Below are 288,358 nucleotides of genomic sequence, written 5' to 3'. Positions count from 1 at the left end.
TCAAAGAGATAGAAGCCGTGTGCCCTTGTTAGGAGACAAAGAACTGAGCTAATACGTACAATTCTAAGAAGAAGTAACTGAAGCTTAGGAGAGGTGTACTGAAGCAAAGAAGAGGCACTAATTTGTGTCAGAGTCTAAGTCAGTAGTTCTGGGAAGTTGTGTGTCACAACTTCTTTAAAAGAATGATGACCCTCTCAGGGGGGTTGCCTAAGACCATCAGAAAGCACAGGTATTTACCCTATGATTCATAACCATAACAAAATTATAGTTATGAACTACCAACAAAATTCATGTTATTGTTGGGGGTCATCACAACATGAGGAACTGTATTGAAAGGTCACAGTATTAAAAAGGTTAAGAACCATGGGTCCAAGTGGTTTCTGGGTGCAATGTCCTTCCGGGTGCTCATTCCTGTGATCTAAGGCAACCTCCATCCATAGACAGGACAGCTGGGGCTTGAGTCAGTCCTAGATGATCTGGCCTTGGAGTAGAAAAAAACAAAACAAAACGAGAATTCTCATCCCTCCATCACGGTTTTCTGTATATTTTCAGTTCAAAGTAGTCAGAATATAAAAAACCACATGCTTTGGGGATGTGCTGAGTCCCACCAGCAGATAATGAACTTTTTCTTTTGACGATGTAATGCATAGACTCAAGCCAAAAATAACTGCATAAGATAAACCTGGAGATCAAGAGTCTTCTGAAAATGTAAATGAGGAAAATACCTAATAAAAAAAATAAATTATAAAAAAAAAATCAATCGCAAAAAAAAAAAAAAAAAAAAGTCTTCTGGCTTTGCATAGTAGAGGAAGAAAATGCACGGAGCTCTTTTCTGGAGAAAAAGAAACTCACCTAAAATGGCAATATTCTCTGATAAGAATTTCCATGTTAGTAACTTGGTTATTACCTTCTCTATGTAATCTTTGAAGTCAAGAACTCAGTCGGCTAATAGGATTTCATAAGCATGATACTTAGAAGAATTGGTTAAACTGATTAATTCATTGAGGTAATTCAAGCTTTTCAAACTAAGCAAGTTCAATATTTCAAGTCAGATGGCAAAAGAAGAAAGGAGAATCAATTATGTCAAACGCTGGATGTGGGTCAAGCAAGATGAGGGCTAAACATTGCATGCTGGTACTTAGCTGCCTGGAAGTCACAAGGCTTCATTCCTGTGTTCTTGTGGGGAGCAAAGGTCAGCCAGGGGAGGGAACTGAGAATGAGTTGAGCCTCTTTTCAGTGCTCTCTGTTCTTTCAAGTCGTTTCAATAGTCAATGAAGTCAAAGGGAAAGATAGTATCAGAAGAAGAGTAAAGTCTACAGAGATTTATTAGTTTGTGCTAGACTTTGAGTCCTGAATGTCCATCAAACCTCACTGGTTCTCATGTTCTCTTGGGGGGTGGAGCTTTATAGAAGTGGCACCCAATAAGAGGTCTATAGACACCAGAGGGCATGCCCCTGACAAGACTGTATAACATAGTCTCTGCCATTCTTTTTTTAGTTTTTGGCAATGAAGTCATCCCCCACCCCAACACACACACACACACACACACACACACACACACACACACCCATACACCCCTAGGCACTTTTAACTTATGCCTCCACCAAGATCAACTTTGTTACCAAAGTTCCAAACCATGAAGACCCTCTGATCATAACTAGAATCTCTCACAGTGCTAGAGGTTTTTAAACCTTTTCACTTCATAAGTTAATTTATCTCAAGTACTTTGTTAGGGAAGTGGAAAGCTGACCAACAGCTAAGAAATGGTACTTTATTCATACACTGAAGAGAAGGAACGGAGAAGGACAATTCGTGATCCAGAGAGAGGTAGTGACTATTGGGCGCTACTACAGCTTCCCTATCAAATCGCCACATGCGTATTGGCCCACAATAACCCAAGATGGTTATCTCAAATTTTCTATAAATCTATGATATCTCAAGAGGTTTGGCTGGTTCCTGCTAAAGGTCTCAGAATGCCAAAATCAAGGTACTGCCCCCTTTGGACTCTCAAGGGGGCAGTCCACTTCTAATCTCACTTGGCTGTTGGTGGGATGCCAGTTCTCAGGGTGCCCACATCCATTGTGATGGATGTCCTCAGCTCCCCACCATGTTTCCCTTCCTGGAAACCAGCAGTAACACCCCACTTCACTAAACCTTGCTTGCACCTGTTTAATCTCCGCCTTCCAACGGAGAGACAGAGTGTGTGCTCTAATTTGAGGGTTAACATGATGAGATTAAACCCACCTTCCCAATGCAAGACACTGGTGGTTTTAGTGTCTATAATCTTAATTATGCCGTTGAAAGGGTTCAATGGAAAAGGTCATGATCTTTGAGAAGGGTCTCTCTCTGCCTACCACAGAAACAATCATTTTTAGATTGAACTATCCGAAGCAGCTGTACTGGGTTTTAGACAGTGGAATAGAAAGGTTCATTGTTGCTGTCGTAAGTGGAGCATCAGAGAACAAAAGCTAGTGAAGTCTCTGGCCACTGCCCCTATTTTTCCAGTGCGTCTTAGTCCACTCTGGTCATCCTAACAACACTATGAAGAGTAGCTTAGACATTGGAAACTTATGTCTCCCGGTCCCAGAGTCTGAGAAGTCTGCCAGGGCAGAGCCACCAATGAACTATCTTGTGAGAGCTCTGAGCATGAAATGTCCCCCAGGGGCTCATGAGCTTGGGCCCCTGGTCTCCAGCTGGTGATTCTCTTTTTTGAAAGGATATGGAACCTTTAGAAGGTGGGACCTGAGTAGCAGGAGTGGACCACAGATGAAGCACTAGGGTTTATTATAGCCCAGGCTTGCTTCCAGCCCTCTGTCTCCTGTCTGCCTAGTTAACCAGCCACCTCCCATGCTTGCTGCCCCAACCAAGAACCACTTCAACTACCACAATTTCCCCATCATACTAGGAGCCATACCCTAAACCTGAGTTAAACAAATTTTTCTTCTATTAAATTTGCTTTTCCAAGTATTTTGTCATAGCAATAAGAACAATTAACACAGCTCCATACATTGTACCTGTCTCTGTATCCTCACATGCTAGAATGGACAAAGATACTGGGACTCTTTATAAATAGCTGAATCTATCTGTTCCTGAGGCACTGTTCCCAGGATTTAGTTGTACTCAAAAGACTTCACCTTATAATAATATCACAAAAGGATAGCAGGTTTCATTTTGTGGATGGGTGTTTATGGCACAAACTGTCACAAAAGCAAGTGGATATGTTTTAAAGCTGGAGAAGGATAGAGGAGGTTTGGGGAGGGAGAGGATATAAAACAAGTAGGTTGGGAAAGGGATTAATTCCTCTTTTCATCATTCTGACAAATACCAACAAAAGCAAAATAAGGGAAGAGAGGCATGGTTTTTTTAAAGATTTATTTATTTATTTATTTATTTATTTATTTATTTATTTATTTAGTATATGTAAATACACTGTAGCTGTCTTCAGACACTCCAGAATAGTGCATCAGATCTCATTACGGATGGTTGTGACTCACCATGTGGTTACTGGGATTTGAACTCAGGACCTTTGGAAGAGCAGTCAGTGCTCTTAACCACTGAGCCATCACTCCAGCCTCGAGAGGCATGTTTTGATGCATAGCCATAGATGGCATACATCATCATTGCAGGGAAGGTGGGGCAACTGTGGCAGTGGCCATTTGCTTCTGGCTACAGCACTAAAGCCAAACAAAAAGCAAAGAGAATTGGAGAAGGGAGTGCTGTTGAGCTCTACTCTCAAGGCCCATTGCTATTGGCCTGTATTTGTTATCTAACGGCCATGTCTCAAAGGCTCCACAGCCTCCCCAAAACAGCCATATGGGGACCAAAGGTTCATATACATAACCTGTAGGGAATATTGATCTTCTAAATCACAACAGGAAGTAAGTGAATTTAATATAGCATCACATCCAGGCAGGATGAAGAGCTTAGCTGATGTTCAATTCCAAGAATTTCAGGAGAGACAAATTATCCCAGGAGCTAGATCCATTAGCAGCTGGAAGGGCAGGAGGGGTAACAGTGTGAAGAGGTATTGAGGGCTTCATGATGAAAGGAATATGTGTAGCATGGTGAAGAAAGATATACAAGCTGGGACACTGATGGTATATCAGAAGAATAAGGTACTTCTAGAAACGAGTGTGACAGCAGGTGAGAATGCATACTGCGGAGTTTGGGCATGGCTTGTCAGGTCAATATTTAGCATGCTGCATTTGGTACAATGGTGAGGTACATGTCAGCAAAGCAGAGATGTGAGCTGAGATATCAGAGGAGCCTAAGGAGCTCAGACATTAGAAACTGTTTAAGAAAAGGAATAGATGTTTAAATGTATAGCTACTAGAACTATCATTCTGGCATTAGGAAATGGGCCATTGCTGCAGACACTAGAGAATGGTATGCTATACACAGTAAACATGCAGGAAAAGTTAACATAATTGCTTTCAACTTTTGCGGTGAAATGGCAGTGCTAGAGTTTAAACCCAGCCCTTTCAAACTCCAAATGTTGGTCTTCTCTTCCAGGCAAAAGGATGAAAATGGATAGAACCCCACCCAGCCACAAAACCTTCAACCTGCAATTCATCCTGCCTGCACGATAGGCTGGGGTAAAGGTGGCAAAGAAACTGTAGGAGTGGCCAAGCTTGAGACCCATGCCCCAAGAGGGAGCCCACCCCTGACACTGCCTGCAAGGCCAGGAACCAGAGGCTGGATAGCCCAGAGATCTTGGATAGAACCAAACATGACTAACAAAACAGAGAGAGAAGGGAGTGGGAGAAAGGGGAAGGGAAAAGGAGAGAAAGAAAGAGAGGAAGAAGGAAGAAAGGAGGAAGAGCAAGAGGAGGAGGAAGAAGAGGAGGAGGAGGAGCAAGAGGTGGAGGAAGAGCATGAGGAGGAGGAAGAGCAAGAGGAGGAGGAGCAAGAGGAGGAGGAGGAGATCAATGAAATGATTCCTAACGCTACACTGCTATACTCTTAGACCAGAGCCTAGCATACTCATCATCAGAGAGGCCTCATCCAGCAACTGATATGAGCAGATGCAGAGACACACAGACAGCCAAACATTAGGGGAAGCTCAGGGAATCCTGCAGAAGGAGAGGAAGGATTGGAAGAGCCAGAGAGGGTCAAGAACACCACAAGAAAACCCACATAATCAACTAACCTGGGCTCATAAGGGCTCCCAGAGACTGAACTAACAAACAGGGAGCCTGCACGGCTCTGACCTAGGCCCTCTGCATACACGCTATGGTTGTGTACCTGGGTCTTTTTGTGGGACTCCTAACAGTGACAGCAGGGGCTGTTCCTAACTCTTGCCTGCTTTTGAGACCTTTGTTCTCCTACCGAGTTGCCTCATCCAGCCTTACTATGAGGATCAGGGGTCCCTGGTCTTGTTGCAACTTGATATATCATGTTTGGTTGATATCCCTGGGAGCCCTACCCTTTTCTAAAGGGAAAAGAGTGGATGTGGGGGAGAGGGGAGATGCAGGGAGGGACTGGAGGAAAGGAGGAAGGGGAAACTGTAGTCGGGATGTAATATATGAGAGAAGAACACATTTCTTAAAAAGATAGGACCTATTTCATTCACATCGTGATTCTTTTGTCCAACTCCTTTTAAAACAAATCCCCTGTTTGCAGGGTATCACCAGTGCAAGAGATTATTGACAAATATCAAAGGGACTAATTGATCTTCTATGTACTCAACTGGTAACAGATAAAGTCATAGATGAACAAGCTGAAACACCTAACTATCATGTCCACCCCAGACGTATTTTATGCTCTGATTCTGTATAGTATTTTCTGGCAAGAGCAGGGAAATGTCGAAATGACATAGTCGAGGCATCCAGCCCTGCACTCCACCAGCCTTTTCCTGTTCTCACAGAACCTGCATCAGGCACAATTGCAAGCAATGAACAACTTGGCACGGGACACATGAAATCTTGCTTTCTGCGGTCCTAAGAAGTGTCACGGGCAGAAAAATGGTTTGTTTTGATTTCCTAGGGATGGGCACTAACTACGGAGCCATTACTCATAAAAAGCACGAAATTGGAACTGGGGACTCACAAAGCCCATGCCAGCTGTGACATCACAATTTCAAACCTTCTGAGCGTGAGCAGCGCGAACTGGTTCCTTGCTGTGTGCACCAGCTGGCTTTCATCACATAAGCAAGAGCTCTCCTTCATGGTCGGCTGCCACCCAACCACGCTCCCTGGTCTTTTTCTACTTCTGTGGTGAAGCCTACCAGGCCAAAATTTTTAAACAAGCCCACCAGCCTGCTTCTGTGTTCATGGGACTTAGCCCTAACCCATCTCATGGTCCGATGTTTGCCTGACATATACCATCCAGCTGAACAGAGAGGTACTGTTTCAATCTTGTTCATGTATGGGAAACATATGGGGGACAATATTTTTGCCAAACAGAATGTTGGCTACAGTGTGCATGTGTGTATGTATGGGAGAGTGTAAGACAGAGAGAGAGAGAGAGAGTTTCAGCTACTAACCTACCTACATTCAATAAACTAAAAGTCCCATTATGAACTACTGACATGTGATGGACAGACAGCTTCCCAGCATCCAGCCGAAAGTAGAGCCTCTGTACCAATTCTCTCTATGAGAGTCATGAACCTTAGTCACTTGGGTATAGGTTACAAATTTGCTATATTCCACCAAGTTGAAGACTACCCAGAGGCTGCCCCACCTGGGGACTCATCCCATATACAGACACCAAACCCTGACACGATTGTGGATGCCAACAAGTGCTTGCTGACAGGAGCCTGATATATCTGTCTCCTGAGAAGCTTTGACAGAGCCTGACAAATACAGAAGTGGATGCTGGCAGCCAACCATTGGACTGAGTACCGGGTCCCCAATGGAGGAGTCAGAGAAAGGACTGAAGGAGGTGAGGGGGTTTGCAACCCCATAGGAAGAATAACAATATCAACCAACCAGACCTGCCATAGCTCCCAGGGACTAAACCACCAACAAAAGAGTACAGATGGCTCCAGTTGCATATGTAGCAGAGGATGGCCTTGTCCGGCAGAAATTCCCATTGAGGCCTTGGGTCCTGTAAAGGATCCGTGCCCCAGTGTGGGTGGGTGGGTGAACAACGTCATAGAAGCAGGGGGGGAAGGGGATAGGGGATTTCTGGAGGGGAAACTGGGAAAGGGGATAACATTTGAAATGTAAATAGAGTATCCAATAAAAATATTAAAAAAGAAAATGCATACCGTCTCCATAGGAGGCTATTATATCTTTTTGGTCTACAGAAAATGGGAAGTGAAGGACATGATGATAATGCAGAGTCAATTGTCTAAATGGCCAGCTTGGTATAAATGTATGGTGAAATCTTACACATACTATCAATGTTTTTTCCCTAAGAAGTAACTGACATTTCCCAGGTGTTGTGTTTGTACTCCATAAGCCTAAACTCTGCTTTTCCAGTAGTCTAGCACTTCTGGTCTCTTCTAATTCATGTAACCTAATTTCTAGATAAAAGTAATACTGTAATGATTACAAGGAAAACCCAATTAGAATCAGCAATATGCCACCAAGGGCATGATTACAACATATATTTATGATCCCGTGTGGTTTGCAACGCACCAGTGTATGTCACCATGCTCAGAGCTGTCTGCCATCCTTTGAGTAGGCTAACATTCATATTTTACAGCTGACGAGCCAAAGTGAATGAAGAAAAGTACCCAGCCTTACATAGACGGTGCTGTAGAAAGCTGAATATAAGAAACACTAGTCCACCATTTTTAACCTTTGATCTCACAGGGCTCAAGTTAGTGACAGCTAGAACCCAAGTTACGAGTCTTGTCTTCCTCTCACACCTCGATGCTTGTATTCTTAGTACATGTGGGTTGTTTTTTTTAATGCCACCATAAAAATAAGAACTAGATGAGTGCTATAAAGCACTTAAAATAATATTGCTGGCAAGCACGACTTCAAATGAACTTGGAAATGAACTGGGTTATAAAGCTGTGAGTTACTCTGTCTGTGCTCACGAGGTTAGCAGCAGCAGCAGCACAGGACGTAGAACAAAGCTCTTCTTGCAGTCTATAGGCTTCATAAAGCAGGCAAACTTCTGAGTTCAGGTAGGATGAAGCAGCAAATTTCCCAGTGTGAGCCCTCATAGAAATAACACCTCCATAAGGGGATTCGGGCTCCTCAAACCATGAGTGGAAGGTTTGCGTTGTGTGAGAAGGAAAGACAGAGTTGCTTGAAAATTGGGTTTATTAGGTTTTTTTATGTTGGTCTTCTAGTGTGCATAATTTGCACCTTTAGTAGTAAAAAGCAGTAAAGTGAAGATTAGTTTTATGTCAGTGCCTGACATACACCACTGCTTTATGATTGTGCTACTGTAGTCTTTGTTTATTGTAATTCATGCATCAAACTTGGAAAGTGGCTGCACACACAGGAAAGGTGTATAAAATGTGTAAATGAGGAGCATAAATATGGGAATATACACAAGGTATACTACCAGCACAGCCTGGGCTACAGTGATAATGGTGGAGTTCCCACTCAAAATATATCACCACTGTGTCTGGAAGACAAAAACAGAACCTTTTTAATGACCTTGCAAAGTAACGGTTTAAAGTATTATGCTAAATCCTTATAACAGATGATGTCATTTCACATCAGTGAGACACAAACAACTATTAAACAATTTAAATTAAATTTAATAACATACAAAGATGGTGGCGTTTCAGGGGATCCCATGCTTATTTTTGAATGATCACCACTACTTTTTAAAATGAAGATGAAAGCAGAAAACAGCCAGTTTAGCTTTGTTCTCATTTTTTTTGCCAAGAGAACATAGATCACCATTCAACAAAGGCAAAGGGATTTCACATCCTGTCTTGTGGAGTCTTATCTTCCAGCTCCCTGCATTAACAATTCCTATCATCAAAACCTGTTCTAGCTGAATAGGTAGTAATAACCCGAAGGAGTAGTTAGGACTCATTTTCTCCCTTTGCCCTACAGACACAGGGGAGAGGTATTTCTGTATGTCAGAGTTACAGCAAAAGGTCTGATGCATGCCATTATGGAACACTCCAGTGTTAGATTCAATCCCAGCATCCCTCTTACAGATGAGCAGCTGAGCTTGGAAGAGAAAACAAAGAAAATCCCTTAGGATAAAAACAAATTTAAAAATAAGAGCCCTGGGAGATAAGAAGGCAAGGAAAACACTGGTTGAACTGGCATGTCCATTGTTGCACGAGACCTAGAACTTTGGCTTTAGGTCCGAAGAGGGTCTAAGGTGCTTGCCAACAACCATAGCCAGGAAACTACTGTAACACCAACAGCAGAATAAAATAAGGAACAGATGGAAAGATGATGTATAGACAAATTTAATCTCCACTTTAGTTATCCATGGCAAAGAAGGAAAGAAAACAGTCCTGAGAGCTCAGGGCCAGAAAAAAATGAGTTGTTCGGAGAATGTATGTGAACGTGGAACCATTGATTTTGCATCCCTGAAGATTGCAAATCAATTTCATTTTTGATTAAACAACACACACAAGAAATGAAACGACAAGAAACACTAGTGAACTGGCTGATGACTTTCATACACTGAACAAAAAGAAAACAGAGCAAGCTGGGAGTCCTTCGGGGGCAACTCCAAACCCCTGTGCTCCTCAAGAGGTTGCTATTATGTAAGTATCAGAGAAAAAAGTTTGTGACTTTGACATTTTTATCATCTATCTTTTGGCAGATTGTATCTATCCCTTCCATCTTCTCCCAGACACCTATGTACCACTACCACCACCTCAACATCATCTCTTCTTCCCCTCCTCTTCTTCTTTCCTTTTCTTTCTTTCTTCTTTTATAACCTACTACAAACTAATTAGTGCTATCCATATGGATCTATGTGGATATGGGGGTGTTTTGGAGCATACCATAGACTACACAAGTAAAGATAACTGACTCCCTCCCCCCTCACTTTAGAGCCCATACCTTCCAAAAACTCCTAAGTTATGCTTGGGACATAAGGAACTCCTCCACAATCTATGCTTGGTTTTAAGTGGTTCGATATAGCTTCTCTTACAAAGGCAACCACATCTGTTATCAGTTCATTAGCACAGCAGCCCTGTTGTATTTAGAAGACACAGCTACTATTGAAATGTAATAGCAATGAAAGTATATGGTATTAACTTTCTTGAACCAGGCTTCCTCCTCTATATTATATCCACTCCATTCATTCAAGTTGCTCACATCTGTTCTCCTTTGTATGTAGTTGTCCACTGAGTAAACATATAATAAGGGTGATTCGGGTTACATTCAGGTATGGATCATGTCTCTATGATTTGATGATTGTATTCATGTGTATCTCTTCCACTTATAAAAGGGACTGAAGGATCATGGGAAATGCAGACAACTTTGTAAGTTATTGATCATAACAATGTATTCTCAGTTGTCAAGGTATATAGGTTCTTCTCATTCTACAGCCTGACTAAATCCAAGTACTTTTCATCTGTTCTGTTAGTTGTTTTGATAAATAGTTGATATTTCAAATTAAGGTATAATCCTGCTTGGTAGATGTCTTAGTTAGGGTTTTATTGCTGTGAAAAGATACCATGACCAAGGCAACTGTTATAAAGGAAAACATTTAATTGGGACAGGTTTACAGTTTCAGAGATTTAGTTCATTATCATCATGATGGAAAGTATGGACACAACCAGGCAGGCATGGTGCTATAGAAAGAGCTGAGAATTTTACATCTTGATCTGCAGGCAACAGAAGGAGACTGAGTGTCACACTGGGCACAGCTTGAGCAATAGAAGACCTCAAAGCCTGCCCCGCAGTGACACTCTTCCTCCAACAGAGCTACATTTATTCCAACAAAGCCACACCCACACCTCCCTATGAATCAAGCATTCAAGCATTCCAACAGTTTGGTGCAGTGGAGATCAGTTGAAAGGCAGTTTTATCAGGGCAGTTTTACAGAGACCAATTGCAGGTAAATACAGAATGAGTCAGAGAATAAGAGGGAGCCAAAAGATTAGAACAGATTTCCAGAGAACAGTTTGAGGCCAAGCAGAGCAAGAATGACCCCCGAGTCTATTGGGAAGCAATATCAAATACTTCCTGAAGAAACAAGTTCTCAACTCAAGGAAATAACCAGAAGAATTTCTGCCAAGGTATTGTCAGAGAAAAAAAAATTATTATAAACAGTGGTAGGTTAGTAAATTGGAATGTTAAGGGATGGAACCCAACCACTAATTTCCATAGTACAAATACTACTAATTTCAATCTGTTGAGAAATTTTCTCTGAACACAGATGTCAGAAGAGATGTGTGCTCTTAGGAACCCTGTAAAGTGGCTCCATATCAAGTGTGACAATTCCAATGTTCAATGCACTTAGTAGTTTAGCCTGCGAAGCTACACTAGATCATCAAATCCACCCTCCTAGTGGGTGTGATGGTTAGTCTTCATTGCCAACTGACTGAAATTGGGAGATACTCAAGAACTAGAAAGCATTTTCAGAGACAACCGGCATGTAGAACAGCTGAAAAGGAAACACAGCGTGAGTACGCGTGGCACCTTCCAACAGGCTGGGACTTGTAAACATAACTTCTATTCACCAGATGTAATGGTCACCTCAGAGCTGTACTTACTGCTGAATAAGCTCACCCTTTCTAGATCTTTCTGAACTCTGGCTGGCTGGTTCAACTCAGCTGTTCTGGCCCAAACTACTCTCCAAGCTGACTGATTCAATCTGGCTTCTCTTGGCTTCTCACTGAATTGCTCTGCTTGGCCTCAAACTGTTCTCTGGAAATCTGTTCTAATCTTTTGGCTCCTTCTTATTCTCTGGCTCATTCTGTATTTACATGCAATTGGTCTCTGTAAAACTGCCCTGATAAAACTGCCTTTCAATTGAACTCCACTGCACCAAACTGCTGGAACTGATTCAACTGACTTACTTGCACTTACTCTGCATTGCTCTTAAATAGCTTTTCTTTCCTGTCTGTCCTCCTATAAGTTGGGCATAGCCTCTATGTGACTCATTTTATCAAATCTTTCTCTGATTCATCACTTTATCTGCCCTTCAATTAGATGTCGCTTTCAAACATGGCTGCTTCCTTCTACAAATGATCCTTACCTACAATGTTTGGGATTAAAAGTGTGTGTCTGTATTCCAGACAGATTACACAGACCTAAAATGTCTTTGAATGTAATCCCTTGTCATGGCAACCATGTTGGTGGATTTAAATTCCTTTACAAGGACCTGATAGAATAAAAGGGTAAAAAGAAAAAGCAAGCTCCATTCTTCCTGAGCAAGTTAATCTACCACTGTAGCCATCACTTGTAGCCTGACTTACTCTGATTTACTGCATCACTCTGGGGTCTTTAGACTTTCCATGTGAATTCACACTAACAGCTCCCAGGAAGCTGTCAAGCCTGAAGCCTCATACTGGTGAGACATCTGAGACTCCTAGCTCCTTGAATTGAGTAGGAACTGGGTAGGTCTCTGAAGAGACAAACACATAAGCAGCCATTGTCTAAGAAATCCATGTGTGGAGGGTGTGTGTGTGTGTGTGTGTGTGTGTATTTTCTGTTCTACTAGAAATCCTTTGACCAGGAAAATAAAGATTTCTTTTTTAGCATTTTAGTGAAGCAAAAGCAGAATCTCAGTAAGTACATAAAAGGAATTTGATAGAGACACGTGGATCCCTTCACCTTGGAACTGAAGATTAGCCATCCGTCCTATCCAGAAAAAAAAAAAAAAAGATGGCCCATAAAGACAAAGCGCAATGAACCACCATAACCCAAACTACATTTTCTCATCACAGTTCAATAAAGACAAGAGCCAATAATAACAGAAAGGATGGAAATGCACAGCCATTTGGAAATTGTGACTGATAGAATTTTCCTTGAATGGCTGCTTCTGTTGTAGGAGTACAAAGTCTACTAAGTATCAGACTCAAACAGAATGAAATGCATACTGTGAATATGATTGATTCATCTCTGGTTCAGGATGCTGAAAATCAAACTATCCTCATGTGTGCTAGACACTCCCTACGTAGCTACACCAGCCCCCTCACCCAAAATTCTGTTCTCCAGACTCGCTCATACCTTGTTACAAGTGTACTGTGGGCATAAGCAAAATACTGATGTGCATGTAAGTTTTATATAATCTGATGACCCTTTAGATGATGATTCATATGTTTAACCAAAATATTTTTCAAAACAAATGTGAATTAATATTTTGAGCTGAAAGTCCTGGTATTGATTCTAGAAAAGAGTAAGAACAAAGCCTATAGCCCTGGATAAAAGACCCTACTTTCCTAGAAGAGATCCTACTTCACTAATGGACACTGTCTCAAACTGCTCTCTGAATACTTTTCTTTATACATATGGGCCAAAGTAGCTCTCGGCATTCATCAGACAAGCTTCTGTATGTTATGATGATGATTAATCCAGAGACTCACAGTGCACTGGTCAAAGTGCAGACGTAAAAGACTACAGGAGTGCTCAGCCTTGAATAGGATATCTATATCACATCCCCTCCACCCAAGGATCATGGATCATCACAGTAGAGAACAGAAAGAATGTAAGAGCCTGTGGTTGTAAAGAACCATTGGGAAACAATGCGTTCTGGACAAGACAGAGCTGCTGCACTTTAAGAACTCACAGCAGCTATGGTTGTAAACATAAGACCTGCACAGTCTCAAGATAGCACATCCCCAGCAGGGAAATGGGGGTGGAGCGAGAGGGCAATGTAGCCCTACCTTAGTTGATGAGCTGTTGGGCTGATAGCTATTTAGGGAAGGAAGAGTGGATTTCCTTCTGGGACTCGCCACTGACAGACTGCCTGTGCTCTAGCAAATAGCCTTACACCCATGCATATTCTAATAGCACTGAATGGACTGAGTTGGTGAAAAAGAGAGCTCAGGATGAAGATGGAGGGAGTATGGGAAGAACTGGAAGGGTGAGAATGGGTGGTGGATTTATTTTAAAATTCTTAAACAGTAGAAAGAGGGACTTATAACTTGTTCAATTTCTTCTCATTTACACCTTTTATTATAATTTTTCCCATGTTGTTAATAAAAGCAGTTCTATTTTCTCAGATTCTCTCTACAAATTGTTTTATTGCAATATACTTCCTGGAAAGATTAAACTGTATAGTTAAGCTCATGGCCCCCACCTGAAATTATAGCTTCTCTAAACGTGTCACCTTTTTCATTTTGCATAATTTAGTTGCCTCACCCCTCAAGGTCTATTATTTTCATTCATTTGTTCATTTCATACATATTTAAATGACTGAACTGTGTGCTGGGTAATTCTAGCCGTGGAAGGTTCAGAAAGATAGATAGATAGGGACTACAGAGACAGCTTAGCTATTTTAGAACACTGGCTGCTCTTCTAAAGGACCAGGTTTGATTCCCAGCACCCACATGGTGGCTCACAACTGTCTATAATTCCAATCCCAAGGGTCTGACACCCTCCTCTAAAGTCTCTGTGCACTGCATATACATGGTGCACATACACAAATTCAAGCAAAATTGCCATACAATAGAATAAGCAATTAACTTTAAAGAAAAAAGGAAGATGCAGTTCCAACTATCACTTGACTTTGTAGTAAGAAAACGTACGCACATATACATAATCTGTTAAGTAAATATTTACCTAATTAACTAAACATACTACATATGTCCATAAAGTTCAGTTCTTGTCATGAAAGTGTGCAATGTAGAATAACAGTATGTTCATTCTGTTGAAATTATCTCAAATCTGTATTTATGCAGAGCTAAGTATCTTTGTATAGAACAACTTATCCCTTTAGTTTCAAAACATCTCTTCACCCCAGATTAACGCTGAGACCTCCCCCAAGCTTAGAAAAAGCAGAGCAAATGTTTCCTTTAAAGAACCCGCATTACAACAGCTTTTGAAATAGAATCAGCTAACTTCATAACTGAAAATGAAGTGCCCCGAGAAACAAATGATCCATTCTACTCCAAAATGTACTACACCCTTGTGACAGTTGTTAGACGGTGGAAAAATCCCTCTGGCAAAAACCCTGAGGGTTGCTCTTTCCCCCAAAAGAAAAAAAAAATCAATTTGCACATAGTGCTTAGTCGACTATGACCTATTCATATAGCATAATTCCCAAGGTACCCGGCTCGCAAATGGGGGCACTTGCTGGATCTGCCGGTTGGAGCCAGTCTTTTAAAAGTTGAAGAAGGAAGGCCTCGAGGGGGGTTTATGTAAAAGAGAGAGACAGAAACTAATCCTTCATAGCTGGCTGGCAGTCGGCCAAGGCGAGCTAGAGGAATTCAAAAACACTGGTCCTGGAATGTAAGCCCATCTGGGGAGCTTGTCCGTGACGGGAGGAAATCTTGGGGAGCTGCTGCTGCCACCGGGTACACTGACAATGAACCACCCAGCGAGAAGCAGCTACCGCGTCACCATTTTGACTTCAAGACACCCATATTTCAGACTCTTGGAGGGAGGGACAGAGATGAAAAATGATTTGTCTCTTGCACAGAAACATAAGCAAATGATTTATCTTAATTATTTTTAGATTGCAATATGTTGCCTCATATGTCAAATGTACATTAAAGAGCAATTAGCTGAAATGTCAGCATTAAACGATTTGCTACTTAGCATTTCAAAAGCAGAAGCAAAAAAATTGATGAAAGCAAGAGTCGGTGTACACCAGGATGAAAAGATGAAAAGTTTTGTAACTGTAGACACTTGTTTCTGCTCTGAATTTGGAATGAAGACGTCTCAAATAAGTCACAGTAACAAAGCATGTGTGTATGAGAGAAAGAGAGAGACAGAGAGACAGAGAGAGAAAGAGAGAGAGAGAGTCCGTACTTGCATGCATGTATGCATATATGCATGCATGCAGTGGTGGGCACATGTGCATAGCACCATCCACTGTCATTTCTAAATTAAGGCCCATAAACCAAATCTGGCCCACCAGCTATGTTAGTACAGAACTTTTATAGACACACGGCCATGCCCATTTATGTATTGTCAGTGTGTTCAAGTTTGCGTGATGGAGTTGAATAGCTGCAACTGAGACCACACGTTCCACATAGCCTAAAACATTCATCTTGTAACATGGAAAAATCAAGAGTAGCAAAAGTTAACCTAGAGAGCCCAGCTTGGAGACATGGGTATCATCCAACTGGGGTCACTCCTGATACAAATGGCAAGCACTGCCCAGGAAGAGAGCTGCTCAGAGCTGCAGAGAGCCCTCGTCTTATTAGAGACTGGTGCTAAGACTGCTGAGGCTGGGGGCTAAAAGCTATGAGAAGATTGTAAGGAGTGCTTCATACTCTCTCACAGAGTGCAAAGGCCTCACTATGAGTTGTGCTCAAAACCATCATGAATCCGAGGGACTGGGTGGATTATTAGAGAATTGTCAGGGTAGGGAGTGGGAGGGGAGACATCCAGTAATAACAACAGACCGCCTTTCGGAAGAAAATATGAATAATCCTAAAGGAAAGAAACACAGGATACTGTAATAAATGCCCAAAATGACATTTTTCAATTTAACAGAAAGGGACTGAGTAATTGTGAGACAAGAACGAACATCTCACTTAGTCCTTGGAAATGAGAAAGGGGGGTGGGGGAGAAAGAGAGAGAGAGAGAGAGAAGAATGAACAGTAATGTCCCGAATCACTCTGACAGGTACAAAGCATAAAGGCTCAGGCTGCAAAGAGCAATGTACCCCAGGAGACCAGAGAAACGATGTGAAGGGTTCCTGCCCTCAACATTGTACTCAATATATTCGTAGTACCAGAAGGGCCGGCCACTGCAGTTATACAAAAACCAGAAATGAAAACACATCTAAGCTAAGATGAAGGAAGTAAAACTCTGCTTACAGATGACAAAATTGTCTATGTGAAAAAAAAATAAAGATTACAAAAAAAAAGAAAGAAAGAAAGAAAAGAAAAGAAATAAAAACACCAATTGAAATTACCAAAAAAAGGGGGGCATTGGAATTGATAAATGTTTTAAAAATGGTTTTTAAAAAATGATCTGTATGTATGCAAAAACCAATTAAAGTTCTATATGCTAATGAAAAACAATTGGAAGCTGAAATCTAATAAATAAAATATTAAAAAGTCTGAGACACTCTGGGATAAACACCTGCATGGTGTACTGCAACTGAGGGAAAACTCCAGACTTCTCAGCCATTGCACTGTAGAGCCAGGATGCTATGATACCACGTTTGATGGGTAGACCAATGGAACAGAGCAGAAAGCAAACACAGATGCCATGCACAACCAATTTACTGAGGAAGATGTGAGGGCCACTTACTGAAGACAAGGTCTTTACAGTGAGCAACGTTGGAGCAAGTGGTAGTGCATAGGCAATAAAAAACTTGAATCAATACAGTGGACCCTATTAAAAAATAAACTTAAAGCAATATAGATCCAAGTGGAAAACCAAAAACTATAAAACTTCTAAAAGAAGCATCAGAGAAAAAAATATTTGCTGAGAAAAAAATATATTTGCAGTTAAAAAAAGAAACTTTAGACAAAAAAATTCCTCTTTTTTTTTCCCTCTAGGTTTTTCAAGGCAGTATTTCTCTGTATAGTCCTGACTATTCTGGAAACTATTCTGTAGACCAGGTTAGCCTCAAAACAGGCTGGCCTTGAACCCAGAGATCTACACATCTCTGCCTCCCAAGTGCTGGGATTAAAGATACACACCACCGCCATCTGGCTTACTTTCAACAGAAATGTCTTATACAAACCCCCAGAAAACACAAACCAATATGATTATTCTGAAATCAAAAACTTTCATGTTTTCAAAGACAGTAGTGATTGAATATAAGAACAACCTAAAAAGAGGACAAAAAAATTGCATGACTTATGTCAGATAGAGGACTCATACCTACCTAGGCAATATAAAGAACTGAAAAAACTCAATAAAAAAAGTAAACAGTTGGAAAAAAAAATAACAAAAATGTTCCACAGATATTTCAACAAACATAAATACAGGTGATGAATAAGTGTGTGAATAAAAACATCATTGATAATTAGAAAAAATACCATTATTTATACACTAAAACCACAATTACATGCCAATCCATATGAATAAAGTTGAAGAATGGCCATCCCATCTGATGGCGAGAGTGCGGGGGATCTGAAACTCACACATAACTGCTGGGAATATAGATGTTTCTACTACTTTGAGTTGCGATAAATCTCCAACCCAAAGAAGCCTGGGCAAAGAAAACAGCTCAATTAATATGAATACAAGCTGCATGCCTAGATTGGGCAGCTCTACCACTACACTGCTATATTCCCCATCTATGAGGTCCCTTAAAATTTAGGGTTTCTCCAGGTTATCTGCTTCTGCTCCTCCTTCCTTCCTTCCTTCCTTCCTTCCTTCCTTCCTTCCTTCCTTCCTTCCTTCCTTCCTTTCTTCCTTCCTTCCTCCCTCCCTCCCTCCCTCCCTCCCTCCACCACCTCCTCCTCCTCTTCCTCCTCCTCCACCTCCTGTTCCTTCTCCATCATCCTCTCTTCCACACACCCCCACACACTCCTCCTTCTCTCCCAAACTTTCAGCTCCACCTTCCCCTCTCCTACCCAATCACTGACTCTAACCTTTATTTTACAAATTAAGGTAGGGAGAAGGTTCACAAGAAGTCACCTGTGTATGTGACTCATTCTTCCTTTGCAACCCCTCCCAGGAGAGCAGAATTAGCATCAAAATACAAGCAACCCCAGGGCTTTCCACAACAACTTTGAATATTTTTTTTTCTTTTCAGTCTCGTCAAATCTCAGTCAATTAATCATTCAACCTTAGGAATTTCTCAACAAGAAACAAAACCAAGTCTTGTATTAAAGACTACACATGAATAGTCAGAGTGCCCTTACTTTCAATAAGACTTCCAAACATGGGGAGCAATTAAATATCCTCCAGTGGTTTGATAGATAATCTGTGGCACTCCCATTAAATAGAATACAACACGGAAATAAAACAGTGAATTGCCGATATGCTCAGTGCTGGTTTGAAAGAAAAGTGTCCCCCACAGGCTCACGTAGTTCAGCAGTGGTCTCTGGTTAGTGGTATTGTCTGCAGAAGTTTGGGAATATTATATTACAACAAGGAAGCTTGCTAGAGGAAGCATGCTGGGAGGTAGAGGGTTGCTTTGAGAGTGTGTAGCCTTGTCCTATATCCAGTTAGTTCTCTCTGCTTTCGGTTGAAGATAAGATCTCTCAGCTTCCTGTTCCAGCTGCTATACCTTCCTTGTCCTTATAGACTTACTCCCTGGAACTGTAAGCGTGAATAAACTCTTCCTTCCATAATCCACGTTCAGTCATGGCATTTTAATTATAGCACCAAAAAGTACCTATGATGCTCAGCAAGTATTAACTTCAGAATCATCGTGCTAAGGGAAAAGAGTCAAACAAAACACAATGCATTCTTGCTCTATCTAATTTTATAAGACTCTGTAAAATGCTAAGATACACTGAAGTTTACAGATCAGTGGTTGCTCAAAAGAGATGAGTCAAAGGGCGGCTTCCAAGGAAGGGCATGAGGAAGACAGGAAGACTTTCAGTGGGTAGTGAGTATCTTCACTCTGATGTGGAGGTGCCTTAAGCATGTTACAATGAATCAAGCTGGGTAATTTATAGATGTGCATTTTAATGCCAGTGTGTGCTCAGTGTACATTACACCTTAATGAGGCCGCTCTAAAGGAGAATATTTGAAGAATTGCACCACAAAAACCAATTTCATTTGGAGCCAAGTTGATTACAATATATATCTCTCAATATTTATTGACCCTCCAGGCAATTTTGTATGTCTTACTACATTTAACCATCATAACATATCATATGAGACAGTTACTACTGACTTCACCTAAGAGATAATAAAACCAAGTTGAGAGTGCCCAGTAATCCCCTGAGTGTTACACAGCAGCTTGTAACAACTTGCTTTTGAATTCCGAAGTGCCAACCACTCTCCAACATGTTCTACTGCACTGGCAATCTCATTTTAAGAAACAATTATCAAGTAATACATTAACATAATACCCGTGCTAAGTTCTACTAACCTCTCAAACCACTTAAAGTACACTTAATTACTAACATTTATAAATCAACCCTACTTCATACAAGTATTGGTCCTCAAGTAAGTCTCACCTATAGTGTTCTAGGACGTGAATGTAATGGCTTTAGTTTTCTTGCCCTACAATAAATACTAAGACACGACTAAATATTTATGCACAAGAGAATGAAGTAGGAACCCTCTGTTTTGTGCCATGTATAAAAATTACCCTAAAAAGGGACCAAACCAAATTGAAAGAGCTAAAACTTTAAATCCCTTAGAAAACACAGGAGTTGATCTTCGCGGCTTTAAATCCGGCAACAAACTCCTAGCTGTGACACCAATTTAAGCCTACTGTATAGAACTAGTTCTCACTACCTGGCATTCTTTTCTGTAGAAAGGTGCTGGAATGGGATTTGTTGGTACTCATAGTTACTTAGCAAAAGCAATGGCTGCCTTATGAGTCATGATGTTCTTTCCGTTAAAGGACACTGTTGTTTTCTTTAAAACACAATCTTCCTCTAACAGACACTGGAGAGCCGTTCAGGATTGTACACTTTCTGTGGCCTTTGACTTCCTAAGGCTTCACAATATAAGATCCATGCTGTCTCTTATTTTTCCATCCGATCTGTCACATCAGTCACAGAAAACCAAACTGAAATTTTGTATCCAATGCATTACTTTCAAATCACGGAAAATTTACAAATTACACCATGTGTTAGCACATTATTTTATTTCAATAAATGAGATCTTCCAAAACCTCTGTCAGCCTCACCACAGTGTTTAGGATTATGGATTTCCAAGGATTTTTTCATTTACTGACAACTTTGCAAAGGAGCAAAAAATGATTTATTTTTCTATTACAAGAAAAAGGACAGGAATAGACCCAAAATGCTTACTTTTTTTACTCTCTGTGTTCTTAAATGTATCTAGTGTCTCTTGAAAGGATTCTTTCCCTTTCAATTTGAAGGTGTTGATCTCTTTCTAGAATCCACTGTTTGTTCACTTGCATCAAGACAACTTCCTGTCACACAAATCTTCTGCTTACTCTGGACAGATCTAAACTCTAGAAGAGTGCAGAGAGATGCCTCATTGACTAACAGATGAAGATGCTAGCCAGACCCTCAACATGTTTCATGTTCAGTTATCAGAAAAACGTCATCTTTCACCTTTGATGGTCGCACTGCTCATGGATACTCATGGTTATGAACGACAGCTATTCCCTCTATGGTACCTAAACCCCATCTCATTATACACAAAATACCACTCGCATTCATTAGACATCTGTGCTTGCACTGGCGTCTATATTGTGTGAGACTTTGAAGTAGACACAGAACTTGAGTTATGCAGGTGTAAGTCTGGAACTAGGCATGGATTCAGATACAGGCATAAATACAGCTGTCCCCACCAGTAGGATTCTACAGCTACAGTGCAGAACTTATATGTCCTAAATTAGAAGAAAAGGCAGAGCTATCATGGCCAATCTCTCTTCAAATGTAGGAATTTCCTCTCTGGCTTACTTGACTTTGGCTGGAATACTTCTAATCACAGCTTACAAGATCTCAAAATAAGTTGTACTTTCTTGAGCAACTAAAATTTATGGGAAGTTAATCATTGTAGATAAGAGTTTTTTTTTTTAATCTGCTCCATGTAGTCTACCCACTGGCCTTAGATCAATCAGCTGAAGCTAAAATGCCTGTTCTTTTATGAGAAGAGGGAAGATGAGGCATTCTAGTGGGGCAGGAAGCATATAAAAAAGAGCATGCTGTGCATTGAAATAACCAGAGGGGAAACTAACTATTAATAGGCTGTGAATTAATTTGAGGAGATACTTTGAGGGGCTAATGCTGAAATAGACGTGTTCCATTAGGCTGGCCATGTCAGTTTCTGGGCCCAGGACCTCCTCCACAAGCAAAGCTATTTCAAGGGTAATATGCTGAAGTGTCTTCAAGAGAGAAAGAAGCACACCAATGAACAGATGACAAGAAAGAACACTGGTGACAGTGACAATCCAAAGAACAAGACTTGAAAATAACCCTAATGAGAGCCCTCCACCCAAAACAAATCCACCCGCCATCCCAGTCTGGATTTTAGGCTTATGGTTTCTTCCCTTAGGCTAGACAGTCTTTTGATTTAACAGGCTTCTTCCACCAAGAACACCTACAAGTTTGTGCTCAAGTGGTCCCTCACCACCGTTGCTTTCTGAGAAGCCAGCTTTCTTCTGGTTACCTGAGCTTCAGTTTGTAGTCTGAGGTGCGATGTTATTTCCACATTATATATTACTTTGTTTTCCTGTAATTTCTCCATCTTACTTCTTACAATCTGTTTCTCTCCCATAGACATTTCACCCCCATCATTATATAAGAAACTAGACGTGGTTTTCTAAGCATATTCCTCGAGGAATCTCGAGAGGATCCCTCTTAAATCAAAGGTATAAGCTGTAAGATGACATTCCAGGAATGCCCCTTGACTGGAGAACTGGGTCAGTTGTGGGAAAACGGGATTAAATTTTCCAGTATTCTATTACATGTATGGCTTCCCAGATTTTTGATATACTTGTATCACACTAAAAAAAAATAAGATGAAATCAGACTGAAGAGTTGGCACAGTGGATAAAGTACTTGACATATAAGCATGAGGAATTAAATTCAGATCCACAAAACTGGAGGGGTATGCATGTGTGTGTATGAGATAGAAAGATGATAGATAGATAGATAGATAGATAGATAGATAGATAGATAGATAGATAGATAGATAGATAGATAGATAGAACTAGATTTAGTGCTGCAGTGTGTCTGTAATCCCAGACTTTCTACTGGAAGATGGAAAGTGGAGAAAGGAAAACCCCATGTGATGGTAGTGCTAACTGTCAACTTGACAGAATTTAGACCTGCCTGGGAGATCAGGCTCTGGTTTGTCTAAGGGGGATTGTCTGGAGTACATGGACTGAGGTGGGAACTCTGCTAACTCTGGATGGTATTATTCCTCAGTCAGGGGATCTTATATTACATGAGAAGTAAGCAGAACCCAAGCATACATAGAGTCATTGCTCTCTTCTAACTCGGGACATTACATGACCAGCGGCTTGTAGCTCTTGGTGACTTGATTTCTCCACCGTGATGAACTTAACCCGGATCTTGACCTAAAATCAACCTTTCCCATTCAGGCGGTGTTCATTGGAATATTTTACCATAGCAACTGGAAGAGACTAAAACACCATAGAAGCTCTAGATCAGCTAGTCTAGAATGCACAGTTAATAATGGCATCCACAGAACATATAATAAGAGATCTGCTCTCAAAAAGTGGGAAAGGTTGAACTCACACCATAGGTTTTTCTTAGACCTTCACAAGAGTGACATGGTGCATATATAGCTGTATCTTCACTCATAAACATGCACATATATAGACAAAGATATACTTCCCTATATCACATACAAATGTGAATACATACACACACACACACACACACACACACAGATACACAAGATGTTTCTAAGACAAATCATTATGCTCTCAATCCAGTGATTGGTTTGATTGAGTGTCAGCCAATGTGCTTATGACAGTTTGTAGTTATTTGTTAAAATAATTGTGATGAACAGTGATTGTAGACTTTTATCTATCGATTAAAAAATAAAAATTTGTTTTTAAAATGTGGTATGTTGCCAGTAACACTAGACTCTGGAGATCTGAATGGCACAAGGTCATTCTCTGCCCCAGAGTAAATCAATCTATTTTTTTTAGAAGACAATTTATTGTAACTTAGTTTTCCAATCTAGAAAGCCTGATGCTTATCATGCTTAATACATAGAATTGATGTGAGGACAGAAACTAAGATTGTATTTACTTTATAAAATATAAAAGAGTATACAATAGGGGATGTAATTAAATTTATTGATAATCTGAGATTCTGAGACCTAGTAGTTGTAAAAGGCTAGTCCTATTGTTGCAAAAGTAGAAAAAGAGAAAGATAAATTAAAAAAAAGTTGTATGCCCTCAAAGATATCAGAGAGCTTTGAAAACAACCAAGTAGACAAAATTAAGTCTCCAGGTAGGCAGAATACTTCTAAGAGGAACTGGTCATAGGCAGCCTAGAGATACTTGCTGGGAATAAGCTAGGCACACACAGAGGTTGGCCCAATCCCAAGAGAAAAAAAAACAGAAAACTGTTTAGCTACAGTAGAGAGATAGAGGACACATGATAAGCCTGGAGACCCCTTGCCTTGCAGTTCCACTTCCTGGGACATTATGTGATTTGGAGGTTGGCAATCTAAGCCTGAAGTTCCCAAAATTCCAGGTAAGATCCCCTGTCACTATAGTATTCAAGAAGTCCACTTGTCAAGGGAGAGAGCTCCCTCAATCCCATGAGCAAGACCTCCTAGTTTCCTATAAGATCTTGGTTAGTTCTTGAAGAGGCCTGGGGAAGGTGGTTGAAACACTCATCTGGGACCTTTCATGACACAGATCTGGAACTTCTGTAGTCTTTCAGGAATGAAAATGATTAACAACACATGTTTAGTCAAACACCATGAGCTTCTGTTGTGCTTTGGCTATAAAGTGTAGTCCAAAGAGGCTCATGTGGTAAAGGTTTGGTGCGCAGCCGCTGACTCTGTAAAGAGGTGAGTGGGTCATGAGGGCTCTACCTCATCTGTTGATGAGCCTCTATTAGGCAAGGTTGGAGGAAGTTCTTCTTGAGAATTTGATACATGAATATTGTATTCATATTATATCCATTAGCTCCTTCTCCAGCTCCTCCTATGCCCCTTCACTTCCTCCCAAATTCATAGCTTCTATGTTATTGCCACATGTGTATGTATATAGGTTATATATAAACACCATTTAGTGTTGCTTGTATACTCCTGTGTTTAGGACTGATCACTTGGGATTGGGTAAGCTATTGGGGGGAGCTCATGCTTAAAGAAAGGAATTCTCACTATTTTATTGATGACCGGAAGCTTCTGAGGCTGTCCATCCATACTGACAAGTCAACCAGCATTGTCATCGTGTGGAGATTTTTTTTTAAGGCAACTGTAATGTTGAGATTTTCCTGTCAGCGTCTAAAATGCACTATCTAGAGGAAGGCAACCTGATCCGTTGGTTCTGATAATCTTTCTGCCGGCACTTCTGTGATGTGCCTTGCACCTAGGTTGAGGGGTTCCACTGTACCATGTGGGCATGGGCACCCGACTCCCAGTTGCTCCCTGCATTTCAACCAGTTTTGACTTTTTATAATGGTCTCTGTGTGTTGGAACAGAAGAAACTCTTTGGATGAGGGTGGTCAAGAGCTATATTTATCTACAGGTATAAAGATAAACGTTTAGAATGCAGTTAGAAATTATTTTTCTGTAATAAAATGGCAGCCCTGGGTTATCCTCTAGAGTCCAGGATCTCTGTAGCCTTGGTAGTTTGGTAGGTTTACAGTACCAGGCACAAACTCCCTCCTTTTGAGTGAGCTTCAAGTTCATCAGTCAGCCATTGGTTTCCCCCAAGATAAAAAAAAAAAAAAAAGTACCACTATTGCACTATGTATATATGCTAGCCCAGTTGTTATTATGGTTCACAGATTTACAGATTCCTAGGACTCTTAATAGCTTTTCTCCCTTGGTAGCTTGTGTTGTACATAACATGGCTATGAGAGCTGATTCTCTGGATGTCAGTTCCAGTTCAGCTCCTCCAAATACTGTGTGTAAGATGTGTTATCCACAGCCATAGGGTTATGATGGTTTCTATGTGCTCAGGCCAGGGAATGGCACTATTAGAAGGTGTGGCCCTGTTGTTGGAGTAGGTGTTTCACTGTGGGCATGGGCTTTAAGACCCTCATCCTAGCTGCCTGGAAGTCAGTATTCTGCTAGCAGCCTTCAGTTGAAGATGTAGAACTCTCAGCTCCTCCTGCACCATGCCTGCCTGGATGCTGCCATGTCACCACTTTGGTGATAATGGACTGAACCTCTGAACCTGTAAGCCAGCCCCAATTAAATGTTGTCCTTAGAAGAGTTGTCTTGGTCATGGTGTCTGCTCACAGCAGTAAGACCCTAACTAAAAGAAGGGTTTTACCTTCAAATTCTCAGAGGTGACACAGCTGTTTCCTGATGATCTAGGGGAGGGATACCACAGTGAAAACTGAACATTTGTCCCTCTGCGTGCACTCAAATAGGTACCTTTTCCCATACCATTCAACACAGAGCTGTTATTTTTTTATAAAACTAAAAAAGTAATCCATCTACTTGTGCACAAAAAATCTCCAAGCTGATTATAGAAAGCATATAACAACACAGCCTGCGTACTGACAACCTGAAAATATTCTGGGGCAAGGTTAGCATGCTGTGAATGGCATCAGAGAGCTCATTCTGCCAGAGCTTGTCATCCTGAAGATCATGGTCTTGCCTTTGTGCTATTATTATTATTATTATTATTATTATTATTATTATTATTATTATTATATATCTCATAATTGGCCCTTTCCCAACAATTCATTCCAGTAGCAAAGCATTCCTTTGTGCGGATGCTTCTTTAAAACACTCAAAACTTGTAAGGGAGACCTGAATGCAGAGCCTCACCTGGTCAATAATATCTAGACCACAGGCAGCAAGACACGGGGGACATTTTTCTCCATAGTGTTTTCTCTGCCATCTTGTCTGGCAGCTCCTCAGCTCTAATCCTCAGCTAATAGCCTCCAACAGAAACCCAGTCATTCGTAACATCATGAAAGGAGTCTGCTGTCCCAGTCGTAGTTGGCTTGCGCCGGATCTGTAAAAACTTGTTGATGTTACATCAGAAATCCCTTCTGTGGGACTTATAAGGATTTTCAGGGTCAAAACTTCACCTACTCACCCTTGTATGACAGCATGGTTATGAAGGAAGTGTTTGACCACTGCAACAATGATTGAATTGTATGCCCAGAGAGCATGCATGCACCACGCGCGCACACACACATACACACACACACACACACACACACACACACACACACAATGAAAGAGATGCTTGCACATGGGCAAGCAAGCACACACCTATAAACCCCAGACTTGGGAAGAAGGAATAAGCATACCTGGAGATCAAGGCCAGCCTGGGTGACATAACAAGACCCTGTCTCAAAACAGCAGCACTAGAAACAACAGATATTTAGTCAAAAGCATCAGGATGACAACTCCCCCCACCCTGAGGAATTATTGCCATGTATATATTTTTTTCCAGAAAGCTTCTAAGGAACTTCAAAGAGCTATCTGTAGCTTTAATTCAAAATATTAACACAACACTTCCACTAAAGAATACATAATATATTTATGAGCCATTTTTCTTTGTAAGAGTGAACAGAATGGCTTACTTATGTATTGTGAAGTCTGTATTTTATTAGCAGGGTCCTTGTCAGGAATTTCTTAGCGTTAAAACCCCACTGCCCTGTCTCTTTCTTGTTCCAAAGCTGAAGCAGATCATTTGTGAGCTCGTGGACTTAGGGATCATCACATCTAAGACCATACAAGCGAGCAGAGGGAGGCAGACATTTTCCCAGATCAAGTAGAGCTGCAATGAGCTCAGACACTCGAAAGCAGAAAAAGGACGTGTACACAGTTGTAACTTCCTGGCTAAATAAAAGCTGCTTGGAAAGCCAAATCCAATCCCATGCTTCAGTTTGAACACTCATGCTTGTGAGGATGTTAAAAATGCTCACTTGTTCGTCACTCAGTCATTTGGATTTCTTTTTCCCCTTACATTCCAAAAGCACTGTAGTTTAGGATCTAGATGCCAAACCACTATACTTCACTGTTGCTGCCACAGGGTCCTGGCAGTGCCAACAGTCGCTCCTTCATCTGTCACTCCTCAGAAGGATCATTAGCACATTTCATAAACAGCATTTATTGGCTTGTTTTCTAATTCCTTTTTTTTTTCCTCCTGGATGAAAAGTGATCATTTATCTGCGTCGTCAATCTTCAAGTTTTCAAATGCCGAGCTTAGGAAGTCAAGCCTCATTGGGGGAAAAAAAGGCACACGGCACGGGAGCTTGCCTTCTGCCGGGCTTCGCCTCGAACCAAAGCAAAATGGCTGTGGACCCTAGAGCAGTGAAATGAAAAGTAACATTTGACTTTTCATAGGCTTCCAGGAGACAGAAGGGTTAGATGGTTTCCTGAATGTTTGCCAGTTATATCTGCAACATTAGAGGAACAGTTTGACAACATTCCTAGAAATGTCCTCTGGAAACAAGTCTAAATTTAGAAGAAATATTTTTTGCTAACCCATAAACAACAGCTTTACACTAACGAGTTGCATATAAATCGCTCGGTTTGGGATAATCACGACTGATTATGAAAGAAAATGCACCCTTCGCATGCCTTCCCATTGAATTTGCAATGTGCACCACTGTGATTTTTTTTTTAAATCCAGTAAAAATTCACTTAGATTCAGCTTCTGCCTGAGTATACCAAAATGTTAGAATGCCTGGTTTGGGATATTGTCTTTTTGTAACAGTCATTTGGGTTTAGAAGTTATATTAAATAATGTGATATTTTTAAAAAGATCTTGAGACCACGGAGTCGTCTCTGCAAACACTATTTGATGCAACTGAATGATCTGCGATATAGCAAAAATTAATTGCAAACAAGTGTGAGAGACAGTGAATACATCTCAGATCTCAGTCGACAGGCAGCTTAACCAGCTGTTGCTGGGTGCAAAGTTTCAGTGAATGTAAAGCTCTTGCTGTTATTGTTGTTGTTGTTGGAAGCAAACAGAATACAAAGTCCTTGTTTAATGTCACAGTTAATGATTAATTTTTAAGTGACAAATCTTTCCCGCTCCCTTCTCTCTGTTCCCCTCTCCACTCTTGTAGCCCTTTAACTTTGAAGTGGTCGATCTAATAAAACCAAGGGAGAAAAAAAAAAAAAAGCACAAAGCCTCCTTCAGGGCCCAAACTTCCTTCTGGGAGCTTTCTTTTGTTCCAGAGAGGACAATCCATCCTTACCCCTCATTAGTTCTAATAAACTCAGACAGGTGGCTGCCCCTCTCAAAAGACTTGCTTTAAGACAATAACGAAACGTATGTCTACACACATCAGATGAAGTGCAGAATTTAGCTACCTTCTGTTGAACTCAGTTAGTGTGGCCTGCCAGCTTCAATTACTTAGAGAAGAGGAAACAAAACAAAACAAAACAGGAAACCTTCTTTAATAGGCAAGAGCATTTGCCTTGAATTGCCCAGGTCAGCAAGCTGACTCTCAGGTTGTCTAACCCGCTGTCCATATAAATGAAGTTTTATTGGAAGATAGCCATGTTGGTTCATTTGCATATTTTCTAAGGATGCCACCTGCTACAATGCTAGCGTTGGATAGCTTCAACATAGGACAAATGGCCTACAAAGCCTAAAATAGTCACTGTATGGACTTTTACAGAAAGTTTGCCAGCTCCTGGGAGATGTATACCTCACTCTTCTTATTTTCACTCTCATAGGAGTAGCCAACAAGGTGGGGAAAAAAAATCGCATGGTGCAGTTGGTAGTAACATCTTGATGCTGATGATGACGATGATGTTGATGACTCCCAATTTTAAGGAAGCAAAGGCAAATCATTTCACCCAGGACTTTAAAAAATATACCATATGCAAATTGACATGGTTTTAGCTTTGCCACGGCCTCAAAGGACATTTAAAATTTCTCCCCACTGAAAATCACATCTTACTCAGTTAAAGAGATTTGTTGCTTTGATATGTATGGGTTTTCTCTTTAATTGCTGCAGGGATTTGGATTGCGGGTGAAATCAAACGTTAAAATTCTGAGCCTTTTGCAAACTCGTCATTATGCACGCTATAGGCAAGTTAGTAATTTAGTTATGCCAATGATTGCGATAAGATACATCATTGCTGCATTATAATGCATAAACAGGTTTTATGTTCTTCTGCATAATATTAGAAACTCAGATTTATGGAGTCACAGGGCTGTTATCATCATCCAGTTTTTAAATAAGGTAGCAAGTGGTGATTTATGTCACATATAAAAAAGTTTCCTTGTCAAGGTGCTTGCTGATCCATGGCATATAATTTGGATAAATGATAGGAGCCTTTGATGGGGTCATTAGGAATTATTTGCATTCATGGTTTCTTAAAAAGTTGTTTGTTGCTGTTGTTATTAATCTCAGGTGACATTCGCCTAGTTTTTCACAATACATGTTGGTTCTTTAGAATATTCACTGTAATAGTGTTTACATCCAAACTTTTTTTTTTAAAGATTTATCTATTTCATTTATATGAGTACACTGTAACTGTCTTCAGACACACCAGAAGAATACACTGGATCTCACTAACCATGGTTGTGAGCCACTATGTAGTTGCTGGGAATTGAACTTAGAAGCTCTGGAAGAGCAAGCAGTCAGTGCCCTTAACAAATGAGTCATCTCTCCAGCCCATATCAAAACTTTTAAAATGAATACACACACACATACACACACACACATAATGATAAAACAACACACAGGAAGTTTCAAGTCTCCTAGGAAAGGAAGGCAACTTCATTTAGAAGTCTTGCTCAAATCAAAACAACCCTGAGATTCCACTTTACTCCAGTCAGAATGGCTAAGATCAAAAATTCAGGTGACAGCAGATGCTGGCCAGGATGTGGAGAAAGAGGAACACTCCTCCATTGTTGGTGGGATTGCAAGCTTGTACAACCACTCTGGAAATCAGTCTGGTGGTTCCTCAGAAAATTGGACATAGTACTACCGGAGGATCCCGCAATACCTCTCCTGGGCATATATCCAGAAGATGTCCCAACTGGTAAGAAGGACACATGCTCCACTATGTTCATAGCAGCCTTATTTATAATAGCCAGAAGCTGTAAAGAACCCAGATGTCCCTCAACAGAGGAATGGATACAGAAAATGTGGTACATTTACACAATGGAGTACTACTCAGCTATTAAAAGAATGAATTTATGAAATTCCTAGGAAAATGGATGGACCTGGAGGGCATCATCCTGAGTGAGGTAACCCAATCACAAAGGAACTCACACAATATGTACTCACTGATAAGTGGATATTAGCCCAGAAACTTAGGATACCCAGGATATAAGATACAATTTGCTAAACGCATGAAATTCAAGAAGAACGAAGACCAAAGTGTGGACACTTTGCCCCTTAGAAATGGGAACAAAACACCCATGGAAGGAGTTACAGAGACAAAATTTGGAGCTGTGACGAAAGGATGGACCATCTAGTGATTGCCATATGCAGGGATCCATCCCATAATCAGCTTCCAAACGCTGACACCATTGCATACACTAGCAAGATTTTGCTGAAAGGACCCAGATATAGCTGTCTCTTGTGAGACACTGCCGGGGCCTAGCAAACACAGAAGTGGATGCTCACAGTCAGCCATTGGATGGATCACACGGCCCCCAATGGAGGAGCTAGAGAAATTACCCAAGGAGCTAAAGGGAACTGCAACCCTATAGGTGGAACAACAATATGAACTAACCAGTACCCCAGAGCTCTTGACTCTAGCTGCATATATATCAAAAGATGGCCTAGTCGGCCATCACAGCAAAGAGAGGCCCATTGGACTTGCAAACTTTATATGCCCCAGTACAGGGGAACCCCAGGGCCAAAAAGGGGGAGTGGGTGGGTAGGGGATTGGGGGGGTGGGTATGGGGGACTTTTGGGATAGCATTGAAAATGTGAACGAGGAAAATACCTAATTAAAAAATAAATTAAAAAAAAAGAAGTCTTGCTCAAAAGCAACTTTCTTCTCCTTCTTCTCCTTCCTCTTCCTCCTCCTTCCTCCTCCTGCTCTTCCTTCTCCTCCTCTTCCTCTTCTTTTCCTTTTTTTACCAGCCTGCATCTGATCAGATCGGATCTAATTCCTAGGACCCAACTACTGGCTTGCAGGAAATACAAAGGCAAAGGAACATGTTAACTGCATAATGAGACTGCATCTTCCCAAGTCCACATTGGTATCACCTAACCAAATAAATGCCAAGAGGCAAAAATAAAGTCCCTCTCATAAAGACAACATTGGGCAGTTATAATGGATTTGCCTTATTTGGGTCCAGATTCAAATAAACAGTTAAAAATATATCCATGACCTTTAAGAAATGTTTAGAAATTTGAGCCTTTACTGGATGCATGATGAGAGAACTGCCCTTGGTTTTTGAATGCTATTGAGGAACTGCTGAGGTTGAGATATGGTTGTGGCTATCTTTCAAGTGGCTCTCCATCATTAGAGACTCTGCTGAAGTCCTGACGCTGAAGTGGGTGGTGCTCAGGTTTGTACAGTATCTTAGAGACTTGAGCACAGTGCTGTCTGCTTCCAGCTTAAGCTGCTTTAGAGGCTAAGCTACAAGGTTCAAAGGATAAATTATAACTGCTGGGCCTGGTAGCACATGTCTTTTATCCCAGCCCTTGAGGAGCTGAGGTCTGATGGTTGTGAGTTCAAAGCCACCCTGATTACAGAGGAAGACCTTGACTCAGAAGAGAAATGGGGAAAGAAGACAACTGAGCAGAAAGGAGAGAGGGGGTGAAAAGAAGAGAATGAAAAGCCAAAATTAAAAAGAAGGAAGTGAAACATTAGTAATGGCTCAGTAGTTAAGAACACTGGCTGATCTGACACTGGACCAAGGTTCAGTTCTCAGCACCCATGTAGTAGCTTACAACCATCTGTAACTGTGATTCAGGGGATCTGATGCCCTCTGCTGGTCCTTGACAATACTGCACAAGCACACACGGGTCAAAGACTCTGAACTTGGACACACATGCAGGCAAAACAACCATTAAATAAAAATAAATAAAATCTCAAAACATAGTAAAAACAAAAATAAAATAAAATAAAATAAAATAAAATAAAATAAAATAAAATAAAATAAAATAAAATAAAATAAAGGAATGTAGAATGGCTCAGGCAGTAAAGTGTTTGCTTTGGAAGAACAGGACCAGAGTTCTGTCCTCAGAATCTATGTCGTGGCATACATTTGTTATCCCAGCACAGGCGAAGCAGACATAGGTAAATTTCTGGGACTTCTTGGCCACTAGCCCAACTTACTCAGTGAGTTCTAGACTGCTGAGGGACCTGTCTCAAAAAAAGGTGAATATCCAAAGAAGGACACCCAAAGGTTTTCTCTGCCTTCCCTATGCATGTATATACACAAAGAAAGAAAAGAAAAAGTCTGCAGGAAGATAATGTAAGAGAAGATGACCATGAAGCAGGGGTGTCACTGTGTGATGGGAACACTGGGGCTTACTACGCAGTCTCTACTTTTGTGGATATATGGCTGGCTCCTGAGAGGCTCTACCAAAGCCTGACAAACACAGAGGTGGATGCTCACAGTCATCCATTGGACTGAACTCGGGAGTCCCTGATGGTGGAGTTGGAGAAGGGACTGAAGGAGCTGAGGGGGTTTGCAGCCCCATGGAGGGAGCAACAGTAACAACAGGCCAGACACCCCCCAGAGCTCCAAGGAACTGGACCACCCACCAAAGAGTACACATGGAGGAATCCATGGCGCTGGCCACATATGTGGCAGAGGATGGCCTTGTTGGACATCAGTGGAAGGAGAGACCCTCAGGACTGAGGGTGTTTGATGCCCCAGTATAGTGGGTGGATCGGGGAGCACCCTCATAGAGGCAGTGGGAGGGGGGATGGGATAAGAGGGTCTTGAAGGAGAGACCTGGAAAGGGGAAAACATTTGAAATGTAAGTAACGAAAATATCCAAGTAAAGAAAGTATAAAATATATGTGGGATGTAATATACAACAGGAATCTCTCTGTCACTAATGCTATTAGTCATGACTAACAAAAGAAATAGCTAAAGAAAAGTTTGTACAAATAAAATTTTAAAACAACTTAAATTTTGCTTAAAGCTCAAAAAAGTACAGGCTTGCCAGCCCAAAAGATTCAGGCCTGTAAACCTAACTGTTCAAGAGGCTGAGGTAGGAGGACCACGAGTTCAAGGCCACCCTGGGTTACAGAATGAATTTCATCCCAGCTGACCACTTTGGTGAGGTGATGTCACAGAGTTCAAAAGTAAAATGAAGGCTGGCATATAACTCAATGGTGGAATGCTTGGAAGCTGTCTGGGGCTCTATGCTACTCCCCCATAAGGGGGTGATAGGATGGTATGGGAGGCAGAAAAATGCATGCTTATCTCTTCATCCAATGTGACTTTGTATTTTGCCTTTTAAACTTCAAGTCCTTCATGTAACTTTTGTTAAAATAGTACCTTGTGTGTGTGTGTGTGTGTGTGTGCATGTCTGTACCCACTCGAGACTTATGTCAAAGCCCCCACAGTGTAATTTGCTGCAGCTCTTTGCTCCACTTTCCACACTTGCATGCCTTTCCCCAGCCCATGAAGCTTTCTAACCACACTCCTCTCTTTGAGACAGATTGCTAAAACTTACCTACTGTGTAAGCTCTCATTTCCCTCATACGGTTGCAGGACATGGAATCTGTAATGACCCATATATAATTACACGCACACACATACACACACCCACCACACATATACACACATACACACACCCACCACACACACAAACACACACACCACACATACACACACAACACACACATGCACATACCACACACAACACACACACAAACACACATACACACATGCATACACCACAAACACACACATACACAAACACAAACACACACATACACAAACACACACACAACCACCACCATCATCACCACCACCACCACCACCACCACCAAAAGAAATTAAAATACCATGTATTGACAAGTCAATTTGTTCTCAGCAAGGTCAACTGCACTAAAGAGAAATCTTTTAGATTTTCTCATTAAACTGAATTGTGAGCCAAGTGTGGTGATATGAATGTACCTGCAATCCCAGAACTCGGGAGGCAGAGGCAGGAGAATGACTACTAATTAACTGCCATCCAGAACTCCGTAGTTAATTCCTGTCCAATTAGGGCTATATAGTGAGGAAAATGCCTCTAAGTAAATAAACAGTATAAATTGTATCACGGCAGATTGAGCACTTGCAAAGGAATAAGAAGACGCCCATGGACCAGACTCCAGAGTAAAATTCACGGGAATAGAGTTTTATGGTGCCTTTCTTTTCCCATTATTTATCTCCTCTTGTGAGCACAACTTTTGGACTTCTCTATTAATTGTGTGACCATAACTTTGATTAAGTTGTAAATGTCCTTCTATAAAGAAACCAGACGAGTTAATACAAGTGCAAAGCGATGCAACCAGCAGCTGGGCGGCCATCTGCTCTTCTCCCCAACCTCCGACACCAGCCAGATCCCAGCCCCCCATTCACTTACTCAGAATCTCACAGAAATGTTGGAGGTCTGCCTTCCCTCCTCTGGAATCCCCCCCCACACACACACACACCCCGTGCTGTTTCCAGCAATAATCCTGGAGTGACTGCCTCTTTCTCTCTTTATAAACCTGTTGCTGTATCCCCACCACACACTGCTGTACCAGAGCCAACAGCTCCTCAGCCCCATCCTCAGCCTCCTTTCCTGGAGACATTCCCATAGCCTGGCCTAGCAGCAGCCTTGGCTTGCCTCTGTGAAGCCCCATATCATCTTCTCCCTGGACTGTCACACACCAGTACACACTCATGCATATATTCACACACGCTCACGTAAGATTTGCTTCACATACACATGGTAACCCCTTGATGTTTGGCTCAGAAACAACATCCTCTTGTCTAGGGAGTTGTCGCTGTTGCTAGACCACACTGTCTGGTAATTTGTTAGTTAAATGTCAGCCTGCTATTTTATGAGCTCGGTAATTCCGGCAGCTGTATTTACCTTTATGTCTCAAGTCCCCAGACAGCATACAGTGCACAATAAACCTTCAGCAAGTGTTTGTTGAATGAATACATGAATAATTGAACATTATAGTTTAGGAAACCCCTGGCTGATACCTTCTGCAATGATTTAATCAATTATTTGATGACTATGGAGTCTTCTATGTATTGCACTCTGAGCCGGGATGTGGGATTCAAAACTAAGCAAGGGATCATAAAGCATCCAGGCTTTGGGAGGGAAGGTAACTAATGTGTGTGTGTTGTTCGAGTGTTCAAACAAAAAAAAGAGAGAACTGGAAAGGATATGAAAAGGATACAAACTGTTCTACAAATTAGATAGAGAATAAAAGGGAGTTCATGGAGAATGTATCAAACTTCTTAGTCAGATGGAAAAAATTAAAGTCATTGCATCTTTCTTAAAAATAAGATTAATTTCTTTTTATTTTATGTTAATGAGTATTTGCCTGCATGCTTATCCACGAACCATGTGTGCTGTAGCCATGGAATCTAGAAGAAGACATAATAACACCTGGAACTGAAGTTATAGGCCGTTGTGAGCCCATGTCAGTACTGTGAGAACTGAAACTGGGTCCTGTACAACAGCCATAAATGCTCTTACGACCAAGCCATCTTACCAGCCCCAAAGAGAAAAAAGTTAACCAAAAGATGCTGAATGGCGTGACTATTTCTGTAGGAATAGGTTACTATCTGTGTAGTGAGAATCATCTTAAAGGAAGAGAGGTTTATTTGGGCTCCTGGTTCCACGGGGTTTACTCTTTCACTAGTTGACTCTATAGCTTCGTGCCTATGGCAAGGCAGAATATGATAAATGACATGATACAAATGACCTATGTGCATGGTGACACAAAGCTGCTCACATCCCTGCAGACAGGAAACACAGAGACAAACGTCAGGGAATAAGGACTTCCTCCCATTAAGCTCCACCTTTTTAAGGTTCTGCCAACCTCTAATTTTGCAATAAGCTGGGAACCCAACTTCTAACACATGGACCTGGAAAACACATATTCAGCCCATAGCATTACTTTCTTACTACCCTTTTTGCTAATGTTCCCAAATGTCTTTCTTAAAACTTCAAAATATGAAGATTTTAAAAAAATGCTAAGTTGGGGCTATAGAGACAACTCAGTGTTTAAGAGCATTAGCTGGTCTCCTGAGAGGCTCTGCCAGTACCTGATTAATATGGAAGTGGATGCTAGCAGCCATCCATTAGACAGTGCACAGGGTCCCCAATGAAGGAGCTAGAGGAAGTACCCAAGGAGCTGAAGGGGTCTGAAGCCCACTAGGAGAAACAACAATAGGAACTAACCAGTAACTCCAGAGCTCCCTGGGACTAAACCACTAACCAAAGAAAACACACTGAGGGACTCCTGGCTCTAGCTGTATATGTAGCAGAGGATGGCCTAGTCAGTCATCAATGGGAGGAAAGGCCCTTGATCCCGTGAAGGTCCAGGAAAGGGGAGTGGGTGGGTTCGGGAGCAGGAGAGAGGAGAGAGGATAGGGTATTTTCGGATGGGAAACCAGGAAAGGGGATAACATTTGAAATGGAAATAAAGAAAATATCTAATTAAAAAAAAAAAAGCATTAGCTGCTCTTGCAGAGGACTGGGCCTGGCGTTCAGTTCCCAGCAGCCACGTGGTTGGTTCTTCACAACCATCTTAACTTTTTTATCCCAGGGATCTATTGCCTGCCTCTTACTTCTTTGGCCACTGTATGCATGTGCAAGCAAGCTTTCATGAACACAAAATAAAGTCAGTAAGTCTGGAAGGATATTAAGAATGTTGCTATCCAATTACCTGACTTAACAAGGAAAAAGGATCAGAAGGTAAGTCTTCCTCCTTCAACTCCACAGTTGCATCCACAATAATATTCTGCATCAGATACCAAAAGGTCAGGTCTGTGGCTCCAAGAGACGCCTCACTCGGGTTACTTACACCAGGGTGGCACAGGAGAATCCAACTTTTTAATTAAAGCAGAGCATCCCAAAGTCCATGGCGGCCAGTGCTCTGCATGTCAAAGTGAAGAAATTCAGTGGCACATAGGCAGATAGAATGTGTAACTCTAGATGCCTATAGATTGTGCTTTGGGCTGTAGTCACTCTAGACACTGACCCTAGTATACAGACTGGATTAGTTAGGGTTTTACTGCTGTGAACAGACACCATGACCAAGGCAAGTCTTATAAAAAACAACATTTAATTGGGGCTGGCTTACAGGTTCAGAGGTTCAGTTCATTATCATCAAGGTGGGAGCATGGCAGTATCCAGGCAGGCATGGCACAGGAGGAGCTGAGAGTTCTATGTCTTCATCCAAAGGCTGCTAGTGGAAGACTGACTTCCAGGCAACTAGGGTGAGGATTTTATACCCACACCCACAGTGACACACCCATTCCAACCAGGTCACACCTATTCCAACAAGGCCACACCTTCAGATGGTGCCACTCCCTGGTCCAAGGATATACAAACCATCACACAGACTGAAGAAAAGAAACAGAAAGAAGACAAAAATCTTGCTGACATTCAAATGACACACTATTTTAAACTCACTTCAATGTTTCCTTTTCTGCGTTGATACTTTAAAATACTATTTTCTAGGTGAAAATAAAGATGAAGAGCGAACCATATATTATGTATCTGAGACAATAAAAATCACTTCAAAGCTATTTGAAGTACAAATAATATGTAATGCTTATGAGTCTCTCTACAGACTTGTAAGCATTTGACATATTTCTGGTTCATCCTGACAGAAAATAAGGGATGATTTTATGTAGTACAATCTTCGCTAAGGTTTGCATTGGTAAATGAACCTGGCATAAACATAATTTGTTCAATCATACAAAGCTATTATTTAATATCTTCTGTGCATAAGGCACAGTGTTGCATCAACAAAATAATCACGATAGTTTTGAAACGCACATGAATGCTGAGATTATATAGCCCCCTTCTACCTGTCATATTCAGCAGCTACTTTTATATTTGTGAATCATATTTGAGCTCAGACTATAAATCAATCCTTTCCATAACCAGTAATTGCAAAAACTATGTGTCTTGTCTTTTTCATCATGTGTCACATTAAATGAGGTGCAGAAAAGATCTAGCTAGCATCACCCTAATGGGATGCTTGGGACCAAAAGTCCCCAGTTATCTTTCTCAGATGGTTGGATGTTTCAAGTGATATGAGAAAACCAGGAGAGAGAGGCATCTCCCTAGCCAATCACAAACGACCACTCTACAGTAAAGCTTTCCACAGGGCCTGGAGAGGTTTTTATTCCTAGTCAAATGATGGTTTGAAAAATAGAAGACATGGCAAAAAATCCTATTTGATTTCCTGGCTAAGTCACATCTAAATGCTTCATCTGTACATCACCATTCTAAGATGAGAACCACAAGACAGAACATCTAATAGGCTGCTTTTCTTGGAGTTTGACCCAAGCAGTGACTAACTTTGGGATGAAAGTACTAAAGCCCACCTTGTATTGTCACCACAGTGATGAAGCATAACATTGAAGGAGACAGGACAGGTGGTGACTTATCACCTACTTGATGTGAAAAACATCTGTCTCTGCTTTGAAAGCACCTCCACTCTCTGTCGCAGAGTGTGTTTTCTTTCGGGGAAATCTGGCAATAATGTTAGGACTCATTTTAACTGTCTTTGTCCCTGGTTACCGTTTCCAGACTTTAGGTTTGATAATTAGTGAGGTGTTCAATATAAATCTAGGACTTAACCTAGAGGCGCCAGTAGGTAAAGACTTTGTGGAGTAAATATGCTTTTGAAAAGAAGAAAAAAATCATCATAGCAACAACTATGTTATTAAAAAAAGAAAGAATGTTACAGCCAGGCCTGATGGTGGAGTGGGGAACCCCAGACTGGGGAATCTTATTCAAAGCCAGCCTGCTCTATACAGAAAGGCTTGTCTCAAGACAACCATGAACACATTCTAACCAGAGTAGATGAAGGAATATTATCAAAATAAAGAACAATCTTTCAGGTTGAAAAAGGTATTTGAAAATATATTATGTTTTCTTTTCTGTTTTTTTTTTTAAGTTTTTCTCACTCTGACGAAGCTTTCAACGTTTTTGGTAATGAGGGACCATCGTAAGGCAAACAGGAGTGCGAACAAGTCAAAGAGGGGACAAATGAAAGAGCAGATCCCCTCTTGGAATATGCCTGTCCCCTGGAAAGGCATTCAGCTTTCATGTAGTGACCAAGCTTTGCAGAAACCTAAGTGTTCTCCTAAGAGCCTCAGCTCAGTATTGTCCATGTTCACTGCCACATTATACCACATCGCTACCTCGGATAATCAGAATCACTCGAGTTTAGGTCCAAAGGTCATTCCTGCCCTCGCCCAGCTGTGCCGTCCTGGAAATGCTTAATGCCTTCATGTTTTGTTTTCATTAGGAATAACACAAAAGTGACAGAAAGATCTTCTCCAGTGGCTTTGGGGAGTAAAGGCTGTTACAGTGCACAGTAGACTGAATTATCTAGTAAAAGACTGGTAATTTAAAGTCTTTAAATTAACAAGTGGTTAATAGAGAAACAGATAGTCACTGTAATCTTTTCCCTTTTCCCTGTGCTATAAGCATGCATGTGCACACACACACACACACACACATACACACACAGAGAAGAGAGACAGAGAGACACACACACACACACAGAAGAGAGAGAGACAGAGAGGGACAGACACACACACACACACACAGAGAGAGAGAGAGAGAGAATTTGAAGGGTTAAATGAACAGCAGAAAACCTAAATATATTTCTGTAGTATTTATTCGTATTTATTCTAACATGCTGTTCATTTTCTTCCAGGTAGTAAATAATACATGATCTAAGCTACTTGGGAATTAAGCATAATATGATTTCCTTAGATAGCTCACAAGTTGGGGCTGGGAGAAAGGCCAGAGGGTATGAACACTTCCTGATCTTGCAGAGGACTCAGGTTTGGTACCCAGGACCCATGTGGTAGATCATAACCATCTGTGATTGTTCCAGGGGTCCTCTGTGGGCACCAGGTATACACATGGTGTACAGGCAGTTAAAACACTTGTACATAGGACAATAAATCAGTCTTAAAATGGTAGATCTCATAAGAACAGATTAAGGTGCCTGCTGCTATGCCTGATGGTCCAAATTTGATCCCTAGGCCCCACATGATAAAAGTTGTGAACCAACTACTCTGAGGTGTCCTCTGACCTCCACACATGACCTGCTTATGTCCCTACACACACACAGAGAGAGAGAGAGAGAAAGAGAGAGAGAGAGAGATTATCAATTAATAAATGTAAATATAATTAAAACTAATAAAGGAATCCTAAGGAAGGCACTTTAAATGACTTGGAGATAGTCCCTGACGCTGGGACTATCATTTGTCCTCAGGTCATCCCAGGTCTGTCCAGGTGACCCTCCAGTATTTATGACATCATCTGAGACTCAAGTGCCTGTCCTTTAACACTGTTGATACCTAGATAAGCCCTGACCTAAAAGTTGCAGTGACATCTGTAGACCAGTGTAGTAGAGGCTGAAAGAGTATATTGAAATCACAGTTATGGATGGTCCTTAAAATACTACAGGATAGTTCAGAAAAGTATCCTTGGGATTTAAGTCCAATTCTCTAAGCATTATTACTTAATAACAATAGTTCTAACAATAACAAGTTTTATCCTACACAGAACACACTCTACCAAAAGGAGGGTCGAGGAAGTTGATATGATATGATATATCCTGATTGAAAACTTGGAAGTATTTTTATGCAGAATGTATAGACAAGATTAATGTTATACTATAGTCTTGCAGATTTTGAATGCTTTCACTTGTGAGGCTGGTCTGTAGCCATGAACAGGAGAACAGCAAAGGCAGCTGATACCATCTTTCAACTATGTACCAGATATAGAGAACGGATGCACCGGAGTGGACTTAGAAAATGGCACAAGGAAACTAAGACGAACCACTCATGTCACTTCTAGCTATTCATGGGCACAAACTCAGGGTGCATTATGTGAACTATTGTTAGAAAACACTGGCTACGTAACCACAAATAATTTTTGAATTCTAGAGAACTAAAGTACATGCCAGTGATGTCTGCCTTTGCAGCAAAGCACAAAGCAAAGTCAAGAGTAGGTGGTAGTGGTTATTATATCCCGTGGACAACGTGACTGTCTCAAGAACATATGGGAGGAAATGACATCACTTAGCACACTTTTGTCCTTTGTACCTCCACTGTTAGGAAATAAATTATGGTTCTAAGAAAAAGAATTGGTTATATTAAATTGCCAGATATAAGCTAAGCACTTGAGTTAGAAATGCCAGCTGTGAAGTTGTCACCCTTACAAATTGTTATCAGAGGTTCTAAAAAATTGATTTTAAGCTTATACATTATCTCAGAACAACATAATCATGGAATGTATGGAGCCAATGACGAAAAAACCCTGAGGAGCCTGGAGGGTGAATTGAATAAATCCAGGCTTTATTGGTCCAGTTTCCATAATCAATCAGTTTTTGTTTTTGTTTTTGTTTTTTTGGACTCAATGTACTTTTCTACCATTATTAAAGCAATAAATAAAATCCACAAAGAAAAGCACAGGCTGTGTCTTTAAAAATGTAGTTTTTGTAAAATATAAAAAATAAATAAGAATGAAAGAGAAAGAAAGAAAAAAAAGAAGGAGAAAAAGAAAGAGAAAGAAGGAAAGAATAATAAAATATATTATTATTTGTAAAATTATGGCAACTAACTGGCTCCCATGAATATCTAATGCTTGATTCTTACTACTGGAGATTCCTGTGCTCCTGAGAGGAGAATTTTATTGATTTATAAAGGAAATTCATGTCCCAACTCAGCCCCCATTTCTCAATAACTGGGTGCATATTGCTGTCAAGTCATAAACAGAAGGTAATATGCCACCAGACAAATCTGGTCTCTCGTTTCTTCTCTTAAATAATTGGGATGATGCCCCCTCCCTCACAGGCCTTATCTGAGGCTTGAATGCAATTGTGTACATGAATGTCCATCTCATATGCAGCGTTCAACGGGATGAAGAGGAGAAGTGTAAACGGGTAAAACTGTACCTGTAACGTGTATGAATCAGACCAAAAGGAAGGACCTGAATTAAATAGTTCACAGCATCAGGAATGATGACGTCATTCATCACTCTCACAAGCGGTTGGGTGCTGCCAGTGAATCAAGTCATGTGTGTAGAAAGATGGCCTCATTAGGGCTACTCTTGCTAGTGAAGTGGAAATAATTGCAGTCTGGTGACAAAATGTAATTGGCTGGCCCTGCTGACACGTAATTCTTACATTCTTATTTTTCTGGATGTCCCTTACCACCTCACCTTTCCTTTGATTGATAGCCGTAGTGGTTACTTTTTCTTATATAATAACCAAATACATGACTACAAGCAAATTAAGAGGAAGGTTTTATTCTAGATCACTATCTGAGTGAGGGGAGACAGTCCATGCTGATGTCACAGGGATACACAGTGACAGATGGCGGTAAGTCCATGAAACAGTGGCTCATGTCTTCATGTCTGGCAGCAGCAGATCACTGAAGCCAGAGGTAGGGGTGGAGCTATGAACTTCAGTGCCCACTATCCACTTACAACCACCTCCTAAGACTTCCCAACCTCCTGATTCAGTGCCACTGGCTGGGACCAAGGGTTCAAACATATGGGTCTGTGGAGGCCAATTCATAGTCAAGCTTTAACAAGACCCTTGCTACTCTTTCATAACCTATATTATCAAAGGTGTGAATATGAAATTGAGCTAATAGCTTCTTTTTTGAAGGGGACCTGTGATCTCTCCATCTTATTGATTTTGGAACACGCTCCCCTAAAATTTAATATCAAATTTTGAAATTTGATAAAAGAACAAAATCAGAAAGTTTTCTCTACCCTTCACGAGGCCCAAAAAGGATTCTCTTATCTTTCTCTAAATTAGGTCATAAGAGGAGAGAGAGAGAGAGAGAGAGAGAGAGAGAGAGAGAGAGAGAGAGAGAGAGAGAGAGAGAGAGAGATATGCTGCTGTCCCTGCACATGAAGGAAGAGAATGTCCCTAAATCTGTAGACATGCAGGCATAAAGAATCTGAAAAAGGCTTTTGTTGATACCCTCAAGTTCATGACCAATCACAACACTTTTAGACAATAAAATTTCTACCCAAGATCTGCTGTTCATCTATTTAGCAATAAGCGTGAAAGAGATTAGTATTTCTCTTGTATAAATTTTAAGGGAACCACAGTCAACTTTCCCCCAATAAGAAGCAAGAATACATATAAAATATACTTGCATTGTTTTTCACACAGTTAACATTAGTATGCTATGACCACAGTTTGAGATTGAGCTGTGTTGAACCTAGGATTCGACACGTCTGGGCCTATGTGGGAGACTTATTAGATCAATCTCACCTGCTTCTGTTTCAATCACAGACTAGAAGGTTTTTATGCCATACTCACCTTAAGGGATGAGAGACATGAATATAGGCCTTTAATGCAAAGATGGTGTCATGGGTTGTAGAAATGACTCAAAGTACAAGGGAGTTTCTACTACTCTCATGCTCTTCAGGACAATCATGGACCCATGTCTAAGTTCTAGAGAAAGAAGCTACAATAAAACCATTTGTAAAACTCAAAAGACCCACTTGGTGTGAAACCTCTAAGAACAAATGAACTACTAGACAGCAGTGCTTTGACATTTCTGGAGGAGCACAACTCAAGTTAAATATCAGAATTATGGATGCAGGAGTCTGAGGTTAAGGAGTCTGAGCTGACCAGGACCTGCCATCCTCCATGACCCCTTTGGGCAGACAGAACACCTGCAGTGTGTCACTCAGCAACACTCCCTTGGCAGAGTAAAGCATCCCAAAGAGAAAGAACCGTCAAGGGAACCGAATTGAAACAGGTTATGGAATTTGCCCATAACTCAACCCCCAAGTCAACTCTTCCGATCTGAACTGGTTGTAATTTCCACACCACGGAGCCAGTGAAACACTTTTGATTCTGCTAGAGTAATCAGAGCTTTATCTCCGGGCATGATGGAAACAGTGAACAAGGATCAAGTGAACATCTTATTTCGGAAGATTCCAGTTGGTGGGCTCAGCTTTTTAAAGTGATTCCCTTCATAAGACAGCATAGCTTGGTCAGTGGATGTAAGTGTTTGTTATTCTGCTTGCCTAGCATGCAGGAAGTTCTGCGGATCGTCACAACATGGCAATAAATAAATAAATAAATAAATAAATAAATAAATAAAGATTGTGGAGGATTTAATGAAGGAAACTAACCACAGCCCAAACATCCAGAAGACATCTTCTTCTTTATGCCAGAGAATAACACTTTACAGTCCACCCAAAGAAATCAACTCAAAAGATTAAAACACATTGCATTCTTTCAATTTACCCACTTCCAGGAATTGTTAAAATAGGGAGGGAGTGTGCAGAGGTAGTGGCTACCATCTGTAACCCCAGCACTTATGAGACTGGGGCAAGAAGAGCTCAGCAAGATCAATGCCAGCCTGGGCTAAGGAATGAGTTCCAGGCCAACCAGAACTATGCAGATCTGGTTTACTTCCGTTTATTTCTGTTTCAAGAAATAAGCACAAAACAAAAACTAGTAGCCAAGAACATAAACACAGGAAATAAATACATGGAGTCACGTGCTCAAGTGCCAGCTGAGGCTATTATGGCCGCTGATCTGTGAACAAATCTCATACCTTCCTGTGTCTCACTCGCTGTCCTTTCTTATAATAAATGCCTTGTGCTTGCATAGTGAGGGTTAAAAAGGGTGAACGTGCTTAACGCACTTAAAACAATGCCAGGCACATTCCTGAATTTAGCCTTGGAAAGATTAACTAGTATGCAATTGAGTGTGACTTGTTCCACCAATGTTTATAGAGCGCACACAAGTGAGGGATTCTTGATACTGACCACATAGGAGAGAAGAAAACATGCAAGATTACCACTCTTAAGTCATTGATATTCTCAAAATTCTTAATACCCAGGTATTCATAGATATCACATTTTAAAAATAAAATTCTGAAACCGGCCTGAGTAGGGCCACAGGCCTCATCCGGCCGGATCAGCGCCAGGGTAGCTGGAGCGCAGGGTTGCCTGACACCCGCCAGCTACCCACGACCCCCGCCGCAGGATTTTGGGACTGCTGGTGAGTGGAACACAGCTTCTGCTCCAGTCCAATCACGCGGGACCTGAGACTGCTCTGGCTGGGGAGAGAGAAATCCGGCCTACATAGGGCCACAACCCTCTTCCGGTCAGAAAAGCACCGGGGCAGCTGGGGCGCAGGGTCGGCTGACACTCCCCAGCTACCCACAACACCCGCCACAGGATCTTAAGACTTCTGGTGAGTGGAGCACAGCTTCTGCTCCAATCCAATTGCGCAGGACCTGAGACTGCATTAGTTAGGGAAGCAGAAACCGGCCTGAGTAGGGCCACAGGCCTCATCCGGCCGGATCAGCACCAGGGTAGCGGGAGCGCAGGGTTGCCTGACACCCACCAGCTACCCACGACCCCCGCCGCAGGATTTTGGGACTGCTGGTGAGTGGAACACAGCTTCTGCTCCAATCTTTAAACAGTGACAACGATAACAACTAACCCCAGAGATTACCAGATGGCGAAAGGTAAACGTAATAATCTTACTAACAGAAACCAAGACCACTCACCATCATCAGAACCCAGCACCCCCACTTCGCCCAGTCCAGGGCACCCCAACACACCTGAAAAGCTAGACACGGATTTAAAAGCATATCTCCTGATGATGATAGAGGACTTCAAGAAGGACTTTAATAACACACTTAAAGAAATGCAGGAGAACACTGCTAAACAGGCAGAAGACAATAAAGAGGAAGCACAAAAATCCCTTAAAGAATTGCAGGAGAACACTGCTAAAGAGTTACAAATCCTTAAAGAAAAACAGGATAACATAATCAAACAGGTAGAAGTCCTTACAGAAAAACAGGAAAACACATCCAAACAGATGATGGAAATGAACAAAACCATACTAGACCTAAAAAGGGAAGTAGACACAATAAAGAAAACCCAAAATGAGGCAACACTGGAGATAGAAACCCTAGGAAAGAAATCTGGAACCATAGATACGAGCATCAGCAACAGAATACAAGAGATGGAAGAGAGAATCTCAGGTGCAGAAGATTCCATAGAGAACATCGGCACAACAATCAAGGAAAATGTAAAATGCAAAAAGATCCTAACTCAAAACATCCAAGAAATACAGGACACAATGAGAAGACCAAACCTACGGATAATAGGAGTGGATGAGAATGAAGATTTTCAACTCAAAGGACCAGCAAACATCTTCAACAAAATTATAGAAGAAAACTTCCCAAATCTAAAGAAAGAGATGCCCATGAACATACAAGAAGCCTACAGAACTCCAAATAGACTGGACCAGAAAAGAAATACCTCCCGACACATTATAATCAGAACAACAAATGCTCTAAATAAAGATAGAATACTAAAAGCAGTAAGAGAAAAAGGCCAAGTAACATATAAAGGCAAGCCTATCAGAATTACACCAGATTTTTCACCAGAGACTATGAAAGCCAGAAGATCCTGGACAGATGTTATACAGACACTAAAAGAACACAAATTCCAGCCCAGGCTACTATACCCAGCCAAACTCTCAATTAACATAGATGGAGAAACCAAAGTATTCCACGACAAAACCAAATTCACACATTATCTCTCCACGAATCCAGCCCTTCAAAGGATAATAACAGGAAAAAACCAATACAAGGACAGGAACCACGCCCTAGAAACAACAAGAAGGTAATCCCTCAACAAACCTAAAAGAAGACAGCCACAAGAACAAAATGCCAACTTTAACAACAAAAATAACAGGAAACAACAATTACTTTTCCTTAATATCTCTTAATATCAATGGACTCAACTCCCCGATAAAAAGACATAGACTAACAAACTGGCTACACAAACAAGACCCAACATTTTGCTGCTTACAGGAAACTCATCTCAGAGAAAAGGATAGACACTACCTCAGAATGAAAGGCTGGAAAACAATTTTCCAAGCAAATGGCATGAAGAAACAAGCTGGAGTAGCCATTCTAATATCTGATAAGATTGACTTCCAACCCAAAGTCATTAAAAAAGACAGGGAGGGACACTTCATACTCATCAAAGGTAAAATCCTCCAAGAGGAACTATCAATCCTGAATATCTACGCTCCAAATACAAAGGCAGCCACATTCATTAAAGAAACTTTAGTAAATCTCAAAGCACACATTGCACCTCATACAATAATAGTGGGAGACTTCAACACACCACTTTCACCAATGGACAGATCATGGAAACAGAAACTAAACAGGGACACAGTGAAACTAAGAGAAATTATGAATCAAATGGATCTGGCAGATATCTACAGAACATTCTATCCTAAAACAAAAGGATATACCTTCTTCTCAGCACCTCATGGTACCTTCTCCAAAATTGACCACATAATTGGTCACAAAGCAGGCCTCAACAGATACAAAAATATTGAAATTGTCCCATGCATCCTATCAGATCACCATGGACTAAGGCTGATCTTCAATAACAAAATAAATAATAGAAAGCCAACCTTCACGTGGAAACTGAACAACACTCTTCTCAATGATACCTTGGTCAAGGAAGGAATAAAGAAAGAAATTAAGGACTTTTTAGAGTTCAATGAAAATGAAGCCACAACATACCCAAACTTATGGGACGCAATGAAAGCATTTCTAAGAGGAAAACTCATAGCTCTGAGTGCCTCCAAAAGGAAACTAGAGAGAGCACACATTAGCAGCTTGACAACACACCTAAAAGCACTAGAACAAAAGGAAGCAAATTCACCCAAGAGGAGTAGACAGCAGGAAATAATCAAACTCAGGGGTGAAATCAACCAAGTGGAAACAAGAAAAACTATTCAAAGAATCAACCAATCAAGGAGCTGGTTCTTTGAGAAAATCAACAAGATAGATAAACCCTTAGCCAGACTCACTAGAGGGCACAGGGAAAGCATCCTAATTAACAAAATCAAAAATGAAAAAGGAGACATAACAACAGATCCTGAAGACATCCAAAACACCATCCGATCCTTCTACCAAAGGCTATACTCAACAAAACTGGAGAACCTGGATGAAATGGAGAAGTTCCTAGACAGATACCAGGTACCAAAGTTGAATCAAGATCAGGTTAATGATCTAAACAGCCCTATATCCCCCAAAGAAATAGAAGCAGTCATTAATAGTCTCCCAACTAAAAAAAGCCCAGGACCAGATGGGTTTAGTGCAGAGTTCTATCAGACCTTCAAAGAAGATCTAATCCCAGTTCTTCACAAACTATTCCACAAAATAGAAACAGAAGGTACTCTACCCAACTCATTCTATGAAGCCACAATTACTCTGATACCTAAACCACAAAAAGACCCAACAAAGATAGAAAACTTCAGACCAATATCCCTTATGAATATTGATGCAAAAATCCTCAATAAAGTTCTTGCTAACCGAATCCAAGAACACATCAAAACAATCATCCATCCTGACCAAGTAGGTTTCATCCCAGGGATGCAGGGATGGTTCAATATACGGAAATCCATCAACGTAATCCAGTATATAAACAAACTCAAAGACAAAAACCACATGGTCATCTCGTTAGATGCGGAAAAAGCATTTGACAAGGTCCAACACCCATTCATGATAAAAGTCTTGGAAAGATCAGGAATTCAAGGCCCACACCTAAACATGATAAAAGCAATCTACAGCAAACCAGTAGCCAACATCAAAGTAAATGGTCAGAAGCTTGAAGCAATCCCTCTAAAATCAGGGACTAGACAAGGCTGTCCACTTTCTCCATACCTATTCAACATTGTACTTGAAGTCCTAGCCAGAGCAATTCGACAACAAAAGGAGATCAAAGGGATACAAATTGGAAAAGATGAAGTCAAAATATCACTTTTTGCAGATGATATGATAGTATATAGAAGTGACCCTAAAAATTCCACCAGAGAACTCCTAAGCCTGATAAACAGCTTCGGTGAAGTAGCTGGATATAAAATTAACTCAAACAAATCAATGGCCTTTCTCTACACAAAGAATAAACAGGCTGAGAAAGAAATTAGGGAAACAACACCCTTCTCAATAGTCACAAATAATATAAAATATCTTGGCATGACTCTAACTAAGGAAGTGAAAGATCTGTATAATAAAAACTTCAAGTCTCTGAAGAAAGAAATTATAGAACATCTCAGAAGATGGAAAGATCTCCCATGCTCATGGATTGGCAGGATCAACATTGTAAAAATGGCTATCTTGCCAAAAGCAATCTACAGATTCAATGCAATCCCCATCAAAATTCCAACTCAATTCTTCAACGAATTAGAAAGTGCAATCTGCAAATTCATCTGGAATAACAAAAAACCTAGGATAGCAAAAACTCTTCTCAAGGATAAAAGAACCTCTGGTGGAATCACCATGCCGGACCTAAAGCTCTACTACAGAGCAATTGTGATAAAAACTGCATGGTACTGGTATAGTGACAGACAAATAGACCAATGGAATAGAATTGAAGACCCAGAAATGAACCCACACACCTATGGTCACTTGATCTTCGACAAGGGAGCTAAAAACATCCAGTGGAAGAAAGACAGCATTTTCAACAAATGGTGCTGGCACAACTGGTTGTTAACATGTAGAAGAATGCGAATCGATCCATTCCTATCTCCTTGTACTAAGGTCAAGTCTAAGTGGATCAAGGAACTTCACATAAAACCAGAGACACTGAAACTTATAGAGGAGAAAGTGGGGAAAAGCCTTGAAGATATGGGCACAGGGGAAAAATTCCTGAATAGAACAGTAATGGCTTGTGCTGTAAGATCGAGAATTGACAAGTGGGACCTCATGAAACTACAAAGCTTCTGCAAGGCTAAAGACACCATCAATAAGACAAAAAAACCACCAACAGATTGGGAAAGGATCTTCACCTATCCTAAATCAGATAAGGGACTAATATCCAATATATATAAAGAACTCAAGAAGGTGGACTCCAGAAAGTCAAATAACCCCATTAAAAAATGGGGCTCAGAACTGAACAAAGAATTCTCACCTGAGGAATACCGAATGGCAGAGAAACACCTGAAAAAATGTTCAACATCCTTAATCATCAGGGAAATGCAAATCAAAACAACCCTGAGATTCCACCTCACACCAGTCAGAATGGCTAAGATCAAAAATTCAGGTGACAGCAGATGCTGGCGAGGATGTGGAGAAAGAGGAACACTCCTCCATTGTTGGTGGGATTGCAAGCTTGTACAACCACTCTGGAAATCAGTCTGGCGGTTCCTCAGAAAATTGGACATAGTACTACCGGAGGATCCAGCAATACCTCTCCTGGGCATATATCCAGAAGATGTCCCAACCGGTAAAAAGGACACATGCTCCACTATGTTCATAGCAGCCCTATTTATAATAGCTAGAAGCTGGAAAGAACCCAGATGTCCCTCAACAGAGGAATGGATACAGAAATTATGGTACATTTACACAATGGAGTACTACTCAGCTATTAAAAAGAATGAATTTATGAAATTCCTAGCCAAATGGACGGACCTGGAGGGCATCATCTTGAGTGAAGTAACACAATCACAAAAGAACTCACACAATATGTATTCATTGATAAGTGGATATTAGCCCAAAACTTAGGATACCCAAGATATAAGATACAATTTGATAAACGCATGAAACTCAAGAAGAATGAAGACCAAAGTGTGGACACTGTGCACCTTCTTAGAATTGGGAACAAAACACCCAGGGAAGGAGTTACAGAGACAAAGTTCGTAGCTGTGATGAAAGGATGGACCATTTAGAGACTGCCGTATCCAGGGATCCATCCCATAATCAGCTTCTAAACGCTGACACCATTGCATACCCTAGCAAGATTTTGCTGAAAGGACCCAAATATAGCTGTCTCTTGTGAGACGATGCCGGGGCCTAGCAAACACAGGAGTGGATGTTCACAGTCAGCTATTGGATGTATCACAGGGCTCCCAATGGAGAAGCTAGAGAAAGTACCCAAGGAGCTAAAGGGATCTGCAACCCTATTGTTGGAACAACATGATGTACTAACCAGAACCCCGGAGCTCTTGTCTCTAGCTGCATATGTATCGAAAGATGGCCTAGTCGGCCATCAATGGAAAGAGAGGCCCATTGGACTTGCAAACTTTATATGCCCCAATATAGGGGAATGCCAGGGCCAAAAGAATGGGAATGGGTGGGTAGGGAAGTGGGGGGCGCTATGGGGGACTTTTGGGATAGCATTGGAAATGTAATTGAGGAAAATATGTAATAAAAATATTAAAAATCAAAAAAAATAAAATAAAATCCAAGAAATAAAATAAAATAAAATAAAATAAAATAAAATTCTGTCCTGGGGCTGGGAAAGATGGTTCACCATTTAAAAGCACTGCTGAAGTCCTAGTACCCAGTTGGGTAGCTCACAATCCTCTATAATTCCAATTTCAGGAGATCTGGCATACTCTTCTGACTTTAATGGGTATCTGAACATAGCCATTGTACCACACACACACACACACACACACACACACACACTGCAAAATAAAATAAAACTTATAAGAACTTCCCTACAATCAGCTCTGCTGTTCATATTCTCTCTCCGAGTTACAAACAGCTCTTCTAACCATCAGACTTTTGTCCCAATTTATATACATATTTAATTGTCAAAGCTGAAATATTAGAACAAATGTTTCCAACACTCTATTTTCATAGTAACTTAGCATCTCTAACATGCTAACATGTACGCGGACTTGAAGCTGTAGTAACATAAAGCAGTGGCCAGTTCACTTTAGAAATCAGCTCAAGGGATGACTCCTGCCATTCTGATGTTCATGAGTTTAGATGATAAACTTAGTCTTTGGAAAAGGGTGCATAACTCTTAAAGTTATTATACTGTGTTCTAAGAATAGTGCTACACAGTAAATCTCTTTTTGGAAGATAAATTTCAAGTAGATCTCTCTGGAATTGAAGGGGGAGAATTCCATGAGTTTCTACTATTCTGATGGTCTTAAAAGTTTCAGGAAATAATAAAACTCAAAGCATGAATGGCCAATGTTGAGACAATTTTCAGACTTTTACTCCACCCTTGGTCACTTAGATCCATGGGTTAGAAACTGACTGTGCTACATTCCACAGAAATTCACCGACTTTGTCATTGTGTCCTGCTTGGAGCAGACAGCTCTTCAGATTCTTAAAATATGTATGACAATTTTGATACACATATTGAAAAGTGTATCTACAAAGTATTAAATGTGAAGCCTAGTCATTTAAAGACCATCTGTGTTGGCAAAACTGAAGTCTGAGGTGCTGTGTTTCTTTGGGGGTCCCTCTCAAAGCCTGCTATCAGTGCACACTCAGAAGCCCACTCTTTTTTTTTTTCTTTTCTTTTTCTTTTTTTTTTTTTGTTTGTATTTTTTGTTTGTTTTTAGTAACATACTCTCTTTGAGAGCTTGGGTGGTTTCATTGGGAAGGAGCAAAGGAAACTAGATGAGTCTTTACATTTCATTTGTTAAGACTCAGAGATAAATTTAAGATTTAATTAATGTAAGTACTATTCTCTCTTCTCTTCTCTTCTCTTCTCTTCTCTTCTCTTCTCTTCTCTTCTCTTCTCTCTCTTCTCTTCCCTTCTCTCTCTCTCTCTCTCTCTCTCTCTCTCTCTCTCTCTCTCTCTCTCTCTCTGACTCTCTCTGTCTCTCTGTCTCTGTCTCTGTCTCTGTCTCTGTCTCTGTCTCTCTCTCTCTCTCTCTCTCTCTCTCTGTTCCCCCCTCTCTCTCTTATTTAATTTTTTGTCTTGGTTACTATCGAGTTAGCTATTGGAAGTACTATCAAATTCTCTCTGGAAAAACTGAGCTCAGAAGTCATACACGGATAGATTATATTACAGCCAATTAGAATTATTTCCCTGATGCTGGGAGTTTAACTTAATGGTGAGTGTGCCTTCTTGAGACCCCAGTTTTGACCTTCACCACTGAAAACCAATTCTTCCCCAAGATCAGGTAATCAATACTTTTATCCTAGTTTCACCATGGTTCTTGGTTCTGTTAAACATGGAAGCTGAAATCATCTGACAACCCTTAAAGGGCCACAACATTTGTGGCGTAATAGGAATATTAGTAGTAGTATTAATAGCAATATGTTCCACTCTGTGGTAGAAGGCCTCTGGAGAAGAAATTAATCTCTGAAGTGTGAGTGGATATACATGGGGGCTACTTAATTTGAGCCTTAAGCCCTGGAACAACTGTCAAGTAAATAGCTCATTATGTAAACAAAACTGTTCTGTTGCCTGAAAAAGTAATTTTTAAAGAAATGTCCTGGGTTGGTGAGGTCATAAGCAAACTGGAATCCTGTATCCTTCTGGTCAAGGTGTCAATTAACACAACTTCTCAGAGGTGGCACATGCCAACCCATGGCACAAAGGCTTGGCAGCCAAAACTCCAAGTCCCGGTTCTGCTTCTCTTACATAGTGATTCTATGAATTTGAGCCAGGTTAGCCCTTTCAATACCTGTATTCATCATCTTTAAATAGATAACATGATAGAGATGAATTGCTAATATTAGGAAGATGGAGGCACAGAGTTAAACACATTGTCAGCATTAATACAGTTGGCCTCATGCTTGCTTTTATATTGGGTTTGGTTGGTTGGTTGGTTTTGAGAAGGGTTCTCATCCAGTCTCTGTGTAGCCCAGGCTGACCTAAATGACTGCTTCTCTTGTCACAGCCTCCCAGGGGTATATACCACCATGCTGAAATTGATTAGTCCTTTTAATAGAGTGACTTGCCAGTCCAAACTGAAGCTCTTAAACATTTGCTTCTAACCCGGGAGTTCCACTTTCAGGAATTCAGCCTTAGGAAATAATTACTGACCCCCACAATGATTTAACTACCAGAACACTACGGAATTCCAGAGTCCTAATTGTGAACATCAGTGTGTGCCTTGAGTCCTTCAGCCAGAGCCAGGAGGGACACACTGTCTCCTCAGTGACCCTAGACCAGATGTGTGGTGCCTTAGCCTTTCTAAGTGAAATGGAGGACTTAAAGGTATGATTCTGTGACTATGGCTCTCGGTGACGTTATGATCTGAATTATGAAAATGATACTATCAGGGATGCTGGAAATTTAGGGAATTTAAAGTGTTTAAAGTAATCTTGAAGCTTTTGTGTAAGCTACAAGTTGGAGGGGTTTCTCATCTCTAATGGGGGGGATGCTTTCCGCTGACAATAATAAATTATTAAGATTAGCCCCAGAGTAGTGTTTACTTGGTGAGACTCCTGAAACCCTCTGTATTAAAATCCGCTCGCCTGTTTGATAAACACACAGATTCCTGTTTCTATGATAGCTGGGAACTCAGAGGGCTACACAGGGAAGGGCTGGACAGGGAAGGGCTGGACAGGGAAGGACTGGACAGGGGTGCAGACGCTTCCACTTTTCTTAAAGCAGCAGGAGGAAGGCAGGACAAACTGGAGTTTTGCTTAACAGAGGTAAGGGGTAGGAGTCCATCTAGGGGAGCAGTCACGGGTCTGCTTGGCTCTGTCTTGGCCATGTTTGTAAAAAGGAAAAAAAAAAAAAACCCACAGAGGATTTCTTCAAAGGAAAAGCTAAGATTCCCTGATTTTAGTTCACTCTTCTGTCTCGTAAGAGTAAACCAGGTCATTTTACATATGCCATCTCTGCCTGCATCTGTTTCCGACCATGTACATTTACAGGATTTTATCGCTGGGTTTGCTCCTAGAGCTTCAATCATAAAGAATGTATACGCAAGCATTCCATCCTTTGAGGGGCACTTTCTTATAAACTCTTAGATCCCTGACAAAACAGAACAGCTGTCCAGCCTAGCTCTTACAAGGGTCACATTTTTCTCTCTCTCTCTCTCCACTCTGTTCATGGGAATAAGCCTTGAGTTTATTGTCACAGATGAAAGCAGCCGAAAGATGCACTTTCAGAGGCAAATACCATACTGCCGGCTTTACAGCAAACTGTTCTATGGGGCACAGGAATCCCTTGAGACATCCTTCTATGTTGTCAAATACTTCTTGGTTAGATTGGAGAGTCTGATCATTTCCTAACTTTCATATCACTTTTTTTTCCCAAACAGTTAATTTCAAAAATAAGGATGTGGGGACATCTCAGTTGCCCAGACACTAAGATTCTGGGACTAATCACAGGAAACAGAGCTTCTCCAATGCAAGTTCCATAGACAGTGGCTCAGAAAGAGTTACAGAATGACAGGAGCTCAAAGACACTTCTGGTAGGTGACCAAGAAGGATGGCCTCACTCTAGCATACAGGAAGCTTCTTTATGTGTATGTGTTTGTGGTCATGTATGTACAAATGCACATATATGTGTGGTGGCATGCCTATCTGTGTGTGTGTGTGTGTGTGTGTGTGTGTGTGGACTACCTCAGGAGTCATCTACTCTGGCCTTTGACACAGATCTTTCACTAGGACCTAGGGCTTGCTGATTAAGCTAGGCTGGTGGCTAGTTGTTGGATGTAGTTTTAAAAGGCACACTTGCTCCAATGCAGTAACGGGATTACAAGTGTGTAACACTATATCCAGCACATTTCAACAAGGATTCTGAGATCTTAAACTCATGTCTTCACACTTGTAAGGCAAGCATTTTCCTGACTGAGCCATTGTCCCAACTCTTCTAAAATCTTCCTATTGTCCACTGACTGTGTACGTGTGTACGTGTCTTATTATTCCATATGCATAAAAAGGTACTGGAGAGACAGACAGCTCAGTTGGTAAGATCTTTACTGCACGAGGACTGCAGCTTGATTCCCTACACACACACAATCAGACATGGTGGCATACACTTTCAACCCCAGTACAGGGAAAGTAAAAGCCAGAAGATCCTTGAGGCTTCCAAACCATCTCGCTGAGCCAAAACACACGACCTAGGAAAAACTTCTTCTCAAGTAACAAGATGGATGAAGCCTGAGGGACTACACCTAGTGTTGGGGTCTGGCCTCATGTACATGTACACACACACACACACACACACACACACACACACACACACAGGTTTGCACACACATGCATATGTATGTAATCACATACGCTTGCACATATCTGAACACACACACACACAGGTTCACATTAATTATAAAAAATAAATTTTTTAATCAAAACACTTCTTTTACATTCTAATTTCTAAAAACCTATAAGTAAAAACTCTACATTATAATTCATTCTGGTTAACCAGGCACAGACTGGTTCCATCAGTCTATCTTATGTCTGTTTTTTTTTTTTCCATCCACATACTTCCACATGCAAACTCTCCACATGTAAACAGGCAAGGTCTGCTGATGAGATTTCTCAGCCATGGAATTTCCTCTCTTCCCTGTAACCTACCCTGTCCACGTGCTTTTCAGAGTGCTGCTGCTCCTGGCGTTTTATAAAGGACATTAAGTGTCTATCCAGTGTTTACTGCTCTCATCCACAAGGGCAGGAGGCCAGATTCTTAGCCCAGGAGAGGAACAGATACTGCCAGGAATCGGGAACGTAAAAGAAAGAGAAGATCCCCACGAGTTCATGAACTTGAGAATACTGGGGCAGAGATGTCCTGAGAGAGTAGAAGAGAGAGGTGTTGGAATTAAGGAGCTGAGTGGATAGTCAATAGAACCGTTTAGGAAATACAGCCAGAGCTGGGCAGATACTTCCAAAAGCCTAGACCCCCATCACCTGCATCCAGAGCTCTCTGCATCCTCCTGGGGAAAGCTGGGAAGGAACAATGATTCCATTCTTCCTCTATCCTCTAGTCATTCAGTGGAAGACACTTTGTTTTCAATGATTTCATTAACCCAATAACCTACAGTCCTCATTTATTAATTGAAAATGAAAGGAATTTAATGTTCAATGTGAAGTATAAACGCTTTAAAAAAAAAACAGAAAATAACACTTTGACATAATGCATTTTCTACCAAGAGTACGTAACAGTAATTAGAGCCTGTCTTGATTTAATTGAGAAGAAATTCTGTTGCTAAGCACAAAATAGTCGCTGGCACAGCAGCACAGGAGGTAAGGAATGAGCAAGGGCAAGCCAAAGGTATATGCACAAGCCTTGCTTAACTGGGTTAGGTTTACCCAGGGCCTGCCTATCTCCCTGCTGATGGAGACCGAAGATAAGTAGAAACGCTTTCTGTGTTTTATATTAGGCATGGCTGAGAATGCAATGTATTGGCCGAGTTCTACCCAGCATTTTAAGGGTGTGACTGATGCGTCTGCCCTGTTAGATTGGTACTTCCTGCTAACTCAGAAATCTGCTACAAACTCCCACATCTCTACGTTAGAGTGGGTGCTGTGTGATAGTCAATCTTTGTCCTCCCCATCCCTATCTTTCAACATCTCGATGTACCTCCAGCAACCTCACTAATGATACTCACCCAATTCAAAACCAGGATTCTTGCTGAGCTATTCATTTTACCCAGGATAATGAATTCATTTCCATGGTTTCATTTATAACCTTTATATCCCAAACACCTTAACCTGAGTTTTCCTCCAGGGGTTCCCTCATGAGTTCAAGACCCCAGTATTCAATTTGCACCCACATACTTTCTTGTATATGTAGCAGTTGCTTCAAACAGCAATGCCTACTATTCCCGGTCCTCTGAAGGCTGTGTTCTCCTGCTGAGAACAGGGCAATACTGCCACAGTCACCTAGCTTAGAAACCCAGCCATGAGCCTGACCTTTTCATTTCCATTCACATGAGTTTCCTCCCTCCTACACACATCCATTTAAAAAAACAAACAAACAAAAAAACCCACTCAGTCCTGTCATAACAGAATAACTCTCCATTCCACTGATCGTAGCTGCCTTCTCCAGGAAAAAAACAATACAAAACAAAACAAAAACCAAAAAACAAATCATCTCTTTCCTCTACTGAAGCTTCTAAATGGTGTTTCTCTTACTTCTTTCTGTTTCCCTTAACTTCGATTGCAAAGATCCAGAATGTTCTTTTGAGAAATGCAAAGCTCGCCAAACCAATATCCCGCCTAATGTTCTGCAATAGTGTGCCGGTGCTTTCCAGTTACTCACAGGCCCAGATGTGAAATCCCTAGGGTTTCATGAAAAAAGGACTTCCCTTAACCCTTAAGTGAAAGCTGCTCTTCTCTTTCCTTGGCAAAATTACTTCCAACTCATTTCTTCCTTCACACCTTTGATGGTACCAAGCTCTGGCTTATCGCCTCGCTTAGCTTCTAGATTGTTCTGACCTGGCCACTTCTTAGTGGTAATAATAGAATTTATTGTTAAAAACAAACAGCGAACTAATGATTCAAATGTGTTCCTCGACATTTATATTTACAAAGTTGGAATCAATTCCCCAGTTCAGTATTTTGAAGAGACAGGGCTTTGGCTGAAGGCTTCATCTTCTTGGGTGGGGCTAGCAGTGTAAAGGGCAAGATCAAAGAAGCTGTGTCTTTCTGATGACACTGGCTGTCAGCCTGACGAGAAGACTTATGTGGACTCCCATGTTGAGTGCAGCTTTATTCACAATGAACAAGATATAGAAATAATCTAATTGTACTTAACAGAACAGTAGATAAAGAGAGGGTGGTAAAACTGAACACACACACACACACACACAACCAAGAGAGTCCCAGGGTAGAGGAACAGAGAAAATGGGAAAGCAGAGATCAAGTGGCAGAGTTTCAGTTACAGAAAAATGGCCAGTTATTAGAATTCAGTTATTAGAATGGACCTAATACACACCACGAGGACAATAGTTAATACTGTTTCACCATTGGCTGAACATATAGGAAGAACATAAGTTGTTACGTGCTGTCTCTGGTAAAGGCCAGTTGATAGAGATGGCAATTTGTTGACGTCACTGCTTCATCACATGTACAGACATCCAAACATCATGTTATAAACCTTACCTACGTGCAACAGTAAAAAGCTGCAACGTGGATACACAGTGTAACACTATTCAATCTTCCAAAAGCAGGAAGCCCTGGTTTTTTTACCAAGTCAGGTAAGTGTGGAAGTGATGTGGTAAGTGATATAAGTCAGACGCGGAAATATGAATGCTGTATGATTTTTATGTTAAACCCCAGATTTTATTCCTCTCCTGGTCCACCCCCAAACCACAGCCCATACCTCCTTCCCCATCCCCCCACCTCCACACTACCAGACCACTAAACTCCCTGGGGCCTCCAGTCTCTTGAGGGTTATGTGCAACTTCTCTGACTGAACCCAGACCCAGCAGTTGTCTGCTGTGTATGTGTTGGAGGCCCCATATCAGCTGGTGTATGCTGCCTGGTTGGTGATCCAGTGTCTGATAATCTTGGGGTGGGGGTGCAGGTTAATTGAGACTGCTGGTCCTCCTACAGGATTGCCTTCTCCTCAGCTTCTTTCAGCCTTTCCTAATTCAACTACAGAGGTCAGCTGCTGCTGTCCATTGATTGGGTGCAAATATCTGCATCTGACTCTTTCAGCTACTTGTTGGTCTTTCGGAGGGCAGTGATAATAGATCCCTTTTTGTGAGTGCTCCATAGCCTCAGTAATAGTTTCAGGCCTTGGGACCTCCCCTTGAGCTGGATCCCACTTTAGGCCTGTCGCTGGACCTTCTTTTCCTTAGGCTCCTCTCCATTTTCATCCCTGCAGTTCTTTCAGACAGGGACAATTATGGGTCAGAGTTTTGACTGTGGGATGGCAACCCCATCTCTCACTTGATGCCCTCTCTTTCTGCTGGAGGTAGGCTCTATAATTTCCCTCTCCCCAATGTAGGGCATTTCATCTAAGGTCCCTCTCTTTGAGTCCTGAGTGTCTCTTGCCTCCCAGGTCTCTGGTACATTCTGGAGGGTCCCCCAACCTCCTACCTCCTAAGATTGCATGTTTACATTCTTTCTGCTGGCCCTTAGGAATTTCAGTTCTTTTTCCCCATCCAATATCCAATTATGTTCCCCTCTTAGAACCCCCCCCATTCCCTTTTCCTCCAAGGTCCCTCCCTCCCCACTTGTGGTTGTGTTCTTCTCCCTCCCAAGTGGGACAGAGGCATACTCACTTGGGTCCTTCAGTTTGTTGACCTTTTTGAGTACTGTGGGCTGTACCTTGGGTATTCAGCACTTTTTTTTGTTGTTGTTAATACCCACTTATTAGTGAGTACATACCATGCATGTCCTTTTGGGTCTGAGTTACCTCACTCAGAATGATATTTTCTAGTTCCATCCATTTGCCTGCAAAACTCAAGATGTTTTCATTCTTAATAGCTGAATAGTATTCCACTATGTAAATGAACCACATTTTCTGTATCCATTCTTCCATCGTGGGACATCTGGGTTGTTTCCAGCTTCTTGCTATCACAAGCAAGGCTGCTGTGAACATTTTGAATATTTTCTATGGAATCTAAAGCAATCACAACTGTAGAAACCAAAAGTAGAATTGTGGGAAGACATGAAATTGAAGAGGAAATGAAAAGATGTTGATCAAACAGTATGAAGTTTCGGTCATACAAAAGAAATGAGTTCAGGAGATTAATAGTAAAATATGATGGTGTAGTTAACAATGTGTCATAACCTAGAAAATTACAGTAAAAAATTGTAAATGTTCTGATGACAAAAGAATATAAGTGAGTGAGGTGCTAGGTATGTTAGCTTCCTTTCTTTCATCAGTTCACAGCCTATGCATCTATCAAACATCATGCCACAGACTGAAATATATACATTTTTTCCTTTAACAACAGTACCTTGATCAAACATGATGTGTTTGGGAAAGGTGACTCCCCAGGTCTCAGACTAGTGACATCCCTAAGAATGGCAAACTTCTTTTGCCAAACCTGTGCTCTCCCTATCTATCCTTATAACAGAACCTACAGTCTGTTGAATATAGCAATGTGGATAGCTAAACAGAATAGATAAATTGCAAAGATTTGGGCCAGTAAAAGTCTGGACCTTGCTGCTGGGGAGAGAGAGATGTCTCAGGGGTAAAGATCATTTGCTGTTCTCCCAGAAGACCCAAGCTTGGTACCCAAAACTCATGTCAGGCAGATAAACTCAGAGAGAGAGAGAGAGAGAGAGAGAGAGAGAGAGAGAGAGAGAGGAAGAGAAGAGAAGAGAAGAGAAGAGAAGAGAAGAGAAGAGAAGAGAAGAGAAGAGAAGAGAAGAGAAGAGAAGAGAGTAATTCCAGCCCAAGTGGATCTAATTCCCTCTTCTGGTCTCTGTGGGTATCCAAACAGGCATCCACATAAATAAAACTAAATTGTTTTGAAAGTTTCCTCATGGATTTTGCCAAGTGATTATTCTGATTGGTGTCATTTAAGTGGTGTTTTGTTTTCTTACTGGTGCTAGGGATAAACCTTATGTACATTCGAGACAAGGTATACATCCTTCAAGATATACCTCTACTCCCCAGAAAATGTTGTCTAAGGGAAACTTTCAGTGGGTCTGTCTTAGTCCTCTGCCTCATTATCTTTATTTCAACTTTCTACTTGGTCTCTTGAGTAATGCCCAAATATATGGTAGAATCAAATTTTAGGCCTAAGAAGAAAAATTGATGTTACCATTTGGAACAAAACTGGATCTTGATATATAATGTTAAGATGGAGAACTCTTAACTCTGTAAATCTCACTGTCTTGTTCATTGCCATGTGTCTCATGTGGTGTCTGATGCAAAGTAGGAACAATAACTGTGGCACGAATAGATTAACAGATAGATGAATGAAGGACAGACAGAAAAGGAGGACATAGCCGACAGTAACAACAAACATGGGCTTCCTTCAAACCTAACCTCCTTACATCGTTTAAAAATTGGATGTGGATTCTGTGAGTCTATAACTATAAATGTAAAGATATGAATATCTAATATTCTCTAATATTTAATTTTTTTCATCTGAAATCTTAAGATGATTCAAAATAAATAAATTCCATGCATAGAGAACAACTTTGGTCATTAATATTCAGGCCCAAATTAGTTTATTGAATAATCTACTCATAATTTGCTTACAGGACCCTGGGATAGTAGGACCAGGATTGCAGACAGATGTTTGTGGGGGAAACAAAGTCAGTGGAGACAATGGTAGGTGATGGTTGAGGTGCATTCTGGAATATATCAAGTGTCCCAGTAGCAGTGTCTTTTCTGACCTCAAACATCTGCCTTAGTTCATACAGGACAGTTCTCCAAGGGCCTCTGGGTATAATTTTTTAAAAAATCTCCTCTACATGTGAAAATTTCCCAATATTGGCACACCTGTAGAGAGGGTGATGTCACTTGTGTTAACTGAAGTAGAGCAGTTAGGACCACATGAAGCGCTAATATAGGACAGAGATTGAGGTCCTCGCTGAAGCTCTGGTAGAACCAGTTTTTGTTGCAGTCAGCCTAGGATGCCATACTACAAACAGCAGCCACTGAGGCACGTGCTGACAATAGCTAGAAATATATTTCTAAGGTTGCTACAAGGTCTGTGGTACCGTGCCGTGTGGTCAGATTCTCATTTGGAAGAGCAGCATTTCAGGTCTGGGCATCCTCCTATCATGCCCTAGTCACCTGCAAGGTGTTCCCCCTTCTATAACTATGATATATATGGTGGGATTTTAATATATGGATGCGGGATAGAGAGGGCAGAGACATTTGAGGCCACAGAGAGCAGTTCTCAACCTGTGTGTCCGACCCCTTTGGGGGGGTCGCATATCAGATATCCTGCATGTCAGATATTTGAATTACAATCCATACCCATAACAAAATTACAGCTAGGAAATAGCAACAAAATAATTTTATGGTTGAGGGTAACCACAACGTGAGGAACTGAATTAAAGGGTCACAGCATTAGGAAGGTTGAGGACCATTGGGGAAGCTGGAAAAGAAGATGGCATTGTCTTCTGAAGGATGTAATTTAACACATTTCATAACATCAGGAAAATTTAAAAAATAAAAAGTTGTCCTGAGCTTTCCAAGAAAAGTGGATGCTTAATGAACGTCTTTAGCATCATGTGCCTTGCTTGGAATCCCCACACCCAGAAGGCTGAAACAGGAGGATTGTAAGTTGGAATTCAGTCTGGGCTAAATGGCATGACCCTGTCTCAAAAAGAAACAGAAAATAAAAACAACATCAACAAATCAGAACTCACATGTCACCGAGCAGGTACGGAATGAGAAAGAACAAAGAACGGGAAAAAAATATGTGTGCCTTTGATGCTTACACTTATATTTTCAAAAGAATCAAAATTCAGAAAAAGCAAAGGATACTTTGTTTCAATGGTTAAAAATTACCAATATCTCAAAAAAACATTGAAGAGTTGACAGTTGACATAGTATTGCTCTAGGCGTCAAACATGAGCCAGGGTAAATAAGACATAAAAATTGGAATTAGAGATTTTTTTTGAAAGTACTTCTGTTTGGCTTTAATGAATGGAAAAATTCTGAAGTCAGATAATTGAATTTAAAAGATATGCTGTTTCTCTTTTTTGTTTGTTCTTCTTAATTAAAGGAATCTCGCCAATGCCCTTCATGTCCTGAGTGGCTGCGGCGGTTAGCATACCACTTTAAATACTGCGGTCTGTGACTCAAGCAAGGCGTGTAGCAACAACCCTGTCTTCAACACTTGAAGCTGAGTCGGAAAGGGGACAGGCACAGACAGGGCAAAGGAGGGATGGCATTCTCTCCTTTTTTTGGAGGAAAATAAACAATTTAGATTAGGGACAAAGATTGAGAATGTACTGAAAGATGAATTGAAGGCCAAATGAGGCCATGATAAACGTGTGACCAGAGAGAAAAAAAATCCAGCCTGGAACCCAGTCCCAGCAAGCCACTGGGAGGTGTCAGATTGCAGGGACAGGCAAACCCTAGCAAAACTCCTTCCTGCACTTTGGCATGAAGGTGATTGCAGAGAGCAAGTGAAACCCGGGGTTGGGGGTGGAGGGTGGGGGAGTGGGGACTGGCTCCTTCATGTGTGGCCACCCAGAGAAGTGCAACCAACTCTTCTAAAGGTAGCTGACAAACACTTTTTTGTCTTTCCACCTAAAACAGGCATAGTGCCCACTGACTTCAAAGAGGGCTTTCCACTGCTGAAAAGGATGCTCATCCCTGGGCCTGTCCCAGTAGCCAACAAACCACGTGGGAGAGCATTGCCCCATGGTAGGTCCAAAATAAGATTCATCTGTATGGGCATTATATTTCCAAAACACTAATTCAAGAAGCAGTACACCCTAAGAAATGTATAGGCTGTGTGAGCAGAAGCCCCAGGGAAAGGCCAGGATGGATGGGGACACACAGACACACACACACACAGCCTTCAGATTCTAACTCTAGCAAGAAACACACGTCCACGTGGTTCCAATGAGTCCATTTCCTTTCATAAGTCTTGGACACACATCTAGACTCAGAGAGAGTGAAAAGAATTCTCTGTGCCCGTGGGGAAGCATACTCTCTTTTACATTTCTGCAAACTCCCCTAAGTCTAACCAGCCCTCTCGGAATGCTAGCCTCCTGTGTACATGCCCATCCTAAGCAGGAGTGTTGCCTTTTGTAACCCAAGGAACGGTAGAGAAACTTAACAAACTAAGGTTGGGCAACAGGCCCTGGGCAGGAGGTGGCTAAAGCTGTTGTCACTTCATCTGCCTCGTCATCTTCCCAAGGGGAGCAGCAGGGATAAAGATGATTAAGTCATCCGGTATTAGACGGGACTCACACCTTAAACAATGGTGCAAAGTGCAGTGGAATCACTGTGATTACTAGTCTCATCCAGGAGGCATTTCCTGGTTCCTGCAGCCACAGTTGGCCATTCCCCAGTAATTACACCTCGGGATCTTAAAAGCACCTTTACTGCAGTACTTAATGAGTTGAAATAAAATTATTTGCATGTCTGTCTTCCCTCCCAAGGACTGTTGAATTATGAGATGTCTACGGTATAGCTTATGTCTTCTGCATGTTTCCTGGGTCCCCCAAGTCTGTAAGTGCATTGTACTTGTCTGACACCGTGTGTGTGTGTGTGTGTGTGTGTGTGTGTGTGCACGCATGCATGTGTGTATATATGGAATCAGATCCAATATACTAGGTAGAAAAGTTGCCAAAAATGACTGTCACATTTTTGTCCTCAAATATTGGACTACCTCCAAATTAAAAAACAAAGGAATGTCCAACATCCTTAGCCATTAGGGAAATGCCAGTTGAAACTGCACTGGGATGCTGGTTCACCCTAGCCATAATGACGATCATCAAGAAAATAAATCACATCAAATACTAATGAGGAAGCGGAGGCAGGGGGATTATATGTAAACTAGTGTAGCTATTATAGAAGTCAGTTTGAAGATTCCCCTACAGCCACTCCCCCCCCCCAAAAAAAAACCCTAAATATCAGAAATAAAATATACTCCAGGTACATTCCTCATGGGTTTTGTTATAGTTGGCTTTAACTGTCAACTTGACACAGCCTAGAGTCTCCTTGAGCATCAATCAAGGGGTTGCCCAATCAGGTTGTCAAGGACATGTCTATGGGGAGTTTTCTTTATTGTTAATTAAAGGAGAACCCCACCCACTCTAGGCAGCATTTTTCCCTAAGCACAGAGTCCTAAGCTACAAAATCACTAGTCTTAACAGGAGCCTAAGAATAAGCCAGCAAGCCACAGTATCCCAAGGGTTCCTTCAAGTTCCTGCTTTAGCTTCTGCCCTGACTTCTCTCAGTGATGGACTCTGACCTGGAAGTGTAAGCCCAGTAAATCCTTTCATGCTTGAAGTTACTTTCCACCCCAGTTTTATCACAGCAACAGGAAGCGAAATTGAACAACTATATACTCAAAGGATTCTAACTTAGAATTGCACAGGGGTGCATGTGCATCCATGACTGCTGCTGTGCTTCTCACAATAGCGAAGGAATTCAGCCCAGGTGCCTGTCAACAGATGAATGGGTAAACAAAATGGGTTATATGGGAGAGGGGGGAGAGGAAGGGAGAGGGAGGGATGGAGGGAGGGAGAGATAGAAAGAGAGATATACAAAATAACCCTCAAATTAAAAAAGGGAAAGGCGTGAGGCTTAGGAGCAGCTTAAAGCAAAACAAGTTCCTTCAGGGAAGAGAGTGTCTGAGCGTTGGGTCTGTCACTATCCTTGGAATGAGAGAACTTAATTTTTCTTTTTTTAATAAGTGTTGACTAAACTGACTGTAAGATCATGCAGCTTGAGAGTCGGAGCCTGGTGTAACATCAGGTGTTACTTGCAGGAGGAGGTGGAATCTAAGGTTGGGAGAGAGCCCAGGATGCTGAAGACCTGAGGCCAGGCTTGGCTCTTGTGTGGACGGAAGCCACACCTATCCAAGTTGCAGTGGGAAGCTTGCCATCTGAAAACCCTTTTCCAGGTGCACCTCAGGGTCTTGGTTCCCTCATTTTCTTCAACCTCCATTCACGCTGGTGGTTTAATAAGACTTGTGATGATGTGTGACCTTAAAGAACTGTTGCAATGTAGCCTTGCTTGGAGCCACAGGACAGAAGAGGCAGCCATCCAACCACCTGCTGGCTCCCAGGGGATATTTATTTCCTGGTGCTGCTAATCTAAAGGATAAAACAGAAGAACTACAGAGGAGAACAAGGGGTGGCCTTCCAGAGAGCCAGAACCAGGGGTGGGGAGTGGGGGCGGGCATTGGGCAGGGCTTCTAGAGAACAGGGAGAATTTTAGAAAATTCAAAGTCTGATACAGAAAGTCAAAATATGCACACAAGAGAGAGGCAGTCTAATAGATACATGGACCACAGTCACCCAGGCTCAAGAAGCATAGAAAACATAAAATCATAGTCCTGATATCTGCATAAAAGAGGGTCTAATGGGGTCCGCTTCACCTGGTGTGTGTCTATCAGAGAGAAAGACTGGGATGAGAGTGAGGCAGAAAGAGTCCTGTCCCCACACGGGTTCTATAGACATAACTACAGCTCAGTAGTGATTCTTTTAGTCAGAGTGTCAAAGAGCAGATATACTTTATTTTTGTTTTAAAAAAAAGTTGATAAATAAAATTGTAAGTTTATGTAACAATACCTGCTTTGGGACAAAAAAAAAATCTTTGTTTCATTGTGGAAGACAGGAATCTGTAACTACTTTTGTATGAAGTAAACCTGTTAGTAAAAGAATTATAGCTAAAGCCCTCAGTCTTTGACAGGATGGCTCTGCCATTTACTTGTGAAGCCCCTCAGCAGAGATCAGAGAGCCTTGTTTTCTGTAGGTTGGTGGCTCCCAGTCATCCCCAGAGTATGCTACTGACCATTTTTTATATGTCAATTTGTCTCCTACAAATGACTGTCTTCTAAACCTCTTTAACAGTTCCCTCATTGCCATTAACCTCCAGACAAAACTGGTGTCTGAACAGAACTGTTCCTATTTTGATTTCCACAAATCACTGTGCAATATCAACGAATGCCTGGCTAATGATTTCCCTCACACAGATTTGTTTGAAAATAATGAATGTCGTCCACCTAATGTTCCAAAGGAATTGACCCTCTCATGCTTGGGTCTTTACACCTGCTTTTAATCTTTGAGCTCTTTTAAAGACGAGGGGAAATCATTTCTATATATCAAATTATGGCAAGCACTTTAGCCTGAGACAGGACACTTGTGTCCTCTTTTTCTTGGTATTCTCTCTCTCTCTCTCTCCCTCTCCCTCTCCCTCTCCCTCTCCCTCTCCCTCTCCCTCTCCCTCTCCCTCTCCCTCTCCCTCTCCCTCTCCCTCTCCCTCTCCCTCTCCCTCTCCCTCTCCCTCTCCCTCTCTCTCTCTCTCTCTCTCTCTCCTCTCTCTCTCTCTCTCTCACACACACACACACACACACAAATATGTAACCATTTTGACTATTAAAAATAAAATAGTATAAACGATCCAATCAAAATGCAAAGCCTCACAGATTCCAGTTCATTGTATTCAGGTGTGTAATATTTATGCAGGCTGACCATCTGAATGCTTGTGTTAATGGATGCCTATCTATGCCAATTCTGTTTGGTTTTGTTGGTGACAGGAAACCAAAATATATGCCTAGCGTATGGGTTCCAGCTGATAATTATTAAAGCGAGTAGATTTTTAAAAAGAGACAAACCCATTAGTCTTGCTTCTAAGCTACTTACAACATTGTATAGAGATGACACTAACAATAGAGATACTGATGAGAGATTTTGGTAAATGTTTTGTAAATTACCAAGCTCAAGTGCAGACTTAATATACTATGATCTATGTATACATGTTGTGTGTGTGCATTTGTGTGTGTATACACATATATGTAGGGGTGATCCCTGCTAGACAATCCATAAAATAGTGGAAGAGTCAGCAGAGATAACGGACAGAAAGACAACCTTTGCTGTGCTAGGTAGCTAGTCAGACAGATAGTAACAGATGGAAGGTCCCGAAGGATGGCCACTCCCCTCCTCATTACCAGCATGTGAAACCAAGACCTGAAACTGCAGGTCAAAGCATGACTTTGTAAACTGTCAGGAAGATTGTAAGATTAGTACCCAGCAAAAGTCTTTCTGAAGAACAAAACCCTCTATTGTCCTCTTGGACAAGATGTCATTTAAATAAGCCCTGTCAATCACCAGGACAGGAAAACGCCCTTCAGGAAGGCTGACTGTTACAGAATCTTTAAGAGACAGTATAAAGTCTCCTTAGACATACAGTTCCCCACAGTGGCCTCTGGCCATTGTCCAGTCACGACCATGGGTGTGGATCTACCACAGGGGTGACCTTTGTCATCACCCACAGCTGCCTTTGGAGTACCTCAGGCTGTTCTATAATAAGCTCTACTTGTCTTCTACATGACATTCTCTGTCCCCTCTGAACTCATTTGGCGGACATCAACAAGGTTGGGGTGCTACGGGGAGGCCTGATGAGATCCCAGTAATGCACATCTTACAATCATTCAGAAAGGATACATTTCATAGAGATGCAGTGGATTCACTGTTTATAAATAAGAAGAGTATGTGGAAGGCAAACAAATTATATGAAATGGGAGCAGGAGGAAGGTTCTAATAGACTTTGGAACCAGTTAAGGTATCTTCAAAGAGGAGACCCGGAGGACTGAGAAACAAGAGGTGGTATTGCAACACGGAAGAAGCCTCATATGTAGAAAAGGGGAGACACTTTGGAGCAAATTGAGGGGGGAGGGGAGAATGAAGAGAGACTATATCATCAAGAGAGAGGAAATACATGCCAATGATGCCATTTCCTGAAAGGCAAATGTTGTGGTAAAGCTATTATTGACTCAGGCCTGAGTTGATCATCACTCCTATGAAGCAGAGATCATGTACTGACCTGCAGACTACTGTAGTCCTACAGTGCTGGTAGTAACTAAGCAAGACCTAACACTGACAGCTTGGTCTACAATAATATAACTGAGCTGTTAACATTCCACCATAGAAGGGAAGGAGGTTCGCTAGACTCTCACCAGAGATTCCTCCTGTCCCTCCCTCCTGCATCCCCAGCTGCACAAGGTCCTGGGAGCTGGTAGAATACACAGAACATGGAAGACATCCTGGCGGTGGTGGTACATGCCATAAATCCCAGCACTCAGGAAGCAGAGGCAGGCAAATGTCTATGAGTTTGAGACCAGCCTGGTTTTACATAGTGAGTCCCAGGACATCCAGGGCTACACAGAGAAACCCTGTCTTTGGGAAAACAAACAAACAAACAAAACAACAACTTCAATACCACAGCTTTCCTGCAGTACCACCCATATCAGGGTGGAATATCTGTGAGTTTCTGTAAGTAATCCCTCCCCCATGCTCTTGTAGTTAAATACAATAAACTCACTAGTTAGCGAAGCTGGACTTGAATAAAGATCGCTACTTTGTTGAGTCAGTGCCCTACATGGGAAGAACAGATGTTTTTTTCCTGTCTCCTCAGGAAATGTCACATAGCATCACAACAAAAGGATCGTGTATCAAGAGAAGACAAAGGATGTATTCAGATAGAAACTGAGTTGGTTAAAAAATTTGATTACGTTCTTTTCAAAAGGGGGGCATTTTTGTTCTTCCTCTCAACACCATGCTACACTTAGTACAGAAAGTGGCGAATCATCCAGACCTGTGTAGGATTTTTGTTTGTTTGTTTGTTTGTTTGTTTGTTTGTTTTGGTTTTGGTTTTTCGAGACAGGGTTTCTCTGTGTAGCCCTGGCTGTCCTGGAACTCACTTTGTAGACCAGGCTGGCCTCAAACTCAGAAATCCGCCTGCCTCTGCCTCCGGAGTGCTGGGATTAAAGGCGTGCGCCACCACCGCTCGGCTCAGACCTGTTTTTCTAGACAGATTTGCCTACTTCACATAAGCCAAATTAGATTGACCAGGTGTAATAAAGGACAGCTCCAACAGAGAAAACTTTAGTCCTCTTTCTGACGCCTTTTCTTTTTCTTTACCAATGCATAAGACAGCTAAACTACCACAGCGCACCCCAAGTATTAAACTACCACAGCGCACCCCAAGTATTAAACTACCACAGCGCACCCCAAGTATTAAACTACCACAGCGCACCCCAAGTATTAAACTACCACAGCGCACCCCAAGCATTAAACTACCACAGCGCACCCCAAGTATTAAACTACCACAGCGCACCCCAAGCATTAAACTACCACAGCGCACCCCAAGTATTAAACTACCACAGCGCACCCCAAGTATTAAACTACCACAGCGCACCCCAAGCATTAAACTACCACAGCGCACCCCAAGTATTAAACTACCACAGCGCACCCCAAGTATTAAACTACCACAGCGCACCCCAAGCATTAAACTACCACAGCGCACCCCAAGTATTAAACTACCACAGCGCACCCCAAGCATTAAACTACCACAGCGCACCCCAAGTATTAAACTACCACAGCGCACCCCAAGTATTAAACTACCACAGCGCACCCCAAGTATTAAAGACAAAGAAGAGTGTGCTTCTCCTTTAGATTACTGTCGGAGGAGAGTAATTTTTTTATTAGAAGATAATTTGACCTCTACTAACTCATAAAGACTATTTTGCCAGAACATCCATCACCACTTGCTCCAAAACAAAATTTTCATTTAAAAGAAAATCTGATGAAGAAAGAAAGAAAAGAAAGAAAGAAAGAAAGAAAGAAAGAAAGAAAGAAAGAAAGAAAGAAAGAAAGAAAAAAACCTCACTTGTGCTTTCAACATGGCCCAGGTACACATCACATGGCCAAGGGCTTGGAGGTGTAGTTACAGAACACGTGAGTCACAGCTCCCTTTGTAAGGAAGAAAAGAAGAGCAGAAGTTGGTAGCAAACAAACAAAAAATCTTTGCCACAGTGTCTTTAAAAAGACACTCTTAATTGTAGCTTGTGTCTAGAACACACTCTGCCAAAATTAGATTTCAGAAGTGGCTTTTCTCTTGAGGAATTCCCTCCAAGAAATAAACCAGGAGAGGAGAATTCAGTGACAAGCTTGTTTCTCAGTGCTGAACTGTAGATAACACCCCCCCCCCATCTATGGAAGAACAGATAAAAGCCTGATAGATCATAGATGCTTATTAATTATTTACATAAGTAAAGCTTACTGCGACTCACTTATGTGCTCTGAATCTTACCCGGGTGCAATTAATTAGAAATGAGATCAAAGCTACATGTTCCTTTTGATGTCCTATTTATATAACTTATTTCTGTCAGAAGAAAATAATCACAATGTCATGCGCCATGTGAATACAGGCAAGTCCTTTCAAACATTGTTTTGAGCTTCTTGGCTTTTTCTCACAGAGGAGACGTCCTGTGAGGTGACATCTTGTCTATTCTCACTGTGTCCTTTTCTATACACACGCTTGGTGGTCTCTCCAGCCACGTTGGTCCTCCGGCTTATTTTTGCTTTATTGACATAGCTTCCCCAGTCCTTGCATTATTCACTTGTTATCCTTTGACTTTGAGTCTTCTCTTAGGTAAATAGACCACTGGGGTTATGGTGTCACTATGTGCTAAATGTACTTAATTTGTAGTTTTAGAACATGTATATCCTCATCTTATATTTTGATAAGAATGAGACTGACCATCTCCAAAGTTGTTTAGACTGACCATTGGGTATTTGGAAAACCAGTTATTTCTAAGTCAGTTACCAGTTAAAAATCTAAAAAGGGTTCTGCAAATAACCAGCAATAAACTTATGCGCTCTTAGGAATCTTCATGAAATTAGGTTTTCTTCTGGCCCTGCTAAGGAGAATTCCTGCATTTGAGGCAAGTATCCTACTCTTTCTAAACTCCTGGCATGTCTTCACAGACCCAGTGGAAACAGTGTCTTCCCAACCTGCCTTGTTGAGATCCGGTAAAAGGTAAAATCACAGTCACTGTTATTTTAAGGTCTTAAAGGGATTTAAATGTGGCAATTGAGCCGAAGAAAAGGTAACAGAGGTAGTAGCAATACAAGGCCACACCAATAATGTCTGGGGAAAAAATTACTTTAAGGATTAGGAAAATTATATTAAAGCCTTTTTCCCTCAAGGCAGAGAAAAGTATATTTCAATATTAGTAAAGAATAGGATTTAATAGGGAGAGATAATTGACACATCTTCCTAGAACCATCATGAATTTGATTTTTGTCCCTTTTCAATTAAAAAAAATAGATAAGATTTTAAATTTTCACCAAGTCAACTGAAATTGTATTTTGAGATGTGAATTTGCACTTACAAGAGCATCTAAAGGTGAGGTTAGCTAGCTGTGGTATGTCTAGAAGAACATACTGCTAAAATGGAGACCTTCAATAACTTCAGAAGAGAGAGATGTCTTGTAGCTCGCACACTGAACTGGAGATGAGTAGGTGGCCCAGCTGACAGACATGAGACTGAGAGAACTTTGTGAGGGTGCTCACCCTGAAATGTCTGGGTATCAGGGTTTGGTGGGTGGCTTTGGAGGTGTCCAGGTTATCTTGACACTAGAAATGCTTTGGGGGTTATTTGCTTTGTGTGGGCTTCTTCATGCATCCTCTGCTGTATTCATACAACTTTGTAAATTGCAGGCCTCATTAACACCACAACACAATGAATAAGCAGAGAGAACGCAGATCAAAGAGTCCAAGTGCATGCCGTAGCCTTGCTTTTGAACAAACTGCTCCAAAGGGAACTCATTCCCTCCTAGAAGACGTGATCCTTTGCTGAAGGACAGCAGGAATTCATTCACGAGGGCGGGTTCCCATAACCTATGTTCCACTAGCCCCTACTTTATAATGTTACTAACACATACCAATGCTACCGACATAGAGTGATGGTTAGAATTAATTGCCAGCTTGCCATAACCTAGACTTATCCAGGAAAAGAAACTCAAGGAAGGACTGCCTGCAATAGGTTGGGTGTGGGAATGTTTGCAAGAGACTGAATCATGTTAATGGATTTGGGAGGATCCAGACCACTATGGGCAGCACCATTCCCTACGAAGTCATTCCTGATATGTAGCTGAGTAGAGAAAGGAGCTAAACACAAGCAAGCAAGTGGGAATGCAGGCATTTATTTCTCTCTGCTCTTATCTGTGGATGAGATGTGACCAGATGGTCCAAGTTCCTTCCACCTTGACTTCTCCACAATAATGGAAAGTGGCCTGAAATTGTGAGGTAAAATTAACCCTCTCCCCACTTAAATTGCTTTATCACAACAAAACATGGCACCAGGACATGAAAACAGGCCATTAATGGGAACCACATTTCCAACACAAGAACTTCTGGAAAAGAAACATACCCAACATCCTTAACCCACTCTCATGTACGAAATCCTTGTGTCCTATAAAGTTACACATTCCAGCAATTCAAATGTGAAGGTCTTTGAGAGGTCACATTTCTATCACAAACATTAATAAAGCCATTCATGTTAACAGAAGCAGAGCAGACATTTATGGAAAAAATAACATTTCCCCAAAGCACAAACTAAAATTTAATGTGAAGACTGACATTGTTTTGCATCCTATAAACGTCTTCAATAATTCATAGAAGATGGCTATATTCTCATCTTTTTCTGCATGCAGTTGGCCCTTGTGGGCTACTTTATTTAACGTAAATACACTGTTAAATGCTTGCTTTTTTAAAAAATGTTTTTAAAAACTTTTTAGATAGCTATGGGCATGCTCATTTAGTTTTGCAACAAAACTTGATTGTGGTAAAATTTGAACATATTTTTATTAATCCTTTGAGAATTTCATACGGTGTATTCTGATTAGATTCACCATTTCCTTTCAGTCTCGTCCCCACCTTCTCAGACTCCTAACTTTGTGTCTTCTTCTTTTTTTTTTTTTAACGACTCATTCAATCCAATTTATGCTACCCATATCTTCTTGGATGTAGGCCATTCACTGGAGAGTGGCCAGTCCACCATTGTCGAACTCCTTAAAAATTACCTTACTCTCTGTCCTGATTAAATTTTGGACCAACTTGACACATCCGGGAGGAGGAGTCTCAACTGCAAAAACACCACAGTCAGATTGTTTATAGGCAAGTCTGTGGGGGATTTTCGTAATTAGTAGTTGATATGGGACAGTTTAGCGAACTATGGGTGGAGTCACACACCAGCACCACCCCATCCTGGTTCTGGATGGTCCACGAATGTCAGCTCAGCAAAGCCATGGAGAACAAGATTACCACTGATTAGCATTACTCTGTGCCTCGGCTTCAGTTTCTGCCTTCTGGTTTCTGCCTTTAATTCCTGTCCTGACTTATCTTAATGATGAACTGGGATATTAAGCTGTAAGCTGAAATACACCCTTCCTCCTCCTGTTGCCTTTGCTCATGGTGTTATCACAGCAATAGAAAACCTAACTAAGAAACTTTCCCACCAGTTTCCCATAGTTCCTCATTTAGACATGGGGACTAATGCCCTCTCTCCATGTTATAACATTGACTGCTCCTTGGGCGGGTCTTGTGTGGGCAACCACAGCTGCTGTGAGTTCATGAGGGCAAGGTTCCTGTCATGTCCAAAAGACAGTCTTTTCATTTCTGTCCTAACCAACCTCTGGCTCTTAACATCTTCCAGACTTCTCTTCCACAACAGACCGTAAGCCTTGGAGGCACTCGACAAAACAGCTCGTTTCTGGCTGAGCTTTGACACTTATGCCTTACACTTTGGCCATTTGTAAGCTTCTGCAGTAACCACCACCCACTGCACCAAGGAACTTCCCTGATGCAGTCTGACAGCTTCACTAAGCCATGTGATACAGAGATACAAACTTAGAGGGCATTTCAATTCTATGTCCCTTTGTCAGAATACCACTAGTAGTTTCACACACACACACACACACACACACCCCTACACACAAACCCTTGGGACCTACAAGCTCCTCTATCATGTGTGCTTGGCTAAATTTACATTACCAGGTATGTGTTTCCTCCTGTGGAGCAGGCTGGCATTAAATCCAATCCAGAAAGTAACTGAACTCGGTAAATTTGTAAACATTGTTGCAGTGTAGAACCCATGACAGTATCATTGAACTTTTCATATTGTGTCGCATGGAAATTCACTGGTTCCTATCGCGATTTAAATGCATCTTTTCTGCAGGAACATCATATATTCATCATTTGGAAAAATGATTTACTAAGTTGTGCACACCTTTGGAATTTTAGAAGGCATATTACATCATAGTTTAAAGATTCATCAAAAGATGTGCCTTGTCCATCAAAAGAGTCTTTAACTACTGGGACACTGCCAATCTTATCCTGATAGATACAATGACTCCACTTCTAATTTCCTTTTGGGTGCCTGAATTTTATTTCTGGCAACAAACACTGTCAGTTATTTTTCTTGAGATAACAGGCCTACTTCATTCATTTTCAAGTCAACATGTGCCCCTACTCCTTGTGAATAACTATATATAGTCTGTTCATTGTTTTTTTTTAAATGAAATGATATGAAATTTAAAAATAAAAATGAACTGAATTCTTCATCCTTGGTTCTAGTTGCACAGGGCTTCTCTCCCCAGTGTTATCCTTCCCCATACCATATTGTCCTGTATTTTTTTCTCACTGCTTTATATACACTGCCAAAAAGGTCACTGTGGTCCTTTGGATAAAAATCACCCCCTCAACCCCCATAGGCTCATATATTTGAGTGCATCCTCTGCTGTTGGTAGAACTATTTAGAAAGGATTAGGAGATGTGGCCCTGTTAGAGGAGATGCCACTGAAGGTACGTTTTGAAGTTTCAGAAGTCCTCTTCAGTCCCTGACTCTCTCTCCTTGACTCTCCTTCGTTGTCTCAAAAGATGCTACTGCCTCAGCATCATGCTTGACTTCCTGTTGTCATGCCTCTGGCCATGATGGTCATGGACTAACCCTCTGAAACTGTAAGCAAGCTCCCAGTAAACTCTTCCTTCGCTAAGTGGCCGCCCCTGGACTGGTGGTCCCGTGGTAGATAAGAAAGCAAGCAAGCAGAGCAAACAACACCGGAGCAAGCCAGTAAGCAGCACCCCTCTGTGGCCTCCACTTTAGTTCCTGTCTCCGGGTTCCTGTTTTGAGATCTTGCCATGTCTTTGCTCAGTGATGTACTATGACATGGAAGTGTATGCCCAATAAACCCTTCCCTCCCCAGGCTGCTTTTGTTCATGCTTTTTATCACAGATATAGAAAGCAAAGTGGGATAGTGTGTCAAGATCCAAGGACATAAATGGGGAAAGGGTCCCTTGGGGCACTATCACTGTCTACTCCCTCAATAAATGCCTTTACCAGGGTCCACATTTCAGGAAGGTAGACTGGAAATGAAGGGCTAGCTATACATTTTTCGATCACTGATGGAGAAGTTAAAGCTATTACTTCTGCTCACTATCAATTACTGAGAACTTAGTCTTATGACCACACCTAGTAACTGAGGATGATGGGTAGTGTGACTTCAAGCCACTGGGTGATGGTAGAGAATATGGCTACCAGTTCAACTACCCTGCGTTTGATTAAAACGGGATTATTATTACTAAATGGGGAATAAACTTTTAGGAAAAAGGGAATCATACTATCATATAAGTGACATTCAGTTAGCTTCTTTTATTTTAGCAAAACAAACAAACAAACAAACCAAACAAACATATTTAGCTCTTAAATTCTCACCTTTCTTACTCTCATCTCTAGCTCTCCTTTTCCCCCCTCCCTTCCCCCCTTCTCTATTCGTGGCCATGGCCAACCTTTCTCTTTCTTTTACCTTCTCTCTTTCTCTCTGTCTTTCTTCAATAAAGCTCTAAAACCAATATATATATATATATATATATATATATATATATATATATACATATATGTGTGTGTGTGTGTGTATAGGGGGCACCATAGGTTATCTATGTAAATGTGTATTTCTATTTTTGCTTTTTATTTCCAATTTTTTATTGTTATTAAATTCATTTAGTGTATGTGTGTGTGTACAGTGTGTGCCATTGTGTATATGTGAAGGCCAGAGGACAACTTTCTAATGTTGGTTCTTTCTTTCTACCATGTACATCCTGAGGTCAAACTCAGGTCGTCAAGCCTGGCAACAAGTTCCTTTGCCAGCGAGCCATCCTGCCTTGTTTCTGGGGTTTTAAAAAAAAAAAAGAGTTGCTCAGGATGGTCCCAGTCACGGAACCTTCTTGCTTCAACCTCTCAAGTGCAGGATTACCGGTCAATGTCTCAGAGTCTAGCTTTACGTAATTCATTTTGAGAGCTGAGTTCTACTGACAAATACCCAACAAATATTGCAAATATGAGATTGCAAACTGTTCAGCTTGGACTAAAACTGTACACAGGACTCTGGGCATGGGGAGAAAAGAATGGGGGTAAAAGATCACCTTTTCTACTAGATAGGACCAAAGTTAAGTAAAGCCACTGGATAGTGTTAATAAAAAAGCAAAAATCTCCAAATGCTTCCACCTGATCTCCTCTCCTCTGGAGATGAGAGCCTTCCCTATGGTGAGTGGCAGGAACAGTTTTGTGGTTGGGTTGCTGTTTCAGCATGTATTAATTGTACAGCATGCTGAGTTTCCTCGTAACATTTCACACGTGCATAAATGTACTTTGATCGTTTACACTCCCCCTTTGCCTGTAACATCCTCTTCCCCTGGTCCCCTTCCTCTTCCCAGGGAGAGCACCTGCTACTGTCATGTTGTTTTATGCTCCCCACCCCAGCTCCACATGGAAATAGCCCGAGTTATAGTCGTTTTCTCTGTCTGGTTAGCATCATTTTATGTGGTGATCTTTGAGGCCATCGGTTTTCCTTAGACAAGCGCCCCCCTACCCCCATCCCCCAAAAATCCAGTTAAATTCTCACTTCATGCCTTGTTTGTAAATATTGCGAGGTGAGAATCCTACGTCCTAACAGTATTTTGGTAGATCAGATGAGACAATCTATGTGATGCACTTACTACAGACTACTCAATAAAGCCACCTTCAAAACTGTTGTAAATCATTAGGTCGATAAGTGATGTTGCTGGTTAAGAACTGATGCTCAAGACCCTGAATTATCTCTGGTTTTCTAGTCCCAACACTCCAGTTCAGTGACGAAGTCAAAGCACAACAGGAGGAAAGCCCTCACACATTCCCAAATAATTAGGCGAACATTTCCCAAATGGAAAATTTCCCAAGTTCAAAGTTCCCTGTACCATGTGACCAACTTGCCGGATTCTGTATCTTTGTAAAGATGCTGAACGACTCCTCTGTGTAGGTACAGAGATCACATCATCCAGTGATCTCTTCCCACGGGATGGGAACCGCCCATCAGGGTGGGCCTATTGAAAAACGAACCAATGTGAGGCGGGTTCTGCCTAGTGTTCCTTAGCATGAAGTGGTCTCTGAGACGGCATTGGCTAGTGTTGGCCAGTCATTTACTGCCAGCGTCCTGTCTGTTTTCCAGCTCCTGAACCACAAGGTCTAGGTCAGCCTTACTGAACAGATCTTCCTCTAACCCCCGGACAGCCTTTGTCAATGTAAACAGAGGCAATATCAACCACCTGTTCGATAACTGACTAACGCTAAAAACCTTAGGGACAAAGATAGTTTTCTTCTCAGTTGTTGAGTTAATCTGCAGTTTCCCCCATGACACACTGCATACTTTGATGAAGACGAAAAGGGCTCTTCATGAACTTGGCTGCAGGGATCTGGGGCCATTTTCCTTAAGGACTCTAGGCAGGGACAAAGGGCAAGGGTACACAGACCAGGCAAGTGAAGACCCATCATTGTGCTGATTACAGAGAGGTACAAGGAGGGCACAGCCAATGTGGGAAGCCCACAACCTGCCAAAAGCTTATCTAAACACATCAAAGGGAAGATGAGACTTAGGGAGGCCAGAGGCTAAGAAGACCACTGTGATGCTGCCTAAAGAAAACACGGTCAGTCCTGGTTCTGCCCTGACCATCTTCGAGATGGATCAATAGCCCATGGAGTTCTGTCAATCCCACAGTGACTCACACTGACCTTTAAAGGCAAGAAAGCATCACTCCTTCTGGTGTGATGCCTTAAAAAACATCTGCACCATAAAAGTTTTAAAATGTTTTCTCTTTAGAAAAGGAAGAAAAAGCAAACTTTCCTGAGAGTGGAAAATATGTGTTCTTCTTGACCGACACTGGACAAGTAGGAGGAATGGAACACAAACTACATCAAGTACCAGCATCCTTGGGGCCTTCCTGTAGTCTACTTTCTTGGGGGTTCTAGTCCCATATGTGTGCATGATTAAAGGTTTGAGACAGAGAAACAGAGCTGTGGCCAGATTCAACACACACACACACACACACACACACACGCACGAGCACATGCAGGCACAGATGCACAGGCATGCACACACACTTGCATGCACATTCGAATGCACACACATGTGAGCATGCATGCACACATTTGGGAAGTTTGAGATGCACCTTCTCTGCTGCCAGTGCAACAAAGAAGCCCCTAGGAGCCCACACATGCCAGCAGCTGGACACAAGCATTATGGTTGAAATACTAGAAAATAAAAGTGTATTAAATACTTAAAACTTGACCCCCTGAGCTTCTCCCTCCTACCTTTTCTTAAGGTTGCTGAAGTACACCAACAACAGCCAAAGGATAGCTTATTACCATCTAAGCCACTTGTGTAATAATATTTACTCAACATTCCATAAGTCAGTAAATAGAAGCAAACAGATTATGAAGTCAGAGCTCATGAAGGCAGAAACGGAAAGAGCTAAAGCACATTAGAAACATAAATAATTTAGAAGTGTTTACAACGCCTTGTATTTTTCAGCAAAGTTTTAAGGAAGAGCCATCCTTCATAATAATTACAGACCTCAGGGTTGATTTCTTTTCTGCTAATATCACCTTTATCCGTCTATTTCATTTGGAGACTACATCAAACCCATTTTCAAACATTGCGACAACATTTAAGGCCCCTCCTGTCTCACCTCAGCTGAGTATTTTCAAATTCTCTCTTTCCCTATAACTTGTTGAAATAAGAAAATTAGTCCAAGTACCACACTAATGACTAGATTCAATCAAAATACTGAATTGGCCAGACAATTTTCCCTTCATTCCCCCACACCTCTTTACGTGGCTTTACACTCTGGGAATACGAATCCAAACATTTCATTCCGCTCTCCTGCTCACAGGTGTTCATCTCCTTGATTAGAGTTCAGAACGCTTATTCTGCTCGGCTCCTTGCTGTCGAATTATTGGTACTCAGAAGCATATAACACACAGCTCACGCAGAGACAGAAAGAGTGGGGAAAGGCTACATTTTCATCACGCCCAAAATGGGCATCAAAGACTTCAAATGAAACTTTCATCCAGAGTAAAGATTTTCGTGTCAACATGCAATTATTTTGAATTTGAGAACTCTTTCCTTTTCTTCTGAAACACTTTGCCATCTTTCACCAGAGTGTGAAAATTTCTGAGCCCGTTGAAATCACAGTCAGACATCTTGCTGTGTACAGAAGACAAACTAAGAGTCAACAAACTCCATCCTACATCCTGGTTTTCTAGGTGCCTTGAAGAGAGACCCCACTAAACTCACTTCAATAGGGTTTGTCAATGTTCCCTTTGTAATAGGAACACAGTCAGCAGCTTCATTAATACTGGATTATTTCAATCATAATTATTGTGATTAAAATGCTAACACTATCTGGTTTCTTCCAGGCCCAAAGGAAGGATGCTTGCTAAACTAGTAATCAAAATTCACACAAACATATCAGTGGACACATAGATACGAAGAGCTTTAAACCATACTCCTATCCTTAACCAGACCCTGTTATCTCTAACAATGCCTGAAACTTAAAACAGAGGGAATCTCAAGCTCACCTGCAAGAAGGAAGTCACCTTCACAAATGTGCCGAGTGTCAGGGGACAATCACAGGGTTAAATGTTAGTGATCCATGCTGATCTTTAGTTTTTAGGCAACATTTGGCCACCCTCTGTTTGACAGAGACTTGCAAGCGCCTATCTCAAAGCCCTGGCCAGTTTATGAGACAAAATTTACATTCCCTTTCATGGCTTAGCACATGTGATACTGTGTATTTCATATGCGGCAAATTAGAAAAAAAATTTACCCTGGAATAATATTTGTCTCTTAGTCAGACTACATCAAACATTTTTAATCTCCCTTTGACATATACCATAGACTTCATGAATAATTAAGTAATGATTCACAATTGGCCAGTTTTTCCTCATCTTTTTTTTCCTTAGCTTTGCAGACTTCAAAGGGCTCTTGTATAGGTAAGAGAGACTGATGGCAAAGATCAATCAAAATCATCTTATCATTCCATGTCTGGCTTTGCTAAGGAGAACTGCCGTCTTAAACCACGATGAGAGGGAGCCCAAACTGCAGCTTCAAAGGCTCGGAGCCTTGCTCACTCCATCCTGAAATTCTAATCCTGCCACACCTGTCCACTCATCTGTGGTAAAGTCTGTGTGCAGTTATGTAAATGCATGCCCTGAGTTGGCCAAGACCGAGTCCTCCTGCTGACTAACACTGTGCAAGTATGGACCAGGGCTGCCCAGTAGAGAAAACATTGCCTTTATGCAGCCATACAGTGTTCTAAGCACATACTGAAACACAGACAGTTTAGTTTGTGATAAAAATCTGTAGTTCATGCTCTTCAGTAAATATTTTGTTGAATGATTTGGTTTCCAACCGCATAAAAACAAAGAGAGGACAACCATTAAAGCAAGCCCTGGTCCTGGCCATTCTTTCTCTTCTTATTTAGAAACAAGAAGCGTTAAGCAAAGCGTGGACTTGAAACCAATTACGGTGGATACTAAAACAAAGAATTCTTCAGAAATGGGTTGCAGATACTCATTTAGTATTAATTATGGCATATTTGGCCTTCAAAAGTCATGCTCTTAGAATTGAATTATTTCTTGAAACTTTTGGATCTGATTTAATGTGCCTTGTTTTCTTGCTTTAATCCATTGTTCTTAATAAAAGATGTGTTCAACTTTGACCAGTAGAATCAAATTATTCTAGTTCAAATGTGAGCCAGCCTCTGGCTCACGTTCTGCTAGAGATGCCTATGGGGACTGACTTTGGCACGTGGCTGCCAGAATTCGGGCACTGTTCTTGGATTAGAGCAAAGGCAAGTTTAAGGTTGGCACCTGATTATATATTGCTGAACCTCGGAAAAATGATACCCTAACGTATGGTACTTTGGCACACTGAGTACTTTGAACTAAAGGAACTTGGGGTGCTCCAGACAAAACGTCTCTCTCTTTGGACCTTATCCTGGCTCCATCTCTGGCTGGCTCCTCTACCTCCTCTGAAGAGAGGCAGAAGAGAGAATTCTTCTTTGCCAAGTCAGATCAAAGACACTGAAACTATTCCTCCACAAAGCAAGCCATAAGATCCACACAGGTCACCTAGTCCACTCTCTCTCCTCCCTGAGAAACCCTCATTGCAGAAGGGTGGTACTCAATATCCAGGGGGAAGAATGTGCTGGACAGAGACCAAGAAGAATCTGGACATATAGGACTGGTTGGGGTCCACCCTCAACCCATCATCATCAAATCATATACTTCGGTCCAGTTACATTTCTACACAGCTGCCTATTCTTCAATTAACTGCAAATATGGAGGTGTTAACTCTTTAGCTTCTGGATTCCTGTCCTAGAGGTAGAGCAGGGTGGCTGAGCTTATCAAGTTATTGCGTGTTTTCTGGAATATGTGTCCTATGCTGTACCATAGGAACAAATTTGATCATTAGAAGTAGGATAGGATTGGCATCTCTTCTTATTGACCAAGAAATGGATGTGTTTTCATTGTGCTTTGTATGTTCTTTATTCCAGTTTCAACTAAAGAGTTAGCTGTGGTCAGTGTTCTTCATTTTACTACCCTGATGAACTCATGCTCATTTAGAGTAACACAAAATACTCCCAGAGTAAGGTGTTATTGAAAACCCACACGTGTGAATCTTAGGTCCATCATTTCTGACCATTTCCCTGGGTCTTTCTTTCTAAATATCTCATTGCCACATAAAATTTTGGTTACATGCCTTTAATCGCAGCACTTGGGAGGCAGAGACAGGCAGATTGGTTCAAGGCCAGCCTGGTCTACAGAGTGAGTTCCAGGACAGTAAGGGCTACACAGAGAAACCCTGTCTTGAAAAAACAAAACAAACAAAAAAAAATTGGTTACATGAATTTGCTATGCGTCCTTCTGCATGGGAGCATCAACCATGGTCCTTGTGATGGATAAGAAAGGAATCCCACACTGTCTTGTCCCTGTAGTATCGTTCAAGTGCATCCAGTTCATAGTGCTTAGGACAGTGCCTGGTGCCAGGAAGAGTTTTACAAACAAGGCTATCATTTGTTAATGTTGCTTTGTTGTCGCCCCAACCCATATGGGAGAATTTGAGAAGCAAAACTCTGTCTATCGTCAGCACTAGCTGAAACGGAAGAGCTGGAAGAGTAGGAAATAAATCTACATGCACTTACTTTTTTACAATCATTCCCATGTAGAGGTCCCAAAGAAAGTCTCTTCTATACACACCATGCATTTTGGATATTTTATGTTGTGTATATAAATAGAAGTACACACATAAAGTTCACTGCAGAGCCAAACAAACTCTTTCTTCGGTTAAGAAAAGGTATTTCAGTGTTGGTGTTTTTCAGTCCAGATGATTTTGTGAGTAAATCTAGGAGAGGAAGTTAGAATGAAGAAAGTAGGGGAAGGGGAAAAATCATATGTAAATTTCTGGATGTATACATTTGCATAATCTGTTGTGGAGTCGTTTAGAATAAAGACAGGACGAACCTGGGCAGATCACATTTCTGCACCATGAAAATCAACATTAAATTCTAAATTCAGCTCCATTGTTCCACTATACTACGTCAGCTTATTGAACCATACATCCTAATATATTCTAAATCTATGTTCAATCATTTCATCATTCAGTGGATACCTTTTTTCTACTTTTTCACCACCTCAATATAAAATATTTTCAACACCAGATTAAAGGTGTCTAACACTCTGTCAACTGCTAGGAGAAATTTCTATTTCACAATAGGACCTCTAACACTTGAATCTCTCTGACTTCCCTTGATATGAAAACTCAAGCTGAGTTTCACATAGCTGTGCTACAGCGCTTCCTAGAACCTGCATTTAATAACTAACAGTGGAGAGCTCTAACACACTGGACTGAGGATGATGGGATGACCACATACTACTGTACAGACTTGTAATCTCAGCACTCAGGAGACAGAGGCCAGAGAGTTGTGAGTCTAGCCCAACCTGGTTCAGAAGAGAAAGGATAGCACTCACAGGATGGCAGAACACAGAAGAATCCCAGAAGCATAAGGGCAAGGTCATTTAACATTTGTAGCAAAAACAAGGGACTGTCACAAATAAGGTGGAGTCAAAGACTGATGCTGAGGTTGTCCTCTGAGTTCTGTCATGCATGCCATGGCATGTGTGTGCTAATACACACACACACACACACACACACACACACACACACACACATAGTCAAACACATTTGCTCTTCTCCACACACGGACAGTCATTTACACTCACACAGGCATTTACACACACATAAACAGGCAAACATTCACGCACACACACACACACACACCACAGGTAACATTCAGACATGCACACAAACAAACATTCACACACACATACTTAAAAAAACAAAAAGAAAAGAAAAAAATCAGCCCAATCCTTCCCTCAGTAATAAATAAATAAATAAACAAACAAATAAATATATGTCAGAAATCCAAAGGCAAAGCTTCTAACATCAGACCTACACAGGAGTGTTGGTTAAATGGGAAGTGTGAAATTGTCAGAGCTTCATAAGGCTTTGTTGTTGTTCATTCTTGGTGGGCAAGATTGATAGGAGAGGCTGCTAAGGAGCATGCAGTTGTGCTCAGGGAAGTCATGTGCAAAAGCCATTCCACAAGAGCCCATGTAAATAAGGGCTTCCTCCTTCCCACACCATTCTGAGAGCCGTCCATGCACAGTCGTCTAATGTCATTGCTCTCCTGGTTGAGTCCCATATCATCACTTGCGGGGATCAGGTGGGCTTTACTACAGAAAAGGAATTTTTAAAAGTGACTCTCCAGCCTACATTTTACAGAAGTAAAGTCCTTATCAAGTAAAAGCAAAGTGCATTTCACAAACACGAGAGCCATTTATTTAGTAGGTATCCCAACACTAACCACTGTGACACAAGGAGATTCCTTGGCCCATGTGTTTTCAGGTCTCAATTAAGAACACCACAATGTTTAATTAATATTTCAGTGTAAATCTCTCTGCTCTCTATTACATTTGAACTCTCTTCATCTTAGCCTTTTCACTTCCATAGAAACGTATCCTTGTGCGGAACAACAACTTTCTACATATAAGCAAATGAGATGCAAATCTGTTTTTACGTCACGCCTTTCAAACAGTAAAATAAAAATAAATGGCATACAACGGAACGTGCATACAGTGGGGGACATTACTCCTCTTTCTCCACCTACTGAAATCTACGAGGAAGCCAGGTAAGAAAATGAGCGCGGTGGTGGCGAAATTTCAAGAGAGACTGCGAAGCAGGCAGCCTGGGGGCTCGAGGGCAGAATGTGGGGCCTATAAACACAGGGGGAACATATTTGAGGAACAAATTCAATCAACATCAGGAGGAGGCGTGGGTTACTAAGCAATAGCACTTTAAATTTAAATCTCTAAGCTCAGGAAGATTAACTCTCACCTGGTTACACAAGTGTTGCTTATACACACATAGAAGCAGGCTCAGGAGAAGTGGTTCTGTGGCACTCTCCGAGCCCATGGGCCGTTTCCCCACCAGGCTGCTGTAGGGCAGTTCATGCGTTCTTTGGTGATCCAATTCACCTTACTTAGACCACAGCTATTCTATTTAAATATTTACCACACATATTTTACTACATTTACCAACCTTAGCAAAACCATACATAGACTGGGGAAAAAAATGTGGGGATGTGTTTGTTCCATCCCTGCATCATACCTGGCAGAAGGGGGAAACTGAGTCATTAAGTGATTTTTTTTTTATGATAGCCACATACCCACTGCGTCATGCCTCCCCACCACTACCCACACACATACAACTAAAACAAAATGTAAAGTGTAAAGCAAAAAGCAAAGAAAGGGCTCTCCAGTGTTCGCCTTGTTTTTATGTCAGACTTGTAAAATAAGACTCTCATTTGTTGGCTAAGCCGAAGCCGAAAGCCACGCAAAGCAAGTGACAATATGAAAAGCTTCAGTTTCCCCGGCTGTGTTACCCTCCCTAGGTCTCTAAGTGCAGCGCTAAATGAGGCCTGGGATGCTGTTGATATCCCAACCGCAGGCAGGCAGGTCATCAGGACACATTATACCAGCTGTGGCTTCTTAACATTGTTCTTCCAGCGGTTCCAAGCAGCAGGCTGGGCCAGGACTGCAGAAGACCAAGCTGGTCTTCAAACAAGCAAGAAGCAAGGCTCTCTTCCACAAAGAGAGCTCCCTTAGCTAGGCAGTCTTTTCTCCTATTCCCCCACCCCTTGCAATAGTGTGCCCATCTGTCGGCCTCATGTGCCGGCAGCTGTATTAGGAACAGAATATCAACATTCTTAATGTCAGGGGGTTGTGAAATTTTGCTTTTGTGACATGAAGTCTTCGGGGCCGTAATTAACAGACCAGGGAATTTCAGCCCAAATATTATAACTTCTTTAAAACTATGCCCATCTGCTAGCCTTATGTCCTCAATTTGAGCAGAGTCTGGAAAGCAGCAGGGGAGAGAGAAAGAAAATCATAAAAACCTATTTTTTCCAGTATGTGCTGGGGAAACGGGGGCTATTGAGAAGACAGTAGGAAAGATAACACATGCACTGTTCGAGGTTCATGGAAGAAGAGAGACAATTTCAAGTGAACTTCTGGGATAAAATTTTGACGGTAGAAATTAGGATTATAGATTTGGGGATCACAGGTTTGAGACTATATAATTACCAAGTTCACACTTTCTCTTCTCCCTTTCATCCACTCCCCTCGATCACCCCATTCCTTACCAGCCTTTCCCAAAGCTTGAAAACTAACTTCATCTTGCTCATATGATCTAGCCGTATGTGTAGGCCTCACACTGATTCCTCTTGTGGCCAGCAGAAGAATAGGCAACAGCACCTAAGGCTTCTCTAGTCGTTTTCTCCCTCTATGTCTCTTTCCCAAAATCTGACACGTCCCTAGAACCATTTATTAAGGATTTAGGCGAGAGTCTGAGGATGCATTCATTCATAAGCATAATCTTTGTCCTAGGAACAAACACAAAGCAGTTAGACTACTCGTATCAGCTATAGGTTGGCTGCTGTAATGAAGAAGGAGCCAGGATACCCAAAACAGAAAGAAAGAGGTCAGGCTGAGGAAGACAGGCCAGGTATCGCGGATGATGTGGGGAAGCAGAAGAGAAGCTGATTAGGTAGAAAAGGTTGAAGGGGGTGCCAAGAGGAAGAGTCAAGCTGATCACACCGCCAGAGTATGACAATGATGCTTCAGAATCACAAGAGTAGGGATTTCCAACTCCAGTGGCCTAAGACCGATCAAAGGGCAAGCCAGAGAGGTGCATAAAATGCTGTTACAGAATTTAGACTTTATCCTTTAGAAAACCAACCACTGTAATGGCCATGATTGTTGTTTAAATAGTTGCTGCTGTGAAGTGTAGATAGTTTAGATAGTTTTTAAATTAATTTATTTTAAACAGGTTTTTTGTCATAATTTTATTTTTATTTTCTGTACATGGGAATTTTGCCTGGACCACGTATGTGCCTGGTGCTCACAGAGCCCAGGAAAGGGTATTAAATCCCCTGGACCTAGAGTTACAGGCAGGTGTGAGCTACCACATGGGTACAGGTTCTCTGAGCCCTCTCTGAGGCTCCTAATTTATTTCATTTTTAATTAAGATAATTTTACACCATTTTGCCCTTTTTCTCCTCCCTTCACCTCTTTCTATACCCTCCTCCCTCATAAATTTATGGCTGTTCTCTTTAGTTATTATGTATATGTATACATATATGTGTGTAAATGAATAAATATAATCTGCTGAGTCATTTTAGCATTGTTTATATGTAAATGTACTATTTAGTATTGGATTTGCAGTTAGAGGGCTCATCCCTTAGGGAGATCAATTCTCCCTCTCTCTGCCCATAATTGCCACTCAATAGAGGAGATGCTACTCAGAAGAAAGAGTTATCTGACTAGAATAAGTCCAGTGGAGTAGAAAATACAGACTAGGGAGTGAACCCCTAGTGATATACTGGCCTTGAAGATTCTCGCTTACACCTCTCTGTTTCTATGTAGCAAAGGCAAAGGGTAATGGGCACAGCACCCCCGCCCCACCCTGCCTCCCTAAAGTTGTGGATAAACTTCTGGAGGAAGTTGAGGAAGGGAATCACAAGTGTATAATGTGTCTGCACGGGGTAGAAAAGTAAAGAAAGCATGAGATTAGATAAGATGAACTCAGAGCATATACAAAGTGGACAGAGGAGCCGTAAGAAAGAGGAGCTGGCACACTGCGGTCTCTTTACGGCGGCTAACACTATGCTCGGTGATTGAAGGGTCTCAAAAATCACCTGCTTAGTCATGACTTTAAATGCCCTCGAAGTCAAACGACAAAAGACAACTCGTAAGGCAACCTTTCAGAAATATGATGCCAAGTGTGCTGGCTGATGGAGTCATTCATTTATTCAGCCAGTCTTTACTGAGTGCTCTATAAAAGTAAGAGTCGCAAACTGGAGAATGGTAGGACTGCAAGGCTGTTGAGAAATCCACGCATTGCTCTTCCTGCTGGCTTTAGACGGTGTTTTTCAACTAGGGTGATTTTGCTCCCAGGAGACATTTGAGAAGATCTCAAGGAAAAAAAAAAGTCGTAATGCATAGAAAGTAAAACTAGTAGCTATGGTTAGAAGCCCAAAGTATTATTAACCATCCTAACTCTTTAGGATAGCCACCAAGAAAAATGAGAATTATTGGTTGCCACAGAGCCATTAATGGCAAGATTGGCAAGTGCTGGTGTGCATGAACCCTTAGGAACTCCCTTCTTGTCATTTCTCTGTCTGTCTGCTCTCAACATCCCAGTATCTACCAATGAAAGGATTAATATTTCCTGGGACATTTGACTTCCTGACTGATGCCTGCTCTGATTGGTTTGTGTCCCAGTCTTCTCCGTTGTTAAACATTTTCAATATTTTTTAAAAGTGTATGAACTATAGCCTCTCTTTTAATGCATTTCCCTGAGTCACCGTAATGACTTTAGCCAAAATGACTTCCTTTAAGGCAGATAAGTCCTTCCACCATCTAAGACATCCTACCTGGAACAAGAATATTTGAGACACCAAGCCTTTGGTCAAGAATTAGGAAATAAAAATTAGTAAACATGATAATTCAAGACAAAGATTTGAATTTCATTATCGCTAACATAAAGAAAAAAATCTAGAAAAACTTTAAGGAGTTTTGAAAACTGTCCTAGGCTTAAAGGTGTACAGTAAAAGCTAAAGATTCAGATAATACTCAGAACAAGATGTCGGCTACAGCAAATGCCAACAGGAAAACAACTTTTCTTAAATAATTGTCAGGCCAATAGTTTTCCATCCTGAAACTTCAATGGACATGTTTTTAAATATGAGGAACTAATACATTTTGGCTAAGTAGTACAGTATGTTTAAGGCTTCAGTAGAAACACTTTAAAAATGAAATCTCCCAAGGAACTTTTACAGCAAAGGACGTCTGTTTTGAATATGTTGTTTCTCTCAGAGCATCCCCACATATTGGTGTGGTTACTTACTAAAGATAAACATAAAATATTAATCAGCCACCTACCATGTTGCTTGCCGCTCGATGCTACTGGGAGTTAGACGACTGAGTTATGCATATTATAACGCACTGCAAATTGGAAAAACAGTTTGGTAAAGCCTTATAATTTTCATGCTCATGCAACTTAAAACAGTGTAACACGTTCTTCGGTTTAGCATCCTTCAATGCTCCTTCCCTGGTACTTCATCAGAACACTCTGATCTAAATAGGTGGCATTTGTGCAAACACTGTTTCCCCAAAGCACATCTTTTCAGCAACTGATGTAAGCATTGTGACTAAAGAGTGCTGGGGAAAGACTGTGCAAGGGCTGTCTTCAGAATACATTTTTATTTCTTACTTGCACAAGCAACCATTCTTTTTAACAGATAGATACTACCACTAAAGGCGGAGGTCCACATAAGATTTAAGCCATTGTTTACATGAAAGTGTCATTCAACAACTGACATAAAAATTAAAACAAACAAACAAACAAACAAACAAACAAAAAAGATGAACTTACCAAAGAACTTTAAATAAATGTAACATGAGGATTAGGAGCATAACCTTCATGGTAGATTTCCTGTACAGAGTCTGAAGACTTGAGTTTGAGCCACAGGAGAAGAAAATGAATAAACTAGAAAATGCAAACTCATATCATTATGTTCATTGTCATTGAGGAAACAGGCCCTTAAAAAATACTGGTCTGGTTAGGAACAAGAGAAAACACAAAGATGTGTCCGTTGCTTTTTTAATATTAAAATTCTTTCTTGCCACTTGAAATCTCACCTGCTGCAATGACTTTAAACATGTCTCCCTTTTAAAAAAATTATCCCGTCAAAAGGCTTGCTTACATGTAAGCTTACGTGAAATACTTGTGTTACACATGAGGCTTGGTGTTTTGTCACACTGGGAATTTGGCAATTTGAACTTTCTCGTGCATGCCAAGATGTTGATTACAAGGTCAAAATGTGTTTTGTGTAGTTCGACAGGGCAATAGTCTTAATAATCAGTTAAGAAATAGGTTTGGTTCAAGACCCCAAATGATAGCTGGCCCAAAAGTCCTTCTGGATTCCTCTTGAGTCTTATTAAAGATTCAAATTCACTTGGAGCAAATGGATCATAGTGGATGCTTATTAAATATTTGTTAGGTAAAAGAACATGGCCGTCTAAAGTGCATAGCTCTTTCATGGTATTCAACACTTACGATATTATATTTATTCATTCATTCAATCAATTTTCTCAAAATTTTAGAAAACTGTCTTTTGTATACACATACATGCTTGACACTTCCCCAAACCCAGGTGAAAGAGATTCTACTTCATAAAAAGATTAACTATATAAATAATTATTTACCTTGAAGCATAAAGCTCCTATAACACGTAACACAATCAAACTTTGCTAAGGCCTCAGAGTCTCAATACATTTCAAATATCTAGTCTGTTTGTGTCTCAACAATTAGCAATAGCTATTACATCGCCCATGGAAGCTAAATGGCTTGACAACCCCTTCCTGTGAGGATGTAGGCTGAGTGTGTTAACCTTCTGCTCAACAGGTGCTGCGTGTCTACTTCATTGGGTTACACGTTCTTCCTAATTTTCCACTCTTTTTTTTTTTTTTAAGATTTATTTATTTATTATATGTAAGTACACTGTAGCTGTCTTCAGACACTCCAGAAGAGGGCGCCAGATCTCGTTACGGATGGTTGTAAGCCACCATGTGGTGGCTGGGATTTGAACTCAGGACCTTTGGAAAAGCAGTCGGGTGCTCTTACCTGCTGAGCCATCTCACCAGCCCCCTTTTTTTTTTTAAGGTGATTTTTTTTTTAATTTATTTATTTATTATATGTAAGTACACTGTAGCTGTCCTCAGACACTCCAGAAGAGGGCGCCAGATCTCGTTACGGATGGTTGTGAGCCACCATGTGGTTGCTGGGATTTGAACTCTGGACCTTCGGAAGAGCAATCGGGTGCTCTTACCCACTGAGCCATCTCACCAGCCCCTAATTTTCCACTCTTGTGCCCAACGTGAATGATAGGGCTGCCCGTGTATGCTGTTGTTAGACATACATTGACATAACCAATGCACATGAAAGAGTAAGTCTATGTGTATTCATAGATGAAGAGTGAACTTGGAAGGACCTCAGTTATTCATTCTGTTTCAAAATGAGAAAATTAAGCCACAAGAGGCTCACGTAGTTTGTCATTGACAAATCCAAATATCAAAGCCCGAGTCCCAGGATGTCCAGCTAAGCACTATCTGTATCCTACAGGGCACAAGTTAAACTAACTTTGAAATAATTCATAGTAGATTCTGTGCCAAAGACCACACCATAAAGCTCTATCTTCTATGGACACACACACTCACACAGACACACAAACACAGACACAGAAACACAGACACATACACAGCCTATACACATGCACACACAAACACACACACACAAACACACACACACAAACACACATACCATTTGAGGAAGAATTTTAGTGGAAGTACAGGCTGATGTGTTAAACTTTCTCTCCTCTACCCCATTGTTTGGGTGATGTGCTTTCTGTAGAGATGTTGAGCCCTTGAAATCCACCCCAAAGTGGTGGTGCAAAGTAAGGTGGAGGGGCAGTGGGTGGAGCAGTGGTACCAGGTCCTCTGTTCCTCCTTTTCATTCTCAGGTCCTGAGTGATCCCACTCCAGGAATTGATCTGCTGACTTGAAAACAATGCGTGTGCATTATAGCATTTAGCCTCTGCACTGGTCAGCTTTCCATTACTACAGTGAAAGAGACTTTAGACTGTTAGAACAGAAAGGACTGCTTTGGGTCACAATTGCAGTGGCTCCAGTCTGACACTAAGTAGTCCTATTCTTTTCTCTGGCCAGGGCTGGTCATTGTGAGAACGTCTAATGGAAAAAGCCAGTCCTTTCAAAAGGCAGGAAGCAAAGACAGAAACAGGTGGAACTCCCAGTCCTTAAAAGATCCAGCCTGAAAGACCTAAGAACCTTCATGAGGGACACTTTACTTTCCAATAGTGCCAACCTGGTGACTAAGCCTTTACTTCGGGTCATCCAATGTCCAACAATGACAATCTTTTATTCTGAATATGCTCACAAAAAGCATAGTGCATAAAGAAGAAAGGCATTGTTTCCTAACCAACTTGAACAAACTAGCAACATTTTGACCATATTTTTTACTCTGTACATGCTCACACGTGCCAATCCATGAATTCATGCACACACACACACGCACACACACACACACATTCTCTCTCTCAATGTTTTCTGAGTTCTCAAAAGGAAGCCTTAGTTATTCTTTTATTGTTTATATTCCTATTCTTTTATGTCTGTCAGCCACATAAAGACCTTTAAAAACATAATTATAATGCTATTATCACACTTGAAAACATTACAAATGAATCTTTAGTATCATCTAATATTTAAATTGTACTCAAATTTCCTAAGTTTTCTTTTTTTAAAAACTATTACATACTAACCAAGAAGCTATTTGCAATTGATACCTGCTGGCAATGGGAAAAAAAACTTTTTTCAATGGAGTGTCACAGAGTATATCAACCAAGCTCCAGGGCAGGCCCCGAGCCAAGGAATAGTTGGTGATGACAAAATGAACTCCATGGAGTTTCTGTGGGGGCGAGGAAGCATGTTTTTGTTTCATTTTGTTTCGGTTTTTTTTTTTCTTGATTTTTTGTTTGCTTTGTTTTTTTGTTTGTTTGTTTGTTTGTTTGTTTTGTGGGGTATGTGTGTTCGTGTGTGTGTGTGTGTGTGTGTGTGTGTGTGTGTTGAAAGAAAGATAAAGAACATAAAGTTGGAGCTGGTGAGATGGCTCAGTGGGTAAGAGCACTGAGTGCTCTTCTGAAGGTCCTGAGTTCAATTCCCAGCAACCACATGAAGGCTCACAACCATCTGTGCAGCCACAGTGTACTCATATACATTAAATAAATAAATAAATCTTTTTTAAAAAAACATAAAGTTGAGTGAGTAGGAATGTGGGAACGATCTGAGAAGACTTGAAGGAGGGTAAACATCATAAAATACAGTATAAAAAATCAAATAAAGCCAGGCGTGGTGGCACATGCCTTTAACCCCAGCACTCGGGAGGCAGAGGCAGGTGGATTTCTGAGTTCGAGACCAGCCTGGTCTACAAAGTGAGTTCCAGGACAGCCAGGCTACAAAGAGAAATCCTGTCTCAAAAAACAAACAAAAAAAAATTAAAGAAAAGATTTTTTTCTCATAGAATATATTCTGATTACAGCTTCCCTTCCCTCTACTCGCCCCCCCCCCAACAGCTCCTCCCCACCTCCCCTCCCATCTAGGACTATTCCTTTTCTGTCTCTTATTTGAAAACAAACAGGCGTCTAAGGGCTAAGAATAAAATAGAATAAAAACAAAACAAAAAACTAACACATCATAATAGGACATGGCAAACAACCAGATGGGAAAGAACTCAAGATTGGGCACAAGAGACAGATAGGGATGCAGAGACCCACTCGTTTACATATTCGGGGATTCCATAGAGACACTAAACCATAAGCCACAATATATATAGACATATACCCCGACTGTATCAGGAGAGAGAATACATAAATAAAAATAAGATAAAGTTTAATAAAGAATGGCCCTGACATACATTATGAGAAACAGAACTTCCGAAGACACCATTAAGTTTGTTTTCTGTTGGCCCTCTACCCTTAAGAGGACTTTGTTCCCCCTTTGAGAATCCCTTAGAGTAAACTTTCATTTGCAAATAGTTACCAACTGGAGATAGCTTCTGGTTTAGGGATGGGGCATGTGTCTACCTCTCTGTTCAGCTCTAAGACCCCATGCAGGGCCTGGGTGTGCTGCTTCAGACTCTGTCTTCATTGGAGCTTCAATCTCCTCTTTCTCTTGGCGTTCTCCATCCCCCCTGGCTCTTAGACTCTTTCTTCCTCCTTTTCAGCAGGGTTTCCTGAGCCCTGGGGGGAGAGATTTGATGAAGACATCCTGTTTAGAGATGAGTTGTTTCGAGGTCGCTCATCCTCTCCATAGTCTGGCTGGGGGGTCTCTGTATCCGTTCCCATCTGTTGCAGAAGAAGTTTCTGTAATGATGGCCGAGCAAAGCAAAGATCTATAAGTGTAGCAGCATGTGAGTAGGAGTGCTACATTTTTGTTTTGTACATTTCTTTATTTGTTTGTTCTTTAGAATAGTAGTATTTGTCTTTATTCTAGTCCCTGGGCTATCTCGTCTCAGGGTTTGGACCACCCAAGCTTTGTAGAGTACAAGTTCCATTTTATAGACTAGACTTTAAATCAAATCAGATATTGGTTGGTTATTCCTGCAAGCTTTGTGCCACCTCTGCACTAGCCTATTTTGCAGGCTGGACAGCATTGTAAATTAAAGGTTTGTTAGTGTGCAGAATACCTTTCTGTACCATGGCCATTAGCACATAGGGATGAAAGCTCTAAGTGGACACTTGCTTGACTTCTCCATGTTCAATGAGTTGTAGATGTTGTCTTCAGCAACGGGGCCTGGCCATCAGTTTATAGAAAGCAACCTACAGTCTTGGCAACAGTCTGGGTTGTTTGGGGTTCCCAGGAGACCAATCTCTTTGGCCAACAGCTCCATTAAATGTAACCCAATCCCAGACCTGGAAGTTTCATTGGGTTGGGGCTCTCTCCCCACATTACTCTGCAATTTCATCTAGATTGTCTTCATATATGTATATATTTTACAAAGCTCCTGCTGCATTAGATTTTCATACTACCTCTCAAATGGCTCTTAATTTTAGCAGGAGAGGGAGAATGATTTCAACTATAGTGAAATCTCAGCCAGTCTCTGGTAAGCCTCAGTAGGCAGGGGAAGAAAAAATAAATTTCTTATTGTACATTTGATTTGGGGGTGTGTGGATGAGTACATGCCACAGCAGAAGTTAGAGTACCCTTTCTGGCAGACAATTCTCTCCTGCCACAGGCGGATATTGGAGAGTTTTAGGTCATCAGCCTTAGTAGCAGGTGGCTTTACCCAGTGAGCCAACTCACCAGCCCTTTTAAATAATAATGATGATGATGATGATAATGATAATAATAATTTTTTTGAGTTGCTGTAGAGTAATCTTGAGACCTAAGACATGCCTAAACATACTCTATACCACTGGGCTACAGCAAGCTTCTTTCTTTTTCATTTTTAAGATTTGTTTTTAATTCACTCAAAAGTATGTATGCCACATATGTATCGTTCATTACCCCACAGATATCAGAGGCGACATTGGACTGTCTGAAGCTGGAGTTTCAGGCTGTTGTGAGCCACCTGATGTGGGCACTGGGGACTAAATTTGGGTCATCTAGAAGAGAAGCAAGTGCTCTTATTTGTTTGGGCCATGTCTCTAGCTCCCACCCCACCTATTAAAGGTGTGTTTTAAAAGTAGTTCCTTTGAATAGGAATCAAAACATGACCTGAAAAACATTAGGGTTGGCATTTCCTAAGTCCCTCTAAAAATTTGCTTTCTCCCTTATGGATATTCCTAAGTTGCTCTTTTTGAAAACTGTATTGGTTGGTCTTTAGGATTCTCCTTATTTAGCAAGTTGCATCCTGAGGGTATTAATCAATGTGTTTCTCTATCCCTTCCATTTCCAATAAACTGATAATCCAGTGCATGGCAGTTCAACTTTCAAGAACACATACTTGATGGGAGGTGCTTGCTATCTGGCTGTCTACTCTGGTGATGAAGGTCATCAATGGACCCCAGTGTCACCAGGCTGTCCTCTTCTTACCAGGCTTCCCCTTCACCCTTTGCCTAATGGCGTGAAGACTTTTCTTACCTGTGCCTTACTTTATAAAAGCTCTGGGATTGAACACTCTCCAATTCCCCCTTCACTTCCTCATTTAATAAGGTGGGAGTCCAGCAAACGGAGGGATTGTGCTCACCAGCTCCGAGTTAGAAGGCAGTACAGAGGAGTGGAGCCTTTTACAGCTTTAAGAAGTCTCACTCTCAATTATGTTTTTAGACTACCACTGTAACCTAACTTTCATATGTTTGATATGTAGCAATCCACGGTACTCATTGTTTTTTTGTTGTTGTTTTATTGATGCAAGGTATTTATCACAATACATCAACATATAATAGGCATATTTAAAAACCATATGTAACTAAGTATATAAACATAGCTATACATGAAATATAGCACTGACACAAGCAAAGCAAGCATACAAGAAACGACACAATTTGCCCATAAAACAAAGAAGTCAGCCAATAATAGATTCAGAAATTGGAAACAGGAGATATATACTTTAAAATGGCTATGCTCATTATTTTTGTTGTTAAAGAATCTCCTTAGGTCATCGAGTGTTTCCCAGGTTGGCATTGCGTCCTTTTGACCAGCCCTGAGTTTGGCAGCCTCTTTTATTTCCTGGTTCAGTAAGATGACCCAGTATGATAGGTAGTGCTCACTGCATGCAGACTTGGGAGATACCAGATCCAGTTTATATAGAATTGTATGTATACAATTCCCTGGAATCACCTGGTCACAGAAATTTGTTCAACGTTAATAATCAGCCAAGAAGGCCTAATGGCTCCAGCCACAGCCATAGAGAGATTTGGTTAAGAATGGCTCATTACCTTTTATCACCGCCTTTGAAATGGCGGACAGTTGCTTGCTATAGAACACCCTCAGACTTGGCTAGTCACCTCCACTGAAGCAGATGCTACCTAACGGTCTTGTGTGGCTGGTGGTGTGACTCCACAGCACCTCAGACTATGTTCTTTGTCTCCACCCGGGGTTCTCGGGCCACCACTAAGTCGCACCTGCTCATCAGCGAGCCTCAGGCTGCAGGTCAGAGGCTGTAGGGGAGGGTGACATAAGTCACAGCTGCTAACACATTCACCATGGTCCATTATGGCTCTATTAGTCATGCTGCCTGGAGGACCCAGGAAGAGAACTAGAAACCATGGCAAACTCTGACTAGTGAGGAAGGGATAACAGAAGAGTCTGGAAGTGTATTTATCATTACCTCTCTCTGATGCTGTCCCAAGTCACAGCACAGGCAACGGAATGCACTACTTCAGGAAACAGCGCACTGGCGTCGCTCATGAACATGTAGCCGGCTGAATTTTCTGCACTATAGCTAGCTGATGACACACTACCTGGCTGTCTTTCCTCCTTCCCTCTTTCCTCTTTACTTTTGGCTCCCTGGTGTCTTAGTCAGGGTTTCTATTCCTGCACAAAACATCATGACCAGGAAGCAAGATGACGAGGAAAGGGTTTATTCAGCTTACACTTCCACATTGCTGTTTACCTATGGTTGCTTGGAGTTCATAGTAAGCGTTATCAGCTCTTTGAAACTAAAGTTTCTCTGATTCATATTTGGAAGACTCAGTAGGATTTAAGGGGGAGCCCGGAAGACCATCTTACACAACAGCTTTCTAGATTTTTATGATTGAGTTTCAAGCAGCAACACTGGATAACCTTGCTCTCTTTCAGAAGAGAAGAGGAGAAAGTACAGAGTTAAACATAATCAACACACACCTCCCTTTGCCCCTTCTCTTGGTTCCACTTGAGAAGACAAAACAGAGGAGAGAAGACTCGATCTTCACATGCAAGCTTTCAAAGCCTACGTAAGCCCCTTTACAGAATGAAAATCAAATTTTCTGAATGAGCAAACCAAGCACACACAGAAAAGTAATTAGTTGACTTTGTATGCTTCTTGCCACCATGCAAATGTGCATAAGTTTAATACCAGTACAGGGCCTACATTATCATATTATTATTATCATTATTTTGATTCTTGAGATCTCAGGTTTACTCCTAATGGACCTGATGTTGAGTTATCAATGCTAGTCAGACATTTTCGCTGCTGTGACATAGTGCCTGACCTAACTGGCTTACAGGAAGAAACATGTAATTTGGCTCATGGGTTCAGAGGTTTCCCTCTATCATATATGGGAGGATGTGGCAGAGATAAACAGCTTATATAATGAAAGGCAAGACGCAGAGGCAGACAAAGCCTATGTTCATCACCTCCACCTTCATCCATCCAGGATGGTCAACCTATGGGCTGCTGCTGCCCTGGGTTAGGAGCAAAAATGGATTCTTTCTCCCTTAGTTAATTGTCTCTGAGAATGTGCTCATAAACACACCCAGTGTGTGCTTTACTAACATCTAAGGCAATCTATTTGGGTTGCTATTCAAAATTCACCATCACAGTTTTTCTGTGCTATGGACCAATCCCTCCCTATGGAGACATACACTCACCTGGCCACCACCCACGTCTGCCAAATCTTGACATCTTTTCTTCAATACAGGAACAGTTCTGATACCCACACCTCAGAAATCTCCCTTTTCTTAGTCTTCTACCAAGTACAATCATCTTCTTGACTTTGGATTTATTGTTCTATTCACCTTTGGATAATTTCTCAGCATATATACCCAAAAAGAAGATTTGGCATTTTCTAAAACTGATGATTTAAAAAAAACTATATTAAAACCTTCCACAGCGCACTTTTGACTCCTTGACATTATATTTTAAGTTTATATGTTGATATTCATAGCCTTTGTTCATTAAATGTAACCACTGCTCTTTAGTCCACTGCATAAATATTCTACAATGTATATTTGCTCATGCTTTACCATGGATATGTAAGTTGTTCCCAAATGTCACTACTTAAAGTGTTGCTATCCGGCAATGCACATTAGTTATAGTTCAGAAACTTACAACATAAAGCATTTCTTTCCTCACAGGGACTGTGATTTGGACAGAGCTCTCTAAGCCTAGGGAGCACAGGAACAGTGAACAGGCAAGCTCTAAACAACTTCAGAGCATTGTATTGTGCCTGACTTTCGCAGCAATTTTCATCATGCATGGGGCTCTATACACACTGGGAAATTCTTTATTGCTGAGGGACACCCCAAGTTCTCTGTAGTCCTTTTCCTGCTCCTCTAGTCAATACTAGAGTATCCTGAAGTGTTCTCTGCCCTTATTTCTGGAATGGTCAGAGACAACAGAGGGGTAAGAAAAACCTAAGCAAAATGAAAGAATAAAATATGATGGAGAGGTTCTCTGTGATCTGCCCACTGCTACAGACAGTACTACCTCCAGCAGCTGCCCCGTGAACTTTGACCTGGAGAACAACTTTTGACTGGAGAGCAACAGCACAGAGCAGTCACTACCTTCCCCATCGTACTTTTTTTTTTATTAGATATTTTCTTTATTTATATTTCAAATGTTATTCCCTTTCCTGGTTTCCCCTCCAAAAAAGCCCCATTCCCTTCTCCATCCCCCTGCTCACCAACCCACCCACTCCTGCTTCCCTGTCCTGGCATTCCCCTACACTGGGGCTTAGAGCCTTCACTGGACCCAGGGCCTTTCCTCCCATTGATGTCCAACAAGGCCATCCTTTGCTACATATGCTGCTGGAGCCATGGGTCCCTCCATGTGTACTCTTTGGTTGGTAGTTTAGTCCCTGGGAGCTCTGGCATTACTGGTTAGTTCATATTGTCGTTCCTTCTATGGGGTTGCAAACCCCTCCAACTCCTTCAGTCCTTTCTCTAACTTCTCCACTGAGGACCCATGATCAGTTCAATGTTTGGCTGTGGGCATCCATCTCTGTATTTGTCAGGCACTGGCAGAGCCTCTCAGGAGACAGCTATATCAGGCTCCTGTCAGCAAGAACTTGTTGGCATCCACAATAGTGTCTGGGTTTGGTGACTGTATATAGGATGGATCCCCAGGTGGGGCAGTCTCTGGATGGCCTTTTCTTCAGTCTCTGCTTCACACTTTGTCTCTGTATCTCCTCTCATGGGTATTTTGTGCAGGTAGATCAATAGAATAGAATTAAAGATCCAGAAATGAACCCACACACATATGGTCACTCGATCTTTGACAAAGGAGCTAAAACCATCCAGTGGAAAAAAGACAGCATTTTTAACAAATGGTGCTGGTTCAACTGGCGGTTATCATGTAGAAGAATGCAAATTGATCCAAGCTTTTTGTTTGTTTGTTTTCGAGACAGGGTTTCTCTGTATAGCTCTGGCTGTCCTGGAACTCACTCTGTAGACCAGGCTGACCTCAAACTGAACTCAGAAATCCGCCTGTCTCTGCCTCCTGAGTGCTGGGATTAAAGGCATGCACCACCACGCCCCGGCAAATTGATCCATTCTTATCTCCTTGTACAAAGCTCAAGTCCAAGTGGATCAAGGACCCCCACATAAAACCAGAGACACTGAAACTAATAGAAAAGAAAGTGGGGAAGAACCTCAAGCACATGGGCACAGGGGAAATTTTCCTGAGCAGAGCACCAATGGCTTATGCTCTAAGATCAATAATTGACAAATGGGATCTCATAAAATTGCAAAGCTTCTTTACAGAAGGACAAAACGACAACCAATAGATTGAGAAAAGATCTTTACCAACGCTACATCTGATAGAGGGCTAATATCCAATATATACAAAGAACTCAAGAAGTTAGACTCCAGAGAACCAAAAAACCCTATTAAAAATGGAGTACAGAGCTAAACAGAGAATTTTCAACTGAGGAATACTGAATTGCTGAAAAGCACCGAAAGAAATGTACAACATCCTTAGTCATCTGGGAAATGCAAATCAAAATGACCCTGAGATTCCTCCTCACACCAGTCAGAATGACTAAGATCAAAACCTCAGGTGTTAACAGATGCTGGTGAGGATGTAGAGAAAGAGGAACACTCCTCCACTGCTGGTGGGATTACAAACTGGTACAACCACTCTGGAAATCGTCTGAGGGCTTCTCCACCATACTTTTAACACTTACTTTTATTTTATGCCTCTGGGTGCTTGGCCTGAATGCATGCCTGTGTGCCACATACACGCAGACGAGGATGTTGGATCCCCCTTGGAACTGGAGTTACAGGCAGTTGTGAGTTGCCATGCCGGTACCTGAGTCTCCTGGAAGAACAGACCCTGCTCTTAACTACTGAGTTAACTATATGTCTACTCCCCACCCCCAAAGTTTTCTTTATATATTTTAGAAATGTATCTTATTGTTAATTGCTCTGCGAGGAAAACAGTTGAGTCTACTGATAGTTTGAATTGTTGGAGGTCTGCTTTGTGACCTAATAAACTTTAATCATTATGATAGTTTGAATTGTTGGAGGCCTGCTTTGTGACCTAATAAACTTTAATCATTATGGATGTTTGTGTATTGGGAAGGAATGCTGATTCCGTTCTTTTGTCTTCTTTCACTTGCTTTTCTAAGCGCACACCTCACAGTGCTGTGCTCCTCCTCCGGTAACTACCCCCTTGCCAGAGCTAACTAACTCTGCACAGCTCTTTTCAATTCTCTACAGTGATGTCTCATTGAGAACTGAAACCGGTATCGTGAGAGCACAATAGGACATTAGAGATCTGCCTGTTCCTCATACCCACCTCATCTATTCTCCTCCTTCTACCCTAACAGAGACATGAACATTTACTAATAGTTATATTAGGGTTCTCTAGAGACAGAACTAGTGATGTAGATAGATAGATAGATATTAATATATATTATATTTATGATCAATGATCAATATATATTCATATATTATAATCATATATATGATCATACATTATATTATATATCATATATATGATATACATATAATATATGTGTGATATATATTATATATGATATATATGTATATATTGCATATATTCATATATATGATTGTATATATGATTATATATGGATATATATTATAATCATATATTTATGATCAATGGTCAATATATATCATATATTATAATCATATATATGTGTATAAATATATACAAATATATATATATACACATATATATGAGATTTACAAGAGGAACTGTCACATCACACCACATTGTAAAGACTTGATAAGCCTCCCCATAGGCTGTCTGTAAGCTGGAGAACCAGAGAAAGGGAAAATGTGGCTGGGTCCAAATTGGAAGTCCAGGAAACAAATAGGAAATTGTTGATCAAGGGATAAAACCTATAAGCCCCAAAGATGCCACTGTGAAGGTCGCTGAATGCAAAGGTTGAGCGACCTGATGCTCTGACATCCAAGGGCAAGAGGAGGATGCTCTGCTCCAGAGAGGGTGGGGTGATTTCCTCTTCCTCTGCCTTTCTGCTCTGTCTGACTTGGACGTGGCTGAAGAAATGATATGAAATGATTCTACCTAGGACTGATTGTCCCTACGAAGCTCACCACTCACATGCCACTCTCTGAAAACACCTTCACAGATACACATGCTAAACAATACCTCAACAGTCATCCCAGCACCTCTCCATTCAGGGAAGCTGACATCTAGATTTAACCATCACAAATAGCATGTATAGAAGGAGAAGTTTGGACACTTGACGGGCCTGTGACAGGCATCACCTGGGAGTTTGTCAAAAACGCAAATCTTCGTTTCCCACTGCAGCCCTCCAGGTCAGAAACTTAATGGGAAGGGGGTCCAGCAATCTCCCAGCAGCTCTTAGGTGGTTCTGGAGCCTGGGAAAGTTTGATAACCACCCACATAAAAGCTTAAGGATAACAGTGATTAACTTCTCAAGATAAATGAAGACATGTGGTCTCTAATGTGTCTCAGGATGGCAAACAGAAAGGTATTAAACAGTAGGGTTCTTGCTACACTGCAAAAGGTTACATTAAAGGAGTGTCTGCAACTGGTGTAATCTGTTACACATGAAAAACATCAAGAGAAATCCCATTGACATATTTGTAAATAATTCTGACGTATGAGAAAATGAAGAACATTGCTATGGATTTATAGGGAGACTATACTTTGATTTATGTTTTTGTTTTATTTCTACTGACCTCTGCATGATCCTACCTTGGGTGGAAGTCCTTTGGATCATGGTACTGCAATATTAGTCTCTAAATGAACAGTTCTATTGGAGTTAATTTTCTGGCTAATTTGCATCCAAATGGCCCAATCTGAAACACTGATAACAGGGCTAAAGATAGTTTAAACAGCCACATCTATGGAAGAAAGCTTATTAATGTTCAGCTCCAAGAGTTGGTTGTATAATGCCGGAAGAACAACTTCCCCATATAACAGTTCTCTAATCTCTGCCTTTCGAAGATATAAAGTGTACTTTCAGGTTATCGCTCAAATAAATAGAACTCGAATCTACTGTATAATGCTTATAAAAGATGGTGAAAGTTGAAACGTTTATTTGAAACTTTGCTACGCCCTTACATGTGTTACTTCCATAACCAATCACCTAAAAATCACTCTGTGCATTTTGAAAGAAGCCACCGAAGGCTCAGAACTGTTAAGTCATTTGACCAATGTTACAAGTCGTAGCTTAATCCAGTTCTGCCTGACTTCAAAGCCAATGTTCTTGCTACTAACATTTGTAATCTGTCCAGTGTGTGGGTATGGGGAAGGGGGGGGGAGTGTTCCTCAAGAATTTTCTAGAAGTAAAAAAAAAAAAGGAGATTTAGCTCATGGAAAATGCAGTAAAACTTACCCAAGCAAAGGTTATCTCTGAATGTGACGTTAACTGGTAGCTAATTTCTGGAAATGTGTTAAAGCGGAGATTATTCAGGTTTTTTCAAAGCTGGTATTTCAGAGTAGCTTCTTTTTTTTCTATTTGATGAGGTAATCTTGTCCAAAAATGAGTTATTGCAGCGTGCCAAGTCATATCGATCACAGCAGCAACAATTAGTTACGAAAATGCTGCTTAATGAACATAGAAACTATTCACGGCCACTTCCCTGGATCCCAGGTCAGCATCGTTCTTTCTCAAGAAACATTGGTATCAGAGTCACCGCGTCCTCCATTCCCAACCTGAGCGGGCACGGCACGCATGGAGGAGCCTCCCTGTAATCTTCTAGCGAGGATGCAATATCCCTGCTCTCTCTTTTTAAGCCCTGCTGTGGTTGCTTGTAAATGCTTAGGTTTAAAATAAAATTCAAACAAGCCAAATTACAGCTCCCTTTTAACAAGAACTGAAATAACCGACCTTTTATGTGTTTCAGAAGAACGTGAAACTTAATGACAGCTCTAGAACATTCTGGAGAGCCTCGGCAAGGGCTTTATTTAAATTGGAAGACTAAAGTCTATCAAAATTACCCCTCTCAATAGGATAACCTGAACTACAGAGAACACATATAGAACACATATAAGATAAAGCCACTGTTGGAAAATAATGATCCAACAGGACACATCTAAACTTAAAGGAAATCTAGACCATTCCCACAACTAAATTTGCCCAAAACAGATGTATGCAGTCAAATGAATATCACATAAAATTTTACTTAGGTAGAACATCTTAGAGATGGAACATTTCTTAGAAAAAAATGGATATCTTTAAATTATTTATCTTTATTTCAGCCTCTAAAATTTAGAACGTTCCATCATCATCATCGCTTCATAATTAATAGACCAGAAATGTCAAATGTACGAGAAGCTCAGATAAGAAAACCCAAAACCTGAAGAGAGGTAATGCAGCTGGTTAGTTAAGACTTTTGTAGTCAAAGCAGCTCCCTGCCAGAAGTCTCTTTTCATATCCAAGCGGCTCAATACCAGGAAGCCAGTTCCAACTGAAGCACTTGTAGACTCATTTTATGGCTGACTATCTACTCAAAATGTGGCTTTATCCCAGAAAGTCTTTAATAGGCAGGACTAAGGACATTTTAAAAAAAAGAAAAAGAAAAATGTGAAATCATGTTTAAAGTGCACAGTAACTTTTATCAAACTTATACATGCATAAGGTCTTGACAGGTTATCTACATAGATGCTATATTCAGGGAGTACACATGACAACCTGATCCACAAAAATGCCCAGATTCCTGGGAGATGACCATAGGCGGTGGAAGCAATTCTAAAGTATTATGCTAGAAATGATGGAGCAATAACAAGACTATTTTCATGCCTAGGATGCTGACACTCTTGGCTTGTCACTTGTCTGCCAAGACCTGAAAGGCAGAAGTAGCTGTGAGCCCATGAAGTAACTGTGAGCCCACGAAGCACCTCGCCAAGTGGTAAATCCTATTTCAAGATAAAAAGCAGCCTCTTTCTTATCGTCCCTGTTTCACACTTTGGGCAATAACTAATGCACAGAGTTAACTCGGTGAGTGCCGGTCTTCTCAATGAGCCAGCAAGCTCCTCTTGAACTTGAACTCTATTCTATAGTATTTGTGTGTGTGTTGCTGTAACTGGATCAATTATCACAAGATGAACTCACTTTCGTTGCTTTTTTCTTTCTTCCCACCCTGCTTCATTAGCGACTTTTAGAGGGCATGGGCTTCGGAGTTACTCGGTGATCTCATTAACACAGCTCTCTTCAATGGGATCCCTCAGTTCATTAATCTCCAGTAAAAGTAACCTACTTAGGATAGAGTTGAAATAGCCTAGAGTCACTTAACATAGTGGTATAGCAATCCAATAACACACACCCCAACTTAAATTTGTGCAAAGGAAAAATCTTGTTTCCTCTAGTCTTTTAGCTTAACTCCTAGACTTATCTGTGTCCACTATGTTGATGAAACCCATCAGTCTGTTATCTGACTCAGATGGTGCTATTTCTAATTTTCATCATGGTACTAGAGACCGGAACAACAGCCTGGTGGTGGTGGTGGCACACACCTTTAGTGCCAGCGCTCAGGAAGCAAAGGCAGGAGGATCTCTGTGAGGTTGAGGCCAGCCTGGTCTACAGAGTGAGTTCCAGGACAGCCAAGGTGATACAGAGAAACCCTGTTTCTAAACAAACAAACAAACAAACAAACAAAAAGAAATTTTAAAAAAAGGAAAGAAAGTGGATCAAGAAGTCACCAGAAATTATCTTCCATCCCCTCTCTACTCATACCTTGTGTTCTAATCTCAAGAGACTGGCCTGTGCTGGTGGAACTTCCTTGTTGTTTGGTTTCCATGGTGAAATTAGATGGACGAAGAAGACAGGAGTCTGTTTCTTTCCTGTGACATTACTTTGCACTGGTCATGACCTTGAGTGCTGAGTCACTGCCGCCTCAAGGTGGTAGGTAGGCTGGGACTCTTCCTTTTTGCTTTGAGCCCCTCCCTCCAGGGTGTGCTTGAGACTCAGCAAGTGTAATAATCAAGATGGCGCATTGTCTCCTGTGAGTCCCTTTCAATGGTGGCTTTTATGCTTCCGAATTGCTCAGGATCACGGGAAGAGCTTATTAAAACGGACTGCTGACCCTTGCCCCTGAAGTTTTGGATCCAATTCTCTTTGGTGAGGCTGGGGCATTTGTACTTCTAACACAGTCTTATAAAGTGCTGACTCCGCTCGTCTGAGATCAGACTTAAGAATCAATTAGAAAACGCTGTTCTGTAGAAACACCTTTGTTTACAAGCCAAATAGCAGGTGGCTAAAACTGCCCAGGAAATCACTCCCCCACTTGCAAACAGCTGGTTTGAGAAATAATTAATAGTACTGCATCTATCAGTTGGGGTCTCAACTAGAAACAGATGGCATATTGCAAATAGGGCAAAGTCCCTTCAGTCAATCAGAAAACATGCACGCCTCTCCGGGCTTTGCCATTTTGTACTAAAGACCTAGGCACATAGAATAAAATAATAATAATAATTAAATTCCCCCATCTCCATGTGCACTTGCTTAAAGCAACAAGACACAAGGTCATGTCTGAGTTTACAACCATCTATCTGGACATGAGCTGAATGGCTCAGGTGGAAGCCAAGCTGTACTTTCTGCACTTTAGAGTCTCTCTTCCCAGGAGTAACCCCATCGCCTTGTCTTCTCCACGACAGGAATTTATATTCACTCAAAGCGTGCCTCTCCTGAGTTTAAGTTTCTAGGAAAGCTTTTCCTTAGCAGCCCTACTTCCTTCAGCTGATGTACGGCCCATTTCTCTACGACCTACAGCAACAGCTCTTGTTTCTTCAGCACATGCACAGAGTACCTTTCTTTCCATTCTTGGTGAGAGGTTATATGCACTCTGGCTTCCATTTCTTCACATTCCTGTCAAAGGCATATTAAACCCATGCACGGAGATGAGTCTTCATTTCACGCACCAGTGTCTTCCCGAGTCACCGCCATTCTTTTTAAAAACAAATGTCCTACTTCATATACACCCCCACCTCAACTACAGATTGGTTAGTGTTCTAGTTCCGAGCAAGTTCTTCGCCATTTCTTACCCCCAGTCTACGTTTCTAAGAACCTACTGTACTGTTACAGGCAGCGTGGTACCTACATGGTAGAGAAGTCCATGGTGTGTCTATGCTTTAATAGGCACACTTTCCTGTGGCTGAACATGTGTGTGCTTCCTTATAGATGTGGCCTGAGTTTCTCCTGGGTACATAGAGACTTATTTTCACAATACTCAATTGTTTCGAAAACGGCCACATTAATTCACAGTTTCACCAGTATTATATGATGAGAATTCCTCTTTTCCATGTCGTTGCCACCTCTGGTAGGAACTGACTTTCTTTTTTTAATTTTTTAAATTTTTATTTACCGTGTTGTTGTTGTTGTTGTTGTTGGAGACAAGGTCTCTCTGTACTTTCCTGGTTGGCCTGAAACTCTTATGTAGAGAACAAACTGGCCCCTAACTCACAGAGATCCACCTGCCTCTGCTTACTAAGTGCTGAGATCAAAGGCCTATACCACCATGCATGGCCACTACCATGCATCTTTTTTGATGTAGTGTTATTGTGTAGCCCAGACTGGCATCAGTCTCCCAGTCCTCCAGCTCTTGCTTTCAAAGTTCTGGGATGACAGGTGTGAGACACCACCACATGTGACTCATCTAGGAGACTGGGATCAGTTTGTTAATGCTAGGATTGGGAAAGGGTACTGCTATTTTAACTAACTTTATTATTTTAAAAGCAAATCTTTCTCTGAGGACTAATGAAATCAGCTACCTCTTCATGTCTACTCTGCCAAGTGTTGGGTGGAACGGTTTCCTTCAGAACTAAAACATTCTGTCCCGCAGGGAAACTCCATAGACAGGGTGGTAAACAATTCAAGATTGTGTCAAAAAGTCCCCCAAACTGACAAGATTTGTCAGCCCCCAGTTCCCATGTAAAACAATAAAAATACTGAGAGTCACTCTCCCCCAAGCCAAACCGTAAAGAAGAGCCTGATGCCAGACCAGACAAGTTGCCTGGAAGAAACAGAAACCAGCCCAAGTGCCTGGAAGAGACTTAGGCCAACTAACACTCTCCAACCTGTTGAGCTTCCTGTAAGCTGTGCAGTGTGCTCCAAGTTCCCCATTCTTGTGAGTCTCCATTCATGTTGTGGTGGGCTTTGGTTATGTAGCTGTCTCTGAGTCATGTCTAACCCTCATGTGTACTTTTGTAACTGATCCCAATAAAACTCATTGGCTCACCAAGTTGGACTTTGGTGTTATCTATCCTTTGGTCTGTCATGGTCGAGTAGACGTGTGTGTGTGTGTGTGTGTGTGTGTGTGTGTGTGTGTGCTTGGGTATGTGTGTGATCAAACAAGAGTTGGCTTCATATAGCTGCTATAACAAATTACCCTTACTGAGAGCTCTTAAAACAACAAAAATACTTTTTTTTTCACAGCACTGTATGCCAGAAATCCAAAATCAAGAGATGTTGGCAGGGATGTACTTCCTATGCAGACTCACAGAAAACCTTTGCAGCTTGTAGTGGCCCCAAGAGTCTCTTGGTTTATGACTATGTAACTCAGTCTCTGCTACTGGCTCCACATGTTCTTCTCTGAGTGTCTCTCCAGAGCGACTTTCAAGAGGACACATACAAGATTTCACAATTACATAGAAGACCCGGATAAAGTCAGTTTCTTTTCTAATTGTTTTGTTTTTATTTTTACGTTTGTTTCCTTTTGGTTGGTTTGATTTGGTTTGGTTTGGTTGGTTTGGTTGGTTTGGTTTGGTTTGGGTCCCATTCAATTTTTCACGCTGAGGATCCAACTATTCAAACTAGGCATATGTTCTACTACTAAGCTAAAATCCTAACTCCATCCTCCCCATCTAAGACAATTTTGGGGTGGGGGAGGTGTGGGGTGGGGATGGGGTGGCAGAGGAAGAATTGTACCATATAACTCTGACCAGCCCAAAACTCGATATGTAGACCAGGCTGGCTTTGAACTCACAGATATCTGCTTGCCTCTCCTTCCCCAGTGCTACCATTAAAAGTGTGCACCAATACTCCTGACTCCAGAGCAACTCCTAATTTTAGCTATATTTCTAAAACATTTCATCTAAAAAAAGGTCAAAAGTCATATATCCTTATCCCTATGCCCACCCCCAAGACAAGATTTCTCTGTGAAGCCCGGATTGTCCTGGAACTCACTCTGTAGTCACTGACATCAAACTCAGAGAGATCTATCCACCTCTGCCTCCCAAATGCTGGGATTAAAGACATATGTCACCACCACTCAGCTAATATCATATATTTCAATGATTAGGATAGGACATGGGCAAATATTTTAGTAACGCTATTTAACATACCACATGTACAATCACCATTTCTATCTCCTCTTCTCAAAATTACTCCCATTTTCCCATAGGATCTTTGATCACTTTTCTATTTACTTTCTCTTGATAGGTTATGGGACCTCTCTCTAATAAGCATATACTTTAAAAATCAATCCTATTTATGAGTATTCTCCCTCTCTGAGTTTTTCTCTATTTTTACTTACGATGGTGTCTTTTGATGGAGTTCCTTATTTTTCATGTAATTGAAGTTGCAAATTGTAATTTTTTTGATATTTAGATATCTTTCCTTTGTTTTGTGGTCTTGGGAAGGATCTCAGAGCCAGGCACATGGTAAGAAACTCAGCTCCACCCCTAGGCTACTCTTCAACTTTACCGAGAACATTTTATATCGTTCCTAATAAATACTTTAAAATGAATTACAATCAACTTTATAGCTTTACTTTTTTTTCCTTTTGCCATTTTTTAAAAATATTTTTATTACGTATTTTCCTCAATTACATTTCCAATGCTATCCCAAAGTCCCCCATACCCTCCCCCCCACTCCCCTACCCACCCACTCCCACTTTTTAGCCCTGGCGTTCCCCTGTACTGGGGCATATAAAGTTTGCAAGTCCAATGGGCCTCTCTTTCCAGTGATGGCCGACTAGGCCATCTTTTGATACATATGCAGCTAGAGTCAAGAGCTCCGGGGTACTGGTTAGTTCATATTGTTGTTCCACCTATAGGGTTGCAGTTCCCTTTAGCTCCTTGGGTACTTACTCTAGCTCCTCCATTGGGGGCCCTGTGATCCATCCAATAGCTGACTGTATAGCTTTACCTTTTAATCCATCCAAAAAATGTGTGAGCCTGGGAGGTGGTGGCCCATGCCTTTAATCCCAACACTCAGGAGGCAGAGGCAGGCAGATCTCTGAGTTCAAGGCTAGCCTGGTCTACAGAGTGAGCTCCAGGAGAGTTAAGGATATACAGAGAAACCCTGTCATGGAAAAACATAAAAAGAAAGAAAAGGAAAGAAAAAGAAAGTGTGTGTGTGTGTGTGTGTGTGTGTGTGTGTGTGTGTACATTTTAGTTAAGGGTGCACACATTTTCTTTTTTCCAGGCATAGGTTTAATGTATTCCTCTTTAGCCTTATTTGATCAATGTCTGCAGCAGCTACAGTTATTTTATAATAAGGTGATGACTATATAACAACATGTTCTGACATGACAAAAGGACTCAGGGATAGAGTTAATGTTTAAGTAGCACCTCGTTGTACATATCAAAGCCAAACACAAATCATTTAGAAAGAATTAGGAAATCCCTATGACCACCCTAATTTTGTAGCAGCATCAAATACATGGTACCCTACAAGTCATAGCAGGCAATTCTAGGTGCTCGGCAGCCTATCTCTAGGCAGGTCTGACTATAAACACTAAGTAACTTAGGGCGGTTCATTCTGCCATCCCCACTGGTTGCATGCTCATCAGATGACGTCACCGAATGCAGTGGTGCCAGGAGACACTCAGGGCTTACCTTTCACTCAGTCAACAGGTGCATGAGTCAGCCCTGTCCTGTGTGGTTCCTGAAGCCACGGACGGACACAGTGAGTCATGGCAAGTCACTTCACTTTCATTGTACGAATTAGCTAGTTCTGTGTGAGAGTCCGTAGAACCCACAGTTTTGTGTCTAATAAACTACACAAATACCCAAAAAAGAAATCTATCTGAGATCGTAAGAACAATCCAGTTTTTTTTTAAATGCATTGATTGTTCTGTTTTGCACAAAGAAGGAAATAATTGTGGAACTTAAAATAGTCCATCACTTCTGTACCTTATGAATAACACAGGGGTTCCATTAGAAAAGTCACATGTGGAGGACAAAGCATGCCTATGATTTGGTTTTGAACCGTGTTCCCTTATTTTGAGGGGGATGCATTTTTGGAATAATCATTTGTTGCTTTAGAATGTTTCTAGACCAACACGGTCTAAAACGGTAGTCATTACGGCATGTGGCCATTTAGATTTAAATGAATTGAAATTTACTGAAATAGAAACTCTAGTTCCTCATTTTGCATGAGCCACACGTCAAATATTCAGCAGCATCATTCAGCATAGCACAGATGGGACATTTCTAGCAGCCTGGAAGTTTCTCTGGATAGTGCTGCTAAAGATGTTCTCCCCCAGTCTAGTCTCTGGTTGCACTATTCATGCTGTTATCTGTAGTTTACCAACTTTTCTCATGTAGTGTATGTGTCTGTATGTGTCTACGTGTGTAAGTGTATGTATATGAGGTATGTGTGTATGAGGGTGTGTGCCTGTGTGTATAAGTATGTGTCTATGTGTGTGTGTGTGTATGAGGGTGTGTGTATGAGGGGCTGTGTGTATGTGTGTGTGTGTATGTGTCTATGTGTGTGAGTGTGTGTATGAGGTATGTGTGTATGAGGGTGTATGTATGTGTGTGTGCCTGTGTGCATATGTATGTGTCTATGGGTGTGAATGTATGAGGTGTGTTTATGAGGGTGTGTGTATGAGGGGCTATGTGTGTGTCTGTATGTATGTGTGTGTGTGTATGTGCCTATGTATGTGTCTATGTGTGTGAATGTGTGTATGAGGAATGTGTGTATGAAGGTGTATGTGTGTGTCTGTATGTGTATGTGTGTGTGTATGTGTATGTGTGAGTGTCTGTATGAGGTATGTGTGTATGAGGGACTGTGTGTGTGTGTGTGTGTGTATGATAGATGTAGTATATGTCCATGTCTGTGTGTGTATGTGTCTATGTCTGTGAGTGTGTGTGTGTATGAGGGGTGTGTGTATGTATGTGTGTGTATGAGGGGTGTGTATATGAGGGTGTATGTCTGTGTCTGTATGAGGGGTGTGTGTGTATGATGGGTGTATGAGTATGTACATGTCTATGTGTATCTGTGTGTGTCTGTGTGTACCTGCCTACGTGTGTGAGTATATTTGTGAGGTGTGTCTGTATGTATGTATGTGAGGTGTGTGTGCATATGTGTGTGTATGAGGGATGTGCATATGAAGGGTATATGTGTGTGTGTCTGTGTGTGTGTGTGCCAGAGACTGACTAAGGTGTCTTCCTTGAATGCTCCCCACTTTATTTACTGAACCCATTGCTGGTGGGTTCAGCTAATCTATCTAGCCAGTTTGTGTGAGAAATCCCCTTTCTATGACTCCTGAGTGGCATTCATGTGCCTGCAGAGTTTTTATGTAAGTTGTGGGGTGGGAGTGGATGGAATCTGACTACAGTTCTCACATGCTCATAGCAAGCTCTAAATCCACTGAGCCATTTTCCTAGCCTTCATCCACTATTAACTGTTTTTATAATTTTAATAGAAAGCTATTTTTCTAAAACTTATCTATGTCTAAGGAACAACACCCTCCACCCTTAAAAAAACCTGGGCAGCTAAAAACTTCTCACATTGTTTCTAAAGTGAGAACTTTGGGAGCAGTTGGGTGGGGTGATGTGTACAGGGTCCCTCAGGAGATTGGGTTTGGAGTGTCTAGTGGGATTACAGGTCAATATCAAACCCTGTGTGGCTGGACCTCATGACATTCTTTCATCTCTTACCATCTGCAAGGTAATACACAGTCAGCCCAGTCTACCTTCAGCAGGGATCCTGCCCGTGGGGTTCGCTGGAATCCCCACACCAACCTCATGTTACAAGTTCATAACCTCCTACTCTCTGGCCTCTTTCCTGCTCCTCAGCATTTTATTTTCACGTGACCTCAATCTCTAGTCCATTGCAATAGTTCCTCCAAGTGTCTCAGGAGTCCATAATAAAGTCTGCTTTTCTTTCTTTCTTCCTTCCTTTCTTCCTTCCTTCCTTCCTTTCTTCCTTTCTTCCTTCCTTCCTTTCTTCCTTTCTTCCTTTCTTCCTTCCTTCCTTTCTTCCTTTCTTCCTTCCTTTCTTTCTTCCTTTCTTTCTTCCTTTCTTTCTCTTTCTTTCTTTCTTTCTTTCTTTCTTCCTTCCTTCCTTCCTTCCTTCCTTTCTTTCTTTCTTTTTTTCTTTCTCTTTCTTTCTTTCTTTCTTTCTTTCTTCCTTCCTTCCTTCCTTCCTTCCTTCCTTCCTTCCTTTCTTTCTTTCTTTCTTTCTTTTTCTTTCTTTCTTTCTTTCTTTCTTTCTTTCTTTCTTCCTTTCCTTTCCTTTCCTTTCTTTTCTTTTAAAGATTTATTTATTTATCTTAGGTATATAAGTACACTGTCGCTGTCTTCAGACACACCAGAAGAGGGCATCAGATCTCGTTACAGATGGTTGTGAGCCACCATGTGGTTGCTAGGATTTGAACTCTGGACCTCTGGAAGAGCAGTCAGTGCTCTTAACCACTGAGCCATCTCTCCAGCCCCTAAAGGTTTTTTTTCTATTTTTAAGGAGTATTGAAAAAATTTTCTTCTTTAATATTACCTGGAACAACTATCAAGTAGAGAGGAAAATTAGAGGAACAATTACTTATCCATTGTCATTCACTTACTTATCAGGCACAGGAGAAAAAAAACCTTCTACAAATTGTTGCTCAGAGAAGGGATGGGGCAGCCGGCTGGGGTCAGCTGTGTTTCTCTCCTAAACAAACAAATCCCTGCAGCCTGCTTACAGAGGCTTCTTCCACTACAACACAGTTATTGAAAGGGCAAAGTATGGGCAGAAGGGGCCATGGTGAAGAAAGGCTGATTTTGGTTTTTGGCTTGGCATTTGATATTGGCAATGGGAGCCACCAACAAATTCCAATTTCAAATGCCATGGACTTGCTGACGGTATGTGCTTCCAGCTGATGAGATTATTCTCTAGTAACTATTGGCTATCCAGGTTTACTTAAAATTCACTGGAATAGTTTATGAGCAAACTTAAGGAATGATGCTAGAAAGTTCAGGGACATTTGAGAGGAAACACCAGGAGCAGTTAAACACAAAATGAAATTTCACGATCTTATTTGTTTGCCATCATGCTATGCTAAATTATTTTATAGAGAGATTGTCTTCTTGTTGTGAAGGACTGAACTGAAGTTATAACTCCCAAATGGACAGTATACAGATAGGAGCATACTGTTTAAAATGTTGCCAAGGTTAAATCACTTCACAGTGGTAGCTGGTAATCCAAGAGCAGTGATGTGAAAAGAGAACTTCTGGTTTTGTTGGAGATGCAGTTGTGTCATGTGATGTTTTTCTGAAAACTGCCTTTTGTGAAAGGATGTTTTGCTGAGAACAGACACGTGGTGTTTTTTTGGAAGTTGTCTGGTGAAAGGGCATGTGATGTTTGGCTGGAGCGGACACTTGAGGGGACACATGAGAGGAAGGAGTATAAGTACAACCCAACAGACAGGAGACCACACTCTGGCATTGGTTCACCTTGCATCTCTTTGCTGGTCATCACTGGAATTTTCGGATGTTGGTCTTCACTGACAACACTCTTGCATTGGTTTGCCTCACAACTCCTTACTAGTCTTTGTTGGTCTTTGCTGACACTGGTCTTCGCTGATGATACTCTTGCATTGGTTCGCCTTGCTTTCTTTGCTCATCTTTGTCATGACTTCGTAGAGAGAACCGCACCAAAGAACTTCTGTCTGCTTCTTGCTGTTTCTTGGATTTGGACTTGTGTCAGGTAAGTAAGGTAGAGGAAGAATGGTCTCAGCAGAAACAACTTTGCTGGCATCTTGCCCTTAGACTTCCAGCCTTTCCAACTGTGGGAAAACAAATCACTATGGCTGAAGACACTCAGTTTGCTGGTTTTGGTTATGTAACCTAATTAGTTACTTGACTTAGTTGATGTGATAAAACACCTGACAGAAACAACTTAACCATTGGAAGAACTCATTTTGGCTTACAGTTTCAGGGTATACAGTCCATTGTTTCGAGGAGAGTGTGGAAATAGGAACAGGAGACATTTGGTCTCTAGATGGCCACACTTAGGAGGTAGACAGTGATACCTGCTTCTTCTCAGCAAACTTTCTCCTTTTTATTCAGCTAGGAACCCCATCAATGGAATGATACCACCCACATTTAGCTTGGGTCTTCACACTTCAATTAACATAATTTGGATAATCCTTCCCTCACAGACAGGCTGAGATAAATTTGTTTCCATTGTGACTCTAAATCCTATCAAGCTAACAATCAACAGTAACCATCTTAACTACCCCCAGGAGACCAGTTTACTTGCTGCTGAAGGAAAAACCTTAAGAATCTTTCCATTTTTATCATTAGAATGAGTCCCAATCCCTGTTAACCAGCAAGTGGAAAGAGGTATACAATGTATTACTGTCGTATTCTAAATAGTTTTTTTTTTGCTCATTTGTAAAAGGATTTTAGCTGTCATAGATCATGCCAGATTCAAAGAACACACATTCTGATACACGCCCGTTTAAATAATATGGAAATGTTTGCTCTTCCATATAAAGTCCTGAGCAAGATATAAGTGATTTGTGTCATTGGCCTCCCACCCCCCACAGATCCTGGTTCAGATCTCTTCTTCAGTAAGCAGGTACTCAAACCAGTCCCTGGTATGATGTCCTAACTCAACAATGTCCTTAGAGACAATATTTCTCGTGCATCTTTATTAGAAAGAAGGGTTTTTATTTTTTGTTGGTTTTGTTCTGTTTTTCTTTTGTGGAGGCCCCAGCATATTTACTCTACCATCTCACTGACCATGATTGAGTCACAGAGCCATGATGTGGAGGAAAGAACTCCTATCTTGCTTTTTGATATATCAGGTGTTACAGAATAGACAGGTAGGACATCACACTACCACATTTCACAAGTAAGATCTTGAGAGTTCCTGCTCAAGATTTGTTTAAAAGTGCGACCAAGATAAGAGAGGGGATCTAGTAACAAAAATGTGCAGATGGGGGACAAATGACTTGTCATATTGTATTAGTTACCTTTCTGTCACTGTGGCAAAACACCATGACGAAGCAATTTATAGAAGAGATGTTTTAGTCCCAGAATCCCAGAGGGTACTAGTTCATCATGATATGGAAGTGACAGGCAAGGCAGCTGGAGTACCAAGCTGAGAGCTCACATCTTGAACTGTAAGCACCAAGCAAACAGAGTGAACTAGAAATGGCTTTAAACTTTCAAAGCTCACCATAGTGATAAACTTCCTCCACTAAGGCCACACCTTCTGTCTAACCCTCCCCAGCACTACCAGCAGCACTAGGGACCAAATATTCAAATGCATGAACTTATGGGGAGGACTCTCATCCAAATCACCACATACCTAGAGGCACGGGTGTAGCAAAGAAAGGAGAATTTAAGAGAGAGAGAGAGAGAGAGAGAGAGAGAGAGAGAGAGAGAGAGAGAGAGAGAGAGAGAGAGAGAGAAAGGAAGGAGGGAAGGAAGGAAGGAAGAGAGAGAGAGAGAGAGAGAGAGAGAGAGAGAGAGAGATAAAGGAAGGAGGGAAGGAAGGAAGGAAGAGAGAGAGAGAGAGAGAGAAAGAAAGAAAGAAAGAAAGAAAGAAAGAAAGAAAGAAAGAAAGAAAGAAAGAAAGACCAGAAATTCTAGACTAAGGCTGGGAAATGCAAGGTAAATATTAAAATGCTGGTCATGAAATCCTGAGATAGCCCTTGTCAGAATTCATTGAGCATCCTTGGTGTGTGTTTTTCTGTTGTTCAGCCTAAACAAGCTAAAAGCCATATGCTGACTTTGAATTTAAAAGCAATGTGCCAGAGTGTATCTATATCTACCTAGCAAAATAAGAAATCCAAACAAGTAATGATTGCATTATATATATATTCCTAAACACAATCAGGATGCTCTTCTTCTGTGATTAAAGGACTCTCTTATGAAGACTAATTCCTTCACGTACAGCAGAGCTACTAGAAAGGAACAATCCTCTCTGGCTGAGGCTTGATCAGTACTTTACCCTCTTCCAAGTCAGTTTCCAAACTACAGCTTTGCTGATGTTTAAGGTAAGACAGTCATGGTTCATAAGGAGTACGGATGAAGAGCAGGCTCTCAGGAGCTGTGCTGCATTACAGTAGACAAGAATGTTGGCTTCACAGCTAGGTAGCTGCAGACTTTAGTCCAAAACATTGGGCTATCCTATCTACAGTACACTTCAGTTTCTCATCTATGAGATGAGGGTAGGGGGATTCATGACTAATGCTTTCTAGAATTCTGCAGTAGGGACTTTCAGAGACAACCTAAGGAAAGGAAGGTTTATTTTAGCTCAAGGTTTCAGGACATTGCCATATATCATGACAGGGCAGAACGGGGCAGCCCATTCGGTGGGTTAGAGTGGCTGAGCCTGATTCCTGGAGATACAGTGGTGTGGAGGGGGCTATGATCCTCAAAGGGCTGTCACTAGTGACTTGCTTCCTTTAAACAGGTCATATCTACTACATTTTCCACAGTCTCCCAAAACAGTATCAGCCATAGAAGAACTTAAAACATGAGCCTGTGAGGGCACTTTAAATTTAAACCATAAAGGACATTGTGAGAATATATATATATATATATATATATATATATATATTATAGTATATATTAATATATACTGTATTGTGACATATATATCCATATAACATATATATCCATATCCAGAAGAACCATCAAGAAATATATATATATATATTGGTTTTTTTGAGACAGGGTTTCTCTGTGTAGTCCTGGCTGTCCTGGAACTCACTCTGTAGACCAGGCTAGCCTCAAACTCAGAAATCTGCCTGCCTCTGCCTCTCAAGTGCTGGGATTAAAGGCGTACGCCACCACACCCGGCCTAGGATGTATTTTTGAGAAAGCCTCCATTACTCTGAATTGGGGAAGGAGGAGGAGGAGGAGGAGGACCATCAACAGCTCTACAGGCTGGGCAGTTGTGTGGCTTAAGGTTCCTCTTAAAGGGTGTATGCAGAACCCAGAGGAGAGCTGGATTTGAATGCAAAAATAAAATAACTAACGTCTGGGAGAGATACTTCTTGCCAGCCCCAGAAGTATGGGTGCAAGAAGGGGTAAAGGGGATGTGACAGAGCTGAGCACAGTGCAGAGGGGTGAAGAGAGTGGGGTGTGGGAGAGGGTGAGATGCGGGTGGGATGCAGGGGAGGGTGGGGTGCTGGGAGTTAGTCAGGCTCTTGAGAATGCAATCTTGTTTAAAATTATTATTTTCCCTGTGCTCTGTTCTGAGCAAAGATATAAAAACAACTCTAAGGCCGTGTTACTATATCTTATCCACATAAACACACCTCATCTATTAGGACTTGAACCTTACATAATCTCACTTAGCAAGTTGTTGGTACTTGAGAACTACCTGGGGAATGATTGAGTCCTTTCATGATTCTGCACTCCCATACTTTAGAAGTGACTCGGTACTGGAGTGGGAACTTGAAATATAATGCTTGATGTAGCCTTAGAAAAAGAAAAAAAAATTAAAGATATATAGCAAGGTATTTCTAGTAGTATTCTCTGTTGTGATCAAGATGTTTTTAAATATATTTTGACTTGAGCAGCCACTAACCAGATGTGGGTAGTCAACATATGATACATAGTTGGAAAGATTAAGGAATTAAATGTTACTTTAATTTTATTTAAACCAAAATAGCCAATGGCTAGTCCAGGTCCATTCTCAATGCTCAGGTCAAAGGGTTTTGTTCAAATTACCCTGTCCTCAACTTTTAAAGCGAGCCTTTTTTTTTTTTTTTTTTTAAAGACTGAATACTATCAATAAAACGTAAACTCCTCTGTGTTCTTTTACAACTGGAATACCTTGGTTTGCCTAAGCAACTCTAAAGACTAGTCTATCAAACCAAATTGACTTGCGCACGCAGCAGTGCCTCGGGAGAGTGTGGGTCATTTTGAGCACTTGTGTATGTGGTCAATGTCTAACATCAAGTGTGGACCTAAAAGCAGGGCTGAGCATGCACAGTTACCATAGTGAGGGATAGAAGTGACTAGGCACTGACAGGCTTGCTTGATGAGACAGTCTTCTCTCTGATTCCCCCCTCCCCAGCTGCCCCTGGATGTTCAGAGGCCTCTAAGTTTATCCCTCCCCCACCACCCCCGCAGCCAGTCCACCTCCCTTATAAGAAATTTCAGATCGCAAAGGAAAATCAGGGGCCTGGGCGAACAAGCGATAAGAAGTACCCTTTACATACATGCTAGACATTTTCTAAGATGGTCAGTAAAAAACATATTGTCTGCACGAATGGATGCTATCCGTGTGGCAAACAGATGAGACCCAGGGAGGCTTGCTTGTAACGTACAAGTTTTACCTTTCACAACAGATATTGGTCCCATACTACCTCAGATGAGGGAGTTCGCTGCAGCTTGGAGCAGTTCTCAAGCCTATGCACACACCCACAACACTCGGTCTCTTCCTCTTTCCTTACCGTTTGAGCCCCCTAGCTTTGTTTGCTTTTAACCTCTCGAAACTACACAGACCAATATATTTACGCAAACAGATGAAAATATGTTGATGGAACCTGTCTCCGGTCCCATCCCCTTCTCGCCTAGGTTCCTTCAAATCTAATAATAATCTTTTGGGGCAGTGTCAATTTACATAAATGGCTCCTTTTATGCTGTTCAGGAGATGCATTTTGGCATTTTAGTGGCATTAAAAAAAAATCCCATAGTAGATATTTTCCCAGAGCCTGGACGCTTATATAAAAGCGACATGTCCATTTATAAATTAAGCTTCAACGGGGTTTGCATTTTTGTAAATTTATGTTGTTTCAAGGTGTAGGCAATTGATTTGTGTATTAGCCATTATCACTACAGATTACTTGTAAGATACGTTAAAAAACTAGCTCCGCCCCTGTCGCTTCCTCCTACCTCTCGAAATCTATGATTCAGACTAGGTCTAAAGACAGAGGAGCATTTGGAAAGGATTTGGAGATTAAAAATACGATTTTCAACACAAAGACCACAAGCAGCGTTGGACAACGAGAACTATTTAAAATTTTAAATAGTTTAAAAATTTAAAACATCACATCTCCAGAAGTTGGAGGACGACAAAGTCCGAGTCGTCCAGTAAGCTTGCAGAGACTGATCGCGGTTCTGCCCTGCAAAAACCCGGGCGGGCGACACAGACACGTTGCGAGGAGTTTCAGCTGCAGAAGAGGAAGAGCATCACCTGCAGTCCGAGGCGTGGGAAACGCTGCCGGACCCGGTATTTCCGAAGCCCGGGAGGCGAGCGCCACGGGGGGCCCTGGCTGGCTGATTCGGTGGTGAGTGCGAAGAAGCCAGCACTCGGCGGAGCCCCAAGACTCCGCGGGGAGGAGAGGGACGGACATTTCTTCGTGGGGACGGCTGCGGCCCACGGAGATCACTGCAGCAGGGAAGCTGGAGGCAGCCTTGGCGTCCTTAGCTGCAACTGGCTGGGAGGCCGACTGAAGTCGGAGAACCCGGTCAGCGCCGGGGAGTCGGGGGCGAGGCGGGGCTCTGACGTCACCTCCCCTCCCCCCCAGCCGCTCCTAGAGGGAGGAGTAGGGAAAAGAAGCAGAGATCCGCCGCAGTTGCCAGCCGTAACTCCTCAACTCGGCAGCTGGCTGCCTGGACATGTCCTGACAAACTTGGCTTCCCCTCGGCGCTTTCCCCAGACCTCGTGCGCTCTCTCTCCACCTCTTTTGGTGCTCAAACTTTCCCCGGGTTGAGAGCCACTGAGAAGGCGCCCACCTGAGTCCCGCCAGCACTGGAGGAGGATCGCGCTCTGCTTGGGGATATGCTGAAGATCCAAGGGAGGCAAAGTTGGTACTTCGAGCCCGGATCCTAACAAATATCCAAACGGCGTGGGAATTACCCAACTGCCGGGGACTAGAAGGGAGAGCACCGAGGACCGGGCTACTGTGGTGAGTTCTTTGTTCATTGCATGCCTGGTAGAATTGAAGTTTAATCGTAAATGAAATAACGTGGAGGGTGTAAGCGAGTGGGGGAATTCATGTGTATCCTGCACGGTCTGCGCTCAAGGAACTGGACTGTCCGCGGCCTTCACGGGGCGCGGGAATGAAAGGCAAGCATGCGCAGCTTTTGGAATTCACAAAATACACACAGAGCGCTGTTCAAAAGAACTTGAGAAGTGAAGCCGTTTGTGCATTATTTTCAGTGTAACTTGTTATAGAAATGGTGCCCTGGGAGGGCGCGTTGGGGACTGAGTGATCTGCAGTGGCGCAGCGCCCTCTAGTCCGAGCATTGGGCAAGGCGCGCTCCCAGCTCTCAGCTCAGTGCAGACCTCGAACTTGGACCTGCCGGGTACTCTTAACGACGTGGACCAGACAGAGCTTGATCGCTTCCACCCTAGCCTTCATTTACGCTGGACGACACTTAATACATTTCAGAAAACCAGCTTGGGTGGACCGAGTGTAGAGGCAGTGCTGGAGGAGCGGGTTTTTGGGGGGAGGTTGGGGGGAAAGTCCTTCTTCCACCTAATTTCAATGAGGCTCTGGGGACAGGGTCAAAGAAGATCGACTATTTAAAGGATGTTCGCGGAACTTGAACTACACCTCTCTTTATGTGATTCTCTCGTGGCCAAAAAGGTATCTCTCCATTTCGTTCCGTTGGTGGCTAAAGGATTAGCAAGATGTGGCAACACAGGAGACTGCATTTTTGGCTTTCGGCAGTTCCTGTAGCGACCAAGTGCAACTTCTTCTAGTAAGCCTGGATATTTAGGATTCTTAATTAGATATTTTAGTCCTAGTAAGCACTGATATATCAATGAATGATTTTTAAACAGGAATTCCTTTGTACCATTTAGAAAATCCAGTGATGATTTAATGTTATTGAACGATGTGTTTTTATACTTTTTATTGTTCTTTCCCTCTCCTAGCAGCGGTACCCTAGGCCCTCTTACATCCCCTCCCCCAACGGCTTGCTTGCGTGTGTGTGTGTGTGTGTGTGTGTGTGTGTGTGTGGCTGTGTTTTGTTGAGCGTTAAAATTCCGGGGAGGGGAGGGGGTCGCAAACTGGTTGAGCTTGGAGATCGGGTCTCTCACTTTCGCAGCGTGCACTGACCGGTAACTCCGCGAGCACTTCGCGCTATTTGTAAGCCGGGGCCAGATGAGTCTTTAGGTTACGATGATGTTTGCCTTTTCTGGGTGTTGTGAATATATGAGTTCTAAATACCGAGCGGGGAATTCAGAGGTACGAATCAGCACACTCATTCTGCAGGCACTACTTTTCCTTCCCAAGCGTAACCTGCTAGACACCATTATTACTATCTTTTTCAGCCACCTTGCTTTAAGATGGCTTAAGAAGTGACGTTAACTTTGAGCCAAAGAAATACACTCTGGCCCCCGTCTGCGGTGCAATTCCCTCTGCAGCTGCCTCCACCCGCTCCTAGGGAAATCTGATCTCTTCGTCCTCGCAGCGTTAAAATGTTCGAGCCCCACAAACTTTCCGAGGTCAAGTCCTTCCTTTTCTCTGGGTTGCGTCCCAAAGCGTGGCTGGCTTCGGCTGAGTCTCCTTTGCTCTTCAGCCGGTACCTGGAGCTCTGCAGGCGCCGCGGATAGACTTGCAGCCCTAGGATGCGCCGGCTGGACGCTCGGGCGCCAGAGGGAGTTCAGCAAGTGGGGAGCCTGCTTGCTGGGGATCTCCCTTTCTCACCGGAGAACTTGTAGCTGCGGGGCCAGGCTCACAGACCCTTGGGGCAGAATTAAACGCTGAGAATGCGCACAGGGAGGCTCAGCACCCTTTGTCCCGCAGACCCCGGGATTGAGGGGGTGGGGGGGGGGCGTCTGTCTCGGAGACTGGCACTGGGGCTCACCGCGACGATCCGAGAGAGTCTGAGGTCCAACTGAGTCTGAATTAACAGGTCGCGGGAAAACTTATTCATTTCTTCAGGCCTAATGTGGATTTCAGGAGGAAGTAAATTCCGACCTAACTGCATTCCTTTCCAGACCCTCTGTAGTTTTTCACCCCAGAGGCTGCAGCCTGGGAGAGAGGCATTCAAATGCGGATTCGGGGATTTCCTGGAGGTTGGGAAAAAAAAAAAAGTCTAAAGGAATGCTGGGGTTGGGGGGCGGGCGGGGCGTTGTTTCTTAGGTCCTAGGTGACTTCTCACTTTCTGCCGGTTTTTTTTGGGGGGGGGATCAAATGTTTCCCCTATCTTAGCAGGGAACATTCAATGAAATTCCTCCCAGCAGCAGCAGCTCGATATTCTAACACAGTCCCCAAACTGTCCCTCTCCGTCTGGCAAGCTCCTCGAAAGGCGCTCGCCTCGCTCTGGGTCGGACGCCTGTCTGGGTAGCCCCCGGGGCGGGCAGGCGGGCGGGCGGGCGCTTCTGCCCGGGGGCGGGGCGGCCTCGGGCTGCGCGCACGGAGTCAGGGAGTCTCGGCGCTGGCGAAACTAGAGCCGGCGCTGGCAGGCGTGGCCGCGGGCGGAGGGATACACACGGCGGGGAGCTGGGGCGCGCGGGCCGGGCTGGACGCGGCGGGGCTGGACGGACGGCGGCGCCATGCGGACGTGCGGGTCCAGTGCGGCTCCCGGCACAGCGGGCTCTGGCCGCCGGGCGCTCTGAGCACCCGGGCTGTGCGCCCGACCGCACCGCCGCTAACTTTGGAGTCAACTTTGCAGTAAGTTTGCTGAGGGCGGCGTTGAGGCTGGGGCCGAGGGTGAATGTCCTCCCTCCCACCCACGCTCCTCCGGCTGCACCGTGGCCGAGGCTGGTGCCGGTCTCCTTGCCCACTAGCAGAGTTGAGCGGCGGCTCTAGGGTGCGGAGGCGGAGGGGTGGAGGGACCGGCGAGACGTGGAGGGAATGGTGATTGCAGAGTTGGCGTTGGACGCTGCGGTTCCCCGGCCAGCATGCTACTCCCCGCAGCGCCAGGCTGTCTGACCCGGGAAACCGGACTGCGGGCTCCGGGTTCGACTCCTGTCCATCTCGGCTTTGGAGCGGTTTCCAGATACAGAGATGAAAGCAGAGCCGATCGCTTGAGCGTGGGATCTTTGAAATGGAGTCGCTGAGTTTTCTTAGATGTTCTGTGCCCGGAGGAGTGCAGCGCCGAGATTTAATGCGGCTCCTTTGCAAGGCTAAGCCTCCGGGGTAGTGTGCGGCCAGGCAGTTGCCTGTCTGTTTTCTGGAAGATAAACTTATGAGATCTTTATTAAAAGAGAGGGTCTGTTTCACAGTCCTCTTTCTATGGTTTCTTTTAGGAAGCTAACTTTCGGTTGTCTTGGAAGAATCCCACCCCCCACTGATGGGAATTGCAGGGCCTTGGAAACAAGGAGACAATTGTGTGCTATAGCAAAGTAAATTCGCAAATATTTTCTATGTAGTTAATTTTTTTTTCATGTGCTTGAACTATAGTTTCATTAGTTGGCTTTTGTTAAGCAACTCCCGAGTGCTGGTAGAGATTTTTTTTTCTTTTTTCTTTTTCTTTCTTTCTTTCTTTTTTTTTTTAACAAGCTGAGAATTTACTTAGACCATTAGAATCAGAAAAGATTTAAAAGGCACATAACTTACCTTTGCAAAAGCTAACTTGTGATGCTTTGTATTTTTGATATTTAATATTTTAGGAGCATATTTTCATGTGCGAATGCTAAGAGCTATTGATGTTTTTTCACATCAGTCTTAGCTGTGTGACCAAACCACACAAACAGTTGTCGCCTCTGCTCCACAACTGTATTGGTTCATTCTAGGTTATTTCGCTTTGCATCTCGGGAATCATTGCTATTAGAACTTTTCCTCTCTCCTTGTTAAATTATATAGAGATATACAGGTATTTAAAACAAGTTTTTTTTTTTTTTTTTTTAAATGATACAACTCTTAGTTGTGGCTGAAGTAGTATTTTACAAGCTTAGTGTAAGTTTTGTTTAAAAGTTTGCCCATTTCTTGAAAAAAAAATAACATCTTAAATAAGCCAGGTCCCCCTTTTTTTTGAACCCCCACTGTGAAAGGAAGTAAGGCTGTTAGAGGCCTTCATAAAGTCATTTGGGCCACCTGTGAGTTCATTTTTGTGGGTAAGTAGTCACTTTGTGTGTCTTTATTGGTTTCATATTGTGTGTGAGTAAATGGATCAGTTAACTTCATAGCAAAGATGTGTGTTCAGAGTAATAAGGGTCACCTTTAACTTCTCCTTTGTAGGGTACATCTTCAGCTTCAGCTCTTGGGCATCTTTGGAGAAGGCCTTTCTTTCTAGGTTAGAAGTGGAAGAGATCTTAGGGCATTGATTCTCTTAGGCTACTTGTTTCCCACCTAGGTCTGGCTGGTTTTATACATATACTCAACAAACCAAATCACATTGGCACATTCTAGCATCAAATGCTGTCTAGATGCCTGAAGGACCTTAGTTCATAGAGAAAGAGGAAGGACTGCATTCTAGTCTTCATGGTTGGGCATTTACAGTAGGAAAGTTTTTTTTTTTTTTTTTGGAGCAGATTGTGTGGCAGGTGAAAGTTGTTTAATTAAGACATGTCTGTTTGGCCGGGCAAGGTGGCACACGCCTTTAATCCCAGCACTCAGGAGGCAGAGGCAGGCGGGTTTCTGAGTTCGAGGCCAGCCTGGTCTACAAAGCAAGTTCCAGGACAGCCAGGGCTATACAGAAAAACAAAACAACAACAACAAGAAGACATGTCTGTTTGTCCTTAGACCCCAGAAAGGTGTTTTCAAATCAGATGGTATACACCACTTAAGATCAGAAAGTGGCTTGTTCTCCTCTGAGAAGAAGCAGTTCTACTTAAAACCTTTAGAAACGTGTATATTGACTATTTTCAAAGATTAAAAAAAACCCTTTTATTATTATTTTTTAATGTGTCTGGCTGTTTTGCCTGTTTGTATGTCATGTGCCATGTGTGTGCCCGGTGCCCTCAGAAGCCAGAAGAGATCTTCTGGAAATGGAGTTACAAATGGTTGCGAATTGTCATGTCAGGGCTGGGAATTGAACCTGGATCCTTGGGAAGAACAGCTGGCCTCTAAACCCCTGAGCTGTCTCTAACCCTTTTCTCTCTTTGAAAAAAGGCTGGCCTTTTCTTGAAAGATCTAGATTTAAATACTTCTGAGATTCTTGCTGAGTTCCAAGAGCTCCTTGTATACTTGAAAATAAACACATCTATTGCTTATGTGTTTTGTATAAGCCTTTTGGGAATTCAATCATTATTTAATCTTTGTCCTTTGTAGAGTGTACAATCATAGGGCTCTATGACAAAGTCTGAAGTAAGACACTGATGTGGTATCACCTGTAGGAAGTTCTGAAGGGTTTTGAGGTGGTGGTGGTGACCTAATTTTGGACAAGCTAGGAATTTAGAGCCAAATGGGCCACCATCTATAATGCTGTCCCTGGCCTGGTGGTTGCCCCTGAATTTTTTCTATTGGGGAACAGAAGCACTCTCATATTTTCCTTGTGCGTGTCCTCTCCCGTTTAATCCAGCCTTCTAGCCTCCTTTCTTGGTCTTTTATCCATCGGTCCATTTGTCAGTCCAGGAAGTGTGAGTCTTCTCTGCAAACCCCGGTGCTTGACGAAGTGGATGTGGGCGGACAAGTCAGGTTTCCCATCCTTAAAGAGCTCAGAGAGAAGGCTAGTCAGCATTGGATGTTGGAAGAGATTGGCGAAGATCACAATAGTCCATCCTAACACTTGAGCAAGCTGGGGCACCTGCAGTAGGTGGATTTGGCTGAGTTCCTCATGACTGACTGGGGAGTGGGTTGGGGCAACCAGGAATGTCCAAAGTAGCATGTGGCTTGCGTGACTTGATTGTGGTCGGCTCACTACAGAGTAAAGAAAGAGACCTTAGCTGGAAGAAAATGAAAACTCCGGGTGAGTTACCGCGGATGCTTCTTTCAACTTAGGTTCACTGGACTTCCTTCTTGTAGCTGCTGTCTTCTTTTGACCAGAGTAGAACACAGAACAATAAAAATGACAGTGCCGGAAGTTGGCCTTATGGGGCAAAGGTTAAGGACACGGAAACAAGGAAATGCTGAAGAGAAGCCACTGAACTGTATTAGGAGACTTAAGTTGCATTGTCTTTCAGATAGGAGGAAGTGTAGCTGTTGCTTTAGATTAACGCGCCCCCAGCCACACTGGTTGGGAGTCCTGCCCCCAAGACAGCTTGGCATGATACAAGCCTGTGAGAAGTGCCCCTTTAGTTTGCAGTGACACCGGGGTTGCATTAGGTAAGTAAGAGATCAGATTATTAAAATTCTTTGTCAAAACCTAGTAGGAATATACCAAGTCAGGGTCTGGGGAGAGCCCAGTGGTGAGTGGCTGCTTCTCTTTCCGAGGACCTGAGTTCTGTTCCCAGTACCCACATTGGTGGCTCGAAACAGCGTATAACACAGGTGTGGGGAATCCCAGGTCTCATGCGTGCACACTCCCACCCAGACACACATGCACATCCTTAAAGATAAAATAAAAATATACTCAAATATTTATTCAGTATGTACTGAATCAGCAGGCAGAGGCAAAAACAAAAACATTAGCAGACAAAAAAAAAAAAAAAAAACCCAAAACAAAAAAACGCAAGTATATTCAAATGATATATAATACCAGAAAGAAGTTTGAGTGGAATAGGGTTAGAAAACAGGGTTACTGAGATGCATAATATACTGTGTCTTAATAAATGCATGTATGGGTCAGGTGTGGCAGCACAGGTGGAAAAGGGGGAGCAGCTCCCAGAAATTAGTAAAAGACAATTCTAGGTGACATTTTATAAATGGAGGTTTGACGGTCATCAAAGGCCATCTAAACTCTGAGTTTGAGGGATGGAGGGCAGTGTGTGGGGGGGAACGAGGGGCTAGAAGGGTTGTGGAGGGGGTGGCAGGAAGCTTTAAGGACTGTACAGTGCAGCCCCCAGGTTCTCATTAAATGCAGTCCACAGGATTGATCTTCTGTGCCTTCGCCTAGTCGGTTAGTGACAGACGCTGGGGCCAGATTTCAGTGATAAATCTTCTGCTCCCTTCCTCTATTTGATCCCAGCCTGCACCTTGGAGGGCTGCGGGGAAGTAGTAAGCCTCTCCCCTGAAATAGCAAAGGACAGTGGACCTGTGTGACTTCCTTTTTACCGTGGGAAACCAGCAGAGAGGCTGTCTTAACTTAGAGCAGATGGTGTTCCAGGAGGATTCTTCTTTAGGTGCCTGAGAGGGTAGACTCAGCCATGGGCATGTTGGCAGCTCTCAGATGAGGTCCTGACGGCGGTAATCGAGGCTTTGTGTGGGAAGAGGGTGCGTGTTGTGAATGAGGTAGAGAGCAGCAAGCAGTAGGAAGATTCAGGGGTCGTTTTGTTATAGGTTGCTTTTCTGTTTTAGGCACTCGGACGATGTAAAGGACTCAGGGTGTTGGGTAGGGGGGTGAGTTGCTTGAAGCATGATGTGTAAGATCAGGGGAGATGAACAGAGAAGAAGGTCATTTGCTTTCGTGATGTCTGAAGAAGAAATTCTCTGAGTGTGTGCGTGTGCGTGCGTGTGCCTGTGTGCATGTGTTGTGGGGATAAATCTGAAGGCTTTCTGTTAGGAGTTGGAGGCTAGCAGTGGTTTTTAGGAGAGAAGGAACCGTGAAAAGCAGTCAACGATGACATGCTGAGAAAGTTTTTTTTTTTTTTTTTATCGAGATCCTTTCCAAGGTAAGAAAAATCAGGGTGTTAGTTTAAAGGAAATGCAGTGTTGAGAGCCGTTTATTTATAAGTAGGGAGGAACCTGTGTTTATAGCCTCAGCAGGATGGAAGGGGCTGTTGAAGGCTGAGCTCTAGAGCAACGTCGTCGGGAAAGATGCAGAGTTTTATGGAGTCAGGATGTCAGGCAGTCTCTCAGGCGTCTTCGCCCTGACTTTACCCTCCTGCTCCGAGTGGCACTTTCCCCTTCCTGACCTGCCATTTTCGTGAAGTACCTTTGCCCGCACCGGAGTGCACAGTGAGCATAATTTGGCTCTTCACTGAAGCCATGATAATTTGGGAGTGGAAGAAGTAGCCACGGTAATTGCTGCTTACTGTTCCAAAGCATTGCGTTAAGTTATTTCTGTCTGCCGAGAGAAAGCACATTAGACCATAGGGACTTAAAACATGAGAGGCAGACAGCCTGTTTCTGTGGGCAGAATTTGTCCTGGACCCTGGGTGTGGTAGACAGAGAACGACCAACCTAAACTGTGATGGCCCCAGTTGAGAAGAGAGGGGTGAAAATGAAGAGGTGAGCCCAACCAAGGATGAATGCCATGTCAGTCCCATACTCACGTCTGTGATGTCAACTAGAAACATCACTTTCGTTATTCTAATAACCTTGTTCCTACAGACTCATGTACACAATATAGAGATTATCAAAAAATTTGTTTGCCTTTCTTAGAATGAGAACGCATTTAACTTGCATTTTGGGGCCAGGGAAAGTGGATTAGTGGGTCAAAAAAACCCCCAAACTCTCATATCCCGAGGCAGGTATCTGGACCTCACACCCGGGGGAGGAGAGAACTAACTCATGGGGACTTAACCTCTGACTTCCACATAAATCGCACCAAACACACTCAGTGCACACGTGCGTTAACAGGCATGAAACACTGGGTCCAGTCTCCAGTGAAAAAATCGAAAAAGTGACAGTAAAAAGAATATTAAACTGTAAACTTCAATAGCGAAATAAATCACAGTGACACTTGCTGATTCTGAGAGTTGTAGGGACCAGTGCAAAGGCCCAGTGCACAGTTCTTTGCTTACAGTTCCCTAATACATAGAGGATAAAGATGACCACTTTTGTGTCTGAGGACAGCGGCCTCTCAGTTATAAGTGTCATGGCGTCAAACAGAATTCATGAGTTTAAGAAGTTCTACCTCTGAAAGCATGGGGACTGAGTCTAAATCTTATAATTTTAAGTGAAAGTAGATTGAATCAAAAAAAAAAAAGAATACGTTTGAGGAGATATTATTAACCCTATGGAAATTAGTAGTCATGTTCTGCACACAGATGCTGTGTGCTGTTCATGAAGACTGGGCATTCGCAGTCGTTGGGGCATTTGACATGAAGTCTTCTGACGAAGAAGTAGGAGGGCATTAATATCTTACTTTACCAGGAAAGTTTTTTTTTTCCCCTATGGATTTTAGAAATCTAAACTAAAGATGTTTAAGGGGATCCTAGACTCCAAGACTGAGCTAAGGACACGTTCTGTCTTCCCTTTGGAAAATAGAAAGTAGAAGTCCCAACTTAATTATGAGTTCATGCCCTGTGACCGTCTTCTAAAGCTCAAACGCTAACTCTGGGCTAAGATGATTTTTGGAGTCTAATTTTCGTAAGTATGAGACTTAGGTAATAGCATACTTTTTAGACCCCCCCCCCCATATGTCTTGCTTAGAGCCACAGCTTCAGTTTGACTGTGACATTTTATAATGAAACCTGGATCCACTGTTTATCATTAATACCTCTATCTGTAGGGCCAATAATGTCCCTGAACAATGGATTACTAAAAAAATTCTATGATTTTGTTTAGTAATTTAGCTTAAGCACAGCGGTGTTCTGTCAGTAAACTCAAGAGTTTAAAGGAGAAAAAGTTGGGCTGGAGAAGATGGCACAGGAGTTCAGAGCACTGGCTGCTCTTCCATAAGACCCTGATTTGATTCCCAGCACCCATGGGGCAGTTCACAACTGTCTCTATCATCAGCTCCAGGGGATCCAATGCCGCCTTCTTGATTCTGCAGGCAAAACACCCAAACACATTAAAAAAAAAATCAATCAATAAATTTTTTCAAAGGAGACAAAAAAAAGTTGTAAATGTTTGTCTGAATGGTCCAGAAAGTTACTCCCATTTGTGATATGTCCTTTGGAGCCTGTGGGTTAGTTATAGAAGGAGAGAGAGGGGTGGGGAGGGAGGGAGAGAGAGGTGGGGGAGAGGAAGGAAAAGAGTGGGAGAGAGGAGAAAAGTGTTTGGGAATCCTGAGAAGATGTGGCAGGCACACTGTGTTTGGTTTCTCTTCATGGGGAGGGGACACCTGTACTGTTTCACCAATCGGGATTTCGTATGACTGAGAACTTGGGAGGGGACTCCAGGCTCCTCTCTGGTGCTGGGCCAGGGATCGTAGCTTGCCTACATGGGACACGCCCAAGTCTTGAAGTTGGGCTTCAAGCACTCAATACTGGTATCTGGAGTTCCTTGACACTTGTTCCTATTTCTTGCTTTCTTCACCTGCCTTAGCTGTTACTTTGACCCCTTGGCCTGTTTCTTCTGCTAATTAATGCCTCTGTCTTGATTAAGGCTCCGTCCTTGGCTGACTTTTTTCTCCCTTTCTAGCCTTAAGAGCTGTCTTCCTTGTTTGGATGATTCCTCAGATCAGTTCCTCCAGGCTGGATCCTTCTGCTTACCACACCTGCCCGTAACCATAGCCAGTAACCATAGCCTAACCATAGCCAGTCACCTGCCCATTCCTGAGGTAATTTACTTGTGTGGAGGAATGGTTTAATTTGGTTCTTAGTTTCCATCCATGATCAATGGTCCCTGTTCTTTGGTCCTGTCTTGGTGTAGACATCAAGGTGGGAACTTGTGGAGAAGGTCTAGTTTACCTTACTGAGAAGCAGAAAGGGGAGGGGGGAGGGGGAGGGAAGCAGGGTCGGGAGGGCGGCCTGGAAATGAGTGAGGTCCTAATAGCCCCTTCAAGATCATGCATGCTTCTAGTGATGTAGCTCTCTTCCTTTATACCTCACCCACCTCCTAATGATTCCATCTTCCCTGGAAGGTGCCACCAGACCCTAGCTACCAAGTCCTGGGGGAGAGTAAGAGACACTCTGGTGGGACTCCTCTAAACAGCTGCAATCAGAACCTGACCTGCTGATCCCATTTCCAGATCCCGGACCGATCTTCTTTCTCTCCGTCTCTCATCCCTCTGGGTTTATAGGCCATCCTCCTTGCTCAACATAGAGTCCTTGACATCTTTGGTATTTTTATGTTCCTTTTAGTCTCTTTCCCTCAATTTATCAGTGAATCTTTCAATAGGCCCAGAGTTTGACCCCTTCTCCCCACCTCCAGTATTGATCATAATGGTTTAAGCTCCCTGGCTTCTTACCTATCCTGTTGTAGCAGCTTCGGAATGGGGACACCCTCCCATACTGGCTTCAACCCATGCTGCCTACATTTCTACACACAGATTCCAGAGGGACCCCTTCTCCGTCAGCAATCCCATGTTCCTGCTTCAAATCCCCCCTGTTGTTTCTCATTTCATTGGGAGTAAAATATAGGGCCATAAAATGTGGTTGAGTAAATATGTAAATGGTAAGAGTGGACAAATGACCCTCAGAATTCTAAGCAGGGTGTGTGTGGGGCGGGTGGAGGAGTGCTATTTTAGTCTCTCTGTTTGAGAAGCCATAGCTACCTATTGGTGTCCTCCCACCGAGCATCATACGGAAAAGCAGGACAGGACAGGATCTCAGTTGAGGCTGGGATGAAGTCACGGATGTCACTTGTGTGATGTGTGGAAGATGATATTGTGGTCCTTTTCAAGACATAGTCCTAGTCTAATCCTAAAACATCAAATTCCAGTGTGTGAAGGTGCTGGCTAGCTCCTTAGTAACGTGCTCATGTGAGATGCTGATGCAGAAACGCTTCAAATGCTCTCGAAATGTATGTGGTAGGACTCCCTATGATCCTTTCTCTCCTGGCCTTTGTCGCTGGCTTCTTTTCCAGACCCCCTGTGCTCCAGCCTCACTGTGTTCCAGCCCCAGACCTCTCTCAGTTATTTTTCCCCATTCCACTGTGTCCGAGAGAACGCAGGCATTACTTCCCAGAAATGTCAGTTGTGCTAAGCTTGAGAAACACATAAAGTTTTTCTTCCTCCAGGCCTGGATGCAGTCTCTGACTGTGTACTTCCTCTGAAGCCCTTACCCACCATCCAGTGGGCTCTTTTTCTCTTGATAGCCTGTTTGCTTTACCAGGAAGTGCTCCGTCCATCTGTCCTTCCTTCCTTCCTTCCTTCCTTCCTTCCTTCCTTCCTTCCTTCCTTCCTTCTAGTATGGAAAGTTTGGTTCATTTTTAATTCCACAGCATCTAGAGATGTACCTGCCTCACAGTAGGTGACCATTAAATATTTGTTGAAGGATTTATAATTAAAAGAGCAAGCATATGACACACACACACAAACACACACGGCTAAAAATTCATACAGTATAGGACAAATGAATATACCTCCCTGTCTGCCTGTTCCTTCTCCCTCAACTGTTATCTATCAAGAGTTTTTCTCCATTTTGAGCCTATCCGTGTATATACACACAGAGAGACTTTCTTCCCTCCTTTGGCAAACATAAATGGGGCCAGCTTAGTTTGGCTAGTCCATTTCTCTAGGTATCTTTACCCATCAGTCTGTTGAGTGCTGTCTTATTTTTGATGACCGTGTGAAATTTCATGTGTAGAGCTAAGCAAGCACGTTGAAGTGCTTGCAGTGTTCTCTTGATGCAGTTGCTCATTGTGAGGTGGATGACAGTGACACTGTCCCTTAAAACAACGAGCTTTTTAAGAAGGACAGCACCTGCTCAGCGTCATTTTTGTAGCTAGTTTTCCTTATGTGTACTTTCATATTCCTGCTTCACACGGGTTTGGATTATGGTTTTTGCCTTCCTTCATCCTTACATACGGAAAACAGTGATATTCCATAGTGTGACCTTACAGCCTACAGCTGAACTGAATGGATCTCTCTCTCTCTCTCTCTCTCTCAAACTTACAGGATTTTTTTTTTTAAATCGAACTCAAATTTCCCCAAGTATTAGAACTAGTGAGCAAATAGAGATTTCTGTAGGGGCCGTCGCTGGGAGACGTCCTTAGTCTGTTAAATCATCCCTGCCCCTTTCGAGGTCAGGGATCTGTATGACTTCCCGACTTGGCTGTTGAGGAGAAGGCGTGAAAGCTACAGCGCAAGTTGGGTGCCCAACTTGAACTTGATTCAGTATCCATTAAGCTCCTGATTGCTTTAGGCATATCGGCTTTCTTCTCCTCCCCCCCCCCCCTTTTAATAAAATGACTAATGGGGCAAGCTAGCAGTGGCTGAGTTAAGATACTGTAAATTAATGCTGCCATTGCTAGTTTTGCTGGGCTGTCAAGCCAGCCCTCCGGTCTGCTGTTTCGTTCACCCTTGCTGGTCTCTTACAGTTTTGTTCATATTCATCAGACGGTTACCCCGCAAAGGGCGAGCTTCTGTACTGTGCTGTCAGCGCTGGGTGGTGGGGAAGCACACTGATTTTTTTTTCCACCTCCCCCAGGGATGAATTTGCTGGGGTGATGAAGAACAGCTGGTGGGAACAGAGCCCTGTTCTCTGGCCCAATCTCAGCCCCGTGGACCTGACCCACCTTCCCACTTGTTTAAAGGCTGCCCTTTGTTCGGGCTCCCTCTTTCCCTCCTCAGTGACTCTCTGCCCTTCCCGTAGCTCTGCATCCTTCCTACTCTGCCTTGATGCGTTGATGTTTCAGCTTCTGTGCCTGTGTCACTCCTTTCACTGGGGACGCCCTTGGGACAGGGTGTGAGGGGTTTTGAAGATACCAGACCCTGGAACAAGGGGTTATTGACAACCCTGATGGTAAAATGTCAGTGCTCAGAGATTTGCTTCTCTGCCGTAGTCAGAGCTGTTGCCTGTCAAGCTCCTTAATTCAGGTTTTCCTGTTATAAAATGACCTTTGACTGTATGCTCAGGTTGGTGTTTAGAAATTACTTCACTGCAGATTTGACGGTAATGATTACTATAATTCCTTTAAATAGCTTTGCAGTACTAAGTGAGACAGTAAGGGAGTGCTGTGGGGAGTGAACTTAATTATTTTTATGAAGAAATAATTCCAGGATAAATTTTTGAGATCAGATTACAAGCTATCATTACATACGGTCCTGTGAGAGCACCGTTTAGGACTTTTTCTGAGAGACTCTGCATGTTTCCAATCCTGTGTTAGCACAAGGTTATAAGCTTCCAAGGCTTGGTGAAACATGCAATGGGAGACTGAGGCAAGAGGGCTAGGGGTTCAAGTCCATCCTTGACTACACAGTGAGCTTGAGGCCGGCCTGGGTTACTTGAAATTATGTCTCAAAAGAAATTTTCCTGCCAGAAAAGTAAATTTATATGATTTTGAGGACGTAGTTCCTGGTGTGTGAGAGGAGGCATTCCTTGTCTGCTTTTTTCAAAAACTGATGTCTGTGTTTGGCCTGAAGACGTAAGTTTAACAATCAAATTCAGGGTTGGAGAGACTGCTCAACGGTTAAGAAGAGAGTTGCTCTTGCGGAGGGACCTGTTCCCAGGCGGACACTGATGCGCATGAAAACAATAACAAGAGAAAGATAGCTGTCAGACATACTTCTAGAGTTGTTAGAGTGTTGATGTTGGTGTTGGGAAGCGCTTACTCATAGTCTGTGTGGGTGGGGAATGCTTGATGCATAAGGCTTATATTTACAATTTATTCTTTCCCCTCCGGCAAGTGACACTCTTTTTTCTTTTCTTTTTCTATTACAGGTGGCCAGGAGTTAAACAATGGGGAGACACTTGGCCTTGCTTCTGCTTCTGCTCCTCTTCCTCCAGCATTTTGGAGACAGTGATGGCAGCCAAAGACTTGAACCCACCCCTCCTATCCAGTTTACACACTTCCAGTACAATGTCACTGTGCACGAGAACTCGGCAGCGAAGACCTATGTTGGCCACCCCAGAAAGATGGGCATCTACATCTTAGACCCCTCGTGGGAGATAAGGTACAAAATCGTCTCAGGAGACAGCGAAAACCTGTTCAAAGCCGAAGAGTATGTTCTCGGAGACTTCTGTTTTCTAAGGATAAGAACCAAAGGAGGGAATACCGCCATCCTGAACAGAGAAGTGAGAGACCATTACACGCTGATCGTCAAGGCAGTGGAGAAAGCCACCGATGCCGAGGCCCGAGTGAAGGTTCGGGTGCAAGTGCTGGATACAAACGACTTAAGGCCCTTATTCTCCCCCACCTCCTACAGCGTCTCTTTGCCGGAAAACACAGCCATAAGGACCAGCATCGCAAGAGTCAGTGCCACGGATGCAGACATTGGGACCAATGGTGAATTTTACTACAGTTTTAAAGACAGAACTGACATGTTTGCTATCCACCCAACCAGTGGCGTTGTTGTTTTGACTGGCAGGCTTGATTTCCTAGAGACTCAGCTCTATGAGCTGGAGATTCTGGCTGCGGACCGGGGAATGAAGCTGTACGGTAGCAGTGGGGTCAGCAGCTTGGCCAAGCTGACGGTTCACGTGGAGCAGGCCAACGAGTGTGCGCCCATCATAACCGCAGTGACGTTGTCGCCCTCTGAGCTGGACAAGGACCCAACCTACGCGATCATCACCATGGAGGACTGTGATCAGGGTGCCAACGGGGAGATAGCGTCTTTGAGCATCGTGGCTGGCGACCTCCTTCAGCAGTTTAAAACAGTGAGGTCTTTCCCAGGGAGTAAAGCATTCAAAGTGAAAGCCATCGGGGCCATCGACTGGGACAGCCATCCTTACGGCTACAACCTGACATTGCAGGCTAAAGACAAAGGGACTCCTCCCCAGTTTTCCCCTGTGAAAGTTATTCACATCATTTCTCCACAGTTCAGAGCTGGCCCTGTCAAGTTTGAAATGGATGTTTACAGAGCCGAGATCAGTGAGTTTGCCCCTCCACATACACCTGTGGTCCTGATCAAAGCCATTCCTCGTTATTCCCATTTGAGGTATGTTTTTAAAAGCACTCCTGGAAAACCTAAATTCGGTTTGAATCACAACACGGGTCTCATTTCCATTCTAGAACCCATTAGAAGGCAGCACACATCCCATTTTGAACTCGAGGTGACAACAAGTGACAAAAGAGCCTCCGCCCGAGTGGTGGTCAAAGTTTTAGGTACAAACAGCAACCCCCCTGAGTTTACACAGACCTCGTACAAAGCATCCATCGATGAGAATGCGCCTATCGGTGCCGCAGTCACGAGGGTGAGTGCGATGGACCCCGACGAGGGGGAGAATGGCTACGTGACTTACAGTATTGCAAACTTAAATCACGTGCCGTTTGTCATTGACCACTTCACGGGTACTGTGAGTACCTCTGAGAATCTGGACTATGAACTGATGCCTCGCGTGTACACGCTGAGGATCCGTGCTTCTGACTGGGGCTTGCCATACCGCCGGGAAGTCGAAGTCCTTGCCACGATTACTCTCAATAACCTGAATGACAACACACCCCTGTTTGAGAGGATAAACTGTGAGGGGACCATTCCCCGAGACCTAGGTGTGGGGGAGCAGATAGCCACCGTGTCTGCCATTGACGCCGACGAGCTGCAGCTGGTCCGGTACCAGATTGAAGCCGGAAATGAGTTGGATTTGTTTGGCTTAAACCCCAGCTCCGGTGTGCTGTCCTTAAAGCACTCCCTCACGGATGGCTTGGGCGCGAAGGTTTCCTTTCACAGTTTGAGAATCACGGCGACAGACGGGGAAAATTTTGCCACGCCGTTATACATCAACCTAACGGTGGCTGCCAGTCGCAAGCCAGTCAACTTGCAGTGTGAGGAGACCGGTGTTGCCAAAATGCTGGCAGAGAAACTCCTGCAGGCGAATAAGTTACACAGTCAGGGGGACGTGGAGGATATTTTCTTTGATTCTTACTCCGTCAATGCCCATGCTCCACAGTTCAGGGGTACTCTTCCAACTGGAATTGAGGTAAAGGAGAACCTCCCGGTGGGTGCCAATATACTATTCATGAATGCTACCGACCTTGACTCTGGCTTCAATGGAAAACTCGTCTATGCTATTTCTGGAGGGAATGATGATAGTTGCTTTACCATCGCCATGGAAACAGGCGCGTTGAAAGTCCTGTCTCCACTTGACCGCGAAGTAATGGACAAATACACCCTGAATATTACCGTGTACGACCTCGGTATACCCCAGAGGGCTGCCTGGCGTCTTCTGGACGTCACGGTTCTGGATGCCAATGACAATGCGCCCGAGTTTTTACAGGAGAGCTATTTTGTGGAAGTGAGTGAAGACAAGGAGGTGAACAGTGACATCATCCAGGTTGAAGCCACGGATAAAGATCTGGGCCCCAGCGGGCACGTGACCTACGCTATTCTCACAGATACGGAGACGTTTTCCATCGACAGCGTGACCGGTGTGGTGAAAATTATCCAGCCTTTGGATCGTGAAGTGCAACCTGTGCATTACCTGAAGATCGAGGCCAGGGACCAAGCCACAGAGGAACCCCGGTTGTTCTCCACCGTGCTCCTGAAGGTGTCACTAGATGATGTTAATGACAACCCACCTAGGTTCATCCCACCCAATTACTCAGTGAAAGTCCGAGAAGATCTACCAGAAGGAACCATCATCATGTGGTTAGAAGCCTATGATCCGGACATGGGTCAGTCCAGTCAGGTGAGATATAGCCTCCTGGACCATGGAGAAGGCCACTTTGATGTGGATAAACTCAGCGGGGCAGTTAGAATTGTCCAGCAGCTGGACTTTGAGAAGAAGCAACTGTATAATCTCACTGTGAGGGCCAAAGACAAAGGGAAGCCTGTGTCCCTGTCTTCCACTTGCTATGTGGAAGTGGAGGTCGTTGATGTGAATGAGAACCTACATGCTCCAGTGTTCTCCAGCTTCGTGGAGAAGGGTGTAGTGAAAGAAGACGTCCCTACTGGCTCATCAGTCATGACTGTGTCAGCTCACGACGAAGACACAGGCAGAGATGGAGAGATCCGGTATTCCATTAGAGATGGCTCTGGAATTGGTGTTTTCAGGATAGATGAAGAAACAGGCAAGTACTGTTAATCACTTCTGCTGGCTGCACTTCCTCCCCTCTCTCCTCTTCTTTGCATCAGAATCCCCAGTTGGTTTCTGTTAGGGCTTGGCGTTGAGGTACGTTTACACTTTTTTTTTTGTCCTTTTGCGCTATGAAGCTACACACTGAAGGATTGATTAAGTGTACATAAGATGAGTAGAAGGAAGTTGAAATGGTTATCACAGATACCGATCTCTGAAGTTTGTACTCTATTATCAAGATCATCACTGTGGTTTTGTAGTAACCTTGAAAAGCATTCTGATTAGGCTATTTCGTGGTGTGATGTTTCCGTGGTGGTACGGTAACATCCACACCAGTTGGAGTGCCATCTGGAGGGTAGTGCATACCTGCAAAGTTATACAACATACCCAGAGACTTTTATGCACTAAAACTACTTTATCATCTGCTCTATGCCCTTCAGGCTTTGAGAGGCTGTGTAGGGTAGTGGAAGGTTGAACTGAAAATACCTGGCTGGTGGCTGTGTCTTAGGGTTTTACTGCTGTGAACAGATACCATGACCAAGGCAACTCTTATAAAGGACATTTAATTGGGGCTGGCTTATAGGTTCAGAGGTTCAGTCCATTATCATCAAGGCAGGAAGCATGGTACAGGAGAAGCTGAGAGTTCTACATCTTCATCTGAAGGCTGCTAGCAGAATACTGACTTCCAGGCAGCTAGGATGAGGGTGTTATAGCCCACACCCACAGTACCACACCTACTCCAACAGGACCACACCTTCTAATAGTGCCATTTCCTGGGCTCAGCATAGACAAACCATCACAGGCTGCCTCTTTCAGTCAGGATCTTCCCAAAATGAACTATTTAATCTATAAGATGGAGACATTCCATTTTCTTTTAATTTGTTTTGTTATGCTTTGTGGTATGGGGGAATTGAACCTATAACCTCTGCATGCTAGGCAGGCATTCTATACACAGATGGGCTGCATCAAGGTTTATGTGAGGAAGTCATTAAGTAACGTGTTGGGTTTTTTAATAGGTTTTGGAACTGGTGTTGGTGTTTTGCTATAACATACTGTTTTTCTCCAGAATACAGTTCAGTTCCTGGAATCTCTGAGGTAGCCAGGTTTTTTGGTTTTTGTTTTTTGTTTTTTTTTCCCAGACAGGTTGTGTCTGCCCATCCTGGAACTCACTGTGTAGTCAAACTCAGATGTATGCCTGCCTCCCAAGTGCTGCGATTAAAGGCTTGCTACCCCCTAGATAAGCCCCTACTCCCCCAACCGCCGCCCCTCTCCAGTGTCCAATTCTTGAGTGGATACTGTTTCCTTTGAGGACACAGATCTGTCCTTACAGGTCAGTGTTCCGATGGATGTGGGCTTTCTGGGGCAGGTTATTTACCTCTGACATCTAGTTCTTTAGAGTGCACAGAAACTGCTTCATAAACAGTAACGTAATAGGTGAATTGATGAAGGTTTTGGCTTTGACTGCCCTGCCTTCTGAGTGTGGTAAACGCAGGGAAATGCAATGTCTCAATCAGTAAGGTCTGGGTGGGACATAGTTTACAGGTCTCCTTGATGTTCTTTCACAGATCTGTGTGTTCTAAGAAGATCCTTTTTATTATGTTAAAATTTGATTTGTTTGGTAATACTGGACACATAAGACAAGAACAAAAGCCTGCAGTATTTTAGCCAGAAGTCACCCTATCTTAGGGTGCCCAGCATCTGGAAAATAGAACCTTTGCCTGAGAACATGATTCGAAGGCTTCAGGCTCACTAGAATTATGCTTTCTATTAAGTCAAGGGGCTTTCCCCTCAGTGATTATATTTCACTAGCGTCACTCAAATGGACTTCTCAGAATTAGTTTAAGGCAGAGGAAAATGGCGTAATCAATAGTGTTTGGTAATCAGTCTTCTGGAGCAGACACCTTTTGGAGGGGTGCCCTTCTGTCCAGTAGAAATCAGAATTGGTGGACCAGTATCAATATTGAAGAATACTCAAGAGTTAAGGTTGAAATTGATACTTTTCCTGTAGATTTTCTGGGAAGTTATCCTTAACAGTTTTTTTACCCCCTCTCAATATAAATTTCCAAGCCTATAAGGAGCTGTTAGGAGTTAAAGTTGAGTCACAAAATATAATTTGAGCCTTAATTTGCATTCTCTTCGTGACTTAAATTATGAGCACTGCCTTTTGGCTCTGCCTTTTTTTTTTTTTTTTTTTTTTTTATTTTTGTGAAAATAGTTTGCTTTTTAAAAAGGATCACATAGAAACTGGTATTTTTCACCTATAAATGTAAGGGATGGGGTTGTTCCCGCTGCCAAATGGGGAGAAGGAAACAGGATGGATAGCATCCTGAAATAGGTCCAGAGCAGTGTGCAGTGGCCACGGATTTTTTCCAGTGGTAATTTAGTGGGAGGGGAGGTGGGGGAGGCACCGGGATTCTAGGGAGTGAGATTGGTTACCGTATGAAAGACTCTTACACACGTCTATAATTATAGTCAAAGGTGAGAGTGAAGCTAGAATGTTTCTAAGTCATTATTCCCTGGTTCTTCTTGTTTTACAGAGGAATATTCTCCCTGTGCGGTGGTGTGTGTATATGGTTTCTGAGATCGTATAAATGATGTACTAGTTAGACTTTGAACTATTGTATTGAAACAATGTATGTTGGATGGTAAATTTATCTGACCTATTATTTTGTAGATTTCTAGCCAGGAGATTGGGTATTAAGTGTTAAATTTCTTCAGGAAAACCATGTCTAACAGAGTAGAAATGCTAAGATTGAGGGGTTAGTGGTAAAGGAAAAGCGTTGGCTGTACAAGCATGAGGAGTTGAATCCTGTCCTCAGGAGACAGACACGGTTGGAGCTCTGTCCCTGGGCAGCCTAGCCACGTTGGGTTCAGGAAGAGACCTTGTTTAAGAATATAAGATGAAGGGCCTGCAAGATGGCTTGGAAGTGAGGGCTCTCTGCACAAGGCCTTGACAACCAGAGTTCAGTCCCTGGAACTCAGGGTTCCTCATCTTCCTTAGGAAGACGTGGGGGTGGGGGAGGGAGAGGGAGGGAGGGGAGGGAGGGAGGGCGAGAGAGAGAGAGAGAGAGAGAGAGAGAGAGAGAGAGAGAGATTGAAGAACACACTCAGTGGCCTCTACACATCTGCATATACATGTGATTCATGTGGACACACATAGATATTAACATAAATATACACAGAACTAAAGTTAGCAAGCTAATTATTTCATTTGACAAGTATAGAAGTATAGAAAGGTACCTGTCTAATGAAGAAAAGTAGGGACAGTTTGGGAAGAGTGGGGGACCTCACAGAAGACAGCCCTTAAAAGGCAAAGAAGCTGGAGGTGGGAATGTCTGACGTCAGGTGAGCACTTTGCTCTCTGCCCATTGCCACTGCACCTACTTCCTGTGCCATGGGTGTGCTTGATACTGTGCCCAGTGATCAGGGCCTGAGCAGAGCTGCTGTGCCAGTTGCTTTGTCAATTTGACACAAACTGGAGTCAACTGGGAAGAGGAACCCTCAGTTGATAAATGATTCCACCCGATTGGCCTGTGGTCATACCTGTGGGGTTTAGTTTTTTTTTTTTTTGGAATGCTGATAGATATGAGTAAGACCCGCCCACTGTGGGTGTTCCTTCACTGGGCAGATGGTCTTGGGTGGCGGTTGCGTAAGAAAGCAAGCTGAGCAAGCCACAGGAGATAAGCCAGTGTCCCGACTTCCCGCAGTGATCCAAGTGCAACCTGGAAGTGTAAGATGCAACAGACTTCTTTCTCCCAAGTTGCTTCTTTAAAAAAAAAAAAAAATGAATGCACCAGCGAAGGAAACTGGGACAACTGTTTTGGCTCCGGAGACCCAGAAACAGCTTCCTTCTGCCTCTTGCCTTTGGCTTTCAGCTGCTCGTGAAGATTGAGTAGTGTGAGCAGGTTTTTGTGGTGGCTTTAACTATTTCAACACCGTCAGATGTGTGTCCCTTTTTACGGGCTTCTTACAGGTCAGAGAACAATCCAGCAACCGACATCTAATTCTTGCTCTGTTTGGGAGTCTTCTCTTTCTTTATCCATGTCAATTTCAAACACCCACAAAATAGTAATTAAGAAAATTCTACAGACCCCCTAAAATACGTGATTAAAATACACAGCCTTACCAGTTGTGAGTTTCGAATCTGTTTTGCTATAACTGCTGTGTAGTTTCAAGGTGGGGGTGGCAGTCGCCTGTCCATCTGACATCTCTTGGTATGTTTTGCTGAGCAGCCTTTGGGTCCCAGCGACTCTCACAGATCCGGACCGATGTGATCACCCTGCCACTTGAGGGTTTGCAAGGGTAGAGCATTGTGTGGGAAAGCTTGTCTTCTCTGAGTCCCAATTTCCTGAGCTCTAATTACGGCTCTTGAAGTCTCTGAAGGGGCCGAGCAAGTGGTTCAATAGGGAGAGTGTGTGCCAAGTAGACTTGAATTTGCATCCCCGGTACCCATGCAAGTAAATCCAGTCAGAGTGGTGCTGGCCCCTAGGTAGTGCAAGGATGTGGGTAGATATGCAGATCCTTGAAGCTTGCCCCGGCTGCCCAGACAGTCTGGCCGAATCAACTAACCACCAAGTTCCCTGAGAGACCATTTCAGGAAATCCTGATGAGAATCGAGGAAAAACTGGACTGTAGCTCCCAAGTGTAGGATCATGTGCTTATCATCCAGCACACACCTGTGTTCCCAGACACACCACACACACACACACACACACACACACACACACTTAAAAATAGCCTTGCTGGGAATTCTAAAAAGGAATTAATAGAAAGGCTTTGTGGTGTCTTTAATGCATGTCTGGGCTGGCATTTAGATTTGGGCTCATCCATATTACACTCAGCTTTCCGCTCCTTTTTGCCGTGGCTCTTGGTTGCCTTGTTGTGAGCTTTGACCTGTAGCAGAAAAGAGAAAGAGCTTCCCTTCCATACGCACATCGCTGAACAAATTGCTTAGCTCACTTGTCCCCCATGTCTGTCCTTGCTTGAGGACCACGGTACTACGCCATTTTCGGAGACTTAAGTGAGTCTGCAGGAATGCTTAGCCGTGCTTCTTAGCTGTTAATGGTGTCGACACGCTGGTTGACTCTCTTTTCCACAGTGGGTGGGGTAATACCATGCCAGGGGGGCACAATTTCTCTTCATTCTGGAGGAGTGTGGTTCAGTGTTGGGTTGGTACGGGAACACATCTCAGAGTGTTCCCGGTTCTAACTGCTCTTTTGGGGGGAATCCATGTCTTTGACTAAGATAAAAACAAATTGTAAGCTAATTAGCACCGTGTTACTGGTAGGCTGTCATCGTGTTTTCAGTACTGAAATTTATGTTTGTTTCCATGGGAAAGTTGGAATGAATTAATATGGAAATCTAGCTGTTGTAACAAGAGAAACCACCTTATTTGAGATATAGAAGGGAAAGTGAAGGCTGTATGTACCTACCTACTTCCTCCATTTGTCAGTCCATCCATTCATCCATCCATCCATCTGATGCTTGGCAAACACTCTGCCATGAGCTGTATTCTCAGAGCTTTTGTTTCAAGTTTTGGTATAGGGTTTTGCTAAGTGGCCCAGGTACGCCTTGAATTTGCCATCTGTGGTCACTCCTGCCCCAGCTCTTCTGGAGTAGCTGGGACTGCTGGCTTCTACCACTAGGCCTGGCCGAGGACAGACTGCTTTTCTCTTAAGGGTACAGGTCATGGTGTTCTCCTGATGGGCACATCTTAGTCACTGATTCTGGCATTGTTCCTCTGGAGGTTGGCCCCTGGCCTTCCTCTGTGGGGTGGATACTGTTTCTGTGGTGGAAGCAGAAAGAATTCTTGTTCAAGCCAACATGACTGCTGACCTCATCGAGAAGGAGAATGTTCTGGAAGTCTGAATATATTAATGTTATGTAGTTACTTGTCCCAGTCTGAAATACGTTGTATTCTAACTTTACGAAGGATATTGTGTGTGTGTATGTGTGTGTATGTATGTATGGATAGATCTTATGGTCATTTTGTATTGTTCCTGAAAGGCAGGTCTTCCCTGGCCATGACTGCTGGGGAGCTGGGTGGCCCTTGGTGGTGTGGTGACTGCTGTGGTGGGAACAGTTACCCTCACTGGAACTGGGTCTAAAACATCTCGACAGGAACAGGAACTTAAAAAGAGACAAGGGTGGGAGGCCTGTTCGGGAGGTAAGAAATGTGCTGGTGAAAGGCCTTTTGTGTTTCTGTCTCCTCCCTTAAGTGGCAGCAGCTGCTGTCTGCCCCCCCCCCCACCCCCCTTTTGTTCTTCTAGCAGAGTTGAGGAGAAAAATTTACTCCCCAGCCCCAGTGAGACAGAAAGTCAGGCTGTGGCAGGAATCATCTTTGAAGGTATGTGGTTGCTGGGTTTGGTTGAGGCAGGTCAGGCTGCCTGGCCTGCTGCTGCAAAGGCTCCTGAGGCAGGAGGATTTTTTTAAAGGTGTAAGTGAAATCCAATTAGCAACCCAGGCTACTCCCTTGTGTTTTGAAAGGAAACAGTAGTGGCCTTTCTTTGGTTATTTGTTGTGGTGCTTACCAAGTTGATGCTTTCCGTGCTCTGTGAAGTTCTGGACCGGAGGAGAGAAGTCTTTACAAGGTTTTCAGAACTCTGCTACCTTCTCTTACTGCCATGCCTTCAGGTTCAAATGAAGCGTGGGGCATGGGAGCTAGAAGGTATAAGGTTATCCATGTTAGGGATAACACAGTGAGCATCCGCATAATAAAACACAGCCAGTTACAAGCTCGAAACCAGCCTGGGCCATGTATGTAGTAACATCCTGTTCCCCCCCAGACAAAATAGAAACAAACAAACAAACAACACAGAAAAGTAAGCAGGAGCCACTTTCTGAATCCTAACAACAGGAACTGTTGTAAGCACTTTATGTGAATTCACTTCTTAATTTTTACAAACTACCAGACACTTGGCCTGCGTTTCACGGAAGCTAACACTTATGGGGAAGGAGAGTAGGGAATTTGCCCAAGGCCGCTTGGGTACAGGAGAGCTTCCTATTGCTTCTCACTTGCACTTCCTAGTGCTTCTCACTTTGTGGTACCCAGAGGAATGCTCAGAGGAAACCCACTTCAAAGCTCTTGCCTGACTTCTGGCTGTCTTGGAAGCTTGAACCCTACTTTTTAGGCGTGGACATGAACGGGGGTGGGAGGTGAGGGGGTGGGGTGGAATCTAGGGGCCTGATTTCCTCAGAGCCTTGTACTGTATTTCAGCACCAAGACTGGCATGCGCTTCAGCCATGCTTGTGACCAGAAGCACATGCTGCAGCATCCCTGAAAAGCCTGCCTTCTGGAATGTTGAGCATGCAGACTCCCCAGCCTAGTGGAAATGGTGCTTTAGATCAGCGCTTCTCAGCCTGTGCGTCATGACCCATTTGGGGGTCAAATGACCCTTTCACAGGGGGTTACCTAAGACCATTGGAAAGGTCAAATGACCCTTTCACAGGGGTCACCTACGAAAATGATAGAGCACAGCTATTTACATCATGACCTAGAAGGGTAGCAAAATTAGTTATGAAGTAGCAACGAGAAGTTTTATGGTTGAGGGTCTTCACAACACGAGGAACTGAATGAAAGGGCCGCAGCATTAGGGAGGGTGAGGACCACTGCTTTAGATAGTTACTAGGTTCCTTCAAACCCAGTGTACCCTGCGGGGTAGCTGAAGCTAATCTCATGTGTGCTTCCCCTTTGCCCTGAGTTCCTTGTGGTCATGGTGCTCAGACATTGTTCTTACTGGTGCTCTGGCTCCTGCAGCTGTCCCCACCACCATCTGGTGCTTAGTAAGATAAGAAAGCCAGTCTAACACTGTGCTTGCTGTCAAGGAGCTGTTCTTGTGTTCTAAGAGGGTAGAAGGTTTGGATGTTCATAATTTGATGCGTGGCCTGTGTGTATAAAGATGTAATGCTCAGTGAATATTTGGTCTTTTCTCATCTAACCACCTTCTATGATTATGAAAATAGATTTTAACACCTTAGATATCTGCCCATGTTGAATTTTCAACCCCACAACCATTAAGTTGCTTTTGTTTTGATCACAGATGTTTTTTTTTTTTTTTAGCTTGGCATGCAGGATTGGCCAAGTTTTTAATATTTCAGCTTTATGTTTTGTTCATTGTGTTATTTTGTGGTTATTGCCCCGCATCTATTGATTTATTCTTAACACCTTGCTGGCTGTAAGTATTGTGTGTTCGCCATATAAGACCTAGTGCCACGAGTCTTTCATGACTTTGTTACCAGGAATAAATGGACTTGAGAAGATTGCCATTCAAGGACACATGCCTCTGCTTGTGAGTTGGCAGCTCTCCAGCTTCGCAGCAATGATGCAAAGCAAGAAACATGTATGAACATTGAGGGCCGACTTCATCATTTAGCTTAGCTTGCCTTGCCGGTTAAGCTATTCCTTATCTGCACTGAACCTGTTTCATGGCTGAAGAACTAACCTATGGAATGGAATTCTGTGAAAAAAAAATGTGTGTGTGTGTGTGTGTGTATAGACATACATATATATGTGTGTACACACACACATTTCAAACTAGGCGTTACCTGGCTATTTTGATACCCTTTTAGTTGGTGATCGTTTATCTCATGGCCTTGCCGCTGGCGAGCTTCTCCCACCCCACACCCTTCATCCTCCTCATCTGGATAGGTCACTGGATAGATAGTTTAGTGGATGGTTACTGGGTGCTTGCAGTGTGTCCCATCTGTTATAACGAGCCTTTATCTAGGCTGTGGCCTCAATTGTGTCACGGTAATCTGTGCGTATATTTACTTAGATGCTACTCCTTCTGTTATTGTATCCTTTTTTTTTTTTCACTCAAGGTTGCAGACGTGACCCTGAACCGAGATTAAGCGCATTGATTTCTGCCATTGCACCTTGAAATATTCCTTCTTGATAAAACAGGAGTGTGCCAGAAGTCAGTGTGATTTCAACTGTAATACAGTTACAGCTTTCTATACTGCCTTTCCTGTGGACCTCCTCCATCATTCATGATCTTCCCCTTAACCCTTCTGTGGCCCGTGTGGCCTCAAGTTCCCAGCTCTGTGGTCAGTGTGTGATGCATGTAAGCTCGCTCCCTGATTCCCTGATAGAGTCTGTGTGCCCCCCTCACTGATTCCCTACTTCCCCTTTGATTGATCTGTGGAGCTAGCCCTGCCCCCGCTCCCATCCCCTTGCCCTGGGGGAGGCTTGCCTTGGCTTTCCTGGCTTTTCCATCCTCCTGCTTCTGGGTCTACTTCCACCACGTGATCCGCTTCTTCCCATCCCACACATAATTCTGCATACAGATGCTTTCTTCACGAGCCTCTTTCTTCATATGGAACTGATTGTTCTTTTTATGTGCTTAAAAAAAGCCGTTCTTGTCTTGTAGATTGCTCATTGTGGGAAATTCTAAGTCCTTTCCCCTTGGATTCTTAGAATTGGCAGTCAATAGTAGATAATCTGTAAGGTTGGTTTGATAAGTAATTGGTGCTTTCTTACTTCCCTGGAGCAGATTTTCCTTAGCACCAGGTCTTGCTGCTCCTCTGGGTTCAAGGGGATGGTGTACTCACTGGACTGGTATCTGGCTCTTCCGTTTCTGTCTCCTTGGACCCAAGGACAGAGTCCAGCCGTAATCATCTCTCTGCTAAGCACATTGGCCAACACTGCAGCACATAGTTTCTGGTGGGTGAACAAGCAACCGACTGACATCATAATCATAGTTATGAAGATTGTGCAAATTTCCTACGTCCCCGATACCTAGATCTGAACCTCGAGAGACAGCATTGCTCGGTGTGTTTGGTTGCCACAGACGCTTTGCAGCTCTGATAAAAGATGTTTGATCTGCCTTCAGAGGCTGAGCAGGTTGAGGAGCGCAGCCTGTGCTCAATCCTGGGCTGAGGCTCTATTGAGGGACCTGCCGTGTCCTTAGAGGCCCCAGCTTTAAATCCCTCTGTTCCAGTGTCCCAAAGTTGCCAGTCTTCACAGGTTGCCTTGGAGACTGACCTAGAGAGGAAGGGTACCTGATGGTAATGATGTTCATTTGAATGAGCGTCTTATATACATGACAGGGCACTTAACCCAATGTAGCTAAGCTTTTTTTTTTTTTTTTTTTTTGGTAAGCCCATGCTGCCTCCCCGTTGAGTTGTGTGAGGTACACAGCTGCAAAAGTTAACATTACGGGCTATTTTTATTTAAGGTAAGCAGCTCTCTGGGCACCCATTGAGTCCTTAGGTGAGCCAGATGACCACTCTTGTTCCACTACTAGCATGTCTTTCTTTATTTGGGTAAGCTGTCAGAAAACTCACACTTCAGTAGCAAAGTCAGTTTTCTCAAAGACTCAAGTTTCCTGTCCACACGGACTTATAAATCAAGGTATGTAGGATTTCATAAACTAGGTTAGATTTATGAGTAGGCCTCTTATTTAAGACAAAAACAAAACAAAAACAAACCACGAAAGCGATTCTTCTGAGAGGTTATTGTTCATTACGAAAGAGGTTCAAACACCTTTGGGGGAAGATGAAGTCAGGGTACCAGTGGCAGACATCTGATCTGTGGCTTAAAGGCAGTGACACTCATGTAATTTGAGTCTGGAGTCCACTTAACATTAGGACACTTCCGGTTTATCCTGATACCTGACATGATAGCACTTAGTCTAGGCTCCGCCCCACAGTTACCTGGCAACAGCCTGGTGTGCCTGACTCACTATAAAAGGGGCTGCTCGCTCCCTCCTCTCTCTCTTCTTACTCTTGCTCTGTCCTCTTGCTCCTTCCCCTACCCTCCACTCCCTTTCCGCCTCTCCATGTGCTCATGGCCGGCCTCTACTCTGCGTTTCTCTCTCTGCTCCGCTCCCCCCCCCCCCGCCTGCCCTGAATAAACACTATTCTATATTATACCATCATGAAGCTGGTCCCTCAGGGGGAGAGGATGCCTCAGCATGGGCCCCGCAGAGGTATCCCCTCCCCCACACCTGACTACACACCCAGCAAACATATTCCTTCTCATCTTTTATAAAAAGACGACATGACACACAGTTGATGTTTCTTGACAGCCATCTTTGGATAAACCAAACCAGTATTGTTCGGTGTTTTTCAATCTTGGGATTTGTTGTTCAGCCGAAGATGGTTAAGCTGTTTAAAGGCGGGTGAGCTGGCCCTGTTGATGCTGAGGTCATTTGGTTATTATAGGCAACAGAATGGAAGCCATTATTTCAGATGGAAATGCCTTGGAAGGATCTTTAGAGGTGTGGTGTTTTCTGCTGGGGTTTGAGGGGACGGACACAAGGCAGGAGGGATGCACATGGTAGAAATATTCCCCCAGAAAGTGTTTCTTTATAATACTGGGATAACATTATACAGCTGTCGGGTATTGATTAGAGAAGCGTGAACACAGATAATTTGTGTTGGGCTTTAATTGTCTGTGTTATTGCTACCAGAAAGACCTAATTAATAAGCATCACAGCATAGAGTATAACATTATGATTTAAGGGCTTTCAATTTTTTTTTATCTTACCTAATCTCAGCTTCCTCTTCCTTCATGGCCCACCCTCCCTCCCTCCTTCCTTCCCTAAACTGAGGCCAGCCATTGCTACCTGCTAGGATGTTGGCTACTCTTTTTGTACGCACCTTGTACAGACGCTAAGCTGTAGCGAGCTTGAGTACAGTGGCCCTGCGGTAGGCAGAGGACATGATTTCTCGGCACCCTCCCATCCCTTGACTCTCATGCTCTTTCTGCCTCTCTCATCCAAAGTGTTCCTGAGCCCTGGCTGAGGGACTTGCTATAGGGGTAGCAGTATTATGAATATAAGTGCTGAGAAGGTGATTTTGACAACAAAACAGCAATAGTAGGCTCCCCTCCTGGACTCTACGATCTCCCAAGCCTTTGACTTTTGACCAGATTTACAGCACCCTTCATGAATTCCCTCCTATGGAGCGGGCCTCAGATCTAATCGGAAAGTGATTGATCGTCCCCCAGAACCTTCACGCCACTATGGCCCCAGTAGGCGTGTCTTGCCTGGCAGGTCAGTTTTGTGGCACTCAGGGTCAAGCGCTGATTAGGACCATTGATATATTCTCTCTGGGTTTATCATCTGCATATCATCTGCCAGAGCTAGAGAACACACCAGCAGGGAGGGAATTTTCAGGTCACTCGCAACCTGATTTTTTTTCTGTGTCCTGTAACCAAAGTGTGTTTTGTCTCCAGCAATAGAGTCTTACCATTTAGTTCTGGTGGGCAACCAAGAGCAATAGCTTATGTTGTTTTGGAGACCTCTGGGGTCCTCTCCAAGCAATAACTAGTGGGAAGCTATCCCACACCCAGCCCTGGGAGTTTCATTTAATAACCCATGTCAAGCCATGCAGAGCACCTCTGTTCAAATCACTTTTTTAAAGTTAGCTTATAAAATAGTGGGTCTCTGTGAGGGATTTTCGCACATCCTTGGCTTAGCCCGTTCTCTTCCCCCTCTGGGCCAAAGGTTTTTAAAATTTGTTCTACTTATGGTACATTTTAATAATTATGTGGATGCATTTTTAAAATCTGCCTTGTCCGCCTAGAAGGCAGGGTCTGTGGAGGCAGAGGCTGCTCTGTGTCTCAAGCCTTAGAGCTCTGCCTGGCCCAAGAGCATGCATCAAGCCTTCCTTGGATGTGTAAAAAATTGACATCAAAATGATTATCATAAAATGGTAAAGGCAAGCACCTAAATAAACACTGCTGGAAAGACCTTATACATTTGTTCTGTGGCTTGGCTCGCTCTTTTTAGGTGATGGCTATTTTCTTCACTTGAAAAGCATTCTTTTGTCAACGTGCCAAGGTAAGAATTAGAACAAGAAGTGAGTTCAGCCATGATGCTGACCTCTTTGGGTTTCTATTTCCCCCTCTTTAGAAACAGCTTCATTTGTCAAACTGCATTCTAAAGCCTAGAATGAAGAGTCTCCGATTCTGAGGCTCCTCTCCCGGTCTATGCGTGTTCCTGGGGTGTGAAGTATTTCCCTGCAGTTGCAGAATGGTGATAGCGTGCTTTATAATCCTCCTGAGAAATGTTCGAAGACCCATCCCTTTCATGCCATTCATTTGGCCAAGCCTTGAGTTCTCGTCCGACTCTCTTAAGTAGTGGAAGCTATATTTGGTTGGCATTGTTAAATGAGTTTCTTAAAGCTGCAGTTTTAATAACTGCTTCTAAAGTTCACAGTACCTTTAAAGCTGTCTGCATTGAGCTGAGCACATGCAGTGACCAGGTAAAGCTACTTGTACCGGAGTTCAGTCCTGGAAGCCATTTCAGTGTTGCAGGAGAGGACTGACTCCCTCCTGTGCAGAATTCTCCTCTGGCTTCCACACAAGCGCCCTCTGACCCACATGGTGAACACAGATACACGATAATAATCTGAATGGTTCTGTTGGTGGGTGCCATTAACTTAGAAGCAAACTCCTTAAAAGCTCAGTTGAATAATGGGAGGTAATTAAGTGACCAGAGCTCCCCTGCCCCCCCCCCCCCCATTTCTTTGGAATACTGGGGACTGAGAACAGAGCCTTGCCTGTGTGCTTGGCAAGTGTTCTCCTGATGAGCCTAGCCTTCTTTTTACATTTGTTTTTTTGAGACAGATCTCACCAGTTTTTTCAGTCTGGCCTTGGACTCACTCAGTAGTTCAGGCAGTCTAGAGTCTGCAAACCTCTCTCTTCGTTCTCCCGTGTAGCTGGGGTTATAAACCCATACCCCATTCCTGGTTGGCCAAACTGTTTTAAGGACCATAATATGCACAAAACTAAAAACAGTTCCAGGAAATACATTAAAACACCCTATTTTAGTGACTGTATCTGAACAAACTTTTTTTTGTTTTGTTTTGTTTTTTCAAGACAGGGTTTCTCTGTGTGGCCCTGGATGTCCTGGAACTCACTTTGTAGACCAGGCTGGCCTCGAACTCAGAAATCCACCTGCCTCTGCCTCCCAAGTACTGGGAATAAAGGCGTGCGCCACCACGCCCGGCACAAACTTTTAATCTTTGTCCGCTTTCTTGCTATTTGGGCCTCGACTTCTAAACTTTTAACCTGTATAAGCATAAAATTAGAAGTGTCCTTGGGGATGTACCTTGGGAAGGTTGAAGGACAGTAGCCCTTTCTTCCTCATCATCTGTGTGGAATCCTTTTCAGAAGAGACAGCTGCATCCGAGTTTTAGAAAGGTTGAGCAGCGTAGGAAGCAGAGTCTAGATTATGTGGAAGACCCACATGGAGTAGGGGAAGGGAAACTCAGAGCCTGGGCTGAGCTATCTGCCACAATTTGTGCAGCATCTACCGGTATTTTCTTTGCTAGGTTCTTCTGGGCTTAGTCACAGTACAGCTTGTAGCTAGGTTTCTGGTGTTGGCTTGATATAGTGTGTCCTCAGCGTAGGCTGTCATGTTCACATCACGGTGGCCCCAGGAACTCAAAGGTGCCCAGGCTTCTCTTAACGTCAGGAATGCTACATTGTTGCCTCTCCCACATTCAGTTGACTTGTTAGTAGGGGGATTCAAACCAGACTACCTACCTTGTTAGTGGGTTTTAAGGTGTTCCAGGTTTTGTGTTCATGTTTCAGTCTGCATAGGTACTTTTATCCAATGTCTCCTCTCTCTCTCTCTCTCTCTCTCTCTCTCTCTCTCTCTCTCTCTCTCTCTCTTTTATGTGTATGTGGGTGGGGAGAGGAAGATGGTTGGGAGAGAACAAGTTAAGTATACTGAAGAAATTACAGGCTTTTGAAAATGGTTTCTGAAAATAACTGGTGTCTTAAACTTCTACCTTACATAGCCCACTTTTTATAAAAAAAAATACCAAAGCATAGTACCATATTAAAATACATCTTCAGGCTATTTTAAATATATTTCTATTTAAACTAACCCACACTTTTGGTATTTCTGTTTACATTTCAGCATAAATAGAAATGTATTGCCGGGTGTGGTGGCGCACACCTTTAATCCCAGCACTCGGGAGGCAGAGGCAGGCGGATTTCTGAGTTGGAGGCCAGCCTGGTCTACAAAGAGAGCTCCAGGACAGCCAGGGCTACACAGAGAAACCCTGTCTCGAAAAGCAAAACAAAACAGAAATGTATTAAAAATAATGTATTAAGAAAGAAATGCGTTAAAACTAACTTGAAGATACATTTTAATTCTTCTTAGTGTTAGGCAAAAATGTAACTTAGGTTAGACTCACGGGCTGGATATAAATGCAACAGAATATGAGAGTGTTCTGAGATCAGCTGAAGTAAGTCTTTTTCTCTCAAGTGATTGATTGGACTAGTTCACCACGCATCCCGATAGCAATTTCTGTCTGGAGAATTTGAGGTTAGGGTTGGGGTCTTTGGATACACTGACCTGGGGAAATAGACATGTAGCCATTTTGAACAGAGTAGTGTTCGAGTGACAGATTCTAGTTGTTATGTGGTCAGAGGGCAGCTTGTGGGAGTGGGTTCTCTCATTCCACCCTGTGGGTCCCTGGGATGGAAATCAGGTTGTTGGAAAGTGCCGCACATTCTTTTCATAGGATAGTTTTAAATTGCAGTGCTTTGTTTAAAATAATACAGCCTGTCTCAAATTGACTAGTCCTGCTTGGGGTTCCATTGGGCCACAACACAGGTTAAGACAGTACCGGATGAATTTAACAGTTAGCAAGGGTTTAAGTACCGGATGAATTTGCCAGTTAGCATTGGGTAGCCAGTTATTGGAGTCTAGTATGGATAGCACTACCGGTAGGTCTGACCAAGCCACTCCCTGTCTTAGGGTTTTACTGCTGTGAACAGACACCATGACCAAGGCAACTCTTATAAAGGACAACACTTAATTGGGGCTGGCTTACAGATTCAGAGGTTCAGTCCATTATCATCAAGGTGGGAACATGGCAGCATCCAGGCAGGCATAGTGCAGGAGGAGCTGAGAGTTCTACATCTTCTTCATCTGAAGGTTGCTAGTGAAGGTTGCTAGTGGAAGACTGAGTTCGGGGCAGCCCTAGAGGGTTTTAATGTCCACACTCACAGTGACACACCTACTCCAACAAGGCCACACCTCCTAATAGTGCCACTCCCTGGGCCAAGTATATACAAAGCATCACACTCTCGTAGATTAGTTAGAATCTGGAACTCATCCTCTGGATGCTTCCAGGGTGTCGGATGATTTGCCTTTCGGTCTTTTTCTGTCTTATGAGCATTGGGAAGGACGGGAGCAGAGCTGGTTCAGGGAAACCAAGTTTATTTCTCAATCATCTGCAATCCCTTTAAAAAAATTCCAGCAAGCACTATCGTGTTTATTCTCTCTCCCAGAGTCTAGCTGTGTGGCCCTGGCTTATCTCCTGCAGCTAGCTGGTCTGGGGCTACCTGCTTATGATTCAGCCAGCCGCTGGTTTCCCATGCCCTTTAAGTAGTGCATTGTAATAACTAATGCCATTAGGTATTTATGGAGGGCTTCATAGAGGAAGGGGAACATGATAATTACAAACCTAGGATATGGCTACTGAAATCTGAAAAAAAACAAAACAAAAACAAAAACTAGTAGTGAGAAAGAAAAAATACAGTTTCCCCTCCCGTTGCTGGAGGTGTGGGGTGTGGGGGCATCGGGTGGGTCATTACGTTGGTGGGTACCTCTTTTCTTTCCATTTTGCCGTGGGTGTTTTGCAGGGGACACCACCAAAGCCTTGTCATCCAAGCAAGGCCATGGTGGAATTCCCAGTGATGGGTTGGTGCACACTTGTGAGAGAAGGGTTGGCAGAGACAGTCCAGTGCTGCTGCTGCCTGTCCTGATGCTGTCTCAACAAAGACTTTAAAAGTGTTGTTGCGCTGCTGTGGCAGAAATGCCTTTGTCCAGAGGTGCTGATGGCGAAACGCTGGCCTCTGACTTGGCTTGAAAACCTTAACATCGACGCAGTTCTTAAAGGTAACTTACTGAAGCTGGTGTCAGCCAGATGGGAGCTCATTTTGTAATTATTTGACTTTGGCGCTGTCTTCTTAATGGGTGTGTGTGTGGGAGAGGGGAAGGAACCCACTGATCAGTTTCACACCCAAACTTTGTTCCTATATAAAAACTGTCCAGTGGGTAGCTTTTGGAAAATTCTGGGTGAATGAACATCCATTGTATTGAAACTGCTCCGCTCAAACGGGTTGTGGGGGGCGGGGTGGTGTGTAAATCTAACTTCACCTGTGAGATCTGACTTCTCACACACCTACACAAGATGGCTTAAAACAGCTCCTTACTGAGCAATCTTCCAAATGATTCATTTAGTCTGGGCCCACCATTTTGAAGTGAACTTGAAAATCGTAAGCTGTGAACTGGGAAGGTCCCATGGGTTTCCAAAATTATTAACTTGTGTGATCAATTAAAAAAACCTCACCTCCCCTTCTCAGAAAAACAAGAGGCGTTAATGAAAAGTAGTTGTGCCTCCATAAACCTTTTGTCTGTGTGGTTTCAGTGTTGTTTGCTCCGTTCTGTTAACGAGGCCATATTTTCAGGGCTTGTGGGATCTTTCTGTGTAAACTTAGGGACAGGCACACCTGCCGACTTTTCTGTTTATTCTTACATGCTCAGTACTTCTCCTGTCATTGCTTGTAAATGAACATGGGCGATTTAGATCTATGTCATCTTGTCCCCGCTGTCCTTGTATCTCAAAAAAGAAAGAAAGAAAATCTACCTGTTTCCAGTTAGGCTTGGGCAGGTTTCACATCAAAAGTTGTGAATGAAGCTTAAGTAAATATGTTTATTTAGTGCTGGATGTTGACCAGGAAATCCACCGCTGCTGAAAGCTGCTTTTTTTTTTTTTTTAAACTCCCGCTGGGCTAACCATCATGGTGACAGGTAAATCTCATTCCTCAATAAAGCTTCAACTCCCTCCCACTTCATTTCTTCAGGGCTGGTGAATGTAGGAATTGTCTTGCTAGGGACCCTATTGATTAGGTCACTGCCTGTTCTGTAGAGAAGCTGAGCTGCCCAGGGGCCATCCCCCTGCAGGAGATTTGCTAAAGCCCCTGTGAAAGGGGCCCCTGGGGTCCCACTATTACCTTATGAACGGGAATCGGTTCAGGCAGTGGAGAACATATTAAGAGCCTATTAACTTCTGCAGGGCTTGCTTTGAGTTGAAAAGCTCTCAGGAGCAAAGGAATGATAAAAGGAAATTATTGCCAAAACTACCGAGGGTGCATCTTGCAGTCTCTCAGTGGGTGCGTCTGTTGAATTGCAAATTTGTTTCCTGCTGGGGCTTCTGCCCGGCTTCTGAAGTCCCCTTTAAAGGTCTTGAAAGGGGGGAATTTAAAGAATGATTGCATAATGTTGATTTTTTTCTTGAAGAGTGGATTCTCCATAGCACTGGGACAAAATTAGGAAAGAACTACCTTTTTTTTTTTTTTAAAAACAATCTTTATTTTTCCATAAAAGAAAAAGGAGAGTATTGTAGAAATCTGGGAAAATGTAGGGCTACATGAAGCTTAGGAGAAGACCCTGCGGGACATCGCCGTGTGGAAACTATTTCTGATGTACATCTGCATCTTACTGTGAGCACTGTGAGGTAGATTCCCCCACAGCAGACATACTGGCTTGCAGCCCTTTAGTCTGGGCAAAGCCTTTTCTGGTCTGTAAACATCCTTCAAGAGTAGGATCTGGGGCAGTAAACTATGGCACCCCAGAGCCTAACAGCGTGCACCTTGTGACTTTTGTACAGTTACCTGGCTCCCCTGTCCCTGTGTCTTCATTGACCTGGCATGCATGAATTCTAGGAAACGGAGTTCCTAGGTCAGTAGGTTAAGGTGGGGGGTGGGGGTGGGGTAAAACAGATTGCCACATTTCTTGATGGAAACAGTAACACACCTGCAGTTTACTGGGTCTTGGCTGTCTTGCTGCTGCCTTTGAGTCATTTAGACTTCATGAAATCAAAACGGTACCAGTTAGGCCAGAGGCACCGTTTAGCGTGGAAACAGCCGATGTTGATCTCGGGGCTCAGGTTCTGGCTTTGTTTGCAAATCTAGTGTGTTTTTAATAAGCCAAACTTTGGGACAGTACTCTGGTTTAACTTGGATTTTTTTTGGATTCTTGTCCCAGTAACATCCTGTGACTCATTTTTATATATTAAGTTTCAGGTTTTTTTTTTTTAATTTTTTTTTCGTTATTATAAAGTCAATGTCTCCCATGTGCCTGGTGAAGGTTGTGTAGGAGAAACCTGTCAAGTTGTACTTTTATTTTCCTTGGCTGGATGCTGCTTGCTCTGCAACATCAGGTTTAAGAAGAATGTATGGTTTTAGTTGCCGTGGGACTTTTTACATTTAAAAAGTGACTTTACCTTTAAAACTCCCAAACTATACATACATTCTTCCTTCCTTCTCTAAGTGGTTCCTATTTTACAAAATAACCCCCCTTTCTGTGTCCACACATATATAACAAGCAGTAGTGATTCAATGACAAAAGTCTTCACTACGGGATGCTATGAGACGAACAAATTTGCATTTAGGCAACAAGCCATTTCTTGCTCTTAATTCAGGCTGAAAAGTTAGGAAAGCTTGTGTTGGTAGCTCCGCTCACAAAAGTGCTTGGCTCTGAATTGCCCTCCTAGAAACCACGTAAAATGGCTGGGTGAGGCTCGTAACCCTAAGTGAGAGACTGGAGAGGAGGGTCATCAGGGCTTCTGGGTCCCCAGCCTAGGCTACTTAGGGAGCTGACAGCCAATGAGAGACCTTGTCTCAAAAACCAAAACCAAACAATCGACAAACAAAACTCTGAGAGGGATGAGGAACCACACCCAGGACTGACCTCTGGTCCCTGTGCCCGTGAGTGGGTATTACAGACACTTGTGTGATCATGAGTCAATATCTGTTCCTGCCTCCCCACGATTCAGCAAAGCTGGTGAGAAGTCCATAGAAACCAAGGGTTCTGTTCTGAGCACAGGGGCCAGCAGATGACAGCTATTTCAGAGTTGCTCATTTAGACTGTGGGTTTAGGAATTAAGTATACACATGATACTTGTTCTCAAGGCAGAGTGCTGCACTGGGAGAGCTGTGATAGGTTAATGTACAGATTTACATGAGAGGAGGTAAGAGTGAGCCCTTGGGAAAAGGAGGAGCGAGCGCACAGTCAGAAGCTCAGAAATGTATTCTCCTTATAATTACGGCAATTCACAAAAACTGCACTGTAGGATGTAGCACTCACCAACTACTCGATAAAGATGGAAGTATGTGTCAGGAGAGCCCTAACGAATTCGGGTGGAGAACCAAGGGCACACATGGTTAAGGTAGCTACCTAAGGTTCCTGCCTTTGGGGAGTGGGGGTACTGCTCATCTGAGAGGCCGAGATGCTGAATGGATGTGTCTTTAGTCATCTGGAGGGAAGGAATCCATTGCTTGTAAATGAGACAGTGCCTGCCTGCTTCAGTGGGTCTCTTGATTATAGCTCTTTCAGGGCTGTATTTCCAAATGCTTGCCTCCCCTCGGCCATTTGTGGTCTCACTTTGGGGCTTGTCTTAGGTGGCTCAGACAGCCGGGCAGCATAGGACTCAGAGGCCTGTGCATGTTTTCAGGTAGGTTTTGTTTGATTGTAATGTTACAGAAGCTAAAGGGAACAGATTTCTTTACTTGGGTGCTTGGAAATTGTCCATTACCTACAGATGCAGGAATAAATCTTCGGGGCTTTATGGTGCAACCTACCAAACTAAGCAAGAGATCAAAACCTACCAGCGTTGTTTGTTGGTAGAGGGCAATGCTTCTTACTTCACTTGTAGGGAAAGATTCTGAGTAGAAATTAAGAGAAAGCCTTGCCTGTTACAGAAGCCATAGAATGTTTGTCGGCTTTATAGAAATGAGTTATAGCAGTCACAGAATTCCATATTCGGGAAGTCTTAAGCAGGACTAAATACATTTTTGAAGGCAGTTTACTTGGGAAATTCTCCCAAAAGTTCTAGAAAGGAACCTCTAAAATATACCCAAAGGAAAAGTTAGCCAGAACTAAACGTGTTGATTGTATAATCCGTATCTGAGGACAAAGGATGACTCACTCGATCTGTTATTAGGATGTCTAAAGCTGCCATGGGCTTTTAGTTTCTCTCCTTTCTCCTGCTCTAATTGTAAAATCTGAATTTAAGAATATGAAGATCTCTCCGTTGAACTAGGAGTCTCTAGGCCAGGCACATTATGCTCTAACAAATATCAGTGTATAGATTAAATTGCTCTCTCACACCAGTGGCGGCTGTACACTCTCCAATTGCAGTTCTGAACGACTCTCTGCTATGGTAGACAATACTTAAGGACGCAGGGAATGCCCGGGTTCAGCGTATTACTTCCTGAAATGGAGGGTTTGTTCTCCCTTTCCTTGCCTTTCTGAGGTAGTTTGTTTGATGGGGATTCATTGCCCTTGGAGTACCCTTCCCTAATGAAAGAAAGGTGAGCTTCCTCCGAGGATGGCAGATAGGGGAGGAATGTGCTTCCAGGTTGCAGCTGGCATCTCGGCTTTGAGGCTGGGCCCTGTGTACTTCACCTTTCTTGCCCAAGGGATTATAGAGGGCACTGGTTAGCTTTTAATTTTCCCTCTAAGATACAGTGTTTCAGGCATAAGTGGGGTTGGCTGCTTAATTCCTAAATTCATGACTTTCAGATTATAAAAGGAATTGGCAAAGTGGGCGGAGATTGACCTTTCCAGCTAGTCACAACTAAAAGCCAAGTATTAAATCCAAGCCACGATTGTGTTTAATGAGAGGTCACCATGTTGTTCACAGTTGTTACATTGTTGCTGAATTGCTACCGGGCCTGTTGTTTGCCTGAAAGTGTCTGTGTGCTACCATTAATGCTCTTCTCTCGCCCCTGCTATCCCAGAGTTAACGATTAACACCTGGCTGTTCACTTGTGCAAGGATATATTGACTGCCTTGGAAAATGCATGGCGATTGTTTCAAGTTTCCTAAAGAGGAAGTGGGGACGGTGTTTTTGTCCCCTGATTGCTGGCCAAGTGTCAGCGCCACTCCTGCTTCGGAATGCTCAGGTGTGGAAGGCACATTTTTCTAGGGATGAAGCACGGAACAGTAGTGAGTCTTGGATGGGAGCCAACCCGGAATTTATAAAATTTTATAGAATAAAATTATAAAAGCATGTTCTCTCACACAGCTGGCCTTGCCCTCCTGAACCAAGGTTTCAAGCAAGCCTTAGGCTGTCCTTGGATATATTTACAGTTGGGGGAGGGATCTAGATTATATAGCTTAAGACAGAGTGTACCTTATTCTTGTCAAATATGCAATTCATAATCATTTAATTGAGTGAGCAGGTGAGATTCCTATGTGAAGAAGGCTTCTTACAGACAATACATTCTCTAATAAAGCACACAAGTTCTGCCTTACTTCCTTAAGGAGGTAGCATGTATGTATAGTTCTAGCTGCATTTAATTTTCTTGTTCACTTATTTGCATACGTGACTCATGAGAATGTCTGTGTTACCTCAGTGGAACTGATACAGTAGCTATCCTGTTGAGCTATTAGTAGGAAAAACTGAAAAATTCTGTTTTCTTATATTATTATGCAATATTTTGTGGTTTAATTTTTGGGGGGTCTATGAAGATTTTAGAGGTGCCACTGAGAGAATTTAACCATTTTGAGAAATTTTTCCCATCCCTCCCCCAAATGGCTAACTTGCAGAGAGAGTGAAGAACAAAGTATAAGAACAACTGATCCTGTATTTTGAAGACAATAACTTGTTTATTGAATTAGCCCAGAGTGTGGGAGCCCAGCGTGGGGTGGGGGTGGGATAGGATGCCACCTGTGCCCCCAAGGACTGCTCATTAGCAGTGAGTGTGTGCAGTCCATCCCCCTTACACCCTTCATTGCAGACGAAGGAAGGCATGTGACTTAAAAAGTAGCATCAAAGATGATTTAATGGTTGAGAGTCACCACAATAGGAGGAACTGTGTTAAAGGGTGGCAGCATTAGGAGGGTTGAGAACCGCTGACTTAGCGGAAGAGTTCCCCATGCTTTCCATTCGGAGTATTTAGCACCTATGGACAGCTCCTCCTGCCAGAATGTGTTCAGAGTGTGGAGGTCTTCCATGTACAAGGTAGACACAAGATAGACAGTGCTATGTTCTTTATGAAGCTTGCTTTCTACAGATGAAACAAGGTGAAACAAATGAACCCACCTTGATGGAGCTCAGCAGTGTTGGGAAATAAATGGCATAGCAGCGCCTTGGTGGCACGTGGTGGTCAGTGCCCCTGTAGAGTGAGTGGCCGGGAAAACCGGCCAGGGAGGAGTTAAAAGCTAGGTCCAGTGACCTGAGTGGAAAGACAGGTGTCTGAAGATACCGTCTGGACGGAAACGGCAGTGAGTCTTCACATGCAGTTCTGTTTGTACAGCTCTAAGTTTGCCTTGAGCTTGGGCTAGGCTGCGACCACACATAAGGTGAGCCAGGATACCCCAGTCAGTTCCGGAGGCCACTGGTCGTTTGTCTCTCCTGACGATGATCCACATCCTACACCACAGCCAGGCCTTCTCAGAGCCAGGAGTTTGTGCTCTCTGGGCTTGTGGGTCAGTGCACCCCCCCTTCTTGCTGCTGGCCGTCCTATTGTCCTGGAAGCCCACTGACAGTTTTTGTCCTAGTCTGAGCTTCACCTCTGGCTTCCCACAGAGCCTCTGAGATAATCTGTCCTCACTGATAGCAAGATACACAGAAAATGCTTTTCTATGTGCCTCATGGCTCCTTCCAGTTTGGATGGCCTACCCAAACTGATTTACCTGTCTGGCAGTAGATTTTATTTTGGATATAAACATTATAAGCCAGATTGCTGTTTTAACTACTTAAAAAAAAAATCATTAAAAGCAATTTTTTTTTCATTTCAGAAACGTGTTTTTTTACTTTCTGAAAAGTTGTCTTTATGCATAGCATTCATAAAAGCCATGTTAGAAGCAAGGGCAGCTTTTGGTAGCAGAAGGTAAGGCAGTATGTAGAGTAGAGGGAACTCTCAGGGAGGTGTGTGATTCAGAGTCCTGCATTCACAACAACCCGGGCTTGCTTTCAGCTCTCCTGGAAGGGTTCCTGCAATGTCTCTTGTCTCCTTAATATGGTGCTGATAAATTCATTTGGCGACTAAGGAGTCAGTATTCCATAGGGATGAAACATTCACCTTCAGGATGAGTTTCTCGGACTCGGTTAGTTTGAGAATCAGCAGTGACTAAATTTAATGAAAATACATAGCAACGAGAGCAGGAGGCAGCGCTGCTTCTGGCCCGCCATTCCGTCTGTGCTCCAGGCGTTTGTCCCATTTCCCCCAGTTTGGATTTTCACTTCATATCTGAAGTGAAACTTTATAAAAACCGGCTCTGTATTTTATTGGGGTTGGGGAAACATGGAAACAAAAAAATTTGTTTTGCCAACAGTGATGTACGCAGTGCTCATGTCACATTTACATGCCCGCTAGAACTAACATCATCCTGAAGTCCTCTGGCTCCGCTCCTGTCTTTGTGGAGGAGTGCAGTGGCTGCCTGTCTTTAGTCAGTAGAGTCTTGAGGGCAGGGGACATGCCTTGCAGGCACAGTGCTTGTTACACAAGGGTAAGGACCAGCACACACGTAAAACATGGGATGTGGTGGCAGTGCTTGAAGTCCTCCTGCTGGGAGGTGGGGACAGGAGGACCCTGGGGAGTCACTAACTAGCCAGTCCAGTCTTAATATATGGTGGAGGAGCTGAAGAGATGGCTTGGGACTTAAGAACACTTGCTGTCCCTGCAAGGAGTCCTGTGTTTGGTTTCTAGGTTCCACATTGGGCAGCGCACGACCACAGGTACCTTTAGTTCTACTGATCTCACGTCCTCTTCTTGTCTCTGGAGGCCTCTATAAAATAGTATCCACGCATACACACACTCATACAGACAAATAAAGATAAATCTTTAAAGATGGGGTGGAGGGCAGTGGAGAAAGGCATCAGTATGGACTTTTTTGACCTCTACACATGCATTACACACACACACACACACACACACACACACACGTACTCCTTTTTGCTTGATGTTGCTTGTTTAAGTAACTGCTAGTATGATGGATCACCAGACCTTTTAGGCATATCCAGCCTGAGGTCCACAGGCCACATGTGTCTTAGTCCCAGGGTCATTTGTAGACCATGTCACCATGCCAAAAAGTTGCCAGTGATTCCAGTAGCTCTGTCTTGGAGCCGTCTTCATAATAACGACCTTCTGTTAGCCAGCTTTTTCTCTACAAAGTTAATGCCTTCTTCGTAAGTGCAGAGGTTGGTCATTAAGGCTCAGTGTGGGAGCAAATGCCTGTAATATGTCTGTAACCCATGACTCACTGGCGAGGTTGATTCCAGGGGTGCTTGAGCTTGAGGCCGGTCTGGGTAGTGCTGGAATTATTCTATTCTTCATTTTTGAAATAGTCATATAGTACTCCCCCAGGTAATGGTTTGAGGATTTGTGATTAAGTCAGGGCCTCTCACTGAGCCTGGAACTCATGGAATGGGTAGCACTACCTGGTCAGCAAGCCCCAGGACCCTTCTGTCTCTGCCTCCCAGCCCTGGGATTTAAAGGCATAGACTTCTGCATGGTTTTTTAATGTAGTTATTGTTGATCTGAACCCAGGTCCTCATACTCACCTGCCAAGCGCCTTATCAATTGAGCTACCTCCCCGGCCCTACCGGTCTGTTTCTTAACTTTGTTTTTCCATGTCTTAAGAATTGTAGTTTTTTGGTCTCTGAACTGATGAATCAGCAACAGCCTTTCTTAGTCTTCGAACTGAGCTCACTGTTTTCAAAGAGCCTTGATTGTTTCCTATCTGCTTAAAATAGCCTCTGGATAACCTGCCACCACCACCTCGGTTGGGAAATCTTGGTCAGGTGGTTTGTTTGTATGCTGCCTGCCTAGATTCCCTAACCTTGATTACTTCTTTTAGCACCCATTTGTACGCTATCTTTTGTCATTAAAATATCAAATTAGAACTCCTCAGTTATGTAAATAATTTCATTTACCTAAGAAAACTGGGAGATCAAAATAACCCTAGCTGGATCCCTACAGGGTGACCTCTGTTTGAACAAAGGCTCCCAGGTCTGTGTAATCAAAGCTTGCAGTGAATTGAGATCTTTAGAGATAGCTGGAGTAATCTGAGATGTTTGCTAGCCTAAAATGTGGTGGTCAGGGTTTCTACTCAGTAACCAAGTCCTGTTTCTGAAGCAGTCCATGACTTGGTTCGATTCACCCAGAAGTTTTTGAATTCTGATAAATTTTGGGATTTGACAGCAAAAATGAGTATTTTGGATAGTTCTTGTACATTATTTCTTTTCAATAGGTAAGTAACTTTGAGTTTTTTTAAATTGAGAAATTGCTTTATTAAAGTTAAAAAAAAATCCCTACCGCACATCTGGTCAAAAGTTCTAGCCATAAAAGAAAGAAGGAGGTGGGAGCTGACCCAGCCCCATTAGCACAAGTGTCAAAAGCAAATGGAATTTTTATTTGTTCGGTTGGCACTCCGTTCTCGTGGAACACGCCTTACTTTTTTGCACAGCTGAATTGCGTATGGATCTTAGATTTTATTTTTAGAGAATCAGTTGCCGGTCCTTTTCTGCATCTAAATTCTGTTTTATAGGAGCCCGAGCGGGCTCAGGGAAGGGGAGGCCTGCTCCCTTCCGCTCTCTTCCAGCTTGTGCACTCTAGGACTGGGAGACAACTGGCCGTCTTGGCAGGAGCTCTGTGTGTGCAGGGAGCTGGGCGGTCTGGAGAGGGGCAGGCCCGAGCTCATTCCATTCCTTCTTTAGCAAGGGCCTGGGAGGCTGGCACAGGCCCGCCTGTTTCAACTGACATTTCACTCCCTGAATGGGGCTTTGTCTTCCTACCGAAACATAACTTTTTCATACACATGCTCTAAGCGGTCCTTAGTCGGCTTAGGGAAACCTGGACATCGCCCTCACCTTTTACATTCTTGAGATTTCTTCAGCGGGTTGATAAGGCCTTCAGTTAACCCTTAGTGAAACCGTGCTTTAATTCATATCAGTAAGCGATACTTCTTTGGCACAAGTCAGAAAATGTCAAGTGGAGGAACTAGTGTCTACCCACAGTTCTAACCCCCCCCGCCCCCCCCCCCCCCAGTGCCTCAAGATGGAGCTAGGCTGTGATTATTGTGTAAGATCATGGGAGAGAGCTGTGATCTACTAAGATGGTAAAATTCAGCGTTCTCCTTTTTAAACAGTTCTTGACCCTGCTGTTCTGGTGAATGAATTTTCACTAAATTATTTCCTCCCCAAGACCCCGTCTTTCTCTTCTGAGTTCCTTGAGTGCCTGGTACCTTGGCCGCCCGGCACATGGTCGGAATTTCATGTTGGTCACATGCATTAGACCAAGTAGCAGTCTTGTGAAGCTCTACGTTATTTCTAGCCAAATTCAAGATTCAACAAACAGCATGAGGTGCTGCTGTTGAGGAGGAAGATAAAGCACGCAGTAGTTTTCAAATCTCTGCTAGGTCACCGCTGAGGACTGAATTCGGACTGACAGGGAATCTATTTCTTTCCCAAAGCGTTTTTTTCTTAATTTGTCACTTTTGTTTTTTTGTTTTTTGTTTTGTTTTGTTTTTTTATTTTTGGTTTTTCCAGACAGGGTTTCTCTGTATAGCCCTGGCCGTTCTGGAACTCACTTTGTAGACCAGGCTGGGCTGGAACTCAGAAATCCACCTGCCTCTGCCTCCTGAGTGCTGGGATTAAAGGCGTGCGCCACCACGCCCCGCAATTTGTCACTTTTGATCCGCTATAAACTTTTAAAACTGACTTATGATTCAGAACTCAGGATCCGATACTTCCCGTTTAATATTTTAGCATTAATATTGTATTCCCAGTTATCTCATGATATCTATCCTGTTATGAATACAGGATATCATTTTAGTGTGAGTATAGTCTGCGCAACGTAGGGAGATGCCGTGGCACTACTACGTATAGTAACCTTGTGGTGTTTGTGGTGGAGCGCTGCGGAGTTCTCTTCCGTTGCAGGCTTTTCCTTCTTTGTCTTCGTGGGATTCAGTCACCTGTAACCCCTGAGCCTCCCTGATGGGCTCCTCAGCCTTTAGTTGGGTTCCTCAGGTCAACCATGTTGCTTCCCTGTCGTAGTCAAGGGTTGACCAACTTCAGACAGTGTGTAACTTCCCCTTAACAGATGGATAGCGACTACCTTCCCTTGCAGAAGACCGCAGCACCCTGGTGTGGCCTCCAGAGCTATTCATTTAGTCAAGTCTTAGGTTCTGGTTCTTTTCTTCTCAGGTCGAGCAATGTACGAAGAAGTCTCTTAGCTTTTGAAGCTTACCAACCTCTGAGGTGCAGAACATGCAGATGACTAGGCTGGGGACTTAGTTTGTGGAGATGCTGTTAGGGTGACTGGTGTGTTATTTTAGACCTGTGACTTCAGCCTCAGGTCTCCATTCTTAAATCCTTAAAATGGGAAAATACTCATTGAGCTTACAGGATCATGGAGACTAGATTAGATTTATGGTGCATGAACGGTGTCAAACACCTTTAATCCTAGCACACAGAGGCACAGCTGTTGGACCTCTATGATTTTAAGGTCAACCAGGGCTACATGGTAAGGTCTAGGACAGCCAGAACTAAAAAGTGAGTGTCTGTCTGTCTGTCTGTCTGTCTCTCTCTCTGTCTCTCTCTCTCTTTCTCTCTCTCTCTCTCTCTCTCTCTCTCTCTCTCTCTCTCACACACACACACACACACACACACACACACACAATTTGGTGCGTGTAAGGTACTTGTGAAGTGCATGCACTAGCCTAAAAAGGGGGAAAGTTTCTCCAAAGGCAGACTTCATATATATTGGTATTTGGGTAATTTTTAATATCCGAGGAGGAGCCTCTTACAAAGAGAGTTTATCCATTTGAGCCCTGATCAGAAGCATCAACGATTCCGACATGGACATCTGAATGTGGAGTGGGTCCTCCGCAAGGCAGCCCTGGCAGTGACTCGTTGCTGAGCTGAAGAAATCTCCAGGCTTGAAACGTGATGCCCCAAATCAGATTATGTACTTAATTAATGTAAGACCAGTAAGCTTCAAATCTTAAAATCTTGCTTAGCTCCCTTTAAAGCTACCTCAACAGTTTCAAATGGAAGTTTAGAGACACACATTTTTTTTTAATTAAGGAGATATAAGACAAGATAATAAGCAAATATGGCCATTGCTACATTTAAAAAAAAACCTCTCCCTTGAATCATTAATTTCTGCTTAGTGCTAGACAACAAAATACAGACATCTTAGACCTAAAACTTTGTGCATCCTTGGAAGTGTACTTTGAAATGTTAATTGTTGAAGGTGTTGCAGTATGCATTGTTAAACATCTGCTTACTGTACGTGAAATGGAGATAACTCCTTGAAAATGAATATTTGTCTTATTTCCTGCAGAGAGGCAGACACACAGAATGGACAAGCATGCGTCTCTAAGGCACAAGGAAAGACATAGTTAAATGGTGTTGGTTTTGGGTTCTAGCCTAGTGAGTATCTAGATCTTGGCTGCTCTTCTTACAAGCACTGGAGGAAGAAAAGTAGTTTCTTTTTATGCATTATTATGCATAAATGCATACAATTATGCATGCCTGAATATCATTTACATACCTTAAATATGTACAGAAAAATCTATTTAGAGATACATCTCTGTGATCTAGAGAAAGAATTAAGAATATCCTACGACAGAGAGGGTATTTTGGTTTTGTTTTGTTTTGTTTTTTTAATTTAACTTATTGTATGCATTTTCAGTATGGATTTTTGAACTGTTCCTGATTATAAAAATAATAAAATATAATAAATATAATAAAAATAACAAAACTGTTACAGATTTATGAAAATATTTTAGCCCACTGGGTTTCTGCATCCTTTCAGCTTGTTTATTCTGGCTGTTGTTTTCTGCATATCTTTTAATGTGTATAAGGCAGATTTTTAGTTTTTACTCAGTTTGGACACCATTGGCATTCCTTCCTGCAGCCAGTGTACCTGTCTTAGTGTTCTATTGCTCTGAAGAAACATGTGCGCATGTTCACGCACGCACACAGTCACACACAAACGTAGAGAGACGGACACAGACACACACACACAGACACACACATACAAACATAGACTGACAAAGGCAGACACACATACACACACACACACACACACACACACACACTCACTCACTCACTCACTGGGTCTGGCATGGGCCTTTGAATCCTCCAAGCCCACTCCCAGTGATTCATCTTAGAGCTTCCAGCAAGGACATATCTATTCAGAAGTCGCTGGTGCTCTTGAGTGCTGCTGGTGCTCCCGAGTGCTACTGCTACCATTATTGCCGTGGATTTCCTGTGTTCCCGGATATAAATGACAGCCGTGACAAGTTACTGGTTGTGAAAGATTGAGTCATGTTGGTCAGTAACATGTCTTTGGCTCTACTGGATAGCTAGGGATTTTATTCGTGGTTGATTGTGTTCTTAAATACAAAGTGGTTTCTCTGTAGGACTTGGCGTGGCCCCTAAGAGATGGTTTTCGATTATGTGTTTGCTTGTATTTCTTCTGTTATTTGACATGTGGTCACACTGGAGCCGAGGCTGGCACTGAACTCCGTCCGAGGCAGTTTCTTACTTAAGCCTCAGAGCCTTGAGATTACAAGCAGGAGGCAGCGCTTCCAGCTGATTGTCAGTACTTTCTGTAGTCATCTGACGTCAGAAAATTACAATTTTAGGTACTTATATGCACTTGTAAATATTCATGGAACATTCTGGTTTTCAAAGATACTAGAATTTAGTTTTTCTATTCTTTCTGTACAAAGTAAAACCATTACACTTCAGTCTTTACATTTCCCCATCTTGTATATTAATCACCTCTATATATTATATATAATATATATTATGTTATATATATTATATAATGTCCTTACAGACATCTATGTGATCATATATTATATAATATATTATGTTATATATGTGTGTATATATGTGATCGATCACACAGTTCTAAAAGAATTCAAGGGTTTCTTATTAGATAATGTTGCATGTGAAATTGGTGGTTATTTTAAAGATGAGTCAGACTTAAAAATTTTCACTCCTTTAAAAGGCTCAAAGGCTATGACATTTATCAGTATGACTGTTGATCATGGTATTCTGATGGTGTGAGGCAGAATAACGCTTCTATCAAGTTAGGTTATTTGTCCCAGGTGTTACGTATCTATAATAGAAAGACACTAAACTGCAACATTTGGAGATAAGGGTTGGGTGACTTAATGCTGGCACCCAAAGCTGAGGCTTGCTCCCTAGCAAGTGCCGTCTCATGAAGTTGCATCCCCAGCCCCTCCCAGTTTTAAGGGAGGCTACTGTGCAGTTGTGTTCTGAATTTTATTTTTGAGTAGGAGTAACCAGAGATTCAGAAATAACAGTTTTTGTCAGAATCTCTGGCACTAGGTCCCACTAGCAGCCACGGTCCGTTAACTAAAATTGGCAAACTTCAATAAGAGAGGTATTCTGTGGGCATGGAAAGTTGAATCACTCACTTTTTGTTTTGTTTTGTTTTGGCAGTGTGGCAATGTCATTTTGCCTTACAAAAGTCCCTATGTTGGAATGGAGGCCACAGTGTCAGCTGTGAGATAGATGCTGAGGGCAGACAGGATTTGATGTGACAGTGAAACCAGCCTTAGTGGTAGCAAGACTGGAAAGCTTGATGGACCTGTAACTGTTTTCTTGAGCAATTGGTATGATGTGCCACAAGCCTTGAAAAACCAGGCCAGGGAAAAATGACACCAATACCCACTTAGTTAAATATCTGCTGATTCTTTCTGGGACGAGGGTCTGCCACAGCTATGTTTTCTTTTTCATAATTAAATTTTTTTTCATATAGTATATCCTGATTATATTCTTTTTCTTCCCCCCAGTTCCAAGATCCTATCTACTTCCTTACCCATCAAAAACCAAACCAAACCAAACCAAAAACAAACAACAACAACAAAAACCCAACCAAAAAACCTTAACAATAAGACAAAAATACAAAAGACCCAGGGAGCCTGTTTTGTGTTGGCCTGATCTCCCAGCACAGGGTGTGCCTCGGATCTGGTTTAGATACCTGGTGACACGCCCATCGAGAAAACTGACTTTCTCTTTGCCAGCAGGCAACACTTGCAAGAGCCTTCTTGATTAGGGGCGGGACTTTTTATCTACTTCCTGTGTTCACTGCAGGGGTTTGGTTTGATTTGAACCAGGCACAGGTCTTGTGTAGTTTCTTTCTGTGTATCAGTATCTGAAAGACTCTTGTTTCCTCAGAGTCCCCCATCACCTCTGGCTCTTAACATCTTTCTTCCTCCTCCTCCTCCTCCAATCCCTAAATCCCGAGGTATTTGATAAAAGATATCCCATTTATGGATGAGTGCTCTTTTAGAAATCATGTGATCTCTCCCTTCAGCATAGTAGCAATTTCAACAGATGCATATTTAAAAGTCAGTTTCCATAGTGACATCTGGTGGTGGCTTTGCAATCCCGTGAAGCACGTTAGGAATGATAAATAGTTTTAGCTAATGGTTTCAGATTTCCAGCCCTTTTTCAGATTGTTCAGCTTATTAGCAGCCTTTTTTGGAAAAATGTCTTCATTGTATTCTCAAGGTTAGAAAGTTGGGCACTCAGGCTTCTGTAATACTTCATTAAAGTAAGGGAACAATTCCTGATTATAGCACACTGCTGGCAGCTCATAGCACAGGCATGTCCGGGCTGTCTTCTGTGCGCAGCATGTTTGTCATTGAAAGTCTCCCTGGTCATCCTGTGTGGCTCCCATATTCCTCACCAGATAAGCATCCTGTGATTGCCCTGTTCCTCCCCATTCTACTAGATTTTACTTCTGCCTCTAGCTAGAGGGAATTTTAGAAGGCAGGGTTGCCTCTTCCTCTTGACACTCTGGCCTTATCTGTCCTCTAATTGCATGCTGTCACTGCTATCTAAAAGGTGAAAGAGAGCCAGGCATGGTTTGGTATGGACCCATAATCCCAGCACCTGATACAGAGGCAGGAGATTCTGTCTCATAGCAACCATTCTGTTTTTGTTTAAAAAGCAAAGATATGAAAGATAGAAAATTATAACTAGGAACAGACAGGTCTGGAAGGGAAAACCGCAACAGGTTGTTGAAGTCGGGATAGAACTCTGGGAGAGTCTAAAGGTAAAGAGTCATTTAGAGACTAGATTTTATTTTTCCCAGGAAGCACAAGTTTGTAACTTCTTATGAAAAAAAAAAGTCATCACTGGTTATCAGCATTTGAAAGTTGACTCAGAGGCAAGAGAATTAGGAAGAGGAGTAGAATTTTAAGAATGTGTACAGTTGTCTCATTCACACCCCCTGATGGCTTGAAGGTGTCAGTTTTATTTGCCATTCTTTCCCCGGTGTTGGTGGTAGCTGTGTTGGTTACAGGAATAAGGACTCGGAGTGACTCAAAGAATAAACATTATTTCTGGTCATACTTCTAGATGACTGGCATGTGGATTATTTTAGAGCTGAGGCTTTCTGTAAAGAATGGACTGGATTCCTATCAACCCCTGTGGTCCATCCCTGTAACCTGACTTCCTGCCATAGGGAAGTGGCCATCACGGTCCCTAGTCTTACTCTCTTAATTAATATTTAATAAGACATTGTTCCCAACCTTTCCTTATACTCAGCTATTCTCCTGGCCATAGCTAGGAGTGCTTAGGAGGCGTTCACATCAAGAGGAACATGACTTTTGCCCTGTGCGCGGTTGATTGGACAGGAGAACCAGTTCTAAGCAGAAGGCTACATAGATGAGACTAGGAAAAAAAATGTAAAGGAAAGCAAATCACCCGTCGTCCATCATACCGTGCTTGCATTTCATGTCTTCCCCCTTAAAGCTGTTGTATTTGAATGAATGTATAATCTTTACCTGAGTATTGATCTTTATCCTCCAATCATTGTGCTCAGAATAGACAGTCCCAGGCTCTGTGTTGGCTCTGGATTCCAAGGATCTGCCCTTTACTGGGAATGTTCCTCACGTCTGAGGTTTTCATCATGAGGTGGAAACAGTAGTCGAGGTGTGTCAGGAAAGGTGTCACGGCACAGCGCGGGGCTACCATGTTGTCTGGCATGGAGTGAATCCAGAGCAAATTGTTTATAGAATTGTCATTGCTTTATGAGCTTATAATTACATCGAGAGAATTATGATTAAGAAATCAAGCAAGCAAGCAAGCAAGCAGCATGAACTATCTAACGGTTAGAAGTGAGAGGCAGGGGGCAGAACCACCATGTGTCTTGTCTACTTGAAATTTTCTAATAATACTTCACTTGTCCAATGGGTTTAATTGCATTTTAATGGAGGGGCAGCCCAGGAGACTGAGGAGCAGCTGCACCTTCCTTTTGTTAATAAGTAACCCGTGGAGGGTAAAGTGATGGCTTGCAGTGAACAGGAGAGAATAGAAAAGATGTATTTGCTCAAGACATAGTTACTATTCACTAACTTAGTGCATTGTTGAATACATAGATTGCCTTTGGGTTAGAGGAAAAGGGGAATCATTTTGGGTATAATCAACTGTTAAGCAAAAGTGGTGGAGACGTTTAAGGTAGTTCACTTTACATTTGGTTAGTCATTATGCTGTGAAATTTTCTGATATCACACACCCAAATAAGCAAGGATTTAAATTTAAATAATTCTAAATACAAGGACTTCATTAACCATAGTTAATAACAATATGTTGGGTTTGAAATTTTGATGAATGTTAGGTATTCTCTATCTCCCTCCTTCCTTCTCTCTCTCCTTCCCTCCCCATCTCTCTCTCTCTCTCTCTCTCTCTCTCTCTCACACACACACACACACACACACACACAGAGGAGGGAATATCTATAGGCAGAGGTAATGCATAGTTATGGTTGATTAGCTCACCTGAGCCATTCTACAGTGTACCCACATTTCAAAATGTTGTGTTGCATACAGTTAAAGGGTTTATTTGATCATGTAAGTGCATAATATGGGTTAGTGATTCAAATAAGTACGTTGAACATAGGGGCACTTGGATTGGCATCTCTGCGTCGGATGGATACCTTAGTGATTCTGAGGTTGGAGGAGTTCTGAAGTGTAGTCAGGTGCATGGTGTTGAACGTTAAAGGTGTCTCAGTTCACAGTGATCAATCATTCTGGGAGCTGAAAGGCCAGATTTGCTTAAGAGAGTTCACATTTCTACTTCTGATTACTTTGTTGGAAGATTCTGGAATTGAAGTTTTAATAGATGTCTGTAACTGGGCCAAAGTACACCAATCCCATTGAGTCTGTTTTCAGTGGGTATACGATTCCTCTCTTCCCAGTTCTCTCAATAACAACGGCCCTGGTTTGGATCTCAGTGGAGACTCTGTATCCTAACTCCAGCTTGGGCAGTTTATTCGTGAAGTGCATAGTTGCTGTGCTTCATATGAGGAACCAGAAACTCCAGGAGCAGCTAGGAAAGATACACCCTTGGAGTTTAACTGGGAGAATTTATATTTTTATAACATACTGGTTGTCTGTTTGCTTAAGATGGTTAAAGATGTTAAGAGGTTTAACATATAAGAGACCTTAGTAATCTCTTATGCGAGGCTTGCAAATATTTCCTTTTTTTTTAAGGATTGGGTAACCTCACCCCAATTACTCTGGCTGTCTAGAGGAATGTTGCTCCTAGTCTCTTTCCCTGGGTTGTGGCTTACTGAGCGGTTCTGAGGCCATGGAGCTGAGATTTTTGGTTTCCTGCTTAATCTCCAAGAAACTCAACATATATTAACCAGCCATAAATTTTATCTTTGGAACGCAGCGTATTAGACCATGAGATGATTTCTTAGTGCCTATCTCCTGGGTTACTTTCAGCTTAGACCGTAGATTTTCTGTTTGATTGGTTTTGCCTTTTTGTGTTTTCAAGACAGGGTCTCACTAGGGATCCCTGGCTCTCCTTGCAAACCAGGCTGGCCTCGAACTCACAGAGATCCATACGTATTCCTTTAATCCCAGCTTAGATCATAGATTTTTAAAGTAGTCTGCTTGACACTAGTAATTGTAAATACTTAGTCTATATTATATGCTACATATCTAACCATTTCATAGGTATTAACTCATTTATCCAGCCACTAAGGAGTATGCATTTATCCTCCTCCTTTTAGGCAGGGAAACTGGGGCACAAAGACTTGCTGAAGTTCATGCATCTCATCTCGTAAGTGACGCATAAGCCACCAGCAGAGTCGTTATTCTTAGACACAGGTGGCATCTTGTGCTTGTTGTTAACTTTCTTCTTTGGCCGCTTATTTCTAGGTGTTATAGAGACTTCAGACCGACTGGACAGAGAATCGACTTCCCACTACTGGCTCACAGTCTATGCCACAGATCAGGGCGTGGTGCCTCTGTCGTCCTTCATAGAGGTCTACATAGAGGTGGAGGATGTCAATGACAACGCGCCGCAGACATCAGAGCCCGTGTACTATCCAGAAATCATGGAAAACTCACCCAAGGATGTATCTGTGGTCCAGATTGAGGCTTTTGACCCAGATTCTAGCTCCAATGACAAACTGACATACAGAATTACTAGTGGGAACCCGCAAGGATTCTTCTCGATACATCCTAAGACAGGTACGTCCATGCTTCTAAATGGATGGCGTGTGTGTGAGTACACTCTCCCAGTTGAGAGCTAGGAGTTCGTATTTCTCTCTTGCCAAAGTTTCTTTGGTTTGGTACCTCTTTTTCCTCTTCATTTCCTCAGAACAAGGTTTGATTTGTGGATGAAATTTAATTCACACATGTGTGTACCTCTTTGGGCTTCCTACCATATAGCTGATGGATGAGTTTTCCTTCACAGTCAAGTTTTGCTCCCTGGGTCTAAAGCAGTTGTCATTTTTAATAGTAATTCAGTGATGATGCAGTAAGCCTAGAACAAATTTTGCTACTAAGTATCTGAATTTATATATATATATATTCACATATATATATGTGTGTATATATATATATATATATATATATATGTGAAAAATATTAGATTTTTATTCCATACTTCATTACTTTCTAAGTACTGCTTTAAATTTTTCCCAGAACTCTGACTGTGACAGGATGAGGGCCAAGCCACTTTAGGGTTGGAAGACATTACGTTGTTCTCTTCTCAAAGACTGTGACACACACACACTCACACACACACAAACTCACACGCTCTCATACACACACTCACACACACATACTCACTCACACACCCAGGGCTGAAGAGATAGCTCAGTGGTTAAGAGACTGTGTTCCCTTGTCTAGGACCCGACTGAGTTCAGCTCCCAGAACCCACTTTAAGTGGCTTTCAACCTTTTGTAACTTTAGCCCCAGGGATCTAATGCCTTTGGCCTATGTGGCCCGTGTGCTCACAGATACAACCTCACACACAGATATACACACACATTCACTTAAAAATGAATCTCTGTGGCCCTCTGCTCTTTAGGAGCTTGACTCCATGGTCAGCAGTCTCTCCATCCTGTGAGCCCAGATTCTGCTCTTCCATATTTAATAATGTTTTATTTCTTTCCTGGTTCTTAGGCTTTTTTAAATCCACCCCCACCCCCACCACACACAAATTGATGATCCATGTGTTATCATTTGTATAGTGAGCATGTAGCTCCTGTTTCTGCTATGGAAACTTTTCACGTTGAGTGCAGAACAATTCTATTTATTATTAGTAATCAGTTAAAACAACAGCTACTGTACGGCCTTGAAAGAAAAGTTTCCTTGTAGGGAACTGAATGGCTTAGCCTGTCAATGACTGGACATTGTATGTGTCTTCTTCCGTCTTTGCTGGTAGAATCTGACGAACCTGGCATTCTAGAGAGCAAGACTTATTTAGCTCTTCTTACACCTCTGTCTCACCTGTTTTGAATGTCAGAAGGCTCCAAGCTTCGTCTTCGTTACCATTTCTTCTCCCCATGTCATTATGTCTTACTTTGTTTCATTGAACTTAAAACAAAAAACAAAAAAAACCAAGCAAATCTTGAGAGGTACCTACGTTCTAAGTTCCTATAGGAAATGAAATGTGTCTAAGAGCTGGTGATGTAAGTTAGCAGCCAAGCATTTGCCTAACATAAGAGAAGCCCTGGGTTCTATCCCCAGTGTGTGTGTGTGTATTTGTGTGCGCAAGCTAGGGTTAAGTTGTCAGCATATTTCAGCCTGCCATTATAAATACTTTTCTATAGTAGTTGAGTGGCTTCAAGATTTCTTTTGAGTGCTTTATAAATTGTTTTGTTTGTTTGGGGATAATTGTATCCTAGCTTTTGGGACACACACACACAAAGCTAGTATAGTTTGGATTTATCAAGACAGATTGAGCCTTGAGCTGAGGTACATAGAAGAGAAATGTGTAGGACCCGAGAGTAGTCTCTGTCCAGGAGCATTGAAGGCAGCACGGCGAACTTGGAGCTAAGAAGTGGGTTAGCAGCCTGTCTTCGCTATGCCGGGCAGGGCTAGTGCAGGGCTGTTGCTGCAGACTGAGGTGTGCTGTTTTCCAGGTCCGGGTGGTAATTAGGTCCCACTGTTGCTGTGAAGTCAAATGAAAGTACCCAAAACCTAAGAGTCAAAATTTAAAGCACGTCACCTGCTGTAAAAGAAGAAAGGTGTAAGTTTAAAATAATTTCAGAGGAGGTTTAGAGTCTGGATAGCATGCCTGAACAGAAGGAGTGGCCCAGTATGGAAAGAGAGAAGTAAAAGCCCCGAGGTGATAACTAAAGAGTATTTATGTATGTGTATTTATATATACATACATACACACACACATATATATACATATATATTATGTGACATATAGTACAATATATAATAAAAATAACTAGTTCCATTTAAAACTGCTTACTGAATTAGACTTTAAAAATGTTTCTTTTTTTATGCCTTCTGTCCCTCTTTTAGGTTTGATTAAGTCCCCTGTGAAGAGACAGGAAAGCAAGCAATAAGTTTCCTTCCAGTATCCGAGCAGACACTGCAGCTCTGGGCATAATTAATAGGAGACAGAAAGTTTAAAGATGGTCTAGGCTAGGTCTCAGGAATAGCCCTGGTCCAGCCTTGCCTTCCCTTTGCGTTTCTCCCTCAGGCCTCTTAGAAAATGGTGCCTGAACTCTTCTGTGCGAACACACAGCCTCTAGGAGTTCACCATGAGCTCTCACCCCTGGGTGTGAGGCGCGTGTATAATGCTGAGAAGACAGCTGGAGAGAATCCATCTCCAAGCAGGTTGTTTTTACAGCTTGAAGGCAGACAGGAAGTAGAGGCCGACTGTAGTGTATGGGGCTAGTTGCTGAGAGGTGTGTTAGTTACAAACTATGGTTAGAGAGTTTTCACAAAGCCCCAAACATGTTCTTAATGATCCAGAAATAATCATGCTTTAGTAAACATACTGTTAAGAAAAAATAGAGTATAAATAAGTACAGCGAGGTGTGTCTCCAACTCAGCGGAAGGTCTAAGCGTGATCTTCAAGGCTCAAGGGACATCAGTAGGCCGCCTCATCCTCTGAAACCATACAGCAGGCACTGCATTTTAAGAGGTGGTTTGTTAAAATGGAGGCTGGGTGGTGGGAGCCGGTGAAAGACTCTCTGAAAGAAGCTCTTGTGATTTACTGACCCGGAACACCACCTGGAGACCTTAAATCAGGGTCCTTAGTAATTAATGTCTGAAGGAGGAAAATCACCGGGCTGGAACTAGGAGATGTGGCCGTAGTTAGTCTTCCCTTTGGGACTGTGGAGGAAGCAGACATTAGGGCTGGAGGCTTTAGGATTAGCGACCATCGATTGACACTCTTATTAAGGCCCTCCTCCTGGACTCCTCAGGGTCCTTTGTGGAGAATATGCCACAGCCTGTTTCTCTTGCATGTTTCAGCTGCTTGTTTGATGGATGTATGACAACCAAGATTTTAGTGGCTTCATACAGCTCTACATTGTGGGGGGAGGGGGCAACAAGCATAAGGAACAATGTGTGTTTGCTTCCAAGGGATTATTGGATACCGGGTAGACTGCAGAAAGCCTAATGTTTAAGGTGTCAGGACGTGAAATGTCTTCAGATTTTGCCCTGTAGATACAGGTGTGAAGGAACACAGGGAAGGCCGTGTGAGCAGCAGCCTGAGGCAGCCTGTGATGAAGGTGTTTGCAGTAACTGCAGTCACACTGGTGGCATGGGGCAGTCAGGAAGTAGAAGGCCCTGGAAGAGCTGTTGGGCTTATTTTGAAGCTGGGAGAAGCAGGGAGAGTAGCCTGTCCAAGAGACAGGCTTAGGCGACTTGACTGCCGGGTAAGGACTGTTTATGTGGCCTTTACGACTGAAGGAGGGAGGGACTTGTATTCTAGAGTCTGTATAAAGTCCTTAGAACATTTTGTATAGACTTAACACCTACTCACAGTCATTTTGTAAATGAGGAGAGCATCCCTATGTGGTTTTTGTTGTTGTTGTTGACAAGAATATGTTTTTTCAAAGAAGCTTTCTGGAACTGCGGTCATTTCTAAAGTTTGGTCTCCAAGCATCAGGCTTGAATGAACTTCTTTTTTTGGTATCTTCTAGTGTTTAATTATGGTGCTGAGGCTGTCTTGCTTCATCTCAGGCAGTTGCTAGTGTACTAATTATAAGTAGGACTTGATGAGATTTCTCTTTTAGGGCACACAGGCAAAAGGTCTAACTCACTCTCCTTTCCTAACGTAGATACTTTTGTTAACAGAGAGTAAATATTAGTAACTTTTCGTTGTTGTTTGGCTATTTCCAGTATCAGTTAGGGTCAGTTTGCGTCTTTTAACGTAAAAATTGTGCCTTTGCTCAAGGCAAGAGAGAGGCAGGGACACAGATATTTTATTGTTTGGAGCCTTGAATCTGCCTGCTCACGCAATCCAAAGCATCAGAGCTCTGTGGTATGCCAAGGACAGAGGAGGGGCCCCAGACAAAAGCCACCAGTGTGAGCTTTACATATTTCTTTATCCTCTGGTAACCTAGGAAACTGACCCCACCTGTTAGCAACTTTGAGGAGAGATATGCAATTCCCAGTCGCCTGATAATTTTGAAGGTTACTCTTCAGGTTTGTGCCTGCTTCGGAAAAGTCTCAAGTCTTAGTCTCAGTGAATTTGCTATCTTCCAAGGTTTTGGTACAATGTAAGTCTTTTTACTTTTTAAAAGCTCCCTTGGGGTATAATTAGCAGGAGGTAAATCCACCTTTGTCCAGACCCAGGGACCCATCAGGATGTCAGGCAGTGAGCATCTAGGTAATTCTAAAGAATTGCCTCCTGAGTTTCTGTCGTCTGGCTCTTTGCCCCCATCCCTAGGTGATCTCTGGTGTTCCCAGCCATTATATTAGTTATATATAAATTTGCCCATAGAATTTCACAAATGGGCTGACATTGTGTATAAACTTGGGGAGAAGGGTTTAGCACTCCACTTATTTGAGAGTCATGCACGCTGCAGCTCTGTATGAGCCCTTAAGTCTGTTTTGTTGTTGTTGTTGTTGTTTGTATTCCTTATGTAGATACAGTTTATCCTTTTAGTGATTGATGGGCATTTATGTAACTGTTACTGTGTTTGGTTGTAGGAAATAATGCTGCCTTTACTATTTAGTCTTCAGGAGGTCATTAGTGCATATCTCCTGGTTCTCATGTAGGGATGAATATTCTGAAAACCTTCAAGATAGCTCGTTAAGAGTCACTCCCCCCTCACCCCACTCCCCCCTTTTTATTTTTGTGTGCAAACTGTTACTTTGTCCATTTTTCTTACCTTTGGTATTGTTAAGTGTAATCTGGCCCCTTGTGCAGATGTAGAAGCTCCGTTATTGCTTTTTTTTTTAATCCTAAAAATATTTATTCAGTTTCAGCTTTGCAATAATTCTGTGTATACTCCTCCCCCCAAAAGCTTAATTAAAGGAGTACTAGATAATTCCAACAAAGATGTGTGTGTGTGTTTAAATAATAAAAATTGAATTTGCTGATTAATTTTACATATAAACTTATTTAGTATCATGGGTTTCTGGAGCTAGTTAAAAAAAAAAAAAGAAAGAAATTAGAGTTCACTTTATGTCTCTCTAAACTATTACATTGAGGACACCCAGAGTATCTGTCCTTAAGTTCTGCCTAGACTGTGCTCTTCATAATGACCATTAATTACTTGCATTCTGTGCCTAACAACACTGGGCCTTGGGATGTCTGCACACAGGCACATCCCTTCTAGATTATATTCCTGACTTCATTAAGTAGTTGAGTCACATAATGCAGGATTCAAAGGGCACAGAAAGATTCCCAGTGAGTGCTCTCACTTTTATGTAGTCCTTCATTCCAGTCCCTGGTGTCTTAACGGAGTGTTTTCTTTTTCTGCATTGGTGCTCTGGCCTCTGGAGCCTCTCTGGGGGCTGGGGATAGAGAATGGCAGAGCAGTTGCCTTTCACAGGCAAACTGACTCTCTCGGTGTGGGTTTCCATCGCTGCAGTGAAACACTAGGACCAAAAGGCAACTTGGGAAGGAAAGAGTTTATTTCACTCAACAGTTGTAGGTAACAGTTCTTCATCAAACCCAGTGAGGGCAGGAGCTGATGCAGAGGCCATGGAGGGTACTGCTTACTCACTATGGCTTGCTTAGCCTGGTTGCTTATAGAACCCAGGATCGGGCTGGCTCCATCCACATTGGTCTAGGCTCTTCCCCCAATCAATCACAAATTAAGAAAATGCCCTACAGGATTTCCTACAGCCCGATCTTACAGAGGTATCTTCTTGATTGAGGCTGTCTCTCCTCTGATGACTGTGGCTTGTGTGAACTTGACATAAAATTAGCCAGTACACTAGCGAACCCTGAGCTGGTGCTCATAGCTCCTCCTCTGTTAGGCTGACCCACCCTTGCCCTGTCTTGCCCTGTCCCTTAGCTGGAATCTTCCCAGTGTGCTTGTTCTAAGCTGCTAGATGCTATCTAAGCCACCTACCCCCAGGCTCCTTTATTTCACCTTATCTTGGCCATGCTTTCTGCCCCTTGACTTTGTTCCAGTACTTAGGGAGCAAGCAGTGGGATATAGTAAAAGACTCATCTTTTGGGCTCTCCACACTGCTTATTAATGCAGCCTGTATTTCCAAGCACAGAGGCAACTGCTTCTATTTCTTTTCTCTCCTAGGTAAGCCAGGCAAAATGGTTTAGAAAAATCCCTTTAGGGTAGTGATTGACAGGCTCAGCAAATGATTCTTTGACTATAGATGTGTATCCACCCGCCTATCTCTGGCCCTTTCATCTATCGGCTCTTATCTCCTTTAGTAAATAGGTTACTGTTTGACTAATTTTCATTCCTATCTGGAAAGAAATATATGAAGAATTATATTTTGTGGCCATGCTAAATAGACTAGGAATGGGTAGTGGGCATAAGCGGGCATCCTCGCTTTGGTTTGTGTGGTTCGTTGTATCAGCAGGCACACTGTAAGTCAGTCTCTTCATCGGCTGAATCATGTATTTCTGTCCCCTTGAGATATTTAAAAATGGGTTTGGAATTTGAGGGCGGCTTGCTCCTCCCCACTTTGGGGCAGCAATGGGGATTAAACCCAAAGACCCATATACGCTAGGCAAACACTCTTACCGCTAAGCTATATCCCCAGCCAAAATTGTTCCGGTTGGGTTGAGGTCCTACCCAGTCTGTTCATCTTTGGATCAATGGTTTAGAACACTTTAGGCTCTTCCAATGCTGCTGGTGCTCTTTCTGGTGCACTTTGGTTGTCTTTGAGAGCCGAACTTCAAGGGGGCAGTCAAGAGAGAGTGGCAACCCCTGGCTTTTCTTTCTTGACTCTAACTTTCTGTTGTGAACTTACACTTCCTAGCCCTTCTACAGTCTCTTAGCCTCATTTTGCCCATTTTTAGGAGTGCAGGCCACACTCTTTTTCCTCTGATTTGTGCTTTGCATTTTGCAATCAACTTTGATTCACTTAAATCCTTTAAATCTTTCTGTGGGAGGGGCCTTGTGCTAAGGGCAGAGAGACTCCAAACAGAGTCTCCAAAGAGAGACTTGCATTTTCCTCACTTTACAAATAATTACATGACTTCAGAGAGGTCAAGACCACCCAGGGTCCAAACCACAGGCATGGATTTCCTCCCTGCTGCTTCTGGGTACTGTGTCTTGGATGTGTGAGTGTGGTTTTGCGGTGGTTATTCTGTATCCTTAAGAATGCTGTGTCAGAGCATAGTTGCTTTTAGTCTGATACTGTTTCTGTGGCCCTTTTCACATTAAAAACCACAATGCTCTTAAATGATCCTAGCTCCTTAAGCTTGCTACCATTATCCGTATACTGGAGGAATTACTGACCATTTGTATAAAAGGCCAGAAAAGTTTTTAGGTAGGCAGTCTGTCCAGTGTCTGTCACAGTCATTTAGCTCAGTGTTTGTAGTTCAATGATAAAAGGAACTTTCAAGTTTGTATAGCTTTCAGTATTAAAGTGTGTCTAGCCATTCACAATTTAAAGTCCATACAAGTAGAGCAACAGTTCCCTGACCCTGATGTGTTATACGTAACAATGGAAATACTTCGCGTATTGATTTTTTTCTTTTTTCTTGAAATGGGGCAGCAGCTATTTAAATTATTAAACTCTGAAATAGAAGATCCAACTTTTCCCATTCTGTAATCAAGAGTGCATATAGACAGACTGAGTGTTGCCTTTCCAGGTGCTTAAATTACAACACTTAGAATATGCATTATTAAGAGCATGTTTTTTTTGAGATTTAACAAGTTCCTGGTAGATGTTTAGAAGTGGGTAGCAATACTAATTAGTTCTTTTCCCCTTTAAGAAATAAATCATTTCTCACTGGAAGATAAAAGATGCCTAAATTTTTGATATTTTCATCCTTGTACTGCTGATATATCTTATTACAAACAGAGCTGCAGTGCCAGCTCCCCTGGTTGGCTCTTGGTTCATGGAGGGCTCCTCCCTCCCCTGTTTTTTTCATAACCTTGTCTGGGACTGAGTTGTTCATACTCAAAAGGACTACATTATACATTTGTTGTGCTTTTAAGAGAACACCAACATACAAGGGCCTCTGATTTCCTTGCTTACATGTAGAATAGAGTATTTCATAAAGAGCTATCTATGTCGGGTATATAAGAGATGGTGTGACTGTTCAGTAGAAGATTACAAACAGATTTAGTGAAGATAGAATATTTACATTTAATAATCTACAAACTGAGCGTTCTTTAATCACTGCAGAATACTGCAGTGGGTAGTAGACACACTGGGCACCTAATTGCATTCTAGCTGCACGCTCCTTTAGTAAGTGAGTCTTGTATTACTGAGTAATGAGGCAATAAGAAAATGGCATTTTATTGTGGCTGGAAAGGAGACCTAACACAGTTCAATAGGAAGTAGCTACAGCCGCAAACAACTTCCGAGGGTTTCCGGTGTAACATTTGATAGCTCTAGAAAGGAAGGAAGTGAAAGGCCACTCACGCCACAATGGCAGGAATTCATTAACAACAACAACAAGAAGTCACCTTCGTGTATTTTAAGGGCTATAGACTTTTTTTTAAATCTATTTCTCATACTAGTTTTTATTTTATGGTGAAATGTATTATCTCTAAAGTCTTAAAAGTCAGGTTTTACCTCCTGCCTTATCTGGTGCGTTTTCCCCCCATCAAATCTGTTTTCGTGGGATCCTTAGGGTCAGTTGGATCAAGGAGAATTCTGTGATTCTAGGTCACTGAACGTCAGTGACTAAAGTACATGTAAGATTTTGCACTTAAGATGCTTTTGTGGAAGCTTGCCGATGTTAACCTTAGATATTAACCTTACAGTTGATTGAGTGCTTTCCCTCCCTCCGAGCCTCCCTCCCTCCTACATAACTTATGTAGAATACTAAAAACAATTAATTCACAGCGAAATTGATTTGCCTTCTGATCTTGTGTTCTGAAACCACTAATTTCCACCAGGAAACAGCTCGCAGAACAGATGTAAAAGCAGAAGAAAAGCGGGTGATACTGACCTCAGCCACTCCTTGTGTGGCTTCAGAGTGACCACCGTCTGATTAATTTTATTAGTGTTTTCTGCGGACCTCTGGAAGTTCGAGTTAAGTGAATTCCGAGCTCCTTTCCAGCCCTGACAGGCTATGAATAGAATTCCATTTTTGGCTCCAAGCCTAATCCTGCCGGCACCAGTACTGCAGTGACAAACAATAGCTGCTCAGATGGCCACAGCTGCCAAAGATCTCCCAGCCAACTGCAGTTAGAACCAGTCTCAGAACACTACCTATAGGAAGACAGCGCACACTGCCAAAAGGCTCTGAGAGCCTCCGATGACGGAAGCTCTAAGAGTAGATGCACAATGACAGCTATAGGAGAGTTGATGGGGAGAGCTGAACCTTTGCCTCTGCCTATGACACCCTCCAAGTCTCCAGCATGGGAAAAGGGAGACGTGTTGTCCTGCCCCCCCAATGGTCTGAGCTAAGCAAGACTCTGACTTTTTCATTGTTGGTTCTGATCTTGCCCTGTTGCTTGGTTCTCTTCCTGGCTCCAGTCCTCAAGGGCCAGGACCTTTCTGTACCCAGTTATTGTATCCATGACAGAGCCAAGCACAGCGCTGGCTGTGGGAATGCTACTCACTCCCTGCTTGCTTTCCAGTTCACTGGTAAAGGGTTTTAAAACTCAGCCAGTTGGAATGGTTCTGCTCTCCCCAGGCCCCCTTTAGCATCCGCTGCTTGCCTGTCTCTCCACCTCCCCCCCCACACACACACCCCTCCTCTGTGATCTTCCCAGCTGCTACAGATGTCTTTGGTCCGAGGCCGTTTTTTATTTCGTTAGAGCTGTTTCAAATATACAGGCTAAAGTGTTCATGTAGAAGATGCTCATACAGTCACATGGTACACATGGTATTTCTATTGTCTCCTATATTGATGCCTCAGAGCACTTTGTTGGTTTTTCGAGACAGGGTTTCTCTGTGTAGCCCTGGCTGACCTGGAACTCACTCTGTAGACCAGGCTGGCCTCGAACTCAGAAATCCGCCTGCCTCTGCCTCCCAAGTGCTAGGATGAAAGGCATGCGCCACCACTGCCGGTAGAGTATTTTTAATATGTCATTTTAAAACATAATGATTTATTTCCCCCATGACTGTAGCTTCTGAGTTCCCGAGGCAGTACAACTGACGATGTGAATTTTAACGTTATGTTATGGAGACGTGAAGAAACGTGTTTAGCAGCCCGGGATTTGAGATGCATGAGGGTCTAAGCTAGAACACTGTCTTTAACTACTGCTATTTTATTCTGATAGTTGATATTATTTTTGAGGTTAAAAAAAAAATGGTATCAGTGTGTAAGAGGGGCAGAGAGATAGCTAAGATGAAAAAGATAGGTTTGAGAATGCAGGGAGAGAGAGTGTTGTCTGACTAGAGGGGATACATTGTCCTGTTAGCTTTGGAGCTACTGTCTTGACGAATCTCACTGATCTCACTGTGCCCTGCCTGTTGCGGGGGTTTTTGTTTTTTTGTTTTTTTGGGTTTTTTTGTTTTTTTTTTTTTTTTTAGGTGAACCCCTGAGGGCATAGAAGAGCTTTTTTGATTCTATCTTGGTCCTTAGTTAAAACAGCTTTATAATCAAGACTTTCTAGTTCATAGGCATTAAATAAGCCTTTATAATTGTTATTAGTAGTGCTACTGAAAATATAGGTGGCAAGTCACTTCTTAGAAGAGGAGGAAAGCGTGACAAATGCTTCCAAACTGATGAGCCCCTATGACATGCTGCTAGGTAAAAAAAAAAAAATACATCTAACTTAAGACGAGTAAGATTGTATATACCAAGTGCATAATTTTGTCTAGCCCTGGTATCTCAATATAAAGCTGTTAATTTTAAAAGAATAATAATCTCCGAGGGCGACTATAACAGATCAGGAGAAAGCGGATGAAGTCTACAGATAGGTTCCTGCAGGCCGCTTGCCCTCTGAAGTCACTCTGTGGCTTCACTTAAAATTGTCTCTGCCTGAGGGACCTTCTTCCCTGTGTCCTTCAGTCTCATGTCTCCTCTTAAGAGGCCACTTGTGATTGAATTCAGAGCCTTCTCAAAGTTAAGATGCTCTCATCATCCACAGGTCCTTAGTTCCAACTTCAGAGACGTTTGGTCTAGAGAGGCCACGTTTCCGTGTTCCTGGCTAGATGGACCTTTTAGCTGGGGCCCTCCAATCAACTCAACATGGAAGGCATTTACCCCAAATAAAGAGAAAATGCTGTGAGACAGACACTTATATAGTGCTTTAGATTCGTCTTATGGTGGGAAAACCCTTTTATTTAACTTGTGCTTTCTTAGGGTTTAACCAACCTAGGGTAGTAAGTAGCACATTTGGCAAGAGGATTCCAGGAGATGTTTTACGTCATTTCCGAGAAACAGCCTTCAGGGTGGCTCCTTGGGCATTCTTTCCAAGTCTTTTCTACAGGGTTGTTTCTCAAATCCATCACGATTCATGTTATGGTTTTTTTTTTTTTTTTTTTTTTTTTTTTTTTTCCTATTTTAGTGGTTGCTTAAAGAAGTAAATATAGGGCCGGGCGTGGTGGCACATGCCTTTAATCCCAGCACTCTGAAGGCAGAGGCAGGCGGATTTCTGGCCAGCCTGGTCTACAAAGTGAGTTCCAGGACAGCCAGGGCTAAACGGAGAAACCCTGTCCAGCCTGGTCTACAAAGTGAGTTCCAGGACAGCCAGGGCTAAACAGAGAAACGCTGTCTTGAAAACAAGCAAACAAAAAACAAAACAAAAACAAAAGAGAAGTATATATAATATAATAAATAATTTTTTACAATGTCTAAAACAAAATTATTAAAGTAAGAAAGTAGAGGAGGATTTCTTTGGTTTTGTTTAGACTATTATGGTGTATAACTGAGATCACAGAGAACCTTCCTGAGTTGCCTCAGATGTGTCTTCTTCCATGCAGTCAGTGATTTGTGGCTCCATCATGCGAATGGGAGTCCCACTTCATGATCCTGGCACACTTTTGAAAAGAGTCAAGTACAGTATTTCTAAAGCCATGCTCAGAGTTACCCCAACGCCTTCTCTAATTGGAGTTCAATTTGGTTTCCCGAATTTTTGTTGAGTGCCGCCGTTAGTGATCACCTGTCCTTCCCTGGGCCACAGTTGTTCACTTGTCAAATATAAGTCTCGGAGAAGGGTATTTTTTTTTTCTTTCTCCCCCTGTTGTTTTTTTTTTTTTTGAGACTTTCTCTCTGTAACCCTGGTTGTCCTGGAACTCAATTTGTAGACCAGGCTGGCCTTGAGCTCACTGGGATATTTGGGCCTCTGCCGCCTACTCAGGTGGCAGAAACGCACGCTGTAGAACATGGTATATGAAGGAGTCAAGGGACTCCCTGGGATTAAAGGCGTGTACCACCCCTGCCTGGGCGGGAATTTTCGTTTTTTGTTTTTTTTGTTTGTTTGTTTTTTGTTTTTTTAAGACAGGGTTTCTCTGTGCAGTCCTGGCTGTCCTGGAACTCACTCTGTAGACCAGGCTGGCCTCGAACTCAGAAATCTGCCTGCCTCTGCCTCCCAAGTGCTGGGATTAAAGGCCACCACGCCCGGCCGGCGGGAATTTTAAACACTCTCCACTTCTAGGAAATTTGGTTTGTGTAGTGGGACTCTAATTTAGAATAAAATTCATTCCATTTCCAGTTGCTTTAACTTATTAGAAGAAGTTGTCTCCCACTTGCCACTGTGGTGGTTTAAAATGAAAATGAAAATGTGGGACTGGAGAGATGGCTTAGAGGTTAAGAAGTTGTGAATTCAATTCCCAGCAACCACGTAGTGGCTCACAACCATCTATGTATAATGTGATCTGACATCTTTCCTAGTGTGCATGAAGACAGCATACTTATATACATTATATATATATATATATATATATATATATATATATACACACACATATATATATCTATAAGTCTTATTTATGTTTGTCAATGGCTGCCTAGTTCAGGCTTTAGAAATCTGTATTGGGGCTGGAGAGATGGCTCCAGAGGACCTGAGTTCAAATCCCAGCAACCACCTGATGGCTCACAACCATCTGTAATGGGATCTGATGCCCTCTTCTGGTATGCATGAAGACAGCTACCGTATACTCATATAAATAACAAATACATAAATCTTAAGAAAGAAAGAAGGAAGGAAAGAAAGAAAGAGAAAGAAATACTGTATTGGATTCTTTTCAATCTAAAATTTCCACCCAGTAAATTATTCTCCTATATCTTTTGCTTTGAGTTTTAACGTATTTTTAAGGCTATAAAGTTTCAATTAAAAGATTTGTTAAGAACTGAAGATCCCTTCCTTGAGAATTCTAATATAGGAAAGGAAACACCCTCCTTGCCCTGTCTCAGCCTCTTCCCTGACCAGTTCCTCCTTTCTCTTTTGACAAATTGCTTTGTAAATATTTCCATATACATTTTGTATAGGCACTTAGCATTCATACCCAAGGCCTCTTTGTTCTGGTAGCTCTTTGTCTAAAGGTTGCTCAACCACTTTACAGCCTGCCCTAGGGCTTCTCTGAGGTGAATTATTTTGATTTTCCTTAATGTTTCTGATTCCTAGAATGCTTAGCCTGGCACCAAAGGAAGCGCCCAATTATTGTGCTAAAAAGGAAGCAGGGGGTGGTGGGTCACACCTGTAAAGCCAGGATTCTGGAGGCCAAGGCAAAAGGAACCCAAGATCTGGGGCAGCTAGGGATATCCAGTCTCCCCAAACAAAACTGAAAGCAGCCGCTAACACTACCACCAAAAAAACAAAACAAAACAAAACAAACAAAAACAACAAAAAACAACAAGAAGTGCTGCTTTTCCCTGTGGCCAGCTCAGCTTTTTCTTTTTCTTTTTGACCTGTGATATGACAACCCTTTACTGGAGCCCATGAAAGCACAAACAGCCTGATTATACATTTGGAAAAGGATCGAGGCATTTCTTGAGTTCCTATGTAATTCCACAGGTCACTGCACAGTTTCCAGTTCAGCAAGTCAAAAGCCTTGAGTTAGGGACCAGTCAGGGCCCTCAGGTTGAGAATTTGCAAGCGTTCTGTTGAGTCACTAGGAGAGGCGCCTTCCTGGGTTTGTGCCTAATCAAGCACAGCTGTTAAAAGGCGGTGCCTGGGCCTGGGGCAGCGGTAGAAGTGACCTGGAGGCCACTAAGTCTTCCCTTGCTTGCTTCTGAGGTCTTCCAAGTTGCCTGGAGCTGTCTTAACTGGGACAAACCAGCTGAAGAGGTTTGTGCCTTTACCAAAACCATGGTTTCGCACGCCTAGAGGCCAGAGTGCAGCTGCCTCAGGCCACCTTTGTATTGAAGCAGCTGGGAAGCCATGATAACAGGCTGGCTGGTCCCCCTAGGTGTAACTGCTTACAAGCACCAGGAAAGGATCTGTGACAGCTGTCAACCAAGAGGTCACGTCTTCTGGCCCTTCTACAGCTTGGCTGATTTATTTGTTTTTTTAAAGTATACATGAAAGAGTGCTTGCACCGAAGACCCACCACAGACTTATAAACATTGTTAGCACTGTCACATTACCTAGACCCCTCACATAACTTAGACCCCTCACCTCCGATCTGTCTTACCGTCGAGGGCAAGAGCTTTGTGTCTCTCTCAGAGGATACATTTGGGGAGGCCATTTTGACAAGCACATTGAGTAATAATGCAGGCGGGACAACTGGGGGACTCTGAGCTGGTTAAATACTAGGGCAGCGTCACCAGGGCCTTAATTTTCAACTTTAAACCATCAGAAAAGCCATCAAATGCAAAAAGCGTGTGCTGGTAAACAAATTAATTTTGGGGAGTCAGGTTGAACACAAAGATGTGATTTTTGGGGGGTATTAGGCAAAGCTATAAAGTGACAATGGCAAGGGTTTTTCATCTCTGGCTGTACTCTGTGAACCAACCGAATTCTAAGGACGGAGTCTGAGGATTTGAGGATGGAGAGTGGTGGCCCCCACGCCAGAACAGCAGAAGACGTTGCATTTGTAGGGCAAATGTTTACAAGACTGGATTTTGATAACGGATGTATTCGTCATTGAATTGTATCTTTAGCTTTTTAACCACAAACATATTATGAACATTGTTGAGCCACATGTTGGCATGTAATTTGGAACAAGAGGCTATTGAAAGGAGCAGAAATGACCAGTGCCTTTTTAAGTTATTTAAATTCATTCTGAAAACCCCACTTTCTCTGTTAGCCTGGCCACATTCCAGCTGCTCAGCGGATGGGTGCAGTTAGATGCTACTGGGTTGGGCAGTGGGAATTGAGAGAATTTCAGGCTAAGAGAAACTGCTTTGGATAGTGCTTTATAAGGTCAAAAGCTACAGTGGCTCTTCTTATTATTGTAAAAAGTAAAAAATGTAGCCAGAGAGGTGGAAAGGGAAATAAAGTAGGATTAGGTGACTCCCCTGCCCCCACCCGCTAACCCTCTGCTGCCTGCCTCCCCTTCCTGGTTTTAGTCTTACAGGAGAATGATAGGGAGATGGTTGAAAGTCAGTTTCCTGCCATGTAGGGCTAAGCAGGTGGCTGGCACACACTCAGGACCTTGCCCGACAGCTTTAGGGTTTGTAAATTTCACCTGCTACAGATCTCAAGTGCTCCTCCCTTCATGGTAACTGGACCTCAGTCTTGTTCAGAAATCATTGGGTTTTCACCCTCTGGCTGGCTGTCCTCTTGTGTTTGTGATGCTGTTTAAACTAACTTCCCTCCCTCCCTCCCTCCCTCCCTCCCTCCCTCCCTCCCTCCCTCCCTTCCTTCCTTCCCTCTCCTTCCCTCTCCTTCCCTCCCCTCCTCCCTCCCTTTTTCTGTTGTATCAGAGCCTCACATCTTCCCCCTGGTTTTCTTTTTTTTTCCCTGTGAGGGTCTGAATGGACAGGACAGAGTTGTTGAATAAGCGTGTAACTGCTCCATCTCCACCTAGCTGGCCTTTGATAGGTGCCTGTGTGTGCTGCCTACCCTCTCGAAGACCTTTTCTTAGAGGAGGTCCTGAGTTAAAGAATTTTAAGGTTGGGTTAACGTGGGAGAGTTACAGCGAATCTAAACGTCTCCCTTAACTTTCTAAACATGGGCATTGATGTGAAGAGACTACAAACCACTTGTCAGTTCTGCACATTCGGTTAGGTTTCGTGTTCTCCTTTAGTCGCACGTCTCATTCACACTTCTGAGGTAAATTTGAGGATACTAATTAGTGTGAAGGTGGGAAATTTACCAGCCCTTTCAGCCTGTCCTATGTATAGAGAATGTAATGTTTTTCTAGATCAAGGAAGGAACATTTCTAGTCTTTGTCCTCTCTTTTCCTTTCTATTTTTAACTTCACGGTGCTTGCAGAAAATGACAGTAGATGCAGGAAGGGACTGCCTGTGGTGTGCATGCTGTCTGCTTTTATCTTCTCTTTCAGTTTCTGACTTACTTTTTTGACCCACCAGAATGAACAGTGACTAATCACGGCCATTTCACCCGTTAAGATTTGCTGAATTCACAGTCAAGGCTTTACAAAGAATTGAAATACCACAAACACACTAAGTTATGTGTTTAATGCGATGGGAAGTTAATAAAAAAAAAAAAAAATCCTCATCTGGGTCCCTAGAGAACTCAATTCTAACTGACCTTGTTAATGAGTTCCTGGTGACCTCGGGGAAAAATTAACTTTCTTTTAGCTCAGACACCTGACCTTGATCATTGTGCCCTTTCTGATAAAGGGAGTGTCTTTCTGGGATTCAGGGGGAAACACTGCGTGCATCTACATCTTTTTAAAGGAATGTATAATATTTCTTAGGACACATAATGCCTCACTCAGATATTAGCACCTACAAGGTTAGTCACCCAGTGAATATTCAGTTTTGAAGCAGGTGTTTGTCCAGTGGGGAGGGAGGGGGCTGGGCGGACATCAGCAGGAAGCCGACCTGCAAGCAGAATGATGAATTATAAACACAGAACAAGTGCGCAGGCCAGGGATGCTGCAGGTTGGGCTGGCACCCCAGGGTGTTGACCTCTCTGTGTGCCTCCTAAAGTGTACCCTGGGAAGGTGGGGCACATCCTAGAGAAGCGGCTAGCTTCCCTGCTGCAGTAAGGACTTGTACTTTAGAGTTCATTTTGCATGAAGTTTCTGTAGTAAACATCAAACGTACTGTACTCCTTTGAGAAAGGCACCTCTCTTCACACGGCGCATCAGACTCACAGGCATAGCCTGTGCTGGCGAAGGCTTCTGGGAGATAGCCATAGAAACCATGGATAGGATTCTTCTGGTATGAGTGTTCTGAGTCTAGGAAAGCTCCAAATTACCATGCACATTGTCTACAAAAAAATAATACAAAGCATGCGGAGTTCCTTACAGGACCTTATGTTGGGGTTATATTCTACATTTGGATCACAGCTTTGGCATGAATATCCCATGACCCACATATGCCGTGGCCCTCACTGGGCCGTTAGCCCTAGGGAACTTTACAGTTTACCCGGTTTAAAGTGAGAGGGGATGGCAGTTAATTGAAGTAGGCCTTGCAATTCATTGCATTTAAATAGAATCTCAGTTCCTCTGTGTTGCAGTGGTGAAGGGAGGCAGGTGGAAGGTAAGGGGATGGGGGTGGTGGGGGTTGGGGGAGCTGTTTAACAGGAAGCCTGGAGGTTTGTTCAGGTAAGTCTAAACTGAAACCTGGTCAAGTAACTAGGTTCCATGTTGAATTGGTAGTACAGATGGTTAAATCCTTTGTTAGCACTTTGACGTAAGCGAAGTGTTCATGGCAAATTTTCCTGGGTGCCCTCGGTGAATGCCTGAGTGCCAGGCAGAGAAGTTCTTCTTGTGAGCATATCAAGCTATTTTCCGTGCCATCTTACCAGTGGTCGTGACTATCTTATGAGAGCATTAGGACAGTCAGGTAGAACAGATAAAAGCGATTTCCTGTTTTTCAATTGCTTTAAACCCACAGTTGTTTGTGAGGGGTGGTGGTGGCCTGTGAACCTTTCTGGAACAGAGGACTAAAAGGTCTGTGCCATTGAAGTGCTGTCCTGTTGTCACAAGACCGGAAGCATCTTCTTGAGCTCCAGTTGTCTATAGGTAGAGTTTGGGAAGAGGTCCAGTGTCCAGCGGTAACACAGTCTTCTGATTTGTTGAAAGGCCAGTTGGAAGGTTGTGCTTAGAAGTTATTTGAGCAGTTATTTAAAAACACAAAGCATTGAGTTAATAAACATATACATCTGGTATTTACAGATTTAGAGAAACATTTTTTTAATAGCCTTTAACTGTAAAGGTAGTTAGGGATATGGGAGGGAGTTAATTATGAGGAAAGCCGGTTTTCTTTTGAAAGGGAGTTTTCATTAGTTCTTTGAGAATTATCTACAGTGTGTTTTGATCGTACTCACTTCCCTCCCCACCACCCTTCCAATTTCACGTCCTCATTTTAAAGAATGTCCTACCAAGTCCCATTTATACTGCCCGTAGGCTTAAAGAGTATGGGACCAACTGTTGGAGGAGATCTGTCTACTCATACAAGGTCACACTCTCAACGAAAGCTCCCTTGGCCTCCTGGAAGCCCTTGAGTCAGTAGCTCCATGGGAAGTGGTAGGACTTCAGGAGTTTCAGCCCAGAGCATCACCTGGCTCTGTCATGTTCAGACAACCACAGCTGCAAACTCTTGACTTATTGCACTATTTTCCTGGCAATACTGGGAAGAAGGATTGACCCAGCACCAATCTGGCTAAGTGAACTTCCCCTGAAATCAGGTCAATGAGCCTGGTGCTCCAATGCTTTATGAGGTGTTTCTCAATCCGAGGGTTGGGACCCCTCTGGGCAGTCGCACGTCTCTTAAGACCACCAGAAAACACAGAAATTTACATTACGATTGTTAACAGCAGCAAAATTACAGTTATGGAATAGCAACAAAAATAATTTTATGATGGGGGTCACCACAGCATGAGGAAATGTATTAAAGGGTCGCAGCATTAGGAAGGGTGAGAGCCGTTGCTTTTGTGGCTAGTGGAATTCACTGTAGTGAAGCATCCAGATACATTTGAACAATTTTGGCAGTCTTCTAGCTCACGGCATACATTGATGATTCAAGAGATATTAAGATTAAAGTTCTAGAGACAGGTTGACATTTTATTCTAATTTGATAATATAATCAAAGAAATGGGGAATACAGGGTGGGCATCATTTTCTTATTCTCTTATTATCTTTTTAATAACAATTCTTTACTTGAAGATAGATGACTAGAAGGTAGTAAGCTCTAGGTTTCTAATGGTTCCTTTTCAGTATGGTTCTGGAACCTCATTCACCATGTATTTATCTTAACTCTGGAGCAGGTATTAGAGATACAGGAAGAGATTAAGTCCTGGATAACTTCATTTAACCTTTAAAATTCTATTCTGACCGAATGTCTGATGACCAGGAGATGTAGTAGATTTGAGTTCTTCCCTTTCCATAAAAGTTCTGCCCTTTGCCCCGTGTTCTCAAGAATCGTTAGAGCAAGACAGCGCACAGCGTTCCTGTGGCTTCTGAGTAAACTAGTCCGGTGTGGGGATGGATGGTATTTTGCTCTGATCAATAAATGTCCACCCTTTTCCAGGTCTCATCACAACCACGTCGAGGAAGCTGGACCGAGAACAGCAGGACGAGCACATTCTAGAAGTAAGCCTTCCTTTCTTTCTTTTTATTTTATTTGATTTGATTTTGGTTTTTCGAGACAGGGTTTCTCTATATAGCCCTGGCTGTCCTGGAACTCACTCTGTAGACCAGGCTGGCCTCGAACTCAGAAATCCACTTGCCTCTGCCTCCCAAGTGCTGGGATTAAAGGCGTGCACCATCACGCCTGGCCCCTTTATTTCTAACAAAACACCCTGAGAGCACCCTTAACTCCTGCCGTCTGTCTTTCATGGCTGCCAATGTCTTATTATGAATATTCGCCCTCCCCCACCTCAGTCCATCCTCAGAGGAAAGGAACTCAGCCCCAAGTACCCCTTAGTACCCTTTTGAACTTTGTTCTTCTTTACCTGTGCCCCTTACACAGATTTACAAATACTTTTGTAACCAAAGTCATTTGAATTTTATTTGCAGGAGCGATGTTTTTCTCTGTACCTTCTGTAGACTTCTCCCGGTTATGCCTGTAAGACGTATCTATAGATCAATGCTTTTAAGATGTATTTATAGATCAAGCGTAACTGTTGATAAACTGTGGGTTGTTGATTTCCAGGTGTTTTTTAACACTTAAATCATTGCGTTAGTCATGTAGCAGTACACTAGAATTTGTTTGTAACCTAAAGAAATTTTCTAAAAATATCAAATGTCAAAGGAGGTGGGGGTGGAACATTTCCTCTTCTAAAATATTTGGGTTAATTTCAGATGTTTTCTGCGCTGACTCGTTTAGCCCGTTTTGGTTGGGAGCCAGTAGTTCGCAGGTGTGGGAGTGGTTTGAAGGTGACAGGTAGCATGTAACATGGAGATGGACAGGGGCAGCCACCTTCGGAGACAAGGCGCAGCAGAGCAAGCCGTGCCTCTGTGAACTTTTCTCATCAGGTGCTAATAATGTTCACTATCGGAGCCATACATAGGGTCAGCTGCTTTTGTTATTTGTGCGCCGACTGTGTGACATGTCCAAACTCTCAACAGCGTGGTTTGTAGAGAAAATTCTAAATGATGACTTGCGATTTCTTTTAAAAAAGAACTTATTCCTACTGTCTACTCAATTTCATCTTTGGTCAAAATAGCCTATGTTATTAGTAAAATATTTCTTTTTAAGCCTGCATGCGCATGTGGGTGCATGCACGCACGCGTGGGTTACCAGCTGGCTTCAGAGCCACCGCGTCTTCCTAACAGTGATTCCTACTGGAATCGAGTTTTCATTTACAGGTTGTGTGGTTCCCTTGAATTCATTTTCTTTATTACAGAGCAGGGCTTTGAATTTTCATTCAGTTAGTACAGAATTGACTCAGGGGAGGGATGGATGCTGGAGAAAGAAAGCATGGGGAAGTACCGAGAACCTCAGGCGACTGTGCACTCATCTGGGGTTCATCCCCTCTCCCTCTGGTTGTAACTTCAGGTTTCACAGAAGTTCTCTACTTATTGTAGAGCACTGTCTCTTTCACAATGAGTGTCAAAAGCCACGTGGGAGCAGCTATAAGGCACAAAAGGGCTTTGCAGACAGTGCTAAGGCATTGACCGGAAAGATGTGGAAGGCGTTTGTGTACGGGCTGTATGTGTCAGTCATTCTTTGGCGTCTGTATTTGGAGACCAGCTGGTGTCAGTTTAACTGCCCGGGAGACAGGAGTATATTACTTCAGACTTCGGAAAAGCTTATTTGTTGACACCGAACTTAGTGAAACCTGCGATACACGGTGTTTGGTTGCATTTCTTCTCCAGTTTGCCCCGCCCCGTACAGGTCACCTGACATGTGACAGGCAGGAAGTGTTCAGAGGAGCTAACACTAAAACAATCATTTTGTTTCATCCTGAAAAGCTTAGGAAGATAAAAACAACTGTTACTTTCCTAAGTCCTCCGGACAAGGCCCGGAATGATACATCCACACTTTTGTTACTACAATTGACAACTACCAAGTTTCCAAAAGAACCTCCGTTCATGAAAAATTTTATTCTCTCAACGTTTTTAGTATTTTCAGTTAATTTAGAAGGAGGCAGAGCTTGACTGAAAGGAGTCCTGACTAGGGCCATTATTTTTCACATACACAGATGTAAATGTAAACTTTCAGGGTGATACAGACTCAGATGTAGCCCATAGCTTAGTGTCAGATACCCAAGCACATGAGTAACCTAGAAGCAAATTACTTTACATTGCTTTTTCTTTTTTTTTTCTTCTGAAAATCCTATGTGATACAATGGGCGTAAGTGTCCATCTTCTTAAGTATTTAAAATGGTATAAGAAAACTCTCAAACTCGTCATTACCATTCAAACCTATAACGTTTAAATTTGTAATAAGTAAAGTACACTTTAAAATGATACTTTAGGTTATCTCACACACACAAACCCACTAAAAATGATAAAAATGACAGTCTTTTAATGTGGTATGTGGAGACTTTGTGTTTGAATACACGAAGGGAATTTTTTTAAGAGGACTTAAAAAATATTCACCATCCCTTTAATTAACCTAGAAAACACTCGGTTTCTGGATACTCTGACATGTTGTTATCTCTTACCTTTAAAACGCAGGTTACTGTGACAGACAACGGTGTTCCCCCCAGATCCACCATTGCCAGAGTCATCGTGAAGATCCTCGATGAGAACGACAACAGGCCTCAGTTCCTTCAGAAGTTTTACAAAATCAGGCTCCCGGAGCGGGAAAAGGCGGACGGGGACCGGAGCGCTTCGAAGCGCGAGCCCCTCTACCGCGTCATAGCCACGGATAAGGACGAGGGGCCCAATGCGGAGCTCTCCTACAGCATCGAGGAAGGCAACGAGCACGGCAGGTTCTCCATCGAACCCAAAACGGGAGTGGTCTCGTCCAAAAAGTTCTCTGCGGCCGGAGAATACGACATTCTTTCTGTGAGTCCGATTCCTCTCTTCTCTGCTGAGAAAGCGGCTTCAGTGTTGCAACCTGAACTTGGCGTTTGGGGGAGCGCGGGTTTATTTTCTTACCAGCTCTCACCCCAACATGCATGGCCATGAAACTCCTCGTCAGCCAGCAGTCAGCATGCACTGTATTCAGACACAAGTTTGGAGTATCTGACACTTACTCAGTAGGTGATCAAACTATCGTTGATCTGAAGCTTGCCGATGTCAGATGTGATTTGCTGTTTTTCGTCTCCCCGTTCATATCTTATAGATTAAGGCAGTTGACAACGGGCGCCCCCAGAAGTCGTCCACCACCAGGCTCCATATTGAGTGGATCTCCAAACCCAAGCCGTCCTCGGAGCCGATTTCGTTTGAAGAATCGGTTTTCTCATTTACCGTAATGGAAAGTGATCCGGTGGCTCACATGATCGGCGTGATCTCAGTTGAGCCCCCTGGCATGCCTCTGTGGTTTGACATCATCGGTACGTGGTGCTCTTAGCTCTCATCCTCCTCCTCTGGGTTACTGACAAGCTGATGTGGTTTTCTCATGTTAGAATGTGAATTTGGGAAAAGGTCTAGAGGTGAAGAATTTCCTTAGACTGCCGTGGTTTGACATCAGCAGAAGATCTCACAACATATATTCAAATAAGTACTCCTGGGTGTGGAGAAATGGTTCCACAGAGAGCCAGGTGACTCTTCCAGAGGACCCCAGCTGAGATTCCAAAACCCTAGTGACAGTTTACAATCTATAGCACCAGTTCCAGGGAATCTGATGCCCCCTTCTGGCCTCCATCGTCACTGCATGCCTGTGGGATGGATTATGCAGATTAATACACAAAGGAAAAACATCCATACACATAATAATTTTTAAAGAATAAACATAAAATAGCTATCCAGTCAGTGAACACTTTTACAAAATTTGCTTTTGGACATACACAGGTAGTTTTAAGAACTTAAATGTTTTGGACCAGTTCCTCCTCCTTCTCCTTCACCCCCCCTCCTCCCCCTCCTCCCTTTCTCTCCCTTTCTCTCTCTCTCTCTCTCTCTCTCTCTCTCTCTCTCTCTCTCTCTCTCTCTCATACACACACACACACACACACACACAGGCATGCTATTATTTGTGATTATATGGAATTTATACTGTTGACTATAGCTTCTTAGTGTTATTTACCTCATTTTTTCAGGAAGCTCCATCCTCCTCTAAAACTTACATGCTTAAGTCAGCATTTTTGTTATTTAATGAACTCACACATCCTCGGCTTACTTTTAAAAGACTATAACACAGCTCTAAAGCTCACACAGTCCCCTGCGCCGTCCACCCACTTTAGACAAGCAAGCTCTCGGCTGCTGCACCACACACTCGACTTTGGGGATTTTTTTTTGTTTTGTTTTGTTTTTTAAATCTTGAGACAGGATCATATTAATTTGCTCAGGGTGGCTTCAAACTTGCTATACTTCTGCCTCAGCCTCCTGAGTTAGCTGGGATCCTAAGCATGGGCTACAGAGACTAGCCTTAGCTTTTTTTTTTTTTTTTTTTTTCTCCCTCCACAACATTTTAATCACAAGGAATACTTAATGAATCAGAATTGTGTTTGTAACCACCATCTGGAGTTAGAACGTAGCCACTTCCTTCTACTCTTAGCTGTGTTGCCTCCCAGTGTGTGAAATGGTTCTCTCTGAAGCCTCCCTCACTGTCGGTCTTGAAGAGGAAAGGACTAGTGCCATAGCTGACCATAACCACGACGTTTATCGTTTCTCTCCTCACACTTCTGGATTAAGCATCTTCTGTTGTGCCTGCAGTATCTGACTTTGTTTACCCGCCCCACTGTTGGGAACCGGTTTGACTGACTCTTCTTCTATGCTTGCTTTCCACGCTTGCTTGCTTCCTTTGGCTGTGCCAGGAGACGCGCTTGCTAGAGAAGTGTTTTACATCTTTCAGCTGACTTGTGACCCGAACTGTACAGCAGAAGGTATCTGCTGAGATCACATAATTTGCCACGTGATTATGAGATCAAAAATAAAATCAAAGCATGGATTTTTGTTTCCAGAGACTTTTCCCCACCATGGTTCTTTTCATAGTGAATGCATGGCTACCCATCCCAGTCACAAACATGGTCATTTTTATTTTAACTTGTCCCTGCATCAGTAGTTTCTGGTGTGATTGATTGGTTGATTGATGATGGTGATGATGATGTGTGTGTGTGTTTTGTTTTTGATTTAGCTGTAGGATTTCAGTGTGACATTAAGCCTTATTTCCATTCCACTTCTTTTCATAATGCATCTCAATTCCCATAAGCTTGAAGAGTTTTGTTTAGAATATAATTGGGGGGAATATCGGGATAGTATTGGTAGGACAGGAGATTGGTTCTGAAAATAGTTTTAAGGAGTTCGTAATAGATCTGATTCAAGTTAACCACGAGTGTTTCTTTCAGAATTAGCATGCGTTTTTAGTAGTCATTCCTAGTGTAGTGTACTCAGAATAGTATAATTGTTTTTCAGTTGTGAAAACTGTATGGTCAGTGAGGTATTCATAATGATGTACAAACTTTAATAATGGCCGAAAAGTCAGAAGTGACTGACAGACAGGTTGTGTCAGCAGGGCTCTTTGCTCGTGGTCTTAGTTCTGGACCTCCCTCGCATTAAGGTCCAGTTTTTCTCTAAAACGCTCTAAAGAGCTGGCTGGCCATTCTTCCTTTCCCTGCATTTTGAAATCACAGTTCCTTGGAGTCACTCTGATTAATGTATTAAAAGTCTGTTTTCTCGGCCATTAAGGATCAGAAAGCCATAAAACACCTGGCATATCTTTATTGTGTGATTTGCTCTAGCACTGCTATTTGTCCTAATTTCAGGTGGCAACTATGACAGCCACTTTGATGTGGACAAGGGCACTGGAACCATCATCGTTGCTAAGCCCCTTGATGCAGAACAGAAATCCAGCTATAACCTCACCGTGGAGGCAACAGACGGGACCACCACGATCCTCACCCAGGTAAGGGGACACCAGTGACACATGTCTGTCAGAGAGACCGAGAAAATGCCCTCACAGCAGGATGTGCGCACAGCGTGAGCAGTTGTGTGCTGATGTGCACACCATGACTCCTTATTTAGGGGCAGAAAATTTATTAATGCAAATCCTCATAGAGTCTTGCCTTTTGCTTAGCAGTCTCATAAAAACTTTGACAGGAAACTTAAAGCCAGACTACACCCTTACCATTTTCCGGTCAAAGTCCTCTGAACTTTACATTCACATTTATGCCGTGTGCACAAAGTTTTTACCATGGTATGCGTTGTATAGATCATTCTCTTGAAGCTCTAACATCCCAAGTTGCTGCCATGATTCCCCCACCCCCTTTCTCCCTCCTACTTTATCACATAAACTCAAGCTCGTGGAAGTTGCAGCAACAATCCCCATCCGTGTTTATTTGTTGCTATCTGAGAATCAATAGCTGGCTAGGTTTCTGGTTTTCAGGCTTCAGTGTTAAAACCTTGTAAGTTAACGGACTTCTCTGTTTCAAATGAATTCTCTTTGATTCTTAGAACTGGCCGTCCAGGGTGATGTTTCCCGGTGAAGAGTAATTGTGGGTTTTAGGAGGAAGCCTCCATTCATTCATTCATTCATTCATTCGCTCATTCACAGGTGCTTGTTGAATAATTGTATTACATCACATGTTTCCTTGGAAGCAATAATTGGTAACGGACCCAAGTCCCATTCTCTTGGTCCTGAGATGAAAGATACCAAAGACTTGTGTGTCACTTAAATATCCCTAAGAAAGCCAACGCTTAGAGCCCGAGCTGCTTCTGAAAGCTCTTTCTCCATCTTTAGATTATGTTCTCTGCGATCTTAAATGAGACGGGTCATCTCCTCTAACAGCTAGTTTCGTTAATGTTTAAAAATTACAGTCTGGGATGTATGTTCAGTTAATAAGTGACTAGGTAACTTAAGGGGAGCTGTAAAACTGTCCTACTCCTTTCTCCAGACACTTGTGATTTGTGTGTGTGTAAGACTGGTTTTGTGGGTGGTGGTGTCTGCTTTGGGGTCATTTTTGAGTTGCCGTGTGGAGGATGCTCTGCCGTTTTGCCCTTTCTGATTTGGTCATTGCTCTTGTTGAAGTGACAAGGGGCAGAAATTGATTTTCTCTTTTTGAAAATAAGCCCCTGATGTTAAGCTATAGAGAATGAAAGTGAGAATTAAAAAAACAAAAACAAAAAAAAACAATAAATCTTAATGGTTATTGTTTGGGAGATTTACATGGTCCCTGTGCACAGTCTACTTCACAGGACTGACTGGAAGGGTGGTTGGTGGGACTTGGGGGAGTGTGGAGATGGCCGTCCATGACGGCCTTCCTCAATACCACAACCATATCTCCATATGGTGACATTATCTCATTAAGACATAATTAGTAATGTAACCCTTTTCTAAAAAACCGCGCTTTTAGTTAGCGCCTAATATGAAATTTTGATCTACATTACTAAAACTCCCCTGAAATGCAGGAGATTAATTAGTGTTCCTTCTTTTAAATTCCAGGGTGGTGTGTATAGTCTTGTGACTTCCTCTGGAGCATGCTCAGAGAGTCCTGACAGTATCCCAAGGGATCACTGGCATGAAGAGGTTGTGGGAACATAACAGAACTGTGACAGAGCCCAGGCTGACCTGGGGTGGCGGGGACAAAGGGAGCAGGCAGTAATTAGGCTTAGGTTTCTGTCTGGGACTGTGCACAACAGGGAGATAGAGATCTGGAGCGGTGTAGGGTGTAGCCTGTGAAGAGACTCTCGGGCACCTGACCTGTGCTGATAAGGCTTGGAGCACTGGGCAGATGCAGGTGTGTTGGTGAAAATCAAGAACTCGCAGAGCAGCTCTGTGGTAATCAGGTCGGTAGCACAGGTGCTGGGTGTAAGAGGGTTCGACAGATTTCCTGTCAGACCCAGGAGAGCAGGAGGGGGGAGGCATGGCGGATGCCACTGTTCTGGGCACAGGGCTTCATCCTTCTGAGTTCTGGGCACACAGCTTCATCCTTCTGCTCAGGATGCTTCCCAGCCTGAAGTTGGAACCTTTTTCTTTCCCTCCTTTGCCTCTCCAGATAACCTACAAATCCAGCTGCTTTTTTTTTTCCTTTTTAATTTATTTTGTAAGGCAGGGTGAAGGTGGTGCTGCGGCAGCTTTGCTCTTCTTACATTCTCTTTCGCTTTCTCCGGAACGTCCTGATCTTTACTTTCTGAGCTTGTTTGAGGCTTCTCTCCACCTCTTCCTCCTGTGCAGGGGCAAAGATCAGGCCCCCTCTGCTTCCATTGCCACATCGGGGAAAGTGAGGCTGCTGCTGTTTGTCTTCCCAGTTCTTAGAAGGGTCAAGAGGGGTGGCACAGGGGGCTTGTTCTTCATGCCGCACCGTCTGTCCCTAGGACATGCTCACACGACACAGACAGCGTACATCATCACCGTGCAGCCTCCTGACCCCACACCTCCGCAAGTGCATTTACTTCCTGTCTCTGGCCCCTGAAACCCTCCTGATCCACTTGACGGGGACGAGGCGGTAGAATGTGTTTCCTTTGATGAAGTGGACAGGATAGCTAATTCTCCATCCTTGCTCGGGACTTGAGGCTGCATGTATTCAGTCCCACATCCATCCCCATTCTTTGTTCTTTCGAGTCCAAGTCTTTCCAGTCTCTAAAAGATAGGTCTGCATCCTCAATTTTGACTTTTCCTGGCTGACCACCCTCTTCCCAGGACTCCTTGCATTGGAAGGTCCCAGGCAGCCTCTGGACTTGAAAAGGACTCATCTTATGGTGTGCTAGCAGGTGTTTGGCTCTGTAGAAATAGGAGATTGCCCAGGGAGATTGAAAGAGTACTGAGGACAGTTACTGTTACACTTGCTTTTTACCCTCAGGCCTTGCGAGAGAGCGCTAAGCCAATGCTCAGTCAGCATGCGTCTCCCGAGTTACTTTACCTTGTCAATGATGGATCGCTAGTTCTTTTCAGCCTTTGTTGAGTAATGGTTAACCGTATCTGCTGGAGCAGCATCAAACTCCTGCCCAGTTCCTGCACTATGGTCAACTTAAGCTTTAAATTTGTAAACAGACCTTGATCAGATTTATAAAAGACCCAGCAGTGCCTCCTGGGCCCTCTTTAATCTTAAAGAGTGAGTCAGCAGTAGTTTCAAATGGAAACATACTGTTCACATATGATCTTTATGTGTGTGTGTGGTTTGGTGAGCGAACTTAGTATTCACATAGAACGAGTGTGAGAATGCATCCTTTGATGCTGTGGGGTGTTCTTTGGAGACCCTGGTACAGACTCATGAAAATACTGTCTTTGTGTGTGTGGAGTGGTGAGGTCTATAGTTACCTGGCACTGCTAAAACTTTGGCCCCTTGTTCCTCTTAAATTAGCAAATCCCCGTGTTCTGTAGAAGCCAATTGAGCTCAGCTTTCTTGTTCATAAACTATAAACCATATTTTATGATTGGTGCTGACTTTCACTATGCCTTATCCACCTATGTCACTTCATTCCAAAAATTAATCATCTGTCAAGGTAAATATGTTTTATTTCCAATTATGACTAAGTTTATTGACATCTGTCTCTTTGCTCTAAAGCTGTCGTTATATGTCACCATATTTACAGGAGTTTTTCCTTTTCAACCTTCTTAATTACTGTTAGGAGAGAAACATTCACTACTTATATAGTGTTTGAAGTCACAGAAATATAACTTAAAACCACAGGGCCTTACCTTAACAGCCATGGGGTTTCTAAGACAAGCTCATGCATGCTAGAAAGTGCCCAATTGCTGAATTGCATCTTCAGCCATTTCTAGTTGTTCCTTTGTATTAATAATATTAGGAACTTGTAGTCTCAGAGATTAGAATGAGGAATTAGATAGTGTTACTAACCCTCTCAATTGTGTAAATCTAATGTAGAAAATGGTTATACTGTAATCCTGGCAGAGTCAAGTCCAATACCTTTCCATGAGTCATCTCCAAAGGTCTCATAGACCTATGAGAAATTCGCCTGTATTTCGCAAGAAATTTTCAACTGCAATCTGAATTCTGTCTCTATAGTTATTGTTAAATATTAAGTGAATAGCATAACAAAGATAAGCTATAGGTACTCTCTTTGAATCTAGATTTTTTTTTTTTTTTTTGGTTTTTCGAGACAGGGTTTCTCTGTGTAGCCCTGGCTGTCCTGGCACTCACTTTGTAGACCAGGCTGGCCTCGAACTCAGAAATCCGCCTGCCTCTGCCTCCCGAGTGCTGGGATTAAAGGTGTGCGCCACCACGCCCGGCTGAATCTAGATTTTTATTGCTTCTTTTTTTCTCATGTCCATATGTAGTTTGGTTCAATGGCATCTTTTCAATATGTATGTGTTTTTAAGTATTAAAACATAATTGTGCATGTGTCTTCATGTGAGTGTCCTTGTCACTCGTTCCAGGTCCTCATCAAAGTAATAGATACCAATGACCACCGCCCCCAGTTTTCTACATCGAAATACGAAGTTGCTGTTCCCGAGGACACAGAGCCAGAAGTGGAGATTCTGCAGATCAGTGCAGTGGATAGGGATGAGAAAAACAAGTTGATCTACACCCTGCAGAGCAGCATCGATCCAGCCAGCCTCAAGAAATTCCGCCTCGATCCCGCAACAGGCGCTCTTTACACTGCTGAAAAGCTTGACCATGAAGCCATTCACCAGCACGTTCTCACGGTCATGGTACGGAAGGCACCCTTTACCCTGCCGTCTCTCTTTCTGACTGGCACGTTTCCTGGGATGGAAAAGCATAGTGATTTTATTTATGTATTTATGTATGTATGTATGTATGTATGTATTTATTATTTTCTGGGTTTTTTGTTTGTTTGTTTTTAATCCACAAGAAAGAAGAACCCCAGTAGACAACATGTTGACTTTTCTCTCCCAGGTCCGGGATCAGGATGTCCCCGTGAAACGCAACTTTGCCAGGATCGTTGTCAATGTCAGTGACAAGAATGACCACGCGCCGTGGTTCACCAGTCCGTCCTACGACGGGCGGGTTTATGAATCGGCAGCCGTGGGCTCGGTTGTGCTGCAGGTGACAGCTCTGGACAAAGACAAAGGGAGGAATGCTGAAGTGCTCTACTCCATCGAGTCAGGTAGGTCAGAAGCCGTGCAGTCTTGTGTCTGTGCTTGAACAGTGTATCTCACATTTTTTAAAACTGCTTCTAGGTGTTGAAGCATATTTCCACATAGCGCTGCAGAAATGGATTAAATCTTTTTTAACTACTGTTTAATGTATAAGGCAAAAGGGATTTAGGGGGAAAAAAAAACCTCTGCCAAGGAACAAAGATAAAGTCCTAATAAGCTTGAGTGTCAAGAATTCTGGGGATTACCAGTATTAACATAAATTAAGACCGATAAATCCTACGGGAGTGGGGGAACTTTATTTTTCTAATTCAGTATTTTTTTGGAGTCATTTTAGGCTCTTAAACTAGTCAGGCAAATTCTGGCTTAGTAATTCAACATTTTAATGAGAGTATTTTCTCTGGCTCAGAAATGCCAGGAGAGTATGATATCTCCCTGTATTGGGTCAATTCTCAGAGAAAAAGGGGATACCCTGTGTCCTGTGCCTTGTGAACGAGCCCCACAGTCCTTTTGACAGTAGAGTATCATGCATAGAATCCAGCTGTTGAAACAGGCCACAGAGTGGTTGCTTCTGGGAAGGGGCCTGTCACATTGTCTAGAGGTAGCACCGTTATAGCCCAAGCCAGGAAGGTCAACTGAGCCTGGGCCAAGGAGTTCCAGAATAAAATCAGGAAAGAGTTGGCCCTGCTAAATACCTCTAAGTGTAGAGTCTGGAGAAGGCTTCAGTTTCCCACCATCCTCACAGTCATTGGTAGTAGAAGACATAGAGCCAGTTTCACACGTCATTTTGTGAAATGGTTTTAGCGTATCCTAATCTACTGATTTTCTTTAAGCCCAGAACTCTACTTAACTTGTTGTCTGTGGTCTCTGCTAGGCACTGCATGCAGAGATTGCAGGTTATAGATCTCAGACTCTAAATCTGAGTATATAGGGAGCAAGTTTGACAAAAATACTTGCCTGTTTGCTTTCTGTGCCGATTAAACTTATTTCTTTACATGTTGGGAAACTCATTTGTTTTCCTTAAAAGAACCAGGTTGACTTTGTAATTTACAAATAAGATTTTTCTATATCACCTGTGATGAGAGCATTAAAATGCACTGTTGCCAGGTTAGTGCCGTGGATAGAGGAGATAAGGAATTTTTTTCCACTGCTTGAGAAATTCAGCAGTTAGAAAAACAGTGCATTCCATTCGTGCATGCCCGAGCATTTCAATGAAGAGACTTTGTCATAGACAAACTGACTGGGTTTATGTAGGCGAAAATGTTCAACTTTCCATTAGCTTTCACATAATTTTCAACAACTGGGTGGTTAAAATATGATTGTTGGTGTCTGAGTGAAGGCATGTGCATTCTTTGAGTGTTTGTAATGACTGATGGGATTAGTAATTTGGTATTCTGAGAATGGAACTCTGTCTCTCCCCAAAGAATAGAGTAAGCGTCATTGGACTGTTCCCGTGTGGAATAAGGCTGTAAGACACAGCTTTCATAATGTAATGTGCTAAAAAAAAAAAAAAAAAACTTCTAAAGGAAGCCACTACTGTGAGAGTTCAGAAGTGTGTGTGTGTGTGTGTGTACATATACCTATCAGAACATGGTGAACTGTAAAATGTTCATATTGCCTTTCATTGAACATTTATTCATAATTAGTTGTTTCTAATTTGTATCTGATTGCATTTAATAAAGTTCAAGAGACTTGGTTATTAAATTTACCTGCATGTTTAATTAGGAGAAATTTATTGAGCAATAGTTTTTCTCTGATTTGAAGTCTTCAGAGAAAGTAATTTAATGAAAAGGTATTTCTAGTAGTAACTGAATTACGCACCAGAGACACCTAAGTGCTGTACTCTGGGTGGTGTCGGCTTGTCAGAGAAGCAGATTAGAGCATTACTCTCCTACTGTGGTCAGCCCTGGAGATATATAACACTTGGTGAATCTACTGATTAGAGTTGGTTTTGTCCCTCAGGTTTACAGTATAATTGCCACTGACACTTGGGAGAGGTTTCCACACTGTCAGCAAGTCCGTACTGAACACGGGCCATGTGTCAGACATAGGAAGAGATGGGGTTCCACTACATGTCTCTCTTTTGTGCTATCTAGTAAATAGTTATGACTTAAGGGCAACATTGACTTGTTAGTCCAGATAACTTCCCCGTTGAAATGCAAGACAATAATTTAAAGTTATACCACTTCAGCAAGCATAAATGTCAACCCCACCCTGGTACAAAGTTCGCCCACTACCTTATTTCCATTCTCAGGGAGCAAACCTGTTATTTCAGGGCTGAGAAAAACCGTATCCGTTGCCAGACGCTCACTTTCAGCAGTCGGCAGTCTGGGCTGCCTTCTGTATGGCTGAAGCTTTGTGCCCGATATGTATCTGTGTGAGGTCCAAATACCATATCACTCTGGGCTCCTGTTTTTACCATTTTTATGTCAGCAACAGGCTCAGGGTCCTGTTAATTCAATGCTAGGATACCACAGATGATAATATTGTTGAACTTCACATTGTGTATGCATAGTAAGAATGTTATCCATACTATAAAGAGGATTCAGGAGCTGGGTATGATGGCATACGCCTTTAAGCATAGCCCTTGGGAGGCTGAGGCAGGAGGATTGCGAGTAGGAGTCCCACCTGAGATACATAGTGTTTTCATGTTGAGTCTGAGCTATACAGAAACAAGAGAGAAAGCAAAAATAAATAAATAGGAGGAAAGAGAACACATGTATAATAAAGAATAAACATAGCCACACCGGATAGGGAAGTAAGGAGGAGTCTTCAGGCAGGGGCATTCAGGTGAACGAAAAATGAAAGAGTAAATGGGTGACTAGAGAGATTCTGAGAATAGCCAGGGAAGGCTGTGTTAGGGGAGAACAGGGTGGAATATGGGGGTCCCTGGCATGAGAGGAGAGGAGAGCAGAGAGGATGTCGATCTGACCAGGGGCTGAGAACACTGTAGTGCATCTCCTGAACACTGTCTTGCAACACTAAACATGTTGATTCACTTCTACATTTGAGGCCTAGGACGTATGAACTTTTACTAGCAAATAAGATTTCACTGTGGAAAAATAAGACAAACATGTGTGGACAAATGGATATGAATGTTGCCAAATGGGCTGCTTTCCAAAACAGGACTAAGAAAGCTAGGAGTGGGGGCTTGGGGGAGATAGAGTCACTTGCCAGAAAGGTGAGCAGGTGTCACCTACCCAGCCAGTCAAGTTTGGAAGGTGAGAGTAATGCGCAGGTAGACAAAGAGAAGCATCTCTGAGGTTTGGTGGTTGCCTGAGGCACAGGGACAACCTAGAATCGAGATTCTCCCAAATGCAGACAGGCCGGAAATTAGCGTCTGCGCAGCCTGGCAGAGGCCTGGGCCAAGGCTCAGCCCAGACCTTCAGGGTCTGGAGAAGCCCGGGCTTCCTCCCTGTTTTAAACCCAGGCACTGCCTTGGGGCTTGGACACAGAGCCAGGCCAACCTAATGAAAACCAGACTATGTCTGGCCTCAGGAAAAAAAAAGATGTCATGGATTTTTGGAAAATGTATTTAATGAAGGAAATGAATTTGGTAGAGGAAGTGCTAACCCTTAATGGGGAGCGAGAGGGGCTTGCTAATCCTCGGCTTGACAGATGACACTAAGTAGTTTGCTGGTGGTAAACCCAGGAAGAGGAGTGTGAGAAAAGTTTAGTGGCAAGTGACCCGAGCTGGGCCACCAAGTGTTCATCAGGGAAGAACGCATTCCGTTCTGGGAGTGAAGTCTAGATGCTTGTTTATAAGACAGAAAAGGGATAGCAAGGATCAGCGAAGGGGTAGACCCCAGAGACCCCCCCACGGTGCCCATGCTCCATCCAGAACATGGAGAGAACGAACTGGTCTCATAGGAACTCCCAACCCTGTGGGGTTTTGAGGCATTGGGGGAATACTGAATCTGCGTGGGAGAGCCTGGGAAGGTCCGAGGAGATGCCAGCAAAGCCCATCTGTCCTAGCGGTTTGCTTCTCAGCTGCATTAGTGCTGTTGATGTTTGGAAGCAAAAACAGCTCCTTGTTGCAGAGGGAGGCCGTGGTGCGCGGCGTAAGCTGTTTTTGTCTCTTGGCTGCTATCATCTACATGGAAGCGACGCTTCCTCCCTTCCAAGTGCTGCTGACAGCCTAGCTCTGCCAGATGTCCCCCTGGAAGCAAAATCCCTCCTCCTCGAGAGTCACCAACTACATGATCAAGTCAGCTTGGCAAAGGTTAAGAAGGGAAAATTGTGGACATCTTCAAAACTCCTGAAGGGCGGTGGGCTACAGAAAACGGTTTCTTGGTCCCCTAACTTCTTACAACAAGAAGCCCTCCGAAACCCCAGCGTAAAATTTCTTAGTGAGTTAAGCATTTCCCTTGTAAAGTGGTGAGTGCTGATAAAAATTGATGCATCCAGCAGAGAGTTTCAGCGTTCTGTTGGAAAATCCTTCACTGAATTGCTATTTTGAGAGGAGAGCCATGTGTCTCTACAACACATTTTTCACTTGAGCAGAGAGAGGATTTTGGCATTAGGCACAAAACAATATATTTTTTTCTGTTCCTTGCTTTTCATATTTGACAGCCAAAATTCTGAACGGTTTAAATGGGTAAAAAGAAAAAAAAATGAAATAAATTGAATGTCTCATTCAACTGTTGATATCCCCTTCGTTTCTATTTAAATTCAGGGTGTAAGTTTTAAATATCTGTTTCTCTGCTATTTCTGTTGTCCTTGGCTTTTCTCTAATAGGTTTCTTTCTCTGACTCTTTTTTTTTTTTTTTTTTTTGCCCTTCCAGGAAACATTGGAAATTCTTTTACAATTGACCCCATCTTGGGCTCTATAAAAACTGCCAGAGAATTGGACCGAAGTCACCAAGTAGACTATGATTTAATGGTAAAAGCTACAGACAAAGGCGATCCACCTATGAGCGAGATGACCTCCGTGCGCATCGCTGTCACCGTTGCTGACAATGCCTCTCCCAAGTTCACATCCAAAGAGTACTCTGTGGAGATTAGTGAAGCCATCAGGATTGGAAGTTTTGTTGGGATGGTCTCTGCACACAGCCAGTCATCCGTGATGTATGAAATAAGAGACGGAAACACGGGCGACGCATTTAACATTAACCCGCATTCCGGAAGCATCGTCACCCAGAGAGCCTTGGATTTTGAAACACTGCCCATGTATTCATTGACAGTGCAAGGGACCAACATGGCCGGTTTGTCCACCAACACAACGGTGGTGGTGCATGTGCGGGATGAGAACGACAACCCGCCCATGTTCACGCAGGCGGAATATTCAGGATTCATCAGCGAGTCGGCCTCCGTCAACAGTGTGGTGCTGACAGACAGGAACGTTCCGCTGGTGATTCGAGCGACGGATGCTGACAGGGAATCCAATGCTCTGCTCGTCTATCAGATCGTCGAGCCGTCCGTGCACAACTACTTTGCTATCGACCCCACCACCGGCGCCATCCGTACAGTGCTGAGTCTGGACTATGAAGAAACACGTGCTTTTCACTTCACCGTCCAAGTGCACGACATGGGGACTCCTCGTCTCTTTGCCGAGTATGCAGCAAATGTGACTGTGCACGTGATCGACATCAATGACTGTCCCCCTGTCTTCTCTAAGTCACTGTACGAAGTGTCTCTTCTCCTGCCAACATACAGAGGTGTGAACGTCATCACGGTGAACGCCACAGATGCTGACTCCAGGGCATTCTCCCAGGTCATGTACTCCATCACTGAAGGCAACATTGGGGAGAAGTTCTCAATGGACCACAAGACTGGCACCATCGCAATACAGAACACGACTCAGCTACGAAGCCGCTATGAGCTGACCGTCCGCGCCTCCGACGGCAGGTTCACAAGCATGGCCTCCGTGAAAATCAATGTAAAGGAGAGCAGAGAGAGTCCCCTCAAGTTTACCCAAGACGCCTACTCTGCAGTTGTGAAAGAGAACTCCACGGAAGCCAGAACGTTAGCTGTCATCACGGCGATAGGGAACCCACTCAACGAGCCTCTGTTTTACCGCATCCTCAACCCAGACCGCAGATTTAAAATCAGCCACACGTCGGGCGTGTTGTCCACCACTGGGATACCGTTTGACCGTGAGCAACAGGAGATGTTCGACGTGGTGGTAGAGGTGACTAAGGAACGTGAGCCATCGGCAGTGGCCCACGTTGTGGTGAAAGTCACCGTCGAAGACCAGAATGATAATGCTCCAGTGTTTGTTAACCTTCCCTACTACGCTGTGGTGAAGGTGGATGCTGAGGTGGGCCACGTCATTCGCTATGTTACTGCCATTGACAGAGACAGTGGCAGAAATGGTGACATACACTACTACCTTAAGGAGCATCATGACCACTTCCAGATTGGACCCTCTGGTGACATTTCTCTGAAGAAGCAGTTTGAACACGACACTTTAAATAAAGAATACCTTGTCACAGTGGTCGCCAAGGACGGAGGGAGTCCAGCTTTCTCTGCAGAAGTTCTGGTTCCCATCACTGTCATGAACAAAGCCATGCCCGTGTTTGAAAAGGCTTTCTATAGCGCTGAGATCCCAGAGAACGTCCAGATGCACAGCCCAGTGGTCCATGTCCAAGCCAACAGCCCAGAAGGGCTGAAAGTGTTCTACAGTATCACGGATGGAGACCCTTTTAGTCAGTTTACTATTAACTTCAACACTGGGGTGATAAATGTCATAGCACCACTGGATTTTGAGTCCCACCCAGCCTATAAGCTAAGCGTGCGGGCAACTGACTCCCTGACGGGCGCTCACGCTGAAGTGTTTGTTGACATCATAGTGGAAGACATCAATGATAACCCTCCTGTGTTTGTGCAGCCATCTTACTCCACAACCCTGTCTGAAGCATCTGTAATTGGAACACCTGTCCTTCAAGTTCGAGCCACAGATTCTGACTCGGAACCAAACAGAGGAATTTCCTACCAGCTGATTGGAAATCACAGCAAAAGTCACGATCATTTTCACATCGATAGTAACACGGGGCTCATTTCACTAGTGAGAGCTTTGGATTATGAACAGTCCCAGCAGCACAGGATCTTCGTAAGGGCTGTTGATGGAGGGATGCCCACCCTGAGCAGTGACGTGGTCGTCACTGTGGCTGTCACCGACCTCAATGATAACCCACCTCTGTTTGAACAACAGGTTTATGAAGCCAGAATCAGCGAGCATGCCGCACACGGGCATTTTGTGATGTGTGTGAGAGCCTGCGATGCCGACAGCTCAGACCTAGACAAGTTAGAGTACTCTATTCTATCCGGCAATGATCATAAAAGCTTCATCATCGACAGGGAAACAGGAATTATCACGCTCTCCAACCTCCGCCGCCACACCCTGAAGCCGTTCTACAGCCTCAACGTTTCGGTGTCTGATGGGGTTTTCCGGAGCTCAGCTAGGGTTAACGTAACTGTGATGGGAGGAAATTTGCACAGTCCCGTTTTTCACCAGAACGAATACGAAGTGGAGCTAGCTGAAAACGCTCCCTTGCATACCCTGGTGGTCCAAGTGAAGGCATCTGACAGAGATTCCGGCATTTACAGCCACGTAACTTACCACATTGTAAATGACTTTGCCAAAGACAGGTTTTATGTGAATGACAGAGGGCAGATTTTCACTTTGGAGAAACTTGACAGAGAGACTCCGGCGGAGAAAGTGATCTCGATCCGTTTGATGGCTAAGGATGCTGGGGGGAAGGTTGCTTTCTGCACCGTCAATGTCATCCTCACAGACGACAACGACAATGCGCCTCAGTTTCGCTCAACCAAGTACGAGGTGAACATCGGGTCCAGCGCTGCCAAAGGGACGTCGGTTGTCAAGGTTTTTGCGAGTGACGCTGATGAGGGATCGAATGCCGACGTCATCTACACCATCGAGGCGGATTCTGAAAGTGTCAAGGAGAACTTGGAAATCAACAAGCTGACCGGCCTGATTACTACAAAGGAAAGTTTAATAGGTTTAGAGAATGAGTTCTTCACATTCTTCGTTAGAGCCGTGGATAGCGGGTCTCCGCCCAGAGAGTCTGTCGTTCCTGTTTATATTAAAATACTTCCACCAGAAGTACAGCTTCCTAGGTTCTCAGAGCCCTTTTATACCTATACCATCTCAGAAGACATGCCCATTGGGACAGAAATTGACCTCATTCGAGTGGAACATGGTGGGACGGTTCTTTACACCCTTGTCAAAGGCAATACTCCCGAGAGTAATCGAGATGAGTTCTTTGTGATCGACAGGCAGAGTGGGAGACTGAAACTGGAGAAGAGCCTTGACCACGAGACCACTAAGTGGTATCAGTTTTCCGTCCTGGCCAGATGCACTCTTGATGACTACGAGGTGGTGGCTTCTATAGATGTCAGTATCCAGGTGAAAGATGCTAATGATAACAGCCCAGTTTTGGAGTCCAGTCCCTATGAGGCTTTTATTGTTGAAAACCTGCCAGGGGGTAGCAGAGTCATCCAGATCAGAGCATCTGACCTAGACTCAGGGGCCAACGGCCAAGTCATGTACAGCCTAGACCAGTCCCAAGACGCAGACATCATCGAATCCTTTGCCATTAACATGGAAACAGGCTGGATCACGACTCTCAAGGAGCTTGACCACGAAGAGAGGGCCAGTTACCAGATTAAAGTGGTGGCGTCGGATCACGGTGAGAAGGTGCAGCTGTCTTCCACTGCCATCGTGGGTGTTACCGTCACTGACGTCAACGACAGCCCGCCGAGATTCACGGCTGAGATTTACAAAGGGACAGTGAGTGAGGATGACCCTCCGGGCGGCGTGATCGCCATCTTAAGCACCACCGATGCCGACACTGAAGAGATCAACAGACAGGTGTCGTACTTCATCACAGGTAAAATGCTTGGGACAAACGATTCAGCATAAGACGAATCCATATTACACGTAACATGCTAAGTGTGGACTTACGCATCTGGGGAGTTGATGTGGTTTTAGTTGTCTAAAATGAGTAGAAATAACATGTAAGCTGAATTTAAAGGACTTTAAGCAAAGCTGTTTCGACCTAGACTCCTAAGATTTATTCTTATACTTTATACTTAGTATTGTAAATGTGATCTAAAGATGCATTGCAATCTACATTATGGCTTTTTAAAGTTGACATTCTTTAATCTCATATTTGAGTAGACATATTATGGCTGCTTTGGTTTATTTTGTTTTGTTTTGTTTTTTTAAAGTTAATATGCAATAATATGTGTAAGGACACACTTGTAATTCCAGCTCAAAGGAGCTGAGGCAGGAGGATTCTGTAAATTAGAGACCAGCTTAAAATACAAAACCATAGTATGAAAAGCAAAAGAAAAGTATGTATCAATTTTAATCATCCTTTAATCCCTCGTAAACGGCAATGCCATGCATTCTTTGTATAATGTATTTTTCCCGTGGTTATGAAATTCACTTTGTAGTCCAGCGGCTTTGGCAGTCACCTTCCTCCCTTAACTTTCTAGGAGGGGATCCCTTGGGACAGTTTGCTGTGGAAAATGTTCAGAGTGACTGGAGGGTGTACGTGAAGAAGCCCCTCGACAGGGAACAAAAGGACAGTTACCTTCTGACTGTCACAGCAACAGACGGGACCTTCTCTTCCAAAGCTAGAGTTGAAGTCAAAGTTCTCGATGCCAACGACAACAGTCCAGTCTGTGAGAAGGTAGGCGTGTTCCCCTTAGGATTGTACGCCACAGATGTAAGTCTCCTCATCTTTCCATGGGGCAACTTTTGAGGTATCATAGCTCCCTCATGTTTTGTGTAACCATTGCTTACCAAGTTGAAGTGGAGGAGCGTCACATGGGCAGGATTTGAGAAAGCATCACCATGACTTGGCAGCATGCTATGTCGGTCAAGAACTTTGGTCTAAAATATTGGAAAATAAGGGGTCTCTTACGCACACCCAGTGTCTGACCCTAAAAACACTCTGGAAGCTTTTTATGAAGATAATCTCTTCATTTGACGATATAGTTGTTTCAGGGATGGGGAAACATCTGGCCAGCAGCGTCTACATGTACAGTACACGTGTGTTAATGGACTATTTTAAGGCATTGGTTGTTCATTCCAGAGAAACCATGAGGTGATTGAAATGACTGCTGCTACTGCTGGGCTCAGTTGAGCCTGGGGCCGTGGAACTGCAGCAGGCGAGATGGCTGACTGGAACTGGGTGATAAAAAGCCACCCAGCGGCCGAGCTGGTTTAGCCCTAGTAGATTATGACCAGGAGTATAAATGCAGGGCCTCAGCCTGTGAAGACTGAAGGCAGGTGTGGGGAGACCAACTTTGTTTGCCAGCAGTAGAGGAAGTCTTAGCCCCGGGAAGGGGATCCAGGCCGAGTGGTGCACACCTGCTCTCCCAGTGTGTTTGGCTGAGACTGGAGAATTGCCACATGTTCTCAGAGAAGTAAACCAAACCTCATTGTCAGGGGAGGTAGCACTTCTGAGAGGGGAACAGTTAATCCCAACATGTATTTGTGTTTCTTAATGGCAGTATTTAATGACAGCAGTGGGCTATGTATCTCTTCTTTTTTATATATGCATATTATATAATAGATATATTTATATATTTTTATATACATATTTTTGATATATGTGTAGTATCTATAGTAAATCTTATCCCATTCATAATTTTTAATTATGCCAACTCTGCCCCAGATAATACTTTAATTTGGGGACATCATCACTTGAAATAATCACTGTTACAAAGTACCCAGTTTTGTGAACCCTAAACTATATCTTCCCTACATTAAATTCCTCTTAGGAAGAAAGTGTAACAGGAGCATCATCTCCTTCCCTTATGTGTTCTATTTATGGCATGGCTAACGTGATAATTGGAACTGGAACCAAGTGTCCAACAGTGTGAGGATTCAGAGCGATGTGAACAAAGAGGAAGCAGACAAGCCTGAGCCTTACCTAGCCCTGGGGTTTCCCCCCATCCCATGAAGACCGTTTAACTTGTAATTGCAGTTATTTAATTCTCTGCGAGGAACAGTTGGTTGTACACAGTCAATCCCTGCTCCTCAAATTAAGTAAATATAATGTAACAGATATACATTTCCTCTAGTTTTTACATAAATTCGGGCTATTACATAACATTTTCTCATAAGAGTTTGAATTAAGTTTGAAACAGTTCAATAGCATATCATATTTTATATCCTAAGGGTTACGTGTCAGACTGGAGTCACGGATGTGGGGCTGGTACCTGTTACAAGGCTCTTCCTTGTTCCCACATCTGTTTTATAAGAACACTCACTTTAAAAGCTCTCTGAGTATTTAACTCCAGTCCTTTCCCATGGTTTCCACGGCCAGAATGAGATGATGTCTTTTCCATCATCCCCTCGGCCATCACTGCCGACACTGAATGCTCCTGTTGTTAACAGTGTTGTTTAATGCCTTGTAGACCTCGTATTCTGATACCATTCCTGAAGACGCCCTTCCTGGGAAGCTGGTCATGCAGGTCTCTGCCACAGACGCGGATATCCGGTCCAACGCAGAGATTACTTACGCTTTATTTGGTTCAGGTGCAGAGAAGTTTAAACTGAATCCAGACACAGGTAAGGATGGAATTTGGGACTAACTTAATAGTGTATTTCCTCTGTGTGGGAGACATGAGATCATGTACAAAACTGGAAATTACATTTTTCTCTTTTAAATTTTATTCTGATGCTGTGGAAATGACATCTTAGAAATCTAAACGGCAACTTAATGTGTAAAAGTTGGGAAGAGATAAAAACAGGCAGCCATAGTTATCACCTACTTGGTCTTTAAGATTGAAAAATTAATATGTTTTCTTTGAAAAAAAAATACTCAGGGTGTATCTAAACATTTCTTCTTTAATTTGATAGTGTGTTGCCTAAATTTGTAATTTGGCATTTTCTATAATGAAAACGATCCACATTTTCTTCATCTTTAAGCTTTTGAACTTGGTAAGGTTGTTATTATTTTTCTCCAAATAAGAGTTGTTCAGATTTTGTAATTGTAGAAGAAAAAGAAAGTGATGGATAATCGCCCTAAGTCTCCAGTGTCCCCATCTGTTTCTGCTCGTCTCTAGGTGAACTGAGAACACTAGCCCTCCTCGATCGTGAGGAACAAGCAGTTTATAATCTTCTGGTCAAGGCCACGGACGGAGGTGGGAGGTCCTGTCAGGCGGCTATTGTGCTCACGTTAGAAGATGTGAACGATAATGCTCCTGAGTTCACCGCAGAGCCGTACACCATCACGGTATTCGAGAACACAGAGCCTGGGACACCGCTGACCAGAGTGCAGGCCACTGATGCAGACACAGGTATCCTGAGGGACAGAGATGCTCTGTCCTTGGGGTGTGCAGAAGGCTTTGAGTTCCCCGTGATGGAACACACCCCATTGACCTCTTTTCCTCATGCACGTGGTGGAACTTGGCCTTGTTGTAGTCATGATAAACTAAACCATTTTTCATGAATGTTTAAAGTCTTGACAATTGCATCAGTAAACTTCCTGCTGCAGTGTAGCTGCGGTGTCTCTAAGGTGTTGTTGTTGACGCCATTAACTGACACTCCCCGACACCCATGTTGGGGTTTGAACCTGCGGCTTTCATATGCTTGGCTAAGCTTTGTACCAGTTTTATCCCCAGCCCCTAGAAGTGCCTTTTTGGGAATAAATCAGTAGTGCTGTTAAGGAAGCTACAGCATCACAGGAATGTAGCTAGTACTACATTCCTAAAGTTGTATGCATTTTCAAACGTATTTGTGAAGAAAGTAAGTATATACATTCAAACATTATGATAATAGAGGATAAAATACCTTCTTGGTTCATTAATATTGAAGATATTTTTAAAAGTCAACCTTAATAATTCTTTGTTGGGTGAAGTTAATTAACAAATAGATTTCATTTCAGTAAGTCTTATAGATTCCAGCATATCAGGGATTAGGGACTCAAGGGCCCCTATTCCTAGCTGAGAAGGTATCGACAATGATTGGCTTCAGAAGGAGGGAGAGCCATTTTTCTTTTCCTGGTTGTTCATGTACAGTTTTGATGGATGATTCTATCCTAGTGAGTACAGGGCAGTACATACTGGAGTTGGTAAATCATTTTTAAAAGAAAAAAAAAAAAAAAGCATATAGAGGTGGAAGGTGTGCAGGGGTGGACCTAGGAGCTAGAAGTGGGGGTGAATTATCAAAATACATGTTGTACATACATGAAGTTCTCAATGAATTAATGAAGCTATTACATTGAAAAAAATCCTGACTACTGTCAATGATTTGAGTTCTTTCTTCTGATTATTATGTTTGATAGGTTCTTTGCATGTTATCTGTTTGCATTTTCATCATTTAAAAATGTCTTGTGCTTTTAAATTTTAAATTACTCGCCACGAAACCTGATAGGATTATTTATTTCATGCTTTGCCAGGATTGAACCGGAAGATTTCCTACTCGCTGGTCGAATCCGCTGACGGGCAGTTCTCCATTAACGAGAGATCTGGAATTATCCAGTTGGAAAAGCATTTGGACAGGGAACTACAAGCAGTCTATACTCTCACTTTGAAAGCAGTGGACCAAGGATTGCCAAGGAGATTGACAGCTACTGGCACGGTGGTTGTGTCTGTTTTGGATATAAACGACAACCCGCCAGTGTTTGAGTACCGTGAATATGGCGCCAGTGTGTCTGAGGACATTGTCATCGGGACGGAGGTTCTCCACGTGTACGCGGCAAGTCGGGATATCGAGGCCAACGCGGAAATCACCTACGCCATCATAAGTGGAAATGAACATGGAAAATTCAGCATCGATTCTAAGACAGGTAACCCTCCCTGTGAAGTGAGGAAGCACTCATTCCATACTGAGGGCTGCCTGGCACTTCCTGCAACGTGGTTGGTGGGTGTTCTGAAGAGGTAACACTCAGGTTCGTTTTCTCTTCCTGAGTGGGATTAAAAGCAGTTAGGAAACCGTCAGACTCTGATCCTGCATAATACCTACTTTCTAGCGTATCCATCATATATTACAAGCCAATTTGGAAAACTATTGGCTCTCACTCAGTGTCCCAGTGTCTTACTCAGGGTTTCTATTCATGCACAAACATCATGACCAAGAAGCAGTTGGGGAGGAAAGGGTTTATTCAGCTTACACTTTCCACGTTGCTGTTCATCACCAAAGGATGTCAGGACTGGAACTCAGGCAGGTCAGGAAGCAGGAGCTGATGCAGAGGCCATGGAGGGATGTTCCTTACTGGCTTGCTTCCCCTGGCTTGCTCAGCCTGCTCTCTTATAGAACCCAAGGGATGCCCAAGGATGGCACCACCCATAATGGGCCCTCCCCTCCTTGATCACCCCCTGAGAAAATGCCCCACTGCTGGATCTCATGGAGGCATTTCCTCAAGGGAGGCTCCTTTCTCTGTGATAATTCCAGCTTGTGTCAGGTTGACACACAAAACCAGCCAGTACACCCAGGTGTGCCAAGGCAGGATGCTTAGTGGTGATAACGTTGTATAATTACTCATTTAATCCTGATATCAAAGGTACACAGAGTGACTTCCTCCTGACAGATGTTCCTATACTGAACATCTATTAATTCTATAAGTTGACTTCTTTACTCATTACATACACCAGTCAAAGGAGATTGGATTCTAAGGAGCCAGCCGCGTTAAAGATCAACCATTACTAACTCCTGCTTTGTGACTAATGCTGGTAGCCTGTGGTCTAAAATGCTTTTGCACTCTCAGGACATTGTAAAATGTAACTCTTCCAGGCTGCGCTTAGTTGTGTGTGTGGTGTGTGACTATTTCTGATGAAGAATAAGGTGTCTCATGACTTTTAATGTAATTTGAATGTCTTATATAATATCCGTGGGACTCTTGTAGCAATTATCCTTTCAAGTAGGATGGAGTAGGTCGAGCAGAGTGTTCTTTCAAGTATTGTTAAATCAGCGAGGGATCTTATTTTATTTCTTTAATTGTTTATTGAAACCAGATCTTGGTGTGTTGTCCAGACAGGTCTTATGTGCTTATTCTTCCTGCCCCAGCCTCCCAACTGCTAGTATTAGAAGCAGCACAATCCCAGGGTTCCATTCTCAGAGGGGATATTTAACAAGACTAAGTGGCGAGTTACTGTATTCTTTTCAGAAGAACATTCATGACAATAGTAACAATAAGAAGGGAAGCAAAACGCACTGAGTTGAATTTTTTTAAAAAAAAGTATTAAAGTCTGTAGTGAACCACATCAAAGAAGGACTAAGAGCCACCATCATTTTAAAAGCATTATAGTCATTTAAAGCAGAGAGAGAGCGTTATTGACTAATGCCACCAGGAATATGATAAAAATAAAGGAAATAAACAGGGATGTTGGGTGGGTAAAAAAAATCATAATTTTTAATTACTGAATTAAAGCTGAAGACATACAAGTTATTTTTTGCATTGAGAACTACATGTGTTAAGAGGCATCATCGTTGTAATAAGAAATGGAGCTGCCGTGGGCTGGACGTAATTCTGTCTGTCCATACAGGGGCCATATTTATCATTGAGAACTTGGATTATGAAAGCTCCCATGAGTATTACCTGACCGTGGAAGCCACAGATGGAGGCACGCCTTCTTTGAGTGACGTGGCGACCGTGAACATCAACGTCACAGACATCAACGATAACAGCCCCGTGTTCAGCCAAGACACCTACACCACCGTGGTCAGTGAAGATGCGGCTCTCGAGCAGCCTGTCATTACGGTGCGTCTCTTCCCTCACAGCTGCCTCTGTTGGATCTTGAAGGGGTGATTAGTAAAGTCACTCTCATTCTTAAACTGGTTCTGTTGTAAATATGTTAGAGGGTTGCAGTTGTTCAGTAAGAGGACATGGCTCAAGGCTAGAGCGCTCATGCTGTCCTGTCCCATGAGGATGTGTGAGTCTTCACACTGCAAACCAGGAAGCCCGTTGCTCAGCCAATCAGTGGCTTTTAAGTAACTGCCGTGAATAAGCTAGCTGTTATTTCCTCTGTTGTTTCCTAGATTATGGCTGACGATGCTGATGGCCCCTCAAACAGCCACATCCACTACTCCATTATAGAGGGGAACCAGGGAAGTCCGTTCACAATTGACCCTGTCAGAGGAGAAGTGAAAGTGACGAAGCCCCTAGACCGGGAAACGGTAAGCCTAAAAGGGGGACTTAAATTGGTATCAAAGCACTAAAGCAATACTAGTTCGGACCTGCTTGGTATAATGTGAAGACCCCAAAGGGTAGCACCATCATCTTAGGATATGCTGAGCCAGGACAGAAGTATTTGAAAATCAGTTAAAGTTTTGGCTCTTAGGGGGCTCTTTTTGTTTGGTTAGTTGTTTTTGTTTGTTTGTTTGTTTGTTTGGTCTTTTTTGTTTGTTTGTTGTTGTTTTATTGTGACTGTCTTTTTTCCTTCATTATTTGGGAATCTCCCATCATGCACCCTAAACTGCACTTACTTCCTAAACTCAACTCTCTTTCCTCTCATGTCTGCTCCCCTTCTCCCACCAAAAATAACCAAAAACCAAAACCCAGGTAGTCAGTCTTGTGTTGCCCATGTACTCAGTGGACAAACCCCCAGTGTCCAGCCCCACAAGAGATCAGCAACCTTGCCAGAAGCCATCAACTGTGGAGAGCCAGGGAGAAGTGGGCCACACTTCCGCTCAGGAGGGGCGGAGCCAGCTCTTCCACTGGCTTACTATTTTTGAGTGGCATGTTCTTAAGAGTCTGGGAGGCTTGATTGACTCTTAGGCTCAGAAGGATCTATTGTACTAGGCAGAGGAGCAAAATGTGATTTTTTTTTTTTTTTTTTTTTAAACTCGGATCTTGCTATATAGTTCAGGCTGGACTCAAATTCACAGTACTCTTGCCTCTGATTTCTGTGTGTTGAAAACTCGGACTGAAATTTCAGTCAACCAACTTGACTGAAATTTAGTAATTGTCACTAAAGAACCTAGCACTTTTAACACCCGTGTATCCACTGTGACCTGATGGAGTTCTCAAGGCTGTGTGGTCGAGCATTGGCTAGACTGATGTCCTACAGAATGGTACTCCAGGACTTATCCATCTTCCCGGCCCAGTGCTCGCTCTAAAGATACTGTAACAGGGAACTGCCCTAACAGGGAAGCTGTCTCACTTGACTTGATTTCTTTTGCAAGTGGCCACAGATATTACCTTGAGGGATTTAAATGGCTAAGTATAACCCAAGTGTGAAATTGAAGGTGACGGTGACCTGGCACATCTTGAGATGCTGAAAATGAGTCTGCACTTGGGGTGAGACGCAGCTCAAGTCTCTACCCCCTGCTCTGTAAGCCTTAGCCTCTGTTGAAGATGCTACCTGTGGTATTACCAAAGTAACAGCCTTTGAGCCAGGTCAGCGGTTTGGTTTCTTCTGGTCATTTGCATAATTTGTCTTTGTATTCTAATAGAGCTGTCAGAGTTTCGAGATCAAGTACTTTAATAAGACCTGTAATGGGAGAGAGCAGAGAATCTGCTTCTTGCTGATAACCATCTCTGTTGAGAAAATAGTGCACCCACTCCCTCACTGGTTGGGAGTTGTTATTTTAATTTTAGGGAATTGCCCAGACAAATGACATCAGTGGTTCCCGGTTGATTGGCACCATTCAGGTGACACACGTTGTTCTCTCTTTCCCGTGGCAAAGATCTCAGGTTATACACTCACGGTGCAAGCTGCCGACAACGGCAATCCACCCAGAGTCAACACAACCACGGTGAACATCGATGTCTCCGATGTCAATGACAATGCTCCCCTGTTCTCCAGAGACAACTACAGTGTCATCATCCAGGTAAATGGGTGGCGCACTCGGGGGGGAGGGGTGTGCAGCCTCTTCCATCTCTGACTGGCTCCAGACACTCATGGGAAGTAGCTTTCCTTTCCAGACTCGTTTTCTAGAAAACTGTAGAGGAGCCCCTGTCTTAGTATAGCAGAGGTGTTTGCAGGACTCAGCTCAGCATTCCTCACTCCATGCTGTGCTTTGGTTTAGGAAAGATATTCTCACTGTCCTAGGAAGAACTTTTCCTAATCCTGTCTTCGACTGCACTGGTCCAACCCCGCCCCCGCCCCCGCCCCCTCTGGTTCCTCACCATCCTTCTCACTAACCCCATGGATGCTGTTCCATTCCCTTGACTCTTCTCAGATCTCCTTCCTCCTGTTACTTCTCTCAGTCCCCATGTTCTGCCCTCTCCAATCCCCCATGCCTCTCTGTCTTCTCTCATCCTTGATGCACTAGAATTGAGGTTTAATTGTCTGTATATTTACCGGGAAGCCTCACATGTCCCTGTCTTGATAGCTTTTTGTTCTTTGTTTGTTACACAGGAGAACAAACCCGTGGGTTTCAGCGTCCTGAAGCTGGTAGTGACAGACAAGGACTCTTCCCACAACGGCCCCCCCTTCTTCTTCACTATTGTGAGTGGAAATGATGACAACGCCTTTGAGGTGAATCAGCACGGGGTCCTCCTGACAGCGGCGACGGTCAAGAGGAAAGTGAAGGATCATCACCTTCTGCACGTTAAGGTACCGATCGAAGTCTTCATGGGTTCCCTGGGGTGCTCAGAGAGCATCCACAGGTGGCCATCTTTGTATATTTAGATAGCTTACTCATCCTTACAGGAAAACAAAAAAGAATATGGTTTGTTTTTTTGAGCTCACGTCTGGTTTTGTCTTGGTGGCACTTTGGCTACTCCTTCCCAAGCAGGAGTGTGACTCAGTGTCCATATGAGTAAGGGACAAAACAGTTGTCCTTTTCCTCACTGGGCTTCATGACAAGAAATGAATGCCTAGCAGTTGATATGTGGGCAGAGCACAAGTGGACTGTGTCATGTATTTTTATTAGGAGATCGCAGTAACGCCTTCTGTCTTTGCAGGTGGCTGACAGCGGAAAGCCTCAGCTGTCATCGATGACACACATTGACATCAGGGTGATCGAGGAAAGCATCCACCCTCCTGCCATCTTGCCACTAGAGATTTTCATCACCGCCTTTGGAGAGGAATACTCAGGTGGGGTCATAGGAAAGATCCACGCCACCGACCAGGACGTGTATGACACCTTGACGTACAGTCTGGATCCCCACATGGATGGCCTGTTCTCTGTCTCCAGCGCGGGGGGCAAGCTGATTGCACACAGAAAACTGGACATAGGCCAGTACCTTCTCAATGTCAGCGTGACAGATGGGAAATTCACCACGGTGGCCGACATCACCGTGCACATCCAACAAGTGACCCAGGAGATGCTGAACCACACCGTCGCCATTCGCTTCGCGAATCTCACCCCGGAGGAGTTTGTTGGTGACTACTGGCGCAACTTCCAGCGAGCCCTACGCAACATCCTGGGCGTCCGGAAGAACGACATACAGATCGTCAGCCTGCAGCCCTCTGAACCCCATTCGCATCTGGACGTCTTACTCTTTGTCGAGAGGTCAGGCGGCACCCACGTTTCAACAAAGCAACTTCTGCATAAGATTAATTCTTCCGTGACGGACGTTGAGGAAATCATTGGTGTGAGGATCCTGGATGTGTTCCAGAAGCTCTGTGCAGGGTTGGATTGCCCGTGGAAGTTCTGTGATGAGAAGGTGTCTGTGGATGAAAGCGTCATGTCGACTCACAGCACGGCCAGACTGAGTTTCGTGACTCCCCGACACCACAGAACAGCAGTGTGTCTCTGCAAAGGTAATAGCGCCTATGTATGTGGAGAAGAGCGTTAAAGACTGTGGTAGGGGGCTTAGCAGTTAAGAACCTACTGGCTACTCTTCCATGAGACTTAGGTTTGATGATTTCTGGCACCCACATAGTGGCCCATGACCATCTGTAACTTCAGATCCAGAGATGCCCTCTTGTGACTTTAAGGGTGTCAGGTACCCAGGTGGTACGTAGACATACATGCAGGTAAAACACACATACACATTAAACTTTAAAATGTTAGGAGGAGGAGGAGGAGGAGGAAGAGGAGATGATGATGATGATGATTTTATGGCCAGGCCTATGGTCTCATCTGTTTGGAAGGTTTGTAAGTTCAAAACCAGCCCAGGCTACATAAGTGAGTCCAGGTCAGCCTGGGCAGCATAATGATATCTCATCTCAAAATGAAACAATGAAAAGGGGTCTGGAGATAATGTAAGTCAGTGGATGAGTGCCGATCTAGCATACAGGAGGTCTGAGAGTCAACCCTCCAACACTCACAAAAATGAATGAATGAATGAATGGGAACAACAGTAGTGATCATTTTCCTAATTCCTGTGTTCTCTCTTCTCTTCCTCTTGCTTTTCTAAATAAAGACGGGAAATGCCCACCTGTCCACCATGGGTGTGAAGATAACCCCTGTCCCGCAGGATCTGAATGTGTCGCAGATCCCCGAGAGGAGAAGTATAGCTGTGTGTGCCCCGGGGGCGGCTTCGGTAAATGCCCAGGTAAACACTCCCAGGAATTCCTCACATGTGAATTCATTTCAAACCATCCTCAGCAGTGCTTTGATAACTTTCATTATTGGAGAAAGAATTATGTGCAGGTTATATCGAGGTGTAAGGGGAGCGATGGGCAGAGAGCAGGACCTCACTAAGCTGTTGAGCCCTCAGCCCCGCCCCTGCCTCGGCCATGCCACGCCCCTGCCCTGGCCTGAGAGGGTTGGGGGGTGGAGGGTGGGGCAATGGCTGCATAGACTGTGGGGCTTCATAGTTTCTTGTTTCTCTCTAATCCTCTTTTGCCTGATTTCTCCTACAGTCCTCAGCTTCTTGCTTTATTCCCCTACTTAGCTCATTAAAGACATGTTCCAAGCCCATTGTGTGTGCGTAATCCTCACTGTCCTTAATAACTAGACCCGGATTTAGTCACCATTCTATATATGTCCTCCTGTTAAAGAATGTATCTTTCCTGTTAAAAAAATCTTTTCAAGTTCATCTTTATAGGTTGGTGCTATTCCCCTTTTGTTTATGATATTCCAAAACTAGAATCTGCTGTCAAAAATTAAATACATCTTATTTATTTATTTATTTATTTATTTTTTAGGTATACTGTCATATTAGTTTCCAAAGTAGTTGAACAAATAGTTTCCATTTCTTCCAGGCATACATAAAGGTCTCCTGTCTCATTCTCTTTTATCTGTTTTGAAAGCTTTCAATTAAAATCCATACTTTCTCCCTAGTGGAATTGAAATCTTACTGAAGTTTTTAATGTTTTTGGCTGCTTATGGAAGAAGGAATCACTCTGCTAATTAGTTGGTGCTTGCATTTCCTATAGTGTGTCTGCCCTCTTGGGCTGTCTGTTTCTGAATGAGTAGAACCCTGGGTATTATAATTAATATGCTTTTTATTACAATCTGCCCTCGCGTCTTAGTATTGGACTTCTATTTTGTTAAATGTGCCTTTTGTCACTTTGAAATTGAGTTTTTATTTAGTCAGTTCTGCATAACTTAATTTTCATTTCCAGAGGCTGATAGGATTTTCATCTTCTTGGAGAAATGGGGATTGTTTTGTGTTTTTGTCTGACAGGTTTTGCCTAATCACCTTGAGGCTACACTCCTTTTTTTTTTCCCCTCAAATTGCCTACTAATAACTTATGCGGAACATTTTTATATTTATTTTTGTTATTATTTTAGACTTTATTTCTCTAACACAGAGCTCTCAGTCTCTTCCTCGTTGAGAGTCAGCTGTGTGTGCTGTGCTGTCTGTGAAAGCCAATGGACACGTTCCCCATTGCTGCAATTTTAAATTAAAAAAAAACAAAAACAAACCAAAGTCAGCCTCCAGGGAGGGAAGGCGATCGATCATGCTCACTGTCGATGCCATGCTTAAGTTTGATGCTGATAGAACTTTCTTCTGATATCCGTAGGGAGCTCATCTATAACTTTCACGGGAAACAGCTTTGTGAAGTACCGTCTGCTGGAGAATGAGAACAGACTGGAGATGAAGCTGAGCATGCGTCTGAGAACCTACTCCTCCCACGCGGTTGTCATGTACGCACGAGGGACTGACTACAGCATCCTAGAGGTATGGCTTCTGCATCCTGTGACCTCAGACCAAGGGAGACCATGAAACTTAAATTCTACCTCGTGTCCTGACTGTCCCGTCTAAAAACAAACTAAGAAAGGTGGTTTTACTGCGCATGGCAAGTGCCTGGATAACGTTGACACTTGGGTGTAGTCAAAAATTCTTTCTGCTCCCCGCCCGGTAGCCTAGAAATTTACTTTTGATATTCTTCAACAAAAACTTTGAGACACGTGACAGCTAACATTCAAGTCTCTTCGTGATACCGTGCTAATATTGGCGTTTAAATGGAAATTCTACGTGGTATTTTGTGTGTGTGTGCGTGTGTGTATGCTGTGTGTGTTCAGTTAGCAGTTAATAACTAGTCACGTCCCTGTTAGTTTTGGATGTACACTTGGCATTTGGGAGCCCCCAGATGATCCATTTTTATTATTCGTGTAGTAGATGAATGAGTTTGTGGCACCTAGATGCAAACTTGTATTCTTTCTACCTTTGTTCACTAAACATCCCCCTCTTGTATGTAGATTTTGCACAGACTGATGCTGAAGATCATATGCGATCAGTGTGAACGATGTTTATTCTGTTGTAGATTCATACCGGAAGACTGCAGTACAAATTTGACTGTGGAAGCGGCCCTGGGATTGTCTCCGTCCAGAGCATTCAGGTCAACGACGGGCAGTGGCACGCGGTGTCCCTGGAAGTGGAGGGCAATTATGCCAAGCTGGTTCTGGATGAAGTCCACACCGCTTCGGGCACAGCGCCAGGGGCTCTGAAAACCCTCAACCTGGACAACTACGTCTTTTTTGGTGGCCACCTCCGCCAGCAAGGGACAAAGCATGGGCGAGGCGCCCAGGTGGCCAATGGCTTCAGGGGCTGCATGGATTCTATTTATTTGAATGGGCAGGAGTTGCCTCTGAACAACAAGCCAAGAGCCTACGCGCACATCGAAGAGTGGGTGGATCTGTCTCATGGGTGCTTATTGACCGCCACAGAAGACTGCTCCAGCAGCCCGTGTCAAAATGGAGGCGTTTGCAATCCCTCGCCTACTGGAGGTAGGCTTCGTGAAGCTGCAGTCGCTCAGATGGTACCCACATGCATGCACATTTACAGGCAACTCTCCCGAATAGCATTGGTTTGCCTCCTCCCATTCAGTGATGTCATCGCTTCTTGTCTTTGTCACAGGAAAGGTGGTCAGGACTCAGTGGCTTGTGTCATAACGTTGGTCTGGTCTCAGGAACCAATGTTTACTGTGCTCTTTTCCTCCTGCAGCAGTGACCATAGCCAAAGATAGGCTAGGGCCAGGCCCAGCTTTTAAGGGAGAAAAGTGAACTATCTTGCCACGGTCTCTAACTGCATGTCGCTGGGAACACTACTTGTGGTAGTAAAACCGTTGTTGACTGCTGTTGCTTAGTGTATGTCCACCAATGGGCCTTTTTCTCCTGCCCTTTCCATTTGACCCACCAGCCATATATAAATTTTATTACCTAAATCTAGTCACAAAACATACTAAATTTTAAAATAATTCTAAAAGGCTCCCAAATCCAGAACTTTCTGACACCCCTCCCTGCCCCCAATGTATTATTTAAATTTCCAGGGTTAGAGGTATTTGAATATCAGATTTCCAGTTTAGAAATGTTCCAGCTGTAAAATCTATAGGAAATACTCCTAAACCTAAAAAACAAAAACAAATAAACAACAACAACAAAACAAACAAACAAACAAAAAACCAACCCTCCACTGTCTGAATCATTTCTGGTCCCAGTAGTTTAGAAAAGAGGTTTTCGACCCCTATAGATAACTGCACCTGGAGAGAATGGGAATTTTACTCCGTTTCGTAGCTGTTGGGGCACCGTATCTTCACTTGAGCATAAAGGTATAAGGACGTAAAACCTCTTGCGGTCACTGACTGGGTCTTCTGTTCTTTTCCATGGTGTAGGTTATTACTGCAAGTGCAGCGCGTTGTACGTAGGGACGTTCTGTGAGGTGAGCGTCAACCCGTGCTCCTCCAACCCCTGCCTCTACGGAGGAACGTGCATGGTAGACAACGGCGGCTTTGTGTGCCAGTGCAGGGGGCTATACACTGGTCAGAGGTATGTTTGTATCTCTTTCTTAGTGACTTGTAAGGTGAAATGTTAAAGCATGGAATTCTGCACCGGATGGGCCACAGTGTTCTTCGCTGTTAATGCTGTCTGTTTTTTACTCGCAGTGAACTCATGAGGGCTTTTTTTGTTTTTTTTCTTTTTGCATGTGTTTTTCCTTATTTAGATGTCAGCTTAGTCCGTACTGCAAAGATGAACCCTGTAAGAATGGTGGAACGTGTTTTGACAGTTTGGATGGTGCTGTCTGTCAGTGTGACTCAGGCTTTAGGGGAGAAAGGTAAATGGTTTCTTTGAAGCTTCGTTTCTGCTGCACCCTTTCCACAGCGTGCCGACCGTTAACTCACACCACATCAGGTCAGGACATGGTGATTCTCATTGGCATTTTTTATGAAAGTCTTGAGACAAAAGAATGGATCAAAGCTTGCCAGTGTGGGTCCTTGGCGGTAGCAAATGCTTGTAATCTGGTTGCATTTCTTCCTGTTTTTTGAAGGTACTCATCATGGTTTCTCACACAGTGTTTTGTACCAACATAGATCCAGCATCTTGCTGGGCAGTTACAGTAACTATACTAATTATTGTTATTAATTATACTAATCCCCAGAATAAGCCTAAGAGGTGGTTAGGATTTAGATATTTAGACATTTAGATCTCTCAAAAAATAATACACCTATATATCTTGAGAAAAAAAATGCATAAGAAACTAATTTCAGATGCTATCGCTTCAAAAGTTAGTGAAATCAGGCTCAGACACACTCCCGGCACTCAGGTGGTAGAGGCCGGTGGATCGCTTGAGTTTTTCAGGCCAGCATGGTCTACATAGTTCTAGCTCAATCAGAGCACTCAGAAATATCCAAAAACGGGAACCAGAAGAGGCCTTTTGTGGGTTAGTTACATGGTCATAGGCTGAATGGATATTTGGGAGCCAACCTTATCAAGCCATAACAATGATAAGACCCAGTCTCAATAGCAAAGCTACTGGGTACATGTAATATTTAAATGTCTAGCAAAGGACATTCAGGCGAGCACCCCTCAGTCTCATTAGGCTGCTGGTGCGGTCTGCCTGTATTTATTCTATATTGTTTTGTCCTTGGAGTCATTATAATCCTGAATTTTGCGCTTAGTTCTGCAGCCCTGGTACATCTGTGGATTTCCCCAATTTTAATCAGTGTGTTTGTCAAGAATATATCAGTGTTCAGAGTCGTTATTATAATAACGACTTGCTCATAATTTGGAAGTAGATATTTTTTTTTTCAAATGGGAAAGAGCCTCAGAATTGAGGGTGGCCGTGTACAAGCCATGTGTTCCCTGTGCCCCTGTTTAGAAAAGCAGAAGGAACTGTCTTTGATCTATTCTGTGATAGTGACGTGCGAAAGAAGATGACTCTAATTCCAGAAGGAATAGCGTTTTAAAATGGAGAGCATTTTCTATTCCCTCATAGGTCTTCCAGAACCGTCCTAATCCCAAACAGGACCATTTTCACTGAAATTCAACCTGGCCTAGGAGAAGGGTTTGCAGCACACACCACTTGTTAAAATGTACCTTAGCTTTTAAAATTGCTAAATAAATGATAGCTTGATTGTGAAACCTGAGAACAGCCTATGTTTTAACCTATTGAACTGGTTCAGTTATCTAATTAATTCCGGAAAAATGCAGCTAGATATTGCTTGATATGGTTGGCTCCTAAATATCCATTCAGCCTATGACCATGTAACTAATTCACAAAAGCCCTCTTCTGGTTCCCGTTTTTGGATATTTTCTGATTGTTTCCCATCCAGCTTTGTTTTGGCATCTCTTATGAAGGATGGGTATGTTTAGTGTCGATCCTGAAGAATTCTAGGACAGGTGCAGTCTGACATGTACTGCAAAGGTCTTTCTTCTTGGCAGATGTCAGAGTGACATCGATGAGTGTGCTGGGAACCCCTGTCGGAACGGGGCCCTTTGCGAGAACACACACGGCTCCTATCACTGTAACTGCAGCCAGGAGTACAGAGGGAAGCACTGTGAGGATGCCTCTCCCAACCACTACGTGTCCACCCCGTGGAACATCGGACTGGCCGAGGGAATAGGGATTATTGTGTTTATAGCTGGGATAGTCTTACTAGTGATGGTGTTCGTCCTCTGCCGGAAGATGATCAGTCGGAAGAAGAAACACCAGGCTGAACCTGAAGACAAACGTTTGGGGCCAACCACGGCTTTCTTGCAGAGACCTTATTTTGATTCAAAGCTGAACAAGAACATTTACTCCGACATCCCGCCCCAGGTGCCAGTCCGTCCCATTTCCTACACTCCCAGCATTCCAAGCGACTCGAGAAACAACCTTGACCGCAATTCCTTTGAAGGCTCCGCGATCCCAGAGCATCCAGAATTCAGCACCTTCAACCCCGAGTCTATGCACGGGCATCGAAAAGCTGTGGCTGTGTGCAGCGTAGCTCCAAACTTGCCTCCACCGCCGCCTTCCAACTCGCCCTCAGACAGCGACTCCATACAGAAGCCTAGCTGGGACTTTGACTATGACGGTAAGGGTGTGACGTTTTCTGTCTCGCCAGTACTGCAGGAGTGGTGGTGCTGTTCCTGTCTTGGCTAAGGTGGTTTACGGGGCTAATGATGAATGAAGCTTTCCAATCTGAAATGGTCATGAAAACTCGTTTGCATATTCCAGTTACTGGCTGGGGATTGGGAGCTTTATTTTTATTCAATTAGATCTAGTTGTGTTAATTAATATTCTAGATATAACTGATACACATTATCAACTTTGATTTGGGGGTGTTTTATTGTAACGAGAAAAATGGTGGGGTCACTAAGATACTAATTTTTTTTTATTATTTGTTGGATCTGTTGAGAATATGTGTAGACCTTTCTATTGTTTTGTTTCTAGGATGCTCCTCTAGCTTGCTCCTCCTCCCCTCACATACAAGCGCAGCTACTTTCTTACTAAGTGTAGCCATGAGTGTAGCCATGAGTCTTAGGGAACTTGGAACTCACTGCTTACCTGCCATCTCTCCCTTTCAGCTAAAGTGGTTGATCTGGATCCCTGTCTCTCCAAGAAGCCCCTGGAGGAAAAGCCCTCCCAGCCATACAGTGCCCGGGAGAGCCTGTCTGAGGTGCAGTCGCTTAGCTCCTTCCAGTCAGAGTCCTGTGATGACAATGGTAGGTTTCAGATGCTGACCTGGGAGGCTGTGGCCGCTTTGAAGTGCTGCTGTCATTCCTTAGGCTGTATACCAACGTATAGACACATACATCATAGATAGTCCAGGTTCCCTAATTAAGTATGAAAACGTCCCATGTCCCCCTTGGAGTAAATGTACACTGTGGTATAAGTACTTGCATGGACCTACACAGGGGAAATATTTAAAGGTAACTCAGGCATAGGGCACTTGCCTCGCATGCACAGGGTTTCTGTCAAATAAAACAATGTTCTTACTCAAGAGATGTTTTAGCTATAGTAATAGGAAAGAAAATAATGTTAATTTTCCTTGTTTGGCTACTCTGGTATTATATATATATATATATATATATATATATATATATATTTTTTTTTTTTTTTTTTTTTTTGCATAACAGTAAGTGTTATGGAAGCTTTGTGGGGTTTTTTCCAAGATCTCTGTAACAGTTTTTCGGAACCATGCAGTACACACTCATAACATGCAGCACCCTCTGAGAAAAGATATGTAGAAATCTGAAATGTTCACTTTTGGTCATACCTTCGGTATTACAAGGTTTTATTTGTCTCTTCCCCAACCACCGCTGCCCCAGCTCCCATTTGGATCAGAGCGTTCTGACTGAGAGCAGAGTTTAAGAGACGGCTAGTAAGTCGGATTATATTTCTAACAAAGAAGGTTTGGCAGCGGGTTCTATGACTCCAGTTCTGTTTATCTGGTGTCCCCCAGGGTGGATGGCGCTGATAGAGAGCTTCACCGTATTAGCACGTGTACAAAAAATTATCAGCCCCACAATAGTGGTTATCAACTGGAAATAATTGAATCTCAGATAGTATGGGCTCCATTTTAAATTTTTCTCCTTGTGTAAAACTGCAGTGTGTTTACACATTAAGAATATTTTATCATTGGAAAGAAGAAACTTGCTAATAACTATCACTTCCAAAAATAACATGATCCATGACCAGAGTGATGTAAAATTTATAATGACTACATCTATGGATCTCTGCATCTGCTTATCTATAAAAATTTGCAGAGCCCTTTTCTTTATTAAAAATGACTATATGCCGGGCGTGGTGGTGCACGCCTTTAATCCCAGCACTCGGGAGGCAGAGGCAGGCGGATTTCTGAGTTCGAGGCCAGCCTGGTCTATAAAGTGAGTTCTAGGACAGCCAGGGCTATACAGAGAAACCCTGTCTCGAAAAACCAAAAAAAAAAAAAAAAAAAAGATGACTATAAATATGTCCTGTTCTTCGAAGATTTCAAGCATGTTTTTCATTACTTACAGCACACCCTTGTTTATTCTTGGGTAGAGAATACGGATATATTATTGCTTATCATCAAGAACAAAGCAGGATTATTTTTTTCCCTTAGTTTCAATCCTAAAATGTTTGTTTTGCCAGCTTAAATGATTTATACTTTGGCCCTTGTAAGTTCAATGCTGTTCAAAAATGCATTTAAGAATTTTGTCAATAATTTTTCATTTTCTTTCTTTTTTTTTTTTTAATTGTTGAAATCCCATTCTTAACAACATTCAGACACTTTGGAGAAGTCACTGTCAGATTACTTACAAAGCTAATTTTTGGGCAGGAGCAGCGTGAGGCAAAGCCTGCAAGGGACTGTCCGTAGTTTTAATCCCTACATCAGTCAGTCAGTCATTTTCAGTCATAGACTTCAAGTCTGAGCCACGTCTGCACAAATCATTTCATCGGCAGTTTTCTACGCCTTTTTAGTGGCTAGCCATACACTTAAGGGCTCAAGAGAGCACAGCCGGTTCTCGTGTGGTTCTGTAGTTTAGGAGGCTGCTACGTCTCAGGGCTGAAGTTCAGATGTCAGCGGGGCCTGCCTCGCTGAAAGCTCTGAGGGAGGTTTTGGTTTCCTTCTCTCTCCCGTGCCTAGAATTCACTCACATTCCCGGTAATTAAGGCCTCTGCTTTGACGGCTCCTTTCATTCCCTGTTCAGAACCTGTGGCCAGAATGCCAAGCTCTACAGGGTCACAGCTGGGACAGCTCCCTGTGACAGGCCATTCCTGTCCCCTCAGCTCACCCAGCTAATGCAGGGTGATCTCTCCATTTCCCCCTCATGAGAGCCTTAGTGACAGCAGGAAGCTTGTCTTGTTATGTTTTCTTCTGTGCATTAGGTTAAATAGCCATTAGGTCTCAGGATTAGAATGTACCCAGTTTACATGCACGTTGATGTTGGTACTTTAAAATAATATGCAAATGACAAAAGCAATCTGTACGGCGTCTGCGACATGAGAAATACACGCTAAGCAACAGGGACACAACCAGTCTTGTAATTATGTCTCCCTAGATTTCCTTATTCTCAGACAAACAACCAGTTCCTTGAACATATAACCGTTTGTCCAGGAGACGCAAACCTGAATTGTATTTCCCCCTGATATACTCCATAACTATAATCGTATAAAATACTTGGCTAAAGCTTTTTCCCTAGCTTTTACTAAAACTTGGTTATTTCATTCATTTGACTAATAGTGGCAAGCCTATAGCTTGATTTGAAGTGTCTTGAGACCTGTAACTAGCGGGTTAGTTAGTGCAAGGGTCTTGAATAATTATCTAGTGGTCTCAAATTTCACAGTTTAGGGGAGAAATTGCATTGAGTTAAGGAATTTTACTTAATGAGCTGTTTTCTACTAACGAAGGATTTTCCTAATTGGCTCCTTTTGTGCCTTTTTACAAGCTTCCATAGTGACTGTAATACACCTTGTCAACGCTGTCGTTGACACGGTGACTAAAGAAGGTATAAGTGTCTGTGTTTTGTGTCTGTGGTTTGCAGTGACTGTAACTGGGGTGCTGTGAGTCTGCCTATTGTCCTGTTATTAAAATAGTTCATCCTTTGGGGAGGTTTGGTGGCTTTCATTTTGGGACATTTATGTTCACAGTACTAGTGCATTGTGAAAATATCTGTATGCATGTCTTTTCGTTACTTGTTTTAAATGTTATGGATCGCTGTTGAAGACTCGGGGCTGGTTTCCAGCGCCAGTTTCTGACTGAGTAATTGTGTTGAGCCTGAGGACTTTCGTTTTGAGTAAATGTCCAGTTGATTTGGATCTAGAAATCTCCTAATGTGAAAATCAGTGCTTCCAAATAACTTACCTAGACCATCAAGAGCGTACACACAGGGTTGGAGTGATGGCCCAGTGGATAAAGTGCTTGGCACAGAGGTGTGAGGACCATCGCTCAGATCCCAGGGACTCATGTAAATCAGTGGCTCGGTGATCTGCTGATAATTCCTGCCTTGGAAAGCCGAGGCAAGCTTAAGCTGGAGAAAGGGAGGCTGAGGATGAGTCTCCGTGTCCACCGTGGGCTTCCACATGCACACGCACACACACGAATGCACACACACATGCATATGCACTGTGCCCCCTGCCCACGTGCAAACTGTCTTCAGACAGCATCATCAGTAAACACACATGACTCTTCTGCAAGGACACGTCAGCAGGCGCATTTAGGTGGAAGAGGCATGGTTATCTGCTAGATTGCGAGGAGGACAAGTGTGAGTTCAGTGGTCACAGCTGCTAAAGGACTCAATCTGTTTTCTTAAAAGTACCGTGCTTTCACTTTGAGAATCAGAGTGTTATCCATATTTTGTCTACCCTGTTTTAGCTGAAACAGGATGACATCCCAATATCTTAAATATTGATAAGTTTAAAGAAGCAGAAATTTAAAGTCTCCTCAATGTGATTTCTACTGATTTATCTTCTTATCTGAAGTGAATTTAAAGTGGGAAATGCACCTAAGTTCAAATGCTTAGTGTCCAACAAAGGTTGCCAGGCCTCATTTATAAAGGAATTTAGAATATTATAAAAGATGTGTAAAAAGCGCCCCTAAATACTCCTTTTATTCATATTTTTGAAACATCTATCTTTTCCACTTTTATTTAAACTCCTACCAGAGATATCAGTCAGCTATTAGTTTGTCAGAAATTACTTCATTGTCATAGTTTTCAAAGACATTATGGGATGCACAGAAAGCATTACCTCTGTTTAGAAAACTGGCTACAGTTCTACTGTGACTACTCCTCTTACCATGATGGTGACTTACCTGCTGGGCCACACTTGACCCACGTTGTCTTGTTGAGATGTCACAATAATCTGTGAGCTTTTCGTCTCATTTCTGATAGAAAACCAATCTGAACCTTAGGCAGGCTGAGCATCCCATGGTCCTGAGTGCTTTCTATCCATTTCCTTCGACTTGGGGCCAGAGTTCTGTGTGTAATGTGCTCACTGGGAGAGAGAGTACAGTTGCAGAGTTGATGGGAAGAGGCCATGCCATGAAGTAGTTAATTCGGGAGCTCACTAGAGAAAGGTTAACAGTATACATAGAAAAACCATAGTGAACGTGAGTAAGGTGTTGGGATATGGTCAACTTTTGGTTGTCTGAGCGTGTGATACCAGTTTCTCCGAACTTATACTTTTGAAGGTTTTTCTGTGCACTGTGTGTGTGTGCATTGTGTAGCTCATGTTTTTAGATCGTCCCTTAAGTAACCAATTAATTTATTAATTTAATAATACTTAATTTTTTTATCAGTATCTGTAGTTTATTATTTTCCTGAGGCAGGTGTTTCCCTGGAAACACACAGCAAAGCCTCAAGTTTATCATCTCTCATCTCCTCCTTGCCATATCCCATCTAGTTTGAGCATCATGATTTTCTCATTTGTGATCATTAGCCGAGAGTGAGGTAAAGACAGCGTGTCCGGCCACCTGGGCCTTGACAGGCGCGTTATATTGTACCATGTGCTTATCTGGGTTGCCGTCTCAGCCAAGTCTGTCAATTTTAATTATCGCTGTTTTCTTTTTCTTTCTACTCTGCCACCAAAAGAATCTTTGGCTGCTCCTGACCTCAGCAAACCAAGAGGTGACTTATGCATGCCAGCTGTCCATTAATAATCACTGGAAGTCATTGGGAAAGCTCGACCCAATGATGACAGGCTTCTCCCGGGTGCTTGATGCTACCGCAGTAACTAAACCCCTTGTTGTGCACTGCCTTGTAATACGGATCACCTAACCTTCTCCCGGCTCTCAAAACAGAAACTCCTACCCTTAAGTTAGGCCTTGGTTTTCTTTAAAGAAAACAACAACCAAGCGGGGAGGGGGCATTTTCATACTTTAAAATGGTAACAAAGATTGTTATAGCTTATAATTATTTGGTTATATTTTGTTTGATTTAGGGACTTGGTTTGCTGCATAGCCAGTATTAAAATAATTCATTGTTCTATTCATGGCTAATGAGACCAATGAAACCACTGCTGCCTTTACTACTGAGTTTAACGTGTTAAAAGCTATTTTTATTACTTTTAGATTTGCCTTAATTAGTATTTTTTTGGATGGCAGGCAGCACAAAGCCCAGTGATGTTTGGAATTTCCCCCAGTAGAGACCTTCTGCTTGAAAGCCCCTTACTAACTTCCTGTACCGCCTTCCTATGGAACAGGGCCAGCAGTTACAGAAGGAAAGTTGAAGCGTGGTTAGAATTGTTTGAAAAAAGAAAAAAAAAAAACAAAACAAAAAACCTGCATGTGTTTTAAGTGGTACAGCTGCTTCTGTCTAAAACCCGCAAGTTCACATTCCGGAAATAGTCACTGTGTCGGGGCGGAGTTTGCGGAGCGATGGGCTTGGGATGAATGCACACCTAACTCTGTGTCTTGTGTCTGATACTCTGAGCTCTCTCCCCGAGGCATAGAAGCTAAGAGAAACAAACTGAAATCTTGTTTCCTTTTCTACCAAGGGTACCACTGGGATACATCAGACTGGATGCCAAGTGTCCCTCTGCCAGACATACAAGAGTTCCCCAATTACGAGGTTATCGACGAGCACACACCCCTCTACTCGGCTGATCCAAACGCCATCGATACTGACTATTACCCTGGGGGTTATGACATTGAAAGTGACTTTCCACCCCCACCAGAGGACTTCCCTGCACCCGACGAACTGCCACCATTGCCTCCAGAGTTCAGCGACCAGTTCGAGTCCATACACCCACCCAGGGACATGCCTGCAGCAGGTAGCTTGGGATCTTCCTCCCGGAGTCGGCAGAGGTTCAACCTGAATCAGTACCTGCCCAATTTCTACCCCGCCGATATGTCCGAACCTCAGAAACAAGGCGCTGGCGAGAACAGTCCATGTAGAGAACCCTACCCCCCCTACCCCCCAGGGTATCAAAGAAACTTCGAAGCGCCCACCATAGAAAACATGCCCATGTCCGTGTACGCCTCGACGGCTTCCTGCTCCGACGTGTCAGCGTGCTGTGAAGTGGAGTCTGAGGTCATGATGAGCGACTACGAGAGCGGGGACGACGGCCACTTCGAAGAGGTGACGATCCCTCCGCTAGATTCCCAGCAGCATACGGAAGTGTGACGCTCAAACTCCTCCCCAAAGTGCCTGGACTTTCATGAACCTAGAGATGCTATCGGTGACATCCGCCGTTGTTCTTTTGCAGCCCTCTGGGCCGCTTCTCGGTGAGCCGCGGTAGGCGTGGCTGCACGGAGTCACAAGCCTCTTGACATGTTAGCCATTTCCAGCGTCCCAACTGACTGTAATCGACCGGGTTTTCATCCCCTGTCCCATCCCCTGAGCATCTTTTCGTATTTAGATTTGTCTCTGTTAAAATGATGAAACGGAAATCGGTCCTGTCGTCGTCTTGTTAGCATGATTCATGTATTTATATAGATCCGATTATTTTAATTTTTGCTTTCTTTGTGTAAATTTTATGTACAGATTTGATTTTTTTTTGTTTTTTTTCCCCTCTCCTAGTTTTTACCTAGGTTTTCAGGACGCCTCGTGTTTTTGTTTTCTGCTGGATCTGTGTGGTGTTAGCATCGTTTGCCTAGCATCTGATTTTCTGATGTAACCAGGGTTTCACGCTGTTCTTTCCCTCTGAAGTATGACATTTCATTGACACATTTCGGTCCAGTGTAGCTGTACATATGGGGTGTGGATGACCTGTTACTGGACATGTCTTATTAAATGGGTTGCTGTATTAGGATTATAAACATTTTTCATTATTGGAAAGTGTGAAGGGGACCTTCTGCATACCTGTTTAGAACCAAAACCACCACGACACGGTTTTTATAGTGTCTGTATATTTGTGATGCAATGGTCTTGTAAAGGTTTTTACTGAAAACTATCATTAGCCAGCCTTTCTTACTGACAATAAATTATTAATAAAATACTTTAGCTTTACTGCCTGGTTTTCTTCTGCATTTATATTGCTGTTCATGATCCACCTGGTAAATTGAAATAAGGGAGATCAACATAGATGTAAAGTCTTTTTACAGTTGCAAAGCCAGGCCAGGCCATACTTATATATTAGCCACTAGGTGGCAGTTTATGGCCAATAAATGTTTTAATGGGCATCTGGGTGTTCAATAAGCCCTATACTCTACCAGCTTCCCTGGCGCTGGGATTATAGTTGCCTGCCAACATGTCCATTTGTAAAACACATGAATTATAATTGTGTGTGTGTGCATACGCACACATGTAAAGTCATGCAGTTTAAAATAGCTGACATTCGTAAAACTGTCCATCTATGACATACAACCCTTTAAAGCTCTCAGTGTGCTCCTTTTGAATTTTCACAGTACTATATTGTGCCTGTCAGCACTGTGCACTGTTGAAGGAGGGCATCTTGTTGCCTTTACTAACTCTGCAGTCTCTGGATGAACCCACTTAGTTAGGATTTCATTGCTGTGAAGAGACACCATGACCACGGCAAGTCTTCTAACGGAAAGCGTTTCCTTGGGGCTGGCTTACGGTGGTGGAGGTTTAGTCCGTCCTGGTGAGAAGCATGTGGCACACAGACAGGCATGGTGCTGGAGAAGGAGCTGGGAGTTCTCATCTTGATCTGCAGGCAGTCGGAGATTGTACCACACTGAGCCTAGCTTGAGGCTTACACTTTGGTGGGTAAAGTGCGGACCGATCGGTAAGTTATAAAACAGTGTATGGAACAGTGCTAAGTAAGGAAACATTTTGATGTATGAGGGAAGAAGAGACCTGGGACTTGGAGAAGGCAAGCTGTTATTTGAATGAAACCGTTAGATGGCTGAGGTGGCCATGCACGAATGTCTGGGAAGCGAGTATTCCAGTAGAGAATGCTTGTCTGTCAAACATGGAATACAGCTGGAGGAAATGAACTACATTGGAGGTGGAGTCCCATCTTCCCTCTGCCACTCCAGCCCTTTAGCATCTGTTCCTCTGTGGAATGCTGAGCTGCCTGTAGCAGTGGACCAGGGATTCCAGGCACCATCCTTTTTTGGTCTTTCAGGTTGGCATTCCTGTTGGTCCCTGGTTTGTTTCTGTTCATCAGTTGGCAGAATTGGAATGGGCCAGGAGAATTGGGCATTTTATAAAGATTTCAGGCATACAACTAGCCCACTCTAAAGCTGGTGTTCTATAATTACTATTACGTTTTGATTTAGAAAAAGAAGTGGTTTGGATATATTTGGAGCCGGCCTTTCATCCGGGAGCAGCTGTTTGAGCTGTGTATGGCGTTAACTCTGTGGGTGCGTCAGTGACTCGAGTGTGGCACACACCTAAAGGGGTATTTATACCAAGCCCTGCATCCTGCTTGTTGACTTCAAAGGGCAAGATCACTTTCCAAATACCATCTATCCCAAGCAGCTGCAAAGTAGCACTCACCTAGCTGCTACTTTTCAGACATTTTCCATTTCTCCATGGCATTTGAAGCATTAATGACTAAATATTCATTTTTACTTCTCTTCAGGACAGGTTTCTAGAAATGTGGGTTTCGGGGACATTGCTCCGAAGGTGAATTCCAATAGTGTAAAGCTGGAGCATCAACAAGTACCCTGCCGCAAATTCTTCAGCAGTGAGGGTCTCCACTGTGAGGGAGTGACGGCATTTTCTCCCTTCTCTTTCTCCGAGAGAGCAGCCCAGTGAGGACCAGCAGGCCAATCTCTCTGCAATAGACTTTTGCCAGACAACTGGAGACAGTCCTACCCTCCATTCTCCTTCTGAAAAAACAAATTCAGGAAAATTTATTTCAGTGAAAATAAAATCCAGCCAGGGAATGAGTCATTTCTGTGACATTAGCTTTAATGTTGATTTCATTTTCAGGAGCTTGTGTAGAAGGTAGGTTTGGGGTTTGTCATCCATGAGACCTCACAGCATATAATCCCGACCCTCCACTCCACATGGTTTTAGCAAATGGTACCCTGTGCACTGCCTTTGCTGGCTGGCAATGGGGGAGAAGATATCCGCCGGATTCAGGCTACCGAGACTAGTCGGGAACTCTAAAGGTCACTGCGGATGGTTTTCTCGATTGCACATTCACTCTGTGTACTTTTTGATTGCTCTTCAGCAGAGATATTAGGTTCAGTTTCAATTAGCGCACCAGCTGAGGGGAGAGTCAGAATTTAATTTCCTCACTCGCAGTTTACAGCCTCCGCTGTGAACAGAACGAACTACTTGAATCGAATAAAAATGGAGAGCTTCATTTTTTTTTTTCTTCCAAGAAAACCCCAATGCTTATGAACACTCAGGCACTTAGTGCCCGCGTTGTCGAGCTTGGACATCAAAGAGGCTACCTTTCCGAATGATGCCAGACCCTGGTGGGAGAAAAAAGTGATACATTCATTTCAATGAAAATGTCATTGGACCCAATACATCTTGCAAAGTGCTCACAGTGTCTGTGTATGCAGACCAGATGATGAATAGGAGCTATTTTTCTACATCATAGCCATTATCCAATTATCTTCACGGGGTAAGATGGAATTGCCAAAGTACCTAATGATGATCACTTCAATTCATTTTAATGTTTATGGGCCCTAACCAATAGTTTTGATGCAAGGGTGCACCTCTGCTGAGTATGGGGTTGGCCTCCAGTCAAACACTTGGGAGCACAGTTCTACTTTCTCAAATCCACAGTGTTAGCCTACCTGCAAGTCAGAACTGCTGGTATATATTTACATGTTCTAGTTTCTGTGATGAGTGTGTGTGTGTGTGTGTGTGTGTGTATGTATGTATGTATATTGGATTCTTGTATTCATTTTTTTGATTACATATATATATTTATGTAATGCTTCATGTTTTGGTATATATAGTTTTGATACACATAGTAAAATGTTTACTTAGTATTCAAGCAGATTCATATTTATCTTTTCAGCTCACAAATGGTGTGTGTGTGTGTGTGTGTGTGTGTGTGTGTGTGTGAAAAGTACTAAGACCTAGGGATGGTAGCATAGGGCTGTAGTCCTGGCATTTGGGAGGTAGAGGCAGGAGAATTATAAGTTCCAGGCCAGTTTGAGCTACATAGCCAAGATTCAATCAATAAATAAAACCTAAAATTTACTCCGTTGGCAAATGTCCTATTTTGGCAAACAGAATGAGAAATGTCCCCCACAGGTTCATATATTTGAGCAAGCAGTCGCCAGCAGGTGGTGCTGTTTGCAGAGATTCAGGAGGTGGAGTCTTGTTAGAAAGAGTCTATGCCTGGAGGTGAGCTTGGAAACTTTGTAGCCAGCCTCCCCTTCAGGTCTCTCTGCTTCATGTTTGTTGTAGGCTTCCTGCTTTGGCTTCTTGCCCTTATGGCACTCTGCCATTACAGATCCTCCCTCCTTAGCCGAGCCGTGAGCCCCAAATAAAACTTCCCTCCCATATGTTGATTTGGATGCTTTACCACAGCAACAGGAAAGTAACTCATAGCTGTAATCGTTATACTATACATTAGATCTCGATCTAGTACGGCTCAAGCTGTATACATAAAACCGTCTGACCTTTGACCTCCACCTCATCTCCTCCTCATGACCTTCACACCTGACCCCTGGTAGCCATTTTTTCTTCTCTCAGTTTCTATGTATCTGGGTTTTTTGTTTGGTTGGGTTTTGTTCTGCAGTTAAATGAAACCAGGTATTTTTCTGTGTCTGACTCTCCTGACATAATAGCATGATGGCTTCCATGTTCATACAGGGATGTCTTAGTTAGGGTTCCCATTGCTGCAACAGAAACACCATGACCAAAAAGCAAGTTGGGAAGGAAAGGGTTTATTCAGCTTACACTTCAGGGTTGATGTTCTTTCTTGAAAGAAGCCAGGGTGGGAACTAAGCCTAGGGCAGGAACCTAGAGATGTGAGCTGGTGAAGAGGCCACAGGGGGCGCTGCTTACTGGATTACTCACCATGGCTTGCTCAGAAGGCTGTCTCATTGAACCCAGGACCACCAGCCCAGAGATGGCACCACCCACAGTGGGCTGGATCCTCCCCCATCAATCACTAGTGGAGAAAATGTCTTACAGCTGGATCTTATAGAGGGATTCCCCTCCATTGATATTCCTTCCTTTCAGATAGCTCTGGTCAGTGTGCCCAGCTGACAGAAGACTCGCCAGCCCGTGTCAGTTGTCAGGGTTTCCCTTTGTATAACAAAAAGAAGATGTCTAATTGTTTGGGAGCTGTTTTAATAAAAGACATCTATTTAATTTTCAAAACTGAACACTGACAGTGTTAAGTCAATTAAGGCACGGGACAATTTAAACGTATCACTCAAGCAACAGTCAGACTTTTCTGCTGAAAGCACGACTCAGGAAATTGCAAGCTAAAAATGCAGGGAATCTGTATTTGTGAGTTGATAATTAGCTGAGGCTTAATTTTAAAAGAGATTTATTGATTCTTACTTTCTAATGAGTATTTGCCTGCGTGTATGTCTCTCTACCCTCAAGGGTCAAAAGAAGGGAAGGGTCTCCCAGAGCTAGAGTTACACATGGCTGCTAGCCACTGTATGGGTGATGGAAATTGAGTATTGGTCTTCTGTAAGGCTTAATTTTGTAGGGAATAGGGCCTTTGGGCATCAAATTCTTATCAAGTTTAACCTTTCCCCAAATTAATAAGTCTACTTTCTATAAAGGCAATTTTCATAAGTTTGATAATTTGGAATCCCTCATTTTATTGCACTCATAAATACTAATTTTTAATGCTCCTTTGAAAATTATAAGTATATATGCTCGTGTGTGTGGGTGTGTGTGTGTGTGCATTGTTTGCTATACATGATGCATTTGTGTAAGCATGCATGCTATATATAGTATGTGAAGATCAGAAGACAACTTTGTGAAATCAGGTCTCTCATTCCACCGTCACGTAGATCCCAGATGTCAAACTCAGGTCACCAGGCTTGGCCAGCAAGTGCCATTATCTGCTGAGCTATCTCACTGACTCAATATGGAAGAATTTTAAGACCACCAACACTAATGTTAGTGTCTCATCTTGCTAGTTCCCCCACCCCACTGAATCCACGCTGAAAAACACAAAGGTTTTTCAGAAAGACGCTGAAAAACACAAAGGTTAAAAACTTGGTCTTACAAGGATTCTATTGGTGAATAGTTGAGCGAGTATTTGTGGGAGACCTAATTTTCCAGCTCCAGAAAGAACTAGGCAGAGAGAGCCTCTCCCTCTGGAAAGCTCACCATTTGCAATGCAGCTGATCAAACACTGACTCTGGGTCCAGTGAACCTTCATTTCAAAAGATGTGCAAACACTGATTTCCTCGGTAAGTGCAAACGATGTCTTACTATGCACAGATTCCAGTAAGGGATATTTTGAGTCTCTCTCTCTCTCTCTCTCTCTCTCTCTCTCTGTACACTGCTTGCTCTATACACTATGTATTTTTGCTATGCAGGATGTATACAGTCTCCAGATTCCTTTATGACATATTTTGAAATCTATATGTTATGACGGCCTGTGCTTAGCTTTCCTTGACTAGGTCCTGCACTGGGGTCCTTTCCAACTCTCTCCAACATACTCTCTGAGGATGATGCATCTCTCTCGACAACACCTCCAATGGTTTTTTTTTTTTTTTACTCCCCCTCACTGTTGGAGTCCCTGTCTCAAACTAAACAAAGCCAAACCATTTATACTATTTGATGCATAGCATCAATTTTCACACTATGGCTAGAGCCCAAGATCCAACTTTTTAGTTCTTTGATACTGAATTAAATATCTCTGGTTTATGAGTTGAAACTTAAACAGCAACAATGACAACGGCAACAATGACGACGACAACAATAACAACAACAAAGCTCTTGAAGGAGCAAAGCCTATGACAGCTATGTAGATGCCCCTCCCAGGTTTCCCACAATTCTCTGGCTTCTTCTCTATTTGGATGACCAATATGACCATTTTGTTGATGTTAAAGTCATCAATAAGTGAAACTCATAAGCATTTGAAATTGTTGGGTGTTTTTTTTTTCTTTAAAAGAGTCATAAACTTCAGGTCCTTGCCACAAAGATTCTCTTCCTAAAGCTCTTCAGAAAATGTTCTCTAGGTTAGTTGACACTGTTGGTCTTCCTGTGGGGTTGCCATCTCCTTCTGCTCCTTCAGTCCTTCCCCTAACTCTTCCTTAGGGGTCCCTGACCTTCATCCAATGCTTGGTTGTGAGTATCTGCAACTGTGTCAGTCAGCTGCTGGCACAGCCTCTCAGAGCTTCCAGAGACTGAGCCATCGACCCAAGAGCATACTCAGGCTGGTCTGAACACCCCGTTCCCTGCCCCCACATTTATCTAGCAGAGGGATGCCTAGTAGAGGGATGTGCCTAATACCGTAGAGACTTGATGCCCCGGGGAGGAGGGATGTGGGGGGAGGGAACCCTCTCAGAGGCAAAGGAGAGGGGGGATAGGGGAAGAACTCTGTGAGGGGCCACAGGGATGGGGCAACATTTGGAATGTAAATGAATAAAAAAAGTAAAGAGATGTTCTCTAAAAGAATGGTGTTATGAGGATTTCTTTCATTAACATTTTCATTAAACTGCACTGATAGGGCTGGCAAGATGACTCAGTCAGTGGAAGAGTGCGCTGCTGAGCCTGAAACCCTGAGTTCCATCCCAAGACCCTGCACAGCAAAAGTCGAGAACCTATGCCTTGTCCTCTAACCTTCGTATTTGCATATATATATATATATATATATATATATATATATATATATATATAATACGCACCCTATGAAGGGATGCGTCCTTCAGTGAAGGATACCCCTACTGTACTGACAGTTCCACCATTACCAACACTGGATTCTGCAAATCACTGTTGGTGGCCAGGCATGGTGGCATATGACTATAATCATTGCGCTATGGATGAAGAGGCAAGAGAATTGAAGCAAATTGCAGGCCAGCATTATCTCCAGAGCAGTTTGGTCTACCAAAGCTACTTTGCTAGGCCCCATCTCAAACTAAACAGAACCAAACCTTTTATACTGTTTGTTGCATGGCATCAATATTCACGTTGTGGCTAGAGCCCGAGATCCAACTTTTAGTTCTTTGGTATTGAATTAAATATCTCTGATTTATGAGTTGAAACTTAAAAAGAAAAGAAAAGAAAAAACTCTTGGGGAGCAAAGCCTAAGAGAGTTAAATGCTGACTGAGCTATCTATTCACAAGCACACACTGTATGTGAGACTCAACTGTGAACCCGCAAGTCAGATGGCAGAGGCCCACTGTCAGCTCTCACCCATGATCCTTTCCCAGTTTTAACTCAGTCAGTGATGTAAAATTCAGTAAAGTTTACTTTTCTTAGAATTGTCAGACTCCTCTTTAAAACAAACAAACAAACAAACAAAAATACAAACAAACATACCAGAGTTAGTGTCAGAGAGACTCTCTCTTACACTCTCCTATAGAAGAAGCTTCCTGGTTTCACGGTGTACACGTGGGCTTCTCATTCTCTTTTGAATTATTTTTGTGCAGTGTATAAGATGCAGCAGGAATCCGGTCTCTTGGCATCGTTAATGGAAGAGAGTGTCTTTTCCCACTCCTGGTAGATACACACTTTACAATGGATGTTCTGTTGTTAGGTACCATGGGCAACATAACATTTTATTTATAAACCTCGTGAAAAACACAAATTCCACCTGCTAAATCAGGTGAAGACACATCAAAAAACAAAACAAATAAAAACAAGAGCAAACCTCTCCAATAGAAAGCTGTTAATGCATAAAAACTGTTTTCAAGCCACCAGAAAAAAAAAAAGAAAGAAAGAAAAGAAAGCAAAGCAACAGGTCTTTGAGATTCCACCTCGCTGCAGTCAGAGAATGTCCAACTTCAAGACAATGCATACTGGTGATGATTTGGGAAAGAAAAGGTCCCTGGTGCAGCCATTATGGTTATAAGTGTGGAACTCCAGCAATCTAAGACTAGAAGTACCACCTGACTCAGCTCTACCGTTCCTGCACATGCAACCAACCCGGGGCTGCTGTTGTTACTGTTTTGTTTTTAGACATTTTCCCTCTGTGCAGCCCTAACTGTCCTGGCACTCAAACTCAGAGATCTGTGTGCCTATGCTTCCTGAGTTCTGGGGTTAAAGGTGTGAGTCTCTGCCATGCCCAGCCTCTAAAGGTCTGTGTATCCCACCACAGTGATCCGTGTACATCCATGTACACTAATGCTCTTTTCACAGTACAAAGCAGATGGAATCAGCTTACATGTCCATCAGTGGAAGAATGGATAATGGGAATATAGCACATACACACAATAGGATTTTACTCATATAGCAACTCGATATGACGTGTGGAGAGCTAGAAACTTAGCTCAATAGCTAAAAGCACTCACCGTTCTTGCAGAGGAACAGCAAGTGGGCTTGGTTTGGTTCCACCAAAATGGGTTTGGTTCCCAGCCCCCATGCGGCAGCTCACAACTCTCTGCAACTCCAGTTCCAGGGCATCCGATGCTTTCTTCTGGCCGCTGCAGCGCCAGGGGAATTTATATATGTACGCTTACATACATGGAAGCAGAACACTCATATACATTCGACTAAAATAAATGGAGATCTTTTAAAGAAGGAAATTACAAGAAAATGGTTGGAACTAGAAAACATTATGTTAAAGGGGGTGAGGGCTCAGAAAGGCAGATGCAGTGGGCCAGTTGTTCTCTTGTATGTGGCTCCTAGCTGCTAGTTGTTAAGTATGTATGCCTGTTGGAGAGTAAATGTGGGTAGAGGCCAAGGAACTAGAAAAAGGTCCACAAGATGGGAAAGACAAGACACTTTAAGGGAGGATGTTGGGGAAGACAACGGAATGCATGACATTCTAAAAGAGAAGGGGATTCTGGTGGGAATGTGAACAGCAGCATCCAGGAAACAGGGAGATGGGGGAGGAGTTCTCATTCTTTCAGCCTGCTTCTCCCACACTTTGCCTTGCGAGGTCCACTTCACCTTGGCTTAAAGTGTTAGAGACGCTGAAGCTCCGTCCCTTGTCCCCACTCTGCACCTGGCCTCATTCTTTCATTCTATTCGTCATCACCTGGCTCTTTCATCTCGTGAGCCGTGTTCTCAAATATTAGCTTAGACCGCTTTCTCTTTACCCAGTCAACATAACCAGCAACAGAAGTTACTTAGGAGGAGCAAGGGCCATTGACTGCGAAACAGTTTCTCGGTGTGGTTACAGGGTCACAAGCATGGAGCTACGGAACAATCCTTTTTTACGGGGAGCAGCCCGTTGGTGCCTACCTTTCATGTAGGAAGTCCCTGGCTTGATTTCCAGAATGCAGGAGACTGTGCGTGGCGGCACGTGCTTGCAATCCTAACCCTCGGGGAGCAGAAGCAGGAAGGTCAGAAGTTCAAAGTGACCCTTGGCTAGGGCCTTTGAGGTCAGAGTAGCGTGAGATCCCATCTTACAACAAAACATCACCCCCCCACCCCCCCACACACACACAACAAAGAGCAAAATTATTATATTATGGGCTTGTTTTTTGGTTTGTTTGTTTGTTTTGCTTTGTTCTGGTTTTGTCTCTCGGTGAAAGTAGATCATAAAGAGCCTTTCTGCTCACTTTGTAAACCTTTTCAAAACTAAAGCAGCTGGAGAGAAGGCTCAGCGGTTAAGAGCACTGACTGCTCTTCCAGAGGTCCTGAGTTCAAATCCCAGCAACCACATAGTGGCTCACAACCATCTGTAATGGGATCTGATGCCCTCTTCTGATGTGTCTAAAAACAGCTACAGTGTACTAATACATAAAATAAAAATAAATCTGTAAAAAACAGGGGAGGGGGCGGGGCGGGCGGGACATCACTGAGTGAATTTCCAGCTCAGAACACAAGAACAATACCCTCATGGACTACTTCATGCTTCGCTGAGAGGAAAGGACACAGAGTGACACCCTCCTGTCCTTGCTGGCAAGAACAATGGAGGTGAAGCTCTTGGGCCCCTGGTTCAGAAAGTACCGTCCCCCCTCACTGTTAGCATTTCTTCTAGGCTCCGCCCCACAGTTACCTGGCAACAGCCAGGCGTGCCTGACTCACTATAAAAGGGACTATTTTCTCTCTTGCTCTCTTACCCTCTTCCTTATCTGTCCCCTCCTCTCTCTCTCCACGTATTCATGGCCTTCTCTGTCTCTTTCCCTGTCCCTTCCCCTCCCCTCCTCTCCCTCTCCCTTTCTCTGTCTCTATCACCCCCTCAACTCCCCTCCTCATGACCTGAATAAACTCTATCCCGTACTATATCTGACACTCGGCTGGTCCCTCAGCAGGAAGGGATGCCTCAGCAAGGGCCTGCACCTCACCATACCAAGCATATCCCTGGCCTTTCTGTCTTTCTGTTAGTGGTCAGGGTATTATCAGTCAATGTCTGTAAGCTATGAAATCATTTACCTCTGGGCAGCTTCGTTATTGTGTCTCCTCCAGCAAGGCCACACCCAGAGGCCCCTCCCTTGCTCTCCTTCCTGAAAAACAAAAACAAAAACAAAACTTATTTTCACAGTCATGGTTCCTGGGTTACAAATGTTTTGACTTACTGAAGCTTCCCAGGCGTGCTCAGGAGACACTTGGAATGAAATTGCTCATGACATTCAGGCCCCGGTTCTAATCCAAGCTTTATGGCGGGCCCTCTAGAAAAATAGAACTTCTCCTAAGATCAAAGGGATTGGAGTTCCCCACACCCTCAGGGTTTAAGATGAGGTCTCAGCCCTGCTATAGATGGACTAACTCATGGCTGAAATCTAATGTTTCCTTGTGGCAGAAGTAAGTTTATCAAATCTGGACAAGTCTCTGTTGCTTTAGAGGTAAGCGAATTTCTATATAGTGGCACCAGGTGCATTCTCTCTCTCTCTCTCTCTCTCTCTCTCTCTCTCTCTCTCTCTCTGTGTGTGTGTGTGTGTGTGTGTGTGTGTGTGTGTGTGTGTGTATGTGTGGTGTGTTCACACAGCAATATCCTTTATTTGAGCCCAGCAGGCAGTGTCCAGGTGTATAATGTATGATTGTACATCTTCTCTTTCGGTGGTAGAAAAAAAAATCCCACAGAGGCTTTTAATGTATTCAGGACTTGTGTTCAGCAAGGTTTTGAGCAGCAGAGAACCCATTTATAGGGAAATTAATGATTCAGTTTCTCACCTGTAGTTGGAAGGAAAAAAAGAACGTATCTTTCTCTGTTAGCTACCGTGACAGACAAATGCTCCTGTCCCACCAGGAGGACCTCATTCCTTCCCCAGCATGCCACTGGAGATCCAGCCCTCCTCTGAGATAAAGCCCTTCTGGGTGTGCTTTGAGCTCAGGCATTCTTTCCAGGTCAGTCTCTGGAGTTGCATGGAGAGTGCAGGAGCTATGTCTTGTAGCAGTTCCCACAAAGATCACAAATCCATCTTTAAGCTGTTCTTGTCCACTGCAGCTCTTACTGTAAACCATAACTGAACAATCAGCTCTCTTGTGGGCCCCACTTTTCTGGCTTACTAGGTGTGTGTGTGTGTGTGTGTGAGAGAGAGAGAGAGAGAGAGAGAGAGAGAGAAAGCCAAGGCACATGTATCAGAGAACAGCCTTGGGCCTTGGGTGTGAGTCCTGCCTTCTGCCTTGTTTGAGGCAGAGTCTTTATTGGTCCGTGTTGGAAACACCGGGCTAGCTGACTTTGGACCTATGGCTGCTCCTCTCTGCTCCCCATCGGGACACAGAGGCCTGTCTATGTGGGCTTTGGAGATAAGAACTCAGGACTTTCAGAAAGGGGCTGGGAGGGGAGGGGAAGTGGGAGGAACTGGGACGAGTAAAGGGAACAAAAATCATAATCAGGATGTATTAGATAAGAAAAAAAATCGATTTTTAATGAAATGGGGGAAAGGACCTCAGGTCTCAAACTTAGCAAGTTGAGCCATTGGGCCGTCCCGTTAGCCCAGTTTTGTTTTTTTTTAAAAAATATACAATTTACAAGAACTTCAGAGAGAAAATGGAGGAAAAGGCTTTGTGTATTTACCCCCAAATTGAGCCCTTTTGGTTTTGAGTAGTGGTACCAGGAACTAAACCCAGGGCTTTAGGTATGCTAAACATATACTATACCCCAGTGACACCCTCTAATTCTCAATTTCCAGTTTTAATTATTGTCTAATTATGAGCCCTAGTCATCTTGCCATTATTTTTACCCACACTCACTCAAAAATGTTACACTCGTTAATGCTTCATTGTTACATCATATATTCACATACATATATCATGTCATATATCAATGATATACATCATGTCATATATCATATATATCATATCATATATTGTATTGCTATACCATATATCATCTCCTGTTTTATATAGTTTATGTTATGTTTTTCTTATTATAGGTGTCAAACTTTTCTGTGGCCAATACCGGTCTATTGAGAAACACAGTCGCTTAGAAATGAGGTTTGGAGCTGTGGACTCAGGGGGACTCAAGTTCAAAACCTGTCTTCAGTCATGACTGATTGCATACCTCTGCACGTTACTTCACTGGCCAGTGTTGCAGGGTTTCAGCCAACATATGGCCCTCACAGTGTCAAACCCTGTCAGATTAACATGGTGTAAGACCGCCCATTTGAAAAAGCTCTCCCAGGGCTGTGCAGTTGGTGACCTAAGCTCCTGGGTCTTTTCTATGCTCACGACGATGGGTTTTGGTCCCACTCTCCCTCTCATGCTCACTTAGTGAGGGAGCCCTTCCTTACCTCAAGTTTAGAGACTCACTTGCCCACATTCCCTTAAAGGTATCTTCCTGTCCATCACCAATTTCCCTCATTGCTAATTTAAAACGTTAACCTTCTTAAGTCTGTGCTTTATTCTTGGTTTAGACGAAATCTCGCACGTCCCAGGTTTGTCCTGAACAGCGGAGGATGGCCTTGAACCTCTGATCCTTTGCCTTCCCTCCTGGGTACTGGGGTTACGTGGCTGAGGTGCCACATCCAGTTTATACAGCACTAGAGATGGAGTCTAAGATTTTGCAAATGCTGGACAGGAACCCTAATGACAGAGCCACATGCTCGGGCCCCTCAATTCTGCATTGCATTTCTTCTTGAAATTATGGATGAACACAACCATTTTACTTAATAGGATTTTTTGAGACAGGATTTTATACAGCAACACCGATTGACCACAGCTCAAGTTGCCCCCAACCTGGTGTTGATTCTCCTGCCTCAGCCTCCAGAGCTACTATACATTGTTTAATTTTAATACATACTTTAATATTGTCATGTCATGCTTTTCTGGTATTCATCTTCTTAAAATATATTTTCTTCATTTTCCTCCACTCTTTCAAAGGGACTTTGGAAATGTTTAGGAATTGGACTGCCATAAAATATATGTAGAGCATGAAAATTTAAGTGTTCAATATGAGAACATATGTCTTGTGTAAGTCTCCTTCCCCGTGTTGAAGAAAGTTTTGGGGTTTTGTTCCATTCTGTACAGAGCTGGCTAATACACTTCCCAGAAATCTTACACTGTGGTTCTACGTCTGCTTCTATTATCTCGAGTTTCTGTTTTCACTGATAGTTTCAAAAGAACATATACACCTGTCATCTGCAAATATTTACCTTTTGTTTCGTTTAATTGCCAGAAACACACAGCACAGACATTAAATCGTGCTATGCCAGAAGGAAAGGGTGTGATTTACTATCATTATTACTTTATTTTTACACATCATTGACTATGAAAGTTGATGAGTTAGATTCTATTTCATCTTCATTTTCCGGATAAGACATCCTGGGCATCTAGTCCTGGTTAGGATTCAAGTCTGTGAATCGAGGCCTTCCAGGGTGCAAGTTTCCCTCCACTTGATGCCTCCACGTGTCTCACCGAGTCTCACCACACGGGGGCGCAACGTGCACGCACTGTGAGACCTCCGAGTCCAAGTTGCTGGGCAGTGGACAGCAGGTGTCAGCAGGCGGCAGTGGCCAAGTGCAGAGAGGGTGTCCTACCACTGGGAGGGGCTGGAGCGAGCAGGACTGCCGCGAAGCAACCATAGGATGCAAAGTAGACGCGGGAGGGCCATAAAAAGTGGCGGAGAGGGCGCGAGCAGAACTGGGCACTTGAGGGCTCCGAGCGACAGGACGATGGCCCTGGCTGTGCTGCGGTGAGGCACCCAGGGGACCATGAAGGGCAATGGCAGCGAGCTGCTCAATGCCACTCAGCAGGCTCCAGGCGGCGGGGAGGGAGGGAGACCTCGACCATCGTGGCTGGCCTCAACACTGGCCTTCATCCTCATCTTTACCATCGTGGTGGACATTCTGGGCAACCTGCTGGTCATCCTGTCTGTGTACCGCAACAAGAAGCTCAGGAACTCAGGTAGGGGCTCCAGGCACCTTTCCCAGCGCTAGCCCTGTTGCAGGACACAGAGAAAACTTCAGAAAGTCCGTTTCTGAGAAATGAGACTTTGAATAATTTTCCCTCCTTTCTCTTGACCCTGTCCCTCTATAAGATGCCTTGACAAAGATCATCCAGGAGTCTTCAGTTCTTAGAGATGTAAAACTCTGTTCCCTCCCACAGCATCTCTTTACTCATCTAGATCAACGAACTCATCATCAGTTGTTTGAATTTGCATAAAATCCATTTCCCCAACTTCGCAAAACTAGAAGATGCAGAAGCCGCCAAAACGACAGCGCTTCTGCTTGGCTTTTGTTGTCAGGTGTGGTTTTCGGCTAATAGCACCAAATTGCAAGGCAGTCTGGGAAGATGCTAAGAATGCTGAGGAAGCACCTTTGTTCCTCACGTCAAATCTGCATTTTAGAAGATGAAAACTGTAGCGAGAAATGCATTTGCATAGAATATAGGACTAGAGTTAATTCTGTGTTTGAGTTACACTTGGGGTTCCCTGGAGCAATGAGCTGACCTAGTTACCCTGCGTAAGAGCAGCTTGGTGGGTTCTTCCTAAGCTTTTTTTATGCCTTCAAACAGCATCAAGATTGCTTGGATTTCTGTTCCTGGTTTAGAAGTAAACTTTTGGTCGAAGGGTAGGGGGGAATCCATTTGCTTAAATAAATGGCCCCAAATGATATTTTTGTCCTAAACCAGGTAGTTGGTGAAAACTCAAATTCAGGCAGCACGTGGCCCACCTTTGGCCTAGCTTCTGCAACACTTCAGGCTGTGCAAAGTACAAGAATTAGTTTGAAAATATCTGATAATGTGAATTCAGTTTGGCTTAGAAAACGGGATGACTTCCTTTCACGGATGATCGGCCTAAACTAGAATCCAGTCTTCAGAATTCAATAGCTTGGTGGTTGTTGTTTGTGGAGCATTGGTAAAGCCCTAGGCTTGATCTCCACCACTGTAATAAGTGAATAGTTGGGATAAGTGAATAGTTGGGGGAGCACACCCCTTCTGAGAGCTAGGAGTCTCTTTCCACAGGCTGCACTGGGGACCTGAGCACCCATACAGAAAGTCCTTGGGTGAGCCCAAGGGCTGGGCGTCAGACTCATTCACTTTACAGAGAAGGGTGCAGTGAGGCTCAGTGTCTTCCAGGCTCAGTAGTGGGAGGCTCTAATTCTTGGGGTTCCTGCCTGGAGCTCACCTACCTTGCTCCATTGGTCTCTATAACCTTTACTTGAGAAGTCTGAATCCTATGAGACATTGCCTATAAAAGGCGTTCACGGTCCTGGTGGCTTGGGAAAAGTACCCCGACTGTCCTCCTATTTTGAACATTATTGTCTAAGCAAATTCTTGAGGAGTCCATATACTTCATTCCACTCGCTGTACAGAAGACCCTTGGTGAGTTTTAATTTGCAAAGCTTTAGAGCATCATATTTATATAACTAGACTTCTGGCTCAAACACACCATCATTGAGTTCAAACCATTTGAGGCTTTTTTTTTTTTTTTAAGAATAAATAGTGATTTGGACCATAGCGAGAGCTAGCTGATTCAAGCATACTGTTAGATGCCTATTAAAAGTTTCAGAGGTGCCAAGTGCACACCTTGAATCCCAGTGCTTGGGAATCGAAGGCAGCTGGGTCTCTGTGATTCTGAAGCCAGCCTGGTCTACAGATTGAGTTCCAGGCAAACTAAGTAAATGTTTTAATGATTGAGCAATTTATATATTTGTTCAATTTATTTTGTTGGTTTTAAAAACGGGAAGATGAGAAAAATAGCAACCTGGACGGACGACTCGGTGACTGTTCTTACAGAGGTCCCAAGTTCAGTCCCCAGCATTCAGATGGCAGCTCACATCCATTGGTAACTCCAAGTTCCAGATATCCTACAGACTCTTCTGACATCCACGGGCACCAGGCATGCGCGTGGTACACATACCCACATGGAGGCAAACACTCATACATATAAAAATAAAAACATCCTCTTTTTGAAAAGGGGAAAGTTGGGAAACAGAGGAAAAAGATAAGGTTAGCACACACATCTGACTTTCAAAGCAGTTCTTTCCTTCAGAAGTCTGGTACCATGGCAGAATTATTTCTGCCCTCTTCCTTTTCTCAAGAGACTACGTTTGCCTTTGATGTCTTCAGGAAGAAATCTCTGATATTTTATGACCGGTGGGGCTGGTCAATCATAACAGGCACTGCCTTTAAGCAACCAAGCAGATGTGAAAGGTTGACAGACTGTCTGCTCTGCTCCCGTGCAAATTTTGCTAACGAGAAATGATGCATCTAAAGTGGGTATAAGATTCTCACTGTATACATACCAATCCAGGAAATCAGTTGTGATCCACCCTCACTTTCCACGTCTGTCAGACAGGGATAACACCCACACCCTTGCCCCGCACAAAGCTTTGTTGTAATTGTTGCAAGTATCAAATGAAATGAAAATACTTTGAAAAAGATGGAGAAAGTAATACTAAATAGGCATTTGAACATTATTATTGTTATTATTATTATTATCTTTTTTTTGGCTTGCTAAAAAGCAGAACTGCATTTTTCTCTATGTACATTACACTTAATTAAAACTTTTCCTAATATAATATTCTGCCTGTTCAAAATTCAGTTATCTGTCTATTCAAGCTGTATAGTATATAAACAAAAGATGAACATTAACAATATGTTAGACTTTTAGGTATAGCCTGTTGGGCTTTATAGAAAATTCAAAATTCTATAAAGCTTCCATACTAGGGTCTCAGTGCCCATGATTGTGAGCATCAAGAAGGTTTGCTGCACATCAGGAGAGAGCACACTGTGGCAGACAACATCATGGATAAACTCAATCCAAGCACTCCTGGAAAACTGAGCGAATGTGTGCTTTTGTGGTGCTCGCTGCAGAAGCAGATAGGTGCCCCTGCTCAGATCTGAAAACACTACAGAGCAAAGGCCTGGTTGCTAATTATGACTTGTGTCCTTCTACCGTAGACCCCCATGTTATCATTATTGGTGTTAAATTTGAATGTATAGCAGGGCAAATAAAACATGTGTATTTGAAGGGAATGTTGCTCCTCCCCCAGAGTGACTCTCTAGCCACAGACATAGTTGACAGCATTCTGCACCCTCAATAAACCACCCATCTTACTCCAAGTTCCAAGCCCCCTTGGGAGTCAACAAGAATGAGACAGAGTGGGGAGTGAATTTCATGCCAGGGATAGGTTCATATCTCCAGGAGTCCGCATCCAGAGATCAACCAATTGAGGGTCAAAGACACTGGGCATGTGTGGTTTCCGTAAATACTCCATGAGAGATGTTATATAGCAGTCACAATTTGGTTTTGCTTTAATTTTCTGGGCTGGTCTTGAACTTGTAGGCTTCAGGAATTCCCCGCCCCCCCCCCCCCCACCTCCACAGAGTAGCTGGGATGACAGGTACGTTCCTGGTGTCTTCTCAGTCGGCATCTGCTCTGGGTAGCATAAGTAACATGGAGGTGATTTAAACTGTATGGAAGCTGTGCATCGTTTCTATGCCGCTATCCTGTCACCTGATGTAAGCAACCTGACCATCTGTAGAGTTGGGTACCACAGGGGCCGTGGAACAAATCTGTTGTGGTTACCAAGGGATAGCCGTGCAGGCAGATGAGACTTCTCAATAAATCAAATGCCCCTCTATGAGGATAGTGGTGTTGGGTAACAGAGAAGCATGGGACTTGCTAAAGCCAGTGGCCCAGAGCCTGTGCTTTGAGGCTTATGTTATAGATAACATCTCTTCTGTAGGGAAGATCCATCAGCCTCTTGCCAGGTCTGATGTCATTTGATTTCCCCACGTGTGTCTTTGGTACAGACAGACAGCTTACCTTTAAGTTAGCAGGTGGTCATCTCAGATATACCCCTCTCTGCTGAAAAAAAAATCCCTTAATGCTATCTGCTCTGCCTTTCAAGCAACATTTATGTGTTTTAAAAACCCCTCAAGGCTTCTCTACTTGAGAGAGGGTGAAGCAGCTGACCACACAGAATCACTAAGCTTTCTTCGGTGGGATGCTCTCTGGTAGAGAGACTATGGGTGAGGTTTAGTAACCTGGGCTGGGGGCTCTGATGATGAGCTAAGGGTGTGTATGAGGGATCAATTCATCCAACTTAGCCAACTTGGTTGGTTTTGGTTGGGCCAAAATTTGTTCAGATTTGTTCCACGGCCCCTGTGGTACCCAACTTGGTTGGTTTTGGTTGGGCCAAGGGGAGAGATTAGAATTTTTGTGACTCTTTATCAGGATATATTCATTAGAAAGGAGCAGCCTCTGTCAGTGGCCAGCCTTGCCATTCAGTTATGACACTGTTTAAGAAGAAAACGGCAGAACTGAAGTTTAAGTAGTAGCACATGGCCCTCAGCTGTAACCCATAGATAATGAAAACTAGCACTTTACCCGTTAGAAGAATTCAAATATAAAGAATAATATGTTGTCTCCTGCTCCATCAACTTAGTATGTCTGTATGAGGGTCATAAGACTGGCTTGTCACCTGGGTTACTAGTGATTCAAACATCAATGCCCCGTGAGATCTTTGAAAACAACACTAGACATCAAAATAAAATATACACATACCAGATAATTGGAAGAAAGAGAAATTTATTTAAAGATAACAGACATCTGGGAAAAAATGTTAAATCATTTTATGCTTTCAGAAGTGTTTTTCCCAAAAAAGAATTTTGTGTCTTGCATTTCCTCACTGTGAATGTTATGGTGAGCAGCAATTAGAAGCGAACCAGAGTATTAGTAAAAATATAATAATAATTCATCTTTTGGGATGAATTGAAAGCAGCAGGCTGAGCCAGTTTCTCAGTACATCATTAATCTAAACGAGCGGAAACACTTTACTCTCTTATTGCCGTGACCCGTAATTGGCTTAACAAAAACTGGTGCTCATTGTTGACTGATTATTTCTGCACAGAATCAAATCATTTACTATATGTAATGTATACCTTACCAATGGCAACAATTATATGAATTAGTTTTCCAGTCCAACACTTGGGGAATTTTAAAAACTTTATAGAACAATCTGTGTTAGAAGCATTTCCAAACCTGAGAATATTAGAACAAGAAACTAATAAAACTGCATTTTTTTTTCTGGTCATACTTTTCCCAGAATAGCATATTTGATCTGGTTTCTACTTATTTTCCCATGTAGCAAATCTGGCCTCTAACACTCCATAACTAAATGCATAGCACAGCACGCAGGTTTCAAAGCAGTCTCCCACAGTTCATTTGTCTGCATCACAGTCTCGTCAGGCAGCTGAGAAAATGGAGAGCCCAAAGTCATAGCCCGGGAATCAGGTTTTGTTATTGTAGAACACAGACAACCCAGCAACCGGGCAATGCCAAACAAAACAAAACAAAACAAAGCAACAAAACAAAACAAAACAACCAACAGCAGCAGCAACAACAACAACAAAAACCCAAACCCAAACCCAGGAATTAAAGTCAGGATCCAAGCTGAATTTCATGACTATCTTTGTGTGTAGTGTGCCTCTGGGATGAGGAACACAGGTCCTCTGTCTAGTCAATGCGGCTAATACTAACCTCCCACAGCACAACCTAGGAAGATAAGGTTAGAAGCAGCCTCCCAGTGGACTTACCCACACACCTGTCTATTTACCTATTCACTCATCTATTTACCTGCCATATTTGACTTTACATATAAATAACAGTATACAGTATTTCTATAGAGCACGCAACGATTAGTTCTATTTAGTTTGCTTTTATTTTTTTGACCTTAATTTAAGTATTCTATCCTAAAACAAATAGAAAATACAAAGTAGCAAAAAGTGAAATTCAGGCAGGAATCGAAGGGTTGGGACCTACATGAGTTACTTTCATTTTTGCTCTGAGAAAATGGCGCTTCAAGTTTTTACTTATGTGGGAAGAGTTACTGTGGCTTATGGTCTGTCTCAAAGGGTCCAGTCTCTGATCACAGCGACCCACGTTTTGGGCAGATCATCAGGACAGCGGGATCTTTTTCACTTCTTGGAGAACAGGAACAAAGAAGAGAGTATGTAGGAAGGGTCTCTAGACCATACATCCCTAAGGTCTCGGAACCCGGTGACGTGCTTCTCCTAGCCAATGTTTCCACACCCTCATAGCACATACGTCCTATGGGGACTCGGGCTCATAGGAAGCCTATGCTCCCTGTATATTCTTTGTTGAACATATTGCAGATTCTTAACATCCTTTCTAAAGGGACTTCCATCATCCTTCACCAGGAAACGGGCCCTACGAGCCCCGCTGCTCCGCTGTATCATGATAGTTAAGTTCCCTGTAACAAGTTTCCGTGACTGGTCAATGCTGTGGTTGCCCTCAGTTAACGCTGGGAGCTCCTGGTAGGACTTGAAGGGAAAGGCAGCTCAAGATGATGATGATGATGATGATGATGGTGGTGGTGATGATGATAGTGGTGATGATGATGGTGATGGTGGTGGTGGTGGTGGTGATGGTGATGATGATGGTGGTGGTGATGATGATGATGGTGATGATGATGGTGGTGATGATGGTGGTGATGGTGATGATGATGATGGTGATGATGATGGTGGTGGTGGTGATGGTGATGATGATGGTGGTGGTGATGATGGTGATGATGATGGAAGAGGAGTTAATAAGATTAAGGGCAGGAATGGAGACAGCTACAATAATGCAGAGGTGTTTCACGTGCCAATTCTTTGGTATTATAACATATTATATATCTATTATAATCCCTAAATATGTGTATAAACATGTGCAACCAAATGTTCCAGAATATAAGAGGGTGGAGAGATAGATCCTCAGTTAAGAGTGTGTACCACTCTTGATATATATATATATATATATATATATATATATATATATATATATATGTACATATAATTAAAAGAAAAATACATCTTTTATTAAGAAGTTCCAGAATGTCTAAATGGAATTCTTAACTATATAACTGAAGTATACACTCTAAAAGATTGTTCTATAAATGAAGATTTAAAATCATTTCAAATTGGTTTAAAAAAAAATACCTCAAAAACTCTCCAAAGGATTCTGTATGATCACTTCCTTTTAGTTTAAGAGAAAGAATGGAAGAACATACAATCTGATCAATTTCAGTTCAATTCCATTTTTAAGTTGCAGATTTACACCTACTGATTTGCTGAGTGAGAAGCTTTCTGCATTTCTCAATACTTACCTCTAAATAATGAGATATGAGTCAAAAGGATATAGGCAAACATTGATTTACACAGGCTGGTTGTATTGATTTTTCTTCCTTTCCTACCTGTGTGCAGGTTGTCAGGCTGGCAGAGAGACCCTGCCTTCCAAAACAGAAACACACATGCTCTCTTAGGGTTTCTAGACCATCAAAGATGCAGTCAATGGATGTTTCTTAAAGACATAACGGTACATGCACATAGCTCTGCGTGGGCTTTTCATTTCATCCACTCAGCCCTGTAAAGGCATCTCTTCAACTGGTACCCACGTTTTTCTCACCTCTCAAATAGGTTGGCCAAGCAAGTTGACTCACAAGAGAGGTATGACAGCATAGAAACTTTCAGTGAGGTTTAATAGTATTGCAGACAAGCTTTTACATTTTTAGGCTTGAGATTTCAAGCACTCATTTTCCCCCCAGGGAGATGGACATTGATGACAATCACATTGAAGGGATTGCCCTCTAAGGAAGGGACACAGGGGAGTGCTATTAGTCACGGTTTTCCAGGTAACTTGAGTTGTTAATGCATACAGCTGGGAAGGATGATTACCTGCCTTGATATCCAGCTGAGTGTTGATTGAATTGAATATTCATTGGGATAAATATTCATTGTATTCTCACAGTGCAAGCTAGAATATGATTGGCCGTTAAACTCTTGATACTACCTCAGAGTAAAGGTCTCTGTTCTAAATCTGTGTAAGGCACAGCATGTAGAGGAGAAAGAGATAGCTCAGTGGGTAAGGACACTTACTGCACACTCATGGGAACATGAGTTCAAATCCCCTATTGCTGTCATAAGAGCTCGACAAGGCCACACATGTGGTAACTCAAACACAGGGAAGGAGGTTCAGTCTGTCCAGCCAGCCTAGCTGACACAGTGATGTACAGGACTAGTGAGAGACCCTGTCTCAAGGGACTAAGATAGGGGAGTGACAGAGGACTCAATGTCCTCCTGTGGCTTCTGCACACAAGAAAAAAAGGACACACATGTGCACACATCTCACAAATATACCACACGGCAATGAATACGAAGAATTATAGGACCCAAATATAGCTGTCTCTTGTGAGACGATGCCGGGGCCTAGCAAACACAGGAGTGGATGTTCACAGTCAGCTATTGGATGTATCACAGGGCTCCCAATGGAGAAGCTAGAGAAAGTACCCAAGGAGCTAAAGGGATCTGCAACCCTATTGTTGGAACAACATGATGTACTAACCAGAACCCTGGAGCTCTTGTCTCTAGCTGCATATGTATCGAAAGATGGCCTAGTCGGCCATCACTGGAAAGAGAGGCCCATTGGACTTGCAAACTTTATATGCCCCAATATAGGGGAATGCCAGGGCCAAAAGAATGGGAATGGGTGGGTAGGGAAGTGGGGGGCGCTATGGGGGACTTTTGGGATAGTATTGGAAATGTAATTGAGGAAAATATGTAATAAAAATATTTAAAAAAAAAAAAAAAGAATTATAGAACATCTTATGTTCTTTTTTTTTAAAAGATTTATTTATTTATTTTATGTATCTGAGTACACTGTCACTGTCTTCAGACACACCAAAAGAGGGCATTGGATCTCATTAGAGATGGTTGTGAGCCACCATGTGGTTGCTGGGAATTGAACTCAGGACCTCTGGAAGACGAGTCAGTGCTCTTAACCAGTAAGCCATCTCTCCAGCCCACATCCTTAAATTCTTTTAAAAAAAAAAATGACACCTACTTTCAAAGACATGCTTTTCTAGCAAGTACCCTAAAGGTTTGTCCACTTTATTTTCATATAAAAGTAAGACATAAATTTGAAATTGAAATTATTATATTATTTGTGATTTTAAGTGAATGAAGTTATGCACAGGACAGTGCCTTAGACATGGGTGGGACAGGTTGATCAAAGGGGCCCAAGTGTCAGAGAGCCGAAAGAAGGTCTGATCTGCTAGCTCAAAGTGGGTGATCACAGATAGAGATTGTATGCTGTGTATCGCCAAATACTGGAAAAAAGGCTTTGGGAAGTTTTCCTCACAGGGCAATGACACATCTTTGGGAAGATGGAGAGAGATGCACTGTGTGTAATGTGAATTCCATTCCTCACAAGCTGTCTCTCCAGTTTGCCTAGATTTTGTTTTTATGCAGCCATTAAAACTATTTTATCTAATAGATAAGAACAAAGCATGCACTAAAAAGCTATATGAATCACAACATGTTAACATAGCAGAAAAACTTTCTGGCCCAAAGAGACCAGAAGAAAGTGTTGACGCTTGGGACTGGAGTTACAGGTCCTCTGCAAGAGCAGAAAGCATTTTTGCCTCTGAGCCATCCATCTCTGCAGTCTCTTAAAACTCCCTTCTATGGGAACCTTACTTCATACTGTTTTATTGCTAGTTTTTATCTTCCGTGCCCTAGCCTTGATTTAAATTTAATATGTAAATCGGCAACATGGTTTTCTTGCTGTAAATCATGAGGGTGATGATGTTTTGGATTTAGCAATTTAGAGCTATCATTTAGTACAGTTAATTTGCTTAATTAACCTGGGCTTTTCCCAGATTCAAGATTGGGGGGGGGAGTAGATACGGAAGCAAAGACCACCACCTCTAATGGAGTCAATGTTGATTCTTTTAATCTTTGTTAATGTGGTTGACATATTACCTGTTTGTTTCAACCTAATTCTTGGATGTGGATAGAATAGTGCAGCTGTCAGTCATTTGTTACCCTCTGAAGGAAGACAGGCTGTAACATAATGTCAATATTTTATATTTCGTCTAAATTGTCTTTCTGAGACAAATGTAGCCAAATGAAGAAATCACACAGGAGGTTTGGGGGGATTTAACAACTACTGAGATCCTGACTGTACCAGAAGGGCGTGTGCTTTGTTTTATTTTAAAGGAATTGAATGTTTCTCAGTCAGTTTTGATGTATGTGTGTTGTATTCATATGGCAAGTGAGACACTTTCCAACTTTCTTTAAGTCAGCAGATAGAGTGTCAGATGGGAAGCTGGAGACAAGGAGCGGGGACTGAAGATCTGGAAGAGAAGTAACGCCAGGGAGACACGAGGGTACCGAAATTCTCAGATGCATACAGTGTAGGATACAAACGAGGTATTACACGAAGGCTATAATGTGGAAAGTGTGCACAAACACTGTGTTCCAAGGACAGGGTAGCCTGTAAGCAGTGTGTTAGGCAACAATGGGAGAGGCGGAGGAACGGATAGGCAAGAGGGTCACTGAGTGCTAAAAAAAAAAAAAAAAAAAAAAAAAAAAAAAAAAAAAAGGTTCACACAGTGTGGAGAATGGGTAGCGTCCCGATATCGGTAGAAAGTGGGTTACAAACGCCCTGAAAGGAAGGAGACCGTGCCGGGGCCAGCTTTGCTTGAGTATTTGAGTGAAAAGGCCAGCTGGCAGCGGGAGGAAGAGCGTTTAAGAAAGTGGAGGTATGTCCATTACTGAGGGATGATGGGAGGAGTCTCATCAGACCTTGGTTTCAGACATGACAAGGACTTTCTGCAAAACAACACACGTGGTTCCCATCAGGGGAGCAGAACTGAGAACTGAGTATTCACCCAAGGCAAAGTGCATTTCATTACATTCTCTCAGTCCTCACCAGTGCGACTATCACCTTGGTCTACGACAGGGCAAGGCGCTGGATGCTCTCGGAAACCGACTTAACAGAGATAAGACGAGCAACCGCCAAGGCTAGGATGTGAATCCAGACAGAAACTCTTTTCTATACTTGGCATGCAGATTGCTTCTAGTCTCTGAAAAGATACATTTCTAAAGCCACCAGACCTTTTAAAATCGGGAATGTCAGATACTGCCCCCTGGGATTTGAAACACACACACACACACACACCACGGAAAAAAAACTGCTTTGAATGTCCCCTTGCTCAGCCAAAGAATATCCTCCCCCACCCCCATCCCCACCTCCACCCAGTAGCCTAGCAGTTTCCTCTTGTCAGACCATTAACATCTATCCACATTGAATTGGCTGTAAACAATACATTTAAAACAAGTCCTTCATGAAACCTAGCCTCTTGGATCTGAATCTATGAATTTGCTGAAGTTCAGTTGCTTACCAAAAAAAAAAAAAAAAAAAAAAAAATCTATATGAGCAGTCATCAGTGGGTCTACAGTCTTGCTTTCTACACAGTTAAAATCCAAGGCAGAAAAAGGAAAAAAAAACCCAAAATACAAAAAAAACAAAAAAACCAACAACCCGAATTGGCCCAATGATAAAAACAGAACCTTGGTAGATAAATGCAGGAGAATAATTGATTCTTACTATGTAGATGTCACTTAGAGACTTGGAGTACGCTCCTCCAGAAAACCTCTCTTGAGCACCTACTGTGTGCTGAGCTCCGTGTTCCTAAGAACCACAGGCAGAGTCCTGGATTACACTGTTTTCGAGGGCCCCAGGTTCTGTTTGAGTGTGCATGCTTGTGTGTTGCTTGCTCCAGGGAGCGTAGCCACATGCAGAGAGGGTGAAAGGAGCAGAGATCGATGCCAAGAAACATTTAGACCATCTCCTTCTCCCTACAAAGCTTGATTAGCTTATGTGAGCGATTAAGTTTCTCATTTTCTCCCAGGAAGCCAGTAGCTTCCTTAGAGAACCACCTGAGGTTATCACAGAGCTGCAGGGCTGTCTTAAGTTCTTGCACATTGTCATAGCTGAATGGCAAGGCTGGTGGCCCAATGAGGCTGTTCCTCTCTATTCTTATGAGAGAGTCGCTAATCTTAATCTCTCCCCTTGGCCCAACCAAAACCAGCCAAGTTGGTTAAATTAGGTTAACTACCAAGGTTCTGTTTTTATCATTGGGCCAATTCGGGTTGTTGGTTTTTTGTTTTTTGGTTTTTTTTTTTTTTTTCCTTTTTCTGCCTTGGATTTTAACTGTGTAGAAAGCAAGACTGTAGACCCACTGATGACTGCTCATAATCCCTCATACACACCCTTAGCTCCTCATCAGAGTCCCAACAAGTCCTACTAAACTTTATGGACAATTTCTCTACCAGAGAGCATCCCACCAAAGAAAGCTTGAGTGATCCTGTGTGGTCAGCTGCTTCATCCTCTCTCAAGTAGGGAAGCCTTTTGGGATTTTTAAAACACATAAATGTTGCTTGAAAGGCAGAGTGATAGCACTAAAGGGTCTTTTTTTTTCTTTCAGCAGAGCGGGGTATATCTGAGATGGCAGCCTGCTAACTTACGATAAGTTGACTGTCTTTACCAAGGACACACATGGGGAAATCAAATGACATCAGACCTGGCAAGAGGCTGACAGATCTTTCCTATTAAAGAGGTGTTATATAAACTTAAGTCAGAGAGTTGATCTGTCATGGTTAAGCTGAGTCTTGACAGGGGTTCTTTAAGCAACATAAGGCAAGGGAGAGAGTTAGCAAGGATGGGAACTCAGGGAAAGTCTGGGCTTAGCTTAATCTACAACTCGAAGCCTCTGTGTATAAATCCATCCACAGCATTGACCATGCTTGTAATGTGGCTTTTGTCTCTGTGTATCGACCGTTGGTCATTGAGGGCAGTCTCTGGAGAACCAAACCACTGTGAACCTACCGGGAGCTTGTGGGTCTCAGATATTTCAGAGAGAAACGGGGTCTCTTGCCAAAGAGGATCTGAGGCGGGCATTAGTAGCAACCCTGGTAAGGCTTATCCAGTAAGGAGACTAAGCAGACATGAAGACAGAGTTTACGGCCGCGCTTCTGCAGACAGCATTTTGAAGAGAGCACACTGGAGAAAGTCCATTCTCTTCACATTACAGCAATGTACAGATTGTCGTTGTGGAAGGGTTAATGTGGCAACGTTAAGGACAGAAACCTAAAGTCAAGGCCACAATGTCTGTGTCAGCATGGTGACTTCACCACGTGATGCAGAAGTAGCTATCCAAAGGCAAGCCAGAATGAGGTTTGCATGAGACAGACTTCTTTTAAGCAACGAAGTGCCTAATATAGCCATAAAAGTCTGGTCCATGACAGGACATTCTTAAAGTCTCGCCCGGCTAACTTCATGGTGGAGCTACATCAGTGTCTAACAAATCTTTTCAAGCATGAGAAGTACAGTGGCTGTCTCACTCTTCTCTTCTGTGTCAAGTAAAAGAACATCTTTTGTGAGCAATGCTGATTCAAATCTTATGGGGAAGAGAATTCTGGGAGCACTGTTTGAATTTGCCTCAAGTGACTCAACACACCATCAAAGCAGTAGATCCCCTTACGGTACCTTGACAAGTGGATATTTATTTTAGTCAAAAAGTAACTTCCTAATAAAGAAGGTACCAAAAATGACGCCTGACAAAATGTCACTGTTCTTCTGAAAACTGGAGCGCAGCAAAGCTTTCCTAAGACAGCCGTGTTCTTATTCATCTCTACATGAGTTTTATTATTTTCCCTCTGAGTCACAGTCTTCACTTATACACTACAGTTTACTGAAATGCAAGCTTCACTTCCCCCACAGACTGGATGGCAGGCTGATATCATAAGGGAAGAGAAAACAATGGCTAGTAGCATGACAACATGGTAAACAAGAAATATCCATAATTATTTTAGTGCTCATCTCTGCGGTTGGTCACATGATCCTTATGAATAGTTCTACATACTATCCATTCCCCATTTTCTCTTCCCTCCACACATCATGGTTCCTTACCTGTTTGGGTGGCTCATATATTTATTTCTAAATCTCTGGGAAATTGATATTTCTACCTGATTTGGGCTATCTTAGCTTTCCATTGGATTTATTTACAGGATCTGGGAGTGCTAAAACTTCCTAGGACTTTCTTGCCCTTAAGGTATAGTTTACGAGTCTTATTGTATAATAACAACCTGCCTTCCCTCTCAATCACTAAGACCGATTACAGTAATAGTACCCCCCACACACACACATATACATTGATTCATTGAAATGAAGAACCCAAGGTATATCAGTGACAGTCTCTACTTCCAGTTTAGTGACACCATGGCTCACCAGCTGGTAGAAGACTTTCTTCTTCAGAACTAAGATTTAGTCTATCAAGGATCTCTGGGCTTTTGACATTGCAGCATGATGTCAATTCATCTGCAATGTCACTGTGATCTATTCAGGTGTTGGGCTAGATTCATAGCTTGGGATCCATATGGTCTGGGGCCTGAAGATTGATGACTTGCAAAACCAAAGAAACCTAAAGTTGGTAAGGAGTCTCTAGTGTGGATGCAAAAGGAAAGATGGAAACATCCACCCCTGACTTTATGACCAGTGAATCTTTGATATGAGCTTAATGGTACTATAACACAGGAATCCCAGCCTGGGAGATGGAACCATGGGATGATGCAGTTGGCTTTAAAACGAACCTTCAAAATCAATATTCTGGGATGCGAAACATAATAGGTTCAGTGGATTCCAGGAGCATGGCCCCGTTATTGTAGAATAAATCCCTTAGTTTGAATCATGCCATGAGAAACTCCATCCTGGTGGACAATGCATTCTATAAAGAAGCGCCATTCACTTTATTCGCAGTCAGAACAAAGTCTCCTCTACCCCTGCAATCCCAGGATTAACAAGGGAAGGGGACTCAAGACTGGGCGCAGATAGGTGGGGGAAGGAGGGGTATTTCTGGCTCTGCTCGGCAGATTTGCCTTCTCCAAAGGCAGATGTTTGCATGCTTGTCGGTACACCTGCGTTTCCTCCATTTCTAGGCGGTATCACAGACAGTGTGTGTCTGTTCCTCGTGCCCACGATGTAAGAAACACATGAAAAGTTTCCAGAAAACTTGCCGTAAAATCGAATTCTTTGTGTGACTGTTTGTGGTACATGCAAGCATATGTTTTTGCATGTTTACATATGTTTATGCATATGTATGTGTGTGTACATGTATGTATGCATGTATGTATAACACATGTGTGCATACGTGTGTGTAGGCCACAGGTAAGCACTGGATATGCTATAACTACTCTCTCTACCTTAGTTTTTGAGTCACAGTCTTCCAGTGAGCACAGAGCTCACTGATTGGTGTCTGGCTCACCAGTGAACTCTGGGAGTCTGTACCACTCACAGAACTGGGTCTGTGTGTGCGCGTGTAGCCACGCCTGGCATTCTTCTTGGGTGTGTGTGGTGGGGTATTAGCGCAGATCCTTCTGTTTCTGCAGCAGTCACCTTACTTAATGTTCCAGCTCCCCGGATTCTTTAAAAGTCGGTCCTTTAAAAGCTGCTCATAGAGATGCAGCTAAAGGGTTAACAGCAAATTATTTTTCTCCACAGACAATTTCAAATTGCAAGCGAAATGCCTAGATCCCGGAGTCAGTGCAATGTATCCCAAAAACATTTAATAGTTTAAAATTATTTGATATGTATGGTGCACACTGAAGTAGCATCAGAAAAGTGCTTTTTAACCCAGAATGTCGTGTGGTAAAATGGCTTGGTGTAGATTTACTTTTAAAGAGCTTAAAATTCAAACCACAAATGCTGTCAAAGGTTGGTTGGATTTGTGTGTGTGTGTGTGTGTGTGTGTGTGTGTGTGTGTGTGTGGCTTTGATCCTTTTTGTCATTTACAACAATTATGCCTTATTACTATTCAACTAAGTGAGTTAATTAAATCATTAGTTAAATTTTTTGAATTAATTTTCAATCAATGTTTGGGAAATACAAATGTTTGGGGGAAAAATAAGCCAGAGAGTCTATGTAGATGTGTTTATCTGGTGGCTTTGTCTCCTCTCACTGCGATGTTTGTGTGTGTTTTGTTTAGAGGATTCAGGGAAGGAGCTTCCTTCCTCCCTCCCTTCCTCCTTCTTTCCTTCCTTCCTTCCTTCCTTCCTTCCTTCCTTCCTTCCTTCCTTCCTCCCTCCCTCTTTCCTTCCTCCCTCCCTCCCTGCCTCTCTCCCTCCTTCCTTCCTTCTTTCCTTCCTTCTCTTTCTTCTTCTTCTTCTTCTTCTTCTTCTTCTTCTTCTTCTTCTTCTTCTTCTTCTTCTTCTTCTTCTTCTTCTTCTTCTTCTTCTTCTTTCTCTCTCTCTCTCTCTCTCTCTCTCTCTCTCTCTCTCTCTCTCTCTCTCTCTCTCTTCCTTTAAGAACACTACTAGGTAAGTCTGCTATATTATTTAGTCACAATTACTGACATTTTAAGGACATTTCTTCTTCTGGGGGGGTTGGTTTTGGTATGTTTCTGTATTTGCACGTATGTTCAGGGTACACGTGTGTGTGTGTGTGTGTGTGTGTGTGTGTGTGTGTGTTCATTTTTATGGAGGACAAAGATGGATCCTGAGTGTCTCCTTCCAATGTGTCCTCTTTAGTGTTTGAAGCAAGGCTTCTCCTGGTCCAGGAGCTATTGTATGTGCTGAACGAATGGATGGTCAGTGTGCTCCAGGGGTTTACCTACCTCTGTCTTTCTGTTACATTGATTGTGGGTGTGTGCTACCATGCCTCACTTTTCACATAGGGTCCTTATGCTTGTGTGTCAAGCATTTTACCAAGGAGCCATTATGCTAGCCTATGAGGTGGTGTATTCTAGTCTCAACTCTGTGCCATTCCACATAGGTTAATAACCTATCCACTTTTACAGAAGACATCAAACTTGCTCTGGATTCTGTTACGGTTCTTCTTTCCTGTCTGTTCCTTCACAGTACCCCAGAATCCTTTATATTCGTCTGGTAAGTTCTTATCAAATGGAATGTATTGTAACCTATTTAAAATTCAAAGCAGGGTGAATAAAACAATTCTGACATCTTCAAAGAGGCCATTGCTTATCTCCGGTTGGGCAAATAAGAAAAGGCTGTGGACATGTCTGCTTTGGATGGGTTTTGAAAAAAATTAATCAAAATTTCAAAACTGGGTTGAGGAGCCATTTAAAACAGAAGGGATATTAGAAAATGAAGCCTTTAAAAATTCACAAAACGAAAGAGCATAGCAGTAGAATAGCTCATAAATTCAGCTGGAGTCCTTTTTCTATACATTTCTATACATGTCCAGTTATGACGTTAGTACAGATGACATTAGTAGACTTATTGTGAATATGTGGGATTTAATGCTCTGATCTTAAGTTATTCATAAATACAAGAGAATTCCTATCTCTCCTTCTGCAGGAAATGACCGGGTTTTATATGAGTTGCAGACAGGGCACAGTGCTTGACATACACTACCTCACCTAAGACTCACTTGACTCTAGGAGGGAGATACTCTATCAAGCACCTCTGTAACACAGAAGTGGGAATAGAAACTGGTCAAAGTGAAATAACTTGGTCTAGTTCCATAGCCAGGGAGGGGCGATACCAGCATTCGAATCCAGAAACTGATGGTGAAAGGTGTAATCGCCTCCAACCTCAGAAGCTAGAGGGCCTTTGGGAGAACTAAAGAGATCAAAGACCTTGGTTTTAAGGATGCCCTTTGAGGCTGACTTGAGAGACCGGACGATGTCCGACTTCTCAGGTGCCATCCCAAGCAAAGGAAGCCACGAAAGTGTGATGATCCTGAGACTTGTTAAAAGAAGGGGGAACTAATCAGAAATTCAATATTTTGAGAAATGGGATGTTCTGGAGACATGGAAATTCATAAAAAGGACTTCACTCAACAAGGACAGTGTTTGTACTTCTTGGGGGCATATATTAAATTTATCATCTGGCAATATTGGATCACAAAAGTTGTAGAAATAGTCTGTTCTCTCTCTCTCTCTCTCTCTCTCTCTCTCTCTCTCTCTCTCTCTCTCTCTCTCTCTCGTACGCTTGAATTGTCTCTCTGCCTCTTTCTCTCCACCTCTTTCTCCCTACCCCTTCCTTCTTCCCTTCCTTTAGCATATGGAAGTATGTATGCTATATGAACATATATATTTGCATGCCTGTATAGGTGTATGCACATGTATGCTCAAGGGTTTGAGGCTGGGGCTTGATAGCTGGTGTCTTCTTCAGTCATGGTACACTCTACACTGTCTCATTGAGACAGACTCTCTCAATTGAACCCAGGAGCTTGCCACTACTCTTATCTGGCTAGCTTGCTTGCTCTGGGCTCCCCATGTCTACACCTCACTTGTTCTAGGACTATAGGCAGGCATCCAAGCCCATGGGGCTTTTAGATGGGTGCAGAGAATCCAACCACCCTTCCTCTCAATCTTGCATGGCAAGTTGCACTGGCTATCTTCCCAAAGCCCCTTTCTTTAGCGCATGTTCAATGATGCACTGCATATTATTCCAGTGGTAATTTGTGTTTTCTGCATCTTTCTTTCTCAGGGAATATATTTGTGGTGAGTTTAGCTGTGGCAGACCTCGTGGTGGCTATTTACCCTTATCCCTTGGTGCTGACATCTATCCTTAACAATGGATGGAATCTGGGATATCTGCACTGTCAAATCAGCGCATTTCTAATGGGCTTGAGTGTCATCGGCTCAATATTCAACATCACAGGGATCGCTATGAACCGTTACTGCTACATTTGCCACAGCCTCAAGTACGACAAAATATACAGTAACAAGAACTCGCTCTGCTACGTGTTCCTGATATGGATGCTGACACTCATTGCCATCATGCCCAACCTGCAAACCGGAACTCTCCAGTACGATCCCCGGATCTACTCCTGTACCTTCACCCAGTCTGTCAGCTCGGCGTACACGATAGCTGTGGTGGTTTTCCATTTCATCGTGCCTATGATTATTGTCATCTTCTGCTACTTAAGGATATGGGTCCTGGTCCTTCAGGTCAGACGGAGGGTGAAACCGGACAACAAGCCCAAACTGAAGCCCCAGGACTTCAGGAACTTTCTCACCATGTTCGTAGTTTTTGTACTTTTTGCCATTTGCTGGGCCCCACTCAACCTCATAGGTCTTATTGTGGCCTCGGACCCTGCCACCATGGTCCCCAGGATCCCAGAGTGGCTGTTCGTGGCTAGTTACTACCTGGCGTACTTCAACAGCTGCCTCAATGCAATTATATACGGACTACTGAATCAGAATTTCAGAAAAGAATACAAAAAGATTATTGTCTCGTTGTGCACAGCCAAGATGTTCTTTGTGGACAGTTCAAATGACGAAGCAGATAAGATTAAATGTAAGCCCTCTCCACTAATACCCAATAATAACTTAAAGGTGGACTCTGTTTGAAAAGCCAGTGGTGCTAGCAGATTATCCACACTGGTTGGGGTCTTACTGCTCTCCTTGTTTGCTTTCTTTTGTCTAGAAACCAGTCTATCCAACTTGAAACTCTTCAGGGTTGCCGCCATATTGTTGGAAAGGATCTCCTGTCTGCCCCATAATCAGATTGCTAGTATCAAGGGGAATGCTGAACAGGCACACCGTATGTTAAATGAACAACTTGTATCAGCAGAGGAGGTCTGTGTGCAGACTCTCTCGTCCCTGGGGCAACCAGGTCTTGGGGGTTGCCCACATTTAGCATTACAATACATAGCAACAGACCAAACCTGAACAAAATGTGGAAGGAACTCAAGACAAGAGGGACCATGGGTACCTTCCTTTTATTGTAAACGAGTGATGCAGAGTGTTAATTCTTACCTATGGCTGAATTAAAATAGTCAGAAAAACTCCACCTGTGGTGAAAGTGGACATATTTCTTTTTATTAGCCCCCTAAACAATGCAGTATAATGCACTAAACATTATATGCAACCCAGCAATGCTTTAAAGTACTGTATATATGAAGCTATATGTTCGTTATATGCAAATCCTGCCTCATTTTTCTCTACGTTATTTGAGCATCCTCAGGTTTTCATATACTTGGTGACAGGGATCCTGGAACTAGTCCACAGCAGGTCCTGATGGATGACTGTAATCTCTTTCTCCTCACATCTTCAAAAAGTTTTCTAACCAGAGGAGGAAAAAAAAAGAGATTAGTGTGTTTTACTTGTAAGTGAGTAAGTGAAGCAGAGCTGAAAATTGAGGTAAAAGACTGTTACTAAAGAGCAGAAAGCGTAAATGGAATTTACAAATGGCTCCATAGCATAGCAAAAACCAGAGCCACCAGCGCGCACCACAGTGTTGGGTGGCTCTATCTCTCATCCACACTATCGGACGACACTCGGAGCTGCTCTGCATGTGCCGGCTGACCAAGATCTACCAAACCACAAAATTGTATTCAGCTGTGAGTGTGAAGGCAATGGCTAAGTATGCTTTATTCAACTTTATTAGTTATTTAGACTAGTGTGGTTTCGTCACTACTTTGAACTTCTGTTGGTTGACTAGATCATCTACAGATAGTTCTTTTTTTTTTTTTTTTTGGTTTTATGAGACAGGGACAAGGTTTCTCTCTATAGCTCTGGCTGTCCTGGAACTCACTTTGTAGACCAGGCTGGCCTCGAATTCAGAAATCCGCCTGCCTCTGCCGCCCAAGTGCTGGGATTAAAGGTGTGCACCACCACACCCAGCTAGGGTTCTTTTAAAAACGAAGGGCTCAGGAGAACTCGGGTACAGTACTACATGAGCTCTAGATCAATGGTCTGATTGGAGGAGGGAAGAGTTTAGACCAAATGGCTCTCGTTCAACAGAAAGTGCAAAACCAAGACTCTACAGTAATTCATGTCAGTGTTTGTTTATTCCAATAAGGTTTTATGTCTTGGGGCAAAAATCAAACAAAAATAAATTGTGTTTGACAGACTCTGGTTATATAAATGCTGGCTGTATGTTATCCCAGGGGTCTGCTAGGGACTACCGTGGTGTATGCTACATACAATGCTTTGCTACAAATCAAAGGCGATGTTTTCCTGTATTATAGAGACCTATAACAAAACTGTCATATACAAGCATAAGTTGGTGGCTGTGACCATACACACAGATACAGACATAGACACACACGCACACACACACACACACACATAGTCACACACACACACACACAGGGGGCAGAAGGAGAGGTACATCTGCATGCATTCACATACACATACACACAGGCAGAAAGTATAGTTTGATAAATTTGCTGTTACCTGCATATCTAAATAGAATTTCTCTGGGAAATTAGAGATTATCAGATGAAACTCCTCTGGTGACTATTTTCATCAGGAAAATTTAGGAAATGAGTAATTATGTCACAGGTAATTGTTGGGGTATATATGCCCAAGATTTTTTAAAGACCTTTTGCAGTTTTTATCACAATTGCTCTGTAGTAAAGCTTTAGGTCAGGCATGGTGATTCCACCAGAGGTACTTTTATCCTTGAGAAGAGTTTTTGCTATCCTAGGTTTTTTGTTATTCTAGATGAATTTGGAGATTGCTCTTTCTAATTCGTTGAAGAATTGAGTTGGAGTTTTGATGGGGATTGCATTGAACCTGTAGATTGCTTTTGGCAAGACAGCCATTTTTACAATGTTGATCCTGCCAATCCATGAGCATGGGAGATCTTTCCATCTTCTGAGGAGCTAAAGAGATCTGCAACCCTGTAGGTGCAACAACATTATGAACTAACCAGTACCCCAGAGCTCTTGACTCTAGCTGCATATGTATCAAAAGATGGCCTAGTTGGCCATCACTAGAAAGAGAGGCCCATTGGACATGCAAAGTTTATATGCCCCAGTACAGGGGAACGCCAGAGCCAAAAAGTGAGAGTGGGTGGGTAGGGGAGTGGGGGGGGGGTATGGGGGACTTTTGAGATAGCATTGGAAATGTAATTGAGGAAAATACGTAATAAAAAATATTTTAAAAAAAGAAAAAAAAAAGACCTTTTGCAATGTGTGTGTTCTGCATGGCTGTCTGTGCACACAAGCACAGGTACCTTCCTGGAGTCCCTGGAAGCAGAAGATACAGTAGGTTGAAAGCTATGTGTACTGGGTACTGGAAACCAGGCTGAAGCTCCCTGCAAAAATAGTGCAGGTTTTGGACCTGCAGCAGGAGCCAGAGGCCTCAAACCAGCCCAGTGACTCATGGCAATGAACATCTACAAGAAAGGCTGCTTGGGCAAACCACAGCTTTCGTGGAGAAATTTTTTATTTTATTTTATTTTATTTTGTTTTCTTTTGTGGGGTTGCAAGGGCAGAGAGTGGGTGTGGAGGGGTGAGGAGATGAGTGGGATTGGGGTATATGATGTGAAAATCTTTTTTTGTTTTTTTGTTTTTTTGTTTTTTGGTTTTCCAAAACAGGGTTTTTCTGTGTAGCCCTGGCTGTCCTGGAACTCACTCTGTAGACCAGGCTAGCCTCAAACTCAGAAATCTGCCTGCCTCTGCTTCCCAAGTTCTGGGATTAAAGGTGTGCACCACCACTGCCAGGCTACAATGTGAAATTATTAAAGAACCAATAAAAAGCTTTTAAAAAGACACATGCCCACACAAAGAATGTTCTTAGCTCTTAACTGCTTAGCCATCTCTCTAGCCCCTACAAGCACAAATTGTATCTTCACAATGTTACCAAATTCTTTTACATCCAAAACTTCTATTTCTTATCCAAATCAAATTTAAATGGTGGAAATAATATGTAACATAACATTCTAAAGTCAGGACATATCACAAATTCTATATTAGCATCACGAGCTGAACAACTGAGTTAGCTGGTATCTCTACACTACACTCTCTGAATTATCATTTGCTTAGAAATGACTTAGAAAGTTCATTTTATCAAGTGCATGTTCGTTACTAAATATGCACATGTGTGTGTGTGTAAATAATTTACACGTTTAAGCAATGGCATTTTCACTCAATATATCTTCAGGCCTTATGTATTCTTGGAGGATATCAGGTAGGGTAGTCAATCGTAACCATTAAATTCATAATTGCTTATTGAATAAGCACAATCATTCTGAATGTCATAATAAATAATAGTTTTGATTATTTTTTGGACCACCTCTGAGGATGTTAGCAAATCTTTCACTGTGAATAATCAAGCTCATTTGGAATGTAGTAGGTATATTTTAAGTCAGTTTAAAAGACCCAATTATTATGCAGTAAGAGTTTCCAGGTGCCTGTGTATGTTGGTGTGTAGTGTGTATATATGTGGTGTGTATGTTGTGGAATGTGTGTGTGTAGTGTTTGTGTATGTGTGTATATGTGGTGTGTGTATGTTGGTATGGGGTGTGTGTGTGTGTGCATAATGTGTTTGTATATATGTGGTATATATGTTGTGGTATGTGTGTGGAGGTGTTTTTGTATGTATGTGTATATGGTGTGTGTGTGTGTTACTGGGGATTAAACCCAGGGCCTTGCAAATTTTAGGCAAACACAGAGTAGCTATGTTTCCAACCCTCCATTCCCTTGTTATTTTGGTAGAGTTTCACTAAACTGCCCAAATTAGACCTAAACTTACTATGTAGCTCAGGAAGGCTTTGAACTTGTGGATCCTTTCAGGGGTTACACACTCACACCACCATGACCCATTCATAGCATAATAATCTTTAAGCAACCTTTTCCCTTAAAAAAATAATTCTCAAATCTTCTTCCTCTAGCCCACTTTTTCTTTCTTTGACTTTTATGTTTGAGAATAACGCACCTTCAATTGCAAATGATTCCTGCACAGGGAAAATTGCTGTAGGTCACAGGCATTTTGAAATCCATTTGAAATTACAGAATACATGCAAACGGCTTTATTTGTTATCAATATTTGCTACAGGTAATTATAACAAGTTAATAAATGAGTGTTTATTTTGACAAAGGACAAAAGGTTAGAGGTAAAGTATAAAGTATAAAGCCAATAAGAAAAAATATTAAATTAAACTCTATATGTGAGATATAAGTATAATAACAAACTAAAGAATGCTAAGAAATCCTTTGGTGATCAAGTTTCCCAAATATTGGGACATATCCTAATGGAATGAACTTCTACTTGTCTAGAAGCAGAAGGAAATGGGCTGAATCATACAAATTTAATCAAGTTTTAAAGTGTAAAGCAAAAATCATAACTTTAACTCTGGAACAATAATCAAAAATGAACATATAAAAGTCATGAGCCTTAATCATAGATTGTATTTTTCATTTCTGAGACAGAAACATTATAAATGAATAAAAAAATGTAGTTTATTGTTAGAGTTTAATGCGAGAGAAATTATTTATGTATAATTAGGGACTCTTATGTACTCATATTGTATATATCGCCCAGTTAACTGCGTTTTGTTTAATTTGCAATGTTGGTGATGTTGAGTGATATGATCAGTTTCTACAGCTTTGAAGAGTCAAGGACTATTTGTATGCTGGGCTATGCTGTTAATAATGGTAAAATAATGGCACATTTGTAGGAAATGATACCTTTATTTATCAGTTCTGGAAGTCTACAAATACAATGCCCGTTCACTACTGTCGCTGTAGACATCAGACACCGGGCATGTCTTTTCTTGTGTCAATCTGGTACTCCAGTTCCTGAGAGAACTCTCACCTTTCAGTGTTTGGTGTAAATCTATCTGATTTAGTAGCACAAAGACAAGACACTATTTTGAATAAAACAAACTTTGAGTTGTCTTTCGTTCCTGTGATGAAGATCAGCAACCCCTAAAGACTCTTGTGGTTTGGTACATGGAGGACCAAATGCCAGAAGAGCTTCAACGCCTACCACGAAGGTCTGAGAACCGTGTCAGTGAGTGGATTCGCATTGTAGGGAATTATTAACAGGGTTTCTTCATTCACTCCGTGGCCGCTGAGCTTCAGGGTCCATGTTAATTAACTTCAATACTGGTCAGCTCATTCAAAGTAATTCCACATACGATGTTAACCTGAGTTTGCTTACTAGTTTGTTCCCATTGCTGTTTTCTTATAGTCTGTATACATTTGAATAAAACCTTAAGAAATTTGGGTTTTTTGATACTAAATTTATATTTCTGAAAATACACCCATTATCTCGTTGCATGTTGTTACTGCTTTTTACTTCCGCCCGTACCCTGTCACTGTTGAGGATGAACTACCTGAAGTCTTGGAGGGCACATGCTTTGTTTTGATAAGTTACATGTGTAAGTTTGTGTGAGCACATTTATAAAGATGAAAATGATTTCTTGTTGTACTCAACTGTTCAGCTTGTCTTCTATTACTTGCTAGCAATTAAAAGTTGATTAAGAATGGAGGCTGTTTCAAACATTGTTTTAGCTGTGTGCCTGATTGTGGGCCGTAAGCCACATACACACACACACACACACACACACACACACACACACACGAATGATACATATATATCTCCATGTATTCATGCCCATCATACAAAGGAGTTCGATTCAATTGACCATTGTTTCTTCCATCACCATCCATGTACAAAACAGGCTATATTCTATTCCAAGGCCACATTCATTATAGTATTTCACAGATATGGGAAGAAATCATTTCCTATTTAGTATAATGAACTTGATGGAGTCCTTTATTTCTTGAAACCGAGAGGATAAAAGACAGGCTATCTTTTATGCTTTTGCATGTCTAGGTGACAGAATCATAAAAGCGACCTTAGAACCCATGTTGAGATTAATCACCTCATTTTATAGACTGTGAAATTAGATTTATCAAAATTTACGTGCCTGGGCAACAGTCTACTGAAGTGAATGGAAGAATAAAACAGAACCATGACCCCTGAATTCAGTGAAAATTTAGAAACTATTATTATTTCAATATTTTATTTCCAGAAACAGCCTTCTGAAATAATAAACTAGCTGCCAAGTGACCTGTAGTAATAACTTAGAGAAACATTTTTGAATTTTAACATTAAAAGCCCACCAACATTTTAATAAGAATCCACATTTTAATAAGAATCTAGGCATGATATTGATAATAAGGGTAAATATTGATATTTTTTGCTGTCCTCAGCAGATATTCATCAGCTTCTTGTCACAGCATGAGTAGGGACAGCCAAGAAAATAAAGGACCCCATATTAGCTGGGTTTATGTCAACTTGACACAAGATAAAGTCAATTGAGAAATTGCCTCTATATGATTAGGCTGCATGGAAGCATGGGGAATTTTCTTTGGTTGTGATAGATATGAAAGGGCCCAGCCCACTGTGGGTGGTGCCATCCCTAGGCTCGTGGTCCTGGGTTCTATAAGAAAGCAGGCTGAGCAAGCCATGAGGAGCAAGCCAGTAAGCAATATTATTTGATGGCCTTTGCATCAACCCCTGCCTTTGAGTTTTTGCTCTTTTTAAGTTCCTGTCATGACTTCTTTCAATAATGGACTATGACATGGATATGTAAGCAAAATGAACCCTTTCCTCCACAACTTGCATTTGGTTGTGTTTTATCATAATGATACTAACTCTAATGAGGACATTCCCCCAAAAGCATTGTTGGAATCTTGACCCTACACACCTGAGTTCTCTGCTTGTGAAAACTAATGAGATGGACACTTGTCAGCAGATCCTCTATAAAGTATTATGGTGCTCTCATTGCTTAGCCCTTAATTCTCAGACAGATAAGAAGCATATGGCAATGTTTTAGCTAACCTATAAATGAGAAGATCTCAATTACTACAGAAAAAAATTCAAACATGAAATGAATAACATGAACTTCAATAGTTACAAGAGAAAATGTAGAAGGAGATTGGTAGTCTTTATAAAAATGTATAAAGGTCTTATGAAGCAATAAAATTGTACACTTCAAAGCTTGTAAGGACTACAATCAGGGAAGACTGATGGGAAATAACATTTTCTGGACGTGACAGGGCTCTTCTCTCATTAACTCACAGTAGCTGTGGTTTGCCTGCATAAGATCTGTACAAGATTAAGCTGTTAACGGCTCATGAGGCTTCACCCCTTGTTGAGAAGCTGTTTTAGCAAATGATGGTCACTGGAGGAGGGACAGTTAAGTTGTTTTAATTCCTGTGGCCCATGGTCAGTTGTTCATGCTCCAGTAGATAGATGGCACCTCACTCTCATGAGCATCTGAGCAGCACTAGCTGGACCCGAGGTAAAAATGCAGAAGACACGAAGGGGGATGTCAATGTTTGAGGAGGTCTTGGAGGAGCTTGTGGGGAGCAGAGCAGGGATAAATGCACTCATTCATTGTGTTCATCTATAAAGTTATCAAAGAATACATTACACGTCTAAACTCCTCCTTTATGAAATCTGAAAAGAAATCAGTTTCAGCATATACATCCAATTAAACTTTAATGAAAAAAGTTGAGATTTCTTTGGGCAGCCAGGTGACCTTCAGGGGAGCTTATTGCAAAGTGTTCTTGCTTGATATTTAAAGTCCTATAATTATCCCCCTTCCATGTTCACATTTCAGATTTTTCCAGAATACCAATCCTATTGTTTCTAATGGAATGACTTAGGGCGAATACCTTTCTGTTGTTCAGCTTTCTGATGCACGATTGTTGTATATTTTGCCATTTCCAGGCAGCTAGGAGTAGAGTCTTAAAGTCCACACCCACAGTGACACACCTACGCCAGCAAGGCCACACCTCCCAATAGTGCCACTCCCTGGGCCAAGCATGTACAAACCATCACAGGTAATTACTTATTACATATTCTAGAAGGATTTTTTGAGTATTTATGACATCAAAATAAATGTTGTAGGAGATGAATATGTTAATACCCCGATGTGATGACTAATCTTGGTTGTCATCTGATACAACTGGGTAGAGAATGTCAACTGGAGTTGCCTTCCTTAGATTACCCTCATGGAACTTTTTCTTTATTGGTAATTGATGTAGGCACTCTACAATTGATGTAGTATCCTCTGTGAGTAGTACTATCCCTTAGGCAAATGGGCCTGGGCTGTATGAGAACTACAGCTGAATGTGTGCCTGGAAGCAAGCTAATAAGCATCATTCCTCCACGGTCTCTGCTTCAGTTCCTGCCTCCAGGTTTCTGTCTTGAGTTCCTGCCTTGGCTTCACTCAATGATGGACAGTAGTAGCCCACAAACCAAATAAGCCCTTTCCTCCCTAAGTGGCTTTTGACCACTTTTGTTTTAATTCAGTACAGAGGGGCAAACTAGAACTCCTGATTTTAGTCATACGTAGTATATGTACAGAAGTATGTACAGCTGTTAAGTGTTAAAGGTAAGACTCTCGTTGCCCTAATATATCACAATATATTGAATGCTGTAGTTAAAAAATATTTAACAAATCCTGGTGCGGGTTAATACCTGCCTTTACCATTTATTTTCCCAGATGAAACACACACACACACACACACACACACACACACACACACACACACACACACACACACACATTATATTTTAATTTGCCGTAGGCAGCTGCCTGCTCCCCATGCTGTTAGAATCCACTTTCCTACTGATAACTCTGAGTTACCACTTACTACTTTCTGTGTTCAGTCTGAGCTGCTCTTAACTCCAATTGGCCAGCGCACATGGCCACGTTTTTGTGGCTCATTTATCCCATGGCAGTTCTCGTCCTCACTCCTGCACATTCTATACTTCCACGGCAGCTCCTTTCTCCTCCTTCCTCCTTTCCAAGCCTAGGAAACCTAAATCCCGCCTATGTCTCTTCTCCCCAGCTATTGGCTGCTGGCATCTTTATTTACCAATCGGAATTAACTCAGGTCAGCGTCCCTCAGTGTCTTACTTACACGCATGTGGACTCTCTCCTAATGAGGCAAGCAGTTTGGGGGGACCCAAGTTAGCATTAGAATACAAGCAGCATTGGGCCAACCCACTACAGGGAGCAAGAGCAGAATCTTGTTCAAAAGCAGCAGCTGGGTGTAACGGCATGTATCCAAAATTCAAGAATTTAGAGAGGTTGAGGCAGGGGGAGCAAGAGTGTGAGGCCAGTCTGTGCTGCAAAGTAAGATCTTTGTAGGGAAAGAAAGAAAGCTTTGTATAGTTTGTATATCCTTGGACCAGGGAGTGGCACCATCTGGAGTTGTGGCCTTGTTGGAATAGGTGTGACCTGGTTGGAATGGGTGTGTCACTGTGGGTGTGGGCATAAGACCCTCACCCTAGTTGCCTGGAAATCAGTCTTCCACTAGCAGCCTTTGGATGAAGACATAGAACTCTCAGCTATACCTGCACAATGCCTGCCTGGATACTGCCATGTACCCACCTTCATGATAATGGACTGAACCTCTGAATCTGTAAGCCAGCCCCAATTAAATGTTATTTTATTAAGATTTGCCTTGGTCATGGTGTCTGTTCACAGCAGTAAAACCCTAACTAATACAGCCAGTTAGCCAGAATAAGGAAATTCACTTGTTGAAATGATCACAGTAAAATGCTAGGGCCTTAAGAGAACTTAAATGCAAACAGTCAGTGGAAACTCAGTACAGTTCCTATAATAGCTCTGCTCATATAATGTCACTCAGTTAACCTTCAGTCTTATGCCTTGTGCCATTGTGAGGGTGGGAACTAATCAGGCACATGGGAGCTACATTCTTTCTGGAGATTCACTAGTAAGTCAAACATCTTCCGCAAGAATGGATTGAGTCTGAGTTCTTTACTGTACACATCATTTCCAACCCTGGTCTCTTCCCTTCTTGTTCCTTTAGCCCCCTTTTACAAAGCCCAGAAGTGGAGCACAGAAACTGTCATTCTTCCTGGAGATGGAATGGTTCCTATTGCTGTGAGGAGACACCATGACCCGAAGCAACACTTATAAATGATATCTCATTGAAGCTGGCTTACAGTTCAAAAGATTAGTCCACTGTCACCTTGGCAGGGAGCATGGCAACATGCAGGTGGGCATGGTGCTGGAGAAGCGGCTGAGCATTCTACATCTGGATTGGCAAGCTGTAGGAAGAGAAAATGGCACTTGGCCTGCCTTGAGTTTCTGAAATCTAAAAGCCCACCCAGGCAGTGACGTACTTCCTCCAGCGTACTTCCATACCTCCTAATAGTGCCACTCCCTTAGTACAAGGAGATAGGAATGGATCGATTCGCATTCTTCTACATGTTAACAACCAGTTGTGCCAGCACCATTTGTTGAAAATGCTGTCTTTCTTCCACTGGATGTTTTTAGCTCCCTTGTCGAAGATCAAGTGACCATAGGTGTGTGGGTTCATTTCTGGGTCTTCAATTCTATTCCATTGGTCTATTTGTCTGTCACTATACCAGTACCATGCAGTTTTTATCACAATTGCTCTGTAGTAGAGCTTTAGGTCCGGCATGGTGATTCCACCAGAGGTTCTTTTATCCTTGAGAAGAGTTTTTGCTATCCTAGGTTTTTTGTTATTCCAGATGAATTTGCAGATTGCACTTTCTAATTCGTTGAAGAATTGATTTGGAATTTTGATGGGGATTGCATTGAATCTGTAGATTGCTTTTGGCAAGATAGCCATTTTTACAATGTTGATCCTGCCAATCCATGAGCATGGGAGATCTTTCCATCTTCTGAGATCTTCTATAATTTCTTTCTTCAGAGACTTGAAGTTTTTATTATACAGATCTTTCACTTCCTTAGTTAGAGTCACGCCAAGATATTTTATATTATTTGTGACTATTGAGAAGGGTGTTGTTTCCCTAATTTCTTTCTCAGCCTGTTTATTCTTTGTGTAGAGAAAGGCCATTGATTTGTTTGAGTTAATTTTATATCCAGCTACTTCACCGAAGCTGTTTATCAGGCTTAGGAGTTCTCTGGTGGAATTTTTAGGGTCACTTATATATACTATCATATCATCTGCAAAAAGTGATATTTTGACTTCATCTTTTCCAATTTGTATCCCTTTGATCTCCTTTTGTTGTCGAATTGCTCTGGCTAGGACTTCAAGTACAATGTTGAATAGGTATGGAGAAAGTGGACAGCCTTGTCTAGTCCCTGATTTTAGAGGGATTGCTTCAAGCTTCTGACCATTTACTTTGATGTTGGCTACTGGTTTGCTGTAGATTGCTTTTATCATGTTTAGGTATGGGCCTTGAATTCCTGATCTTTCCAAGACTTTTATCATGAATGGGTGTTGGATCTTGTCAAATGCTTTTTCCGCATCTAAGGAGATGACCATGTGGTTTTTGTCTTTGAGTTTGTTTATATACTGGATTACGTTGATGGATTTCCGCATATTGAACCATCCCTGCATCCCTGGGATGAAACCTACTTGGTCAGGATGGATGATTGTTTTGATGTGTTCTTGGATTCGGTTAGCAAGAACTTTATTGAGGATTTTTGCATCAATATTCATAAGGGATATTGGTCTGAAGTTTTCTATCTTTGTTGGGTCTTTTTGTGGTTTAGGTATCAGAGTAATTGTGGCTTCATAGAATGAGTTGGGTAGAGTACCTTCTGTTTCTATTTTGTGGAATAGTTTGTGAAGAACTGGGATTAGATCTTCTTTGAAGGTCTGATAGAACTCTGCACTAAACCCATCTGGTCCTGGGCTTTTTTTAGTTGGGAGACTATTAATGACTGCTTCT

General features: G+C 42.8%; 2 protein-coding genes across 7 annotated transcripts; both read left to right on the top strand.

The window, feature by feature from the left end:
* Positions 1-122,705: 122,705 nt before the first annotated feature.
* Positions 122,706-242,245, top strand: Fat1 (FAT atypical cadherin 1). Of its 6 annotated transcripts, none has more exons than XM_029480377.2 (29): positions 122,706-123,040; positions 137,560-140,845; positions 177,051-177,365; positions 197,260-197,321; positions 199,854-200,186; positions 200,467-200,677; positions 202,097-202,165; positions 203,045-203,184; positions 207,616-207,891; positions 208,097-208,307; positions 213,081-217,148; positions 217,759-217,955; positions 219,691-219,844; positions 220,342-220,575; positions 221,676-222,065; positions 223,762-223,976; positions 224,255-224,392; positions 225,905-226,048; positions 226,579-226,776; positions 227,127-227,928; positions 228,534-228,665; positions 230,083-230,240; positions 230,827-231,289; positions 232,174-232,327; positions 232,503-232,613; positions 234,221-234,852; positions 235,346-235,483; positions 240,335-240,370; positions 241,239-242,245. In XM_029480377.2, exons 2-29 carry the CDS (start codon positions 137,578-137,580, stop codon positions 241,865-241,867), a joined length of 13,878 nt encoding a protein of 4,625 aa, XP_029336237.1. In that variant the 5' UTR covers positions 122,706-123,040; positions 137,560-137,577; the 3' UTR covers positions 241,868-242,245. The 6 variants fall into 6 exon arrangements, with proteins under 6 accessions (XP_029336237.1, XP_029336240.1, XP_029336239.1 ...); XM_085844002.1 differs by lacking the exon at positions 122,706-123,040 and adding an exon at positions 123,623-123,724; XM_029480378.2 differs by lacking the exon at positions 122,706-123,040 and adding an exon at positions 125,597-125,758.
* Positions 242,246-256,804: 14,559 nt separating this feature from the next.
* Mtnr1a (melatonin receptor 1A) lies at positions 256,805-276,259 on the top strand. The gene is made up of 2 exons (XM_021170942.3): positions 256,805-256,997; positions 275,394-276,259. The coding sequence occupies exons 1-2, from the start codon at positions 256,805-256,807 to the stop codon at positions 276,257-276,259; spliced, it is 1,059 nt and encodes a 352-aa protein (XP_021026601.1).
* Positions 276,260-288,358: the final 12,099 nt, after the last annotated feature.

This window comes from Mus caroli, unplaced genomic scaffold (genome assembly GCF_978045245.1).
Source record: "Mus caroli unplaced genomic scaffold, Mus_caroli_1 scaffold_10, whole genome shotgun sequence".
In the NCBI taxonomy this organism is placed as follows: domain Eukaryota; kingdom Metazoa; phylum Chordata; class Mammalia; order Rodentia; family Muridae; genus Mus; species Mus caroli.
The sequence above is the reverse complement of the archived record's forward strand: the minus strand, read 5'-3'. Positions and strand labels throughout refer to the sequence as shown.

Bases quoted from the DNA above. Each gene is read 5' to 3' on its own strand.
- Fat1 (XM_029480377.2), top strand. From the start codon at position 137,578: ATGGGGAGACACTTGGCCTTGCTTCTGCTTCTGCTCCTCTTCCTCCAG. The intron at 200,678-202,096 runs GTACGTGGTGCT...TGGCTGTGCCAG, and splicing joins TCTGTGGTTTGACATCATCG to GAGACGCGCTTGCTAGAGAA. The intron at 203,185-207,615 runs GTAAGGGGACAC...CACTCGTTCCAG, and splicing joins CCACCACGATCCTCACCCAG to GTCCTCATCAAAGTAATAGA.
- Mtnr1a (XM_021170942.3), top strand. From the start codon at position 256,805: ATGAAGGGCAATGGCAGCGAGCTGCTCAATGCCACTCAGCAGGCTCCA. The intron at 256,998-275,393 runs GTAGGGGCTCCA...TTTCTTTCTCAG, and splicing joins CAAGAAGCTCAGGAACTCAG to GGAATATATTTGTGGTGAGT.